The sequence below is a fragment of the Chenopodium album genome, chromosome 16 (assembly GCF_948465745.1).
Source record: "Chenopodium album chromosome 16, dcCheAlbu1.1, whole genome shotgun sequence".
NCBI classification, from domain to species: Eukaryota; Viridiplantae; Streptophyta; class Magnoliopsida; order Caryophyllales; family Amaranthaceae; genus Chenopodium; species Chenopodium album.
In genome coordinates, this window is record NC_137849.1 from 4630003 (window position 1) to 4877170 (window position 247168).

The window sequence follows — 247168 nt, forward strand, 5'->3', positions numbered from 1 at the left end:
AAGTTAACATGTTGGTTATTGAACTTGTCAGAAAGTGTTAGGCTGACTTACATTTCTTGCAGCCCTTTCTTCCTTTCTTCTCCTCTGTTCTTGTAACCAGGGTGTATTAAGAACTGGCTTGCCTAACTTTTTAGGCTGAGAGGTAGATGGTGCTGGTGTTGGAGCAGTGGCAGGTGCATTGCCACAAGTTTTGGCATAATGGCCAAGCACACCACACTTCCTACACCTTTTTTGGAACTTAGGGGCTTTAGGTTGACTCTGTCCACTTTGTCCTACCACCTCATCCTTTTCAAGCTTCCTCTTTTTAGATTTAGGTCTCCTAGGCATCACCCTAACTTGAGGTGGGAGTGGATGTCTCATGTCTATCTTCTCCCAATGTTTTGGGCCTGGCATAGGCTTGATAGCATCCTCATATGCAAGAGTGTAAGTTGCCTTGCTGTAATAAGGATCCACATATTCATCTGGGTCTGCCCTCTTGTCAAGAATACATGCAAAACCATGTACACAAGGGATCCCAGTCAATTGCCAATGATAGCAAGAGCAGGTCCTTTCACCCAAGTCCACTTGTACTTGATCTCCATTCAACTCCACCTCATAACAGTCCCCCCTAGAAACTTGGACTATGCAATACCTAGAAACCTTCTCCATTCTCTCAAAAACCTTAGACACATATGGCACATTTTTCCCATCCATTTTTTGAAGTGCTTCCCATTTCTCACAGTTTCTCTTCATCATATATTTCCTTAACCACTCCATTTGAGTAAGAATGGGCTTATCTCTTGCATCCTTAATGACAGCATTAAAGGTTTCACAGACATTGTTCAATAGCATATTTGACTTGCACATCTCAGAAAATGCATGCCTTGACCAGTGTTGTGCTGGTATGTTTGCTAAATACTCATAAGCATCTTCTGACAGGAATTTGATAGACTCCATAGCAACCTCAAAATCATGCTACATAATGTGCAGCCACAATAAAAAATAAATAAATAAATAAACCAATAATTACTTCTAAGACATTAAACAAACATACTTAGTCTAACTAAGGCCTAAGGCATGACACAAACATACTTAGGCAAATTAATTCACAGTAATCTACAATCAAACATGCAACACTAAATTCTAAGGCATTAAACAAATCAACCAAGCAGCCATACAACAATATACAGTCATGCAATCTATCAGACAAAGCAAATAGCAAGTGATAAAACTAAGGAAAACAAGCTAGATAAGTAAAGTTACCATGGTTGTTGCCCTTGCTGCACCCCAGAAAAGCTCCTTGAAAGTTGATCATGTGAACTGGAGCTTAAAATTAGCCCATATGTGCCTCACACAATACCTCCTTTCTGCTAAGGGCATAACATCTACTAAAGCTTCCAGCAACCCCTTTAAACAAAACAAAAAAAATGCAGTTAGTACATAGCTTCAAGGAAAAAAAAAAAAGGACTGACAGAAGCATTATGCAGGACAGAGCTTTGACCTTCTGTCTGTCTGACATGAAAGTCAGTCCTAAGCCACCTGTGACATCAGCTAGATCCCTCTTCAAGCACTCAAGGAACCATCCCCAGGTTTCTTTGTTTTCAACCTCAACTGTTGCCCAGGCAAATGGATAAATTTGGTTGTTACCATCCTTGCCAACAGCTATGAGTATTTGGCCTGTATATGCTCCTTTTAAGTGACATCCATCCAAACCTATTAGAGGCCTGCATCCCTTGTTAAATCCAGCCCTCAATGCATTCAAACAAACATACATCCTCATGAAAAGAGGAGGTTCTGGTCTATCAGCTCCTTCAACAACAACATACACCTTACTCCCAGGGTTGTGCTTAATCATTGCCTTCCCATAATCCCAAACCCTTGCATACTGTTCTGAAGCTGAACCATATATAATCAGTTTAGCTCTTGCTCTGGCTAACCAAGCTTTACCATACCCTACCTCAATCCCCAAATCTGTCAGAATCCTTGCCCTAAAACTCTTCATTTTCCATGTAGGGTTGGATCTCCACTCCTCAACATATTTCTCTGCCAAAAACTCAGCTGTAACACTTGAATTCATCTTAGATATCATGCACCTATGTTTCAGTCTCAACTCTCTTATCTCCCAAGCACTACTATCATAGATCCTCCTTGCAGCAACCTTAAATTCACACTTCTTCACTCCTTCACTGCACTGGCATAGTGGCAAGTTACTTCTCTTTGAATTCCACACACAATTACACCTTTTCCTGTAAAAGGTGGTAATCCTTTCCCCTCCATTATGCAGGTAATAAAATTCATACCTATTCTCCACATCATGTGTTCTTAAGGCCTTCCTTAACACATTACTGTTGCTGAACCTCAGTTTGGGAACTAAAACAACTGGCTTCTTGAAGTCAGTCTCTTCTCTGAACCAGGGAGTGACATCTTCTTCCTCATCTGAGCCATGAAGACTTCTTAGATCCTCTGAGTCACTGTCCTCTACCTGCAGCTCTAGATCATTGCATCCAATGTCTTTCCCAAGTTGCTGTAGCTGCTTCTCTGACTTTGAATTATCGCCATGTTCTACAACCTGCAACTGCTTCTCAACTTCTCCTAGAATACCTTTCCTGGTTTGAATATGCCACTCTTCCCTTTCCTCTTCACTGCCACACAAGTCCTCCTCACCAGCTTTCCACTCAATATCTATGTCACTAAGATTTGAGGAAGATGAACCTGATTCTGATTGATCTTCCTTAAACAACTCCCTCTTACAATCCCTTACTGCTTTTCTTTTTTTTTTTTTAGCCTTTTCAGTCACCTCTCCAGAAACAGCCTTACCCTTATCACTCAGATGTGAAGACCCTTTGTTCAATCTAGGGCTTCTCCTAACCACAGATTCAGTTGGTTTCTTTGCTTTGAGTTTGGGAGTTGTAGTGGCTGCTTTGGTTGGCTTATAAGGTTTCAGTTTGGGAATAGCTTTAGTGGGCTCACTCTCAACACACTTAACAAACCTTGTACTCCTTCTACACACTGGAATAATGCTAAGATCAGCTGTGTAGTTTGTTTGTGATGGGCCTTCCAAAAGCAAAGCATGTTGTCTTTGAGATGTGTTGGGTTAGTTTGTGTTATAATGGGTTGTTTGTGTTCCACTGGGCTCTTTTACTTTTGAATGGTGTGGTTCTGACCCAGATCCACTAGGCTCATTTGGGTTGGATGTGGATGGGTTGGACACATTCACAGAAGGATGATACATATCCCACTCTTCTACACCCACAGTTTGAAACAGCTCAAGATGCCCTTCTCTGTGTTTGGACTCTAAGTAGCCCCTAACATCATCATCATTATCAATCCTTCTCTTCCCTGTTACCCAAGTCTTCCCACTCTCCTTATACCATAAACTATAGATCTGAGGAACCTCCCACCCTATGTTTGTAAATCCTTCATTACACAAAAACCTTAAGTAACTCACACTTCTTATGTATGACACTGGTACATCATGCTTCCAAGACACAAATCCACCTTCATAAACTAAGTACTCTGTCCCCCTACGATGCTTTACTACAAACCCACCAAACAACCTCAACTTAATGTCAACTGTTTCATCCTGACCCTCCATATTTATCTATAATTACAGCAAGTACAGCACAGCAATAAACAAATCAATTTCTAATTCAACCATTACCCAACAAATTAACAATTAACAACATAAGCAGCACACCACATGACTTTATACTAACAATTGATTAATTAATTGCTATATTACTGATTAATAAATCAATGCGCGATAATCTAGGGTTTACGCACAACTTTTTTCCAAAATTGCCCACATTTACTAAATTAAATTGCAAAAACACCACCATTGTTGCTTTATTGGACCACATCAAGTACAGAAAAGAGTCCTTACCTGTCAACGAGTGTCAGTAGATGCTTTGTTCAGCAATGGAGTTCACGAAGCTACCACTTGGACCTCCTCTTCCAGTCACGTTCTTACACGCACTCAAACCCTAGATCTAAAGATAAGTTAGAGATAGAGAGAGACAGACTCAGCAAGATAGTTAAAGCTAGATTCTGTGGTTAAAAGGGGGAAAAAAAATCTTGAATGTGAGTCAAAAATGGAGGATGGGAGTATTCATTGTGAGAAGATAGAGAGAGAAGGGGTTAGTTACGGGGAGAGAGAAAGCTTTTGTGTGTGTTAGTTAATGACATGGGCCCCACAAACGGAATCCTTCACTGATTCCGTTATATGGTAGTTATTTCTACAGTTAGTGTGTTTTGGTGGTAGTAAAATAATTTTTTTTTTTTAAAGTGGTAGCAAATGTGACACAAGCAGCTTTCCCTGGTAGTAAATGTCAATTTTTCCTAAACAATACGCGTTTCATTGTAAATTAGGAAATACTACGTAAATTATTGTGTTCGAAAATAGGAAATAAATTATTTTAAGAGATATTAGGAAATAAATCCTTTTAACAAAAATTAGGAAACAAATCCTTTTAAATATATATATATATATTTTTTTTTTTGAAGAAAGTTACGAAATAAATTCTTTTAACAGAAATTAGGAAATACGAGTAAATTCTTTTTAACTAATTTTGGTTGGATTATGAAGTGTACGTACATAAATTAAAATACACAAATGTTTAATTAAATCGGATTTACACTAAACTTATTATGTGGCGTGTTCTCACACGTGCCATTCTATTACTACCCACTCCATAACAAACCACATCAATAACAGCAAACCTCCCATCTGATACAAGCCAGCCACATCATAAACTTCAATAACAATTAGAGGATGTACTAATAATGTCTAACAATAACAATCATCCAAATTTAATTTACGAGATAGAAACGATTTTGCAGGAAAAAAAAACACCAAGAATTAACCAAATAATCAGTGAATAATCAACCTATCCAAAGATTCAAACAATTTAGATCCAACATAAAAACTACCGACCCCAACATCACAAAATTAATCATCCGATATAAAAAAAAAAAATTTACAAAGTTTATTAATTGAAAGCTCAATCAAAATCTACAATAGTCCGATTTTCAAAGATTATTACTGTAATTGAAAGCTCAATTAAAATTTATCAAAAAACAAACCTAGGATTGAAGATTGCCTCCTCACGAATACGATTACAGATCAGATTAGATGGCATGACACTGAAGAAATTTAATTTGGTTTTTCTTTGTTTGATTAATTAATTAATAAGGAAGATAAAGTGAGAAACCAAACTCAAGTTATCGGTGTTGTTTTCGCTTCTGAGTTTCAATGTCTCAAACTCCAAACTCGACTATTTATCAAAAAAAAAAAAATCCATTCGCGTTTTATTGTAAATTAGGAAATAAATTATTTGAACTTATATTAGGAAATAAATCCATTTAACAGGAAATAAATTTTTATAACAGATATTAGGAAATAATTTGAAAAGAAGAAAAGAGATAAAGTTTATAAGAGACGTGTACATCAACAGATTAATATATGTCAGGATCTTCCCTAATTTACCTCCAATTTCAACAACTTTATCTCGGAGATTCAATGCCGATTTTATCCATAATTTCACATCAATTGCCGAAAACCTCACAAATTCTCGATCATGCAATGTGATTGTGAGAGCTAAGTGGTGGGATTTGGGAGGAGAGAGAAAGAGTCTGGGAGATCTTCTTTTGAGAGATTCATGCATTTTGAATTATTCTGGGGAAGATTTGGAGAAAGGAACGAGATGAAGATGGAGGTGACAGAGTGGGGTTTTTGGAAATTTCAAGTGGTTTAGGTGAATGAGAGTGATAAATACAGAGGTTTTGTTTACTCTTTTTCTTAGACAAAAGAGTATTACAGTGTTCCACCCAAGCATTTGATACGAGGGACAGAATAAAAATAGAGAATTATTGTACTCCGTATTACCAATTGGTAGTTGGTGCAGTGGTGACTGGTGAATGACGTTGTTTTTGAGAGTTCTGAGGACACTAGTTGGGATTTGGGAGGAGATAATCAACTATCCAAAATTGAGTTCTACACTTCATCCAAATTAGCCCTTACTAATTTCATTCTATTTTTTTTTTTTCCCTTAAGGGGTTAATAAATTCTTTTAATTATACTCCATCCCTTCGCATTAGTTAAACACTTCCCATTTTCAGTTGTTTTATATTAGTTGCAATACTACTATATTTGGAAAAGATTTCCCATTATTAATTACTCTCTCCCACTAACCCTACTCTCACAAATATTTTACTCCCTCTGTTTTTTTATTTTTTTTTATTTGCATCAATTTGATCGACACATTTGTCGAGATGCAATTTTGACCATTAATATTTTTAATTGTTAATTAGTAAAAAAATATAACAAAATTATATTATGAAAGTAGACATTATGACGAATCTAACGATATATTATATAATTATATTTATTTATTTTATAAAGGTGAAAAATTTAAGTCAACCATGGTATGTGAATAGTGCAAAAATCAAAGTGATGCATTTAAAAAAAAAACAAAGGGATTTCTATAATTTCTTTAAATTATGAGTCAAGCCTACTGTTGCAACTAATACGAAATGGGGGGAGTAGTCTCCAACTCTCCATGCCCCCCTAGATATAGAATTTGAGAGATAAGGGGTTATTTTTAATCTTTGTTCCATCCTGCTATATAATCCATGTCTCTTTCATTTTATTTTATCCCTCTAAACAAACATGATGCATAAGTACAACAAATTTGTTTGGATTCATGCCAATTTATACTCTCAATTAGTGAAATGTTATCACACCATATGACTTAGAAATAACTCGACCTGATTATAACTCGTAAGTTATTGACTTGAATCGAACCCTAGAATGACCTTAACTCAGTTTAACCCAAATCAAACCTGACCTATTATTCAACCGATCCAAATGTAACTCAACCTGTTATTTATCCGACTTAAGCCCGACAAGATGTATGACTCGAAGTGACCCGACTCAAACATGACCCAACTCGAACCCGACCCCGCATATGTTACGATATTGACCCGACCCAAACTAACCCAACTCAAATCCGACCTGTTTATCCGAATTGACAGATCTGCCATGGATCAAGTGGAACAAAATTGATCTTCTAAAAAAAAAAAATTTTTTTTTGAACTCCATTGACACATATTGGACCTTCATAGTCCAGGGAAAAAAAAAAAATCTGGTGCACATCTATACTTAGTATTTAAAAAAGCAAACCAAAAAAAAACATGTGTCATTATTCTATTACATTTCCCAATCTTCTTCTTCAGCTCAACGTGCCACATGTCGTATTACATTTTTTATTTTTGATTATACAATTTTTCTTAACTCTTTCATTAAACACTTCATCTTCATCTCCCCTCTTTAATTCAACCTTTTTAATTTCTCTCTTTGATTTTAGTCCCTCCATCTTTTTTCTATTAAGTATCATCTATACTTAGTATTTAAAAAAGCAAACAAAAAAAAAACATGTGTCATTATTCTATTACATTTCCCAATCTTCTTCTTCAGCTCAACGTGCCACATGTCGTATTACATTTTTTATTTTTGATTATACAATTTTTCTTAACTCTTTCATTAAACACTTCATCTTCATCTCCCCTCTTTAATTCAACCTTTTTAATTTCTCTCTTTGATTTTAGTCCCTCCATCTTTTTTCTATTAAGTATCATTTCAATTAAAGTCCCAAAATTTTTATTTCTTTAATTATGTTTTCATTTACATATTACACTCATAATTATTTATTGATATTTTCTCACTCATCTCTCAATACAATTTTCTATGAACAAGCCGTGTATTGCACGGGCCAGAAGACTAGTATATATGAATACAGAACACACTGGGTAGTTGAAATTTCTAGCCAAATTCCCCATTTCGTAACTTTCACACTCAATTTAGAGAAACAAATTCTCCAAACCTAACATTCCGCGCGTTTAATTGGATCATCAATTTCTCAAATTTCCCCCAAATTTGCTTATTCTTCCCTAGTAATTCTTCGATTTCATCGCTTTTTCCCTAGTTTCAATTTTTGTCAGCAATTTTCAATTGATCTTCGTGTTTTTGCTGATCAATTTCTGCTGATTATGAGTAAATTTCTTGAAATTTCCAGCATTTTGCTAATTTTGGATTCTAGTATGAATTGTTGATTGATTTCAGAGATGTTTGTAGAATTCAATTGAGATTGGAATGGTAAATTAGGAGTGGAAATGAGTTCGCAGTCGCAGAGGCGGTTGGTGACTACTCGTGACTTGGTTGAAGAAGCTAAGAAGCGAATTGTCATTCTTTCGATATGTGTTGTTGGTCTTTCTTACCTCATGTCCTGTAAGTTCACTCAATCTTTGCTAGTTCCAGAGTTTTTTCGCTTTCGATTAGCTTCTACTGATTTTTGCTTGCTTGATTTTGTTGAGTAATTGTCGCTTTTAATGATACTTCTATGTTTTACTTGCGTGTTCGGAGTTTGGGACACTGCCGTGATTGTAATTCGTTTCGGGTTTAGGATTATACTGCTTATACTTCGTGCATTTTATGTATGATTGCCTTTTACACTATGTTTCGATAGAGAAAATTGGAGGAAAAGGAATAGAAGAGAAGAGAAGAGAAAAAGAAGGATACACCATCCTTTGTTTGGATACTTGATGCAAGGAGGGATGGGGAGGGAAATGGAAGGGGGCCCCATTATCTTCCCCCTTTAATAAACCGAATCCCTACATTGTTGGAGAGATTCGGAAGGAAAACATGTTGTGAGTTATTGCATCGGTGAAAAGGAAGGATACAACATTTTTTGTTTGGATACTTAATGCAAGGAGGAACGGGGAGGGAAATGGAAGGACCCATAATCTTCCCCCTTTAATAAACCGAATCCCTCCATTGTTGGAGAGATTTGGAAGGGAAACGTGTTGTGAGTTATTGCATCGGTGATCAAAGTTGACAAGTAATTTGAGAATAGTGCATATTTTGTGATATGATGGAATGGAATACAAATTATTTAATTTAAATATTTCGCGGATTATGAAAGTCTCATTCCAATTTTAACGGTCTATTAGTTGTGACTAGAATTGGTTTCGGGTAGAATTGAAATACCCGGGAGAAAATCATTTGAGACGGAGAAACGTTACTTTATAGTTTGGAAATAGTGATAAGATAAGCCTTTACAATATAAAATCATGGATTGCAGGAAGCAAGATATCTGATTTTTATGTTTCAAAGAGTTTATGTTAAATGATTTGCTCCATTTATCATTAATTGGGCATTTAATGTGTTTATTGTGTTATATGATGGTTGTATCTTTCGAATTTTCCTTCTATACTTTTACATGTTATCGTTCATGGACGTGGATACTAGAGTATATAAATTGATTTACTGATACATAATAGGAATTTTCAGATAGGAAAAAAAATTGACTAATTTCTGTTGGATGCTTCTAAGGAGTTTGATTCTTATGGTGAGTCTATGCAACGGAAGATTGTATTATTTTTATGGTATTCTTTTTATCACTTATTGAATTCTTGAATAGCTTTAGGATACCGAGCAAACTTTTTTGTTGCTTCCTATTATGACATATTTGAACATATAATTGTTTTTATGCTATATTACGCTTTTTTCAAGGTATGTGATTGACCATATCTTTCTCATTCCTTTTACATGTAGCTAGACTAGCTTCTAAATATGTGTGATGCACGAGTTGAAGGAAAAAATAGTGTTTGGTTGTTGAGGTTCATAGTTATGGTAGTGGTCAAGTATATAATTACTTAAATTTGGATTCTGTAATTTTAATAAAACTAGTGATTTATACATGGTTATCATATGTAACTCTTATTACTCCATAATCTTGCTTGGTGTATATTGTAGATCAAGTTTAATACTTTCCTATTAATACTAATTTCTTACTTAATATCAAATGCAATATTGTCCTAACAAAAATTTCCTAGCTACTCAATATTGAAATACAATGGCATACTCTATGTTCTCAAAAAAGCCACATTTACGTATTATTTTTTTTTTTCCATATTCTCTCTCTTTTTTTTTTCTTACGCCCAAATATGTTTAAAATTGATTTTACAAAGCTTCGTGCCTATTTATGATACGACGTTTTCCTTTATTTCTGTTCATAAGTATCCAAGTTGTTCGTTTTTGCTATATGTTCACGGATGGTTGTAAACTTTTGTTATGTCTCACCAGAATTAGATCAATTTAATTTAGTTGCTCTCTCATGTATACAGCAAGAGAGAGGTTCCACCCCCCCCCCCCCCCCCCCCTCTTCCCCTTCTATGGAGATTTACCCTTTTCTACTCCACTACCAGCAAAACCCATCTTACGTGTGTTTGGAAAACTCATAATCATATTTTATCTTTCAAGAAATTTTTGTTGATAAGTTGTTTGAAATAAGTTTTTTCTAATAATACAACTTGATGACACTCTTCCTTGAGTAATAGTAGTTTAATATTTAGGCTTTTATCTACTGGGATGTCTTTGAACCAAAAGTCGTGCTTGTGAGATTTGACACTATGGAAGTAACTTAAAAAGCTGATTTCACTCACTGGTAAATGCTTGGTTTTTTTAGCTTAGGAGAGGTTTTTATTTGACAAATCCTTATATCCAACACTTTAAATTCCATTGTGACACCTCACTTATCCCGATCCACATATTTGTGTATTAAAATTGCAAGGAAAGAGGGAAAGCAAAAAAAAAAAAAAAAAAAAAAAAAATTATGTGCTATGTGCCAGAAGAGTGCTTTTGATAAGAGCTCATTCAAAATTAGCATGCAAGTAAATCTATAATATGTATTCATGCAATTGTGAATATGATGTGAAAGAACATTCAAGTATATTTCACATCTCTTGTCCAATTCTAGGATAGGGTCCCCAATCCCCACACCCATAATTTAAACCTTGACATATCTGACATTTGGATGTGTACATAATGTATCAGTCACAACACTTGTACGGATGACTAACCTAGTTCTTAATGAAGAACTTCGTAGTGGATGCTGGAAGCTTAAATGTTATTGCTGTTACTAATTAGCAAAGTTGATTAAATCTTCTTGTCATTGCTATGTTTTTAAGCACACTTATATTCTGCTATTAATTGTTTTGCATTCTTAATGAAGTGACAAGCACCTCAGTTTGGGTGAACCTGCCTGCTGCGGCTGTCCTAGTCATTATCTTCCGCTATTTTTCATTGGATTTTGAGTCTCGGAGAAAAGAGGCAGCTTACAATAACAGGAATACTGAAAAGAGTACAATTCAGGAGAAGCTTCTTGATGTACCTAAAACTGCTGTGAAGAAGGATCAATGGAGAGGGAAAGTTAATTCCCTTCCTGTTGAGGTTGCAATTGACCAATTTACTAGACATATAGTTTCTGAATGGGTCACAGATCTCTGGTATTCTAAACTAACCCCTGATCGGGATGGTCCAGAGGAACTTGTGCAATTAATGAACGGCGTTTTAGGAGAAATTGCATACCGCATGAAACATATTAATCTCATTGATCTTCTGATGAGGTATTTACTTGCATCAACACTTTATGTATTCATGTCCGTTAATTTCAATAATAAACTGCAAATAATATAATATTATGTTGCAGGGATGTAATCCACCTGATCTGTAAGCATCTGGAGCTTTTTCGTGTATGCCAAGCAAAGATTAAGAAGAACTTGGCGTCACTTTCTTTTAATCAACGGGATATGGAGCTAAAACTAGTCATGGCCTCTGAGGATAAATTACATCCACTTTTATTCTCTACTGAGTCTGAACATAAGGTACTCTTCTCAGTGATGTATGTATATATCTGGTACCAAATTATCCAAAAAAGATTCACATAATGTGATAATTTACTATCCATGCAAACAAACCTTATCTTGTAGACAACTAACATTGAAATATGGACTTGCTGAACTCAATATCGGTTGTGTTGTAATACATATGGCTTGTAGCAGATGGTTAGAAATAGAATGGATCGTGGCTAACACGGCATGAAATTCTTCGAAGTATTCGCATTAATGGACTTAATCTTCTTGCATTTTTTACAACATAATATAATTTTTCAAAACATCATGCTTCATAAACTTTATAATATATTAGCAAAACATTTAGGCCAATATGGCAAAAATAATAGATGTAACGTTGAACTTGTGATGATACGCGAGTCACCATTATGTAATAGATGACACGAGGAGGAAGATGTGATTTTTGTTGCGGTGCTACTTTGAAACTGCTGAGTTTTAATTTCAAAGACTATCTTGTGAGTTGGGATCTGGTGTTTTGGGCTGTAGGAGGAGTTCTAGGCTTTGGGAAAGTGCTGTCAAAGTTGTTGCAGTTTCCTCAATAATCAATGTCCCTTTGACATCAAGTCATTCTGAACAAAATTGGCTGCATCTAAATGGTCGGATGCTCAAAGCTCTCCTAGAGTGACATATGGTTGTCCCTGAGAGGTTGTTTCCCAGGTGTACAATCCTTTAGTGGACTTTAGTGTTTTGAAGGCTTATGCTGATGCCATGCTTTAATAGCAATTGCCAATATTTGTTATTTTACTTTATTGGTTATCTGCCTGACTTAATGTGTTAATAGTGAGTTTTGCTAACATATTTATTTATACTGAAATGGCGGATAACTTATAGAGGAGGTTGTTTGTATTGCTCGAGGAATTTTGTGTTTACCCTTTAGAGGTTATGGTTTTGCTGTCTGCTGCAGATTTGTTTCTAGGGGTTTTGTAAGGGTAAGGATAAGAAGTTGTTGTGGCACAATGCTTTCATGACAATTCTGTAGTGTGCGTGGTTGGAATCTCACAGGTCCTTTCAAAAGTTTCTTTTTCTTTTGATTTGTTGTGAGATAGAATCACTTATTTAGTGTCGTCGTGGGCTAGGTGGCTGGGGATTTCAAGACACATTCGATTAGGTAAGTTCAAAGAAATCGGGTTCATCTTTACTTAAATTTTTGGGTGCTGTTATTGCCGAGGCAAAAAAATCACTTCCAAAGCAAAGTATGTATATGCTGCCCGTAATCTGTGAGAATCTAAATATGTCAAACTATTTAATTCGATGAAATACTTTGTTATCTTCTAATAATATTTTGTTGCCAATAACAACTTAATTACTTGATTCCTGCATACACCAAATCAGCAAATGATCTGCATCTCCGCATATACTAAATTACTAAATGTATGCACATATGCATTCTAATAATCAATACGAGTATCAAAACTTGATCAAAAATATGATGATTGCTATGGTTATAAAACCAAAACTTCCAACTGCTACAAAAATGGTCTAACATTTATATAATTTTTTTTTTTAATTTTTTAATTTTTTATTTATTTATTTATTTTTTATTTATTTTTTTTATTAAAAAAAAAGAAAAACAAAATGCATTGGATCATTAATCAACTGAAGATGGGGAAAAATCAAAGTTTAAATTATTAAGGTTTAAAAAATAGCAGATGATAAACATAACTAGTCATCATTCTCTGGAGAAATTTAGCGTATGTCCGAGGAGTTCTATATTATACGATTCATATGCATAACGCCAAAAGATGTACAAAGCTGTAGTTAGTCAAATGTTAATGTCAAACTAAACGAGTATATCATTAAAACTAATAATAAATTAATAACTAAAGGAGTATAAAATCACTGACATGATAAGAAATGAAGAACAATTAATCTAGCCAAACAGCAGCATTAAGATCAATTGAATTTAGTGCCTATTCATCATGGGTTGGATAAAAATTATTTGACTCATGTATAGGCACTTGATACTTAAAACGTTTCAATGATGCTTCTCTATTTCAAATTGGGACAAGTCTATGATGGTGAATAATATAATTTATTGCAGATTTTGATGAGAATAGTAGTTGGAGTTGGAAAGATTTTAATTGGAATATTTAACTACTAACATTATAGGCAACAAATTATTTCATTGAATCAAATAGTTTGACATATTCAGATTCTCAAATATTATGGGCAGCAGGTAGATTATTTGCCTTTGAAGTGATCTTTTTCGCCTTGGAAATATCAGCACCCTAATATTTTGTTTAGAGTACAGCTTGTCCTTATTCTTTTTACTATTCACTCTTTTAGATATTACTATAGTATTTATTTCTTATAATGAAATCTTGTTGAGATTGGGTCTTACCTAAAAAAACTCTATACTTTCATAATTATAGCCATGGATCTAAAGTAGTGTGCAGATAAGGGATGGGAAAAGATAGTAATTAAATTTATGCAATTTTTACACTTTAATTGTAACTTATACATGGTGAACTGAAAGAAAATTCCTAATGGGTGAAAAAAGAGAATTGGAGAGATTAGAGCTGGGATAGATATTCTTGAGGGCAGATTTGAGTCATGTAGTATGAATTACCATGTTATGCTGTATCCTTCTATTCTGGTAAGCCTTAACAATGTGAAAATTCTCTTGTACAACAGCAACAATATGAATAGTCATTCAATACTCCCCATGAATAAAACTTTCTTTTATATATGTTACTTAAATAGCTGGAGACTAGAGAGAAATGGCACTGCCTTAGTATACTCAAAAATATATGCCCAACTGTCCCATTGCATAAGGACTTTGAAATTGATTTCCTACAAAACTCATTGTCATTTAACTTCTGTTTTAGATACTGATTACTGTGGAATTGGGGGGCATTGTGTAAATATAAAATCTTTTTTGTTTTTTTTTTTTGGGGGGGGGGGGGGGGGGGGGGGGGGGGGGGGAGGGGAGGAGATGTTGTCTTGCTATTGTATTATCTTTCTTGCAGGACACAAGTCTTTTGTTTATCTTTTAAAGTTGAAATTTGTTCATAATTTGGGGGCTGGGGCTTGGGATCAAATATGCATCTTGAGTTTGCCATATGTATTTAAAAAATATATCATATAACTGGTTTTGCAGCGTAGGAAAGGATTTTGAAATTGATTTCCTACCAAACTCTTAATTATTTAAAATCTTTGTAGGCATGTGCAGCTAGAATTTTAAGGGATTGTCTGTTACTGATTATCGTGGGATTGGGGGGCATTGTGCAAATATACATTCTTTTTGTGGAGTGTGTTGGGGGGTGGGGAGGGAAAGCTGTCCTGCTATTGTTTTCTCTTTCTTGCATGACACTAGTCTTTTGTTTATCTTCTAAAATTGAAATTTATTTATAATTTGTGGCTGGCTTTGGGGTCAAATATGATTTGCCACATGAATTAAATAAATATATTATATAAACAGGTTTTGCAGCACATAATGGACGGTCTTTTATCTCTTACTTTCAAACCTGAGGATCTGCAGTGTTCTTTCTTCCGTTCTGTTTCTCGAGAGCTTCTTGCTTGTGCTGTGTTTCGACCAGTGTTGAATCTGGCCAACCCAAGGTACTGAAGGAATTGAGCAGTTTGAAGATTGTATTTTTGTGTTTTGCTTTTGTTTATATGAGGATTTCTGGTTTGTGTTCCAGCGATGTGTATCAATCTCTCACAAACATCTCTTTTGCCGGATCTGCACTGTATTGTTTGTTGATGTTAAGGTCATATTCTTACTTAATTTTGTTTTTTTTTTTCTTGATGCTGTTGTAGATTCATTAATGAAAGAATTGAACAAGTAGTGATATCTGCGAGAAAGAAAAATGGAGAAGCTGCATCAAAAAACAATTCTTCGCTACCAAAGCAAAATGGAGGTACTTCTGATGACTTTTCTCCGTTTCCAGATCCATCTGTCTCGGGCGTTGAACTTGTTCAGCTTAAGAGCAGCCAGTCTACAAAGTCTATGGATAAACTTGACAGAGAGAAGGTGCATAGTGAAGATGCTTCTAAGGATCCTTTACTGTCAGTTGATACTCGATCTACCCGTTCTTGGAGTTCTCTGCCTTTAGGCTCTACAGCTGCAGCTGGTAATCATATTGATCGATCAAGCTCTGGAGGTGAATGGGGTGATATGCTGGATTATTTCTCTCGCAAGAAGAAACAGGCTCTTGCTCCTGAACATTTTGAAAATATGTGGTCAAAAGGGAGAGATTACAATGATAAAGACGCTCAAACAGTGAATCATGTTCATCCAGAGTCTTCGATAAGGAGATCTGATGCAGTTAATTCTTCAAAAGCCTTTGCAAAACAGAAGGAAAGTGGACGGAATATTGTATCTGCAGAGAGAGGTAATATTCTTCCTGTTTCCAATATGAGGCCCCAGTCTGAAACCATGTACATCCATGCTGATAGTAACATGTTGACTCCACCTCCTCTTACATCTGATGAAGATGATGAGCACAACATGTCTTTAGACGAGACAGATATGCTAAGCAGTAGTCAAAGTTCCTCAGGTGATGAAGAAAATAGAGTCACGGGTCTAGATTCTCCAACCACCAAAGTATGGGATGGTAGAACTAATAGGAGTTCCGGTGTCTCTCATATTCACCATCCACTCGAGGGCTTAGAGGGAAAGAAGGGAAAGGGTAATAGAAGGCAGCACCAAAAATTGCATAGACAACAAAGTGGTCGGAAAAGGTCTAGATTAGGCAGTCAAAAGGTGCCATTGTGGCAAGAGGTTGAGAGGACAAGCTTCTTACCAGGAGATGGACAAGATGTACATCCTTTGAAACCTAACGAGAAAGATGATGACTCTAGTGATGATTATGACATGGAGATTATGGGTAGACTTCAGAGCGGAACTACTGCTTCTTCGTCTGCTTCATTATTACCTGGAAGCTTTACATCATCTGTTAGCTCCTCACAAACTGCATTCTTAGGTGATACATTTTTCAAGCTGAGATGTGAGGTATTTATGGTGATCACCGGCTTCTTTTTAGGGATTATAAATATTAATGTATATACTTTTTGATGGCTATGCATTCTTTACAGGTTTTGGGTGCAAATATTGTTACAAGTAGCTCCAAAACCTTTGCTGTATATTCCATATCAGTCATAGATGCTGAAAGAAACAGTTGGTCGATCAAAAGAAGGTACTTAATACTTTGGATTGTGACATTGTCAACTTTGCAACTCCTTTCATTAGCTAAAATAGTTTGCCTTTGATAGATATCGACATTTTGAGGAGCTACATCGACGTTTGAAAGAATATCCAGAGTATAATCTTCATTTGCCGCCGAAACATTTTCTGTCAACTGGTCTTGATGTGCTTGTAATTCAAGAACGCTGTAAATTGCTTGATCAGTATCTGAAGGTTTTGTGCTCTTTCCTCCTGTACCTTTTTTCTTGTATTCTTCTGCCATTCATAATTTTTTCATTAGGTTGGAGTTTATTGCATAGATTGATTACGCAGATTTGTTACTTGGTTTGTTGGAGTAGTTCTGCTTACCTAGCTGATTGCTATGTAATACAATGTCATCATGCTGGTTGTTGCAGCACACTATCTGCGACTATGCCTGCATGTTTCGAGCAATAGTTTACCGAGGACTAGCGTCATACTGTCTCTTTATTTAAGCTCCTCTTGCTAAATCACTTTATTTCTAATCGTTTTCTTCCTTTAAATTTTTAGTAACTCTTTCATGTTTTTGCTTGTTCCTCAGAAGCTCATGCAGCTTCCAACTATTTCAGGATCGATTGATGTATGGGATTTCCTAAGCATTGACTCTCAGGTTTGCTATTTCTAAAACTTTGTGTTACAACTTGCCTTTGTTCTGTTTATGAGCTCTTAAAACTTTTGTTGATTGTACAGACGTACACATTTTCCAGTGCCTTTTCCATCGTTGAGACATTTTCAGGTGAATTATTTCTTTATCAATAAAGTATATTTGACCTTTTTTTCTTCTCTAGATGTTCAGCACAAATGAGAAAAACTTTAGCTGTAATAGATTTTCTATTGCTTTTTTTATTTGGTGGGGGGGGGGGGGGGGAGGTTGAGATTTCTCACCTTCCACATCACACATTCTCATTTAATCATATTTTTCAATAAATAACAAAATGATTAAAATCATATGTTTCACAGTTGTTGACATGTTGACTTTTGACACTATTTACAAACTCAACTTTGACTTGGTGTTGTGATTTATAAATAAGAAAAAACATGGTTATACTTATGTGGGATCTTGCTAGATTCTAGCGGTGATAAAAATCGGCTAGGCCTTAGTTCAAAATCTTGTGCCAAAGAAGTGGGCTTTTCAGGTTTTTCTGGCAGGCTTGAATACATTTTTAGGGTTGCCCGAACACAATTTTTTCTGGGGCCACTGTTGATCACCTCTACTAGATCTCTCTCATTGTTTATTTTCAAATAAATTTTTACTTATCAACTTGTAGAGACTTTATGATTGAATTTATTGAATGGAAAAGAACCTCACTTTGTTTTCGTTTGATGTTCCTACTTTCCATTTTGAGGTGAATTTATTTGATGTATCCGTTTCAAAAAAAGGTTCTAATTTTGGCAAACATATTTTACCGTCCTACCCCACAATATTACACCTTTTCAGACTCTCTTTTACTTTATCAAAATTCTCTTATACTCCCACCTTTTCACACACTCTCTCTTACTTTATTCACCTTTTTTTTACACCCATTCATCTTTCACACTCTTTTACTTTATCTACCTTTTTCTTGCATTGATCCACCTTTTCCAACATTCTCTCTTACATTATATACCGTTTCCTTATACCCACTCACCACTTTTAGAAACAAGAGTCAAGGATTACATTTTCGAAAATAGATGGAGTAGTTAGTTTTCACTCTTTTAAAACAATTTGAAACAAAAATTATCCACCCTTAATTTTCATACTTTTCCTGACTACTTTTACTTGGTGTTGCTACTATGGAATATTTCAGTTAAGCCACAAGAAAACAGTGCGAGTATGTCCTGTATTGGTGGCCCAAAAGTGAATCACTTACAACCTAGGAGTAATCATGCAGAATCTGATAACAAAGATCAATTACCCCGAAAAAAGCCTAAAGAGTTTGGGAAACTTGTGGAGAGTTCAGGTGGAGATTCAGATAACAGAATTCAGAATATTGAAAGAAAGGGGAATGAAGGTGATCAGCGGCAAAATATTGGAAGAGAAGGAGATACGTCTGATGATCCAACGATTCCTATGGAGGTACTAACAATTGAACTTACTGACGTCTTTATTTAATCATCATTACTTTGTATGGAAAAAAATTGAGTGAAAATCAAGTATGTTGCTGTGGAAGACTCGTATTGGTATTTTAAAACCGGCCTAGTTACTATGTTCTGCTATTAAGTCTGATTTTTTTGGGTTCTTTCATTTCTTTTTTTTCTTTTCTTTCTATTTCATTGGTTCACTGACTGACTTCCTTTGATTTCAGTGGGTGCCACCAAATCTGAGTGTCCCCATATTGGATTTGGTAGATACTGTGTTTCAGCTGCAAGAAGGAGCTTGGATCAGGTATTCTAGGAATCTTATAATACTACCGTACTTTACTTTTGGGCCCAAGATTGTATGTTGCTTCATGTGTAAGCATATCCTCTCCTATTTTTGTGCTATATGATAGGCGGAAGGCTTTTTGGGTGGCCAAACAAGTGTTGCAGCTCGGGATGGGTGATGCACTTGATGATTGGTTGGTTGAGAAGATCCAGCGTTTACGCAGGGGATCTGTAATTGCTTCAGGGATTAGACGAGTTGAGCAGGTAAGAAATTTTCTTCTTTTTATGTATCATGAACTTACAACATTTGTCTTAGCTTTTTTGAATGTTGTAATGTCTGTAGAATGGTGGAAGAGTATTGGTTACAGATGCTTACTAATTCGAGTTCTGATAAGTTATTTCTTTAATTGTGTTTAATGAAATCTCAATGTCATTGTCCTAGTGTTAATTATGCGTGTGATGTAGGGATTCCTTGCCAATTTTGAAGCCAATGTAGGGCTAAAGTAGTGGAGCAGTCTCCTGTTCTTATTGTTGTATGCTGTCTAACAAAAAAATCAACATTTTGTATTTCCTGGGATCACTCACTATAATCTCATCACGTTATTTTTGATCAATTGGTCTCTCTAAAGTAATAAAAACGTAAACCATTCTAATAACCACCATCACCTTGCAAGCATGGAGTTGTTTTTAAGCAAATAGGGGTGCTGATAGTAATTAGTAAGTTTGTAACCTTAATTGCACTTTGATTGATAAAGCCAGAAAATTAGATAGCCTTTTGGGCCAGTAGTACTAGTCACTAGAAAGTAGAAGGGTTAGTAATATTAATAATAAGGATTTTACCTGCCCTTTCTTTCTGGTTGGCAACTCCATGGCTGGCATGAGGATTGGATTGTTGTTTTCTCAGATTTCTTTGGCAACTCCATGGCCGAAATGTTGCTCGTGAATAAAGGGGGAAATATTGGAACTTGTTTATGTGACATCCCAGTATATTAATAAGGAACTTCTTTCTGGAATAATGGCTTCCTTGTTCCTGCCTGTTTAATAACAAACCCTCAAGATCCTGGGTTCTACACCTATTACTTTGCAATAATCCATTAGTGCAAGGTTGCAGGCTCTTGCTGCTCTATCTTATGTCACTCAATGGGTCAATCATCCTGTTTAGTGGTGTAATATAGGAATAGGTTCCACCAGCACCCCCGCTTTTTCCTGGGATGTGCTTAACAAGTTCCCTATTAGGTAATTAAATGAGCATGGCTTACTTTGATGCAGTAATTATTTACAGATATATATTAAACCGAATTGAATTGACTAAAGGACTCTTACTTACCTGGACTTCTGAATTTGTAAACGTTCTAGTATTCATATGCTACTGCTTAACCTGTCATTGCATTTTAAAAAATTGTGCAAGTCACGCAGAGCAGGAACATGCTAGGACAAGCTTATTGTATTTACTATATTACATTCTATGCAGCTTCTGTTTATTGTAATATTGTCAACATTTTGTCAAGCTTCTGTGGTGCGATTTTTGTCTGAAATTGGATAGAGTGACCTTTGCTTGTTCACCTGTCCACTGTATAAGCTTATAGCATATATGAAAAGCATCTGCAGTTTGAGTTTTCTGTCTGTGAAATCAGTTAGGGTGAGTTCTCACCTGTTTTCTGTTATAAGGAGTAGCATATATGAAATGTGTAGGGAGAACCCGGCGTCAAAATTATTATATGAGGTTCTTGCTCGATGCTAAGTATCATATTAATGTAGACCCATTTCCTCATATGCATGATAAGCTTCTCCCTGTGAATAGCAGGTGTTCCACTGTTTGAATTAGAGGCATTAAAGCAGTGTCTGGTAACACATTTAAAGCTAATATTATCTTTCCTAATGTCAAATGTATTACATCTGAATATGATGCCGCCTAGATAATAAGGCGGGGCCGTGGGAGGGATAAGAAAACCTTTCTAGTTAAGCATTGAGTGCTTGAGTTTGCCTGCCATGATTTCTGCTACATTTTATACATATTTGACAACAAAATTCTGATTTATGCCAACAAATCTTTATGGTGACTTAATACTGAAAATTTCTGTGACTGGTGGAGCATAGGGAATTGTTGAACATCATAGAACACAAATGGATCATTGGGTGGAACCAGCGAATTGAAAAGTCGATACTAGAGTCCCTTTGGATACTATGTTTCCTGAGAAGTCAATCAATTAATCAAAGCCTTAATCCCATAAGTGGGGTCAGCTACATGAACCAAAAGTGATTATTCCGTGTAGTCATCAACAAAAAACTTCTTTCTCCATCCCTCACAATCAAATACCTCATTCTCATGCAAATCCATATGCTTCATATCCTTCTTAACTCCTTCCAACCAAGTTATTTTCGGTCTCCCTCTACCTGGTTTAATTTCTCCATGATCCCACTCTTCGTACCGGTGCACCCTGGGGTCTCCATCTTACATGCCTGAACCAACGCAGGCGACTTTCTCTTAGTTTCCTCAAAATTCATGGCTAAAAATATTCATTGCTATTTTTCGGGCATTTTTTGTAAGATTGATATTGCATGTGTTTCTTTGAAACTATGTGTTCACGTGTTGTCTTTTGTAGTGTGGGGTTAAGATATTGATTCATACTGGATTGGGAGAGAAGGATGGAAGAATGGTAGGAAGGAAAGTGGTATCTGCCTAAAATAGGGTACAGTGGTAAGGGTTGTCCCATCTGTCTGCACAGATTTTAGAATATTACTAACATCCTTTCTCCACTAGAAGGTATTGGGTGCGGCAAGCCGCACCTAAGAATTTATGCGGCAAGTATATATGATATGTAGTATTTGGTGGAGGTTATGTATTATTTGATAGAGGATATGTATAACTTGTTGGAGGATATGTGTTATTTGATACAGGATACGTAAAGGTTGTTGGGGATATATATTATTTGTTGGAGGATATGTACAGTTTGTTGCCGCACGAATTGTTTATTGTGTCATTATGCCTGAGCTATGAGGCAAAACTTTATTTACTTGTTTACGGATGAAGCTATCATCAGTGAATAATAGCAAGCTCTTTTTCGTTCCTCTCCGCTCCATTCTATTAAAAAAGAATGAGTTTAGCTGGGCTTAGAATGTATGTACGATAGCTAGGAGAGAGGTGCCCAACAAGTGAAAGCAAGGTTATAAGCAACCTCTGGAATGTCCATCCAGAATTACAAGTGCAAATATTTCTGAATAAGATTAACGGGAAATGTGTCACCTCTCTTTAAAAACAATGGCCATGAGTTACGAATAATTATGTGTCTTCTGATTTACAGTCTTTATCTGATTTGCTGAAGTTGTCATCGTCTCTGTCATTAAGTAGATGTTTAATACTTGGAAATGAACTTAAAGACACTTAACACTTGGAAATAAACTTGTATGCAGATACTTTGGCCAGATGGAATATTCATCACAAAGCATCCTAATAGACAAAAACCACCTACCACTGATAGCCCGTCTCAGAATTCTTCTCATGGCCAGCCTCCTGATGGGATGTCATCACCAAAGGCAGAGAATTTTGAGAATAATGCTGAGCTTCAAGAGGAGGAAGCTGATAGACGTGCCAAATTTGTCTATGAGCTAATGATTGGTAAGTTATATAATAGAAATGTATGAGCACACCTGGGTATTATCATGCATTGTGAGATGATCAAAACCTGAATTTTTGTTTCAGATAATGCTCCTGCCGCTGTTGTAAGCATTGTTGGCCGTAAGGAGTATGAACAGTGTGCTAAGGATCTGTATTACTTTCTCCAGGTAATTTATTGTAGTTGGAGAAATATTGTTCGTGCTGTACATTTAATTTTAATCTCTCCTGCATCTTTGGCTGAGTAATTCTCCTACCTGTATCACGAGATGCTCAAATGAAAAGTATGACTAAACCAGGCGTAACGGTAATGTGTGCATCGAGGCATGCTAATTTGTATTGCTGTGGACATGAGCATGTATAAAAAAATTAAAAAGACGGTAAAACCTTAATCTGTCTTTGAAGCATGAATTCCTCTGAATGTTTTTTTTTTTTTTCCCTCTGTTGGCTACTTTGCTATCAAGTCCCGTCGTCTCGACAATGCAGTTCATTAGTTCGCATGAAAGTTAAAGTCCACCTTTGAAATGGGGGAAGGTTTATATAATTATAGCAAATAAGTGGTTTTCATCACTTTCAGGATAATTCGTCTATGCAAAAAATAAAAATAAGAAAGTAAATGAAATAAATTAATATATCAAGGTTACTTAAAGAAAAAAAAATAATGATTGCTGAAGGACACTTCAATTTGACGAGTGGCTATAGATTGCCAGAACTTAGCCTTTCTCCATTCGACTTAGGGAAAGTATGCTCCTTGCTTGTCCTCTGGGGGTGGTTGATTTATGGGAGTTATCAATTATTATAGATACTTTAAACCCTAAAATTGGCTTTTTAAGTAGAGGAAGTTGAATGATTGATTAATTGAATTGTTTTGTGGAACCAGTGACTCCATCTTGGTATCTGGGGTTACTTCCCAGTTCCCTCCGTTTCTCGGCTGTCTTGTTGTGTCATGTTGTTAAGCTTTCAGCTTTCTGATATTGTCAATTATAGCCTTAAGTTATATAATTGGATATTTGAGGTAAAGTAAATTTCTCTCTAATAAGATGTGTAATAAAATATCTTTCTGATTGTCATTTGGTATTTTAACTTACCTGAGTTACCTCTCCTGTGTGGTACTGCTTGTCCAGTGGATGTTATTTTTGCTGCTTTTGTGGGGTTTTATTATTTGAGAAACATCTACTAGTACATATGATGCATTTTATTATGGAATGAAATCTATAAACCATGTGAAATATTTAGCGTCGAGTAGCTGCACAAGTAATTGATTTATTAGAATCTTTTTTATCCTGTTCCTATTTCATCAATATAACAAGAGGACAACTGCAAGTTTTCTGATATTGTTTGTGCTTGGCAGTCATCTGTTTGTCTGAAACAGCTTGTCATGGATCTCCTTCAACTCGTGCTTTTGTATGCATTTCCAGAGCTAGATCATGTTTTTAAGCCGCTACATGAAGAAAAACACAAGTTTGGAGAATTCAAGGCTGCTTGAAAGTTTTGCAAATATCTGCGAAAAGCCATACAAAAACATGATCTAGCTCTGTTTGAAATTTCTAGAATATCCGTAACATGTGTAAATCTTGACAGCACAAAGTGAGTCCCTAGTTCTTTCATTGATTGGACTGCTGAGTTATGTAAATTTTGAGGATATTTCAGATGAACCACAGCAAGTTGACCTTTACCACAATGTAAGTGAAAGCCACTGATTAAAGCACTGAATTGTGCTTAAAAAGTGTAATGTAAATTTGAATATGTTTCAGATACATCGGAAACCTTGTAGATCAATCACTAGATTCAGTTCCTGCTCCTATATGGGATTCATTTCCTTTCTATTGCAGGGCAAATCTTTAAATGTGCTGAACCAAACGTCGATGTTCAAGTTTTGTTTTTATGCTCCCACAGGTGATAACAATACTCCTACTCGAATATAATTGTTCTCCCGACAAGCCATTGATGGAGAAGTGAATGACACAATTACATCCCCAGTCTAGATAGTAGATACTAGAACAAAGTGATTTCACCTTTCCCCATTGTAATACAAGATTTACAACTTTACAAGCACATAACAGCTCAATATGGTGATAAAAAATAATGGCTAGTACTCGTACAACTTCTGCCATATTGTTCACTTTATATGAGGTGATTTATGCGAATATTATATTGTGACAAATGGTAGCAATATACACTACCTAAAATTAGTATTATTTCTAAAAATAAAAAAATAAATAAAAGAAAAATAAACTGAAAAAAATAAAGTCTCATACATAACATACTTAAGAAAGATATGGATGATGTGTGCACACGGCCTACCACGTAAGAGTCACATGAACCAGCCGTGGTTTGCGGTCAGCTTCTTCATAAATCATTTTCATCATCCAAAAAAAATGATTACAATTTTTATTAATTTTTATACATTTTATATAGAAATGTCCCCATTCAAGTTGGTTAGGATGTTATTATTGTCTCCTTTGGTAAGTCGAGGAAATGAAGATGAATTTGGTGTCGATTATTAATTCACTTGCTTTGTTGTCTTAGCTAGAGATGGAAATGGGTCGGGTAAGTCGAAAATTACTTGATTTGGTATAAGCCCATCATAAAGCCTAATACAACACAAAAGGAATATCAGTAGATTATGGTCTAATTTCAACTCGCTTATTTTATTCACGTTTATTTCATGGTTCATTTTAGACACGATTCACTTAAGCACGAGATAAGTTGACCTTACATGTAGACCTATATGGCATAGTCTTAGCCATAGAGAAGCCAATAATGTATCTAAAATTAAAGTTATTTTAGCTTACTACCTCTAATGTTTCTTATTGATTTTCTTACTTATTCAATCGCCGCATATCATTATAATTGTAATGTTCTCTTTTGCTTTAGAAAAACTTAGACTTCATTCAACTTGCCTAATTTTCACTGATTTCAAAAAAATTGAATAAAATTAGTCAATGGTATACAGCAAAATATACGAGACATATTGAAGTTAAAATAAATGTTAGTTAGTTAAGATGAGTGAAAATCAAATGAATAGGAGTATGCCCTTATGACCTGTTTTTTTTCACTTGAATTTATTTAATTTTTTTTTTTAGACTTAATTGATCATGATAGAAATTTTTTTTAGCACACACCACATTGATCATGATAGAAATAGATTTAATAAACTTAACTACTAAATATAAATGTAATTTTAATTTTAATTTTTAATTCAAAATTGTCATCGGAGGTCTAAAGGCAACAAGATTAAATAAGACTGAATTTCTTATCTTTTGAAATTAAGGGGTGACATTGAACGACATTGTTGTGGAATTTGTGGAAATCTAATCTTTGAGAAAGCAAAATTTAAAAATACTCTACATGTGCATGAACCAAAACATGATCGAGACTAGTGTTCCTCACTATTCGTAGCCCATCAACATCTACTGACCCAACCATATCATTATGACTTCACCCCCACAATCAAATTAAGAGGCTCCTCTTTCTTAGCCCATCAACCATAGCCATTGGCCAACTTCTTAATTAATTTATAAATATTTATATACTCCACAAAATTATTTTTTTGAAAGAACTCCACAAAATTTATACTACTACGTATAATTATATTAATATAATAAATGTTACAATTATATTTATATATCTACACAACACATTATAGAAACAAGATATATATTTTGTGGACCATTTTATATTTCTATAGAAACATTACCACTTAATATGTACATGTATAGTAGAATGAACTTTATTCACATGTAAGTTGGCCAACTTGTGAAACTGAAATTAACTAAACCATGTGTTTATAGTCAACAAGAACATTTAGGAAAAATTTATAATATCCCAAAGTTTAATGTCCCATATAAACATCATTCTTAGCCTTGATATTTAGGACAACACTTTATGAATGATGCGAAACTTCTCCATTTATCCTAACTTATCTTATCCCTATAATAATTCTCCATTACGTTTATTATAAAATCTTGAATTTATTTTTAATTTTTTTAATAGAAATTAAGAATAGTGGATAGTGATACAAACTAAATTTGATCAATACAAAATTCAATATCTTTATTGTTAATTTTATCATTTGATAGTGTGTTTTATTAGTCCAAAATCAAATTATTAAGGGCCTGCGTGGCATTATTTTTTGTTTTCAATTTTTATATATATTTTTTTAAAACAGAAAACCAAAAACAGGAAACAAAAAGGTGTTTTCACTTTTTTGTTGTCAGTTTTCAAAAATATCATTATCTTAATAAGTTTGACTAATTTTTTATTCAGTGTAGGACATATATCATATGATTTTAAAAAACAGAAAACTACAGTGATACCGAACAAACCCTAAGGTTTTCAAATCTTAGCTTATTAGGCTTTTAGTCATAAAATTGACTGATTCAAACTTGGCTCTCTATCTTAAACTTGAATTTGAGCTTATTATAATATGTTATTCTTATTACCACAAAACATAACTTATTTGAATTTATCAAAATAATTGTTAATAAATTAAACTTAATCTAATTTGTCTAAACTTATTAGCCTTAAAATCAAATTAATTATCCTTGTACTTTATTAAAACAAATAAAACAAATGAGTAATCATCCTAACTCCTAAGCTACTTTAACATCTTATTGATGATGCCAATTTCTGTGATAGGTATGTAGCAGTGTGCACCTTTTTTTTTTTTTTTTGTCTAATTTAATTTAATTATTTGTTTATTTATTTATTTGAAGAGGTTGGTGTTAAAATCCCACGATTTGTGAGGTTTTGACTAAATGGCTAGTATCTTGGGTGATTATTGGGATGATTAGTTTTATATTTAGAACTCTGGTAAGATCAATGATGATTTCGAAAACAACATATAAGTCACCAATGTTTCATCATACACATCACTGAAAGTCTGAATGCGTATGTGATTGTTATCTAATTTATTTTCAAATTTTCAAGAAAAAACTTGTGTCACTTTATTGGTGTTCCTTTTGTACATTTGTCGTTAACATGATTAGGAATCCACGATCCTATCATTATTCTTCCAATCAAACTGATTCCGGTCTAATCCAATCTGATTCCAGACTTGTGCAAGTCAGATGTATCCTAAAAAAAGCATAAAAGTATATTGGAACATACATTTGTGGATTCAACATTCAAATAATCAACAAATAAATAAAGCTTGCGTTTTCAAAGCTCCACATATAGTTATCCATGTGTCTTTCTTGTCATGGGACCAAAAACATAGGGGGAGGCAGACTGAATATTTTCGACCCAACTTCAAATAGTAGTACTTGTTTGTTTAAGGATGGTCCCAGGTGAAATTGCCCTTCACAAGCCCTTGTTTGTAAGTATGCCCTACACTTTGTTTTAGATGGACCCTAAAAACCAAAAGACAAGCAATTTCATCCTCATGTTTTTGCCCTTAAAACAAAGGGCAAAACGGTGCAAAGAGGACCCTACTTAAAGGATCCAAGGCTAAGTGAAGGAGCAAAGAAATATAATGCAAATTCAATTCAATTCAACCCCCCCCCCCCCCATGTGCATTAATTTTGGATTTCTAATGTTTGTTTGTCAGTGTAGATTCAATGGTATATACTTGTATATATTGGTGTGTAATATTGTGTTTGTTGCATCAAGTGTCTTTCATGTTTTTAACTTACTATGTAAGTTCCTTAATAAGAGTGAAGTTAAACCGAGTTGTAGATTGACTTGTTGATCAATTCGTATATAAAAGGCAGTGGAAATTAACACAAATATGAATGTCTGAGGTCCGTACTCAATAGTTGCGCAGCATTATTAGAGATAGATGTGGCCACGTTTTATATATATATAAAAGTTTTATATCCACACCTATAAATCTACAATTGCTTAGAGATAGGTTCTTTGTTTGTATATTAAAAAAAAAAATAATAAATAAAAAAAAAGTCAAAATGGACAATTACACTCCTTTTAATTCATAATTAATTTAAATTTAGTTTGACTTTTTTTCAATTATATAAAATTCCGAGGGGTAATTTACTAATTTATATAAGATGTGTCAGAAGATAGATTCGGTAAAATTAACCTATAGTAATCCCGATCTTAAGGATATACATACACTTATATGAGATACGTATGATTGACATATGTGTATGTATGTGTACGTGCATAGTGAGAATTTGTTTTATTTTCAAGGATCTGTTTCAATAAGTATTTCACACGTTCGATACACATATTTAAGAATAATACTTCATATATATGTTTTTGTAGACACTTGGTCGTGTCTCCACAACTCAAACCCGATGATGAGTGACCATTAATCACCATTTTTGCCGGATTGCATATTAGATTCGAAAATCACTTAATTCCCTTATCCTATCTAATTTTCCTTTTTACTATCCCTTAAACTTTTTATTTTTTATTTTTATTTTTTATTTTAACCCATTTAAGCCCATACCCTTTTACAAAGCAAATATGATTTTCTTGCCTCATAACTTTTATGCAAATATTATACGAGTCAAATACTAAGGGCCTATTCACATTTACTGAACTGAGCTGAGCTGAACTGAACTGAATTGAACTGATTGGAGTTGAACTGAACTAAACTGAGTTGAAATGAATATTTTATGAAAGAGGGAAATTAAGAGCGTAACTGAACTGAACTGATTGGAACTGAACTGAACTGATTAGAGCTGAACTGAACTGAAATTAAGTAAATGTGAACAGGCTCTAAGTTCATTTCATAATTGACATCCTTGCACTATTTTGTTCATATCTAAAAATCTACAATTGATTTTGACCTATTTTAATTAGGTTGGAAAGTAGACTTCTATATCTTTCTAACAATATAATATATGCTTTATTCCAGTTACGGATCAAAAGTTGTGGAAGTTTTGAAAACCGCGGGAAAATTTCCAAACTATTACGCCACGTTGTCGTGGCACATCAAAATTGGCGTGCCACGACAATTATGCCGTGTCACGATAATTTTCTAAAGCGACACGACAATTTCTGCTCTTATTTTTTTTCTTCTGCAACCTAGCCTATAAATACGGGACCTTTTTTTTAGGGTTTTAAGCACTAAATTAGACGAGAAAACAAATCTATTCTATATTTTTAATATTCCCATTGTTTTTCTTTCAAGCAATTCAAAGAGACGTTATAATACTTGAAGTACTACTCTTAAACAAAGGTATAAAGGGTTAAATTACCGAAGGTTAAACTTCATTTAATTAAGCACTACTCTTAAACAAAGGTATAAAGGGTTAAATTACCGAAGGTTAAACTTCATTTAATTAATTTTATTCTTTTCATTCAACTTAAATTCTATAATAGTTATTAAAATTTAATTCACGATGTAGCAATTTAAAAGGAATGTGTAAAATCTAAGTAATTTTTTCTTTTTATCACCTTTTGTCCAATATTTTTTATTCGTATAATATATTTATTTTGGTCACCTTTTGCATGTGTAATTAAGAATATGTAATTGAAAATCACGCCTAATAAAATAAGTTTGACAACTGGTTTATGTTTCCTTTTAAGCTTTGTGGACAATAAGTGATCACAATATTCAGAATAATATAAGTATCTATTATTATTATTCAACCAACCTAGTAATATTAATTAATTTGGAGCAAAATTGACTTTGATTGTATGTCGATTGAATCGCAAAATACTTGTCACAATAAAAATAGAGTAGAGGCCAATATGGACAAGATTGTCTCATTGATTTAATTTCGTACCTTCATCCCTGAACCTCTAGTCATGGTTCATAACCGTATAAGGTTAATTATCTCATGGATTAACACAAAATCAAGGCTAGCTATTCGCGATTGCGCGCGTGGATGGGATACCCTAGTTGTAAAGAAATTCATATACGAAGTACATGTGTACTTTAAATTATACTCGGATAATATGCATTTAAATTTGTTATAAAGTTAAAAAAAGACTTTATCTAATAACGAGAGTGTGTCACATAAAATGATCTGGTATCTAATACTTCACACCCTATCTAATTACACAAGTACGTATCTAACTTGTAAAAAAATTGTGAAGTTGGTATTTAAGGACAAATGGTTGAATGGAGTACCATAGTAGCTAGTGTTCTTTTAAATTTTTCTCTGTTTGAAGGGAAAGCAATTAACATGGCTTTGTAGAACGAAAGCAGCTACAGTGAAAGCGATTTTTTTTTTTTTTAAAAAAAAAAAAAAAAAAAAAAAAAAAAAAAAAAAAAAAACCTTACCTACTCGAGTCTAAGTAATGACTATTTTTCGGTGATTCTACGTAATTAGTAAGAGTAATTAGCAATTACAATAACAATTGTTTGCCTACTCGAGTCAAATAATCCCCATACCTAATTCTAGCTTATAATATGAATTTTACTTTTAATCCTTTTTTTTTTTTTTTCCCTTAAGAAAATATATGAATTTTACTACATATGTAGAAAATTGTAAAAAACAAGTGTAATCATTTTAGTGAATCGAAGTTAGTACCTAGCTAATACAAATCTCAATTACACACGATCTGAAATTTGTTGGGCTACGGATCTATTAGCTGCATAATCTAATGGGAGTGAATTTTAATTACTTCTTAAATAATGGCAATTAACAAGAGGGGTGTTAATTAAGTAACGAAGCAACTGTATTAACTACGGCACATCTTTTTGTACATTCTTGAAATTGTTGTTAGGATCTTACCACATGTATTCTCTTAATTGAACGAACATTATTGCAAGTATGACAATATTTGTTGATCCTTAGCATTAATTTAATTATGAGATATAATCAAGTTTATAATAATAAACCATATTTTAATTTCTTTGTTTTTATTGAATTAATCAACTTGTAATTACCGAGACTTGATACTCGGAGATTAACCACCGATGGTAGTTGACTATAATGTGATTTATGGACTTTATGGTAAATGACAAAAATATGTTGCAAATTGTGTTGCACATTTTGTGCTCTTACGGAACCTTTAATTTTTGTCCTTTCCACTTTTTAGATTTGATTAATTTGAAAAACAATTGTATGTACGTATAATCCCTGATTTTTAGATCTTATGTTGTTCATTTATTGGATTTTGAATAACTCGAGTGTATCTTACTAGAATACTAGGGGTGCGTTCGATCTTGTTATTTGATTTTCATGTAATTAAACTTAGGGCTTATTCTGATTTATTGAACTAAGTTGAAATGAATTGAACCGATTGGAGCTGAAATAAAGTGAATTGAGCTAAAGTGAACTGAATTGTTTATAAGAGAAGGAAATTAGGAGCTGAACTGAAGTGAACTGAACTAAGCGGAACTAAACTGAACTGAAATTAAGCTGAAGAGAACATGCCCTTTAGTTTAATTGATTGAAATTAATTGGACATCATTGGTTCTTAATTCTTATGTAGCTTATAAGATGTTATTTGTACTTACTACCGAGTACATTTTAGAAAAATCAAATCAGATCAAATCAATTTTTTTTTTTTTTTTTTTTAAATATACGTTTACCATACTCATATCTTAAAACATTCATGCAAATTTCATATTGGAAAAGTGATGTTAAAAAAAAAAATAATAATAAAAAAAAAAAAAAAGAATTTTAACATATGCTTCAGATTTGATAATTAGGCCAGGCTAATATTATGTTACTTTCTCCTCATTTCATGAACTTCTTATTGGAATCATAACAGACTTGAAAATCCAGACCAAATAAACTGACTAGATGTTCCTTTTATTGTATGTATTTGCTTAGCTTACAACTGTCGCCAAATTATATAATATTATGTATTATAAAAACAAATGTTAGTAAATAAGATGTTTTAAAATTTCTTAATGTATATTTTCAAATTATTATTTTGTCATAATTTTTTACTGTACTAACTAGTTACTACAAATAATTAGATATGTTAATGATCAAAATTGGCATTAACAAGTGTATTGATCAACTATATATATATTGTAATAACCTGTAACAGATTTATGAGAAGCCAAAAACCACAATACTTTGAAAAATAAAAGGTAAACTCTTGAATTTGATTAAGACTTTGGATTTTCAATAAGGCTTTTATAAATCCGATTCTACCCTTTTCTTAATAATTTTTTTTTTTTTTTTTTTTTTTTTTTTTAGTTTGTAGGATATATAGAATTCTTTGTATATCATGTGATTTTACTATACTTCGTAGTATTAGATTTCCTGTGCATGCATATCTCTGCACTTATAATAAAAGCCTAATGCATGATCAAAGAAAGATCTTAGCTTCTTAATTAATTGCCACAATTAGCACATAAAGAGAGAGTAGATGTTGGCCTTTCTTGCATTTTCTTCTACGATTAATCCTTAAGATTAAAAAGGACATGCTTCTGTTGTAACACATGTGCTTATAATTATGAATGCATAAAAATTATACTATCGAGAAAATTAGAATATGTAAGAATTTCCAACACCAGCATGTACGAAATGTACCTTCATTAGTTCAATATACTTCATAGGTCCTTTCCTACTTCTAATTTCTAAACACATAATAAATGAAGTGTAGAATATTATTACACCAATGAACAACATATTTAGGGCCTATTCAGTTCAGCTTAATTTCAGTTTAATTTAGCTCCAATCACTTCAATTCAGCTCTTAATTTCCTTCTCTTATAAAATATTCATTTCAGCTCAGTTCAGCTCCAATCAGTTCAGTTCAGTAAATGTGAACATGTCCTTTAATCACCTGATAGTAGTATGTGCTATAAAATAAAGTCGGATATCTTTAACATAACATGACACAACATAATACGACACAATAATAGACTCGAAACTAACACAATACCACAAAATTATTGTGCAAAAACACAAAGTTGATACGACACAAAACCTACCTATATGTCACTTGCATTGATCGGCTCATCATAGACTCATAAATTCATAATATGTAATTATCCAGCATTTTATATAGCTTTGATAAATTTTCTAAGACAATAAAATGTATACGACTTATACAAGACCAAATAGAACAAAATGCCAAATAGCACATTTGCCAATTCTATTTAAAAATAATCATGCAAGATAAATACATCAATACTTGCATTGATAGATTGAATATCTTCTTTCTTTTGTGTAAAAGAATTAATGTACTTCGGCACTTAGCTTCCTTGATTCCATATTACATACTTCGTGTTACCTTGCAACTTTTAAAGTGAAGTATACTGTTACGCACATAGATTGTTACGCAATAAGCTAATCAAAAGAGTATATGTTACGAGTACCTTTTGTTTTTCGAAACCATGTTACGATTACGGTGTATAAATAACCATGAAAGCATTAAATTTTATAAATTTTAAGTCATATTTTATTTTTTTAAGTACAAAATTCGACATTCCTACAAGTAACCAACTAAATTAGTTGATATTCACTCGTGCCAAGTTGAGAATGTGAAACTCCAAACGCCATATGAACACAATAAAAGTTAAAGAAGAGGCAATTTACGGCATGGGAGCAATGCAAGGCGCTAATTAAGCACATAATTACATGGCTTACGAGACCAGAATTCGACATTTGACTGTTTATAAGCTAGACATGTGGACACATGCATTTTTATTTTATATTTATATGATTTATATTAATATTTTAAATTTGTATGCCGAAAAAAGGTAGTTCACGGATTAGTCGGTCCAAGAAATATTTTAGAAGTTGCTTTCCTTTTGACTCTGGGTCGGACATACCTTTTTAACGTAGACCTATTCTTTTTTATTATTTATTTTTATTTTTAATTTTTTACCTCTCTTTTCTCTTCATTTAACAACCACTAACTACTTTTCCCTAAACAAAAAAAAAAAAAAAAGACCTACCACTAACTACTTTTTATGAAATAAATTAAATTTCAACTAACTACTTTATTTACGAAGTATTTTTATAACAAAATCTACTAGGCTACCACCAACTATTGTACTACGGAGTACACTACTACGCTACGTGCCTACGTATCACTTTGAATTTTGATTTAATATTTCATTTTATTTACTATATAAAGGAATAAAGTAATTTCTATAATACTATATGAGTAATCCTTATAATATTAACCGAGTAGCTCATATAATAACACCGACCGAGCAATCCTATAATATCGACAAAGTAACACTTAAACATGGACCAAGTAACCCCTATTATACTAACGAAGTAACCCTGTTATATAATAACTGCCTACACTATATGGTCAGCCACATATAAGAATGTATGTTGGTTTAGTTATCCACGTATATAGACTTACCATGTGAATATAGTTTGGGATGAATCAAAGTCATGCGGCTCATGCCATAATTAAACTTAAAGCTATGCGTATGCAAAGTTTTGAGTAATAATGTTGTCTAATTTAGTCTATAAAAGGAATGATGATATGCTAAAGACTTGGTTTTGAGTCACATATGTTGGCTCTAATATTTTCTTGCTCACTACGTGCTATCCATTAGTTAAATCTTTTTATTGGATTTTAATTTTTTAACAATAATGTGTTTATATAGTGTAGTAAAGCTTAAATTTGTAACCTTTGTGGCTAAAGATCAGAATAGAAAATTTAAAATCTATTTCATTACATGGTGTCATTCTTTCACAAATTAAAAATAATAGTAGATAAATATTTATATGTCATAAAAAAGAAGTAAAAGGAAAACAAATCTATTACGACTCAATACACCGAGATATTATCGTCTAATTCAACACTTTCCCTAGACGTTTGTATATATGAAATTCTTAACACAACTCGCATAAAAATAGTAGTAGATGTATATATTTATATGTCTTAAAAAAGAAAATAGGAAAGTTAAACAAACCTATTACAACTCAATTCACCGAGATATTATCTTCTAATTTAACACTTTCCCTGGACGTTTGTATATATGGAGTTCTTAACCCAACATCGTATTACTTTTGAGCTACAGATGACATGCTTAATGTTTTGCAATCTTAATTATTAATTTATATTTAAAAGTCGAAAAAAAAAAAAAAAAAAAATTACTCTATTTTTCTAGGCTTATTATATGTCTAGTATTGAATTTGACCCATATTTTATGGTAACTCCAAAGATTTTAATTTAGTGTGACATATTTAAAGATGTCACAGAGTTTGAGCACCGATAGATGATGGGGTTTAATGGTTATCAGCTTATCGTCGTTGCACAACTTGAATACTTTAGTATATGGACTGCCTCACCGTCAATTTATTAACCTCTAATTTTTCGCCTGCAATTTTATGCGCAAACTTAGGAATAAGGTGACGAATTTGAAATATATACGGCCATATACCTTCCCATTTTGCTGCACGAATTGGTACCAAAACTACGTGCCAATTAACAATTTCATTTGTCCAATTGCATTGGTTGGTGCTTCCGTCGATCTCTTAGCTTCCCCAGGTTTAGGGGTTCGATTCTCATAGGTAATTCTGAAGGAAAACCGTAACGGATAAGTGATACTGAGTACGTAGTAGAAATAATAGGACTGTCAATCCCTGACCCAACCCGATAATCTGACCCGCTGACCTGAATTGCCACTATTTTTTATAGTTTCTAAACATAACCCAAAATCGAACCCGAACACGACCTGCTGACCCGAATTACCACCCCTAAGAAATATGTTGCTTTAGTTTCACGTACTTTATAGGATTTTTATTGACAATTAATATTGTAACATGTACTTTTTAGTTATCACATAAACTCATTAATTCAAATTTAAATTAGGGGGGAAAAAGTTCAAACCGAAATCAAAGCATATCATGAGATTCATGTTAGAACACTTTTTTGATTCTTTAATATAGCTTTTTACTTTTTTGATCTTCTTGTTGATGCTTTTAACATCAATATCTTAGAACTTTATTAATATGGGACTCAATCTTAAGCAATCCTTGTCCCTTGAGCATTAATTTGTGTCACATCATTAGGTCATCATACTTCAACAACAACAACAATAATAATAATAAATAAATAATAATAATAAATCTCAAAGACAAACAAAGTCTTACAACTTTAAAAAAATTAGCGGAAAGTCGAGATACAATATGAGCTCTCACTCCTCTAGCTATACTAAATCCTACCTTAGTAGATATATCGGCAGCACCACGGCCCCAATCAAATTACAAATTGAATTATCCATAAATTAAGTCTTTTAAAAAAAATTAAGATTCTTTAACAAATAACAAATATATATATATATATATGTGAGAGGAAAAAAAAAAAAAAACAATAGAGACAGTTTACAAATTACAAAGTGCATGTGCAAGTAGGACCCTGGACCAGAAAACTGACGTTAAGCAGTTTGGCCTGGTAAGTCTACTTGGGACAACTTCCATGTGCAAAGATTCAACCTTGCTAAAACAAATCCCTTTACTTAACTAAACTATATCATAAAATAATCAAGATTACAATACTACTATATCACATGAAATTTTTTATATTTTTTAGGTTGGCTTCCTCTTCAATTTAGGTATTTAATTTACCCCTTTTATTATTTTTCCTCAATTTAAGTAGGTGCTATTTTTTTGATAAATTAATTCATTAATTAATGTTGATTTTGTCATTATGTAATAGGTTAGTTAATCACTACCCCACATAACCTATAGCCTTGAGGTTTCTATATAAGTAAAACCTTTTACCATTCCCTTACCACAAAGCAAATAGCTTTCTAGTCATTTTTCTTTCAAACTCTCCCTTCTCCTTTTCCCTCTCCCTCCCAAAATTAAAACTCTTGTTCTCTAACAATATATGGCTTCTCCTACCATGTTGGCCTCAACCCTCTTTGTCTTTGTCATTAATCTATGCCTTCGCGGTGTTTACGGTGATGGCGGTTGGACGAATGCCCATGCTACATTTTATGGTGGAGGTGACGCCTCTGGCACAATGGGTAAGTTCACATATATATTGTAAAAACGTTAGACCTTTAGCATTTTGTTACATAGTCATATACTCAAGTTCTTTACCAACGACGTAACACTCATAACTAATGTTGTTGTTCAGAATTAATTGTTACATTGTCGTTAATTGACTTATTTGGTTATGCACACCTATCAAGAAGTTATTAGTCACTCCATTGGTAACCTACTAAACTGAAATATATTAGCGTTATTGTAAAATAAGTAATGGTGTATTGATATTTTAAAACCAATATTAGCGTTAGTGTAAAACAAGTAATGATGCATTGACATTGTAAAACCAATACAATATGACATGCAATAGTTAAGTAGATAATAAAGTACTAATAAATAAATAAATGTTGATTGTACGGAGTTTTACTACAACAACAATTAATTTCGGACAAAGAGAGTACATATGTAGTTTACATTTATAACTATATCTAATTAGTTATCGTAACGAAAATGCAGGGGGAGCATGTGGGTATGGAAACTTGTACAGCCAAGGGTACGGGACTAGCACAGCGGCACTAAGTACCGCGTTATTTAACAGTGGAATGAGTTGTGGAGCTTGCTACGAACTTAAATGCAATGACGACCCAAAATGGTGCATAGCAGGGAGCATTATTGTGACTGCTACCAATTTTTGCCCACCAAACTACGCATTATCTAATGATAATGGTGGATGGTGCAACCCTCCTCTACAACATTTTGATTTGGCTGAGCCTTCTTACTTGAAAATTGCTCAATATCGTGCTGGAATTGTCCCCGTTTCTTTTAGAAGGTACAATCTTTATTTATTTATTTTTTCTTATGTACTCGCTATTCTCTCTAATGTTATTGTTCGTCCTAATTAAAATCTTTTCGTGAGATAAAATTAAATTAAAGTGGGAAAAATAAAAAGGATCAGAGAAAATATTAATAATGCGAAGTATTTTTCTTTAATATTTTCAATTGATAAGATGTTAAACTGTTAAATGTTTTTTAGAAAAGGAAGCTACAGTCATATGGTTAAGTTGAATTTTGGATGCAAGTAGGGACTAGGGACATTCTTGTAAAAAGAAAACAAAAAATTGGAAAAGAAAAGTAATGAAAATGACACTTAGGCCCTTTTTTCTTCATTAGATTTTAAATGAACTTTTATGCTAATCAGTCATTATCAAATGACTTAAACCAAATTTATTAATTAAATTTTAATTAGGACCACTTCTCTTCAGTTTAATTTTAGTTCAGTTTAGTTTAATTTAGTTTTCAATTTCCTTCTCTCATAAACAATTTATTTTAATTCAGTTCATCTCAATTCTATAAATCAGAATAGGCCTTAACTTGTAAATGTTTTTAATGGACAAAATAATTTTTTATCGATTAAAACTATTTTTTTTTTTTAAATGACAAGCCTCTTAGATAGGGTCATATTTGGTATTTAAATAATTTCATAAACGGTTATTTAAGCCAATTGTTTCTTGGGGTACATAATTCTAGTAGTCTAATATTGTATGCTATGAATTTTCAGGGTACCCTGTGTAAGGAAGGGAGGAATAAGGTTCACAATCAATGGACACTCCTACTTCAACTTGGTCCTAATCACTAATGTTGCCGGTGCCGGTGACGTCCACTCGGTGTCGATCAAGGGTTCGAAAACCGGGTGGCAAGCGATGTCAAGGAACTGGGGACAAAATTGGCAAAGCAATGCTAACCTCAATGGGCAAAGCCTTTCATTCCAAGTTACTTCTAGTGATGGGAGGACTATTACTAGTAACAACATTGTTCCTGGCAATTGGCAATTTGGTCAAACATTTGAAGGAGGACAATTCTAATTACAAAAAAGAAAAAAACCAACAAAAATTCTAAGGAAATGAAATATTTTCCTAAGAAAATTTTCTTCAAGAAATTAGGAAGAGAATTTTAGAATTAAAAGGAGTATTTTTTTCCTTTTAAGTAGATTATGGTCAATATTTTTGCTGTGGTGCCTATACTAGCACCCGCTAAAGGCCATTTTCTTTATAAATAGTGATACATAGGCTCTTGTGTTTTTTTAATTTTGGGAGTCTTTATGAGGAATGATGTTTTTGTTGCCTGATTTTAATGGGCAAAAACATCAGTTCTTTTTTACTCGCAACATCTTGATTTTAGCAGGCGTTGTAATTCTGTTTTACATCCTGTAGTATGAATTTTTATCAAGGTAATACGAAAAGCTTTCAGTTCAGTTTAGCTGGCTTCTTCTTATCCCTTTATTTTTGTGTGTATGTTTTGTGATGAATGCTAAATAATTTGTAATTTTTGTTCAAAGTATATGTTAAAAAAGGTTTTAGAAAGAAAAAAAAAAGTAAAATAGTAAAATGATCTAAAATCAAACCAAATGATTCATTAAAAAACATACGTGAAAAGTATCATAAAACTTGCTTAGGATGCCATTTAGAAACCACCCCAAACCGTAATTGAAAGGGAAGATCAAGTAAAGAATAAAAGTGGGGGCGAAAATCAAGCATTGTAAGGAAAATCGACTGGACAGCAGCGGCAACATGCGCGAATAGCCGAATACTTTGCTAGTATCTTGAATTTTTGAAATAAAATAATTTAAACATACAAAAAGTTTGACTGAAAGACCTGCAAAAGATTAAAACATCTTGCAACAAAACTCGCCAACATGAGTTGGGTCGAGTGGTAAGCAGCTTGATGTCTCTTAAAGGGAAGTTTCGAGTTCGAGCTTCACCTAATGCAGAAAACTCTTATTGGGAAACTGTCACAGTCACTTTCGGATCGACTTAGGCAAGGCCATCGACCACCCCGCATAGGCGCGCAAGGCATTCGGGACCCCACTTGCTCACACAAGCAAGTGCGTGCTCGGTTCGGGAATGAAGAACGAGCCAAGTGAGGCTAGTGTTGCTCACTACCATGTTTAAGGCTTGCGAGGTTATCAGGGATAACCCCCAAGTGCTTAGGCCATGGTGCTAGCAAAGCCTTGGTCGGCTAGGCCTTTGGCTAGCACGCGCGCGCGCACTTAAAGAACCTCGGAGTGTTTGGTTGAGCAAAACTCCATAACAACCTTTGATTCTTATTGAGGAGACTTATTAGGACCCTGATAGATCATACATGGCCACAGGGCCAAGGTTGAGTTCAAGGATCGAGCTTGAGAGCCCATTATTGTGTTACTGTCAGTTGGGTGTTCATTAATATTTCATGGCCAGATCAAAATAAAGCTCTTTAGGGGCCGGGGCGAGTGCTCACTCAAGGGTCAGGGGCTGACTTAAGCGTGGCCTTAGGGCTAAGGGCCTTGGTCATAGTCTTGGACATATGGTGGCCTATGGGGACTATAGCACACTTGGATGGCTATGGTGGACACTCGATAGGACAAACCGACTCGGTAGTCCCGACTAGGGTAGGTGCGGGGCGACTAACAAGGGCTTGGGGCTTAGTACGAGCATGCTAGCTATGTAGTGCGTGGTTTGGCTAAGGGATGCTCTTGGAATCATGCGAAGGTGTCCCTATGGTCCATTACTATAGTGGAGACCGTAGTGGCTCCGGCATGGAGGAACAAGTATGTATCGGGCCAACGATAAGCGTGGTTCCTTCGAGGGAAACATGGGCTGGCGTGGCTATGTGCTGGATGCCGAGGAATGGTCTTGGCTTGATGATTGGTCTAACCAAAGCTCCCCTTATTGGATTACTTATAGTAGGGACTCCTTGACGGTTATGCTTAGTCATCGTGATTGCATACGGTTGCCTTGAATCTAGGGATTGGCTAAGTAGTGGGGTTAGTGGGCGATTGAGGTAACCACCCACGTTGCACCACTCTTCCTAAATTGTTGGGACGGTTATGCTGAGGTGGCACGTGGCTAAGTATGGTTCCTAAAATATAGGACCATGATGTTAGTGGGTTGACTAACGGTTATCTTAACTGTGCCTGTGACTATGGTCAAACGGGAACGCGGTTAAACCACTACGAGCCGGGGCGGTTCCTATAAAATAGGAACACCAGAGTAGCAGGGTGTAACCATAAACGTGGGTAGTTATTCCGAGAGGATAATGCCACGTCATGTGGAAGTTATACCACTCAATTAATGGCCCTAGAAAATAGGAACACTAAGGGAGTGGACGGTTACACTGATCAGGCGGTTGAGCGCCACATGTGCACACTGATACATGTCTCCTAAAATGTAGGAACATTGCATAGTGGGGTGTGGCGGTTACCAAGCAGTTATGAGAGCATGTTGAACATGGATAAACTCCCCATGTACGTGGATAAGGCCAGATACATCCAAGTAAGTATCCAAGTAGTGGGCAGTTACTAGATTATGGATGTAGTGGGCATAGTGGGCAGTTATCCTATCTGACTGGGCTGTAGTCAATGCCTATAAATAGGCCAAGGCATTCAATTGCTTGGCATCGAATTTGGGAGCTCTAGAGAGAGATTCTAGAGAGAGAAACTCCTTGTAATTTGTAAGCCACGAAAATAATATAGTGTTTACATTGTTGTTGCCTTGTCTCTTGCTTGTGTGCATATATTCTTTGTTGCTTGAGTGTTAAGCTGGTCTAGGCTTGGTCTAGGCGCCATCACGGGAACCTCTTAAGTTCCTAACTTAGAAAAAAAAAATTAGTCCACAAAATATCCCGTGACAGAAACCCTCCCACCATAAACTAGCAACTCGGGTTGGGTCCGATGTAAGCTCCGATGAACAGAATGGGGGAAACTGAAAAAAATCTTACAACAAAACTTGTGCAATTAGCTTAGCATACATCTTGCAACAATAATATAATGTGACTGTAAAAACATAGCTAAAAATCTTTAAAGGGCTTGTCCGAACGCGTAAAAAAATTTAAAAGGTTTGAACCGCTCAAAATCCGCCCTAAATTGGGTTGGGTTGGACCATCTTGATCACCTCTGAGATGAAAAATAGAGGCCAACTCAATGAACTTTCAACTTCATGTAAAGTAAAGTATGTTATGTACCAAATCCTTCAATCCTTAAGTAAATTTCTAATTAATGTTAATTAATAGTGATATCTTTTTGTGTTATATGTACAACTCACTTAAGGGTTGCCTAATTAAATTAATTTAGTCTAATATGATGATATGACTGATATAACAAAAATGATTATTTAGTAATAATACTATAAGGTAACGACAACATAGCCTAATTGAATTGATCTTCAAAAATCTTTTGTATAATTGTATAAAACCAATTGGTATTAACAAGTGGAGTAATCCACCATATCTATTTAATTTGTTCATCAATTAGTTGTTCAGTTTCCCTCTTCTTCTTTATTAATCTGAAATTCTCCGGTTACATACTCCCTCTGTCCCTCCGTCCTTTTTTGTTCTATTGACTTACATTTTGTGTGGTTTCTAAATGAATGTTTGATCAATTATATCTTTAATTACGTAGTAAGGTAATAACTAGTTTTGGTACTTCTAGAGCAGCCGTGTGCTGAGATTGCCTTGCTTCCTTAGCTTTCCTTCCTTAAGCACCTTAAGCTACCGAAGACCAAAAGGTCTTGGACGCCTAAATAGCTAAGGATCAATTGCACAGGATTGTATGAAAATTTGATATTTGGAGAATAGACATTGAAACAATTCTAACAAGGTCTAGCTTCACATGATAGTTTTAGATTTGTGCATAAGTAGAAAGGTCAAAGTTTATTTATTTATTTTTTTTATTTTGATCCAATGAATAATAAGTGAGTAGAGCAAAAAATAGAGGAGGTAGTATAAGCTATTTTCTATGACACCAATAATAATAATAATAATAATAATAAAATTAATTATTATTATTATTATTATTATTATTATTATTATTATTATTATATAAAACTTTGTAAGAATAATAAAATAAGCAATTAAACACAAAACATAATACATACATACATTGATCATCAGCAATGATTTAGAAGTGCATGTGGAGATGGGACCAATTTTCTTTAGCAAATGATCGTCCTACCATGTGCATTCATTAAGTACTTAAATACGTGATATTGGCCTACCTAAATCAAATATTATGTCATTGTATTTAATTTAATTAGTCATATTGAGGCATTGCTAGCTAAGATAGTCATTATCTTTTATAGACAACTTTGCTCATACATAACCCTACCTTATGCCTATATAAACCACACCTTACTCTATAATGTACTACCAATCATCACTTAATTCATCCCCTACTTTGTTTCTAATCCCTAGCTAGTCTACAATTAACGCTAATTTTGTCATTAACGACGACATAATGACAATTTCGTCAACATTATTACGTGCTTCACTTTCCTTCATTTTGATTAATCTATTATCTCTTTATGGCGTTTTCGCAGACTTAGGTCATGCTACTTTTTATGGCGGAGAGGACGCATCCGGCACAATGGGTAAGCCTAATAATATCTATTTAGAAGGCTACATTTTTCCTAATTAATACTTCAATTCCTACGTACTAATTAAGCTAGTGGTATCCAATTCAATTAATTAGTCCATTGTCGATCGTTAGTTTTATTGGTCATTACTCTACATCCACTACAATACCAAAAAAGGTTATATATATTAAAGTTTAAGCAAAAAACTTAAACAAAGAAATATAATTAGGGCTCTTTACGTACAAATTAATTCCTTTTTGCAATTTATCATGAGTTAAGTTATTAGTTAGTTGAAAGTTAACTTATTGGTTATTGTCTTCAATTTTTATATTTTAATAGTTTTTGAATTTCTACTAATTCAATACTGCCTAAAGGACACACCGTATGTTTTGTATAAAATTGCAAAATAGGAACAGTACACGCCGTATGTTTTGAAGATTAACGTGTCATTTTTTTACTAGTTCATTATTTTAATTTATTCATTATATTGGAAAATGTAGGGGGAGCTTGTGGATATGGAAACTTGTACAGCCAAGGGTACGGGACTAGCACGGCTGCCCTAAGTACCGCGCTATTTAACAGTGGATTGAGTTGTGGCTCATGCTACGAACTTACATGTAATGGAGACCCGAAATGGTGTCTCCCAGGGAGCATTATTATCACAGCTACCAATTTTTGCCCTCCAAATTATGCCTTATCTAATGATAATGGTGGATGGTGCAATCCCCCTCTTCAACACTTTGATTTGGCTGAACCTTCTTTCTTGAAAATTGCCCAATATCGCGCTGGAATTGTTCCCGTTTCTTTTCGAAGGTAATTTTATGACCAACTATTACACGAGTAATTTATTATACAAAGTAACTAAATACTTCGTAATTCATATATATAATTTTAACTAACGTTTTCTTAGGAAATTTCCTCATATTATCTATAGAGGTTTTTTTTAAAAAAAGTTTGTATACATACATAGACCAATAGTGCATGATTACAAATTATAGTTTCACGTACTACATGTTGGGCTAATCTTGACAATTTTGCTAATTATTGTAATTCTTTATTAAAATGTCTTGTTAAAAACACGTTCATATGAAATTGTCTTACTTCATTTGACAAAGAAAATCTGAGAAATACGAAGTAGTGAAATAATTGGAAGTGAAAAAGACAACAAGATAATACAAGAGTACAATTTTGAGAAGTCGCACGTGAACACTTCATTTTCGGCCCTACGCTCTTAATCAAAGTTGGTTGTAATTACAACAAGTGTTCGGTAAGACGGTTATTAGCTTAATTATTAGAAGATGTTTGTACAAAACCTTTTATGAGTTTCGGGTGTACACTAATTTTATTTTATTGTGCAGTATCACGTATTCTGTTATGATTTAAACATCAATTTAATTGTTAATGTGTTTTGACTAATCTATGTACATTTAACATTTTTACTGTAATTTTACAAATTACAGTCATCTACAACCGCCTAAATTAAGAGTTTGTGACACTGTTAAAAGTATAAGATATCCAAATTTGTGTTGCTTACCCTGTAACTTAACACTTTGACAGGATACCTTGCATAAGAACAGGAGGAATAAGATTCACAATCAATGGACACTCCTACTTCAACTTGGTCCTAATCACCAATGTTGCCGGAGCCGGTGACGTGCACGCGGTTTCAATCAAGGGTTCAAAGACTGGGTGGCAACCCATGTCTAGGAATTGGGGTCAAAATTGGCAAAGCAATGGTGATCTCGACGGCCAAAGCCTCTCTTTCCAAGTTACGGCTAGTGACGGGAGAACAATTACTAGCTACGATGTTGCTCCTGCTAATTGGCAATTTGGCACGTCTTATGAGGGTGGTCAATTCTAAAAAAATAAAACCAACTTAATTAACAATATGTTATTAAGAAATCAATGATAATTAAAAGGAAATTTCGAGTTGATTTTATGCATGTCCAAATTAAATTGCCAGATTTGCCATATAAGTATTTTATTTTATGTTAAAATATGAATGTGACAATTAATCACGGACGGAGAAAATAGCTTAGCTTATAATTGCCGTGGTGTATATAGCCACCCGCAAAAATTCTTGTGACTTTACTCCTAGTATTCAACAATTGATAGATGCTTAGGCAAGGTATTCTTTTTCTTTTTTTTTTTTTTCAAAAAGCTTATTTTGTGTGATAGAAACTGATTTAATTGGCATTAACAGCCAAGATTTTCAATCAGTTTCAATATATACATCATAATTAAAGCCTTGTAAGTTGTAACTATGATTATCATGAATGAATTTGATTGAGCTTGATATTTTTGGAGTTCAAATCAAATAACGAACAATATCTTTCATTTTTATTTTCTTTAGTTGGATTTATAAGGAGCTACTTGGTACAATATGATCATGGAGTTTGGTTACTTATATTGTATGGTCTTTTTAAAGTTTTCCAAAAGCTATAACAATTAATTGACATTTTGGATTATATTAATGGTCTAGGCATTAGGGGCAATAAATCAATAATGCAAATGATAAATGGAGATAACGAGATTTGAATCTATTTTTCTATTTTACACACGCACGTTCTAATGTTAAGCACTAGGTCAAAATTTCATTGATAGAAATTATGCGGAGTATTTTTGTTACTCTAACTTTGTCACGCGCTTGTTGATCCAACATAAGTTCTTGTTCTTATTCTTAGTTCAAAAAATAATTTCATATGTGCAGAAAAATTTTCCTTTATATTTTCTTTGATCTTTCACTTTCACAGTATTTTTAGGCTTTCTTAAAAAATAAAAAATAAAATAAAATATGAGCGTATTTGGTCTATTAAAAAAAATAAATATAAAGTAAGTGTTAAAATGAATAAAACTTTATAACATTTGTTTGTTTGAAAAAAAATTATAAACTCTAAAATATATCTCATTTTCCTAATGTTAGTTAAATATGAATTATAAAAATATAGAGAAGGTATATTTAACGAACATACGTTTGGCTTTGGAAACATGCAGAAGGTATGATTAGTGTTTGGTTTAAGGGAATCAAGATTAGCTGACTAAAGACTGGGATATAGAGAGAATTAGTTGTTAGAAATTTATAAAAATATGTCACTGGCTTTTCAATTGTTTTCAATAACATGGGATGTATAGAATATAGATAGGGAATAAATACTTTGTAACCATTTTATTTATAGAAATACTCTTCCTAACATTTTTTCTCATTTATTTTCATAATAGAAATATTGTCATTTTACTTTCCTAACTCTCACTCTTAACTACTACATACCAATCTATAAATATTACTAAAGTAACAACCGCTGACGTCATCACTGCTTACGTGTCACTCTCTTATTTAATTTTTTCCCGCCAAAATGCAAGGATGATGTCATATTGTTTTTTTTTCCCTTTTTGAGCTACCCTATTTAACATTGTTTTGAAAATTAAATTCAAATTGAATTTTAAATTTAAGTTTTCTACGCATATTACGCTATTTTATTATTTACAAGTAGTTGTTAAAAATTGTTAATAATATAGTTTAATTGAATCTAAAAAAAATGGATTTTTGGAAATTGTATTTTCATATTTAATTAGAAAGTACCACAGAGAAAGTAGTTATTTTCTCTCGACATGTGCTAAAGAGTCTATAATTTATTTCTTATTTTAAAACCGTGCATCGCACGGAACTAATCTAGTTATGAATTATTTTTATCAGAATATAGAGTCATTTTATTCCCAATTCCATTCCCCTTAATTATAGTCTCATTCCCCACTAACAAACATAGGGTTTTGTTAAAAATAGAATTAAAACTTCCATTCGATCTCATCCCATATTCTTGCTTACCAAACCAAATACCCCTTAGTATCATTTAAGTTTAAATAATCTTAAAACTTATTGCATTTATAATAAAAGAATAAATTACTTAAATTGTTTTTACATTTCCATCAAATTAAAATTGATGTAAAATTAGTTTAGAGTTGCATTTTCATGACAAATTAAAAAAAAATGTAAATCAGCCACCTTTACAAAAAAAGGTGAAATGACAAAAAATCTACCCTTTAAATTATTAGGTTACTAGTTCAAACCTTGTGCTATGCACAGTTTTACAATATTAATTCATTATTAAGTTTATTAAAAATAATACAAAAGGAAATAAGTAGAAGTGTACAAAAAAAAAAAAAAAAAAAAAGTATAATAAATATTGTGATATGCCATAAGATTAATCTCAATGTCTAAATTTATAGTACAACTATTGTGAGATGGAAAGAGTAATTATATTTTACTATTCGTAATATGAAACCGTAAGCTTGTTCTTAACTAAAATTACTTCGTACTCACTATTCATGTTAGTAGTATTTTATAATATTACGCAATATATCTTATTCTTTACCAATATGTTTTTAAATTATTAATGTTGGGTATCATTCCCAAAATATAAAGCCAAAATTTCTCACTGAGATATAGTAACAAACTTCTTTCAAAAAAAAAAAAAAAGTAGCAATTTTTTTTGGCAGGAAAATTTTTTATGATATCATGACACGTGTACTTGGGAGATAACTACAGGGATTACTTTAGTATATACAGTATAGATTTAGGTGAAATGATAAAATTGTCCCTCATTTATTAGCTAAAATAACCGTATTATCCCTTATTTGCAATTTATTACACCAAACTTATAAACTTTTTTTTTTTTTTGGTTTTTTTTTTTGGGTGAAAGAGAGGGGCAAGCCCAAAAGAAAACAAGCAAAAACACACTAAAGAAACCAAACAAGAAAACAAAAACAAAAGCAAAAGAAAAAGCAAAGAAAATAAAACTAAGCTACACTAAGCTCTATCCAAAGGAACAAGCCTAGCTCTAGCTACTCCACTTAGATCCTCCAATAAAACAGCTTGAAGATCCCGAGGGACCGCTTCAAAAAGAACTATCTTCCGATCCGAGTTGACACCAAAGTTAGTTAACCAGTCAGCCGCCCGATTAACTTCCCTATGGCAGTGACTAATCGTCACTCTCCAACCTTCACGAGCTAAGATAGCTTTGCATTGTCGAATAATGTGAAAATAAGGGGAAGTAGGAGGACAAGGGTCAACTAAAGAACGAACCACATTTTCTGAATCAATGGACAATTGGACTCGTCTATGTCCACCATTCCAAGCCACCGCAAGGCCACGCATAACACCAAGGAGCTCAACTTTTGTATTCGAACATATCCCACAATTAGCAGCAAACATCTCAAAAAGTTCACCTCCACAGCCCCTTATCAAGCCTTCGGCACCAGCTTTGCCCGGATTTCCCCTTGAAGCACCATCTGTATTAAGCTTCACCCAGCCCTCTCGAGGAGTCTTCCACCTGATGAAAATCTCTTCTCTTTGTCGCCCCTTCTCTACATCAAAATTGAGAGGATTCACCATTGCCTTGTTAATGTCCCCTACCCTTTCCATAATGAAAGAAACTTGGTCGAAGGGAATATCTACATCTCGAGAAAAGCACCTTTCGTTTCTCCATCGCCACAACCACCAACAAGTGACTATGAAGATTAACACTCTATTTTCCTCTGCCAAGGTCAGCCCCTTCTCAATATTTAGCAAAATCCACTCCTCACAGCAAAAGAAGAGTCGATAACATCGCTGCTCCAATTAAGTTTTTGCCAAACTAACCGAGCTGCAGGACAATCCTTCAAAATATGCATAACACTCTCTTTAGCTTCCCCACATACACTACAACGAGGGTCATTAGTAAGCTTGCGCATAAATCTGTTGGAATTTGTCATTAATCTATCTCGCACAGCCAACCAAAGGAACATTCGAACCCTTTGAGGCACCACGGCCTTCCAAATCTTTCTTCACCCTTGTCTTTGCTCAACCGTCACTTCCTTAGTGTTTTGAATTATCTTAATTGCCGAGCTAATAGAGAAACCCCCAGACGATGTGCCATTCCAGTGGATAGCATCAACAACATCATCATCATTAACTACCTCATGCGCAGCAATTCCATCAAGAGTTTCAGCATCAAGAAAGTCCGCAAATAATTCATATTTCCAACCTTAATTCGGGTCCCAAAATTCCTTCACAGGAAGGTCTTGAATCGCCACAGGAGGAGCAGGAGAAGCAATGCCCAGCAGAGGTTTTTTAATAGCCCAATTGTGCTTCCAGAATAGCACACGATCTCCTTTCCCTATAGCCATACTCACCCCTTTCCTAAGCACATCAACATTTTCCACAATACCCCTCCAAGGATTCGAATCATCCGTGCGAGCCTTGAACATATCGATGTCACAGCGCCCATCACAATATTGCAACACTTGTGACCAAAGAGCCTCAGGTTTAGTGATGAGTCTCCACCCAAGCTTAGATAGAAAGGCTGCATTAGCTTGTCTCATGGAGCGGGTTTGGTAATAGTCTCCCAAGCTACTAAGTGGATTTTCTTGTGCTATTACATACTTCCCCAAAGAAAACTTCGAGTTTTCTTATCCATCTCATCACAAGAAGACTTCAGAAGCTTAGCCGTCTACATAGTGTAGAAAGGGGTAGATGAAATGCAAGATTGATCCAAGGTATTTCGCCCCACCAAAGAGAGAGTTTTAGCCTTCCATCCAGCTAATTTCGAGCTAATACGATCCATGATATATTGGAAATCTTGTTTTAAAGTCCGACCATTAATAGTCGGGACTCCAAGGTATATACCCAAATCATCACTGGCTTGCATATTCAATGAGCAACAAATCGCCTCTCGAACATCATGACAAGTATTCTTAGAAAAATAAACACAAGATTTGTCAAAGCTTACTTTACTGCCAGAAACTCTACAAAAGCGATCAAGGCACTCCTTCATGCAATTTGCTTGTTCCACAATAGCTACCCCAAATAAAACAAGGTCGTCGCCAAAGGCAAGATGAGATATTTCCGGCCCTTTTAGACTAGCCCTCAAAGCTTTCCAATTACCAAATCGGGTTTCCTTCTCAATTAAGTGAGCAAGGCGCTCCATACAAATAAAATAAAGGTAAGGGGAGAACGGGTCACCTTATCGAATTTCCCTACTAGGAGTAAAACTCATCGTAGGTTCCCCATTCCATAGGATTTGCAATTTGGCCGAGGTGACACAATTCATAACGATGTCCACCATAGCTTGGGGAAGCCGAAGTTCCATTAGAGAGTCACTAATAAAGCTCCATCTAAGCCGATCATATGCCTTCTCAAAATCAATTTTAACCATCATCATACCTAGTTTTCCTTGTTTCCGGCGCATGGTATGAAGAATTTCTTGGACAATAATAATATTATCCGTAATTTGCCGCTTAGGAACAAAGCTACATTGAGTAGGGGAAATTAAACTAGGAGAAAGAGGTTTGAGACGATTCACAATCACTTTTGTCACAATTTTATAAGTGATATTGCACAACCCAATGGGACGAAATTGATTAGCTCGTTGAGGATAATCCGTCTTTGGGATGAGAACCAAAAATGCATCATTTAAACCTTCCGGGAATGATCTTCCTTCAAGAACATCACTGACCAGCCTAAGAACACTCGGTGCAACCAAACCCTAATAATGTTGATAAAACATCGGTTGGAAACCATCCGACCCCGAGGCTTTAAAAGGTTTCATCGACATAAGTGCACGTTTAATCTCACAAGCAGAAAAAGGCCTATTAATAAGGATCCACTCGTTAGCACCAATATGAGGGAACTGATCACACAACACTTGTTCCCCCGTGAAAGGAGATAGATCCTCCTAAAACAAATTCCGCCAATAATCCACAACCATGTTCTTAACTGAAGGAATTATGTCTTTGCCGTGTGCAATTGCTAGATATATAAATGGATCAAATTATGGAGATAATTAAGTTTGTACATTTAGGTCGTCGTTATATCATAGCTAGAGGTACTAACGATCTTTGGGCTAGTAAAATAGGCCAAAGTCCACTTGGACGGATCCTATAAGGTCACACAAAAGGCCTAGATCAAGCATGAGAGGAAGAGGCCCATGATGGGCCTCATCCCCTATGATGGTCGGCCATATAGAGAAGGTTGGAGGGTTTTGGGCTTCCTAACCTAGTATAACTATAATATGATTATAAATAGACTTGGTGCCTAGGGTTTGTAGGTTGATGCAATTCAATTGATCAGTTTTATCAAACCTGAGTTAGCAAACACGAGACCAAGCCCTCTCAAACTTCCCCCTCTCTCACGGCTCTCTCCTCCTCCTCGACGCCGGTTGTGGTGGTTCGTGGTGGTCGGTTAGTCCATTAAAGGTGGTGATTGCGGTTTTCCCTTTCACTCGACCAATCTAGTATTGGTGGACAGCTCGTTCGAAGCTCGTGGACTAAGTAGAGGAGCAACGCTTGGGGCTCTATTCTCTCCCTGATTTGCCTGTAAAATAGCTTCGTGGAATTCACGCTTCAAAGGTATGATTATGTGTCTTGTGTGTTATGCATGCGATCTTGAGATTAGGTGCTTTATGAATATGATTCATGTTTTTCCGCATTATAGTACCTATAAACTCCTTCAATGGTATTTAATTAACCTAGTCTAATTATAATGTGATTATAAACCACTTGATCGGGGCATTGAATCCACTCACCAGAATTATCTTGAAGAGTCTCAATTCTATTCTTCCTCCTCCTAATTATCGTCGAGAGATGAAAATATTTGGTATTACAGTCCCCATCTCGAATAGCATCCACTCGGGATTTTTAAAACCATAATAGCTCCTCCTGCGCAAGAACATCATCCATCTCACGTCGCAACGAAGCTTCCAGTTTGATTAGGTGACGATCACGGCCAGCCAAAAGCTTCTTTTGAATCCCTTCAAGTCTAGCCCACAATTCAGATTTTTTACGGAATATATTATGAAAAACTTCACGATTCCAAGAATTCAGGAAATCAGCAAACATTTTCAGAAAAGGGATTAAAGAAGCATTATTATCCCATTTGCTCTACAAGAACTCATCAAATTTTCCATGACTCATCCAAGCGGCTTGAAAACGAAATGGTTTCAAAGAAGTTTGGATTGGCGCAAAACCATTAGTACTAATGAGAATCGGACAGTGATCACTCTTAGATTTGGGCAGATTACGAAGAGCACCATCATCAAATCTAATCCTCCATGATTCATTCACTAAACCTCTTATCTAAACGAGCAGATTTGAACGTTTCTGGGGAGTTGCCTTTAAACCACGTGTGTTCCGGCCCCGAACACCCCAAATCAATGAATTCATTCTCATTAATCCACTCCGAAAAAGCTCTACATCTTTGAACCATTTCAGTACCTCCTACTCCATTTCTTTCACCGAGGCTAGAAGTTTTATTAAAATCCCCTGCCACCAACCAAGGGCCATTATAATTCTCTTTAATTTTCTCAAGTTCCGTCCAAAGATCTCTACGAAGAGTCCCATCGGGGCTTCCATATACAGCAAAAAACAACCAAGGCTCTTCTCCAATCCTCCGAATTTCCACAGATAAATATTGAGTGTGGTTGTCATATGAATTTACAGTAACTTCTTCTTTCCTCCAAAAAAGCCAAATTCCCCCTGCAAAGCCTTGAGCTTCCACACGACTTTGGCCAGAGAATCCAATTTTATCACATATTTTATGTGCTTGGTCCCCACTAATATGAGTTTCAACCAAAACAAGAATAGTTGGCTTATTAATTCGTACTAACTCCCTAATAAGAGTCTATTTATTGCCAACTTCCTGCACATTCCACATCAAAAATTTTATTGACATATTAAACTGGGGAAATCGGTCATAGATGTTCAAGGGAATATTAGGCATAAGAGAGAGATACATCTCCCTCAACATGGTCATAGGTCCCTCCGTTTCGTACGGGATCTGAACTGAAGCCATCAATTCCGGGTCCTGGAACCTCGGTGGCAGGAACGAAGTCATCAAAATCAGAGCTCTGTTTGCTAATGGATGACATGATATTATTGTTGGCCCCTATGTCTGGTAGTCGATGAACATCTCAAACGAAGTGGGAATTCTCACTTCCAGGGACAATGGGATTCTTGGATACTCCATCTTCACCACTATTTGAAAATTGCACAGAATTATTCTTCAACCTCTCTTAATTTCTCAAAGCTATAGGAGTTGAAGAAGCAATTTCAAAATAATTTTCCTTTCCTAAATTACGAGGTCTCGAATAAGGAAAGGAATGTTTTTGGACCGAAGAAGAATTACTTCTTTTGAAAACTCGGTTAATATTTGGCAAAGAATCAGAGATATTCTGAGAAAGAGGGATCCTCTGCCCATCACCAATAACTTTATTATGAAAAAAAGATATTTTTTCCTTAGAATATAACTTGTTCCCTAAACCAACAATATCACAATTGGGGTTACCAACTTTGGCTTTTCTCAACTGAGAATCTTCCCCCAGGTCAATAGTTGCCTTTTCCGTACTAGCCTGATCTTCATTATCTAAGGAAACATTTCCTTGTTCCAAGTTTATTACTGCCATATCCTGGTCCTCTCCCAAATTAGCCGTGCTAATAATAGGAGCTACATCTTCCATTGCACGATTTTTTGTCAAAATTTCCTTAGTTGGATTCTTAGGAAACTCAATTTGCTCAGTTTCCTCTTCTTGCAATACACTGAACCTAGACCCTGACTCCTTTGCTAGGCTAGTACCATTCGGCTTCTTGGGCACCCACTGTTGCCTTCGTTGACTGCCGGTAGAGCTTTGGCTAGGGGACTGACCAGTATGCTTAACATTTTGGACCTGGGTATCCTTTTGTGCAGCATAGGCATTCTTCTTTGAGGACCTTTGGACAATCATCCATGAACCATAATCATCATGTACCTCTGGTCTAGAATTTTGCTTGGTCTTCAATTGATTATCATCATTCTCTTGAACTGGATCATTCACAACACCTGTAATAAATTTGTCACATTGCACTTCCTTGTGCCGGGTAACTATTTAAAAAGGGGAATGAGAATAGGGTCCCTTTATTTCATGAAAATAAAATGACCTAGGGGCAAGTATTATGAAAGGGAATAGAAAAAATTAGTAAAGGACCAAATTGCCATTAATGAAGAAATTAAATTATGTTTGTAAGGGTACATTTGTAAATTTTTGTAGTTTATTTCTTATCTACTTCATCCCATCCAAACATAATACGGAGTATTAGTTGATGTGTTTTTTTTTAATTCTCAAATCTCAATTTCACCTTCTAATCCACTCGGAGGGGCTTTTAGTTGATTCGTGAATTGGTTCTGAAAGGACCGGTAAATCATCGGCTGTAACACCATTGTCGTCTTGTCATCCCCGATTTCACGTGCAAAACACCCCGTAAATTTTTTTATATGCTGGTCAATATTAATAATAAAAGTCACCATGTTAAATTTAGGGTCATTATTCAACATATATAACGTCGTAATTTAGGTTCTCAAACAATATTAAAGGTCCACAGAGGTACAAATTGAATTATAATTTTATTAAAAAAAAATAGATTATAGTTCTCATAATTTATCATAAAAATTAATCTTTTTTATATCATACTTCCTCTGTTACACAAATATTGCAATAAGAATGAAATTACGCATCCCAAAACACATTTTATTTGTCAAATATCTATAATTATATAAGAGTAAAAATTATAAAAAGTTGATATTATAAAAGTATTTTATGAGATGAATCTAACAAGACCCCACATGACTATATTTTATTTTATGTATAAATAGGATATTTGATTGGAAGTCGGGGGATTCCCTTACTTCCCCCTTTACTTTCAGTGTTGACCTACGGAGGTATATTGGCTTCTCTTGTGAGAGGTATCAGAACTCACTAAGGTCCTTCATCTTGCCTTAAAATTTGAAGCTACTTGTCAATATTAATATGGAATACTACTTGTCAATGTATAATTTTCTTGTAAGCAAGGGCCCTTATTTCTAATTTTGCCTATGGCCTATAAAATATCAGAAACAACCCTGTGTAGGAGTGGTAAAAATACAATCTAAATTGTATAAATCATAATTTATGGTCAAACAAGCATGATAAATAGTGCAAAAGTCCAATTGTTGCAATATTACTAGAATGAAGGAAGTAGTATTTTTTGAAGCAAAGGAAGTAGTTCAAAGCATAAAATATCCATTTATAATATATACTAATTCGTTAAAATAACTTCATCACAATCTAATACGAGTATAATTTTATTACTTCAATCAGGGTCGGGTCATGAGTCATCTCGGATCGGGTCAATTCAGGTTATAGGCCAAGAAATGTTCAACCCTTGCCTAAAGTTTAGGTTCGGGTCAATTCAATGGGCTTTGAACATTTTTTTAAAATTTAATTTATTTTTTGCTAATTTTTTTTAATGTATTTAATTGAATATTTTCACCAATATTATTATTAGTCATTACATGCCTATTAGATAGAAAATCGTCACAACGACATATTAATTCCTAACTAATTTTGCATCAATAATATATTTTAAAATTTGACATATAGATTAAAAATTTATCTTAAAATTCAATAAACTATATGTTAAAATTAAGATTACTAGATTAAAATTTGGATCACTAGGTTCTATAACAACAGTTGTATGCGTATAAACCTCAAGTCCACAATATATTATTGTGGAGCAGGTCCACGCAAGAGTTTTTGTAATTTCCGTTAGATTCGTAATGTGTACTTTATTAATTTCATAAATTTTTTCATTACAAAATTAAAGATATTTAGCGATAAAAACCATACATAAAACGATAAAAGTGTGTCAAAATTTATTTTTTCTGATATGATCGGATTAGAACTCATTTTTTGTGAAATAAGTAAAAATAAGATGAATTAAACATGTATAGTAGAAATTTTTTGAGAGAAAATGTAGAAATTAACATTGAAGAGCTTACTTTTTAAAAAACTTTTTTAATAGATATTTAATTTCCATTTTTTCATCAAAATGAAACTTTTTTTTTCTTAACTAACGTTGTTGTTTGATTGGTTCAAAGTTTCATTTTAACGACAAATTATGTTTTAAATAATGAAATCAGTTGACAAATACTAACGATACTCCCTAATCTATAACAATTTCCAATGTTGAAACGAGAAAAAAAAAAAAAAAAAAAAAAGACTAAAGCCCTATTTGGTAATTAACTGGTAGCTGATTGTATTAGCTGATTTGACTAACTGGGTATATTAGCTGGTTTGATTAGCTAGTTATAATTAGCTGAATGTGTAAAAGTGTTTGGCAAATAGCTGTTAATTGTTAGCTATTTTAGTGTATTTAAGAGACAAAGAGTTAATTGTTCGATAAGCTAATTTTGAAAAGCTCTTATAATGAGCTTTTTCTAAAAGAGCTTTTTAAGCTCAAAAAGCTCTTTTAATAACCTATTTACCAAACACCTAAATTAGTTTTTTTAATTGGTCAAACATCCAATTGAGAAAAATAAACTAAAATCTCTTTACCAAACAAGGCCTAAATCATTCTAAAATAAATCGAAAAGAGTCTTACTTGCAACTTTTTAATTTAGTACGGAGTAATAAGCTCACTACCCATACAAAAAAAAAAAAAAAAAAATAAAAATATTCTCCTCGGGTTATTTTCAATTCAGTCCATTTCTTAATTTCTTTCTCTTATAAAATATTCAGCCCATTTCAGTTCAGTTTAGTTCAGTTCGCCTCAGTTCAGTGAATCAGAACAGGCCCTAAGACCATCCACAATGGCTAGCTACATGTACATGTAGCTTTGGGTTGCCACATCATTAATCTCCAAGCTATATGATTTAAACTACAACCTCTACAATAGTAAGTTACATCCTTTTGTGATAAATAAACCATAAAAAAAATAATAAACAAACAAATACATAAAATATATTAAACAAATAAATATAATGACATTGGATGGAATGAAACTATATAGCTCTAATTTGACTTAGCTACAAGTAGGTGTAGCTCCACAATGGCTAGCATGTAGCTAGCAATTATCCTTATGCACAACCATTGTAGATGCTCTAATAAGCTCACCGAGCACAAATGTACAATAACTTGGGTAGGTAGTTAGGTACTAAGGGCCTGTGCTCATACGTTTATTTTCAGTTCACTTCAGCACTAATCAGTTCAGTTCAGCTCTAATCAGTTCAGTTTAGTTCAGTTCAGTTTATGTCTTATGATATTGCTAATGATATAAAGCCAAATTTCATTCTTTTAAGATCTTATTACAACAACGACAATAATAATAATAATAATAATAATAATAATAATAATAATAATAATAATAATAATAATAATAATAACATTGTATTAATTAGAATAATAAAGAGAGTGGTATACAGTTGGGGGGGTTGGCTCTGTTTAATTTCGTTCCAGCTTTTTTTTTTTTTAATTGTGATAATTTTTTACAAAGTGTTTTGTGTTCTTTTGTCATAATAATATTTTATTTTTTTAATTAAATAGTATATGTTTTAAAAATGTTTTGGGGTTTCATGTTTTTAATATATTTTCCATAAATATTTTAATTATATAGTATATTTTTCTTAAATATTTTAATATGTATATTTGTATATACACATATGTATAATAATAAATAATCAAAGATCACTAATCCGTAGTTAAAAATCACTAATTCATAAGTTTAGTTCAGCTCAGCTCAGTTCAATTTAACTCAATTCGGTTCAATTCAGTTGAGGTCAGTCAATAAGAACAAACCCTAAGTAGTAACCACTAACCAATCTTTCAATCCTTACACCTTTCAAGTACGTAGTATATATCTTTGCTTGTGTCATTTTCCTTATGTATGCTCTTTTCTTTTTTTTTATTAAGTTCTTAGTCTTCTTACAGTACTTCTTAGGCGCATCCGCACATGGATGATGCTTTTTAATACCCTTCACATTTTCAAACAGTTAACAAAGTGGGGGGGAAAAAAAGTGTTAATTGCTCTTTTTGAAAGCTCATCTTACGATTCTTAACTAAGATTTCCAACTTTTTCGTAGGCAGAATTACGTACAAGCACCATGCCTTCCTTTATATCACTACTCGTATATACAAGGGCCAAGGTCCGAGGTATCAAAACTTGATCTGATTGGCCTTATCCGAATAACAATCAATTCATATTTTTAATTTGTAATGAATAAAATAATTTAACATGACTCTAATTTGAAATAAAATTAAAGCAATTCAATCTAAATCTCACCGATCCTAACCTGAACACCCGAATTGACACCTCTTCAAGGATAGCCATGAGTTGCACAAGTATGTGCGGAATACTAGTTCGGACATACAATAGACAGAAGCAAGTTGCTTCCTTCTATCCATTACACCGTTACACGGTTACAGTGTACATGCATAAAAAGGTCGAGCTAGAGTTATAAATGGTGATTAACTGATTTTGGCAGTCATGGTAGTAAATACCTCATAAGACCATAAGTTACTAAATAATTACTCCGTACTGTAAATGAAATAAAGTTGAAAAAGTCAAAATTGCAACAAATTACTCAGTGCTAAATAATTGCAAAATCTGAAATCATCATTCTCATAATAATTGATTGACTAAATCAGATCACTACAGAGTACAAAACACTCGAGCAATCACTCTAGTCTTTACATACAGAATAATATGATATGATCCAAAAGCTTTATAATATAGCTATTTGGAAAATTCATATTTTCATAAAAATATCTAATTAACTAATTACTCACTTAAAAATTAAAATAAAAATTACCAAAAACAAAATAAAAGGCTTTAGCGGGTGCCAAACATTAGGCACCACAGCAACTCCAAGCCACATATATGATATATGGCCAACCACCTTCCCTATCAATTTCTCTCTCCTCTTTCCAAATATAATTACAATTTTTAATTTTACACTCTTCAAAATATTTAATATTTTATAGGAAAATTAGGCAATAAAATATTTTAATTTAATTTAATTAAAACTGACCACCCTCAAAAGTTTGTCCAAATTGCCAGTTAGCAGGAACAACATTGTTACTTGTAACAGTCCTTCCATCACTAGCTGTAACTTGGAATGAGAGGCTTTGCCCATTCAATAATGAATTGCTTTGCCAATTTTGACCCCAATTCCTTGACATGGGTTGCCACCCGGTCCTCGAACCCTTAATCGACACGGAGTGAACATCGCCCGCACCACCAACGTTTGTGATTAGGACCAAGTTGAAGTAAGAGTGCCCATTGATTGTGAACCTTATTCCTCCTTTTCTAACACAGGGTACCCTGCCAATTTTACAACCATGTAACGTATTAGTGTACTACTTGACTACTCGTACAATCACAGGTACCAAAAGAAAAACGTTACAACATAAAAACTCTTTTTACCTAACTAGTTAAGCACTTACGCAACTAAAAACGTCCAAAACAACATATATAGTTTATTTTTACAACCATGTTAGTTTTATAGTTACTGTCAACTTTTTACTTGGTTTGAAACCGAGCAAAAAGTGAAAACCGGTACATGTCAATTTTTAACGATGTAAAAAATATATCTCGTTTAGTAGGTGGAAATAAATAAACACGACATCAAAGTAATATACCTTCGGAAGGAAACAGGGACAATTCCAGCACGGTATTGAGCAATCCTTAAGAAAGAAGGCTCGGCCAAATCGAAGTGTTGAAGAGGAGGGTTACACCATCCACCATTGTTGTTAGGCAAAGAAGGGTTCGGAGGGCAGAAATTGGTAGCAGTTACAATAATGCTACCAGGGCGACACCATCTCGGGTCGTCATTGCATCGGAGTTCATAGCATGATCCACAGCTCAATCCATTGTTAAACAACGCAGTACTTAGTGCCGCGGTGCTAGTCCCGTACCCTTGGCTGTACAAGTTTCCATACCCACACGCTCCCCCTGCATTTTCATGTCAAAACAATTAGACATATATCACCACGGGACACAATTATGTGTCGAAAACTACTCCCTCTGTTTTAAAATAATTGTTATTACAATTAAAAAAAAATATATAATGTGTGACAATGTAACAACTAATTATGATTAATTGCTAACAAATTAGCGAAATGGTAAATATGTAACGTTTAAAACACGTAAATGTACGTGTCTAATGTTGTAATCCGTAGTGGTGAACTTACCCATAGTGCCAGAGGCGTCACCTCCACCGTAAAAGGTAGCATGAGCATCGGTCCAACCACCGTAACCGGCATAAGCGCCTAGTATGCAAACATTGATCAAAATGAGAACCAAAGAAATTGAGAATGTAGGATTAATTGCCATTTTTTTCTTGAGGAAAAAAAGTGGAGGAAAATAAGGAGTGGAGTATTTGGCTAAGTGTTGCAAATGAATTTTGATGTTTGAGTTGAGAGAAGTGTTACTTTATATAGGCCAAGCAAAGGAAGCAATTGCAAATGTGGTAACGACTAAAGAGAGTTGTAAAGGAATTGACCACTCAGAAAATGACAAAGGTTTTTAGCCTGCAACTGTTTCAACTTGAACAACTGCCGAGAAATTAATTTTATTCATTAAAAAAAAAATAAAAAAATGACATAAAATTTATATCAATACTATATTTGATGTATGTTCTTTCCTTTTTATTTTATGGTTAAATTTTTCTTGGCAGTCTTTTTACAAGGAAGTGTAAATAGGGGCAATAAGGCTAAAAAAGAGCTAAGGCTCGGTTTTTTTAACGAGGGTTCATATACACTTGTTAAGTTAACTAATACTCCGCATTTTATATTTAGAGAGTTAATGTAATTAAAAAAAAAATATTTCCATAGTTGTGAAATTATATAAACTCCTCTTTTTGATTCACTACTCTATTAGTTTTACTTATGGGCAATTTCTTTAATTCTTTGCCATCGATAATACTACATTTTTATCCAAACAAGTGATGTCTTGCACTCGTTAGAAAGACTTAGTAGTAATTTTAATCAAATTTCCTATCGTAGTCTCCAATTTTGATCCAAGTAATTAAACTTGATATAAACAACCTGATTACTACCTCTCTTTGATATTCTTATTAATCAATGCCTATGTGTTAGAATCCAACTCCTTTTAATTTATTAGATTCCCTTTAGATGCTTTCTTAGAGTTTACTTTATGTTTTCTAAGCTTGAGGTCCCATTATTGTGTTACTGTCAGTTCAGTATTCACTAGGATTCTTCTAATAATCAAATTAAAGCTCTTTAGAGGGTGAATGATTAATGAAATCATAAGCCTTCTACCAAGTGTTGCCTTGCTTTTATGCTTGTTTGTTGTTAGACCTTTATATATATTGTGTCTTACTTGTATAATAGCTCCCCTCCAAACCAACTTGATGCACTAAGAACCCGCGGTTCGGACCCGCTTGTGCCCGCCTTGAAATATCGGCCGTCACAAGCCCCGACCATTCGCACTCCGTCGCCCAAATAGACGTGAGTGCTCCTTTGTTTTAATTGTCCGCTTGTGTTGCTTTGTGCTCACAAGCCCCTCTTCCGCTCAAAGCTAACATTCTTACCACTAAAAGTCTAGAGCGTGCCGCACGTTTCGGGATCCAAACTCCCGGACCGTGACAGTTGGTATCAGAGCCGAGGTCCAAACCTCGTTGCAAGCAACCCGTGTAGGCACCAAGGAGGGCTACACAAAGATGGAATTCGTAGAAGAAAGGTTCGCTTGGCTCGAGGAGAAGACGAATGAATGGTCCCAACTCTAAGTCGTGGTACACGAGCAAGCCGAGCAAATTGTGAAATTAATGGAAGATAAAGATGCTCTCCGTGAACAATTATAATTTGTTCAAGGTCAAGCTGATGAAGCACTTGAGAAATGTGCTACCCTTATGCGCGTTGTGGGCAGAGACGCACTTGGTGTTGAAACAGCGAAGATCAAGCCGCCCAAACCTCGCGACTACAGTGGCGCTAGGGATGCCAAAGAAGTCGACAACTTCCTCTTCGACATGGAGCAGTACTTCCGAGTATGTCAATTGAGTGACGATCAAAAAGTGGATACTACCATCATGTACTTGCCCGAAGATGCTAAGCTTTGGTGGCGCACCAAGCACGCAGACATCGAAGCAAGAAGGATAAAGATTGATACATGGGTGGAGTTCAAAGAGGAACTCAAGGAACAATTCTACCCCGACAACACAGCCTTTGTTGCTCGGATGAAGTTGCTGGAGTGCCGCCAGAAGGGCTCTCTTTGCGACTATGTGAAGGAATACTCAACGATAATGTTGGACATCACAGACATGAACGAGAAAGATCGTGTGTTCAACTTTGTCAATGGGTTAAAGGAATGGGCGCAGCGAGAGATTTTAAGGCAGAAGATTGATACCCTCACTGCTGCCATGTGTGCTGCTGAGAGATTGATGGACTACTCAGTCGGGAAGGGCCGTCAATCCGAGAATGATTCAAGTGGGACGTCAACACGCTCCAATAGCCCGACTCCAAGCTCTCCAAAGGGTATAGAGAACGGCTCTCGAGTATCGTCCAACATCGTCAATACATATCAGAGAAGAAGTGGAGGAGGTGATGCGCAAAAATCAACATCGACCCCCTCCCACAACTCCAGAAACTTTAAGGCCGGCACGTCCTCGGGAGATACTAGACCGTCGAATTGCATACTTTGTCGAGGCCCACACAAATGGTAGGAGTGCGAGCATAAAGAAGAGCTTGACAAGATCCAAAAGAGATTGTCATCCATGTCCATGCAAAAGTCCCCAGAGGAGAAAGAGACCAGCAGAGACAACAGTCCAGTTCGAAGAATGAGTGCGATCTACAGGATGAGCTCCATGAGAATGATTGCCCCAGAAGAACCAAAAGTCTGATACCTGTCGGCAATGCGAGTGATGGAGCCAGAGAAGAAGGCAACATCAAAAAAACAAGCTCGCACCAAAGACACCCAGAAGCGGGAGATGAAGCCCAGTGAGTCGACAACATCCAAGATACACCCCCGCGAAACCCATAATCAGACACTCATTTCGAAGCAAAAAGCAACAAGCCCAGAGACACCAGAGGAGAACCTCCCAAGAGAGAGGGAAAACTGTGGTCGAGCAAACAACGAAGGTCACGTGTAGGGGATCATAGAAACAATGGTCACCCAAGAGGCACCAACACAACTTGAGGCTCACCACCACAGTCTTCAGGCAGCAGCTCCCCAACAGATGACCGAGGAAGCTGCCCGCCTTCAGAAACTACAAGATTCAACTCCCAGGAGGAAATTTAGAGATGAAGCTCTCAACAAATTGTTCGAGCCGAGCTACCCCAGAGACAAGCTCCTCATCAACAAAGAAGATCCAGCAACAGAGTTAGCAAAGATTCCGAGAGTCAGCCGCATCAACGGCGCATTAGAGACTCAAGATAGTTAAGATTTTCTAAATTTTGATTGTAACTCTTGTAAGTCGACGAGGTCGTCGACAGCTTAAGTAGGGGAGGATGTTAGAATCCAACTCCTTTTAATGTATTAGATTCCCTTTAGATGCTTTCTTAGAGTTTACTTTATATTTTCTAAGCTTGAGGTCCCATTATTGTGTTACTGTCAGTTCAGGGTTCACTAGGAATTCTCCTTGTAATCAAATTAAAGCTCTTTAGCTTTAGAGGGTGAATGATTAATGAAATCATAAGCCTTCTACCAAGTGTTGCCTTACTTTTATGCTTGTTTGTTGTTAGACCTTTATAGATATTGTGTCTTACTTGCATAATAGCTCCCCTCCAAACCAACTTGATGCACTAAGACTAGCGTTCTTGCCGCCAAAAAGCTAGAGCGCGCCGCACGTTTCGGGGTCTAAACTACCGGACCGTGACACTATGAATGTGACAATGAGAATCAACTAAATGACTAGTGTAGCTTGCATATGATTTGAGTAATAGAGAAATTGAACTACCAACTGTTTAAGCCATGGACCCCAATCAGCACATGGCAATTCCCAACCGTCTTGATTTTCTTTTTCAATATCATCAATTATATATATAAATTTCCATTTATTTATTACGTGGCTCTTTTATCTTCTTTTAATTTTAATTTTAATTTCTTTTTCATAATAATAATAATAATAATAATAATAATAATAATAATAAATATTGTTAATTTACTACGAGGACTACGTAACAAAATTAGTTCATTGTACCTAATACTAGTAGAGTCTATTAGACATATCACACCTACCAAATTTTGCAATTGAATATTTGAGAAGTATATTCATTTTTAACAAGCAACAATTTGTGCCTGAATTAGTGTTTCCAATTTCCCTATCAACAATTACTTCTTTATTTTATGGTAGGTAGCAATTAATGTACATGATACTGTAAGAAAATTTAATAAACGTAGTACTTACAAATTAATTTTTTAACGTAATTTCCTTAAATTGTGTCCTCTTATAATCTGATTTCATCCTCACTCCTCTAGTAACTTTAATCAATACAGTTCCATTTTAATGGATTTTTTTTTTAAAAAAAAAAAAAGAAAAAAAGAAACTTTATTACGGAAGATCGAAATTCGAGTTTGTAAGTTTAATTTGAAATTTGTCTTAAAGGCTGCATATATCATAATAAAATATTCATTAGTAATGATAAAAAATTTCAAGACTTTGTTATGTTGACTATCCTCGTAGGATATGCATTTTTAATTGAAAACAACATAATTATCACCCTATTTTGAGGGAAATTTTCATGCACATGGAAAGTTCGACTATAATATGTGTATTTTTTCAATTTTATTAAATTTTGACTTGGACTTTGGTGTAATTTAGACGCTAATTACTCTTATCTATTCAATCATTGTCAGTTTTAATATTATACAAGTTAAGAGTAATTCAACATACTTGTACAGTTGTATGTAAGAAATTTTCCAGTATGATTTTAGTAACCTATGGACGTAGGGGTGAGCATGGGACGGGTATGCGTACCGTTAGTACAAACGATTCAGGTACCCGATAGCCAAAATCCCTAAAAGTGATATTCATAATCCGAACCGATAAGTTCGGATACCCGGACTTCGAGTACCCGAATTTTCAGATTGGTTATCGAGTACCCAATAAGATATCCAATAATGATAATTAAACTTAATTATGTAGTTATTATGATATAATTTACCACTAATTAACAACAATATCATATGATTTTGACCAAATTATTAATAATATTACTAATTATTGATATTATAAAGTAATTATGAAGTAAAGTAAGAGTTCTGATTTTAAAAAAAATAGATTTAACTAGGGAAAAAAAGCAAAAAAATGCTTATCGGATCGGATCAGGTTACCGTTAATTTTAAAATGATACCCAATAACCATACCCGATACAAATTATCAGAACAGGTACCCAAACCGTTATGGTTATCGGATCGGGTACCCTAATTTTCGGAACGATTTTTCGGATTTTCGGTTTTTCGGGTAGTTTTGCTCGGTCCTACCTATGGTTGTAAGCGCGCGATACTATGCCTTCGACAATTATCTATAGGATTCTAACTGTCTATAGTAATTCGACATTCTTTACTCATAATCCATATTTAAAAAATACTGACACTTTAAATCGGGATCAAGACATTTTTTAATTAAAAACTATTGGCAATTGAATATAAATTGAACAATATATGAAATACTTCGTGTAAAATTATTAATCTAAGTTTCAAAGAATAAAACTTTCTTAAGTTGGGAGTTGACTCTGAGTTCACTCTAAAGTCCACTCCTCACCATTCATCAATCAACCATTTTACATCAATCATACCAAACACGCAAGCCCTAGCTAGAATTAGTTAAGCATTAAATTACGGAGCTATGACTCATAAATAATCTTAAAATACTCTAATTAACAAGAGGTTAATAATATGTACATAACTAACCCTAAGTTTAATTTTCTTTTTTTAACCCAAAGTCTAATTATTTTTTTATTTTTTTAATGGAGGTGGTTTGTTAGTTGTATCTAACATGGCACCACACCAAAATTCAAGGTCAAAATTAAAGCATGTAAACCAAATAATATGCACGATTTCCTTAAGCATCCAATTTGTGTGCTTTGAAGTAATTAGTCGTGATACATGTGGGAAATCAAAATGCTAAAAACAACAAAAAGACCCAACAAATCTTCTTGAATTTGGTGGTAGAAAGGGGAAATTTTCTTTAGTTTTGTCAATAAATGTATCAATTTCACACCAAATGTAAGATTTGTATTGTATTTAAGGTGTGAAATTGTTCATAATTTCTTTCCATTATCTTTCTCCTTCCCTACTCATGATGACTAATTTTTTTTTTAAAGATTGGTCTAAATGAAATTGATTATAACTCTTAATGTAGGTAATTCTAGTCAATTTTGTCACACTTAGCACCCAATTCGACAATGTAATTTCTCATTTAGCCATGCCATTGAGCTTAATAGTTTGCTTGACTATCCTAATGATTATTCAATTATGTGAACCTTAATTCAACAACTAAGAAACGATTAACTATATAGTACATACGGTTCAATTCGTAGCAATATATTATCGCAATTAGGCCAATAACCTATAAATTCCTTTTTCAATTACTTGCTTAATTAATTTACAATCTATCAATAAACGTAATATTTTGAATTTAAGAAAATCAAAATATAATAACGTAAATAGAGATTACATGTAAAATTAAATAGAAGAAGATATCAAATCAATATGTACAACTTTGATAGTTTTACTATCAAAGTTTCAATTACCAAGTATTAACATACAATACAAAGACACCATTACTTTGGGGGTGGCGATTTTCCTTACCCAGTCTCAATTCTTCAATGGGCCTTATAAGCATGCTTGCTAATTAAGTTAAGCAAGATACTAATGTAGGCAACGCAAGATTCGAGTCCAATAGTGCGCTTTAGCATATTTAGAAATTTAAAAATAATAATGGCTAAGAATGTAACAGCTACGTCTATAATAACTAGTCATGAGATTGCGGATACAAAGTCTTTCTAAAAAGATGTTTTAATTTTTTAATGTGAGAAAAGATAGATGTACGGTTAAATTCCGTTTAGATATGTCGTACTTTTTATTGGGGTTTAGCGTGGCAAGAAATTGTTACAAATATCGCCTTTAATTAGTGTTAAGCACTTAAGCATAGATATAGAATTATTGTACCAAGTACATGATATACATGCATGTTGATCGATAATAACAAGACATTTTGGGGGTTGCATGTGTGATGAGAAATGATTCGGTCAATATTATTATTGTAATTAAGAATGACAAAAAGAACGTAATCATATTATGCAAATTGTACTCAATCATGCAATAGTATCAACATTTGTTCTTCATCTAAATCTTTTCAATTATTTGTTATGTTACATCAACCATACACATCTTGATTCTAATATATGTTTTGGTCAATTAATCACAAGATTGCATGTGGGATTCTTCCAAAGCAACCACCTCAAAATGTTTAAGTACTATTTTAATTGCATCACTAACTAATAAATAATTTCCATCAAAAATTAATTAATTAAATTAGATATAAGGATGCTTTGATTTAACGTCTAAATTACAGTAATTTTGAAGTGATTAAGGGCCTACCATGTTAGAAGCACATGGAAATGCCGTTATTTTCCGGTTCTTCCATATACATCCTTTTCATACAATCTCTTTAATATATGTTGTTTTGTTTTAACGTGAATACTAGAGAATAAAGGCTAATATTTTGAAAATTAATAATTAATTTTGGATTGACTTGTGGAAAATGAGAACAAAATAGCAGATATGGATGTTGTAGAAAAGAAATCTTGTACTCCTATTCTTTTTAACCCATATGATGCGCTTGAAGGGAAATAGGAGATGGGATGTATTTATCCTTCAAATCTTTAAAGTATAATATAAGATTTTAAATGGATTTGATTGGTGTGATTTATCTTAACCAATCAATGATATCACTGAAACCTATACATATGTGCCAAGATATAGGTAAAGCGGTTTATACACCTGAGTGTACAATGTTCATTGTGTACCATTTTTTAATTAATACAACTACTAACACAATCAATAACCAATTGGATGTTGGTGTAGTGGTGATTGGGACTACACTTGGTAGGGAGCACCTGTGTTCAATCCCCCACAACAACAATTGGGAGAGGATTGGAACCTAACCACCTAGAACTGATCCCTAAATCCGGATTAGCTCAAAGGATGAATCGGGTAAAACACCAAAAAAAAACTAGCACAATCGATATTACTTCGATATTCACTAACAAATAAATTACAAATACATCGATAGATAAACACACGATTTGAACCCAACATAGAATATATGAACATATAGTTCGCATCCAAAGAAGATATATTGGATAAAAAAGTTACTCCCTCCGTGTTTTTTTAAGTGACACACTTTGACCGATACGTAGTTTTAGGAGATTTTATTGACTTTAATAAAATAAGATGTTAGTGGGGTAGGTTGGAGGAGTGAGAAATGATAAAGTAAAAGAATGTGAGAGGAAGTGGGGATCATGAAAGGAGTGAGAAATAATAAAGTAAGAGATAGTGGGGTAAAGATATATTATTAAAATGTAAGAAATTTCTAAAAGAGGAAGTGTGTCACTTAAAAAAAAAAAAGGCCGTTTAAGAAAAGTGTGTCACTTAAAAAAACACGGAGTAAGTACATATAATTCAAACCCCAAAAACATGTACTCTTGTAAATAACATTAGGAGCCATTTTCCTCCTTAACTCATACACGTTAACAGTTGTTTAAATTAAAATTAGCTATTTCGATGGACATACCCAAAATTCTTTCTTGATCTTGTCTCAATCAAACATTCTCATTAGAAGTTTGAAAAGGTCCTCAAACCTCTATCCCCAAGTAAACCTTGACCTTCTAAACACACTCCCATAGGTTTCAGTTGAGCAAAAATGACGAGGACTAAAGAAATTAAAATTAGTGCTAAATTGAATTAATTTTAAAGAGCACAATGGTACTTAATTTTAATTAATCAAATTTATCTGATCAAATCGATCAACCAAATCATAACTTCACGTCTCCATAATAATAATAATAATAATAATAATAATAATAATAATATAATTTTTTTGATAATTGTATACGTACCTTAATTGTGATGAATGTGACAATAATATCTAATATGACAATGCCTTATCATATATATTAGCGAAATGGCGGAATTAGACTTCTTTATTTTGCACAAAAAAGTTTATACTGATTGTTGGGTGAAATCAAGTTCATACAAGCTCTTATAAGTTCATAACAAATTAATAAAGTATTATCATATAATTTGTAAAGAAAGGTGCACCTCGTTGGTTTATGAAGCATTGTCAAGTTCACTAAGCAATTTTGGGTATTACTAAAGTGACTAGCGCGCGTCATACCTAACTAATATTCAAAAAAAAATTCGATTTGACCTTACGTTATAAATTTAGTTGTTAGTAGCATTATTGAGAGAAAATATGTAAACAAATATTTTTAGAGATATAAATATTCCCACACTATTCTTAAGAGTTTAAGAAAAAAAGCTAATTAATAATAATAGGGGTAATTAAGTAAGTAAATATTTTTGAAGGTGTAATTATCTAAACACCATTTATAAAAGTTATTTCATACTTATTTTAGTTAGGATTAGGAATTACACCTTACCTTTCAATAATACTATCCCGACTTCTCATCACTTTATCCCTTTGCCCCATTCAATCGCCCTCCCTGGTCTCCGGCTACAATCCACCCACCCAAATTAAAGATCCAAATGTAAATGTCTCCCATCCAAAGCACATACAAGAAAGTGTTTGTGGTCCGGTTAGCTAGGAAACATGTCAAAGTAAGTTTTGTAAAGAAATTGTTAAGTATGGGCTTGTTTAGTTCTTCTTATTTTTATTTATTTGATTTAATTTGAGCTTATTTGATCTGGTATGATATGATCTGATCTTTAATCAGATTGTTGATCAAACTTTGACCTTATATGTACAATAATCTATACAGAAAAATTCTATCAAGTTGAGTCTTCTTAGATTCCTAATAAATGTGTATTTTATAAATATGTAATTTTCATAATTTTTTTAATTACAAAATTAAAGATATTTAGCGATAAAAAATCACACATGAAACAATAAAGTAAGTCAGAGCTTATTTTTTCTGATCTGATATAATATGAACTATTTATTTTTCTAAGGTATGATTAAGTAAAAAGAAGGTGAATCAAACATGACCTAATTTAAGAGGCGAATTTATTTTTATAAAATTTCATCGCTCATTATACATTAAATTCGTTGAACCAAGCTAAGTGACAAGCATTCGGAGAGCCCCATAGGTTGGGCCTCATGGAAATTCCTAAATCCTAATAGGTTAGACGAAAAATCACACTTTGATCAAAAACATCAAAATCAAAGTAATTAAAGAGTACTATACTCAAATCAAATGGGCGAGGTTTAACAATCCCCTATAAATCCTACAAATGCCGCTACTATTATAGATTTGGGAAATCTTTCTTCCCGGCAAAATCACAACAATTAAGAACTTTTAATTAATGAATGCAAGATTGATGATGATATTGTTGTGATCTTAGTGATATTTCCATGAAATAAATTGATGATTTGCTACACAAATTTGACATGTGATTATGTTTATTATTCGAGCATAACATGTAAGATGGCCACAATATAATTAAGTGACCATGACATTAAAAAACCGACATGCATGACAACGTCTCATGTGATTGGTTTTATTAAGATCAACAATATAAATTGTACATAGACCGCAAAAATGGACTTCAACCATAATGAGGAAGTTAGAGATAAGCGAAAATTGATAGTTTGGAAGTAATCTTAGATAAATTTGACGTTAACATGAAAGAAAAGGAGATACATTACACGAAGTATTGTAGATTAATCTTAGCCAATTTAGTGTACGAATTATGTAAAATTTGGGACCTCTATACAATTATATATCCTCTTTATTAGTTTTTTTCCTTGAATTTTATTACACAAAATTAAAAGAGTTCAAGTTAATATCTCAAGAGTGATAAGGCTATTTAAGGCCCTTACATGAGCAAAATTAACAAAAAGGGCATTATTGTGTTCCTACTTGGTACCATACATGCGAGTACAGAGGATCCAACATGCATATAAAGGCATATATAGGTCTTACATGTGACGGGTTCATTAGCATAGTTATAATTTGATCCTATAAAATACGGTATCTAAGTGTTCCACATTAATTAATGAAGAAATAATTGACTCTTTTCTCTCGATGATTCCGGCCTGGGGTCGGTCATATTTAGCACATGTCATAGACAATAAACTAACACATTGATTTGCACCATGGATCCCTTAATTATCAAAGAGTGCCCTTCAAAGAAGCAACTATTATGAGGTGTCTTACTCGTAGCTTGAAAGGATGTCCGGTTCAATGTCCATGTCAATGTGTACTACTTGGTGCATAATGTGATCTATCATTAACAAGTTGGTATAACTTGGATTGAGCTTGTTGTCCTTCACTTAAGTGATCCTTGACAACTTGGTTAGTGTTTGTCAATCGTTCCTTGGTTAGTATTATATTGTGGATTAATCTCATGACATGATCCTATTTTGTGACGTAATTTTACCTTATCATTTAGAACCCAAACTTTAATAATCTTCATTGTTACTAGCTAGTAATGTATGGACGAGTACCAATTTCAAAAGCTTGATACTCCCTCTATTTCGTATTAATCGCAACATTAGTGTGCTCACAAAATTTAAGAAAAATTATAGATTGGGGGCCTAAAAGAGGATTTTTTATAATATAAAGTATTGTTAATTAGTAGGAGACGGAAATAATAAAATATTATTTATGAAAGTGGAGCAGAGAAAAATTATAAAATAATGATGGGTCTTTTTCAAATATAAAAGTGTTGCAATTAATATGAAATAGATGTATTCCCCCATTTTTTAAATACTTGTTCCACTTTTCATTTTCAATTGTTTTTAAATATTTGTTCTATTTCCTTAGTTGTAAAGTTTTTACAATAGTTAATTCATTTCTTATAACTAATGGACCCAACATAAATCATACGAAGTATGTATTAATTTCATATTATCTTTCCATTAATTCTTTCCACTACTTTTGCTTTTTACAATTTATTATTCCACCAACCCCATTACCTCCATATTTAATTACTTTCTCCTAAAACTTCATGCATGGAGAAATAAAGCAAGCTAAGTATTTAAAAACGGAGGGAGTAAAAGGAAAGTATTGCGATTAATGCAAAATGAGAGGAGTATGTGTAGTCTACATGCTCTAACTTAATGAATGGAGGTGGGTTTATTTTGTAAGAGTTGGCATTTACTTTTTGGGCCTAAATTCTTGTCACATTTAGGTTTTTGTTCAAGAGTGTGGTTTGGATCGCACCAAACCACAATTTAGGGTTTAAAAATTGTAGTGTCGTTTTCAATAATGTTCAAAATGGGATTCACAGGTTGGTATAGGTTTGGTTTCTGAAAACTTTTAGACCAAATCGCACAATCATATGCGATTTAGAGCCGTAAACCGTTAAACCACAAACCATTAAGCCATTTTATACTATGTTTTAATAAATAAATATATAAAAGATATTAAAAGTACGATGTAATCTTTGACTTTTAGATAATTAAAGGTTAAAAAATACTCCTTAAATATTTATTATTAAAATTATAAATTAATAATCATAAAATAAAATAAAAGCTTTTTTTTAAAAAAAAAATACTTGTAATTTTTTTAAAAAAATGTGGCTAAACTGAAACCACACTATGCCAAAGGTTAGGTTATAATTGCGGTTTGGTACTATTTTCAAACCGGCCGCAAACAACCCTAGTCATATTGTAACCTAGGTTAAGGTCTTTAATTTGGAACTTAATTTTTTTACTATTAACTGATTAATATAAATTTTTTGACTATTATTTGATGATGTTTAAGATTTCTCTTTACTCGCACGTATTGTAACAAAATTTTGTCACATATTTAATTTTTATGGTGTCATATTCTCGTACTTGTATCAATTATATCCATACAATATTGTAGCCTTGTAGGTACAATACATTATTAGTTACATAATTACATTACATGTGCATAAGTAGATACATAAATTCCTTTAATTAGCCAACTGAGTCTACTGAGTTAATGGTAGAAGTAATGCACGCTTCCATGAACCTCTTTGACCCAGATTAAATGCAAATTTATTGGCAAAGATAGTGAAGTTTTCTTTTCACGAAAAAAGGAGGGACATATAACTGATATAAGCACGAGGAAGAAATAGTTGTCCTTTAAAAAAAAAAAAAAAATCTTATAAGTTTTGGTGGATATAAATTCAGGAAAAGATACTAACTAGGAGTCTAGGACAAGTAGTATCAAGAATTCAGAATTCAGACCCTATATCTCCACACAATATCTTACATATATGTCCCCTATAAATACATTGTTATTGACTTTAGACCTTTAATGTTGTTCCATAACTAAATTCATCTAAAAAAAAAAGAAAAGAAAGGTGTTGTTACGTATGGCTTATATTTTCTCTGTTTCGTAATAATCGTAACGGTAGAAAGTGCACGTAAGATTAAGAAAAAGATAGAGTAGGCTTGTAGGCTTCCATTAATAAAAAAAAAAAAATGCAAGTGGGTAAATGTTTTTTAATACCCCATATAAAGTAGGAAAATTTGTAAATAATAATTCCAATTTTGCTCTATTTTTCTTTTAATAATCTCAATTTTGGATTATTTTGGAATAATTCCAATTTTGAGAGTTGTTCACTTTCTTTAATCCCAAATACCGATTACCGGTAGAATGGATTTGTTTTTTATTTTATTTTTTTTATAAGTGACACTTGTCACAAGTTAATTAGTTTTTTTAAAAAAAACAAAAAAAATCTAGCCAAAACCCCAACCTCCCTAAAAATTCCAGCCACCACCCAACCTAGCCCTTTCCCTCACCAGACCGCCGGCCCTCCCCCACCACTGGCGTCGCCCATCCGGCAGCTTCCTTTTAAACCACCTTCCCCCCTCCCCGAAACCCACACGCAACCACCATTAAAACCCCTCCACCACTTCGGAAACCTCCAACCACCACTCCCCTTACCCCAAAACCCTAGCAGATAGGGTTTTCGACGGTGAGGAAAAGGCTGTGGGGGTTTTTGGGAGTGGGAGAGGGGTTTCAAGGGAGGTTCGGATTTTCAGTTGTGGAGGTTGAGAACCAGATCGGGGTGGGGGTTTTCGGAAAAGGATGAGATTAGGGGTAGGTCGCAAAACCGGTGCAGGGAGATTGGGGGGAGACTGGCGCAGCTTTGGGGAAGGGAAGGGAGGAGTATGCGCTGCCGGCTGGCGGCAGGTGGTGGTTAGGGCGGGCCGGTATGAGGGATAAGGGATTTTCTAATTTTCTTAAAAAAAAAAATTGGTTTTTATTTTGTTATTAAATTTTTCTTTTTTTTTGACCAATTACAGCTTGACACATGGCACATAATCTGTTATAATAGGTCATTGACTTTTGTTGACTGGTTTAGGATTAAAGAAAGTAAACAACCCCCAAAGTTGGGATTATTAAAAAAAAAATGGAGCAAACTTGAGATTTATTATAAAATAAGGGGAAAGGGAGAATAAGAGAGAGATGTAGAGAGGTAATAGTGTTATGTCTATATTCATCCATTTCATTAGTCACCTGTATATATACATGATAGAACATTGTAACCTATATGGACAATGAAGAGTCCATTCATGAGAGGGTTAATGTGACCTAATGACAAAGGAGGATTACAAGAGTGCTATTACAACCATACTTAAGATAGTCATAAAAGTGATATTTACAAGCTATAATGACCATCCATTATTAACATATTTTATAACACTCCCCCTTGGATGGTCATTATCTTAAAATAGAATATGCGCATATATGCTGTCTCATTAAAAACCTTTCCAGGAAAAACCCTGTGGGAAAAAACCATGGATAAGGGAAAAAGAGTACAGCGCGCAATTACTCCCCCTCATTATTATATCATTGAAGATCTCTGAGACGACGCAATCCAATACTATAAACTAACTTTTTAAATGTTGCTGTCGGAAGAGCCTTAGTGAATAAGTCTGCTAAATTCTCACTTGAACGAATCTGCAATACTTTTATATCTCCATTCTTCTGAAGATCATGAGTGAAGAAAAATTTGGGTAAGATGTGCTTTGTTCTGTCGCCTTTGATGTATCCTTCCTTAAGTTGAGCAATACAAGCTGCATTATCCTCATATAAAGTTGTCGGTGCCTCCTTCCCAGATGATAAACCACAAACTTCTTTTATGTGTTGAATTACCGACCTTAACCATACACATTCACGACTAGCCTCGTGAATTGCTAAAATCTCAGAATGATTGGAAGAAGTAGCTGCAATGGTTTGTTTCATGGAACGCCAAGAAATGGCAGTACCACCATATGTGAACACATATCCAGTTTGTGATCGACCATTATGAGGATCAGATAAATAACCTGCATCTGCAAAACCAATCAAATTTTCTTTGGACAACTTTGGGAAAAATAAACCCATATCCTTCGTGCCTTGAAGATAACGAAGTAAATGTTTAATTCCATTCCAATGTCTCTGGGTTGGACATGAACTAAACCTTGCTAATAAATTAACTGAAAATGATATGTCGGGTCGTGTATGACTTGCAAGGTACATTAGCGCTCCAATTGCACTAAGATATGGTACTTCTGGACCAAGAATCTCTTCATCATTTTCCCGAGGTCGGAATGGATCTTTATCTACTTCAAGTGATCTTACAACCATTTTATTTTACAACTTCACCCTTTTCATTTTTCTTTCGCACAAAGACCCATTTATATCCCACTGGATTTACACCTTCAGGTGTACAGACTACAGGTCCGAATACTTCTCTTTTTTCAAGAGATTTTAATTCTGCTTCAATTGCTTCTTTCCATTTTGGCCAATCATTTCTTTGTCTACATTCTTCAATGGATTTTGGTTCATGATCCTCATTATTATCCATGACATCTAATGCTACATTGCATGCAAAAACATCATCGACGTCGATTTGATTTCGGTTCCATGTAATTCCAGACATGATATAGTTTGTTGAAATTTCTTCATTATCAGGTACCTGAATTTCTTCCTGTATCATGTCTAAATTCTCTTCTGGAGATCCTTCGGAAATTGTTTCTTCAATTTGACCATCATTAATCAATGCTCCTTTTCTTTTCCGAGGATTCTTATCTTTGGAACCTATTGGTCTTCCACGTTTCTGACGTGGTTTAGACTCATTAGCAAAATTTTTTTTTTTTTTTTTTTGAGAGATAATCTTTTGAACTTTGTAAATGAATTATCTTTTGAACTTCCAGTTCACATTGTTTAGTTCGAGGATCAAGATGGGATAATGATAATTCATTCCATTTAATTTCCTTTTCCAGCTCTCTTTTTTCTCCCCCTAATGTTGGGAAAAGTGACTCGTTAAAATGACAATCTGCAAAATGAGCCGTAAATAAATCCCCTGTTGTAGGCTCAAGATATTTAATTATTGACGGGGATTCAAACCCAACATATATCCCCAACCTCCTTTGAGGGCCCATCTTAGAGCGTTGTGGTGGAGCTATTGGAACATAAACCGCACATCCAAAAATTCTTAGATGGGAAATATTTGGTTCCTGACCATAAACCAATTGTAATGGGGAGAACTTATGATAACTTGTTGGCCTAATGCGAATTAGTGCTGCTGCATGTAATATAGCATGTCCCCAAGCAGAAATTGGGAGATTGGATTTCATAAGCAATGGTCTAGCAATTAACTGAAGACGTTTAATTAATGACTCAGCCAGACCATTTTGTGTATGAACATGTGCTACAGGATGTTCAACATTTATCCCAATGGACATGCAATAATCATTGAAAGCTTGAGATGTAAATTCACCAGCATTATCAAGCCGAATAGTCTTAATAGGAGTATTTGGAAAATGTGCCTGTAACTTAATCAATTGGGCAAGTAATCTCGCAAACGCCAGGTTACGAGTTGATAACAAGGACACATGTGACCATCTAGTTGATGCATCAATTAAAACCATAAAATATCTAAATGGTCCACATGGGGGATGTATGGGCCTACAAATATCTCCTTGTATACGTTCCAGAAAACTAATTGATTCAAAATTAATTTTAGCTGGTGATGGGCGAATTATTAACTTGCCTACTGAGCAAGCAGCACATAAAAAATTATTATGAAGAATCTGCTGGCTCTTCAAAGAATGTCCACATGAATTCGTAATTATTTTTCGCATCATTATTGAACCGGGATGGCCTAACCGGTCATGCCAAACAACAAAATTATCAGTAAACTTTTGGTTTACTATAGCATGAGTTTCAATAGTATTGATTTTTGTGTAGTACAAACCGCTGAAGAATGTAGGGAGTTTCTCCAAAACATGTTTTGTGCCTTGAGTTATATTTGTGATTTGAAGGAATTCGCTATTTTCTTCATTGATTGTCTCAATATGATAACCATTGTTGCGAATATCCTTAAAACTTAATAAATTTCTTTGAGACAATGGGGAGTATAAAGCATCAATTATTTTAATTTCAGTTCCCAAAGGCAATTTTATAGTGGCTCTTCCGGAGCCCTCAATGATATTTGTACTACCCGATATGGTACTCACATTAATCCTTTTCATCATCAAATGAGAGAAATATTTTTTATTTCTAAGTATTGTATGAGTAGTTGCACTGTCAGCAAGACATAATTCTTCACCATTCATAGCAAACTGAACTTGAGTAATATCCATGTTCTTCATGAAATAAAATATATGTCAAAATATTAAGCATAAAAATAAAGATGATAAAATAAATAATTCAATAAAAACACCCAAATAGTTTATAAATTCATAAAACATATAAAGTCCTTATTACAACCATAAAAAATAACATAAGCAAATAACTAAATAAAGTCTAATACTTAAAGTTGACATAAAATAATATAAATTTAATTATTCCCTTTCGGGGCATTGAAGAAATCACCAACTTCTAAATGAGTTGTACTGCCGAAATCAAAATTATTCCCTTCCGGGGAAGTAAGGAAATTAGCAACATCGAAATGATTTGCATTGCCAAAATCAAAATCACCTTCACCATTTTCAAGAACAAGGTTTGCCTCAACTTTCTTTCCTTTCTTCAATGATTCTTGATAAAGTTCAATAAGATGCTTTGGAGTTCTACAAACCCGAGACCAATGCCCTTTTCCTCCACAACGGTAACATATATTGGTCTCATTTTTCTCTTTATCATCCCTACGTTCCCACTTCTGGTGGGAATGATAATTTGTGTAATGACCTCCACGACCTCTACCATATCCACTAAAACCACGCCCACGACCGCGACCACGCCATTGGCCACGACCGCGATCACGACCTCTACCTCGACCACTGCTACTGGAATAATGGTCTCTATTTTTAGTTTCTTTCCCGTTATGGGTTGTCACATTCGCTTCAGGGAATGGAGTAGAGCCAGTAGGACGTGATTCATGATTTTTCATTAACAGCTCGTTATTTTGCTCAGCCACAAGAAGACAAGATATTAATTCAGAATATTTTTTAAAACCTTTTTCTCTATATTGTGTCTGCAGGACAATATTATTAGCATGGAAAAGTGGAGTATGTCTTTTCAAGCATTTCTGCATCAGTAATATTTTCTCCACATAATTTCAATTGAGAAGTTATTTTAAACATAGCTGAGTTATATTCACTAACAGATTTAAAATCTTGTAATCTCAAATTCAACCATTCATAACGAGCTCTAGGGAGTATTACTGTTTTTTGGTGGTCATACCTTTCCTTTAGATTACTCCAAAGGATTTGTGGGTCTTTCACAGTTAAATATTCATTTTTGAGCCCTTCATGGAGGTGATGGCGAAGGAAAATCATGACTTTAGCCTTATCTTGAGGTGTTGCCTCATTAGCCTCCTTAATGGTTTCACCAAGGCCTTTAGCATCTAGGTGTATTTCAGCATCTAACACCCATGATAGATAATTCTTTCCGGTAATATCGAGAGCCACAAATTCAAGCTTGGCAAGGTTCGACATATTTCACTATATAAAATAATATTCAAAATTAGATCTCATAAAACATCAAACAGATACAAATCAAAATATAATGGTTGATAATAAAAAAAAAGTAATGGCAAGATAAACAAATAAAAATTAAGCAATATCCAAAAGATACATAATATAAAGAATTGTTAACATTAAGATCCTATATTAATATGTATAATAATCATATTTACTTAACCAAACAAGTAAACTGGGGAAACACTAATCAAGAGCATTGCACGGATCGTAATAAAGTGTACGTGGTAATATATTGAATAAATAGCAACCATAATAAAATATAGTAGCGTGTATGTAGCAATGCAGCATAATTCGTGATTATAGCAAAGTCATACATAACAATGCGGCATAGCAATATTGGCAAAATAATATAACAATGCAGCACAACAATGCAGTATACTTGCGGCAAAATAAAGTGACATAATTCATGATTATAGCTAACATAAACATGTGCCATAATTCATCAAAATTTGTAAGAATCTAAAATAGTATACATAAAAAAAAAACCTACATACGTAGTAGATGATTTTGTTCCCGTGATAACGTGTTATGATATTTGACTATGTTTTCCTCCGACTTTTGTTAGGTAAAGCAATGGTGCTGATAACGTATTATAAAATAAGGGGAAAGGGAGAATAAGAGAGAGATGTAGAGAGGTAATAGTGTTATGTCTATATTCATCCATTTCATTAGTCACCTATATATATACATGATAGAACATTGTAACCTATATGGACAATGAAGAGTCCATTCATGAGAGGGTTAATGTGACCTAATGACAAAGGAGGATTACAAGGGTGCTATTACAACCATACTTAAGATAGTCATAAAAGTGATATTTACAAGCTATAATGACCATCCATTATTAACATATTTTATAACAAGATTATTATTTACAAATTTTCCTATAAAGTATAGTTAATATAAGGGAAAAAAAAAAGTGGTCTAAGTAGGTTGGTAGGAGAGAAAAACAATAAAATATTTATACAAGTGAGGTTAATGGGAGAGAGAAATATTAAAATAGTGGTAGACCCCTTACCAAATTAGAAAGTGTTACAATTATTATGAAACAGATGTAAAAAAAAAAAAAAAAAAAAAAGTTCTGATTATTATGAAACGGAGGAAGAATTTTCTCTGCTTAGTCATTTAAGCCCCGTTCTTTTGGAATAAAATTTGTTGAATTAACTGAAACGATTTGAACTGAACTAATCAAAATAATTATAGCTAGCCACCCCCTTCCCTGTCAGCGCCCAGCCCCCATCCCCTCTGGCGCCAAAAGCCTCCCTTCCCCGCCCAGCTTGCCAACCCCCCTCCTTATCCCCGCAAACCCACGAAAAACACCATCCACAAGCCCTCCTTGAAACCTCGAAAATCCCACCATCCATAAGCTAGTTTTTGAGGCTGGGAAAAAGACAAGGACAAGGAAGGGTTAAAGGGAGGACTGCTTGGGGTAGTCGGGGTTGTTCAATCGGAGGTAGAGGGCTAGGTTTGGAATGTTTTTTAATTTTAATTTTTTCAATAATAATGTGCTGACGCGTGGTCGCTTGTTCAATAACTTATTATTTGAAGTTAAGACCACTACAAGCAAATTGAAGTTAAAGTTCAAACTATTAAAAAATAATTCAAATTATAATTTTTTTTAGCAGATGAGACAAAGTTAGAATTATTCTAAATACTTTTTTCTTCTTCAAATTGTAAAAAGTTCCCAATAGTTGTATGATTGTATGAAAATGAAAGTGTCCTACAAAAAATAGGGGTAGAATGCTAAGTATTTGCGTGGTAGTACCCTAGTTAAAGAAAGTTAAAAACATGGAGATGTGGTAGTACAAGAAGAAGACGACGTTTGGGTGTTTGGATGGTTGAACGGCAAAATAGCAGGGTAAAAAGGGCCCACTACAAATAGAGAGGTGAAGGGTAAATTAAATGAGACCCAAACACTCTCCATGTGCCTTAGCATTCTACCCAGCCCCTTGTTTTTAGGGGTTAGCATCCCAATATACTCGTATGTAGGTCACCTTTCCTCGTGATTCTTCCTCTTTTTTTTCCTTTCTTGTTTGTTTTGTGCAATGTACTTCCCAGCCCCTTGTTTTTGTCCCAACAATATGCTATGTCATTTCTACCGCCCCTCTCGTTTTATTTTCATGGATACTCCCTTCGTTTTTAAATTTGGGTCGTAAGTGAATTTGGATTGAGCTATTTCAGATTTAAGTCATGTTAAATAAATTTTATTTATAAAGAATATATTTAAGATCAACTCATATTCTACATGTGTTTTGGATCATTCGAGTTGGGCCAATTTTTAACAATTTACTATAATGGATTAATGGGTTGAGCTACGAGCATTATAGATTTGATTTAATGCTAAATTATTATGTTTAAAAATATTAAATTCTAAATCAAGTTATTTCGAATTGAGTTACTTTGAATCAGATCAATTTTAACACTAACCTCGTTTTTGTTAGTAGGTTGAGACCATATGCAAAAAGAGACAAAAGTTAGATGGTCAAACGTTTTGAGAAAAAAATAGTTTGGTTGTGGATCACGGTCTCTTGGGTGATGATGGACCAATGGTGTTTGATGAACAGCCAATGGGCTCGTAAATGGGCTATTGGTGATAACCACTTATTAATTTTTGAAAATTACTAGTACTAACATATATTTTTTTAAAAAAAAATAAAAAAAAAAAAGTCTAAAAAAAACTCTACATTTTATTAATTAAAGTCATACGACATTTATAATTGACAATTAACGATAATGAAAATAGTTTTAACAAAATCAAACAAGAATTAATCGGGGAAGGGTTAAGAATCCAAATACATAAATATAACATTTTAGCACATTTTCGATTCGTTTTCTTATACAATTTTAACTTTTTGAGTGAATCAAGTACGATAAAATTTTATACATCATGACAAAGCATGACATTAATAAGTGAAGGGCTAAGCATGTAAACATAATATGACTCAATATAACATGCATGTACACTTATGGAGTTGTGGTTGTGCTTGGTCACATTTTTAGAAAATTACTTGGTCAGACTTTAGGTCGAGTTAAATTTTGATCGAAAAAATTAGGTCTAAATTAGCAAATTTTAGTTAGGCTTTGCAAATCATATTCACGCTTGGCTTACAAAACCTTTTTACAAGCCCAATGTCTTCTCTTTTCCTGGTCTTGACACAATTGATATAGACCTTACAAAAAACATAACACGTTGAACCTAAGTTTTGATCAATTGGTACTTACATTTGCCTTGTGTCCCAAAAATTCCAACTAACATTAATTGAATCTTGTTAAAAATTTTGAGCCAAAAAATAAGGCTTGAATTGGCACAACTCCTCACCGATCACTTCTCATGTAGACATGTAATATCCAATTCCGATCATGATCACCTATAGTTGTGTCAAAAACTTGATCCGATCAATGTAACCCAAAAAAGATTCAATTTAGATTTAAATTTGCCTGAATACAATAATTTAACATGACTTAAAGTTTAAAAATTGAAATAGATATGACCTTATTAAACTCAACACCCAAATTGACACCTCTAAATTCGCCTTTAGTCGAGTAAACAAACACTATTGCTTCAAACTTCTAGAGTGAGTGAGTGACTATACTCTAGAAGTCAATCAAGTCATTAGTTTGAGTATCAAAATTCACAATCCAATCATTCACTCTCTAACAAAACACACAAATGAAATGAGAGCAGCATTACTTCTCAAATTCCTTCCAAACCCATCTTCTCGTTCTCCTACATTCTTCCCCAATTTCAATCAACCTTCCAATTTTCCCGCCATTTTCTCCAAAATTAGGGTTTCTGCAATGTCGACTGCTGCTAATTCAGGGGATTCGAAGGACTTCGCTCTGTCTTCTTCTAGCCATCTCAAGATTCAGAAGGGCGATATCACTCAGTGGTCCGTCGATGGCTCCTCTGACGCCATTGTTAGTCCTCTTCTCTTTCTCTCTCCTCCTTGCTTTTGCTTTTGGTTTTTGTTTGCACGTCGAATTTTTTAAATACTAATGTATTTAGACTGTTGATCATGGATTATGGATTGATTTATTTATTTTTGTTATTGTTTTTGGTTGATTGGATTGCGATTATATGGAGGAAATCAAATCTGTTATTTTTATTTGCTTAGTTAAATTGATTTTGTTGTATGATTGAGTTTGAAAATGCTAGATACAATCTAAAAGTATAAATACTTCGTACTAAATGAGCCATATAATTATATAAAACCTAACAATGCGTGATTCGTAGTAAGTAAAATTTGAAATTATTATGAAGTATTAGTATAGGAAATGTATTTGATGCATAAGTGTAGCCCTTAGAGCAATGTCCACATAATATTTAGTATTGGAATAACATGGCATTTGAACCTGCTAGCAAATTAGAGATTGGATAATACAAAGTAACAAGTAATATATACACTATAATATGTAATGCAAACTATATTATGAAGTATATAACTAATGTGTTATAGAGATAAGAGTAGTACAAATTCCTAAAAGAGTAAAGTTTGACCCGATATGATATGACCATACAACCTCTAATAATGGATTCAGGCACCGTGCTGGTCATCTTTTTTTTTTTTTTTTTTTTTTGGTATGGCTAATTGCAAGCTAAACCGATAAATTTTGATGCATGTTGTGAAGCCCACATGTTATTTGATGCGACACATAGATTGATCTTGGCGTGACATCCGTCCCTTGCTTAGCTTTTCCTATGGCATTATATGCAAAATATATATTCCATTAGTTTTAGTAAAAATTAGAAGTTTAATACAAAAAGTTACCAACGGTCATTTTGTTTTGAGATTTATAAATAAACACCCATATTGATATAGTCTAGTTTTTTTCTCCTTACCTTAGTTACTTATAGTACCTCCATTTTCTTATATACTCATACTCTATAAATATGTAGTTTCAGAAAATTATAAGACAAAATTGGTTAAGCTAAGAGAGAGTATAAAAAGCTGGGTGAGTGGATTTGGAGCATACCAATTCTACTTTAATGATGCATCATTTTGTTGTGTTGGATTTGGTGCTCTTGCTCTTAAGATAGGCGTGTCATACGAGCATTTTTTTCTATCCTTCATTCCTTCGTTTATCATCTTGATGGAATTTGGGGGACATGATTATATATATGAAAAAGTTATAGAGAACTCACTGAAGGAATATTTAGATTTTTAGAAAGAAAAAAGAAAAAATCCTTCTTGCTATAGCCTTAATTATATGTAAATCAAGGATGATTATTTTTTAATTTTCTTGCTATTGCCTTAATTATATGTAAAACAAGGATGATTAAGATTCATTTATTTGTTGAATCTATGAATAACACTTTCTTATTAAGTAAAATGACAATATCTAAAATAATATTATATATAAAAATAAGGCAGAAACCTTGGTTAATTAGCAAAAAAGAAAATATGAATATTATAATTAATTAACGAAGTGGAATGAATAGTGTACAAGTAAGAAAATATATCAATATGAGTGTCTATTTATAGATCTAAAAAAAATGACGTTGGTAGCTTTTTAATTTCTAATACTATACGAAATTGTTGTAAAAAAAATTATTGTTGCATATATAATCCCTTGGAAAATTTGAGCAAGAGAACCTTGTCACATGCAAATCGGTCCGTGTACTAGTATGCAATCAGGAGAGTTTTATTTCGTGGGATGGCGAAGGCCCCCCTACATGAATTAAGACGTGATTTTGTTCATGCCATGTTATAGTATTGGTTTTGTCACGCCGTGAATTGATTATTTGTCATAGATGAGATCCATGGTATTTTTTTTTTTTTTCCTTTTCTTTTTGCTATTAGCTCATGTTATGGCTTAGAACAATAATGCACAAAAATCACACATAATAGAGATGATTTAGAAACTTAGGTGTTTAGGCTGTAAATATCTTTTCTTTATCGATTTGAAAGTGATACATTGGGATTTATCTTGACAAATAGTCCCTCTTATTTAGGATTTAATCTCGTAAATGTTTGATAAGCTGATCACTACTTGTTTCTAAAACTTAATAAAGGTTGATGTGGACTCGCTGTCTTTTCTCAATTCTCATTGTATTGACTTATGTATCACACATACATTTTACCTTAAGTCAGTTATAGGCTTTTGTTTTTAAGAAGCCATAGTTTGATAGGTTAATGCTGCAAATGAGAGAATGCTGGGTGGAGGCGGTGTAGACGGAGGTATATCAGTCATTGACCGTTTCTTTAGAATAACTTGATGAGCTGATTTTTTTTGTTGGACATGATTTAATATGTTAATTTTCTTTGTTTAGCCATTCACAGAGCTGCTGGTCCAGAACTTAAAGAAGCATGTTATAAGGTACCTGAAGTTCGCCCTGGAGTTCGCTGTCCCACTGGAGAAGCAAGGATCACTCCGTATGTGTCTAAGTGTCTTAAGTGCCCCTATTTGTACACATTGTTGTGCAGAAATACTTTTGTTAATCTGTTAGTTTTTTTTTTTTTTTTTTTTTTTTTTTTTTTCTCCTACTAACATAATTTACATCATGTTGCAGTGGTTTCAGATTACCTGCAGCTCATGTAATCCACACTGTTGGTCCAATATATGATGCTGTCAAAAATCCCGAGGCCTTGCTGAAGAATGCTTACAAGTAACTTTTGTGCTTCAATATGTGCCATTGGTCATTTTCTTTTCTTACTTATTAAGTCATATTATTTGTGTCTCGTGCAGAAATAGTTTGCTTGTTGCGAAAGAGAACAACATTCATTACATAGCCTTCCCTGCCATATCTTGTGGTGTTTATGGGTATGTTGCCTAAGTTGAATTTGATAATCGTTCCATAATTTGCCCTTCTTAGGAATAAGTTGATTAAAATATCCATAGTATTTTTTGTAAATGCTGAAGAAAGTTTCTAGATATGGGATGACAGAGTATGTTTTTTGTAACATCTGATGCTTAATCATGCTGTGCCTAAGAACATTTAGCTAACATCAGAGCTTAAGTGCCATGAATTTCAAAGTAGGCTTACATTTTGAAACGGGTGGAGTATATAGTTTGTAATTGTTTGATTTTTTTTTTTAAATTTTTTTTTTTAAGGAATCATTATAGGCTGCTGAGATGTTAGTTACTCTTTTTATGTTTTAACTTGGTAAGGAATTTCTGCAGATATCCTTATGATGAAGCAGCCAATATTGCCATATCCACAGTTAAGGAATTCGCCAATGACTTCAAGGAGGTACCAAATTGCTCTATCAAAGTCTGATATTTCTTTCATTATATTATATTGTCAAATTGTGCTCTCTCTCTCTCCCTCTTCCCGGTAACAACAACAATATCCAGGAGCAGAGGCATAATGCACTTTCATTTACTAAGGAACTATCATATACATTTTTTTTTTTTTTTTTTTTTTGAGGAACTATCATATATTCATATCCAGTCATCGACATTCTTATCCTGTATAGTTATCAGATTTTACTCAAATCTGCCCTCGTGCTCTTGTAATTGGTAATTAGCTTCAATATCTGGACTTTGGAGTCACGACTCACGAGTTCCATTCCCCAATTTCCACCCATCTTCCGTGTGCTGTTAGTTGGGTAGAAATTTAGATAACAAACAGTTCATATCATGACTTGCCGCTATCTGCAGCAGCATTGTGTTACAATGGCTGCATTATAATCTAATGACAACAATGAACTTTGAATAATCAAGAAGATTGATCTTAATCTCTTTTCAGGTTTATTTTGTACTGTTCTCTGATGACATATACAATGTTTGGTTGGAGAAAGCAGAGGCGCTTGTTGGAAATTAAAGCTATTCTTCTGGACTTCAGATATGTGCTTAGATAAGTATGTACTGCCAGAGTTACTCTGAAGTTGACATTGAGCTGCTGAGAGGAAATATGTATAAAAAAGTGTTGAAAAGTCCAAGTTGAGCTTAATATGTTAGCCATTAATAACATAGGTTCATCATTGTGTTATCTTGTATTTCTTCTTGCACCCTTCTGCTCGTTTTATATGAAATCACTAATATGTAAGAATGTAGGCATTGGGTTTCAACAAACACAGTATAAGGCATTGCACACATTCATGCTTCAAGCATAGTATAACAGCAAAAAGTTCGCCCCCTTTGCCTCAACATCATGTAAATGTGCATATCAAAGAATTAGGTAGTGCATTTTTCCTGTGTTGTATGAAAGAAATAAATCAGAGAATAGCAACAAGTTTTTCAAATCCGATATGAAAGCTAAATATAACCAAGTCTCATTCTGAACTTTAACAAAAGCCTACTGATATCCTGTACAATTTGGTCTTAAGATCATTCATCTTTGTCCTTAGATGTACTTCGAGAGAGTCTTCTAACAATATCCTCATCAACAACTTTGTATTGCCTTGAAAATCTATTGTGTAGAAAGCCTGCAAATTTATCAACCTTCTCTTCATATCTGCTGTACAGAGCCGGAATTGTAACAAAAATTATAGTGCCTGTGAACAACAAATTTCAGAGGTGAGAGGAAAATACAAAATTCACAGAACACTCTAAAACAGAGCATTTCTAAAGCAAGTGATATCACCCAACAGATCCAAGTAGTGTGCCAAACACACTCCAAGAGACCAATGCGAGAGGAAAAGATTAAAGAACCTTCAATTCTTAAAAAAAAAAAAATAATAAAAAATAATTAACAAACACAGAATACCATGACTCTGGATTCAAAAGAAATAATAACCAAGAGCTGAGAATAGAAAAGGGGAGGTAAGGCCAGAACAGGCGAAGGTACACCATGATCTACGGCCACAGTGGGTAAAGGTAGTTGTTGGCCTATGCAACGACAGGTCAAAAACTGAAAGGGGTTCCAGATTTTGAAGGGTAACTTAGTAATTGCATGCCAACACTTTTTTTTTTTTGGTTCCCCTACATGTGTCAATTATGCTTTAAATAAACATATTTTACAAGATGCCCTCGTGTTAAGCACAACAAAATAAGATCCCAAACAAGGTTAGGGGAAATTGTAACCAGAAAATCAGTCTTAATACGCTTGCAGCCAATGTTAAAAGCAGGTACAGAAGGTACACCCTAATAATCGGCAGGAAAGGAAAAATTCCTAAATAAGCACAAAAGCGGATTATCAGTAAAATAGCCGGAAATTAAAAGCTTCTTGGAAGCTGACAGCATCTATGGATATGTATTGGCACAACACTGTATTCCAGCACGGGTAAAATTTGTCAAGGAATCTTATCCAAATAGGGACACTGGATAATTAAGAAGGGAACGTAGGCACTAGGCATCAGTAATCCAAATCAGTTGGTTGACGAATTTGAATATCTGCCACAAAAAACTCAAGTCTTTCCAGTGGCTTAACAACCAATATTCCTAGGGCTTGTAAAATTGAGCCGGCCTAAAGAAGACTTTACAATAAAGAAAAGCCAAAGAAAGTGAATACTGCTGTTGCTCAACTTCCCTCTATGGCTCTATCTCTGTTATCATACTTCAATACTCCGTAGTTAATACCTACAAATTCTTCAAGACAGAAAGCATCTGCTTTGTACAAGTCAGTGGGAATGTGTGCTATATTAAGTGATCTAGCAAAGCCTAACCAAGTTGTTTTCCAGAATTAGGTTACTGATACTAAACATATTCAATGCTTTCCTGAGTAAAGCAATGCCGAGTCCAGGGTTAGATGTAGCCCCACAAAGCTGGGATTCGTCATGTTGCCCAGTATGCCTAGATCTCTCTAGCAAACAATTTTCTCCCGCTAAAATGGATTTTTTTCACCCTAACCAGTTCACCAAAATTAGTCAGCTCAGAGGAATTTTGCTCTTCAGCCAGTTAATTGGTAAGGCTGCATAGATCATGAATTTGTTATATCCCACCAGCAGCTGGGTCCCAACTTTGTTTTCCTTGACAAAATCCGACCCCTTTCTCCAGCAATGAGAATAGGTAGAATGTTATGGCTGCCCTGCCTCAGATTACATAGCATCGTTTACAGGCAGCCAGGAGAGGGCCAAGCAGGAAGAAAAATTGACTTATCCTTGAGCTGTCTTCAGCTACTTTAAATCATGAGAAACCAGAGCACGTTAAAGAGTTTTATAGTACAGCTTCAATATGCCATCCAGACTCCAAGAATAGCACAGGCATAGACAGCTATTGTGCAGAAAAAGTTATTTTATCTTAATATTACATGTAAACCAGTAACCCAGTAATCCGAGCAAGCCCAATGTGAAAAACTATAATCTAATCCTTAGAAACATGGGATTGAACTGTAATAAAATCTTGCCTCTTTGTTGCACAAACAGCAAATTTCAATACACTAGGTACACTTTGCCAAAAGCACAACAAGATCATACTTCAAATTGTTTGGTTTTATGAAGTGCTAGGCAGTAGTATGCATCTGGATGAAGTTCCTTGCAAGTTTACATTCCCACAGTATCAAGGTAATTATTGTCTTTAGAATAAGGGGAAAAGGTAATGAAATAAGACTATTAACATTCAAGAAGTGGTAAAATCTTGCCCAGATTAGCATCACCTCATAAAACACCATTAATATTCATAAAAAGTATAAATTGCCATCCTCGAAGGGTTCTGATCCTTCATGAGCCTCAAATCCTTATGACGAATCTAACATCCATCCTCTTACTAAAGATTCCTTTTACCTTGCAAAACGAGGGCTAATAACTATAACTATATCACAAGAATCGAGATTCATTCCATGAAGTCATCTACATTAATCCTTCTCTACCATTCTATTCTATCAGCTGCCATGTGCTCCCAAAGCCCCTAAGCACTTCTGTTGAACACCATCAATCCAGGTCAAATTTAAACTCAATATCACGAGTCTCAACCAAAAATGATTGAATTTGGTTAACCTAAACTTCTCCTCTAACTCCTTTGCACAACAAATAATTAACATCACAAGAGTGTATCAATCACCAACCAAACTATCCAACCACGATTGCACTCATAAATACAGACAAGCATAAGGCCATAAGGGTGCAACTTATGCAACGAAACAATATGTGCAAAGTCTCCAACCACTAACAGATCTATTAGCATTCAAATCGCAAACCCATTTCACCAATTCTGCTCATCTGGATGTAAGCATCACTTGTTGCTTTCATACTTGAATTTTATGCATACTTTCATAATTCGAGTCTTTCGAGAACATTAAATTTTCTGAAAATACTAGCAGTAAAATAGAAAAAATCTTGGCAAGGGTAGAAAAAATGTCTATGCAAGGCACCAAATATAATACGTTTAAAGTGTAAAATAAAAAGCAAGGATAGATCCCCATACCTACATAAGCAAGCGTAAAGAAAGAAAATAAGCTACCAACAACAGAAAAGAGCCACAACGCTGCCACCACCTGAAATAAGAAAGAATCATGGTAAGAAAATTCTACACACAAATGACTTGTCGTAATTAATAGGAATAGTAAGGGAATAAGGGGTTCAAATGGCACACAATAGGCACAATAAATCTACAATGTTGACTGAAATAATCAGAACTAGCAAAATAAAATAAAAGCTGAAGATTATCTTATACTCCCTCCAATCCTATTTGTTCTTCTCATTTGGAATTAGGAAGTAAAATCAGAAAGGAGAATCTTAATGAGAGAGATACTATAATAATAGAAATGAATTACATTAAATAGTCCCACTTTTCTAAACAAAATAAAATGACAAAAAATAATGGAACAAGGTCATCGATGTGGCAATTGGGAAAGTAGAATGATGATTAAAAATTGGAATTATACACGAGAAAACTTCATTAGTGAAAATAATTTCTAAAAAGTGAAAAAGGTAATAAATATTGGCACATTCACAACAAAAAAAAAAAAAAACCTATCCTAATTGAAAACGGGGAGAACAAATAGGATAAGAGGGAGTAGGACAAATTTCTATCCAAAAAAGCAATGTAAATTTGAGATTGTAAGTAAGTAAAAAGTAAGTAAAAACAACTGCTTCTGCTGAAACTTTTACAGCAGATAAAGGAACATATGGGAGCCTTGTAAGTTGAATTGATTATACTTGACAAATGGACATTTTGAGAAGTTCAACAGCTAAGACCAGCAAGTCCCATGGTTTCAAACATGGGGAAAATAAAATTCTTGCAATGTACAGCAGAAACAGATGTATTCATTCATTGAAAATTAAAGCTCTCAGCTTCTCACAGAATACCTTAAAGAACAATCTGAAGTCCTTGCCAAGTGTGATATCATGTGCCATCAACAGAAAATAGTTAACTTTGACACGAAAAGATGCAGCAGCAGAGGTAACTAAATCTTCTGACAACTCTAGTTCAGGCAGTTCTTCCAACTGTCTGCAGGAAATCAAAGAAAACCTATGATGCTCTAAGCAGCTGACCCATGGAGAGCTGATCAACTATGAGATTATGGACAAGGAAATAATTAATATGAAAAAGAAGTGAAGTGAAAGCCAGACCTATTTGTTACAACAGCATAATTGGCGCGAAGGAACTGCAAAACTATCAAGATGAGCAGGACATCTGAGCTTACTGATAAGAATGGTAATCCAGATTGCTCAAACAATAGCCATGCAACAGTAGCAACAGCAATGACCCCACAAGACAAGTGCCATTTCTTCCACAAGATCACATCAGCAGCTAAGCACAGAGAACGAAACATGAATCAAACAATGCAACTTCAATGATGACAGAATCTAATACTCCTTAAGTATTAGCCCTAAAGTAAAAAGTCAGAAGTCTCCTAGTCAACTAAAAGGGCTACTAGGACTACAAAGCTGGAGACAGTTGTAAAGTAAAAAGGAGTTTTCCTCAAAGAATCACCATAGGGTAAAAAATGATCACAAACTCCAGAAATTGTCATCCTAAACCCAAAACTTAACAATGGGCTTATTTAATGCATACCACAACAATCTTGATACCTCAAAAAAGCACGGAACAAACAAATAGCGCACCAAACTCATTTGTATTTGACAAATAACAGAGGTATATATGGATGGTATCATGAGATGCAAGTGATGAATTGAAGAGTTTGTCCTCCAACGATCTTCAAAGTAACATGAAGAAGCAATACAGTTTTTTATTACCCCATATCAAGAAGGGCAAAGGTCTAGATCATCTTATTTGGTGTTCCTTCAATCACTTCCCCAAAACCACCAAACCTCCCACTAGAACGCAAGACAGCACTATCTTACAGTAAACTGAAAAGGTGAACGATTTAGGTTCCTAGCACCAATCTCTAAGGTGCATATACATAGGTGTAAATGTGTAAAGGAAATCGACATATCCATTCTTGAGGGAAAAGACAAGGTCAATGGATTACACGAGTTCTGCAACAACAAGACGGTGAATGGATCCAATGTTTTTTCTTTACCTATTTTTTATGAATGCTATTCAACATGAGAACTTGAAAAAGACCTGTTTCTAAGTCTAGGAAAGGTTAAATTTTGATGCTTTCATCCAGAATAACCATAGTTTCACAATTCGAGGACGATAAAGCACTCTATGCAGCCCTTAAGCAAAAGCCTTCTTCAAAATGCAATTCAATAAGAATCACATATGTAAATTGCAAACACATGTAACACCCATCATTCATAAAAGTCACAAGTCACAACACACAAACTAAATCAAACTCGAGTAAAAACAAAATAATGATCATACACCTTAACCTAAAATCAAATCCCGTCTACACCATTGCCCTTTGCGACTTTTAAAAAAAAAAAAAATGATAAAGCATGTAATTTTTACCTTGCCCACCTCCCATTATCTGATGCATAGGCTTCTGCCGCCCAAATAAACGGTAAACTGAGCTACAAGACGTTGAAGTAATACCACCCACATCCCTCTTTTGTTCACCATCCAGCTCATTATTACTCTGATCTTGTAAATGCTCCATTATTTCACATCAAACACCCTAAAAAGTTTTGCCACCAAAAATAATTAGCATCATACAAAAATAAAATCATTAATTTCTTAGAAAATTAAAGAAAAATATGAAATACCCACTTGAGGAAATATGAGTTGAAGCATCAATGGAGGTCTGAGCGTAACATTTACTCATCCAAATTTGTCAAATCAGCAACCCCAATTGACCAATTAACCTTGATTTTTCAACATATTTGTTTCTGGGTTCTAGCAAGATTGAAAATTTATGAAGATAAAACTTTTTTGGGGGGTTTATAAAATTTTTGGGTCAAATTAAACAAAGGAAGAGAACGTCACCCAATGTGATTTTCGCTTTGATCTAACCAATGTGTAAAGGGTTGAAGGTCAAGAATCAAGAATGACGATATAAAAAGTGGTAACGTTTGTGTTTAAAGTCAAATTTAGCAAAATTTTATTCCATAAAAGGCTAATGAAAATTGGTTAATTACTTAATTAGCTTGGTGATGCAATGTATTGTTTGTTGCCTGCTCAATTGTCAATCTTAGCTTCCTAGTTATATACAAATTGCGTTGTTAGCGGTTTATGACTATGGGCCTATGGACCCTACCTATCCCATCAAAAAGAACTATTCCTTCCTTTGCATTCAATTATGGATTTATGGGTATTAAATTTTATTTCGAAATTAATTTTAAAGTTACAAGTAAATATTAGACTATGAGAAAAATCAAGTTTATAAGTTTAATGTACAAAATAAAAATAATACTAGTAATTGTAAATTAGGGGTAGTTTAGCCAATTCAGCTAATAAATGAGGGGTAACATCGTCATTTTAGCTAATAAATAAAAGGTAGCTTTGTCATTTCATTTTTTAAAAGATAATTGATTTACAAAGATGGTAAAAACGGCCTGATTAATTAGATCTCCTCAAATATTACTTCATACTCGACTACTCGTGTACATTGTAATACAAAGTGCTAACAATGAATTTTATCATATTGAGTTGTTAACAGATTGGAGGTGAAATGTTTGATTAATGCGGGATAATAATCAATGAAATAATAAGAACGAGAAAACCATAAAGAAGATAAATAAAGAATACAAGTATTTACCTGGTTTGATCAACTAGACGTTTAGACCTGCTATGTGGGTTAGGGTTCGACAGTTTCTCTTCACTATAATGGAGAAAGAACAAAGAGGACTATACAAGGAGTCCTTATAACTAAACGGTGTATGTGAAGGCATTAACAATATGGTCCTCCAATGATTCTTTATACAAAGAATAACATTAGGGAACCCTAAATAATCCCTAATGTGCTCCCTACCTTAAATCGTAGTAGCCATTAAAGTAGCGATCTCAAATTAGGAATTTATTCCATAAATACGCCGCATAAGTCTCAAATCGCAACTCGGATACGTAAGTAATGAATGCTACGTGCAAGGTTCAATCTTGCACGTGCAGGTCTCGAATCTGCACCCACAAGATGACTCTCCTGAGTTCCTACCTTGATTTCTGTATTCTTCGTGTCAATGCGCATTATGCTACTCGATTAGAAGTCATATCGAATATATTATCTATGTGTCAACATACTTGTTGCGATGTATTGAACATGTAGTTCATGGAGAAATACTAATGTAAATCAATTAAAGTTGATTACAAGTCATATCTAGCTTAGTCCTTGACAAGGCTCTTAAGGTGATGGGCATGGCAATCAAAACCATAAATGTGTATCACTATGTGACGAGGTGCTTTTGGAGATTCAAGCTTGTTTTGTAATGTTTGCATCTTCACGACTGAAGTGCTTTGCTACCCCCAAACAAATAGTGATTTTCCCCTTCGGAATTTAAAAGATAACTAGGCTTGGCTACAAATTAAAGGTCCTCAATGACTAGAGGTTTGTCTCAAAAGTGTCATATCGAATATTTGAATAATATAATCAAATGTATTATACAATAATATAAGTTGTTCATTATCCTTGGTGAATAAGTTGAAATTCGAGTAGAGCACTCTAATCCATTTCATATGAGACATTGTAAAATAAGATTTCAAATGAGTCATAATTTGAGATAATTCTCAATAGAATGAGCAGAATAAATTATAGGGTGCTTACCAATATGGGAGTTAGTTTAAACGTTATTCTAGCCTTAGTAATGATGCCAAGTTAACCTAGTTTTCGAGAATACCATGAATGAGATCAATGTTCTCTTTCTCATATTAATTCATCATATCTTTCTTTTTCTACCTCATAAAAATATATTCTAAAATGCACATGATATATATATATATATATATATATATATATATATATATATATATATATATATATATATATATATATATATATATTTTCCCTCTATTAGATTGCTTGATGTTAATAAATTATATACTCGAATAATAAGGGTCTTGTTTGGTAAATGGCTTTTCATTGGCTTTTTGATTGGCTTTTGGCTTTTGGCTTTTTCATTTGGTCAAACATCCAAAATTCGTGTTTGGTAAATGGCTTTTTCAGCTAGCTGAAAAGCTGGCTTTTAAGCCAAAATGAAAAGCTACTTGGAGTAGCTTTTGGCTTTTGGCTTTCTAAGTTACTAATAACATTCAACAGCCAATTTTACCAAACATGTTTACAGACTAATAAAAAGTCAAACAGCCAACAAAAAAGCCAATACAAACAGCCAGTCAAACCAGCTAATCAAACCAGCCAACAGCCAATTGCCAAACAAGGCCAAGATGTCTAAAAACTTAGCTTTATGATATTCTATAATTTACTCTCAAATATGTTCAAAAGCTGCACTGAGGTTTGACAACCTTCACTCGGAGACATTATTTATTTGAAGTCCACGTCATCATGTGTGAGCATTTCCAATTTTTCATAAGATTTTAGTAATTAAATTGCTTTCAGATCAATTGTTTTCTTAGTAGACACTAAACATTACTCTGTATGTCTTAATACGAAGTATAATGTTTAGTGAAATAAAAGTTCTCCGTTTTCTTGTCTCAATTCATTCGTTATACATACTAGGTTAGAATCCCGTGTAATGCACGGTTGTTAAATATTTTTGACAATAAAATTACAAAATATTACATAAAGTATATAAAAGATATTCAGAAATATTTCATTTGGGTATATATGGAATTTTTTTTTTTTTTTTTGAAGAAACGTTGTAGGTGCCTCTTATATTGATAATTTGTCCAATAAATTATAGGGAGAAACCTCATAAGGGGCATGGTTCTCCCAAACTTATTCATCACCAAAAGGTGTTAAATGGGCTAAATTATGGGCAACAACATTACTGTCCCGTTTAACATAACACCAAGCAACGAAAATAAAAGAAAAAATCAAGAAGATAAAATTTCATCTAAAATTGCATCAAGGTCAGTAAAGAAGCGAGAAGTGAGAAGCAAAAAAGGAGAGAAAATTTTTCACAAGGTAATGACAAGTGTTATGGAAGGATTTGCTTTTATTATAGGGTAAATAGTAGATAGATAGATAGTATTAAATCTGAGTATGGGAGTATGAAATACTCCGTTTTACTTAATTAATTAATTGGCCATCCGAAATCAAGATTCAAGAAAAAAAAAAAAAAGATAAAAAAAAATAGGGAAGATCCTTGCTTACTACTGTTAGGTAGTATCCTACTACCAGCATTTCGAGATCGACAGCGCAACTCGAGCGTTCAACTCGCCAATTTATAACTTTCATTTAAAGGCAAGATCTTCCCTTTTCATTTCTTTCTTATATTCTTAAATATAATTTGTCACCCAATTTTTTATTTTTATTTTCATTTAAAAAACCAAGTAATTTTAATAAATAGTGTTCTACCTTTCATCACCCTACCCTTCTACTACCCCTTTTCTTGCTTCCAATCAGATCTGCTCTACATTCTCTCAAAATTGTCAAAATTGATGATCTTTACCCAAATTTCGAGGTGGGTTTTTCTTGAATTTCAATTTTTACCAAAATTTTCTTTCTTTTTTGAAAAAAAATTTATTTTCTGATGTTCTTGTTTCTGATTTTTTTGTGGGTAGGTTTTGAAGTGGAAGATTGATCAGTGATAACCGACGAAATACAAGAAAAGGGTAAAAAGAAAAATGGGTGAAAATAGGGGTGGATTTCAGCTTGGAACTGTTGGGGCTTTGAGTCTCTCAGTTGTATCTTCTGTTTCAATTGTCATTTGCAATAAAGCCCTTATTAGTACTTTGGGTTTTCATTTTGGTAAGTTCTTATAATTCAATTTTGGGTTTTTATTAATGTCCTATAATTGTTTAGATGATAAGGTTTTAATTTTCTTCATTTTTCTTGCTGATTTAATGTGGTGCTATTGTTTTTAATCCATTTTGATATGTATGACCCTAAGGGCTAACTGTATGCGATTAATGGCAATGTCACGCGTGAATCGGTGTTATTAATGACATGTTTATGTGAATCCAATGTGTAAACATGGCTTGGGTTTAAGCTATACTGGTTCTTGATTTGGAGTGGTGTTGAGAATTCTATGATTTGAGATATAGTGATCTATCTATGCTTCATGAGGAAGAGGAAGTGGGTGTTGTTGAAATGAAGGGGATTATCAATTATGGTTTACTTTAATTTTTAGATTTTAGGATGTCCAAGAAATGGGATTGTGTTCCGTGCTTTAAATGGCCGTTCCCCATCAGAATGAATTTGATGGAACTTAAATCTGATTTCTAGCTATTAAGTGTTGTGGAGAAGTAGGGTACACACGCTTGAAAACCTGTATATTGAGTTATGATTGTTTTGGTTGACACCGTATCCATAGAATTGAGATCTTTGGTGATTCTTTACTACCTCGTCCTGCAAAAGATGGATTACACTGCTTTGAATGAGGATGTTTATTATGGGAGGTATTGGGTTTTTGGTATTATTTGAGGCTAAGACACATTGTAATGTAATGCATCGATGTTCTAATATCTTGCCCTTTTGGAAATGTGATTTTTGATTTTCAATACATCTCATGTCATGGGCTAGTATTTCTAGTTGCTATAGATTAATGGTGGTAATTTGTATAAAATTATCAAATGATAAGATGTACCTTCCATTAAGTTTTTTTCTGAGGTTGGAATCCAGTTATCTTTGAAATTTAGTAAGTGTATCCTTTGTTATTGTGGGTCATGGCCTGTAATTTTTATGGCTGATGACCCATGTAGTCTTTTTCATCAGACAAAGAAGGGAGCATAAACTTTTTTTTTTGGTAACATATAACATGGAGAAGCTAGTTGTCGCAAACAGAAAATGATACGGAGTACATTAATCATGAGTAAATATTGCAGCAGTTTTCAAATAGTTGTGGTGACCTATGTGGCTATGTGCATGGAATTGATTTCAACCAATAAGAGTCCTTCTTTCAAATTATTTGTCTTATGTTTGTCACCTTTTCATGTAAAAAAGGTGTTTCTTTTTCTTGTAATTTATTTTAATTACCTGTTGGCCAATCTTGACTTGTTAGAAATGAACATTCTACTGTGTCTTGACATCCTAGATCCTACAGGATCCACATCGAGTCATGTTATTGCAGGGTGTCGAGTCTCTTCGATCTGGTACTCTTTCGTTAAATCTAATGATGGAACTTTTAAAAACAAAAAGCTGTATGATATCATAGTTGTACTTGTATACGTTACGTTACCAATCCTCGAACCTGTAGCTTTGTGTTGTTCAGTAGTTGTTGGTGCATACTGTTCGTTCTATTACAACTGCAAATGTTGGCAGGTAAAGAATTTGTCACATTGTTGTAAAAAGAAAACTACTTGTCACGTGGACATTTACAAGCATTTTGGAGAGATTAGATAAGACTCATGATGAAGGGTGTTAAGCTTGCCTACATTTTATGTGAACCTATGAAGTAGGATGGTATGTTTGTGTAGGGATGAAGCTAGAAGCTACTCAAGCTAGTGTCATAGGGGGGGCATAGACATTATCAAAAACATATAATGACCCAAATGCATAACATGTAGTTTTCTATAACATTTCAAAAGAAAAGTTGTGGGTATGTAGCTACCTTATATTGAGTATATACTTCATTTAAAAAAAAAAAAACCCTATTATTCAGGAAGCTTTTAAACTTTAAGCTGAAATTGACCTAATTTGATTTGTAATTATCAGCATTTTCTAATCATAGACAGAACAGTGGTCAGCTAACAATTGAACAGTGATCAATGATTGGTCATATCTGGCTGTTAAAGGCTGAAATTGACCTAATTTGATTTGTAATTATCAGCATTTTCTAATCATAGACAGAACAGTGGTCAGCTAACAATTGAACAGTGATCAATGATTGGTCATATCTGGCTGTTAATAGCTCAAGGTTTTGTTCCTCTAATATAATGTCTTAATAGGTAGTTATCTGCCAAATTAGAAAGAAGTGTTATAAACTACTTTTCATATGAACCTATGAGGTCATTGACTGTTTAATGGATACTTCTTTTTTTTTTATTTATTTATTTTTTTTTAAAGTTTTTATTTATTGTTTAGTTTTATTTATGATGATCATTAGGAGGGGAATAAAATCTTGCGTCAACAAATTGCCAGGTTTCTAGCAATGGCAATGGTATGTATGATATCTGATATGGAATTATGGCATATAGTGCTGAAGTACTGAATCACTTGATACTGTGCCAAAAGTATCTAATAATTTTAACATGTCAAGTTAGAAAAGTCGTGTGCTATCCACGTAGACAAGAAAATTTACGTGAGTCAACCATTTGTCCAAAGTCTGTTGATAGTGCACGCTTTACATGTCCAGGGACTTAATTATGATTGTGACTGAAGTGCTAAGTACTTTATGGTTCATTATCAAACATAAAGAGCCAACACAGTTCTTGAAGCTTGAAGCAAAAACATCTTAATGAATGTCCTATTCTCCTATCTATTTTTGTTCTTATAGTTAAATTGATGATCGTTGCTGAAGTGATATTACCTAAAGGGGTATATAGATAACTCAATCCGCTCCTTAAAAGATTATACTTTTTGGGTTTGTCACAAATTTTAAGCATATACGTTAAGTGTGGCATTAAATCTATAGTGGATAAAGAGAGAGTGTTATGTTACATGGTAATAGAGTTTCTTTTATGTAGGGGAGAAAAGGAAATTATTTTTGAATGGAATATGCAAATAGTGCCAATGGATGGAGGAAGTTTATGTTAGTTCTAATTGCTTTTAGTTATTGAGTTATCTCTGATTGATGGATGTTAGTATGTTACATTATAACAGAATTGATAAGAAGGGGGTGTCTTTAGATTTTCCTTACAAGTTATGAATGCAAAATGAATACTGAAAGCCAAACACCCTGTAAACCAGTTCTTATGGTGATTTTAGACTCTAGGGTTGTCATTGCTTAGAACTTTAATGCAGATTTTGAGGATATGATTAGGTACTGTGAGGATGATGAAGAGTAAAATCTAAAACTTTATGCATGACCCAATTGGTAACTTGTGAACCTGTTGGGTAATTCACACTTATTAATTTATTATTCTAAGAGAATTCCGTAGCTGTTGTGCTGTTTCTCCATCTCTTTGGATAATATTGCTTGAATGCATGTAATTTTAGGCTTGTTAACTAAAGAGTAAAGTAGCAAACACGGTGTAATCTAACTGTTCTAAAGTCATTAATTGATACTGGAAAGAGCAAACACCTTGCAAAGCATCTTCTCTGTGCCACACGTTGCATTTTTTCAATATATATGGTGCTTGCGCTTTTCAAGAACTGCCCTTAACCTTTAATTTTCTCCCATAATATATTTCTGCTAATTATACTACCCTTGTTCCTAGATGATTGATAAGATTACAGGAGCAACAGAAGCCAGAAGGAGTAGGAGAGAGATTTTATTGTATGGGCATATATAAGAAATTAAGAATAGGTTTGAGAAAGAGTGTTATAAGTGGGGCTTTTGTAAGAAGTCCGGGAGTGTTTTAAATGGGCTACTAATGATAGTAGAAAATGTAATCAACAAAAAGGAATGTAGGTAGTATAAAATAGTGAGGGATTTGTGTTGAAATGTGGATGAAAGTATGAAATAATTTCTTACTCCCTTTGCTCTATACCCTGTTTGGTAAGGATTTTCTCAAATTTTCCCCTATAGATTGGAACCCATAGCCGCTTCTCTCTCTCTGATAATCGTAGTGTAGCTTTGGGTGCAGTGCAATAAATAGACTGAGGGAGTTGCTTTTTATTATATTTTGAGGAAATTAATGACTGGAGCTTGTTGGAAATCTTTAGTGCCTTATATCTTGAATCAAGGGGCATGCACCTAGATAATGATATGTCAGCTCATTGTATTCTTAAGGGTATACTTTGGCATTTTCTATGTGATCTTATGTCGTTAGTATTAGGATCTTTGAGGAAGAATATTGAAGAAGTCTCAACCTCTCAGTGTATGGAAGTAGTATCTTATAATGAATTAGAGTCTGTTTAGTATGTAATTATAATTCTTAATAGCCAATAACTTTTCCATTTCTGCAACGATGCAATCTGACATGTATTTTAACGGTGTCTATCTGAAGCTGATAATTTTGACTGTATGCCTGAAGTGGCAGAGATTTTAATTTTTGGTATGAATGTATTTTAGCATGTACACAGTAAACTAACTATTGTTACTTTCTTGTCTATCTGCAGCTACTACATTGACGAGCTGGCATCTGCTTGTTACCTTTTGCTCTCTTCATGTAGCTTTAAAGATGAAATTATTTGAACACAAACCCTTTGAGCGAAAAGCTGTTTTGGGGTTTGGCATTCTAAATGGAATATCCATTGGACTATTAAATCTCAGCTTGGGTTTCAATTCCGTTGGCTTCTATCAGGTATGAAACTTGCTAATTTCTTGTAATTTGTTGCATTGATAATACTAGAATATACTTAAGTAAAAAAAGGCTTGATGTTTTATGGGTCATTAAGGTCTGAAATCATTCCCTTTTCTGGAGTATGTGCTCAATGTTTGTGATTTAAATGCTTGTATATTGAGCATTATAGGACCTTATTTTTTAATTTATTTTTCTAGATTGGTTATGTGTTTAATCATGAATTATCCGGTCCCTGTTATAAGCTGTAAAGCACTTTGCCAGTTCTTGCATTTTGCTGTTAAAATATAGTTCTGAAGTTCTCTTGTTTTGGTTTTATGCAGATGACAAAGCTTGCAATCATCCCATGCACGGTCTTTCTGGAAACTGTCTTTTTTAAGAAACAATTCAGGTCAGTTGAAGTTTGACATTTTAATTGTGGTATATAGATGATTTGGATTCCATACTTTATGAGAGAGTTTTAGTAAATACGATTTATAATTATGAGCTTGCCTCGTTTTTGTTATCAATCTGGCATGACATTCATACAACCTCTTACCATTTCCGTCCTAGTCACTTGATCACATTTCTCAAGGAACAATAGAAATTTTCATTTTTATATAAAATGCTTTTAATACATATATATCATTCAAAAATCTCATACTTCTTTTCAGGAAGGACAGGAACACTCACTAATACAAGTAATTTAGAATGCATTCAAAGCATATTGTTGTTGGGCATATCCAAATTAAAGATAGTTCATACTTGCTCTATTTCTTTTTAACCGTAACCCATTCCTTTTAGGGAAGTTGCAAATTAATTGCAACTTTAATTTGGACAATGATTCTCTCTATCTCTCTGACCTACTCATCACATGGGTCACCCTTTTTTACTTTTTTTTATCTCTTTTCTCTCCTTAAATACCGCACACACACCCCACGTTGCAATTAAAAAAGAACGGAGGTGTACGCTTAGCTCGCACATAGATAGAGGATAAGATAACCTTTTTTGGCTCCTAAAAGGCCAAAAGAACTGCAACAGTCATTAGTATTGACTTTGGAAAGTAATTACATTTTGTATCAAATCCTTGTGCGAAGCAATTATTATCATTAGATAAAAGCAGTAAAAATAATGTTTGTGTATATACATAGAAATGTAGATGCCCTGCTGCTGTCCCTGATTTTACTTTTCTCTAGTATGGTGTTCTTGTTGTTGGAATTGGTATGTCTTACAGTACTAAAGTTTTCAATGATCTCCTTCATGCAGCCGAAGCATACAGAGCTCTCTTGCTGTACTTCTTATAGGTGTGGGGATTGCAACTGTTACAGATCTGCAGCTGAATGCTCTGGGATCTTTCTTATCTTTCCTTGCAGTGATCACAACTTGTGTTGCGCAGATTGTATCCTTTCTGAAACTGTCGTAGTATGCCCTTTCCCTTTCTGTTATTTCTATATGTGCATGCCTCTTATTTTTCTGACTACACAAATTAGCTTGATAGAAATCACTTGCTAATTTAGCAGAACACAGTTTTTGACAAATATTTTTATAAAAGCTCTGCATGTGGCAGAAAGGTTGAAATACCGCCTTATCTTGACGGTCAAAGCAATGACTGCTAGGTATTTATTTTACTTTCAGTGCCGTATGGAGGGATAAATTTTCTGATAGTTGTAACTTTGAAATGTATCTTGTCCTACTCAAAGTGTGTAAATCATTACTGACTGTTGTAGATGTAGAGATGTTGTGAATAAGCTTGGTAAAAGGTATATATAAACATATATGTGCGTGTGTGTATCTTTTGTTTAAGATCTTAACCATATCATTCTAGATGACTAATACCATCCAGAAGAAGTTCAAAGTTTCTTCAACTCAGCTGTTGTATCAATCAAGTCCTTACCAAGCAGCAACACTGTTGATCTCTGGGCCATTTCTAGATAAGCTTTTGACAAATCAAAATGTTTTTACTTTCAATTATACAACACAAGTATTGGTGAGAAGATAGATTTCCTTTTCAGTTTATTACTCTTTCCAGTGACCTTATTTTCAACTATATGTTTGACAAGTCTTTTGATTTGTTTTGCAGACTTTCATCATAATTTCCTGTTTGATTGCTGTCTCCGTTAATTTCAGTACTTTCCTTGTGATTGGAAAGACATCTCCAGTCACTTATCAAGTGCTAGGACATCTGAAAACATGCTTGGTTTTGGCATTTGGCTACATCTTGCTTCATGATCCATTTAGCTGGAGAAATATTCTTGGAATCTTGATTGCCTTGGTGGGAATGATTCTTTATTCCTACTACTGTACCCAAGAAACTCAGAAGAAGGCGTCTGAACCAGCACCATTGTCTCAGGTACTGTTTTCTCAAGATAAAAACTCCCAACTTTGACGGACTGTTTGGTAAGCAACATTGGTAATACCACCTTTGAGGTTGTAAATGAAAATTTATGGAGAAATACACATATTTGGGGATGGAGGTGCATCACTCATATATTGACATGAGGAATTCTTTGCAGAATTATATACAAACTCATTATCTTTTTTCCATATATGTTTTTTCTTTATCAAACGGGCTGTGAGTTATTTATGTAATCTGTATCATTTCACCAATTAGCTTTTTTTGGATGATATCTGAGGCTTTTTTTATCACCACTAGGTTAAGGGAGATGAGTCTGATCCTTTAATTAATCTGGAAAGTGGAGGCAAGGGGTCTACCTGATGGGAGTTTTCCAGAGGCACCTCTAAGGAACTCAAACAAACTTGTTTGATGGGTTCCTCGCCTTTGTATGCATGCCATTGATCAGCACTAGGAGAACTGCTTATGTGAAGATAATAGAGTTAGCAGTTAGCTGGGGTTCTCATGTAATGGCTGTCATCCCGTAGAACAACAGGTATGAGCGGTGATATGGGAGCTTTCAGCAATAGCTTGGCAGTTTGTTGAGTTTGGAGAACTGCCCTTCATTATCACCATTTTTGTCATACAAATAGTTTGGCAAACCCAATTGATTGAAAATCATTAGTCTTGTTTTTAATATAGTGCAAAATATGATCATAGATTCTATATATATCATCAAGATACAAAATTCTTGACACCTTTTAACTTTGAGTGTCGGCTCTATTATCTTTTGCGTTCATCATGATATTCAGGTTTGAGTTAGCTCAAATAGAAGGATAAATGTTGAAATGCTGTAAACAGCAAATAGTGCTTGGTTGGATGTAGGAATCTATCCTTCTCTGAGATATTGTAGTGTTCTTATGTCGTAGGAAGTGACAAAAATTGTTTGGTTGGCATGAGCTATTGAGCTTCCTGTAGAAAAATTTGCTTGCCCTGTGGGATTTAATAATCAACTACTTCGATTTCATGGAAGTAGATTTTCAAGGAAGTTGTACTTGTGTGTTTTGTCGACTGAATAACTTCACCGCAATTTTCATGTAAGACTTGGAATATACCGAAAAATAGAAAAGAAAAGGAAGGGGGGAGGGGTAGTTATGAAGCTCATGTTTTTCAAGGTAGTATCGCCATCCTGCACTTCAGATGTATGCGGTATGCTGTAGCACGCTTAACTAATAAAATGCTAGTTGTTGTAATTTCGAGTAAACTTTCCATCGAGCATTAACCTTAGGTGCTGAACAATCCTCGGCTCGTAAGTTGTAAGTATACATATTACATACACTTTACATTACAACAAAGAAAACGCTGAGGTTTTCCAAATTGATGGCTAGGCAACATTAGTCCCTGTATTTCTGTCCCTGTGTACCATGATCTATTTTCCTTCCTGTGAAAACTATATAATGCTTGATACTATGCTCGATTCCGGGAACTTCCTTATGCCGATGTCTGCAACGATGGTTACTTTGCTTGTGGCTTTCTTCATGTTCCAATTTATACCGAGAATATAGGAGCCCTTTTGCTTTTCTTAGTGGAAACTTTAAATATATTAAGCTCTCAGAAACAGTCCTGCCTATATTTTCAATATGGTAAGAAAATATGGTTTTTTGCCATGCATTAAGCCTTTAAAAACAAATTTCAGAGTTTGCATCTATTTATTAATCATCTATGTATTACGAGTAATTTAAAATTACATATTAGTAATCGTTCATTTGTTTTCCATATAAATTTTGAGTGCGGTAACTACTCACAGATTTCAATTGACATTATAAAATGAATACCCAAAAACATCAGATGAAATAAACCCTCTAAATCAATCAATAACAAACCATACAAGCCAGACGAGACAAAAATATTGTGTAATTGAATGAAATTGAGCAGTTTGAGCTTTGGGAAACAGGCTTGGAAAAAGGTGACAGGGGGTTGAATTTATTTGGGGCTTAGGCTTGGAAAAAAGTGCAATAACCCGATCTTAGCCTTCTAATTTCCGGTCAAAGCTCCGGCCATTTTTTTAGGTGACTGGGGTCGAATTTATTTGGGGTTTAGGCTGTTGATATTATGATTTACTTGCGGTTGAGTTTGAGGAATTGGTCAATTTAGATTTTATTTTTTTATTTTTTTTTATTCATAAATAAAAAAGTCATACGACATCTACAAAGAAATTTGAATTAAATAAATACGTGACAATGACAATTGAATCAAATAAAAACTTCCTTTCAGCAGAGCTACGATCGTTGTTGCACATTATATATTTTTCATACCCTCTTTTACATTGCTATTATTTACAACCTCTTTCGTTGAGGGTATCTATCGATCTGTTGTAGTCGTGAAGAAAATTTTCGTCTGATTCATCTGATTGTAATCGAAGGTTTAACCTCTTTTTCGATCTCGCACAAATCTTTACTCATGAAACAACTTGTATTATACTAAACTCAAAAAACAAAAACAAAAATAAAACTAGAACAAAGCCCACTATAGGGACACTTTCTACCTTCAAACCCACTATAGGGGTATTTACTACCTTCAAAGAGCGTAGATTTATTTAATTCAATAACAAAAACGTCAATTTAGATACTCTTATTCATGCATGATTCTATTTATATATTTCATAGAATTTTAGTTGAATTTATCTATATTTTATGCTAAAGAAATCCAGAATAAAAATAAATAAAAATATATAAATCCTCCAATTACAAAATTAATAATAATTAATTACTCTCTTTACAACTTTTGTCAAAGTTTTGTACTTTATTGTAATATTAAATTAGTAAGAAACATAAATGTATTTATTGAGATTTAAAAAGTTAAAAAATCATAATATTTTCAGAACTCTTCATATATTGAGGCAATTATATTACAATTGTCCTTTTCTACGTATTTTCTTCTCCTTGTTCTTTTCTTTAGATTTTGTATTAAAAAATTGAATTCAATCAATAAATAATCGTATTTCCATGAAGTGACGATATCATATAATCAACTAATTAAGGGTAAAATATTGAAATTTTGCATATTGACTATAGAAATGACTAAACTAAAGCAAAGAATTAAAACAAAACAACAAATTTAGATAAGTCAAACCCTTAGCTTTATAACCTAAACATGAGTCTCCTATTCGGTTATTCGTTACAGACCCTTTCATTTGTTGAAGTTATTTCACTTTCATTCTTAACATTTCTTTTTTGACGAAATTCCTTCCTATCTCTGTCCAATAAAATATAATCCAATTGGTCCCATTCAAATTCACCATTTGTTTATTATTATTATTATTATTATTATTATTATTATTATTATTATTATTATTATTATTATTTCTTTCCTATCATATTAATTACTTTTCAACAAACTATTAACCTTCCTATCAGTAAAGAAATGGACACAAAATATCTAACGCGGGGAAAATCATCCGGTAAAACCGTAAAACCCATACAAACAACGAGTATATGCAATTATCCACTGTTATGAAAATATAGGAGAGTACAAGAACCCTTGAAAGGGTGAGTGGTACAAGCGAACTCTTAGGTAGGAAGGCTTGTGAATAAGTATGGCTTCTTGTGTTCTATTTCGTGATTGAATACCTATGACTTATATTTATAGTTGAAGATAGGGGTTCGAAGAAATGGTCGAAAGATCCTAGAACTTCTTTCATCATTCTTGTAACCATAATATTCTAGAAAATTATAATGTTCATGAATTATATTTATTGTTGTTGCTTCCAATGTCAAGAATTCTCTAGAACATGAACTAATTAATTCTAGAGAAATCATAAGCTAATACTAACCTTGCTTGATTTTTTCGAAAACTTCTAGTATTATGCACAAACATTCCACCAAACATTGAGCTATAAAATTTGGGACACACCCAACAAGGTGAATATCACCTTTTACATGGTTCAGTTGGGTTCATCTATCAAGTAAAGTTTGGTGATTCATTGTATTGAAAAGTTTTGTAAAAAAACCACAAGATCGTAAAAGAAAAGAGGGAGAAAGGAATCTTGAAAAGGCCTACTTCAAATATAAACTTTCCAATTTGGAAAGTTTACAACCGCTTCACATTAAGATCTTGCTTCACATTTACTACCGCTTTAATTTTTTATTTTATCTTACTACCACCCAAATCCCAAAGTTATAGATATTGCTATCACTTAACGGAAACCGTTAAGATTCCGTTAAGTGGGACCCATTATTTCATTAAATAATAATTTAATTTATTGAAAAAAAGAAAAAAAAAACTTTTTAAAAAAAAATCCCAACCACCTCCCCCTCCCCTTCCCCGTCAACCACCCTCCCCCCTCCCTGTGCCGGCTTCGGTCGGTCGTGCCGACGCCCAAACGCTCCCTTAACGCCGGCGAACCCCACCTCCACCATTTCCCAAACACCACGCTGCCCGAAACCACCATGAACGGGTGAAAACGAAACCCTAAAACCCATATAGGGTGGTTTTGGGGGATGGATTTAGGGTATTGGTGGCGGTTTTTGGGTGGGAGAAGGGGAGGGGGGGTTGATTCAGGTTGGGAGAAGGGGAAATGGGCCGTTTTCGGTTGGGGGAAAGGGGCCGTTTTGATTCAGGTTGGGGTATTGGTGGCGGAGGAGACATGCACAGCCGCTCGTTGGTGTGGGTTGGACGGTGTATGTGGTGTGATTTGGGGGTAGCGTTGGACGGTGTGTGTTGGTGTGGGTTGGTGTGATTTGGGGGCAACGTTGATGTTGGTGGCGTTTGGGAAGGAGGTGGGCTGCTGGTGGAGTTCGCAGCTGCCGCACTTGCTACTGTTATTGTTTTGTTGCTGTTGATGCGGGGAAAGGGATGTGTGGGGTCGCCGGCACCGGAGAATCGTTTTTGCGCCGGCATTGATGGGAAAATGGAGGTTTGACGGTGGCAATGAGGGTGGTTGAAGATGGAGCGGTGGTTGGAAGGTGGTAGTGAGGTGGTTGGACGGTGGTTGGGCCCACTAACGGAAATAGTAACGGCATAAGGTAAAGGGTAGTAATATCTAAAATTTTGGGATTTGGATGGTAGTAAAATAAAACAATAAAAAAAAAATTAAAGCGGTAGTAAATGTGAAGCAAGGTGCTTTCGCTAGTAGCAAATGTCAAAATTTCCATAAACTTTTGAGAATGATTATAGACATTTTATACCGTAGGGTTGATCTTGATACCAATGGACTTGTATTCGTAAATGAGAGTAGCAATAATATCACATTACTTAACCTAGATGATCTTCAGAAAAAGCAACCTATTGGGTTAAGATGTTGCTTTTTGTGTCGGTTATAATTAACTATATACTACCTCCATTAACAACTATTTGCAACAAAGGGAGCCTGTGCGAACTCCTAGGCAAAACTTTTTAAACATGATTATTAAAAGTTATGGACATGTAATTAATTATTAATCAAATTTATTAAAAAAAAACAATTGCAATCAAACCAAAACCGTCCAGACCACCACCACATGCCACCCAGAACCACCACCCATGCCACCCAAAACCCATGAACAACCACCCACGCCACCCACAAATTGCCGAAACCACCCACAAACCACCGAAATCCACCCAAGAATGACGAAAACCACCCAAAAATCGCCAGATCTGAAACCCAAAAACCAAACCCACCCACGAAACAGCCACTTGCGAACCACCTAAACCCATGAAACAACAAGCCACGAACCACCCACAAAAGCCACCAACACACAAGACCCACTAATACCCACACACGAACCACCAACACCCACGAACCACCAATACCCACAAAATAACCACCTACCAGATCTGAGCTAACGAAACCCACACACAAACTAGATCTACTGAACCCACCCACGAAATAAGTAGAAATGAGGGATGAGAAATGAAGGAAATGAGAAATGAAGAAGGAAGAAGATGAAGATGGAGGAGAGAGATGGTGGGGAGATGAAATTAGGGATGAATCAGATTTTTTTGGGATAAAAGTTTAGATAATTGAGTTAGATTAGAGTTATAATAATTTGTAATTATGTGTAGTGTTATGTGTTAATAATTTTTAAATGAGGGTATTTTGGTCATTTTATCATAAAAAGTTACTATATTAAGAAAAAAATAGTTTTGTTGCAAATAATAGTTAGCACTTGTTTTTGGTAAATGTTGCAAATAATTGTTAACGGAGGTAATATATGTTTGTTTGTGGAACTGATGAGATAGACTGCTAACACAATTACATATACTTTGCTTATGATTATTGGTTCAATTCATTTCTTGTGCCACAAAAGATAAACTTGAAGGACATGATATTGGTGTTTTTGGAATGAGTGACCATATAATTCGGCCCTAGATTTGGGATTAACACCCACTTAGGCCATGTTCACTTCACTTTAAAAAAATAATATTAAGTAAAAAAATTTCAGTTCAGTAAAAATAATTTCAGTTCAGTAAAAATAAGTTCAGTTCAGTAAAATCCAGTTTTCTTAAAGAAGAATTATAATAGAAAATCAGTAAAAATAATTTCAATTCAGCAAAATAATTTCAGTTTAATAAAATTAATTTAAGTTCAGTAATAATTAAAGTTCAGCAAATATAATTTTGTTTTAGTAAAAATAATTTCAGTTTAGCAAAAATAAGGTGAAGTGAACGGGGTCTTGTCCCATTTAGTTTCGTCCTGCACTTTAAATTGAATTTACAATCAAGTTTATCTTTCAATTTGCAACATGACTATTTTTAGTCTTAGATATTTATTAGTGATATCTACATTTAGGCCCTCGTTTGGTTTGAGGTAAAATATTTTCAATGAAAAATTAGTTTTAAGCTCAGTTTGGTTTGATGTAAAATGTTTTTATAAATAAAATGAATTTTCCATTTAAAATTTTTGTTACAATTTAACAACTAAAACATAAACGATTCTCTCTCTAAACTTTTCCTCTCTTCTCTCTCTTGTCCCAACAACCAGCAAACCCTAAGGAACTCGCAGGAGTTCCGGCGCTGCAGTTGTACTCCGGCGAGTTTCTATTCCATTTCTCCTCTGTTTTTCTCACAAATTCCTCCTCCACTCACAAACGAATTTTTCTTTTTCCTTAGCCTTTTCTCTCTCAATTTATTCTTAGATTTTTTTTAAAGGTGTGTTTTTAGGGGTTTATCCCAGTTAAGAAGACGAGGGGAGAGTGCTTTTGATCCACAAGTTCATGTCAAAGGAAGATTTCCGCCGGTGAAACAAGGGCAAAGGGCTAGGCCTAACGCCGTCGTCAGTGGTCATTGGTGGTTTTGATCGTGACGGAAACGGTGAAGTTAGGGTTAGGGTTTCGGGTTCCTTGCGTTGGATGGCTAGGCCTAACGTCGCCGCCGTCAAGAGTGGTTGTGACGGAATCGGTGAAGTTAGGGTTAGGGTTTTAGGGTCTTTGCTTTGGGTAAGGGTCGTTGGGCTGCCCCTTTAGTTTGTTTTTCTTAACTTTTTCTTTGGTATAAGCTTTGTTACTACTCCTGTTGTGATGTGGGAGTTTCTTTTCTGGCTTTTGTTGTTCTTCTCTGTTAGTTGTATTTCCATTGTTAGTAGTATTTTTTTTGGAAGTTTGGTGTCTTTTGGGTTAGTTGAGTAGACCCGTGGTGCTTCTCTCACTTTAAGGTGGGATGGTCTTTCATTATTCGGAGGTTTCTTTTGGTACTTGGTTTTCTAAAGGATAAAGGAGTGTTGTTGTGGGAGCTATGGTTTGTATTAGTTTCTCCGAAAAGGATTATAAGGTTTTTTAATGCCTTTTTTGGTTTTAGGGTCTTGGTTGTAATTGTCGGTAAAGAGGTTGTTGATGTTTTATGGTCTATGTCAGTGTCCTATTCCGATTTCAAATGTCGGAAGATCTTTAGAGAATTGACTATGTCTAATTCTCTTGATATTTTAGCAATGGTTTTTCAAATCATTGCCTTGAAGGCGGCTCCCCAAATGCAAAGTTTGGGGGTTCATAGCATGTCTTCTGTAGTCCCTCTTCTTAAGCAGGGGCTACATGTACCTGTTTACGGTACGGGGTCGCAAGTTACGACTCGTTTTATCCGGTGTGGCCATGACACTCTCTTTTTACCAACCCTTTCGTCTCTATGGGTTTTGCCCTTCAACAACAATGTTTACTTCGTCCTTATTTCAACTGTGGTGCCTATTAAAAAGTATGATCCAAGACAAGCATATTTGGTAACAAATAATCAAGACTTGTCAATAAAAAAGTTTTTAAGTTTTTGCTTTTGTTTATGTTGGTTTGTAAGAGCTAGTTTGGTTCGTTTAAATGTTTCGTAGTTTGTAATAGTTGAATTTGCTATTGTAAAAAAAAAAAAAAGATAGGGTGGAAAATAATTTTTTTCATAGAAAGTTGCAAGTGGAAAACATTTTCCTTCACAAAATCAGAAAAGCTACATTTTCCTCCCTCCTCCTTACCTTCCTTTTACTTTCCTCTCATATATCTTCTCATCCTCAATCCAATTTTTTTTTCTTTGACTTTCCTTGTATGCCAGTAAAACTAATTTACAATTGTGCTTTTACTTGAAAATATGTTTTCTATGAAAACTAATTTTTCATTGAAAATATTTTACATCAAATCAAATGGGCCTAATCTTAAAAAGTCTTCACTTTGAGTTCACCATCTGTTTCTATTGTTCTCACTAATATCAAGAAAGAAACATGAGGAGATTCTCGTTGGCAAGATTGTTACGATTGAGATTTGTTGGCAAGATTGTTAGATTCAGATTTCATTTTGGACAAGTGAGAATGAAGGATATGATAATTGAATGTGTAATATTGGTTTGGATAATTTGAGAATATGCATGATAGAAATGATATAATTTGATAAATTTACTAATTGTCTAATTTGAGAATATGCATGAGAATATTGGTACCGTGTCAGGCCGCTACTAAAGGTGGGCACGGGCCGTGCCGGCACGGGCCCGGCATGACGCCGGCACGGCGGCCCACCAGTGGGCCGTGGGCCGTGCCGTGAACACAAAGTTCGGAAAATGGCACGGGCACGGCGGGCGGCACGAGACCCGGCACAGCACAGCACGGCCCGTGCCTAGCCGTTGGAAGTAGCCGTTTTCCAACAGCTATAAAACGGCTCTAAAATGGCTATTTTTCCCACCCAAAATCCCTATAAATACCTCACTTCTTCCTCCAAAATTTTCACAATTCATCAACTCATCTCTTCTCTCTTATTCTCTAATTTTCTTATTCTCTAATTCCTACAATCTTACTCTCTTTCTCTTTTGTGCAAAGAAAAAAAAAATCCTACTCTCTTATAAATTTTACATTTTTACTTTTATTAGTCTACTACCAAAATTATAAAAAAAAAAATCTTATATTTACACTCGGGAAATTATAAATTCGGGATCGGGAAATTATAAATTTGGGAAAGCAATTGAAGCTTCATTGTAAGATCTAACTCAACTTTATTTTAATTTATTATTATTATTATTATTATTATTTATTATTTATTATTATTATTATTATTGTTATTGTTATTATTATTGTTGTTGTTGTTGTTGTTGTTGTTGTTGTTAGTATTATTATTGTTGTTATTGTTTTCTTGGAAGTTGGAATAACTTAATTATATAAAAACTACTTTCTATTTTTATTGTGGATAATTTAGATTGTTAGTGAAATCTGTCTAAGGCGGGACTTGGGCTCTGGACAACGTCGTTCCTAACCTCTCCTACCTGGGATCTCATTGACCTAAGTAATCTACTATTATTATAATTATTTTTGAAAACTTAATTTATATAAAAACTACTTACTAATTCTTATTGCTATTGTTATTATTATTGTTGTCAATTGTTATTATTATTGTTATTGTTAATTTGTTATTTGTATTATTATCGTTGTTGTTATTATTATTAAATATCATGGCATCAAACCCGAACACTTCCTCCTCCTCTAGAAAAGCCAAGTAAAAACGTAGGGAATCACCAAACCCAAACACTTCAATGCCCCCCTTAACACCTTTCCCTCCCCTAACATGCCCTTTCACTCCCGTAACATGCCCTTTCCAAACACTTCCACCCCTTTCTTTCATCCCCAAACCACGGGAGGGCACGAACAAATGGATGATATGGCTCCTTGGACTATGCCTAGTTCGGGATTTCAACAAACCCATTTCTCACCTCATTTATACGGATCACAACATGAATTTTCTATTCCTAGTAACCAAGGTAGCCAAAAACAAGCCTCCGGGTCGAGTGAACAATCCATCCAAATGCCTAACACCCAAAATCCTAACATATTAGAGTGGTGTACCGAAGAGGAATTTGCTCAAACCAACCGAAAGAGTGAAGTTTGGGCACATTATCAATTGAGTAAAAATGGAACCAAAGCCCGGTGTCGGACTTGTAGTAAAATTTTCTCGGCCGATACCAAGGGAGGGACGGGACACCTTAGTAGACATTCAAAAAGATGTGGTGGACCATCTAATGATCCAACCCAAACCAAAATTTCTCATTTCCATCCACAAGGCTTCACTTATAGTTATGAGAGAGATAGGGATGAACTTGGGAGAATGATTGTACATGCCGAACAACCTTTTCTTTTCACCGAAAATGATGCCTTTAACAACTACATTAACCGAGCACTACAACCCAAACACAAAAAATCTCCCGAAAAACCGTTCGATCTGCTGCCATGAAGAATTATCAAGAGTATAAATTGAAATTAGTAAATGAATTGGCTAATCTTCCTAGTAGAGTTTCTTTAACTACCGATGCATGGGATAGTGGATACGGACTTCACTATTTATGTGTTACTTGTCATTGGTTGGATAATGATTGGTTGTTACAAAAACGCATCATTCATTTTAAAATGCTTGAATACCCTCATACCGGTCTCAACATTTCTCATCATTTAATGGAAGCCATTGATGCATATAGTCTTAGGGATAAAATCATGTCTATGACTTTCGATAATGCAACTTCTATGACATATAGTGCGAATTTGGTTAAACCCCAATTGATCGATTTAGTATTAGATGGAGAAGCACTTCATATTAGATGCATTTGTCATGTTCTTAACTTGTGTGTGAAGGATGGAACACAAGCAATTGGTCCATTTTATCACAAAATAAGGAATGCTATTATGTCTATTAATAGCTCTAACTTGAGATATCAAGAATGGAAAGGTTTTTGCAGGAAACAAAGGAGAAAGACTATAAAAATAGCACTGGATTGTCCAACTAGGTGGAACTCCACCTATGAAATGTTGAGTCGGGCAATCGAGTACAAGGTTGATTTAACACTTTTTTATAATATGAAATTTCCACAATGTGCTTTACTAGAAGATGATTGGGCTAATTGTGAAAAATATATGAATTTGTTACAATTACTATATAGTATGACACATTGTTTTTCTTCTGTATATAATCCTTGTTCCCATTCTTTTCTTAGCAATGCATGTTTACTTGCACAACTTTTTGCCGAACATCGATCACAATTTGAATATCATAGATTTCTTCCATCTATGGAAGAAAAATGGCGTAAATATTACACTGATATTCCTATGATTTATATTTTTGCTTCTATTTTAGATCCTAGGCAAAAATATGATGGCACTTTTTTATTAATTGATATTTATTATAGTAACATGAATTTGGAAGATGATGTTGAAAATTTTAAAAATAAGGTGACTAATGAGTTTTTCTCTTTATATAGAGTTTATGAAAGTAAATATGGAACCGTGTCTCGATTTGCCCCTTCTCAAACATCCAAAAGCATAAGTAAACGGGCCAAAGGTTTATTTGCACAAGCTGCTAACATGATGTCCAAGTTTTCAGGTACGGAATCAACATCAACTAGGAGAACACAAAGCGATGTTTCGGAGTTGCAAATGTACCTAAGTTACGACTTCATGAAAGGCATGGACGATGAAGAGAAGTTTGGCCTCGACATCCTTGATTGGTGGAAATCACAAACCATGAAACATCCAATTTTGTCGGCAATGGCTCGTGATATTTTTGCTATCCAAGTCTCCTCCGTTGCCTCCGAAAGAGCTTTTAGTGCGTCGGGACGGGTTTTAGACGATAGAAGAACAAGACTAAAACCCGAAACACTTGAAATGTGTGTTTGCTTCAAGGATTGGTTGGATGCCAAAACTCGTTCTCAAGATCGTACTTATGCACAAAACGACGATGATGAAGGAACGTCGACTTCTTTTAGTTCTCATACTTCTCAATCAACTCAATTGGCCGATGACCTTGAACCACAAGAAGACGAAGACGAACAATAATAATTACATTATTACATATTTACATTATACACTATTGTACAATTTTTGTATTATCGAACTTCGTATTCCGTATAATAAATGAAGTTATTCACCAAATATTGTACGATTTTTAATTATCATTAATTATTTGTATTATCGATTTATCGTACCGGCTACCGGCATATAATAAACTAAGTTATTCTTCAATTTTTTGTGTTTTCGAATTATCGCACTCGTAATTTTTTTTTTTATTATATGCATTGTTGTTTTTTGCTAAATTAATAAAATTGTTTTTATTTGTTTATTTAAACTTAAACATAATTAGATAAATAATTTATATAACCTTAATTAAAATAAAGTTGTTCAAAATAAAATATATTAACATTAACATAAACATAAATTAATCACATTATTTATATAAAATTAAGTTGTACTAAAAAATATATATATATCGTTTTTTATTTACATTTATTATTTTAAAAAAAAAAAATTGGCACGGGCCCGCGGCCCGGCACGGCACGGCCCGCCAGGCACGTGGGTCGTGATGTGCCGTGGGCTGGGGTGTGCCAAAATTAGGCACGGCACGGCCCGCCGCGGCGCCGGCATGGCACGCCCCCCACCGCGGCACGGCCCGTTGCCCATGTTTAGCCGCTACCATACCGTGCCCGTGTCGCTCGCGGGCCGGCCTGCCCATGCCTAGCTCTACACTAAAGTACTAAACTAAGGGCTTGTTCTTATTTATTGAACTGAGCTGAACTAAATTGAATTGATTGAAGCTGAACCGAAATGAATATTTTATGAGAGAAAGAAATTAGAAACTGAACTGATTAGAGCTGAACTTTAAGTGAATTGAAAATAAGTTGAATAGAACCTACCCTAATACTAGTAGGAGTTTGGAGTAGCTCTTAGAAAGACGACGTGGACAAAATATAAGGGTGCCATCTAAACCCACACCCAAATGTCCAAAACCAACAACTTCCTCATAGTCTAACGCCACTTGTACCTTCCCTTTATAATCCACACCAGCAGCCAGCATCACCTTTCTCCACTCTCTCTCCTCCTCCCCCATTTCCAACCGAAGCTCCTCGAAAAAAAGCTTCGACAAAAATGGCGCTTCGAACTCTGATGACCAGGAAAACCCTAGCTTCTGCATCTTCAAACCAAGGTCTTCTTCTTCAATGTCGATCGTTGCAGACTTTCTCTCTCCCTGATCTTCCGTACGACTATGGCGCTCTTGAGCCTGCCATTAGCGGCGAAATCATGCAGCTTCATCATCAGAAGCATCATCAGACTTACATCACTAACTACAACAAAGCTCTTGAACAGCTCGATGATGCTATTGCTAAAGGCGATGCTTCGTCTGTCGTCAAGCTTCAAAGCGCCATTAAATTCAATGGCGGAGGTTCGATTCTCTCTCTCTCCTCTTTAATTTTTCTTGTGCTTTAATTTTTCATGTTATGAGCTCGGATTCTTGATTTTTCTGGAATTTGAATTTGTCTAGAAGTTTTCATTAATTTGACTTTATTAGATACGTGTCGTACAACGATGATGAAATGTTCTTGATTTTTTCACGATTGCTCTAACTTTCGATTTCGATTTCGATTGTAGTAATTGTTTGAGAGATTCAATATAGAATTTGGATACTTAAATGCAAATCTTAGTTGTTTGTGATAATTTCTAATATGATACGGAGTAGTTTTTATTCATCAGATTATAGATTGGAGACATATGCTATATGAGAACAATTTTAATTTCTTTCACTGTGAGATTCATTAAGCTCTTATTGTATTTTGAAGTCTTCAGTTGTATTTCTGTGAATTAAAAGCATTACTTCTTTTGTGATAAGATTTTAACTCATTTGATTGCAAATTGGAGTTATATGAGTAAACAGTTTTGAATTCCTTCAACCGATTAGAGTCATCTTTCACAGTTTCGCTGTGAAATTTGTACAGCTCTTATCAAATTACGAAGTCTTCAGTTATATGGCTGTGAATTAAAACTTGAAAGTGAAGTCTATGTGACCTTAAATTATGTGGTGGTGGAATGTTGGAATTGACTTCCTTAGGTTGCAAAAGTCAAGGGGGAGGGGAGGGTATGAGCAATACTTGATACTTTGGTAGATATGAGAGGTTTTCTCAACGCCACTGCTCTGTGAGAATCTGTTGAAACAGGTTTCATCAAATTTGTTTTCGAGTGTTACGAGGTTGAAAAAGGATTGAAGAAGATTGAATCTACAAAGTGCGAGCAGCAAGGCGGACAATTACTAGCTTGTGTCTAGTGTTTTCCGAAGCTGTCTTGTTGCCATTGTACTTGCAGATTGCGGTCTTCCAAGAATCTTAACTGCTTCTGTATTATGCTTCCTGCCGGAATTTTAATAGTTGATCAACTGATTGATTTTATGCATTGTCTCCTACATTGTCTTTTGGCATTATAATATTATATGTATAATTATTCCATGATGTTTCAATGTTTTCTTTGCTTCCTACAGATCCTACCTTTTAATCAGTGTTTTATTCATATCTTTGAGTTGATTTTGGACAAATTTAATGGCAGGTCATGTAAATCACTCTATTTTCTGGAAGAATCTTGCTCCAATTAGTGTAAGTGTCAGTACTGAGATATTATTGTTATCTAGTTTGTGTGAAATTAGACAGATGATGTAAATGATATCATGACATTGTTGCAGCAAGGAGGTGGTGAGCCTCCAAAAGCTTCACTGGGTTGGGCAATTGATTCAAACTTTGGCTCTCTGGAAGCTCTTATCCAGAAAATGAATGCAGAAGGAGCTGCCTTACAAGGTTCTGGATGGGTGGTAAGTTTCAGTCTTAGAAACCTTTAGTTGACCTTTCTTCTTTTACCCCTTCTTAACTGTGTGATAATCTGTATTCATTGGAGCAGTGGCTTGGACTTGACACACAGTCGAAGAAGCTTCTTGTTGAAACCACTCCAAATCAGGTGAATGCCAGAGGCCCCAGATTGTTTTCTTTAATTAATAGGAGCAAAGCTTGAAATTTCTTGTGTTTCTAACGTGATTTTCTTAGAAGGAAATTCCTTTGTACTCAAATTAAGACAGAGTGATACTGTGATAGTATCCTCTTTCATTTGCATGTTGGCTGTTGGGTTTTTCTAGTCTGTATGGTTGTTTATGACAGCTATTTTTTTTTTATTGTGTCAGGACCCTCTGGTAACTAAAGGACCAAGTTTGGTTCCTATACTTGGTATAGATGTGTGGGAGCATGCGTATTACCTGCAGGTAGTTCTTTAAAGATATTCTCTTTTTCTTTTTTTTTTCCTTTTTATTTTAATGATTTGAGCGTTTTTGGTCTCTAATATTGGACTCTCGCTTGTATGTGGTAAAAAATTTTCATTATTTGTCCTTCGTAGAAAACCTGCAGAATTTTTCTTCGCGTTTTCCTTCTTGGTTTACTTTATATATTGATGAAGCAAGCAGAAAGTTGTAGTTTGTTCACATCAAATTGTTATTTTTAACCAGATTGCACTTCGTATATTCTATTTTATGGTAATGAAAAAGATATAAACTGATAATGGGTCATGAGCTCATGACTGGCCTTTCTGGGAAGCGAATCTCTATTCAGCCTAGTCAAAGTTCCTATGCCTCCATTGGCTGCATTATGAGCTCGTGACTTTTAAAGCTTGCAGACAGAGGAACCTCCAAACTGTACTAAATATTTCTACACAGCAATAACTGCTCACATTTTAGCTCTCTCCTTATCTTGGTGATTCTTGGCATTTCTTTAGTTAGCTTGTCTCTGGGAAGCAGTCCTTTATTAAATAGGGGTGAGACTGTGCGTTTGGATCTTTTTAAACTTTACTTCAGAAAAATTACTATTGTGCAATGTGCATTGTTTAAGGATGTAGGGGCTTGCCATCTAGATGAGTCCTTGTAAGGTTATGTAATGGATGTGTATCTTTTGATAGATAAAGCTGAGCGCTAGTAAACCTCTTGAAGTCAACATACCAAAATGGTCTTAGAAACCGGTTGCACAGCATAGAATATGTAATAGGCCTTTGAGGTAACAAGCTATGGGATTTTTAAAAAGTGCCAGCATAAAAAGTTTACAAGCTATGGGTTTTCATCTTCTATTTTTATTTTATTAGGCATCAGGAATTTGAACCTTTGAGGCAGATGTTGTTGAAGCAAGTATTGAGTGTCTGCGAGGTGGAATGCATGTTAGTCTGAGCTATCTACCGTAGGATTCCACTTCCTCTCAAGTATGCGGAAACAGAGCATGTCAATATCCCTACTGAATTAGATGAACAACTAAAGTCGTTTTATAACATACTAACATAGACAACAAAGAGATTCATCTCTAACCCCCATGCTCCTCAAAGGGGTTATTCAATGCCCCAAGTACCTTTGCCATTAAGAAGCCCTTTATATTCCACGCATCATTCCTTCCCTCAACTCTATAACCCGATAAAATATTTAGCGTATAATCTTCTTCAAAAATTACTCACCCCTGTGATTCCGATTGAATTTCAGCTTCAGATATATCTCATTTCTTTTGATCAATGACAATAACAAAACAAAGATAGATGAGAAGGGGAAAGTGGGAGGAGGGATGGGGGAGCAGAGAGGAAACCTTCAAACTTATGTCAAATTACATAGCCCTAATTTCTTCCTCACTTCACCAAGCAAGGTCAAAGCCAAATTTGATTGTTAAGTCTATTTCTCTAATGCCTTCCTCTAATTTGATCCTCTTTATACAACCGGAATGGGGTAGACTTGCAGAGAGGAAGAGCCCACCACCCATTTTGTCCTCCCCTGCAAAATCGCTGAACCAGGACCTTGCCTACTGTCCCAGTTGATGCCTTAGGAGCCAAACTGCTGGCATGCTTTCCTGCTTGCAATGACTTCAAACGAGTAGAGGATCTATGTTTTCTTGTGGACAAACTTATTGATTAAAGGCCATTTAGCGTCTACCAAAGACATCAAATTTAAACCAATAGCATGAGTATAAGAGAACAAAACCAAATCCTTTTTTCTAAAAAACTTAATCTTGCTAATTTCTAACTTAATTTGCAAATAATTCTTTCTTGTTTTGGAAATCTAATGTCCTCTATGCTCCATGCATGTTATTTTCCTGTCTTGCATATATGAACATAAGCTAGCCTTTTGTGTATCTCAATTTATAAAATGGTTATTGGTTCTGGCTTTTGTTGACATTTCTGCTGTTTTTCCCTCTTGCAGTACAAGAATGTGAGACCTGATTATCTGAAGAACATCTGGAAGATTATGAACTGGAAATATGCAAGCGAGGTGTATGAAAAAGAATGCCCCAGCCACTAAGCTGTTACATACCATCATTTGGCAGAGGAATAAATATAATGCTTTAGAAAGAGAGGAAAGCCATGTTGTGGAGGTCTGCTTTGCTGTCTCATCACAAACAGGCTTGCTTTCCTCTCCAGGGTCTCGTAATCCCGTTTCAATGTTCTGTGTTTTTGACATATTAATAAACTTGTCTTAACTACTGACACTCACTGAGGCTTTTTCATGTAGATTGTGTGCAGATCTTCTGTTCCTATTTACTCCATATGTTATTTTTCCTTCCAAAGTCTGTTAGTCAGTACACCATAGTATGTGGTTATGTGATATCGGGTGAGATACCCGTTCTTGCTGCTTCCAAAGTTCCAAGAGTAGCTCCGTACAGCACCCAAGCTTAGTAATCATCCTACTTGTACAGCAAAAGCTTATGTCATGCTATCCTACAATTTCTGTTATGCCATGCTTTAAGTTCAGAGAACAGCAAACATATCACGTCTTCTGTCTTCCCTTGTTCCCATCAGAATGTCGATATGTTATTGTGGACAAGTGCAGACGCGTAGACTGCATAATTTATGTCCTTAACTCGTTCCTGAGCTTTTGCTAAACTTGAACACGATATTCAAGATAAGCCATATTTCTGTGAGCTGAATACAGTCTTGGACTTTAGGCAATGACTTGTAGGGTGATTTTGAGCGTCATGTGTCGCATTAGCATCACTCATATACTCCGTTGGTTTTTTTATTGGCATGTATTCTCAAGTGCTGGTTTATGTCACAGTGGCTACTGTAGTGCCTCATTTCCCTTGCTAGTGATTGTAAGATGTGGAATTCAATTATAAGAAATTCATAAAATCATAAATGTGTATTATTGTTCGTAACAATAAAATTGGTATAATTATCTATAAATACGGCTTAGCATAAAAATGAGCAAATTCAAGTTTATCAGAATGAGAAACGTGAGTTGTTTATCAAGGGGTAAAGTTGTACTTTCATCTGAAAAAGTAAGGGCAATAGTGTCATTAGAGATGAACGTTTTTAGGTGACGGCGTTAGGTAAAATTGGTCAAATATTTCTCTCTCTTCCTTTTAATTTCTCTCTCCTCTATCCTCTTCTAATTTCTCTCTCTTCTTTACTTCATACGAGTTGAGCTACCATCCACCATAGAAGACAATTGGAGGTGGGCCACAACTACTTGAGAATTCAAACCATTGTAGTGGTGCAATTTCTAGAGAACTCGAACCTTTCCACTAAGGGTTAACCATACCATTCTTTTCACCCTTTTCAATTAGGGTTTTTGTTTAGATCGGCGGCAAAGCCGTCGATAATGTGGTGGTGAAAGTGGTCTGGTGTTCACGAGCTACGAATGGTGAAAGTAAATGGAGGATCAGTAAGTAGGTGAAGGAGGAAGAAGAGATGTTGCTTTAGAAGTTAACGTCACGTTAACTTTGCTGTTACGAAGATTCATAAATGCCAACTGGCAAGTTAGAGAAAATATATTATAAAAATACAATTTACGGAAAACGAGGTAACTTATTTACTTCTTTGCCATTTGATTTACAAAAAAACGTTTATCATTTTGAGTAACCGGGGCTTCCTCGCATAAAAATAACTAAAAGAAACTGCTTAGTTCATTTCTTATTACTTACGGAGTACAAATCCCCTCAAAAAAGATGACGGAGTACAAATTCCCTCAAAAAAAATTACGGAGTACAAATTTACAATAGTAAGGTGTGTTACAAAGTAAAAGAAAAAAATTATAAGATAGGGATTGGTCAATTGAATTATTGCAATTGAATATAATTGTAAGACAAAATTGTCAAGCTTAATTTTGATGTTTGAGTCCTCAACAACTCATAAATAGTACATTCCTACTTCTCTCTATTATGCGAGAAATAAATTCTAGAAGTAGGAATGTAATTTAGGGACTTATAGAGTATGAATGATACCTCGACAACACCATGTCCTTATAATAGATGTTCTAAGCACACACAAATACATTCTTCTAGTGCTCGAGAACGGGGTAAGAAGACTAGATTGCATGATATTAGATGTTTAAGCACACACAACTTTGATCACAATTATCTTTAGTTTTGTATTAATATGATTTATAAAAACTTATCCAACTAAGGGCCTATTCACATTTACTTAATTTCAGTTCAGTTCAGTTCAATTCAACTCCAATCAGTTCAGTTCAGCTTCAATCAGTTCAGTTCAGTTCAGCTCCTAATTTCCCTCTCTCGTAAAATATTTATTTCAGCCCAGTTCAGTTCAGTTCAGCTCCAATCACTCCAGCTCAGTTTAGTTTAGTTTAGTTTAGTTCAGCTCCAATCAGTTCAGTTCAGTTCAGTTCAATTCAGCTCACTTCAGTAAATGTGAACAAGCCCTAAATCTACGGTCTACCTATTAACTTTGGTGATCTTATACCGGAAACTAACTTATCCGAGAATACTTGGGAAGCATCTTATGTAAGTCGTATTCTTTCTTGTTCATCAGTCTGCCTTTCACTTGTTGAAAGTTGAGATGCTCCTTGACATGATTCATCTTTGGACAAAATATGAAGTTTTTTTTTGAACGAATACAAAATATGAAGTTTAACTACATGAAATCGTGAAAAACAAATGGATTTTATCTATCTATCTATCTATTACATAATTCTAAAAGCGAATCTAGGAGGAGACGTGGCAAAACACTATTAAAAATTTTCCCTCCAAAATTAGATTTTTAAAAAAAAATTAAAAACATTGCTATATAAAAATAAAGTTTGTATTTAAATTATAACTTTTACTTTATACGAAGTACAAAACTTCTGTCCTAAAAAAAAATACAAAACTTCTAAAATTATCAACTTGCATATATAACTATTACATACAAGTATTTAAATATTTTATCTCATATGTTTTAATATATTTTATGCGTTTTAGGGCCTGTTCTCTTCAACTTAATTCGGTTTAGTTCAGTTCAGTTCTTAATTTCCTTTTTTCATAAACAATTCAGTTCAACTCAGATGAGTTCAGTTCTTAAAATCAGAACAAACCCTTAATACCTGGTTAATCAGTTCATTATATTTACTACCTCTATTACATATTATGTGGAACTTTGGAATTTTTTATATCTCACAAATAATAGCCAAAAAGTGCACATAATATTTTTTTTTTTGAAGAAAAAAAAAGTGCACATAATATGTAACAGAGGTAGTATATACTTTTAAATAATTATATTCGTTATTTTAATTATTTAATTCCGTGCACTCCGTATTAAAAATACAATCTTTATACCAAAAATTCCAGTTTGATTACTTACACTTTTGATTAAATATCACCTATTTTCAAGTTTTTTGCACACCATTACTAATAATAGGGTTTTTTTTGTTTGTTTTTTATTTTATTTTTTTTTAAGGGAAGGCTTATCATATTTTTTTTTTTTTAAAAATCTTTGCAAAAAAATGCTTATTAATTTTATTTTTTTTTGGAGCAAAATGCATATTAATTTTGAGACATCTTATTATTATTTTCCTTTATTTTTTTTTCTCCACAATCTTAGAGTAGGGAATGCGAGGGTAAGTGAGTGTCCAATATAAAAACCCCTCACACATTTATCACTTTTGAAACCCTAATTACTCAGAGAGCGCAGCTGCAGCCTGAGGAGAGAGAATCATCTTCTACCTTCAACAATGGTGATCTTCTCCATCTCTCTCTCTTCATCTGAAACAATGGTGAATTTTTCCTTAATCTGAAAATCTCTTTGTTAACTTCTTCTGTGTTTTAATGGCAGACTTTCAAGCGAAGGAATGGAGGTCGCAACAAGCACGGCCGTGGCCATGTCAACTTCATTCGCTGCTCTAACTGCGGCAAATGCTGCCCTAAGGTCTTCTTTCTCTCTCCTCTCGTTTTCTCGCTGATTTTTGATTATTTTTTCGATTTTTGTTTAATTTTCGATTTTTTTTTAATGAATCTGTGAATGTATGAAATGGCGGTTTTTGAAATTCGGTATGAATTTGTACGTCTGTTTATGTTTCTGGATTTTGTTGTTTGATTCTATGAATTTGCAAAGGATCGTAATATATTTTGTATGTTTGTTTAACGTAATCAAGGTGTAATTTTTCTCGATGAATCGAAAGTAATGTTCAAATGAGTTTTGATAGTTTGATATACCGATAATTATATCAATTACGAAATAAATATGCTTGCAATTTGGTTAATTTGCAGAAATGTGAGGGTTAGTGTCGTCTTTTGAGCGTTAATGTTTTGTTGTTGGATTTTGGTTGTGTGAAGGACAAGGCCATCAAGAGATTTATTGTGAGGAACATTGTTGAACAAGCTGCCGTTCGTGATGTTCAAGAAGCTTGTGTCTATGATGGTAACTCTCTCCTGTTCTGTGTAATCTGTAATGTGAATGTGTCGAGTTCTTATGTGAAGTCGAGTTGTCTTTGTTGACCGCTTGTGGATTTGTGTGTGTAATTTTGAAGGGTACACACTCCCAAAGCTGTACACCAAGATGCAGTATTGTGTTTCTTGTGCTATCCACTCCCATGTAGTGAGGGTGCGATCTCGCACTGACAGGAGGAAACGTGACCCACCACAGCGTTACACTAGACGCAAGGTACCCATTTCATTTGCTGATTGATATATTTATTTGGTTGCTTATTATGTGTACTGCATGGCATCTAAATTGGTGTATGTGCTTAAAATGATACTCTTGGCTTTTGGGTTTGTTGGTGATAATTGTAATTAATTGTTCCTGCCCTGGGCTAATTAGAAGTTTAGAACAGTGAAAATGTGAGGAGTGGAAATGATTTTAGGTACTCATTTTGTGTGCATATCTCTGATCAATTCAGGTCTGAATTTTGTAGTTAGATGTTCCTTTATAGCTATGCCTCCACTGTTATGTAGAGAGTGTGACAGATTCATGTGTTTGGTGGCTTGCTAAGCAGTATATGTGGGGAAAAACTGCATTAAACCTTATGTTCCGTAAAAAACTCCCGCAACTTGGGTCATTTTGACACTTAACAGTCTTAACCTTTGAAATTGCTTGTGTCATGTTAACAATTTAATCTCACTGTGTCAGGAATTGTGACTTTTTCCTTACGACCCAATCTTAATGGGATGCTTAACCATCATCTATGACTTGCAACTTGTTATCTATGCCTCATAGTAGAAGAGAGTCAAATAGGCATTTTAGTGGTAGAAGAAATTGATTATTACTTAGCCCAATTTGCAAGGAAAAGAGTATTGAAACCAAAATAGTGAAGATGAAAGTATGGATTTCATATTGTGCCCATGATCTGTTATTGCCCAAATTTTTTTGATGATTGCAACTAAAAGAATCCTTTAAATTTGTGTTTCCTCCTTTCGAAGGCCAGCAATATAAGTTTTATTTTGGGTGGGATGTACTCATATATTGGATTAGGTTGGGGTAAAACAACTTAGACAAGGCTCCATTTAATCCCTCAGGTATGACATTAGCATGCATTTGTGTTGTGAATTTAGTGGCTTTTAATTCTTGTAAGCTTCTCTGCTTGGGGTGGAGATACCATCGACTTTTTTACAGGCTAAAAATTCCCAATAGATCCAAACCTTTTCTATTCATGTGTCCAAATGTACCCCTTCTATTGTATAACAGGGTGAACATCGTGGACTCTCGGCTAGGTGTATGAATAATTAGTCTTCTTATATTGAGATACTCCTTCTTGCTCAGTTTGTGGCTCAATGCCCCATGTTTGGTTTCATCAGAGATTGCCAATATGTGCTGAAGTCATGAGGACTAAACGTTAGTTTGGGGAACATGGGAAATTACAAATATATTTTGGAAAGTCATCTTTTCTATATGATAGAAGAGGTGAAACTTGCGATCGTTTTATGTGCTGTCAACCAAATTGTTATGTAATCTTTCGTATTCTGTCTACTGTGGATTGGTAAAGTCATTTTGTGTGTTTGACTTTCTGCCAAGAAGTTGAAGCCAATATCAGAGATTAATTTTGTGTAGAGTTAAATTGATTGATATGTAACTGTGTCATCTTTATCCAGTAAAGTTGGTTTATCGTCGAAGTGGTTGATTATGGTTGTGGCTTTACAGGAGGATACACCAAGGCCTGGTGCTGCTCCAGGAGCTCGCCCTGCTGCTGCTGCTGCAGGAGGAGCTCGTCCATAGAAGACAAGTCATGTTCATCGGAAGCTTTATGCCTCCAAGTTTATCCCATAGATTTTGAGAACTTTAGCTATAAGTTTTGGAACAGAATTTTTGTTATCTCAACTATATGCTTGCATTGTCTTTATTTAGTTGTCAATGAGGATGATTGTTACTCAAATATTAATGCCTCTACTTGTTTCATTAGTTGTTGTTTTCAGAGTACTTAATCTGTTATCTGCTTTCGAAGTGTCTTGTTGCCTGTGGACCATTCCGGGAGTGGTTCTACGGTTAATTAACGACAATTTGAATTTGCCTATGCATGCTGAGGTTTAATCAGCAGTACACCTGCTTGACAACAGTTACTTGCATATTCTCTACTCTAAAAGCTTTATATAGTCCTTTCTAACTAGAAGCAGTAAATAGTCTATGCATCAAAAGTACAACAGGATGACAATTGCATATTTTGTTCAATCAGATGAGCTATTCTGCTTTTACCCAGGGGTTTGTCATTTGTGTACTCTTCTTTGAGCAACTTGTGCATTGACAGTTGTAGGCATGTTAGCCAAGATATGACTAAAACAAACAAAAAAAAAAAAAAAAAAAAAACTCAGTGTTAACATGATGCATTCGGTTAAAGTGAAACTTAGTATTTGTTTAGGCGTTACATTTTATTAGTTGTTTGGATATGGACCATGAACATATACATTTTACAATGCCAAGTTTCTATGGATAGCTCAAAGCCTATTATTCTGAACTCTAAGAATACAGTGAATATAGGCACAAGATATGATGATCGATCAATCTAGACACAATAATCTAAGATCAAGGATTACAAGCTAAATTATATAAGAATCACTTCCACCAAAGACAGACCAATTGTTCATGTTACCAACAAAATTTATCACAATTATGATCCAATGAGCGAGGATTTATGCATAGGTGAAATTTTCTATCTGGTGCTTAAGCCTTAAAAATATTTTTTTAGACAAAATTTGCTGTCTGTCAGTTCAAGTACATGTACATTTACAAGGACAACTAAACATCCGAACAATGGAGCTGAAACTGTCACCCTCTCGTGCTGTCGTGCATTCCCTTGTACCTATTGAAGATAAAGAGTTTGTATTTAAAGTCAGTTCTGTGTGAGTCCTCAGTTAATCCAGTCCCTCCTCCGTTTTATGCCACAACTGGATCAGAATTGTCTGCCTTTTGCACTAGTGTCCGGCTGTCCACTGAATCAAGATGTGTTGCCTGAGATTTGCCAAGCTACAGCATCTTTCTTTTCTTCTTGTTGGAACTCCCAACTGCATGTGTTATTATGGATCAATAAGAACTTCTAAGTTCTAACTTCGGTCTGCTTCATGCATGGGTTAGTTGCCGAATTGTTAAGGTCCTTTGCAATACTAATGCAAGTAGTCATTGGACAATTTGTCTTGATCGCGTTAGATACAATATGGGATCTGCTTGCAGCATAACCCTCCTGCAAAAGAATACACCATACCTCCAAGATATCAGATTTGTCATATATAACAAGTTTGTTGACGCTTAGTTTTGCAGATGAAGTCAAATATAATGCAGCTAAAGCCAAATGCATCAAATATTTTACTAAGATGGCAACTTCTGTTGGTTCACAGGAGGCACAAAAGCCATCATACTAAGGAACCAGGCCGAGAATTTAGTTTACTTCAGGTTCAAGTCCATAATACCAAGTTAAAATCTCACTGATACAAAGCTTTTCTGCCATTAACTCATTACAGTTAAGTATAAGCAGCATATCAGAAACTATACCTTCTGCAGGGTGCTTATCAAACTTCTGAGGGACGGAGAATTTACTTTTGCACGTTTAGCTATCTGGTAGGTAATATACAAAACTAGATAAGTTAGTAAGCAGAGTTACAAACAAATTATTCAAAGTGAAGAGTTGTCATATTGCAAATATGTCAGGAGAAATTTGAATACCGTACCTGATCTATTTTGATATAACCCGATGGTAATTTTGGATCGCTTTCACCAATCATCAGGTTAATGACTTTCTCCAACTCGAGGCCCATGCCATTACCTATCCATCCCCATTGTTGAGCCAGATCTAATAACTGTGCAAGGTAGGCACCATCATGGAGTGGTCCAGTCCAAAGGGGCCCTGAGACAACAAGTGAACCACCAGAAGGCAGCTGACAGCAGACGAGAAAATTATATTACTCAACTATTGTGGTTCACCTTTCATGGCAGTGCAGACGGAGAAGTAATTTACTTTTCGTGTTCCTCGTGTACATGCCATAATACACTTGGGCAGTGTGCATTTCACATGGCCCATGGGCATATGTACGTACATTATCCGAGTGTGGTAGAGGCGTTGCTCACATCGGGCATGAAACTGGTATATAAATATATATATATATATATACAGCACAAATGTACAATGTTCTCTTTTTTTTTTTTCTCTGAAAATTCAATCCTATGAGAGGGGTGTGTTCAAAACTTTAAATGAAAAAGGTCCTAAAGACAGGGCATGCATGTTATGTGCCTCTATCGGCTCTATGTATGTCACATGCCAGCACATATGTGAATATTGGCACATGTAAGTCACGCGCTATGAAGAATTCAGTAGACGTGTATATTTTGTTTAGGCCCTTAGGCTTGTAGAGTAGGTTTGAGGGTTTCACTTATATTAAGAGTTTAGTGGGATAATAATATCCAACAAACCGTCGACTGATTAATAAATTATATCCAACAAATTGTCTGATTAGTACAAGTTGATATGGTTTACCTAACACTCTTTCTAACTCAAAATAATAGGCTATGTATGATTTAGATCAAATCTGTTCAGTTTAGATCATTACTTTCTGCCATTAAATAACAAATCAAAACAATGGTCCAGAAAGCTGCTCATCAGTAGCCAGATAAGTGATGGGGTCCATATGGGACTGATTGCATTCATTACAATAACACTTGAAAAGCGAGGAACAAAGAACACTGCTTTCAACAAGATATCAATCTATTTAGTGTAGGAAAATGCAATGTTATATCAAGCAAACTACGGAGTCATTTAAGTTTTAAGTAAGCACCATAAACATCAGTATCAATTGTACAAAGCAATAATGGACCATTTCATCAAAACTTAAAATTCACAGGACCATAAATAATGCTCCATATTCAGTATTTCTATAATAATAACAACAATAATAATTCGATATTCTTTTGACATATTATCTCCATATATTATCATGTTTGGGTTGTCACTTCATACAGATATCATAATTTGGGATCATACACAATGTCCAATTCAGTGTATTTCAGATGGGCCAATTATCGGTATTTAGCTGCTTTATTCTTTGGCTAAGTAAATGAGAAATCCATACCTTAGTAGTGCAGTTGGAGCAACAGATCTTTCCAAGCTCTTGCCAGGTAAATGTCTGAGAATTTCCACAATCACGACAGTAGCTTATGAATCCATAATGTCTGCCATCATAAGCTGCCATATTAGCTCCCTAGTATACAAAATTAAATGATCGACAGCGTTAACTAATAGTATCACAGTTCCAACAAGTATCACCTCATGTCAAATAGCCTCCCACGGTTAACTCGTAACATAACTCGAAACACAGGTCCATGGTAAGAGTAGTATGAAAAGAGAGGAGTGACATGGTATCCCATCACACACGCTTCACGAACTGCACCTCCTATTAGCATTCTTAAGCCAATCTCGTTTGGATAAGGCATTGGCCTAATATAAGCTCCATAAGAAGCTAGAGAACTAACAGGCAAAAAATAACAACACTATAAGGTTCAGATAAAAGATATTAAGTTCATTTTACAATTTATCAGAACAAGTTCAAGTAGGTTCGGATAGGTTATTATTACCCCACTCTATTTCGAGATTTTACTTCAAGACACACAAAGCCTCAAACTCTGTTTAGCTGAATGATTGTATGTACTGTACTCATCAAATTGATCATATTTATATGATATAGAGAGTAGATAAAAGCTCATATGAAGCTATCAATTTACTATGTATACCTCAATTTAAACATAATTGTCGCATTAGCATGATTCTTCATAATTATAAGATCCACAATGTAGAGACAAATTATCAAAACACAACTTAATATTCTACTTGTATTACTCACTCAGATAGCTAGCCATTTGTCAAATTACAACATTCTTTAGTAAATTTCTAATTTACACTTAAAATGCAAAATACTAGAGCTATAACTTCTATTAGCCCAACTACTCATACACATTCAAGCAATTAATTATAACATCTGTTGGACCAAACATGTCAAAATCTTCTTTTCTTTTCTTTTTCTTGATATATAGCAGTTCCAAAGATTTATATCTGATAGACCAAACATGTCCAAATCTTCTTTTCTTTTCATTTCTCGATATATTAACTATTAAGATGTGGAAAATAGACTGGGTGAGGCCTAAGAAATGAAAGGGACATAAACATGATGATTCACGTGAAATTATGGAAAATGACAAATTTAGCTATATGCCCTTTTCATTATTTATTACAGTAGTTCCCTTTTACAAAATATCTAACATATCTTAAAATTTGAATAGTCTAACATAAGCTTATCAAGTATCATTCTTTTATTGTTTGCTTTCTTACTCATCTTTTGTACTATTCTCTATCCATTTCCAAAATGTGTATCCACAATCAATAATCATTCTTGTTTCTAATAAATTAAATAAAATATTTATATTGATTTACAAAAGATCCCAATATATATTTATGGTATATATATCTAGTCACTTTAAATTACACACAATTCATTACAAAGTTGAATTTTACGTGATTATAAATGATTACGCCTATTGTGTATAATGCAATTTTGCCTAACAAACTCATCAAGTTCATGCACAATTCTAGCAATCTATCACCTTCATACTTAATTGTCTAATTAAACATCATTATAAGAATCTAACCATCAACATATCCTACTCTAGTGGCTTCTACTACTTCTCAAGATTCAAAATTATGGAATTTTACACAAGGGAAGGGGCCTAGCTAGGCTTGACTATTCAATGTACTTTCCAAACTCAAGAAAATTCAATTATGTAAGTACACATTTTCACATGAACATGACCCACAAATTTTGGCCTATAGGCTCTCCTTGATAGCTAACTTACCTCCACCCTTATCCAGTTAATCATATGAGATTTCATCTTAGTTCCGACTTTAACCAGCTAAACTAATCGACAATCTAACACCCAAACACGAATCAATGTCAATAGTAAATAGTTCATTTTTCAAAAAGGTAATGCATACAAAATAGCATCAGTCAAAAACATCTAAATGACCAACTGAGCTACAATCCAAATGGGTATAGTTGGTATACAATTATCATGCAAATAACAGTATATAGAACCACAAGGACCATTTTCACAAACAGTTGGTGGGCATTACACACACATTTTAAACACTACCAAATAACAAATTTCAATATTTGAAGATATAAAAATTAGATGTACTCACTTATGGGGACGATGTCCTCCAGCCGAGTAGCCATCAGTTGAAGTAACATAAACCAAACCATCCATTTTTATAGCATTAAAAGCCGATCTCAAGAAGCTTGTTTCACTACCAAATGAGTCAACATCAATAAAATCGAAAAAATCCCTTTGTAGATAACACTCACTCATCACTCTATTAGCATCTAAATGGGTAATTACCCATTTCTTTTTACCCTCTAAATCTTTAGGAATTTGAGACAAATTATCAATTATCAATCCCCTGTTTTCCTCATTTGCATCATTAACTAACACAAAATCGGCCCCCGATTCGGCTAAGTACCGAAGCGACCGCACCCCACAACCACACATTGCATCAAGAACCCGTAATTCGGGGTTCAAACGCTTGTAGTGGGCGGCAGAAAGGACTCCGAGGTCTCGGCCAATGAAGCTTTCGTGTCGAAAGAAGGAATCACCCACTTGGAATTGGAGACCCCTTTCGGTTTCGTAATTGGAGGATTGAATTGATGAATGTGATTTGGGGATAAAAGAAGGTGGAATTTGGGGTTTTGAAAGATTGAAGATAAAGGGTGAAAGTGAGAAAGTTTGCATTTTTGAAGATAACGATTTTTTGAGAAATTTTGGCGGGAGATTATATAAATATTTGTGTTTTTAAGAAATTGGTTTGGTTAGTTGAATATTTTTTTCTGGGTTTTGTTTGTTGGATTTTTGGAGGGGGTTTGGTTTGTTGGTTGGATAATTGTGAAAATTGGAAGCACACATTTTTGAGACATGGCAACAAACAAAAACAGGTAATTTTATCCATAAAAATCTTTCCTTTTTTTTTTTTTTTTTTTTTTTTTTTTTTTAAGCTTATAAAAAAATATACAGTAAGTAATTTTTAAGGTGACGTATAAAAAAAAGTTAGGGGAAAAATACATAAAGCAATAATGTAAAATACTTTGGTATAAATTATCAAATTATGCCAATGGAATGATTTCAAAATTTTCAAGTTTTAAATTTTTAAAAAAGGTTTTTCCTTGAACTTTACCTTCTTTATGAATTATATTCCTAGTAAAGTTCTTTTTATTTATTTTTTTTTTTAAAAAAAATTGTGTATCCAAAAGTTAAAAAACTATGACAAAATTTTTATATACTTTGTATGAGAGATACTATGTACTCCTTAATATTTTGGTATAAACAACTGAACTTTCCATTATTAATTAGTTATGATTTTTAACTTTCTACTTTTAAATTTATTTGCAAATATCTGTACTCCTTAATATTTTGGTATAAACAACTGAACTTGCCATTGTTAATTAGTTATGATTTTTAATTTTCTACTTTTAAATTTATTTGAAAATATCTTTTCATACCTTCATTGTGAATCCCCCACTAAAGTTTTTATTGTGAATATTGTTAGGAAATAGATGAGGATCGATTGATTTAGGTTATGTGTTTGATATGCGCGGAATATAGACAGCAATATATAAAACATAAATTTGAGAAATAAAGTAGAAAATAGATAAGATGAACACACAAATACACGTGGTTTGGTCAACAAGACCTACGTCCACGAGGTAAGGGATAGTATATTCTTATTAGTTTTTCATGAAGGATAAACAAGAGGGATAACAAAAGGAGATACAACACTCTCTATCTCACAAAACTCTCAAAAGTGGAGTTACATAACAACTTGAATTGAGTAATTCATCAATATATAGCACTTCTAATTGTCCACCCAACGGCTTCTTATATAACATAAGGAAACCCTATATTATTCCCCAAGGAATATCATTAGTAATCATAAGCATACCCGAAATTAGGAAACAAAACACTCTTGGTTGATCTCTCGATGAAGCACGGGCATGTTGGTTTTAGGCACAGACGTGCTGTTGGGCGCGCGTCAATTCTAGTTTCAACAGTCTTTAGTAAAATGACCCTAACTTTGAATTGGGCATATAACCTATCGTTGAAAAACTCTTAAAATAAGCTATAACCTCCAAATTAAATCACCTCAAGATCACTTCTAGATTGAGAGATATGTGCGTTTAAAATTGACCCTTTGCCATTGTACTAGATTTCAAGTCATATTTAATAAATATTTTTTTGACATGTTATGTGTGAATTTTTATTCTTATGTTGTCTTCGTCAAGAGAATTTAAGATGGGATTGGGGACAGAATGGGCCTATTCCCATGGTTTTATTACTAAGGGGTGGGATGGAGCACGGAGATACCAAGTTTTCATTAATGAGAACAAAAGGAAAGAAATTTGATAAGAACAATTATGTAACCTTAGTATTTATTCCGAATCAATTCTCATTACAAACCAGACAAGGGATTATTAATAATTTTCTAATTACGGAGTATAATTTTGCATTCCAATATCATCCCCTAATCCTCATATTCTAATTCTCATATTTTGTATACCCTGAGAGGTTCAGAGGCATTTTATAAATTTGAATTTGCACAAAGAAGGATAATGTTGATATTATAAAACCAAGAGTCATGGACATTAAAAAAAAAAAAAAGATATTTGACAAATTAATGTTGCACTAGTTAATGACCTTGTTGCACCGAGCCACCGATTGGCAAATTTGAATGTCATAATATATACTCTGTATTTTTAATAATTTTATAAACTCTGTATATTTCAACTTGATTGTATTATATCTTTTTGAGTAATAATAAATTGTTCTAGTGATTTTTTAATATATATATTTATCTAATGAATAAAATATTATTCTATTACATATGAAAGGTAAAAACACAATTGACCAAAATTATATTATTGCTATATGTTTTTTATTTGTAACAATACTAATATTATCTTGCAATAAAATTTATTAGTATCATTAATTCATTATATTTAAAAAAACTAGGATAGCATCCGTGCGATGCACGGATTTCACAGTAATTTATCTTTGGATTTTTGTAAATTTTGTTTTCATATTTTTTTTGAACTCAAAATGTTCATAAGTTCAGTTTATTTGACCTCAACTATGCTAACAACTCCTATAAAGACTCCAACAACCTAATATCGGCATAAATTACCAATATAATATGTATTGTATCTATTTTAAATTCATTACCTAAATAGCTATTACCTATTTAAAATTAATTAAAATTTTAATTAAAAAAAAGAATAGCATTTGAGCGGGAAATCTTTACCTGAGAAAGCGCCACATGTACAACTTTGAAAAAAAGATGACATCAGCGGTTGTTATTTTAGTATTAGTTATAGATTAGTGCAATCAAATAATCACCCAACTCAAAATTAACACTTGTATACATTATTTTAGTGAATTAAAAAATAATAATTAATTACGTACATAACCATATTAGTTTTTATTATTGGTCTCAAATTCAAATCCTCCTAGATTTTTTTTTTATTCTACATATTTTTTGCTTGATGATGTGGTATATATTTATATATAAGGAGGGTCCCACATGTCATATATACTCTATTAAGAACGATTTTTAATAAATGAAGAATGTTTTCTGTAAATTATATTAGTTTAGATATTTTTTAGGTTACACAAAATGTAATTTGAATAGCTTTGCCATCTACTTCAACTTTTTGCATATTCCTTCATTCCTCATTATTGTTTTTGTTGCTCTTCTCTCACTTCAAGCAAAAAGTCTCAATATTTTACGAATTTGCTTTGTCAACATTCAACGCTGGTACCTTATTTTCCTAATTTCATCTGATCTACAGGTAAATTTATCAAGTGTATACTTTTTGTCTGATCTATTTTGCCATTTATTACCTTTTCATTTTTTCTGATTACAATCTTATGAAACCATTTAAATTTAAAATGATACCTTTAGTTGGATTTCAATGTTATGTTAATGGTTTGACATGTGATATACTAAAATTATTCATGTTTAAATTAATCCCTACATGCCCTTGTTTAACTTGAAACCTTAGTGATAAAATCGAGGCTTGATTTGAACAACCACGATTAATTCAATTTATATGGTTTGAAATTGTAATAGTTAATTACTTTGTAGATATATTTCAAATTAGATTATAACTCACAAAGTGTAAATCTGAAAAACTAAATAAATCAACAAAATGCCCTCACATATATCATAAACATTGTTGTTTTGTTTTTTTGAAGACTTGAATTGAATTGTTGAGGCTTAATGTTACTTGGGCGGTTGCCGGTAGGAAGCATAATTTTCGCCGATGTAACACGCTATTTACTGGTTTTGATGACTAATTTAATGACTACGACTAGCCAAACATATGAATAGAAATTAACACGTCAACACATGACAATCCTGTAAATCAAATGCCTTTATTAATTTTGGTAGTTTCCAGGAAATCTGCAGATTTTCATTGATGCAACGTATCTCATCAAAATTGTTGACCAATTTAATGACTAAGAGCAAGCATGCTCGTGAGTGGAAAGAAACACGTCATTACGTCACAGATGCTAATATTTTGAATCAAGGGCCTTTATTACTCTTGATGGTTACCGGTAAATCTGCAGATTTTTCGCTGATTCAACGTTTTTTGTTTACCACTATTAATTACTAAAATATAGTGATTATGTGCTATCGAACACGTGTATAGAAACAATAGGGCTAATTCAGTGACTATGCGCTTAACCGGACATGTGTATGGAAGAGGTACCGTTCCGCACCCTATTATGTCAATATTATAAACCAAATACCAAATACCAAATACCAAATACCTTATTATTAATCGAATTCTAGGTAGAAGAAAAAAATAGGGGAGAGAGAAACCTAGACACATAGTGCATACCACCTCTAAACCCAACAACATAGATTAGAGAAGAACCCTTGAATATTCTTGCCTAAATTTTTCTCTCTTTTCCATTGTTTTTCATTTAGGCAGTTGGGTTTGTTTCCTGTTTAATACTATGGGTATTAAAACTGGAAACTACATCTAATTATGGAAGATTTCAGCGTTTCTTTGGAATTCATTACACTCAATTGCTCTTTCTGGGCCAATATCTTTCCAAAATATAGCTAATTAAAGAATCTGCTACCCGATTTACATGATCTTGAGGGATAAAAATTTTGTATTTTTATTTTCTTCCCTAATTTTGAAAAATAAAAAATCCCATTTATTAAACATGATACACTATTTCCCATGCTTTTCTGATTTCATAATCATCATAATTTTAATTTGTATTTATTGTTGTTATTATTTATATTATGATGATGGGTTTCATATTTCATGGGATGTCTTCATTTTTGGTGGTGTGTTCTTTGAAGAGATGCTGAAGGAGCAATTTCCTTATTACTCAATTACAAGGACAATAGCACCTCCAAATGTGGAAGGTTTTTCATTCTCTGGACTTTCACCACTGCAAAGACTTAGGGTTTTCTATGGGTAATCACCAATTTCTTTCTATCTTTATTAATTTTTTTGATGTACTTATATGCCTAATTATGATTATAGTTTATTTTTTTGAAATACCCATATGACTGATTATGATTATTGTTAGTTTTTTGAAGTACCCACATTGCAGATTATGATTATTGTTTTTTTGAAGTACCCACATTGCAAATTATGATTTTTGTCTAATTTTTCTGAAATTTTTGATTTTTATGACATTTTATATATATATATATATATATATCAGTATTTATTATTATTATAAGAGTGGGATTTTGATATTTTGTGTGTACTCTGTTTCAGCAACATAAAGTGAGAGAAATTGTTGAGGCTTGGGCATCAGAATCTCTAGCATTGCCTTTCAGTTGCTCCATTATACTGTATAACCAATGTCTAACTCCTGGTTAGTATCACCCCTTATACTGTATGTTGTTATTTGTTATACTGCCTTAATTCTGGTTATTGTTTTGTTGTTTGTAATTTTTAGCATGCTGTGATATCTTCTGTTTTGTTCTGTTCTGGTTATTGTGTACTGTTTTTGGCCATTGTGCTAGGGTTTGTTTCAAGTTGTTTTAAGGACTTTCATCGTGGTCAGACTTCGTTAAATCAATTTATTTATCGTGTGTGTGTGTGTAGTGCTGTATGTCTTCACTGTTGAGTGAGACCAGTATTAACTTTCAGAACCGCACTTTGGAATGTGCGAATTGGTGCATAGTGTAAAATTGTACCAGCTAGGACTACTTTAACAGGAGTAGGTTGTGAGTTATTTTTTCATAGCTGTTGCTGCTGCTTTCCAGCTTCCAGGCAATACCGTGTTAGACTTCTTGATATTTGATCAGTAATGCCTGTATATTTGATTATTCTAAATTCTAATAAGAGAATGCATATAATTTTTTCCTAGGGCTTTTAAGAAACTTGGAAGCTATTGCAATAATAATGGGATTTAAGATTTGGTTAACTTTGGAATAATGTATCATTATGGAACAAACTGATATAAACGATTCTTATGTGTTACCATGGTGTTGTAAGAAAATCCTTTTATCTCTACTTGCTTTTCTGCCCTTGTGTAGAGCTTCTTATGGCTTTGATTTTCTCAGAAAATTTCATGAAAAATGCATAGACAAGGGTGGACTAAGTTGGTGACTCCTATAATGTTTACCTTTGTTTATTTTCGAAGAAGGGATGCTTTGTCTGACTGCTATTCACATTAGTCTTTAATAGGTGGTCAGCTGTTTGTAGATTTTAGTCACAAAAGATTAACATATCTGTAGATTTTCTTGTACTTCTGTTTTTAATTTTCTGGGATGCACAAGAGGAAAGCTAACAAGTATAATTCATTGGCTAAAACGATCCTACTTTGATAAATTTTTCTACAATATCCTAGTGTAATACATTTTCATGTTCAGCTGAATCAGCTCCTTGTGCCCAAATTTTGCTGGAATACCCATGCTGTGTAAAAAAGGCTTTTAGTAGTCGTTCCTAATGATATACTCTCCCATGAACATTGTAATGATCATCCTGGCATAAAAAAAAAGGAAAAATGGAAACTAATAATCCCACCTTTGCCTTTCTGCTCAAAACAATCCCACCTTTTTGAAATCTCAAAACAATCCCACCTTATACCCTCATCTTCTTAAAACATGTCTATTATCGGTTGTGAAATTGGTAACTTGTTTTAGAAGGTGACTTGCCACATGTCACCTTCTAATTGGTCCAATTTTAATTTTTTTAATTTAAAAAAAAAACAAAAATAATTTTCCCTTCCTAGCTCCCCACCACCGCATCAGAAACCACCTGATCACCACCCCCTCCCCTTTTCCCACTTCCCTTTTGCTGGTTTTCTGGGTTCAACTTTCCCCAATTCCCCTCCTTTCTCTGTTGTTCTTCCCCAAAACTTCCAAACTGAAACAGAAATTTGTTTCCAGATTCGTCTATATCAAATTTCAATTAGGTTTTTAATCCAAATTGTTTTCACAATTACGTTGGGACCAACTTAGTAGTATCCTGAAAAAAAAATATTAGGGTGTTCTAGGTTTGAGTTTTGTTTTCTGGGTTTGGGTTTAATTTTGGGGTTTGGGTTTAATTTTGGGATTTGGGTCTAATTTTGTTGGGGGGGGGGTGGGTTTAGGGGTTTCGTTGGTGGTCGAGTTTGAGGGTGGTTGTTGTGGTCGGTTTTCGGGTAAGGGGTGGTAGGATTTAAGGGTTAGGGGGTTTCGGGCAATGGGTGGTCGGGTTTAGGGGTTAGGGGGTTTCAAGGTGGTCGGGGGGCTGTTGTGGTTGTGGCTATGGAAGGTTGTGTGGTGGTGGCTATGGAAGGGAGTTGGTATGGTGGTGACCATGGAAGAAGCTTGAATAAGGGAGACTTGAGGTTGAAGAAGCTAAGAGAATTAAAAAAAAAAACTTGTGTAACAGGTTATAAGTCAAAAGGCCTATTTTAAGAAGGTGGGGGTATAAGGTGAGATTGTTTCGAGATTTCGAAAATGTGGAATTGTTTGAGCAGAAAAGGCAAAGGTGGGATTATTAGTTTTCATTTTTCCAAAAAAAAAAAAAAACCATTTCTCTAGATATAAAGAGCAGAGAGGTTATTGCTATTCTCTCTGCTCTACAATTTGTCCTACTACACGAAGTTCAGTGCAATTTTCTTATTTCTTGCTCGAATACAAAGAGGGTTGGAGAGTGGGGTATGCTGCATATTTAAAGTATGCTATTTTATCCGGACCTTTCAAGTCACAATTTAATTTAAAGTATGCTATTTGCATGAGGATGAAGCATTGGATCGTAAGGGATGGAGGAGGAAGATTTATGTCGATGACTACACGGAATAATCAAATTTGGTTCATGTAGCCGACCCCACTTATTAGATTAAGGCTTTGATTGATTGATTTCAAGTCACAATTTATAGTTAAGGTAGATGATGGGTGGTATTGTTGTTCTTTTTATCGAGTTTTTAATAAGCTGTGGACTTAGAATATAAATTTTGGAATATTTTTCACAGGTTTTATGGAATAGTAGTTTATATTTATATAGTCTCCTTGTTGCTTAGACATCCTTTTGTTATGTAGCTGGTAATATCTGGAAGGTGATAGGTTTGTCTTATGAAGAGCACACATAAGTTTAGAGGTGGAAATGTTACTCGTATAAGTTATCATGTATGATTGCATCTACCAATCAAGAATAGTCAAGTGGGGTTCAGACAAAGCTATGCCCTAATCTATACTGGCATTTTTCATCCAAGTGCATCAATGCCCCATTATAGTGATAAAGAATAGTCTATTATGACGCCTTGGCTGGCCTCGGATTTGGTGGTCATTATTGGATGCCATTTAGTTAAAGACAATTGAATCAACATAAGTTGTTAGATATCATATTCTTGAGCTGTTTGGTATTGAGATTGATAATGTTAAAAGATTTCTTGCTTACAGATGTTAAGATAGGATGAACCGATGAATTGCCACAGAGTACATATTTCTAGTAAAGTAGTCACTAAAAGTATGTTGAGACTTGTTAGGGCTATGTACCTTTGAATGAAGGACTTTTATTGAGCTGTAGGACATCTATGTAGTCATAGTATTGGCTCATAGTCAATAGTTTTTTTTTCTTCCAAAGTATTAGTAGTTAACAATGAATGTAAGTGGTACTTTAAATATAAAGGCAAATTCTATAATAATCAATCTAATATTTCATGATAACTAATATCCTATTATAACTTAACACTACCTTTTGCATATATATGAGAATTTTTTATTAATTGATCTATGGAATGTTATTAGTCGTGAAGAACGGAATTTTTGGGGGAAGCATGTCTAAAATTCTCGCTTCTATTGTCTCTCTTAATAATTTGATTATTTTGATTCACCTTCTTGCTTAAGTGTAGGTTGTGGGTTGTGTTAAAAGTTAAGATTAGGGATCGATATTTTATTTCTCTTTGAATTTTTCATTCCATATTATACTATTGCCTCCATTTCACATTATGTGCAACAATTGAGTATATTTTGTGAGATATAAAAAATTCAAATGTTGCACATAATGTGAAATGGAGGTAGTATTTGAATGCAAAAAAAAAAAAAAAAAAAAAAAAAAGATTTTAAATAGATGAGCTGGTGACATAAATGTTCATCCTCTAAAAACGACAAAATTAGCTAGTGTTCTCTTTGCATTGGTTTCAATTATTTTATATTATTGGCCTTGATTTTTTGTTATTTTATCTTATCTGTACTTATGAGCCCTTATTTTATCTTATTTATACTTATTAGACATTATTAGGCCTTATTACACCTTATGGGAACTTATTAGCCTAATCTTATTTGACCTTATCAACCCTTATCTAGCTTAGTAGCATTTATATCAATCAATCAATCAAAGTCTTATCTAGCTTTTATAAGCCCTTATTTATCTTCGATGAACTAATATGAACTTATTAAGCCTTACCTTATTTTGTCTTACTTCCTCCGTTTTTTAATTATTTCACCACTTGCCTTTTAAGGATGTTTCACAAATATTGCACCATATCCATTTAAGGAAATAAAATGTCTCTGTTCACATTGTAAATACCTAATATACCCTTACTTTTAACACTTGATTTTTTAGTTTATGCTTACATCACATGGTTAATGTTGTACTTTTACCTTTCTCTCTCTTCCTTTTTTCCACTACCAAAAATATTGTGCCCAAGCTATATGGTGCGATAATAAAAGAACGTAGGAAGTATATGTAATTCTAAATATATAGGAAATTTGAGTCCATTGGTAATATATTTTTGTTATCTGCATCACTATGTTATAATAGTGATATTAGTTATATATGACATTGCTGTGCACTATGTTAAACAAGATCTTTGTGAACTCTGTTTGGATGTATATTCACAACTTAAGGCAATGTATGCAATGAAAAGAAAAGTGTATATGATAGTGTCGGAATTCAATTATTTATCATGGGGTATTATTACATATATATTGGAATGAACTAACGTTTTTATATAGTAATTTAGTGAAGCTTTTGTTGTTCTTACATAAAGTAAAGAAGAGTTTTGTATGAGGTTGAGGACACCAATAATTAGTGAAGATTAAGTGTTTGGGTGCATCATAAAAAAATTGTGAGATAGTGTATAGTATGACATTTAACAGTTCATATTTTAAATAATATATTGAAAATTTTCTTGATACTTTCATGTTGGAAACTCATAGGTGTGTCAGCTGTGCCTTTGATACCAGTTTGTGCTAAAGAATTTTGATGTACTTGGGATGTATATTAAATTTGGTGTCTTAACTATTTGCCTAACCAATTATTTTTTTTTCCATTTTCCCTTGTAAAGTTCATGGTATTGAAAATTAGTCTGAGTCAGCAACATTAATGGCCTTTTAAGTTTTAACAGAAAATCTGAAATCATATATGGAAATTATACCACCTGGCCACCATCAAAAGGTGAGGATCATGCTACATGCCTAATTTTGGGGTTTGGGGAGGTCTTGATGTACACTGCTTTGGCTGAAAGGTTGTTTTGGGGTTTGTTGTGGAAAGTGAATTTGAATATGACTCTATTATTGTAAGGATTAATGTAGCGTATCCTAATAGATGCAGCTTTATGTATCTATGGGCTGATTAAGGCTGTAAGTAAGGTTTTTTTTTTTTTTCCTCTCAATACAAACAAGATTGCATTTATGAAAATAACTGTATGGAGCAAGAGTATTGAATGGATTTTGAAAGTAATTTGTTTTCCGCTGCTTAATATTTGATTTACATGAATCATGCAACCTACCATTAAAGTTTTGTCTTTTGTCAGTTTTTACGTTTCATTATGGAGTTACCTTCCTTTCCGTATGATTACATAATTTTTTTTGCAAAAGGTGAAACTGTTGACTCTTATGTTCTGCATTTGGTTTGACCCGACTCCATCATGACCGTTCACTCGTTCAGTGAGACTACATCAATTTTGATTTTCCTGATTTCTTTCCGCATTTTTTCTTTCCCCATTTCCCATATACTCACGTTTTCACCACGTGTCACTTAAGTAGACAATTTACGGATGTCTCCCTGAGTCAAATGCTTTTTTTACTTCTTTTCAATTTCTGTTTTGCTCTCTTTAATTTTTTAGGAGGTTATCTCTCAGATTTTCAAATCTTAGAGTAGAGATCCAATCAATAGTTTTAACGTTGGGAGAAAAGGGGCAGGGATGGGGATATCTTAAATTAAAAAACAGAACTTTAGAACTCATTTCACCATTCTGGACAAAAATCACCAGAGTTCCTTCTAAGGTTAAGCTATTAATTTTCATTTGCAATTTCGCTTTTCTAAATTAAATTAGAGTGCTGATTACTGCTTTAGTTGTTATCTCCCATTCATTTCTTACGTATTTAGGCGATTCTCAGTATTATTTTTTATTTGCTTTTCTGTACATTGGCTATGCATTTGATTTCTGGTGATTTTGTGTTTGATAAATCTTTGATTTCTTTTTAGGGATAAAGTTCGCAGTTTTCTGGAGACGATGGATATCCAAAATTTACGCTCACCTCATCCATCGTCATTCGCATCTTCATCAAGCTCTAACTGCGACGTGCATCCTTTGCCAATTGATGTTAGAAGATGGGAGGTGGGTGACAGGACGGCTCAGCAGATTTTGTCCGTTATCCAGCCTAATGCTGAATCTGAGAATAGGAGGAAAGAGATCATTGAATATCTTCAGAGGCTTATTGAAGATGTTTTTGAAATTAAGGTGAGAACTTCATTTCTATCTCCATTTCATATATATGTTTGTCAACTTTTAAATATAAAACTCTTTTGTTCCTTGAACCTTATTCTGTTTTGTGGGTTGGCATGGACAATTCTCTACTCTCTCTTGGCTTCTTGTTCATATGATACTATTAGTCACTTCATAATTGAAGAGGTTATAAAGTTAGGAGTGGTTTATTTAAATTTTTATGTCAGGGTTAGTTTTTGGAATAAAGCCCTCTTTTATAGCCCTCCCAATGGTGAATGTTTTCTTCTCATGAAGTAAAATTTTGGGGAGAATCTAATATATATATATATATATATATATATAAAGGGGAGTTTTTTCCCGAGTTTTTAGAGAGCCACGTTGGATTTAATTTTTTCAACGCGCCATGTAGGATAATAAATTTTAGTGGTAGCCAATTAAATACGAGATTATTAATTTCTTTTAGAATTAAATAATTTAAATGACACGTAAGCAAAATTGACGAATGAGATTTCCTAGTTTAAATTAATTAAATATAAAATATTATCTTTTGATATTAGAAATTTTATCTAAATATATAACAAATTTTAGCACATAAATATATATATAAAAAAAATTATTTTAAAAAATTCAAACAAACCGTGCATCGCACGGGTTTCATCTAGTTGTATCCCAATGGTGAATATTTACGAAAAAAATTCACGAAGATTTGTAAAAAGTTCATGCTGTGAACTTCCTCACCAAAAAATCACACGGGTCCCACGTCTTTCAATTCTGTTTTTATTTTAAGAGAGAAATGTGGGGTATGGAGAAAAATAGGAGAGCAGATTGGTGAAGTTTTTTTAAATTTTAGTCTTGGTTTTTTTTTTTAAAACTCACTTAATATTTAGGATGCTATTTCTTTTTCTCATTTTACACACCTTTTTTGAAACTTCCCTTTCAATCGATTGTCTTGTTATGTCGCATTCATTTTCTGAATGGAATAATTGACAGGAATATTATGACCTTTGCTCGAACCGATATAAAAAAAACCACATTTTGATAATCTCTCAATAAAACGACCTTTGCACATGATCTTCCATAAATGGGGCTAAACCAGTTAGTAACCTGTTTAATGGATTAGTATGACACATGTCACTTTGTAATTGGTTGACATTTTTTATTTTACAATTTTCTTATTTTAAAAAATGATTTTAATAAAAAAAATTGATTTTAATTTACAAAAAAAAAAAAAAAAAAAAAACACAAAATCCCCCCATTCTCGTGAACCCCCACCTATCCCCAGTGTCACGACCTCACCATAAAGTGCGATGGCCTGGTGGTTGGGTTTAGGCGGTGGCCTGGTGGCCGGGTTTTGGCTGAGCAGAAGAGAGAGAGGTGGGAAAGTGTGGGATGAGAAGGAGAAAGAGGTGGCGGGTCTGGCTGTGAAGGAAAGAGAGGTGGCGGGTTTGGGCTGCGAAGGAGAGGGAGAGGTATCGGGTCGGGGCGGAGATGGACGGGGCTGCCAGAATTGGAAGGGGAAGGGGGTGTGGTGGACGGTGGTCGGATATTGGAGGGGAATAAGCAGGACCTGCGATTTGCTCTGTTTGGGGCCTAAATTGCTAACCTGATCCGTTGGTGTGGTTTGGTAGTGGTCGGAGTTTTAGCCGTTGCTGATTGTGTGCGATTGTTGTTGGTGATTGGAACGGTGGCTGAGTGTACGGGTTGCGGGTTGCTTGAGGTGGGGGTGGGGGTGCTGAACGGGGAAGGGGGAAGGTTTTTTTTTTTTTTTTTTTTTTAAATTATTTTATAAATTAATATCATTTTTTTAAAAAAAGAATTATGTTAAAATTAAAATTTAAAAATTCTAACAAATCGTAATGTGACACGTGTCCTTTCACCTATTAAAAAAGTTATCGGGTTTTTTTTATCCTATTTTTGGAAGATGATGTGCAAAGATGATTTTATTGGGGGATTATCAAAAGCTGGTTTTATTTATGGCAGCCGGGCAAGGGTCATAATTTTCTTGTCAATTTTTCCTATTCTGTCTCGGACGATTCCTTGTGACGATTTGTGTTAGCCGATCTCTAATCATTTTGGTACTAAGGTTTTGTTGTTGTTGTTACTCCCTTTGTATTTAAATAAATGATACATTTTCTTTTATCGACCGTGTTTAAATAAATAAAATGTTTCCTTTTTTAGTAATCTCTCTATTTTTTTTAAATAATATTCTCTCTATTTCTTTCTAATAATGTTTTACCAACTGATGGTCCCCGCAAACCCCTTACTTTCTTCTCTCTTCTTAAACTTATACCTTACTATCTATTACTTTAATAGATTCAACTAACCTTTCTAAAATTGTGAAAGTCAAAACGTTTCATTTATTTAAATACGGAGGGAGTTTATTATTATTCTTTTTCATACTTTAGATACAACACCTATATTTTCATGCTTGCCAATGCATAACTTCAACCATTGATATTTGCAAGTACTAGTAAGTAAAATTTATAATAGTCTTTAAAAAAACAAGTAAAATTTATAATTCGTTGAAGGCTATATTTTGTCGGCAACTCAGCATAAATTGAGATGAATCTAACAACTTCCACATGACTATGTTTTCTCTTAATTATAAATCATCAAAAATGTCAAAGTTGAGTCTATATATAGTGTAAATCGGTGAAAATGCAAAACTTAGCATGATTTGTTATAATCCCGTCCCAAGTAGGAGTCTCATTTATCCAAAAACATTGCCCCTGTATAAAAGTCTCATACCTTTTTTTTATTGCTATTGCTATAATCACTTTTAAGCAACCATACCCCAGTATCTTATTTTTTTTAATCCACTTTAATCAATTAAACCCCATTAATCAACCAAACCCTAACTCCTCAGTGTCTTGTTTTTTTGTGTTCACCTTCCTAAAAACTAGTGCAAAAGGCAAGTAGGACTTTTATTGGAGATGGAGGGAGTATTTGCCTTTTCTCTTCCCAAATTTGGCCTTTTCTTTTGTCATAGTCTTAAAAATTGTTTAATCAAATGGAACTTGCTGAATATGCTTTGTTTTGAATTTTTCCAGGTTTTCCCTTTTGGATCCGTGCCTCTTAAGACCTACCTTCCACATGGAGACATCGACTTGACTGCAGTTAGTTATTCCAATACTGGCCAAGATTTAGCTGCAGAGATCTGCCATCTCCTAGAAAATGAAGAGAAGAGAAGCACTAGTATTCAAGTTAAGGATGTGCTTTGTGTCCCTGCACAGGTTTGTCTCTAGGTTTGCCTTTTGTTAATTTACATTTCACTAAAGATGTAATAAAAGGTCTACTATGCTCTTTGTTTTCGTACCTGTAAGCCCTCATAACAAAATGGTAATCTTTACCCTATTTATATTTATTTTTTCTTTTTTATATGGATTAGATTTGGGGGATGGAAGCCTTGGGGTGAATATGTGATGTTTATAGAAGAGGATTATTAAAGCAACATTTATGGTCTTGCTACAAGAAAAAATACATAGTATAAATCTTATCAAAGGTATAATTAAGGATAATGAGATATATTTGCATCCTAATTCGTGCACTTAGCCAACAGTGACCTTTATTTCCCAAGTCACCACTGAGGTTGTTTACATGAAACTTCGCATTATTTTTTAGCGTTTAGTATATTGTAATTTTTTATTTGATAAATGATGCGATATGGTGAGAGTTAAGTGATGGTATAAATGACAATTTTTGACAATTTTTGTCATCATTTAGCACTTTTATTAATGTATATTGTGTTATACTCTTTATGTCCCTTAATATTTGCTCAATTTTACTTTTTAGTCTATCCTTTGAACTTTCTCCATACTACTTTTGATTGTAAAGACATACCTTCACTTTTACAACCACTACATTATCCCCACCACTTTGATCTCTCATCAATTAGTCAATCACTTTCAACCAAAAATTTAAAAAGTAATTCTCCCCCAATGGAGCAAACAAAAAGGGATGGAGGGAGTATAGACCTCTGCTGTATATGCCTTTTATTTCAAAGCTTAGAGTTTTACAAGGGGCCTTGTTGGTGTTTTGGATGAAATCATTAACTTTTCTAAAAGCATAAGCTGTAGATATGGTTCCATAATTAAGTCTTTATGGTTCCTTAATTTTTGCTATGAGCCTATGACAATAGCTCATTTGTGGTGAATTTTTTAGTGTATTAGCTATTAAATATTTTTTGGAGCTTCATGTGTTAACTTACTAGATTAGCCCGTGACACACGGTTTTTTACAATACGTTTTAATTATACAAGTATTACAAACTCCATACAAAAATTTTAAAAACATGTCCAAAATTTTGAATATGGGACTCCAAAAATTAATAAAAATAATAAAACAAAAACATGAAAATAAGCTTGGGTATGGACAATTTCAATTCCTTGCTGCTCTCTGTTGCTAAGAAATAAAAAAAGAATTCACATAAGACTCCTCCCTAACCTTCAGCTGGACAAAGTAGAAACCACAGATCCAAATAACATCTCATCTCATGAAAATTAGTTCAATCTTCATACTAAATCTATAGGGGAGGCTAACAGAAAAATAATTTTCATAATTCCTTGCCTTCATATGCTCCACTTAATAGAAAATAAATAAAATTACAGATTAAAAATGAAAAAGTAAATACTCTGTACTACTTATCAAGTAGATGTAAATAAAATAAATGTATCAAAAAATAATAAAAACCACTATAATAATTGAAAAAAAAATCACATATTAAAATTTGACCCTTTGTTGATTGAGGAACTTGTAGTATTGTACCTTTTCATCAAGAGTAAATTCAAAGAACCATGAAACTCATCCCCAAACCATCATTCAACCCTTTATTAATTAACATAATGAATTAGATTATTTCTAAAATCACGCTCTCTTAATTTAAAATTAATAATAATTCTTTATAAAAAAAATCATAGTTACATCTTGTTGCTACAAAAAATATCACAAAAATTTACAAAAAAAGTTCAAACTAAAGTTCATGCACGTTAGCCTTCAATAATAAAAATTCAATAGCAAAACTCTACAATCATGTCTACTACAAGACCAAAGAAGTTTCATCAATACCAACATTACCTCAATTCTACAATTTTAATTCACATAAATTATTCCAAATTCAAATAATACAAAATTTCTCGATAAAAATACAATCTCGAACTACATTAATATATTATACTCCAAAAATTTCCAACAAAAATACAATTTCAAAGCACATAAATAATTCAAAACCAAAGAGATCTAAATAGATTTATATAATCAGGGGCACATAATAAAACTGTCTTTAATTCCAATAATCCTATAATGGAAATTTAAAGAAGTTCTGAAGAACGTTCAGAAGCTTCACAAGTACCCAGGCTAAAAAGCTAATTAAAAAACAAATTAATTAGAAATCAAGAAACTTCATTCAAATAATTCCAATATGCAAAGATATTCCATGTCTCAAAAAAATCCAAAATATGTAAAAATCTATAGAGAGCAAGTAATTGGCATCAACTATCTTTGCATAGACTATTGGCTTTTCTGGAACGATAATGACCGGAATAAACAACGTTGTATGGTGCCGGGTGCCCTGTTGGAAATTAATGAGAAAATGGAGAGAGAATGAGAGTCATGTGAGAGAGAGAGAGAGAGAGAGAGAGAGAGAGAGAGAGGAGTATAATGCAAGGTGTTTGAGAAGGTTAAACAATGGGCAACAAAAATAAGGAAAACAAAAAGTTTTACTCCATAGTCCATAGTAATGAAGACTTTTTCATTTTCAATAAGGACTTCAATGAGTCATGATTCTCGGTCAAATGAAGTAAAGAAAGTAGAAAAGAAGGGTTTTTTTTTTTTTTTACTTCTCCCGAAAAGAGTGCATAGAGAGGATTCCAGTACAGAGTAAGGGTTGGGATAGAAAAAAACTTAGTGTGGGAAAATTTTCTTTAAGCAGCTGAAAGCCTAAAACATGTCAACATGTGATGTCAACGGTTGTTATTTTAGTGATAGTATTTACACTTTTTTTAAAAAAATGTATTTTCTTATTCAAGAACCATTTATCTATCTCATGTAGTCATGTATGTTTTATTATTATTGTTATTGTTATTATTATTATTATTATTATTATTATTATTATTATTATTATTATTATTATTATTATTATTATTATTATTATTATTATTATTATGTTGGTCCAATGTCCAAAATTGACTTAAGCCCTCTTATGCCTTAAAATGTTTGGAACATTATCCAAATCAAGATCCCTTCCTATATTCCACTTGCAAAAGCTATTATGTAGGTAAGGAGACTAGTTGTTTAGTCATGCTACTTCCCCTAATGCATAGTGTTATTCTTTCATTTTAAAGAAAGTTTCTTATTGTATATTTGTATTTAACATCTGCAACTCTTATGATGGTTGGGGGTTGATATTTGTATTTAACATATGCACCTCTTATGATGGTTGCAGGTTAAAATTGTTAAATGCACTGTGGGCGGAATTTGTGTAGACATATCCTTCAATCAAACAAATGGGCTTTGTTCACTGTACTTTCTTGAACAGGTTACGTTGGAGATCTAAATCTTAATTTTTTTTTCTTTTTCTTTTTTTTTTTAATACATCTTTACCTGCTCTGTGTTTTTCGTAACCCTATCTTGTTCAGCAAGTTTTCCCTCTATAACCACCTTGATTTTTAGGATTTGAGTCCTTTGAGGATCGTTCTACTTTCTTGAACAGCTTAAGTTTGGGATCCTTAAGCTTATATTTCTTGCATTCTTCAATATTGCCTTTTTTGTAACCTTTGTCTCATTAAGAAAGACTTTCTCAGAATCGTCGATTGAGATTATAAGATTAGTGCTGACTCATATTGATCTTGATGTACAATTTTTAGATTTCATCTTTTGTTCCCCTTTTCACTATATGCATTCTGGGAATGCTTTGCATTCTACTGCTTTTTCTGATTGTTAGTACATATATCTTTGGGTAATTATTTCAGTAATGGGAGTTTCATTATCATTAATTTCTAAAAGGATATCCTGCTTGAAAATTATTCTTTTTCCAGTAGTCCCTTACAAATGCTTTTCTTCTTCCTTGCACCAGAAGTCATGGTTAAGACGCTTACATCTATCTGCTTTGTATGTCTGTTTTTCACCTCCTTTTATCTGAATACTCTATCTGAATATTGACCAGGTTGACCGGTTTATTGGCAAAGATCATTTCTTCAAGCGCAGTGTGATTCTCATCAAAGCATGGTGCTATTATGAGAGTCGAATCCTTGGTGGATTCCATGGTCTAATATCAACATATGCTTTGGAGACTATGGTCTTGCATGTTATCAATCTTTTCCATTCTTCATTGACTTGTCCTTTAGCAGTAAGTTTTTCAAGTTAAAATGTCACAATCTTCAATATATACAAATAAATATATTCAATTGAATTTAGTAAAAATTGTATTGGTATCATAAAGAGACATTTAGGTTTGATATGTCCTGTTCACTTCACCTTATTTTTGCTATAGTGAAATTATTTCTATTGAACTGAAATTATTTTTGCTAAAACTTAAATTATTTTTACTGAACTGAAATTATTTTTATTGATTCTCTATTATATTTGTCCTTTAAAATTATTGATTCTTAATGATTGAAGATTGTATTTATTGAATTGAAATTATTTTTTACAAAACTGAACTTAATTTCACTGAACTAAAATTATTTTTACTACATATTATTTTTTTAAGGTGAGGAGAAGTAGAGAACAAGGCCTAAATTGACTTAATTTTATGGATCTAATAATATTATGAAATGATGTTTATAACATTTGATTGATGTTATTTATATATATTGGATAAAATGAAATTGGCTAAAATAATTTATATATTATTTGGAAGGTGATATCATTGAGAAACTCAGGAGTTTTGTACTGGTCGCAGGTCTTGTATAAATTTTTAGAATACTATAGCACATTTGATTGGACCAGATATTGCGTTGATATTAATGGTCTTGTCTTAATATCATCTCTTCCAGATATAGTGGGTAATTACTCCATCTACACCTGCTAATTTTGTCTTTGATGCTCTGCCATAATGTGATTATTCTTTTTTGCTGAAAATTTTTTTGTGCCTTTATCTCACAGTGCAAGCACCACATGACTGCGATGATTTATTGTTGACTGATAATTTTCTAAGGAGTTCTAGAGAAGCAATCTTATCATCTGTTGGAGTTGTTGGAACCAAGAGTTCTGTATTTCCTGTAAAGTTTCTCAACATTTTAGATCCTCTTAGAGATGACAACAATTTAGGCCGCAGTGTTAACAAGGGTATTGCAATGCTTTAAACACCAAAACTCTTCAAAACTATTTTTTAGATGTTCTGTTTATTTAACAATAATCTTCATGATACTGTTATTAGGTAACTTTCACCGTATCAAAGCTGCTCTCTCTTATGGTACTAGAAAGTTGGGCGACATTTTGATGTTACCATCACAAAATATTGAATGTGGGCTTGAAAAGTTTTTCAAGGATACATTGGAGAGGAATGGAAATGGAAGGCGAGCAGATGTCACAGTTCCTGTGGACAAGTATGGTTCTAATGTCTTCACTGGCGACAGTGATCATGATCATCTTCTTTCAGGAATACATTATGCTCTGTGGTTTCTTGATTATGGTGTGATGTATCCTGTACTCCCTGAAGCATCAGCACATTGTATAGTCTGGAATAATCAGTGTATGGAGATGGGTCATACTGTGCAATTTGATCAGAGCTTGTATAATGGCATCAACATAAGTCCACCTTCTGTTAATTGTCTGACAAGTTTCACACAGACAAATGCCGCTTATGTTACAGAGAAGCGGAATCTGACAAGTTACCCACAGACAAATGCCGCATATGTTACAGAGGAGCGGAAATCAAGGGGAACAGGGACATATATTCCTAATCTTGTAATATATTTCTTTCTTTTTGGGGTTATCTATTTTGTTGGAAGTCTTTTTTGCACCCCCCCCCCCCCCCCCCCCCCCCCCCCCCCCCCAAAAAAATAAATAAATTCCGGAGTACTAATTTTGTCATCATATTGATACTAGAAGCATCTCATGCGAAGGCATTGTAATTTAGAAGCAAGAAATGAGGAACAGGAAAAGGGAAAAGAGGTTGAATCTGTGGACTCTCCATCTTGCACCTCTACAAAGGCTAATCTGTCATCTGATGTGGAAGGAAACATAAATGCCTTTAATTTTTCGATCGAAGATTTCCCCATACCTATTAAAGTCAACCAATCGAATCCCCTGGAGACTAAGCAGGTCAAAGAGACGTCAGTGTCATTGGATAGCATTGAGTTTGATAGCTTCAAACATTCATCACCGAGATCTCTGTCACTGTCAGAAGCAGGAAAGCAGTCAGATTCCGATGTTTCGGCTATTTTGGACCTTGTGAGTGACCCAACAACTGTGACAGTACTTGAAGACCAGGATTTATCTAAGAGCGAGGAAAAAATGTACGAGTTTCTTATGCCCGTTGCTTTTGCACATTCAATTTTATTCTCGGTTCTCTTTTAAAAGTCTCTTGATTTTTACTTGGATGCTCTTTCTTTTTCTCGCTTTGCACACCTTTTTTTCAAACTTTTTCAACTGATTAACTTGTTATGTTCCTTTTTTCTATATCAAACGGTTCTTTATGATGATTCATGTTAGCCAACCCCAAATCATTTTGGGACTAAGGCTTTGCTACTGTTGTTATGTATATATATATATGTGTGTGTGAGAGAGAGAGAGAGAGAGAGAGAGAGAGAGAGAGAGAGTTGTCTCACACTGGAGAAGGGGTGAGACAATAACAACCTCAAAAGCCTTGTGAGTTTTTTAATACACTCTCCTCTGCCATGTGTAGCTCAGACCCCTTCTCAGTATTCTTCTTAATTTAACGAATTTCATTTACCAGTCTTTGTATCGTCCACCCCTGCCAAAGTTTTGCTGCTGCTTCATATATTCTGATTTGTCTAATCCTTCATCCCTTCCTTTGTTTTGAAAATGTAGGGTGGTCCCTGTGCAGCCGTTGCAACTGGCAGATGACAGTGAGTTTCCCCCTCTAAGCCGTCCTCCAGAACCTGTTATAACGCTTAATAAGAAGGAATTTCCTCCTCTTCGGGCATGCTTGAAGTCCCAGAAAAAGGGGAAGTGGAAATCAGTATTTAAATAGGTGCAGCAAGGGGTATAGAAAGGAATTGCAGCAATATGAAGGTATTGAAAGGAACAAATACACCACTCTCATGTTTATGATGCATGTAACTCTTTCGACTAACCTCTCCCTTTCCCGAGTTTTGTTGATAATTGCTGTGTATGGTCGGCATATAAGTGAAATTGTCATTTTTACAACTTACCTGGTGAATTTACAGGAGTAGGGTTTGTTGCTGTGATTCTGTGACTAATATGATGACTATGTAAGAGAAGAAAGCCAGTGATCGCTAATATGAGGGATAGAAGCTGTAGCTGTTTAGAAACAGTTGCATTTGCAGCAAATAGTTCAGAAGTTCAGAACATGTTGTAAGAACCTCTTAGTTATAAGATGCTCGCTGAGTTCGAGACATTCTATATGTTTCCGTTTTAGTCAATTTAACCTTATTCAGATGCTTCAGCAAAAACTTGTAGGCAAAAAAACATGGTTTTTGCTTAACTGAATTCTCTGAATATCAACTTACCGGAATTGAAATCTTAGAAAGACCTTTTATAAGCCATTATGATTCTTATCATAATATAACTGTCAAAGTAACCTGAATTGTATGCCTGGTGTATGAATGGTATATATCGTGCACAGGGAGTGAAGTTAAAATTTATTCACACATATTTCTCTCAAAAAAACCCGAATTTATTAATTAGAACATCCATTTTTACCCTTTGCACTTCATACTTCACTCCTTGTGCATGGTGTATCGTTTCTCACATTATTGGTGTACATCTTGATTATAGAAACAAAAGAATGATATAAACTATTATGAGTTCGTCACTGCTCTTAAATTTGCCTTATTTATTTATTTATGGATCTTGTGTGGGGAGTAAAATTGTACCTATATGATCCGATATTCCTATGAGTTTAATAGGAATAAGAATTTGGAATAGGGTGGGATTGAAAATAGAAATAAACTAGTTTAGGTCCCGTGTTATGCACGGTAAGTTTTAAAAAATAATATTCCGTATCAACTTTTAAATATAATTGGTTATTTTACAAAAAAATTAAAAATCTAAAAAAATTAATAAATGTACACACTACTTTAATGTGAATTCTAATCAATAAATGAACAACTTTTATTATTAGGGGAAAAATATGAATATTTGCTAGAAGTAGATTAAAATATGTCGCAAATTATGTTAATATTTACTATTAGTCATAAATGTTTGTGTGGAAAGATATATCAATTCTTTTTTATTTAAAGTACGTATCTTTGTTAACTTATATAAGAAATTATTTTTGTATAAGAATTTATACTATAATTAAACTTTTTTCAAAAGAAGAAAAAAAAAAAAAAACAACTAAAGTGATGTGGATCTCTCAAGACTCTCACAAGGTTCGCAAGCTATAATAACATTGGATCTTCGGATTTTAATAAGGACTAAAGAAATTACACGAAAATTTAAAGGATAGTACTCTAATTCTCGCAGGAATAGAGGGTCTCTTCCTAATCGCAACTAGAAGATGATCATAAGTCGCAACAAGTGATGTTTTTTATTAACAATCAAACGAGCAACGCTCAAAAAGAATTAATTCCCAAAATAAAACTCTCTCATTCTTAAACTATTATTGATATACACCCATATTTATAGGGTGACAAATCGTACAAAGATAAGATAGGAAACTAATAGTTATCCTAAAATAAGATAAAATATTAAGAATCCTAATATTTCTACTAATCATATTTTAAACAACTACTAAATCTATCCTAACATAAATAAATTAAATTAATAAATATCCTAATGGCTAAAACTCTTAAAGCCTAAAAATAGGAAAAATCCTTTCAAGTGAAAGGTAAAAACCCATAGGCAAAAATCCTGATAATTAATAATAACTAAAAGATAGTGTAGACTTTCTTAAAATTCCATGAATTTTCAAGAATACCCATATTGATCTATTGCTCCCGCATCATAAAGACACATTAGGAGATGACATGTGTCATTGATGATGTATTTTTTAATATACAGTTATTGATGATTATTGATTGATGGGCTAGAATTTATAAAAATAAGGTAAATACTAATGATTGCGGATGATATGTGTTATGTAGGGATGGTAATCTAATATCACCACAATAACCTTAGAAAACAAACCTTTTGTATTTTTACGACATATTCTCCTTTCACAATTTTTCGTAATATTTTTTTTTTTAAAACCAAATTTTCATAATACCTAGGGTCTATTAATTTCAGCTTAATTTCAGTTCAGTTTAGTTCAGTTCAACTCCTAATTTTCTTCTCTTAAAATATTCATTTCAGCTCTATTCATTTTAGTTCAGTTAAGCTCATTTTAATAAATGTGAATAGACCCCTAAAACATAGTCAATGAGTCATGTGATGTTTTGTAGATATATACTTTTCTAATATTAGGGTTCGTTTGGCATTGCTGTGTTTTTCTGTTTTTTGGTTTTTAAAAGTATATGATATATGCCTCATAATGAATCAAAAATTATTTAAACTTATTAAAATCATAATAATTTTAAAAACGGACAACAGAAAAGTGGAAATATCTTTTTCTTGTTTCCTCTTTTTGGTTTTTGGTTTTCAAGCCCTTAAAACCAAAAATGAAGCCAAACAAGCCCTTAACTTTTATATTTAATTCAAAATTTATGTTCTAAATTATGATTGGAAATGTTAATGGTTAATATATTGAATCGACATAAAAATAAGAAAGTGCATCTTTTTTTTTTTTTTTTTTTTTTTTTTTTTAAGAAGTATATCATATTTTAATTGTTCATCTTAAATGGGTTAATACTCCAAAGTCCAAACATCAAAATGATTAAGTTTATAAATGTGAACTTGGTTGAGTTGGTTCCCAATTACACAAAATGTGCAAATAAGATTTGGTGTTATTACTATGGAGGGATCATTATTTTTTATTTTTTTATTTATATATTTTTTTTTTTTTTGTGTGTGTGTGTGTGTGTGGGGAAATAAGATCTTGCTTTAACAAAGGGTGATGTTATAAAAATATGTAGTTTTCAAGGCTATAAGTAGGCCGGGATGAACGCGATCCGGTTTGGTGCGGTTTGAGTACCAAATCAAACCAAATTGTAAAATACGGTTTGGTCAATTTTTCAAAACGGACCAAACTAAATCGTATTAGTATCCAAATCGGACCAAATCAAACCATTATAATACGATTTGGTGCGGTTTGGTTTGCGGTTTATTATGAGATGACATTTTTCCAAAAAAATTGCCAAATAATACTTCGTTAACTTGTAAGAAAGTTTAAATAATTAGACCAAACAAATTAAATTGTATTACAATTCACAAATTTACAATAAAAATAATAATCAAGTGCTAACACATATTATATGTATACGCTATGTTGTATTTTGATTTTTAATGTTTTATTATTTTAATTTTTTAATATAATAATTATTTTAATTTATTTAATAATTATATAAATATGTAAAATACGGTTTACTGGTCTACGTTTTGGTTTGGTTTATAATTTTTGAAAAACCAAACCAAACGTAAACCGTATTTACAAAAAATACTAAACCAAACCGTACTTTTATAAACCGTAAATCAAACCAAACCACTAAAATACGGTTTGGTTACGGTTCAGACCAAAATGTGTATAACACTAGTTATAAGCCTATAAATAAGCGTTTAAAGTTTTTATTTAGTATTGATAGAAATACATGCCAAAATCACATATAAAATATCGTATAACGGTTACTTACTTTATTTCTTTTCCATACAAAATTCATATATACTAGAAAAAAATAATTACTTACTTTTTATCTTTTTCATACAAAATACACATATACTAGAAAAAATAATTAATTAATTTTTTTTTATTTTTTCCATACAATATTATCTGCCTTATATTATTCCTATTCCCATGCATATTCTTTATTACTTCTTTTTCCAAAAGATTATTTCTCTATTCCCTCTATTTTCCTTAATAATCGTGAAATTTGAGAAATGAGCACATCTATACGGGACAAAGTAATAAATAACTAGATTAAAAATAGTCATGATGCATATTATAAGACAAACATGATCATAGATTTAAAATGCCAGACGAAACCACATGAGACAACAGTAGAAAGAGCGTAAGTGAGTGTTATATCCCAAATTCAATGGTCGAATTATATTGTCACCCACTCGAAAAACACCTTTAAGTTTATCTTAGTGACACGAAAATTAAACCAATAATCATCATAAACAAAGTATATGCAATAACCTAATTGTGACCTACAAAAAAAAAAAAAAAAAAAAAAAAAAGCAAACATCGGTTACTTTTTCTAAAGATCACCTATATTAAGCAATGTGATACTGCTACTCTCATTTATGAATATAAGTCCATCGTACCAAAATCAACCCTATGGTATAATTAAAACATCCATAATCTTTCTCAAAAAATTCAAACGAAGTATATATTTCAAGTAGGCCTATTTCCCTACTCCCATGTCCAAACTCCCGTTTCTTTCTCTCACTTTCTTTCACCCTTTTCCAAGTTTGTTTCCCAAATCCTAACACATCTGTTTCCAAGATTTGTTTCTCCTTCCTTCTTTTCACTAACTTCCATATGTGGCTGCCAGCCACATTTTTTTTTTTGAAAGAATGGTCGAGGTTATTTGGTTAGGGGTTAATCGATCAGTCAGGGGTTACTCACTTGGTCATGGTTTACTCACTTAGACAAAACTTACTCGGTCAGTTAGGGATTACTTGGTCGGTCTTGCTGGTCAGGGGTTACTCGTGTGTTAACTGGCCACACACAAAAGTTGCTGCTTTCTTTTACGTTTTTAGGCTTTTTCCAAAACTTTTCTACCTTCCTTCTATAATAAATTACAACTTTTCTTGATAGATGAAATCAAGTGAATGGTGAACCATGTAAGAGGTAATAAACACCTTATTAGATGTGGCTCAAATGAACCATGTGCATATCTTAGAAGTTTCCAGAAAGATCAAGTAACCTTCTAGAGAATTCTTGACATTGGAAGCAAATAAGAAATAAATATAATTCGTGAACATTTTACTATTCTAGAATATTATGGCTATAAGAATGATGAAAGAAGTTCTGGAATCTTTCGGTCATTTCTTCCAAGCTCCATCTTCAACTATAAATATAGGAGATGTGCATTCAATCAAGAAATACATACACAAGAAGCCATACTTAGAGTTCGCTTGTATGTACTACTCACCATTTCAAGGGTTCATAAAAATGGATTATTTCAGATGCTCATTGTTTATGGGAATATTGACTTGAGGATTTTTCCCACGTTAAATATTGTGTATCCATCTCTTTAATCCATCGGTATATTTTTAATGTTCCATGATGAGTTAAAACTAATTCAATAAGTTTTGATCTTTTTTACTCAAAGGAGAAAAAGTGCAATGTTTTGAAATTAATTCACACGAATCAACCTCACAATAATTAGATTTTGTAAACTCAAAAACACCTAATTTTATTAATGAAAACAATCATATTTTATAAGCATGCCATCCATGCACGATAGGATAAACAAAACTAAAACGTAAAATTAAATTCTAAGAGCACGATTATTAGCCATGTCTGGTCTTAAGATTTTAATTCATTGCCACATCAGATTTTGTATTAAATTTTATTATTTTTTTTAATTTTTAATTATGTTAAGACTCTTTAACACTCTTTACCACATCAGAGCATATTGTATGATCTTAAACTAGCATTCTCTACGAAAAACTTGTCCAATGGACATCAGTTGGAAAACCAGTTTTGGCCACAAATTTTTTTTTTCCCTAATGCCATGCACTCATGCAAATAGCTTGTGGTTCATTTTTATTATTGAATGGCCTTTGAATTTGGGAACAAAATTGCAAATTTGACTTGAAATATTTAGGTATTGCTCTTCTCAATATGTATAGTAATATACTGTATTATTTTGTCCCCAAAAAAAAAAAAAACTGTATTATAGCTAGATAACTAGGAATTTTCAGAACTGAAATATCTAGGCATTTTATCTTTCGTGACCTAGATACTTCAGTTTTGATATTGCCCGCGATAATTAGGCACTCATGACCTAATAACTAGATATTGACCTAATAACTAGATATTGCAATTTTTTTTTTTTTTTTATTTTTTTTTTTTTTTTTTTTTTTTGTCTTTCAAATTATTCGAGTGCCTAACCTGGCTTTTATCTTGCGTTTTGCTAGTATTTCGAGCAGTTTGTGTTCATTATATTCGATTGATGGCAAATGCTTTGGTGCCATGTTGAGAGAGTAAGCTATGTGTTTGGGATTGGATTCACGTTAATTGCTTTTTTGAGTTAGATATAGTAAACATGTTTGTGTAACCGAATTTTGCATGGGAACGGTTTCTTGAATTTATAGATACATAATGTTGTACACGAAACTTTAAGGTGAACATGGCTTAGGTAAACCATGGATCTAGCATAAACATCAGTAAGATCACGAAGCTATAGACGGGTGTGTATGTAATACAATTTTCCCATTAAAAATTTAATCTCTCCTCGTCAAATCAAAGGATAAAATCATACTGACGTGAGTTTAAACACCAAAATCATTTCTTGACTTTAAAGTACATATTTAAGATGAGGAAACGTGAGCCACTACTTTTAAACATTAATTGATTGCATATGTGATTTTTCGTATGAATATTCTGCTCAAATATCAGTTCTAACCGATCTTGGACTTTTGACCACTTAATATTTGTTTTGATTGTGAAACTATGATTTTTTTTAATGTGTGTTAATTTAATTTGCTACTGATATAACCTATTCTTGTTTGCTTATGTGACCTTGGTTTGTGTAATGAAGGAATATCTTATTATGGATTTTGGGTATTGATTATATTGTGAATTTGTGAATTGTGATACAGTACACTATAAAGTGAGATTATATTTGTTTATGTTAGACTTTTGCACCTTAAGCCCAACCTAAGAGCCATAGAACCGGGAGACATTTATTCAGCATGCCATGAGTTTTCATTTAGTATGTACGATATATTTACCATGGTTGCTTCTTTATAAATCAAATGTAGTTATTTCTGGCTTTGTGCACCTATTTGAACAATGTAAATATGTGTGTAGGGATTTTTATCAATAATAGAGGTGAATATTGAAGTTATAGTTCTTAGGTTTCCTATCAGATATATGTCAGGCACTATGCTTTCCTGGTGGTTCAATGCTCATGGTTGCTCATCTAAATGAGAATCTCCATGATATTAGGGCTTAATAGGTACAGTTGTGCATGGACTCAGCCAAGAAGTCAACCTCAGCAATTGATAGAATTTCAAGGCTTTTGAGGTTGTTTTTTCTCCAGCATTAGCAAATGAGAATGGCCAAGAAAACCTGCAACTAGAGCCAATTGGTGAGTTTTAGAGACAAATATTTATTTATGTCATGCTACATTATAACATTATTTCTCTATTTTATAAGCTCCAAGTTGTGCCTCATGCCTGCTCAACCTCCCCCCCCCCCCCCCAATGTGTACAATTAAAATCTCTCCCGAGTGATGGTGCATGAAGAGATTCCTCTACCTTTAGGAGAGTGGTTTTTACAAAGACTTTTATAAAGTATAGTATTGCGAGCAAGTAGAAAAAGATTTCTTAACCTTGTTATACATGGGAGAAAAGAGAAAGAGGGGGAGGCAGGGAGATAGGAACATCTACATATTCGAATGCTAAACTTGTAGCCATTGTCATATTAATAATTTTCTCTTTATTATTTCTTTTAAAGGATCTTTATTTGAAATGTGTTTATAAAACAATGGGATAGTTATTGTTACATAGTTAATGCTTGGTCATGCTTAGTCACTCCAACTTTATTACCTTTGATGGAAGTCTAAGTAAAAGCATTATGTGATGGACGTTTTTTGGCCCCTTTTGTTTCATGAAATTGGTTTACTAGGTGAGTACTTTGCATAAAGGTAGTTATGAGATTTCTATTGTTTCTTTTGTTGGGGTTGATGGTAAAAGGTATTATTTCCAAGCTGGAGTGTAATATAAATTAGAATTTCATTTAACTTTGTTTTGTATCTGAAAGTAGAAGATTGTGCTGTTGATATTGATTTATTTCAAAGACCATCACAGAGGAGAGATCTAAATTTCTCTCTTTTGTATGAATTAATGTATCGACCAGTCAAATAAACATACAGTTTTAGATTCGGTGTCAGATTCGGTGTCGATCTTTTACTTATGTATTTAATTTGGGTGAATGGCGAGTTGCTGGAGGAATAGTATGGTCTAATGTGACAAAAAAAAGTTAGGATTCGGGTTTTATGTGGCAATAAGAAGGAAATAAGAAGGAATGTTGCTGGGCATTAATGCCTTTTGGATGGAAGCCAAACTTTTTCCACTAATAATTCATCCAGTAATTTTCCACAAAGTTCTTATGCTGTTTGTTTAGTGTACACAAACTGCAATTCTTGTACGAAAATTTATGTCTAGGGTAGCAGTTCGGTGTATGTGTGAGAGAGATCTATACCTTAGCATTATGTCTGATTCTTAGGCTTTCGTGTATGAAAATGTTATGTCTAGGGCAATGACTGTAAAGAAATGACATAATGTTTTCACTTGATGTGAATGGTTTGGTGGTTAACAATTACGTTATTATTTTGTTCTAGGATTGCAAGCTAAGGTTCAACACAGGATGAAGTTGTTGAAAAATTTGAAAACTGACTAGGAGTTCTATTGCTTTGTTCTTTCAAAACTTGTCCTTTGTGACAACCCTGATTATTAAATGAATTTTGATTGTATAACGATTACTAAGTTTTCAGTACAGTAATGAATATTTTGCTTTTAATCTTCTTGCTTCTATATTCAGTTCAAGAAGTCCGTTGTTGGTTTAAAATCAAAGGTGCTAATGGTAGCTGAGATTAGAAAAAGTAATGTTTCCTTCCATTTTGTCTTAATTTGTATACAGTGCACAAGGTGATTCAAAGTTCCCATATAATAAAGCTGAGTTTAGCAATATTAGTTCAGGTAGACGAATGTTTGATTTTTTGGGGGAGTGTGCCCTTTTGTAAACATAGCATTTGGTTTGACTACTTTATCTTGCATTGTCAAGGAAAGAGGATGTAATGCAAAGTTATTTTTCTCTAAAATGATACTTCATCTTGCATTATGTCTATTTGATGGTGGAGATAGCTTCTCTCAATTTTTCAATGGTTGATGATAGATAACGACACGGGCCGTTTTATCAGAGGGGTAGGCAATAGGTTTCTTGGCTATTAGTGAAGATTTTGGTAGATAAAACAATTCATAACCGTATTGATGCTACAAACATCACTCATTAGCTTTTTAAACCTAGGGTTAATTCAATCAAGGTACCTATTCAAAAACCTAAATAAATTTTGCCGATTATTCCACTTTTTTTTTTCTCATATATATATATATATATATATATATATATATATATATATATATATATATATATATATATATAAAGAGAAGTTTTTTCCCGAGTTTTTAGAGAGTCACGTAGGATTTAATTTTTTCAACGTGCCAGGTAGGATAATAAATTTTAGTGGTAACCAATTAGATACGAGATTATTAATTTTTTTTAGAATTAAATAATTTAAATGACACGTAAGCAAAATTGGCGAATGAGATTTCCCAGTTTAAATTAATTAAATATAAAATATTATCTTTTGATATCAGGAATTTTATCTAAATATATAACAAATTTTAGCATATATATATATATATATATATATATATATATATATATATATATATATATATATATATATATATATATATATAACTTTTAAAAATTCAAACAAACCGTGCATCGCACGAGGTTCATCTAGTTTACTCTAAACAAATACTTCCTTCGTTTTTTTTTGTTGACACCGTTTGACTTTTACACTATTTACACAACACGCTTTGACTCACTTTTGTGGTTTATAGATACGTTAAAACATATTCATGTGCGATCTTGTTTGAATCGTTGCAATATATATTTTATTAATATCCACTTTTTATAATTTTACAATGTTTATAATTAGAGATATTAATCGTTAAAAACATGCGTTGGCAAGCGTGATAATAGAAAGGTGTCAACTAAAAAAAAAACAGAGGAAGTATAACATACTAATATTGTCATTCCTTTTTTTTCGGTTTGTTTTTAATTTGCCACTTAGCCTTATTCCTAATATTTTTTTACATTAGTTCATGGTATACCAATCATTTCTCAAAATAAAAACTTAGTATGTTTTAAAATACTTTCCTCCACTTTTAATTAAATGTTACATTAAGTATTAGTGTATTACGTATTATCATTGCGAGACTTTACTACGCTTAAGTAACCCATTAATAATTTTTACAAAATATTAAAAATTGCAAATACACATTACATTAAACACACTAACACTATTATTTAAAAACTGTTTCACCTAGCCTCTTTAAACTCAGATATACATTAATTACCGCATTAAGAATTAAAATTTACACGTTTTACACTTCTTGTTAAATTTCAAAAAATTGGGTGGGCGCCCGCGCTGCGTGCGCTCCAACAACTAGTGCATTAAAAAAACAAAATTTTGTCTTAAAATCAAAAACTTTAAAATGATGATGTCATCCTGAGTCTTAAGACTTAGGGCTAATTTTGCTCTAACAAATTGATAAAATTAAAGCAACAAACAATTCTTGTACAATGAGATTAATCCAGTTCGGCTTTCAGCAAAAAAATTCACATATCGAGACTGTAACATATTACTTGAATACTTGATGGAGGAGCAAAAGGGAGAAATTTTGTAAAACTTGCGAGAGTGGACCAAAATGCAGCCGAAATACATGCAATTAATGATAGGATTAGGCATGCCTATAGCAGGGCTTATATCGTATTGAATTGAGTCCTGGTTGATGTCGTTATAGTTTATTACTTTATTTGCATATATTTTTACAAAATAATATTTTATAAAGAAAATTTTGGTATAATTTAGTATTTATATAGAAATGCATGTCAAAATCACACATAAAATATGATAAAGAATATTTCATTTTTTTTCACTCTTAACTCTCCATATTATATCATTTTTCTTAATTAAACTATACATTTAGCTTATTATAGATTATGTTTGTTTATTTTTCAGAAATATAAATTTATTCATCAAACAATTACTTATGTGGGCAGATTCAATTTCATACTAGAAATTCTTTTCCTAGCTATTTACATTAAGTAAGATATATGTAGAGAAGTCAATGAGGGGAGTTTTAGTGGAGATCTACCATGCATAGCCCCATTTAGATGGAAATGAGTGAAGGTTTTGTGGGTGATAAGCTAGGATGGAGTTTTGTACCAGCCAGTGAAAAAAGTGTGGATTTAATGGTGTGCTTGCATAACTACATATTTAATTTTGTGTACGTGAGAAATTATTATCATACCTAGGTTAAGTAAGGTATTTATAAGGATGTCAATGAGGCAAGCTTTAGTGTAGACCTACCTCGCATTTGGCCTATGTAAATGGAAATGGGTAAGGGTTTAACAAGGAGCTAGGATGGAATAAGGGTCTGTTCACATTTACTGACTTGAGCTAAACTGATCTGAAGTGATTGAAGCTAAGTTGAAGTGAACTGAGATGAGCTGAAATGAATATTTTATGAAAGAAGGATATTAGGAGCTGAATTGAAATGAAATGAACTGAACTGAAATTAAATTAAGTTGAAATCAACAAGCCCTAAAAGTTGTACCCGCCATTGATGGTGGGACGGGTGTTAATTTTATGGCGAACTTGTCTCATAAGCCCCTTACACACTCACTTCTTGACTTTTGTCACTCTACTACTGCTTTTTTTTTTCAAATGTCACTTTTTCCATACTTCTTTTGCTCGATTTTTTTTTAATCGCAATATTTGAACATTTATATTTTTCACACACACCCTTTAGTTGTCCTTTAGGATTTATACATTGAAAAAATATAATCACGTATTCACGTGGTATGTTGTTAGAAACATCTCGAAATATACTTTCATCATATCAACTTTTTAATTTTTATTAAAACATAATAACATATATTAATGTTATAAAATGTGCATTGGCATGTATGAAATCCCAAAGGTTGCGATTAAAAAGGAACGAAGTATATTAAAAACTATACCTTAAAAAAAATAACGCTATAAAATTAAGTAATACAGTATAAATATAAGCAATTAAATTTCACAATATTTTTTTTTTCAATTATGTATTGAATTGAAATTATAACTTGATTTCTTTCAAAAAAAATAAATTAAAAAAATAACATTATAACTTGATTTGACATGTGAGGTGATATACTGATATTGGAGCGGTTAAAGTATATTATGGGTCGGGTAAGGTGGTTATTAGATGGGGTGGAAATTCAAGTGGGTGGTGAGGACGGGATGGATTTTTTGTATTTGGTGGGGGGCAAATATGGGGATGAAATTAGTACTTATCATGGGTAATGGGGTAGAGTCGTAGAGATAGGATGAAAATTTAAAATGAGGATGGGAATAAAGGAACCAACATCTGCATCTAAACTGTTCTATTGTATTCCTAGGTATGTGCCTAATAACTTAACTAATATAGTTATTTCTATTCCGACCTAGAAGGTGCATGCGATTTTAGTTTTACATAGATGTATAAGTGAAACAAGTTTCGTTTATGTCAAAGTATACATTTAGTGATTGTTTTTTAAAAACATTTAATGATCTTTTAATAGACCATTTATAATGGGAGAAGTGGAAATAATTAAGAAATATGATTTTACTTTCTTGATTAGAAGAGCCCTTTTCCTAAATAATGTTGGGAATTATCTGATTCCCAAATTATAGCTAATCTTTTTTTAATTCCCACCGTACCGTCCACGTCACCGGTTCAGTGGGAAATTTTTTTAAAACGGGTTTATTAAAAAACCGCTACTTCAAGTAGCGGTGTGCTACTAAAAACCACTACTTTAAATAGCGGTTACTTATTAGAAACCGCTACTTTAAGTAGCGGTTTGTATTTACTAAGTATTTTTTTAACAAAATCACTTTCCCCTTTTCCCTTGTAAAATAATTCAACAGAATCATCCCCACAAAAAAAAAAAAAAAGTTGACACTCCTCAAAACCTGCCAACGCATCAATTCCCCGCACCGGAAGCCGTATTCGCCGCTGTCGCCACCATCACCGACTTCCTCACGGTTGTTTGCCGACACCGATTGCAGAGAATTAGTGGGTTTGTTGTTGTTTGCTGAATTAGTGGTAAGTTGATTGTGCCCTAATTTTTTTTTTTTGTTCCATTAACAAATTAATTTGTTTTTGCTGAATTAGTAGCTTTCTTAGTTTGTTTTTGTTTGCTTGTAGCTTTCGTTTGTTGCTTTTTCTTTGTTTGGATGTAAGCATCTTCATTTGAATAAAAAAAAAAAATTAATTTGTTATTGTAGTGTAATTCTATGCTAAATTCATAGTATGTGTTTGACAATTTGTGCTTAATTGTGTGGTTTCAGTGTGATGTTAGAAATAATTGGATATTTTTGTAGTATGCTTGTTGTAGACTTGTAGAGTTCAACCAATGTATTTTGTGACAATGAAGAATAGTTGTTGGTTTCAAAAAAAAAATGAAGAATAGCTGTTCGTATTAGTTGGGGGACAGCTTCAACCTATATAGTTGGGGGAGTGCGACTCTTGGTTTTTTGTACCGTTAGCTCTGTGGAGCATGTCAGAGAGGAGCATGTCAGATTGGAGGCCCACTTATCCTATTGCAATTGTGATTGTGGGAGCACATTTGTATTGGTTGACCCTATGTAAGAAAGCCTCGAGATCCGCCGCAGGAGGACCTTCAGGAGGAGGATGACATTTTGGGGACTTAGCATGAGCGAGGTGTTGACTCCTTGGCGTGTAGGTAGTGTATCGCTTACATTTTTAGTTCTTACATTGTTGTTCCTGAGAACTAAGAATTATTATTAACTATTTTTACAGTTGGCTACGTGTACATCTTTCGTGTGCGCATACTGCTTCTTGACTCTCATACTATCGAGATGCGTTTGCCATCAGCATGAGGACCAGGTATAATTGATGTTTTTTATGCATTGGTATTCGTTAATTATATTAGTTATATTAACTTATACAAATAACATACCTATTTTGGGAATTAGATGATTTGGCAGCCATATGCCGAGGCGGTGATGGAGCGACTTCCACATTCACATTTGGCGTACACGCGCCCCTCTTATTTGCTTTGACGTCGTTGAGTTCCACCTCCCAGACCGAGTCATGCGTGAGTTCGGGTTAGAGTAGCCAATCCCAGAGGCAATCGACACAGACGTTGCTCTACACAAGAAGGATCGAAGGGGACGGCGTAATTAGGAGATTCGACATTCAGAGTATGTACATGAGTGGGGTCGACGAGAGGCATTAGTAGTCCAGGGTAACCCACTCGTTCATTGGGACTTCTTCACTAGTCATGACAGAGTACATGGCTTGGTATCATCGCATCATGAGGTTGATCATTACTCCACCTTTGTAGCCACGCCCCCCGAGTCATTACCAGCCATCTAGCTCTGACCTAGGACTTGTATGAACTTCATTTCATTTTAATTATAATGTAGTTATTTCATTTATGAAATCATTGTACTAACGCTAAAACTAACTTCAATTTAGGCACATGCAGTTGTTGATTTGCTCGCGAAGCTATCGGGAGCTAATGAGACCATCTCTGATTTGCCACCTGACAGGGCTGTACCATTTTCCATACAGATGATACGGAGTCTTACATCATTTTGTGGGCAGACCTTGTGTAGGGTGGGGCATTCACACCTTATTGAGCAGCCTCGAGTGTCTACTTTGCTATCTTCTTCTACTTTTATTGTGTGTGCACACTCGGTCAATTAGACCACCACCTCATCGTGGTGGTCTTTCATCACGTGCCTTTCGTCCCCCAACTCCCATTCGCTCTCCTTTACATGCTCCCACTCGCTCTCCCTTGCATGCTCCTTCCCCCTCTCCTTTACACGCTCCTTCCCCCTCTCCCTTAGTTCGACATCCAGTTGTTACTTCTGCTCCACTTTTTCCACCTCCCCCACCCGCTCCTCCTCCTCCTCCTCAAACTCTACTTGTTACTCCTCAATATACTATCGTCACATCTCCTCCACTAGTGCAACGCCAGTATCATAGAGTTCGATGGCGTGGCAATAGTGAGTCTCTACTTGGAGTTGGAGTTGGCCTGCATGACATTCCAGAGGACGAGACAACTACATCAACTTCATCATCACTTCATGGGAAGAAGCAACGTACGAGCTAGGTGTATATTTTGATACCATTGACATATGCTTTTTTGCAAATGATTAGTATTTGAGACTTTGTTTATATTTTATCATTTGATAAGTATTTGACATTGCTCTTAGAATACCTTAATACAATTTGGACTTCCATGGATTAGAATGTTTTAAGTTCATTGACTTGTTATTTGTGGTGGTTGTGTTGAAGATATGGCATATAGACTTTGTAGGCTGAAAATAGTAGGTTTTAAGGTTTTAGAGGTACACTTGCAGGTTTATTATTTGGCTGATTTACTGATATTTTGTTTTTAAAAAAATAATTTACAGAAAGCCGCTACTTCAAGCAGCGGTGTCTATTTTATAAACCGCTATTTGAAGTAGCAAAGCGGTGTTTTGAGGAAAACCGCCACTTCAAGTAGCGGTTTACGAAATTAAAACCGCTACTTCAAATAGCGGTTTATTCTCATAACACCGCTACTTGAAGTAGCGGTTTGTTGCTGGACCGAGAAAAAAAAAACTGGTTTTCCTTAGCTGACGTGGACGGTACGGTAGGAATTAAAAAAAGATTGGCTGTATTTTGGAAATTGTGTGTTTTCCCAACAATATTTAGGGAAAGGGCTCTGATTAGAACTAAAAAGATGAATATTTTTCCCCAAAATCAAGAACTCAAGACTATGTTCAGTGGATTACATATCTAATAGGATAAATAAATATCGACTAGCTTAATTGATAAAATAGGGGGTGTTATAAACTCATAATCACCTTATATCAGCTTCAATTTGTGGGATCTATATACAACTACAAAAAATTCTGTACGATAAGGGTTCAATTTACTGAGAAATTGTTGGTAGAACAAATCGTCTCGTCTGTCCAAAAAACAAACTTTATTTATTTCCAAGAAACAAAAGGAGCAAGAAATGTCCAGGTACAAATTTACAACATGCTTTAAATATGAGTATACACTTTGCACTTTGTAATCCACATTTCACTGACATTTACATCAAAAACAAAATCCAAATGAAACCACTCATCATCCGGAAATGACTCGAGTTCTCTTATTCCTTGTAAAAATGGAAGTTGCTCCAAGTTTGCAACAAAAATAAATGTTAAACTTACATGACAGAGTACGACTCCGACATCTTGGGGGTGAAAATGTACATCGCACAATCATGAGACTCTACAGAAGCTCCAAATAACGATACTGCATCACTGGCAACTAAGTTGTGCTGCCACCAACAAATTTAGTATATTAGTCTAAGATATCAGCCATCAAAACATCATATCAACAACAATGCACACTAATATCATTATCTGAAATTCTGAACTAGACAACCACATGCTTTGTTTATATTTTACATGCTACTCATGCTTCCTTTTTCCTATTGAATGGATCATAGTGTAGGAAATTGGGACACGAGGAATGCTTGAATGTGAGCCGCAAGAACAAGACACTGGATACCAATAATCTGATCTTAGAAATGTTGAAAATTGGACACGGGGAATGCTTAAATGTGACAAGAACAAGACACTAGATACCAAAATCTGATCTTAGGATTGTTGCAGGATATAACTTTCCATATTGGCAAATAGAATAAAAAGAAAGAAGATATTCAATTACCTTCCACAAGTCTCTAATGGAGACGCTGATTGACGATTGAAGTCCTAGTACATTCCATTCAGCAGTAATCAAAGCAGCACTTGAACATCTATTCCAAAGAGCGACGACAAGCCTATTCCCAGACAGAGGACCTGCCCAAACCTGGACACCAATATACTGCATATTATAAAACAATCCAACAACCTGTTCCCCTCCTCCAGAAACATCCAGACAAGGCGACTGCTATATGTCACTAGCCAAAACAAAGGTCTATCAAAGATAGGAGCCTAAAGAGAAAAGTAATAGGGTTGATAAAGGATTACCTGTTGACAACCATCTTTTCCAGAGGCATGAACCCTTCTTCCCTGGACACCAAGAGGATCTACGAAGACAAAAGATTCATAAATTTTAGCATATATAACAAATGAAGGTATCAGGAATTTCAAGTAAAAATAAGCTGAAGTAACTAGCAATTTGTCTCCATCTCCCTACTATATATTCCCTCTAATGCAATTGGAAGATCTAGATTGTATATTTATGGAGTACCTTGGTTTACGCCAATCACTTCTGCGTTGCTAAGTATTTTTAGTGTCTCAGCAGTCATGTTTCTTATATCACAGCCAATCAATAGAGGAGCCTGTGAATGCAAATTAGTGAATTCAATATGCATATACATAGAAGAAGCAACTTAACATTAATAGTACCTCCAGCTGTGGCAAAAGATAATTTGGAAAGCAGATAAATTGATAATTTGATCAAAAATTAAATCAGAGAGGTAACATCTGCCGCTGTTGAGTAGATCAAATTACAAGAAATTGAAAGTGCAGATCATACACATTAGAGCACTGTCAAATCACTAAGTTGTCAGAAAAAAACTAACATGGAGCATTAATCATAGAGCTAGAGGTGAAAGAAGTCTGAACTTATCAAGGATGATCAATCAATTCCCACAAAATTTTCAGGATTCAGGAGAATAATTATGTTACTTGGACACTTAATTACAGTGTCAAACTTGGTAAGAATTTCAATCAGGACACTTTCATTGACCAGCCCTAGTAGTACTTGTTCCTATAAATGAGTCCAGCAGAAGTCACTCACTGGTGCACCATGGAAAATCAAAACAATGAATAAATATGGAGAGCTGAAAAATAAGGAATGATTTAAAAATAACCTCCACTTGACTGTTGTGTATTAGTAGACAGTCATTTCATTTCAGGCCAAGATTACCAGTATTTAATTAGGTGTACAAGTAAACCAACCATACAACTATACAAGTGACTATTTCCAGAAGACCAACTATACAAGTGACTGGGAATGATTTGAAAATTAAAAATATGGTGCGTCTAATAGCTGAAAGATTCATGATCATGTTATGAAAATGACCCATTAAACTGCTTATGCTTCTTGATTGTTATGTAGTTGTAGACACTCATTTCATTTCAGGTCAAGGGTCTTTAAGAAAATGTCTTCCTCATCACAGAGGCAAGGCTGCAAGATGGGAGTCTCTTAAGAGGTATTGGAGTAATGTTCACTACGAAGTTTATGTAAACAAAATGAAGGAAGATAAGTAAGAATGGTTAACAAATTACACATCACCTTCATCAAAGCCCAGATGCTAAAATGTGCACGGTATTCATTGTAAGTCATCCCACCATTGCCCACCTCCAACATATCTGGATCTGGTAAGAATGAAAATACAAAAGTAAATGGCTATTCTACCTGAATAAGATTATCAGTCTACAATCATTACCCTTACCATTCCATCCACCAGGGCCAGCATAGGATGCCCACTTGTCATTCAGATCGGCAATAGTAGTCATGCTTCACAATTAAAGGAGAAAAGACTTGTCAGGTTAAGTGACACATCTAAAGACCGGAGCAAAGAACTCAGTTCTTCCCAATGCATACTTATTTAGAAATAATGTATGTGCAACTTTCTTAATGAAATTCAAAATTTTACAAAATTAAGTTTTGAGGATTGAAATAACTGATTTGTCACTTTATTTGTTTCAGGCCAATCATGCCAAGTTTAAATCATTGAGATGATAGAATAATGGTCAGTGCTGTTACCTGGTATATAGAATGAAAAGTGCACAATCTGACATGACCAAAATTAATGTTTATTATGAAGAGAATGTGGTACAGAGTGCTAACCTTGCCCATGAATCATTTATGTCATCAGTTGTTCTCCAGCTATTCCCAACCTCCCCAGCCCACAAAGCAGGGTCATCAACACCCCTGTATAAAATCAAAATTAGACCATGGGATTTTCTTAAGATGTAAATTCTTCCATTTACCTTATAATCAACACAAGTCTGCGAGAAGAAACTTAAATTACCATTCACAAAGTGAATAGAAGATTGGACGCTCAGTTGCATTAAGTGCATCACGCATGGGAGGATATCTGCAATCCACAAAATTACATGTTTTGTTACAGGTGCTTAATAGAGATTTAGAAAAAACTCGTAACTTGATTTAATTATTATTGACCTCTTTTTTGGCGGGATACCCAAATTGAAGCAGTTGTCATATTTCAAATAATCAACACCCTGTAGGTCATGCAAACAAGAAGATACACACACAATAAGACTAATTGAACATAAATATTCTCACAAATACATACATCAAATTAATATAAAATAAAAAGTTACAGATATTACATTGTACATTTAAAGAGCATTTATGTTTAGATAAGCTTATAGTACAAATTTTATGTGATACGAAGTATGATAGTACAGTCAGAGCAGGTAGACGGATGTAGTAGAGATCAGTTCACTTTCAAAATTCCACCCCAATGCTACAAGTGACCAAGAGTTGTGCAAAAATGCCAAAAAAAACATGTTTGGAGCTTACAAATTTCTTGTTAAATCAGAGCAGTACTCTGTTGGTTACTATTACAGGAATTTATTGTCAAAAAAAAAATATTATTACAGGACTTCACCATAATGGCAAATTGGTAGTTTTTGTTTTCTTATGTTAAGGACTTCAAGAGGGGTGTTGATGAGAGTAGTTCTTTATTAAAAAGGTGATTTTAGTATATAACAAATATAATAGTTGGAAACCTTTTTCCTCAAGTTTTTAATTGCCTGGTCTTCTGCTTATTTCCTATTTTGCTCCTCGGGGATTGGATCAATGCAAACGTAAAAAAATTAACAATATCACCTACTGTTGAGTAAAAGTGCTCTAGCCAATAGGAAATGGTTGTCAAAGTGAAATTGAGTTTAGGCATGATTAGATACTGACCCAAGAAGCAAAAATCTGGGCATCATCCTTTTCGTGGAAGATTGATCCTGGCCGGACTTGACATGTAAAAGCCCTATAAAAATACGAAGAAAAAACTTAGATGAACCCATAATGATAAAGCACTGGACTATGTGACTCTTTAACATATACTCAAAGTTAAGTATCATACCCAGCATCAGAATAGATACCAAGCTTGAGGCCTTTATCGTGAACATAATCTGCAAGAGCCTTAATTCCAGAGGGGAAAGTCTTTGGGTCAGGTACTAACTGATCCTGCAGATAGCAATAATAACAAATAAGAGAACAATAAGACATTTCAAAGATCTACAGTTGTACATGAATTCAAAGTCAAGAAGATAAAGAGCTGTGAATTGTGAACCTTTAAATTTCGTGTTAATCTGGACCAGCAATCATCTGCCACCAAAGAGTTAAATTAGTAGCTGAACAGAAATGTATTGAAGACAAAGATAATGCGGCTATGTGAAATCAGAGCAAAATAAATCAAATCATAGTTGCATAGTCATTACATATATCTATAGTGACAGAAAGGAGTGTATGCTCACCTATATTTACATAAACATAACCTAAATCAGCCAATCCAGTTGAAACTAGTGCATCAGCTGTCAAAGGGAAAAGGCAAATTCCATGTTAGTATGCAGTTAAGCCTCAACCAATGTATAATTATACATACATGATGTAAGGCAAGGCTGACCATCATCAACCAGGAAATCAAGAAATAGTATCAAGTACTTTAAAAGAAAGTTCACTAGACATAAAGAACTAGGTACCATATTCTAAGTATGTATGAATCAGAAAAAAAAAAAAAAAAAAAAAAAAGGTTTTCTAAGAAAGAGATGTAGTTCAGAGTTCAAAATCAACATACCAACCCAACACCAACTCCTAAAGGCTTAAACAACTAGCTTCTCAAGCCTAGGGAATTCGAGCTAGTCACTCAGTAAGGATTGAAAATGTAGAGATTACAGGCTAGAATACAATCCTTTTCTATACTGAATAAAGCTGTACCTCTACTTTGTACTAAGGAGCTATTCTTCGCATCAAAAGTTTTACATATACAGGCCAAGGCACCCAAAACATAAAAATACTTTCACAATTATATGAATCCATTTGATCAGAGAGTTTTTTTTTCCCCTTCTGTTTTGTTATGCATAGGGAGCAACCAAGGGCACTGACGTTGACAGGATTAATCCCGCCTTGAGTACCACCCACAAGACTTCAATTACCTAAGCTAGTTGGAAGATTATCAATTCCACTTATCTAATCAAAGATGGTTTCAAAAATCATTTTGAAAAAATTATGATCAGTTAGAAGATTATTGGTCAACTGCCAAAAAATCAGCATATAATTAAGGACCTAAGAATTCCAATATACCCAAAAATGATAAATCAAAGGGAAAACAGTACAACAAACAGCATTTAACAAAAAAAAAATTACAAGTTCAAACAATTTATACCTGTTTCCTTGATGACTGTCTCATTTATATTACAAGCAAAATAATTCCAACTATTCCACCTGTGCATAATCACATAAAATATCATTAATATTAAATGAATCAACTTGGAATATAAATTATCAATATCAAGCTTGCATTTTCATTATCCAAACCCCAAAATTAGCATTTGACCAAAAAATTCATACCCAGATAGCTTTCAGAACTCCTGATCACATACAATCATAATGAACCACGAACACTAAACAAACAAACAAAAAAAAAAAAGTCTCCTTCTAATAGATTAATTTTAAAAAATAAAACACGGGTTATTTGCGCAAATTAGATCCTGCACTCGAGAACATGACGTGTATCACGCTCTCAAAAGAACATATAACCAACCATTCAACAATTGGGTAGTTGGGTACTTAGTATATCAAATTAGTAACAGAATAACAAAATAAAATCAAGAAATGGGCTTTAAAAAAATACCCCATTTGAGGAGTTCGAGCCAAGCCATTAAAGAGCTGAAATTGGCCATACTTAGAAGTATCATACAAACTATAAAATCTTGAATTAAAATACAATTTATTGGAATTGAAATTATCGAGAAGAAGGTGAGGTTTAATAGCTTTTGTGAAAGAAATTGATGAAAATATTAGAAATAAAAACAAGATGATTAATTTAGAAGGAGGTCTACTGATGATGATTTTGTGTTCCATATTTTTTTTCTCTCTCTTCCCACGTCTTCTGCTTGTGATATTGGATAAACGTGAAGGATTTGGAGTACTAATAATACTTAGTATAATCTAGAATTGGATGATTATTGTTTATCTAAGCTATGCCCCACATCTTGTCTGTCCTAAGCTTTAGTCTTAACGACCTAACATAACAGACCAGAATTTGATTTGAGTTTTTTTTTATTGGGTTGGGTCGATTTACCGGTCTGGCTCGACTTTGATTGGGTTATTTCGAGTCACAAATTGCATGTAAGGGTAATGAATGGGTGAGCTTTGATTTTGATAACCCAAAGATGAGTTCTTAACACTGTAATAGGATCTCCGAATTTCAAACGGGTGATTGAAACAATCTCTTGCAGTTCTCCACTATCATGGCAACATAATTTCAAAATAGCCACATAATGAAACTAAACTCATTTTTAGGACTTTAATAACCTATTGATAGGTTTATTATGGGTCCAAATTGAGTTGGATCACCTCATAGGACAATGCACATATTCACTTCAATTTTGGAAAAATCCTCAAAATTGGTCCGAAAGCATGGATTCTATAGCCTTTTATATTGGACATTTTTTGACGTTTTCTAACCCAAAAAGGAAAAAAAAAGGGTCATGTGCTTCCAGTAGAATCCACAAAACCTCTAGAGATCATTTAGGTGATTAAAGTTGTCCATTTTACAATTAAACTATCACTTCAATCCTTTATGTACACATATCCCTCCATCCACTCAAGGCTATCATCGGCCTTTATTGACTGATCAATAGTCATTATACGATTTCAGACAATATTATATGACCAATTGACCACATTATGCATACCTCATTATTCCATGAGTTTTTGACATCGATTCCAAAATTTTTGAAAACACCTCATTTGTGTATTATAGACTTCAAGTTTGGTATCCATAAAATGTTTATTTAACCTGAAAGTATATTGCATCGAGATGCTTTCCAAATTTTACAAAGGACTTAAGGAGGCCTACGTAGTGCACGAAACCATCTCATTCATGCCTTGGGCCACCCTTTATAACATATCTTAAGATGTCTTCCCCTGCCTTATCTTGGCGGCCTTACTTTGCCTTGGCTTATGTTGTTGTGCCTTTCCTAGGTTTTGCATTGTCTTGCTTTGCCCACAAGACAAGCTAAGACGCTACCCTTAATTGCCAAAAATTTGGTTTTTTTTCTTTTTTATTTTTTTTTATTTTTAGGATAAAATGTTTTTATGCTTTGTCCTTGCATCTATATCTTATGCACATGCCTCATGTTTAGAGTTATATTAAGTGTGTAGCTAAATTTGTTTTTAGTTTGTGACACTGTACTTTCTAAAATGATTTCATACGATTACATACCAATCTTTTAAAAACAACTGTGAAAGATGTCGGTTTATTAGGATTTTTCATTTTACTTTTAACAACCTTAAAAGAAAACCTTTAATGATGATATTACTCATGCAAGCAACTTTCTACTAGATCTAGATCTCACCCCAAACAAATCAACGTTAAACCCTAAAATCAGTACAAAACTATAAAAATAGAAATCTCTCCATTAATGGAGTAGACAAACCTTTATGTCTATATATTATTCTTTCCCTCTCGAAATTGAAGAAACTTAACCACCGACTATTCCTACTCTACTCTTCTTCACCCTTCTTTCCCTTCATTTTCTGTCTCCTTTCCCTCTTTCCTACCTGTCCTCCTATCACTTTGACACCACCTCTTTCACCTCTTAAACCCCCATTCAACTAATTTCTCTCTTTTTTTTTTCTTCCTCACTTCACTCAATAATTATAGAAATCTCAAAAAACCCAAAATACCCACCTTCTAAATCCCTCAAAAATCTAAAAAAAGTTCCTAAATTCATAATATTTCCATTAATTTCTTCCACATTTCACTACAAAACTATGAGTCTCACAAAACCCACCTTCTAAATCCCTCTAAAAGTCTTAAGTTGTTCCAAAATTTTCTCATTTCACTCATTTAAATCTCAAAAAACCCACCTTATAAATCCCTCCAAAAATCTCATTTAGTTCCTAAATTTTCTTATTTCACTCATATAAATCTCAAAAAACCCACAAAAACCCATCTTCTAAAATCCCTCAAAAATAATAGAAAAAACAATGAGTTCTAAAATGGTAGCTTCAACACCTTCATTGAGTGAAGGAATCATCAAGAAAATCATCTTAACTTACACATACATCTCAATATGGTTGTTTTTTTCATTTAGTGTAATAATCTACAACAAATACATCTTAGACAAAAAGCTTTACAATTGGCCTTACCCAATTACACTAACAATGATTCACATGTCATTCTCTTCAATCTTATCATTTCTTCTTGTTCGTGTGTTTCATGTTGTTGAATCTCCACTTCAAATGACGAAATCAATGTATATTTCATCAATTGTACCCATTGGAGTACTCTTTGCTCTGTCTCTTTGGCTCTCAAATTCAGCCTACATTTACCTCTCAGTCTCATTCATCCAAATGCTGAAGGCTTTAATGCCTGTAATCGTGTACTCGATTGGAGTTATCTTGAAGAAAGATAGTTTCAAGACGAACACAATGGCTAACATGGTATCAATTTCAATTGGAGTTGGGATTGCCGCCTACGGCGAGGCGAAATTCGATGTTTATGGAGTGATTCTGCAATTGGGCGCGTTGATCTTTGAGGCAACAAGATTGGTTTTGATCCAAATCTTGTTAACTTCAAAGGGTATTCAACTAAACCCAATTACTAGTTTATACTATATTGCACCTTGTTGCTTGATTTTCCTGACTATTCCTTGGTTATTCGTCGAATACCCGGTTTTAAGGGCGCAAACTAAAGGGTTTGAGTTCGATTTCGTGACCTTCGGCTCAAACTCTTTGATTGCATTTGGGTTGAACTTGGCTGTTTTTCTTCTAGTTGGGAAGACTTCGGCATTGACTATGAATGTTGCTGGTGTTGTTAAGGATTGGTTGTTAATTGCGTTTTCGTGGTCTGTGATTAAAGATACGGTTACTCCGATTAATTTGTTGGGTTATTTGTTGGCGTTTTTGGGTGTTGTTTATTATAATCGGGTTAAGTTTCAGAGTTTGAAGGCTTCTGAGGGTCAAGCTCATCAAAAGAAAGATAATGTTGTGGATTATGTTAAGGTTAATGATGATGAAGAGAGTGTGAAGAAGTTGTTGGATGATAGAGATAGTAATGGTGTTAAGAAAGATGATTCTTAGCACTAAATGAATTGAGTTGAACTCGAGTTTGGATCGATTTATGGGTGTTTGGGTCGTGTTTATGTTCGGTTTTAGCTCGAGTTTGGGTTGTTAAATTGTATACGAGTACAATGCAGGATGATTGCATAACATGACTAGAGGATCAAATTAGCTTGTACGTGTACGAGTTGATCTATTTGTGTTCGTGCCAAATTCAAAGTTCGTTGTGTTGTCATGTCGGGTTAGAGATTTAAAACTCTAAAGCTTTGTTTTACGGTTAAATCTATCTACATGTACAATGGAGTATATTGGTTATTTGGTATTAGATGGTTCAAATCTTTAAGCACATTGCAATGTCATTGCAAAATATTTCCATTAATGTTTCTTATAAGAGCTCTTTTATATATTTTTTTTTCTTTCACTTAATGTATTAGTTAAACTTTTTAATGAATTGATGGAATGATAATAAAATAAAAGAGAACTCTTCAATGATTTTGTTTTTCTTTCCTAGTACCAATATTTGCTAGTTTGCTACTCTATTGTTAATTGACCTTATAGTCAATTACTAATTTACTAGTTACTACTCGTACAATGGAATAGATGACATAATTCAAGAAGTTAGTAATTTTGGGATATAATAATGTGACCATAATTAAACTAAAATGATTGTTTATTTTAAAATGTGTAATTTTCTATGTCAAAAGCAAAAGTATTACTCCGTGCAATTTGAAGAAGAATTGTTGAAATGGTAGGACCAAATAATTTAGGCAAATAATTGCATGTCAATCTCCCCAACTGTACAAATTTGTTAATTGACACTGATTTTGGTGTTTACTTCCTCCTTGAAAAGTGTGAACTCATGTCTGACTGTTACACATGCAAGATCCACAGTTAAAACTTAAAGTTCAATTTAGAATTTTCTTTCTTAAGGAAACAAATTATCCCAACATTTTTTTTTTTTTTTGACATAAATCCCAACTTTTGTATGCTAAACCAAAATATTACTACTTTTTGTTATGTCCAATATGGAACAAATAAAAATGATTATGAAACATATCATTTACTAGTACTACCATTATTACACTTAACCTCGCGCATTTCTTTCTCATCAACTCGAAATGCTTAGTATGTCCAATATCAAACCTTTATAGGGCATGAAAATGAGAGTGCATAAAGTACGAGCCTACAAGATTAAGCCAAAATTGAAACACACCATCTTATACAAGATCATGACTTTATCGAAAATGTTCTCCTAAAACACATAATGAATGATATTCATGAGCTGAATAGAAAGTCTGATCTATAGCTTAAAAAAGCCCATCAAGCTCTATAATTTTTTTAGTATAAAAAGAATTAAAAGGGCACTGGTGTAAACGAAATATGATCTCAAGTATTGAAAACCATACTAAATTTTTAACCAATTGAACTAGTTAGCAATTTAACATTCACATTTAACCTCTTAAAATACAATGTTACATGTCTACGACATTCTTGCAACTAAGGAATACTTGTATTATTATTTCTAATGCTTTGAATTTTTTTTATACTACTACTATACGTTAAATTTCTAGTTGCAAAGCATATAATTGCTTTTCATAAAGAGTTGCTAAAATTTGCATGAAAGCATGTGATTTTCTAACTAATTAAATAATTCCCTTTATAGAAAGTTAAAAGTAGGTTGATTGGATCTCTCTTTTTACTCTTAATCCTGACTGGGAGTATGTATTATTGTAGACTATTGCACATTTAGTCCGTATTTGGTGCATATTTTTTCTTGGTTAGGTGAAAGTATTTGTCTTTTTTTGCATTGTCTCAGATTTTTCATCATGTGACGTTCAAGTTAATAATAAAAAAGTACAATATTCCAGCACACTCAAACTACTACAAATCCAGATTTTTTTAGTTTCCTTTTATAGTCAATTATCAAATTAATTATAGAATTCCCCCCTTATTATATAGAAACTGGTTACTAGTGGGCTGGCCTTATCCATGTGTGCATAGAAATTGCTTTGGAGACTAGGCATGCATTGGACTTTAGGCATTTCAGAGATGGCTTAGTGGACTTAAAGTAGCCCGTTAAGAGGCCTATCCAAACAATGTGTATTGAGCCTTGATAGACGTACATAGTCAGAATCATATGCGGAGAGTAAAAAAGAAATGGCCGAGATAGTAGATTTTAGGCAAAGCACAACAAGATTTTGACTTTGCATGCTGACAATGATTTAGCGTGGCTCAAGCCCGAACTACACTCGACCCGATTATACCTGACTAATGACCTGAATTGACACTTCTTCCATCTAGTAGATTTTTCTTCTAGATAAATCAATGAATTATTGCTTCAAAATGATTAGATACTTTGATGATGTAATTATGTAAATGCCAATGTAAATTCAAAGAGTGGTGCTCCACTAAACATATATAAATTTTATCACTTGACATCATGCTTTTGTTTCTCCAGTAAAGTTTGAGAAAGTTACGGGCAAAAGAATTGAATAAACAAGTTTTGCAATAAAATTAATTTGATTCTGGTTCAGTTCAAAAAAAAATACTTCCTTCGTTCTTTTTTATTGCACCATGAGTGATTTCACTCATGTCAATGGATTATTTTGCCTATTAATATCTTTAATTATATTTTAGTAAAAATTATAAAATTTTGATATTTAAAATGTAGATTTTAAGATGAATCTAACTAGATCCCACATAATTATGTTTTTTCTCATGGATAAATCACAAATGAATAGTCTTTATAGTGCAATAAAAGAAAAACGGAGGAAATAAAAAAATTTAATCATTGCTTAGCTCGTCTTGCATCATTTTCCACTACTATGATAGTTTTGTTTAGTTATACCATTCCAAAAAAATAGGATGCCCTAAAGGATAGTACAATTCCTAAGAAACAAGGGAAGGATAGAGAAATCCCCAAACCCGTGATCGGTTTGGAAACTAGGCATTTCTAGAGATGGCTTTGTGGACTTAAGTTAGCCCATTAAGAGGACTAAAATGGGGTCCTTTTTGGTACCCAAACAATGTGTATTGAGTCATTGCTAGACAGTACATAGTCAGAATCATATGCGGAGTGTAAAAAAAATGGTCGAGGTAGTAGATTATAGACAAAGCACAACATGATACATCCAGCCTAATCCGACAAAATTCGGCCTAACTAGAATATTGATCTGATTTAGATTTTAACTTGCATGCGGACAATGATTTAACGTGGCTCAAATTCGAACTACACTCGACCCGATCAAACCCGACCATACCTGACCGGTGACCCGAACTGACACTTCTTCCATCTAGTAGATTATTCTACTAGATAAATCGATGAATTATTGCTTCAAAATGATTAGATACTTTTGATGATGTAATTATGTAATTGTCAATGCAAATTCAAAGATAGTGCTCCACTAAAATATATAAATTGTATCACTGGACCTCATGCTTTTGTTTCTCCAATAAATTGTATTGCAAGTGTGCACATAGTCTTAGGAAAATTATACGTACTATTATGGTTTGAGAAAGTTTTTGTAATACCCTAATATTTTAGTATTCTATCTATATATTTTACAAAGAAAACTTTTGCTTAATTTGTACTTTATCTCAAATTTACATGTAAGTTATTTTTATAATTTTAGGGACAAAGCTTGTTTTAAAGAAGGTGGATTGTAATGCCCGAATATTTTATGATTAATATTTTATAGATTCATATAATAAAATAAGTAATTTGTAGTTATTATTAACTTTCCTGGTCTACATAGCTTGACTTTTATGCTTTGGAAAGTATAAAACCTTTATATATATCTTATAGGACTCTTGTTGTTTACGAAATTATAAATACTTCAATTCCCTAATTAATTTCAGCTTTGCCTCCACTCCAATTGATCTTTTGTAGCTAGACCAATTTTCCCAAATTTCTTCCAGTGAGTTTATTGTACTTTTGCACCAATTCCTTTACAATGCAAATCAACAATTGGATTTTATACAATCAATTGGATTTTGTACAATCCAAGTCAACCCATCATTATAATCAAATCATGCGAGTAGAACATGATTTCAAGAACATTAGAGCTGCTCAAAAATGACCTTGACTTTAAAACACTTATGCAATCCAAAACTCAAAGAACATACTAGACCGTTCTCTAGTCATGCCTAATTCTATCATTAGTTAGATGCATCTGGGCTACAATATGGTTCTCTCTGGATTTGACCCAAATTTTAAGCCCTTTATTTTGATAGAGTATATGTTCATGTTCTAGAAGCTTTCAGACATATGTAGCATGATTGATAATGAACCTCATTTCTACTAGCTTGAATCATGTAAGCCACTAAAATGATTTAGAGAATTCTTGACAATGGAAGTAACTAAAAATATGATTCGCGAATTTTCTAGATCATGAATACAAGAATGATGAAGGAATTTCTAAAATCTTTCGGTCATTTCTTCCATGCTTTATCTGCAACTATAAATATAGGTAATGGATATTCAATCATATATATACACATGCATAAGCATTTTTAGATATAGTGAGAGTCTACCTTTATCTTTCTCCTAACAATTTTTATCAAACTCTACATTTTTAATTTGTTTCTAGGTAGTCCACGTTCCACAATATATTATGAAATTCCAAATCGCTTGTAAATCACTTAGCAACACTTCGATGGTAGTTTCGTTCGCAAAAAACTATTGGAAGTGGTTTAATACATGTTATTTGGGCACAATAGATTGGAGCTGGCATATTCACTTCACCTTAAAAAAATATGTTCAATAAAAATAATTTCAATTAAGTAAAATAAGTTTAGAAATAAAATAATTTTATTTCAATAAAAATCAGTAACTTTAAAGAAGAAATATATATAACTTAAATCAGTAAAATTAAGAATGGGATTGATTTCACGAACAACAAATCTCGAAGTGGCGAATTTCCATTATTTTAGGGAGTGATATAGGTATTTATAGAAATCTTTAAACTTGAAAGTCAGAATACTTAAAAAAAACAGTTAGTGCAAGTATTCAATGTAAAAAAATATTTTCCATTGTAAACTCATCAGGAAAATCTTAACATAATTGAGCCCAACCCGTTGACCTGTGTAATACCTTTTTTATAATTTTTTTTTATATATAAAATATATATTTTATTTATAAATTAAAACGATTCATTTTATTTTAAATGAATTAATTATTTAATTATAAAACAAGTGCTCATAAATTAATATGAGCAATTAATTGAGGCAATAAAGTATTTCAAATAAAGTTAACTTGATTTAAAACATTGGACTAGCTTGTTGGGAATAAAGAGGATTTTAAAGGCCCAACAAACTAAACCCAAGTTCTTGAAAGGGATTAGGATTAGTATTAACAACTTTGTATATATTGATTATAAGTATAGCAAAACATGTTACATCCAGCCTAACTCGGCTAAATTCGGCCTAAATTAAAAACTGATTTGATCTAGATTTGACTTGCATGTGGACAATGATTTAACGACTCGATCCAATTAAATCCAATCATACCTAACCAATGACCCGAATTAATCCATCTAGTAGATTTTTCTTAGCTAAATCAATGAATTATTGCTTCAAAATGATTAGTTAACTTTGATGATGTAATTATGTAAATGCCAATGTAAATTCAAAGAAGAATATTGCTCCACTAAACATATATAAAATGTATCAGTGGACATCATGCTTTTGTTTCTCCAGTAAAGTTTGAGAAAGCTACTGCTAGAGATTTGATGTAAAAAAAAAAAAATTCTAATCATTGCTTGCATCATCTTCCACCGCTATGATAATTTTGTTTAGTTATACCATTCCAAATAAACAGGATGCACTAAAGGACATTACAATTCCTGAGAAACAAGGATAAAGAAATCCCCAACCCCCAAGATCAGTTAATTCCCAGTGACTACACCAAATACTAATTGATGACTAGTTGATAATGATTCTAAGGCCCCGTTCACTTCATCTTTTTTTTGCTGAACTGAAATTATTTTTGCTGAATTTAAATTATTTTTATTGAATTGAAATTAATTTTACTAAACTGAAATTATTTTTACTTATTTTCTATTATATTTCTTCTTTAAGTTTACTAATTTTTACTGAATTAAAATTATTTTTGCTGAATTATTTATACAAAATATATATATTTTTTTTAAGGTGAAGTGAACAGGGCCTAAATAACTACTTGATACTATTTATAGCAGTAGTGTTATTTTTTACTCCCTCCGTTTCATTATAGTCACAACACTAGGTGTTACACAAGACATAACACATAACTTTAGGATAATTATATTATATTTTGAGAAAGTTTTACTCCGCATGATTATAGTTGTCTAATTAATAAATGTTTAACTTATTCCTGAAATTTAGGGAGTATACTTGTCTAGTTCATAGTATATACATGTTATCACTCCAAATTTGTATGTGATTTGAAGTAAAAGTTAGGAGGTAGCACTTTTGCAAAGTTAATGAAGCGACTAAACTTGTGGTGAGAGAGTTCATATTTTCCTTAATTGGTTCCATGGAAACTAAAGCTTAATCTTAGTACACATTCTTTTTCCAAGTACATTTCATACAAAAACTTACTTTATTAACTCTATTACAAAAGGGAAGAAAGGAGAGAAATGAAAGAACAGTCAATCTCACTCCAAAAAAGCTATGTACATTTACAAGGACAAAAAACAACATAGATTTACTCATGTTGTAGTCTTTAGCACTCTTCTTCTGGTGAACTTTTCCTTGAAGTTAACTGCAGAATTGGCTTAGGCAACTGAGCCTTATACCACTTAGCCGAAAGAAGGTATAATCCCAAATTTATCAAGCTTAAAAATGACAGGAGCCCGTAAAAGCAGTCAAGTCTTCCCTTATTAATGTTGTCTCCTATCCATCCTTCACCTGAACCAAAGCTTGAGGTAACTTTCTGCACGATAATAACCAAAAAGCTGCTTACGAAGAAACCTAGTGAGATCGTAACAAAGAAAAGGCCCGTGCTCAGTCCTTTCATCCCTTTTGGGGACTCGGTTATGAAAAAATCCAACTGGCCGGTGTATGTGAAAGCTTCTCCAGCACCCATTAACAAGAACTGTGGGATCAGAAGGAAAACACTGACTGGAAGAATTGATGTTTCAGAGGTAGATTTGGCCACTGATCGTCGCTTCATTTCAGATATTGCAGCAACAGCCATTCCTACAGCAGAGAGGAGTAGACCAAGAGAAATTCTTTGCAGGTTGGTGAGACCTGTTCAGAAGCAAAAATAATGTATAAAAGGTTAAGCAATAATCAACTTCTGACATGTTTTAATTTCGGATGTCCTAAGATTAACATCTTTCACAGGTATGTGTCGGAACATAAGTACAAATTAAACAAGTCCTTGCCATGCTATTAGTAATTCATTACCCAATGTTCAAGTTAGTTTGAGCAATAGTCTGATACACAAATAAATCATTATCGAGTTAAGAGGTTCTAAAGAGATTGCTTACCAGCTTTTCCTTTCCATTTCTTCCACAGAGGTATGACTACGCGATCATAAACTCCCAGAGTGATTAACACAGCTAAAACAAAGAATACAGTTAGCGAGGCAGCAGGTATTTGGAATCCGCCAATGGATCTCTCCATAGTGGATGCTTGTTCGACTGAGAAGGTGAGTATCTGTGCATATGTAGTCCAAAATAAGATTGTTGTTGCCCAAATAGGCAGTAGTCGGATCACTGCCTTCACCTCCTCCACTCTTGTAACCGAACATAGTTTCCAGGGATTGCAGTCCAAGACACCATTTTTCACATGATCTCCTTCAGAAATGACTGCAGCTTTATCCAAGAAACTACAAAAAAATGTAAATAAATTAAACAATGGGACCATGATTAAATTGGCATATTAAGACCATTGTACCTTACAACAAAGCATCAACTTTTAATAATTCATTCTTTTAAGCTAATATTTATGATTGTCCTTCACAAACATGGAATTGAAATGTGATATATAAACAACACATGAAAAGTAAAGTTGTTTTTCCTTTTCGAGAAAAAAAAGGATCAGAGACACTTATACTGAAATGAGTTGGGTAATGCAAAGCTCCTAACCTGAATTGAGTGGTGTGATGAATTCTTGATGCATCAGGAAAATTTTCATATAGCATGTCTGTGTTATATGGAAATTTCATTCTTCTTTTCGAGGTAGCAGCTACGATTACTTGCAGAATGTGAGAGATGGGGCTTCCATGACTTCTTTGGTATCTATATCTTTTGGTTCCCAAGAAAAATGCAAAGATGGCAATAAACATTGATGCTGAGCAAATTCCGTAGGCCAAGGCTCGACTAACTTCCTCTTGAACATAGACAAGCACTGTAACTGCCACTAAAGTTCCTGTGGTAATAAAGAAGAAAAATCTATTGAAGAAATAGGCCAAGTTAGCTTTCTCCTTCTCATCACTCTCATCAAACTGGTCAGCTCCAAAACCTGAAGCACTTGACTTTAAGCCACCTGTTCCGAGTGCAATGAGGTAAAGCGAGAGATACAGAACTCCCATTTGGAAGTTACTAGCAGGCTCACAGTTGTCTGAATTGGCGGTGTCACAAGGTGGTGGATGCAAGTTTGGCAGTCTAGTTGACAGAGCTAACAGGCCAGTTCCCTGGTCAATCAGTGTTAATTAGTACTCTGACATGCAGCCACAATGAAGGAATAAACAAACAGACAATGAGACAAATTTTTAACAAGAAGCAAATCAAACAGCTTACAATGGTCTGAATAACAGCAGAGATAGCAACGGTTCTGAATCTGCCAAGGAAGGAATCTGCAAGAAATCCTCCTAGAAAACACAAGAGAAATGAAGTGCCCATAAAATCGGTGACAATATTGGCTGAAGCTGAAGTAGTCATGTGCATGGTTCCAGCCAAGTAAGTGACAAGGTTCACTGCTATACCCATCGTCGAAAGCCTCTCACATAATTCAATTCCTGATGTGGACAGACAAAAAAGAAGACCGATATGTAACTATGTAAGGTGAGACAAATGTGGATGCTAGATAAATAAGGGACTTAGGGTGTTGCAAGTGCACCCCTTTCATTCTCTACAAGGTTAGTTTGTAACTCGCGTATTTTCACTTAAGACTTGGACATTTAAGAGTTAAAACTTGAATCCAAGCCTCATTTAGATATATGACAAAAACACGGGTATCTCTAGGTTCCATTTATCTGAACTATTACAAGGACGATATAGAGCAGCTAGAGTTTAGAGACAAGCATAAGTTCCAAGGCATCACTTACCTAAAATAAATCCTGCAGGTATCCAACCACCAGTTTTAGACTTGTCAGCAGGCAATCCGTTATAGTCAAAAGCTTGTGCATGGACGGAACTCATCTTCTTTCCCGGCTTGCAATGTTTAAAATAATTTGATGATCAAAGCCTAACACAAAAACAATTCAATCATGTGAACAACCAGGAAAATAAAGGAGATATACAAGTATTGACCATGACTACCAATGTTAGAAAATTTAGTAGAATATGATAAGAGGATAAGTTAGATATTTGAAGCATGAGAATTTTGGTTATTACCTTCTTCTAGCTCAATTTCTCAACTTTACTTAGAATTATAGAACCAAAGGATAGGGTGTCTCCTTTTATAAGCGAGGATACTAGTAGAGACAATGACTACATTTGGTGCTGAAAACAGCTGTTTCAGCAAAAAGTGCTTGCATCATGAAACTGAAGATATTAAGTAGATTGCTATTCCTGACCAGTGCTTCAGCTAAAATTAGAATGAGACCGAAACTATTGGATCAGAGATACGACAAATTTGCAATCTTTAAGTGCATATTAAAATTTTGTATAGATTAACTCACTGATCAATGCTATTGCTACCCCACAGGTATATGGCTCTTAGCTCAAGCATTAAGATATCTTCCCTCCAACAAAAAGATATCTTTACAAGTAATGAGATTATCACTACATTATGAAATTGAACAAGTTTTAGACTTTTAGCTGTTATGAAGCTAACCGTTATCCACTGAAATAGCGAATCATGTCTAAGGAGGAACTGTTGTCCATGAAAATTGACTGCAAGTCTGCAATATTACAAATAATTTTTTTTAAAGCCTTAAAACCAAATAACATACCCTCTTTATATGATATTATCAAAAGCAAATGTGAATTGTATTTTGTTAAACATTTGGACCTATGCTCAATATAACTCCAGACTTTAGCTGCTAAAGGAAATTTAGTGAAAACTGAGACAAATCATACAGAGTAGTACGTACTCTGTATGAAAGACTAAATTTCTCTGGGACAGTGGCCAAACAGGTAACGGCATACTATGCATCACGATTTATCATCAACAAAGCCATCACTGTAAGAATATGTTTCTTCACATGATTACTGATTAGCTTGAGGCATGTAAAGGACTAGATTGCAAAAAATACAGTAGACAAAATGAATGTGACTCTGTCCGGTGAGTGCTCTACCTTCAGGCACAAGCTATGGTTGGATATAGCTCACAATGTCACAAGCATTTAGCCACAAGATAGTTCCAAACAGACTCGTAGCACTTCATGGTGCAAACCTTGAGTGACGGAGACAAGAAATGCATGAGCCCAGGAGCACCATAGCAGAAAATGAATAGGGTTGCAGGGTCACATCAGAATAAATTCAGAATCTTTGAGGAGCATAGTATGAATGCTAAATATCATAATTGGATTGTCTATGTCAAGAATCTTAATCCAATACTATGATCTGATAATGCAGACCTGTACTGTCAAGCCTACGCCAATCCAAAGCAAGATCCCAATCTTTACACTCTTGTATACCTTTAATCCAATTGGCTATACATGCCCAAAAAAAATAATTCCAATTGGTATTCTTGGGTTAAAAATTCAAAACTTTATCTGTATGTTTAAGTATACAGATATGTTTTTCAAAAAAAATATATATATATATATGTTACGTAAAAAATATTATTGTTCAAAAAGATAACACAGGCACACTTCATAGATATTAGAATCAATAGGTAGGTAAAGTACTAAAATATGCAAAAATAAATTTAGGCAATGCAAATGGACAAGTGGCAATTATTAATTTAATCTGCACTGCACTTTTTGTAAACTTGAAGGAGGCATTCAGCCAATCAGTACAGTGTGTGACTTGATTATAGTTTCCAGCTCAGTGGAGTAATTTAACATGGAAGGCTTCAACCAAATCAGTACATGCAAGTGGTTCTCTTTACATCTATGTCGCAAAAACAAATAAGCCTATAGGCTGTACCACCTTGATGATTGTACTCGTAAATTAATTGGTTAATTAAAGCTACTGATTAAACTGATACAGAAAAAGCACTAAAGCTTTCAATCATGCAAATCTTCTGCTTCGAAATAGAAAAATTCAGCATATAAAATAAAACAATCAATTGGAGAGAAAAGATAGATTAAAATAACTTGAGATCACCAGTAAGATTGAAGCAACTCAAAAGTTACATCGTATTCTCGATTTCAAAGCACAAAAAGTGCACTTAAACAAAGAGAAAAAGTCCTGAATAGTGAACAATCAACATACATAATCTTTTATGTTTCTTGATTACCAGGCATAATCTGCACAGAATGCAAACCTAACTATGAAGATATAGACATTTAGTACTGCTAAATCAGATGGTTACTCTTCTGCAAATGACATGTAAATATCTCGTAGCACTTTTAGTTAAGTAAATATCAGTATCACTTTTTCTGTGCAGCAGCAGCGAAAATATCAGTATCCTCAGTTTAATGCCACTAGCAACTATGTTAGATACTTAGATAACCTATCTTTAAGTGCTATATTTGCTGGACAGCAGGAAATAGCACAAGAAGGTTCAATAGGACCTTAGTTTAATGCTAGTTTTTTTTGGCGAGGGCTAAACAAAGACGAAAGGGTGCTAGGCTTCCTTTCTGGCCTTGACAGCCAAGTAGTGCTAAGCTACTATCCTTAGTTTAATGCTAGTTATGTCGCTGCCAAGTAGTGCCAACTATATTTAGCACCTTATCATATCATAGTATTTTACTAATCTCATATATTCAGATATGCTGCTTGAAGTAGGATCCTTTGGAACAAATATCTACCAAAAAGCACCTAGTTTGGGGAGCAAACAAAAATACGTAGTATATAAAGATGAATATTAAGATATTCTATCCAGAGCTTTGTTTCTAGTGTTCCACCTTCCCTCCCCACACCACGAAAAAAAATACCACTCCGTAATAATACTCCATACTTATGTTGTCCCAATTTATTAAGGTCACGTTGATAAAAAAGATGTTATTATATGTTAACATAACTAGATTATCTTAAGATATAAACGTTTAACAGTGATAGTCAAGAGTAACAAGGTTTTACCACAAAAGTCAAACGTGATCTTACTGTTCAGGGACGCAAGGGGAAGGCTGGCAATTGAAATTACATTCTAATAAAAGTTATACTCTAACAACCTATTATAAATCGTAGGGATTGATAATGATGAATTCATCTGCGAATTTGTGAAGAAAATCTTATGTCATGGTTTTATCAGTCAATCCCCATTACCTCATTTTTCTTCATAAATTTTCATCACTGCTCATGTCATTACCACTTGAATGAAAGGTGGTATTAGGTGGTAATAAAAATTGGTGAAGAAAAACACATGCTAAGGGATGAAGTTCCATTGCCATGGTAACGAACACAGGCTTTCCTTACAGATTTACACACAAGTTCATTATTATTTCCACGATTTATAATTGCCTGCCAAACAAGCTTTAAAATTTTAAGTCATTCATGTAGAAGTATGAAAAACTATCTTCACAATACGTATTTGCATCTAATCCGTATGGATTCGAAATAAATAAATAATTAAAAAAAATGAAAGAGGAATTGCATTCTAGATGACATGGCAAAAAGTGAAAGATGTACTTGCAAATTTTCCATAGGCAACCAATACTTATCCTTTGTGCCACTGAACAGTAGAGAGCTCCATCTCTAGTCATGAAGTCAATTCTTCGATAAACTTGGTAAAGGGATCCTGTTTTGGTAGAGTTATCGATTTTAATCAACAAACATAAAACAGTTACAGCAAGTCTTCAATATATAAGACGAATTTAAGAGCAACTAATTCTACTTTGGAAGCTTACATAAACAAAGCGTGACACTTGCAAGTGTTTCTCAGTCTTCTCACTGAGCTATAAAAAGATAGTGTCCATCATAATCAGGTTGCAAAGTTGTGTCAATTTCCAAAATGATATGATCCCAAACAAATAACAGAATAGAGTTACTAAAGTTCTCCTGCCAGCAAAATTGTCTAAAACTCTTCCCAACAAAGAATAGTTTCAATCATGTAGATTCTTGGCTAATGGCTACAGATTGAATCTTCATGCACTTGGTTAAGTCTACATAGATCTTTGTCAATTAATCAGAATTCAGATATTAAAAATAGGCTAATCAAGTGGACAAGAAAATTAGTCCATTAAAAAAATTGATAAAAGGGTCCATTATAGTTCCTTTGACTTCATATCCATAATATAAACAAGCCCACAAAAATGTTTCCCATATATGTATATTCTTACATTTTTCACAAAATTTAATTATCCTAAGCTTTCAATATGCATAAACTTATAGTCTTATAGAAGATCCCTTCAAAACAGTATGCAATCTTTTATCTTTTTGCCACACTTTCGACATGGTCAAATTCTTACACTTGAACACTTACACCACATACATGACAATTAGAGACTTTGATCACAAATGCAAATCTCAAAATAAAGAATAAATAAGGCCTGACCCTTTATTCCCGATGTTTGACACCTAGTCCAAGTAGCAGAGCTTCTGTGGTGCATGAACAGAACAACTGCAAAATGGGCAAACAAATTTCCACTCGCTGAAGTAGAGATATCGTTGAAATCTAACCTCCGTTCCGGGTTCTGAAAAGGATTTCAGATTGCAGTTCTGGTGTGTCAAGAATGTCTACATAATCTAACATTCAACAGACACAAAGCCTGTTAATTCACAAGGTACTTTAAAGGCCGAATTCCAATAAAACCATCAAGATCCTATGATGTGAGGTAGCTCTTACACATAGCTTGTTTAGATGAATAAGTGTTGCTTTGTGGAATGGCGAAAGAAGCCTCTGCTTAAAAATTATAGGAGTAAAAGCATTATTAGCCTGCTTTTCACCAAATCAGGCAGTCCTTAACTGTGATCCTCGCCATATCACATAAAAGCTTCACAAGTTCAAACTGCATACACCTTCTCATCATTCTCGTCATTTTTCTTACATCTTATGCATATCCACCATTAATTGATTGCGCAATCTATAGATATCTAGTTAAACCATTGTGCATCCAGGAGTCTTATTTATCCCCTTCTGGTCCATCAAATCTCTGATGGTGTATTTGTTCTCCCAAATAGACAGTTTTGCATAGATATTGGAAAGAATAACGTAATCTGCCTCATGCATCAGATCATTCCCAATCAACCTCTCTGTGAGAACTTCATTAAGCTTTACCTCACCTTGACCATTATAAGAGTTGATCAAGGTTCGCAATATTATTGAGTTAGGTTCAATGGGCATACTTTCAACAAACTTCAGTGCCTCTTTAACAAGACCAGCCCTGCACAACAAGTCCACCATACATCCATAATGTTTCATTTTAGGTGTTATACCATAGTTTGCCATTGACTTAAAATAATATCAACCTTGATCAACTAAACCCGAATGACTACAAGCATTCAACACACTAACAAATGCTGTATCATCAGGATTGACTCCATCTTTAATCATTTCCTCAAAAAAGGAAACAGCTTCCATTCCATGTCCATGCATTCCCAACCCCGAAAGCACAGAAGTCCAAGATACAATGTCCTTTTCCATCATGCCTCTAAATATACTCATTGCCTTCTCAACATCACCACACTTCATAAACATATTGATCAAAGAGTTACAAAGCTCGACACTTTTACGAATGTGTTCACTCTCTATTAAAGACGCAGCCCATTTCCCAAGCTCAAGATCACTCAAATCACCACAAGCCGATACAACATTTACCATTGTAAACTCATCAGGGCAAACCTTAGCAACCAGCATTTGTCTAAACAACTCAACAGCATTAACCGACAACCCGGACCTCATATAAACACCAATCACAGCACTCCAACTCACAGAATTTCTCTCAGGCATTTCATCAAACACCTTCCGTGCACCCTCAACTCCTCCCTCACAACACCCATACATATGAACCATCGTATTTCCCACATGTAAATCTCCATCAAACCCTAATTTCAACAAAGACCCAAGAACCTGTTTCCCCAATTTCAAATCCCCAACTCCAGCACAAGCCTTAAGAACAAAAGGGTACGTAAAATTATTGGGCAAAACCCCATTTTTTACCATAAAACAGTAAACATTCAGCGCACAATGCTTCAACTCAGATGTTTTTGCAAAACCCCTGATCACAGTATTAAAGAGAAAGGTATCGTAACAGCGAGTATCGGCTTCAGGGGAGAAAAGAAAGGAAGAAGCGTAATCAATGGCGTCGAGATCAGAAGATTTAGAGGTGAACTTTGTGAGGATTAAAGGGTTGCAATGGAGGCCAAGCTTAAGAATTTGAGCTTGAATTTGGAAAAGTTGAATGAGAGAATTGCAGGATTGGAGGAGAGAGAGAGAGTTGAATTGGGAAGCTCGAAGTGGTGGTGGTTGGCGTTTGGAGGAGAGAGATTGAACGGTGATGGCATGGAAGAGCCTCCTCATTCGGGTGGCATAGAGTCGCATTTACCGTTATTTTTGGGAGGGAAATTGAAGTTTTGGACTTTTGGAGCCATCAATGTTATTATAATTTTGAATAATTTTTTTAAAAAAATTTAAAATATTTTAACAACTTAACTTATCATTAATTTCCGTTTCCTTCCATCTTCTTCAACCTCCTTGTTTCCGTTCTCGTCATCAAACACTATCCCTAGAATAAGATACGGTATAAATTACTGTAAGTGCATAGGTTAACCACGAATAAGAGGTGTTTGCCTTTCTCCATTGATTTAGTCGACTTCCATTGAATAATTCAAACTCCATTATCGAGGAGAAATATAATGCTCGATTAACGTCTTCCAAGCCACTTAAGTAGAAGACATTTGTATTTCTAGCAGAGTGTGTAAAAAGACTATAATACCCCTTTTGTTTATGAGAAGTAACAAATAATATGGTTCGTGAATTTTCTAGAAGGATTTTCAAGACTCCTCCGACCAAATCTTCAACGCTCCATCTACAACTATAAATATAGGTAGTGGGTATTCAATCATCATATATATACACAAGTAGTCATACCATACACATACATAAGCTTTTTATTGATACAGTGAGAGTTTTCATATAATGATTTGTGTATTTTTTGATAATTTTTTCCACGCTAAATGTTTTGTGTCCATTTTACAACTTATCTTACCTCTATCTTTTTCCTAATAATTTTATCAATCTGTACATCTTTAATTTGCTTTCGATGTGCACTCACCAACCCTAACATGTCCAAATCAGACCCATTTATTTGAAAATTGGGTAGTCCTTAAACGTCCCTTGACATATTTTGAAATTCCTAATTGATTGTAAATCACTTTGCAACACTTGATATATTTTGAAATTCCTAATTTCTTGTAAATCACTTTGGAACACATTAAATGTATTTCCATTGGCAAAATTTGTTGGAAGTGATTTAATTACATGTTGTTCTTTGGGCACAATAAGAGTGGAGTTAGGCCTATAATTACATTTCAGTAAAAATAATATATAGGATCTTACAATTCCTAAATGAAAGTTTCTTGGTGAAAAGTTTAATTGTTTAGATTTCATTCAAGAAAAACTGTTCAACTGGTTCATTATTTCCCCTATTAGGCAAACATCTTTTGTAACACGCGTTTAACCTTTCCAAAAAACTTCTCAAGAGAAAGACAATAAGAGAGAAAAGAAGGAAAGTGTCAAAGTTTATAATTCTTTAAACTTAAAAGTCAGCATAATACTTAAATTAGACTACATTTGTCCTTATCTTTACATTTTGTTTGGCACTATCATTTTTTATTTTATTTTTATTTTATTAGAAATCTCTTTAAGAGCGAATATAACACAATTAGAGCTAGGGGTCGGGTGTTCGTTCGATGTTCAATTTTCAATTTTCAAATCAAATCCGATCCGAATTATTCACCAAATCCAATTTAACCCAATCATAATTCAAATTCAATTATTTAGATCCAATCTGAAAATCCTTATTGAAATACGTTGCAAATTTTGTAATCGTAGTGCGATTATGAAAATAAAACTACAATTACAAAAATGCAACTTTTGAAACATAGTTGTACATGATTAATACAAGTATTGAAACATAGTTTGACATTATTAATATATTAATGTAATTATAAACATAGTTTAACAAGATTAGTACTAATAATTGTTGTTTGTAAAAGCACGGTTTTATGTTTCGGTTTTTTGGATATAAACAAGATCAATTCGTTCCGATCCGAAAATCCGAATTAAAAAATAAAAAAAAAAAAAAAAAAAAACCAATCCGATCCAATCCAATTTAAAAGTTCGGATCTGATCCGGATTAATAATTTGGTTTGGATTGGATGAAATTTCAGTTTTGATCCAAATAGTGGACACCCCTAGTTAGAGCAAGTCTTCAATGTATAAAATGTTTCTCATTATAAACTCATCACAGCAAACCTTTAGCAACCTTAGCATCAAAATTTCTCTTAAGAACTTAATGGTACGTGAAATTATTTGGCAAACCCCCATTTTTTTTTATCATAAAACAATAAACATTCATAGCACAATGCTTCAAATCAAAGGATTTTGCAAAACCCCTAATCACAATATTAAACATAAAGGTATCGTAACAGACTGTCCGCGAGTATCGGCTTTGGGGGAGAAAAGAAAGGAAGAAGCGTATAGAATTGAGCTCGGATTTGGAGAAGTTGAAGAAGAGAATTGCAGGTTTGGAGGAGAGAGAAAGAGTTGAGTTAGGGCCTGTTCATATTTATTGAGTTGAACTGAACTAAACTGAATTGAACTGAACTAAACAGAATTGAACTGAACTGATTGAAGCTGAACTAAACTGAATAGAGCTGAAATGAATATTTTATGAGAGAAGGAAATTAAGAGTTGAACTTAACTGAACCGATTGGAGCTGAACTGAACTGAACTGAGCTGAAATTAAGCTGAAGTGAACAGGCCCTTAGGAAGCTAGAAGTGTTGGTGGTTGGGGTTTGGAGGATAGAGATTAAGTGGTGATTCCATGGAAAAGCTAGAGTTTCCTCATTTGGGTAGCGTTGACTCACATTAACCGTTATTGTTAGGAGGGAAATTGAAGTTTTGGGCATCGGAAAATCAAAATTAACCCGTAAAAACCAAATGAAATAAAAGTGGGTATTCAATCAAAAGGAGTAGGGTTTGGGTCGGGTTTTCCTTAATACTTCTATTGAAAATTTTTGAATTACAAATGCCGGTAATTGAAATATATATGAGTTGTTAGGTCTTTTTTTTTTTTTTTTTTTTTTTGCACTCGTTATTAATGTGAATTGGAGTTACTGTTTGCTTCTTTATGTTCCTGCAATTTTTTAAGTTTGTTCGGGGTGTGTACTAGAATTCTAGGACTATATAGTACTCATTAAGAATTTAAGATCATGATATGTAATCTTAATTTGTATTAAAACCGTTTTTATAAGTGGATATATGTGGACTTTCAATTAAAACTTCAAGGGGCCACATTTAACCAAATTTTAGCGTTAAATCGAACTACTATTTGAGCGAATCAAACCAAACCCGTAAAAACTTCTTATACTTCGTCAGGGTCGTTCCAACCTTTTTGGAGGCTCTATGCAAAAATGGAGTATAAAATTTGGCTTATAAATTTTCTCTACTCACGGCTTATTTTTAATACAAGAAACAAAATCGTTGTTCTTCACAAATACTAAGTATATAAAGTTTGTAATTATCAAAAATGAAATACTTCGTATAAAGAGTTTAGTCATTTAGCTATTTAGGGTTTGTTCACTTCAGCTTAATTTCAATTCAGTTATGTTCAGTTCAGTTTAGTTCAGCTCCAATCAGTTCAGTTCAGCTTCAATCGGTTCAGTTCAGTTCAGCTCTTAATTTCCTTCTCTCATAAAATATTCATTTCAGCTTTATTCAGTTCAATTCAGCTCCAATCAGTTAAGTTCACTTCAACTTCAATGTTCAATTCAGTTCAGTTCCAATCACTTCAGTAAATGTGAACAGGCCCTTACTATGGCAAAAAAAAAAAATGCATTAACGGTTGTGGAAATAGTAAACATTAAATAAGCATAGGCATTAAATACATTTTGTCAAAAAAAAAAAAAAAAAAAAAAAAAAAAGAAATTTGGAGCTCATGAAACCACTAAGCCATAATTAGTATACATGAATAATTCTACAACATATATTACTTATACATTTTTAATGATATGAGGCCCCAACCTTATACATTTTTTAATGACATAAGGCCCCAACCAAAGTTGGGCCCTGTGCGGCCACTCAGGCTGCACACGCTAATGGCCGGCCTTATACTTCGTAATGTAATATTTATTTACCAACAAACTCTTTATACAACAGAATTTAACTATTAACTATTGTATTAATGTATTTTATATGTGTCATAAACAAAATAAATAGAGTATAATTTGAGGTGTCAAAAATAACCTTAAACACCTCAATCTGATTTAAAACTATCCCCATCCAAATCTATACTCTATACTTCTATATCTATACTCTATACTTTATTACTCCTTTCGTTTTTAAATATTTGCTCCACTTTTCATTTGCGGCCGTGTTTAAATACTCGCTCCATTTCCTTATTTGGAAACCTTTTACAATATTTAATTAATTTCTCTCACCTAGTGGACCCAACATATATTCTCTCTCCTCCAATTCTCTCCACTACTTTTGCCTTTTACATTTTTTTATTCTTCCACCAACCTCACTACCTCCATATTTTATTACTTTCTCCAATTTCTCCTAAAACTCCGCGCATGGAGAAATGGAGCAAGTATTTCAAAACGGAGGGAGTAGTATTTAAAAACACAAACCATCATCCCTAAAATGCCACATGTAAATTTTATTTTTCCCCAATGCCATATGTACTAGTAGAAAAAATGTTATTTGTAACTGGCGAAATTGACTTTTTGTAACTGGCATTGTTGGTTGCGAATGCTACCGTTACAATTAGTGAAAATTATTCGTAACCAGCTAATGTGAGTTACAAATAATGTACTATTCGTAACTGACTTAACCCAACGCCAGTTACAAAAAGTTTATTTTCCAAGTTAGAAAACATACTATTCGTAACTAACATTAACTTACGTCGGTTACAATTAGGTTATTATTAGTAACTCGCAAATCTAAACGCCGGTTACGAATATATTTTTTTATTTTTTTTAAAAAAAAAGACTATTAGTAACTAGCATTAGATTACGCCAATTACTAATAAATAAATATTTTTTTAAAAAAATATTTGTTTCGAATACAAGAATGGTAGTATATCCTACCAAACGACCCATCGTCAAATGGGTTACAACCTGTTACAATTCTATCAACAAAACACGTATTCCGAATACTTCCATATACTTAAATTCACCCACAACATACAATACAAACACTCCAAATAATTCCACACAACTTGAATTATTAAAACTTGAATAAAAAAAAATCATTGATTTATAATTTAGAAATGTAATAGCAATAACCAAAAGGCTAAATAAAAGTAGATATATAGAAATGTATTATATTATTTTATTAAGCTAAATGCGATTAATCATAATATCGATTAATAAAATAACTAGTCTTTCAACAAAAAAATTAAGCCTAAATAACTTAGCCCATTGCTCTCGAATCTCATCCAATTCAACATCGTTGTAGGCTGCAAGTCTTGCCAAATACTCCTGCAAATATGAAAAAAAAAATACGTGTCTATTATATATACTTTATAAAAATTAAACATCAACCAAAACTCGTATAAAGCATTTTAGCTTGCAACACTACTAGAAATGAGCCAAATACCGATGGTCAAAAACCATCGATAATTGTCTAAAATACCATCGGTATTCCATTTACCGATGGCTGCCATCGGTATTTGGCCATCGGATAGCTATTCATCGGAAAAATCGACAACACCGATGGAAAAGCCATCGGTAAACTTGATACCGATGGTTTTACCGATGGCAACAACCCATCGAAATTTTTTAAATACCGATGGCAAAAACCATCGGTGGTTTTTACCGATGGTCAAAAGCCATCGGTATTTTTCGATTATCGATGGCTAAGGCCATCGGTAAATTTTTTACAAAAAATAAAAAAAAATTAAACCCCTACCCCACTCGACTCCCCCCTGCCCTACTGCCTACATCCCCGACCACCCAGAACCACCACCACCGCAACCCATCGTAAACCACTCCAACCCACCACCACCGTAACACATCGTAAACCACTCCAACCCACCACCACCGCAACCCAACCGTAAACCACAAGAACCCAACACCAGTACACCACCTACCACCACCGCAACATAACCCTAAACCACAAGAACCCAGCACCACCTACCGCCACCACCATAATTCCACTCAACACCACCTATCACCACTCGAAAAACCCCAAAAAATCAACACACAAAAATCAACCACCAAAAATCATCAAAAAATCAAACATAAACGAAAATTAAAGTAAAAAACGAACATACAAAATTAAACAACCTATACTACGAAAATGTAAGAAATTTAATTAAACAAATCAACCCAAAAAAAAAACGAAATACAACCACAATAATCAATACTAAAAAGACCCACGAAATAAACCCACAAAACATCAATGAAAATCAACGTACCTTCAATTATTGCATCTGAATTTAGGTTTTAATGGTCAAATTCAACCATGAAAACTCCAAATCTGGAATTTTCATGGTCGAATTCGACCAAAAACAACATAAACTTCGAAAACTTCGAAAACTTCATTCGCAAACTTGTTTTTTCTACAAAAACAAACTTATTTCGATGCTAGAAGAGAGAAGGAGAGGAGAAACATGAGAGGAGAGAGAAAGAGAGGAGAGAGAGACAGGAACAGAAAGAGGAGAGGAGAAACAAGAGAGGAGGGAGAAGGAGAAACGTGAGGATGAGAAGGAGAGAGAAGAGAAGAGAGGACGTGGCGGGTGAGGGAGATAGAAAACTAAAGTGGGCTATTAGGGTTTGGGAGTAAAAAACCCGGATTATTTATGTTTTTTAAAACTTTTTTAAGTAAAATACCGATGGCTACATAAAATATCGATGGAAAAAAGCCATTGGTATTTATTTTACCGATGGAAAAAAGCCATCGGTAAAAAAGTAATATTTTACCGATGGAAGAAAGCCATCGGAAAAATTATACCGATGGTTATGCCATCGGTATTTCTAAAAATACCGATGGCTTGAAAAAACCATCGGTAAATTATTTTTTTACCGATGGCTTTTACTGGCCATCGGTATTTCCCATCGGTAAATGAGCTTATTCTAGTAGTGCAACGAAGAGGTAAATTCATCACTAACCTCTTTCAAATTACCCTTGCAATCGCTATGGAAAGATACTATCTCATACATATATCTCATTACATAATAAGCACATTCGGTACCACCACATTGTTGAGCACACTAATTTAATTCAAATAAACATTGTACAATTATTTAATAAATTAAATAATACTTTCATTACTAACAGAACGAAAAATCAAGAATTATACGCTTACCTCCATTCTTATGTGTAGTAACTGTGGCTTACTCATTTTGAAAGCATTTCCTTTGAGCTGTGACCTATATACATTGTAACGTCTAAAAAAAAATCATAAAAAGCATCAGATTAGACGAATGAAAAATAACTTTTAATTACATGCATATGAGTATGTAGTCTATTTAACTAGGAATGTTGTGTTTTATTTTGGACAACTTTGAGTTTTGAGCGTTCGGAGGTGATTGAATAACAGAATCAAACTCATACACAAGACTCATACGCAAATCAATCACATAGAGTACCCAATGGTTCCTACATTATTTCAAGAAACTTGTTTGTATTAATCACATAATTGAAAAAATAATTATGAAAAAAGTAAGGGTTTCAAGGATCATTAGTACATACTCTTCCATATATGGAGCCAAAATGAATTTGCATTGTAAAACCACTAATTCGAAAGTACATCCCCCTTTTTTTATGATTCACTCTGCCCTACAAGAAAAAGAAAGAAAAATAAAAAAATAAAGGTGGTATAAATGACAAAAGCAAGAGACCACCAACCTTAAAGACAAAAGGAGCAGAAAAAATTAAAGAAAAGAACAATAAATTATAAGTTTCATTTGTTATCTTTTGTTATGAACAATGAAATCAACTTGACTATATGTTTCATACAGGTGACATTTATTTTAGCTTAGATCAGAAATACTTATCAGTAGAGCACATAGAAAGAAAAAACATATATACCAGTTCCTTCCTTAAACAACTAAGGTGCAATTTTAAAAAACAAAGATGATATGAACTAAGAAGAATTAACTACCCCGCTTTGTGGCACATTAAGTATGTTGGATGCAAATAAAAAGATATCAGGAGCAGGCTTTAGATTCTCAAATGCATCTGCTCACACAATAGCATCAAACCTGGTATAGAACAAAGTCATTCAAAATCAATTTTGATTATTTCAAAGAATTTAGATTTTGCTATGATCATATTCAATTTCCACCCCACCCCCTCCAAAATAAAGGGCATAGAGTTTAAGCATATATTAGGAGCAAACAATCAGTTTCATATACACTTTATCCTTTCAGATAAGAACATATCTCAAAAAATGGAAGCCTAAGGGTAAAGCCTTGTAGTTCTAAAAAAAAATAGAATTAAAAAAAATACATATCTCACAAATTTCCACTTCTTGCTTGTTGTATTTATCATTAAGTTCTAAAAAAATAGAACTAAACCAAGCAATGTTTTAAGCAATATAGCATATAACTTAAAAGGATTACCAAAAAATTCAAGCAGTAATATAGTAATTGTTAATAACAACAAAAGCTATAAATATGCATAAAATAAATAACTAAATTCATAAAAAGGTTCGTATCACCGAATCATTCTATATTAGTTCCCATGTTTAGGCTCACTACAATTTTTTAATATGCTTTTAAGCATGACAAACAAATCATGGATTAACAACAATAATATACATACTATAAGTCTACACCAATGATGACAGTTAAATAAATGCTATATTTCCTATGCATAAAGCCATAAAGTACAAAACTGAAATGTTATAGAGTACTAATATGAAAATGAAAATATTGTAGAAATTCTACTATAGCTATAAAATTGCAGAATTTTGACACAACCCCCCCCCCCCCCCCCCCCCAAAAAAAAAAAAAAAAAAAAATTGCAAAATTAAATTTCGACATCAAAAGCCCAAAAAATGCAGAATTTCAACAACTAACAACTATAAATCGCTGAATTTTGATTATTAAACTCATAAATATGCAGAATTTCGACATTAAAAGCCCAAATATATGCATAATTTCGATTTCTACCAAAAAGAAAATTGCATACTTTCGACAACAATTATAAATTGCGAGATTTCGACTGCTAAACCCCAAAAAAACTGTAGAATTTCATCAAAAAAAGGCCTAAAATTCCAGAATTTCGACATAAAAATACCCCAATTTCAACAAGCATGAACCCTATTCCCCATATTTCATAATTTGCAACAACGAATTCACTCCAGGCAAAAGAAATTGAAGTACACTAACCTTTTAATCAAGCAATTGCACGATCCATAACTTTGCTTGAATTGCGTTCAAAAATTGCTTCAACTTCCTGTTCTTCAAAATAGGTGTTAGTGTTCTACTGTACGAATGTTTTTTTTTTATTCAAAGGAGGTACAAATCGTTCTACTGTACGTATGTGTTCAATGGCATCAACTATAATCCCCGAGGGCATTATTGTCTTTTGTCACTAACGGAAAGTTAACGGTGTTAGTAATAAGGGTGTCTAGTATATAATTCTATTTGTCAAAGATACACGGTTCATTCAAAATTTTACAAGGGTACGCGGTGCATTTTTTTAAAATGTTAGGGGTACACGGAACAATTTCCCTAAAAATTAAACACTTGTAAAAAAAAAATTAAATAAAATTAATAGGAAGTAGAAATTTAATATTTGTTGCTTCAAAAAAAAACCTTAATATTTGTAACTGGCGTTTATAAGCTAGTTACAAACTTTTTGGTCTTGGTTTTTTTTGACTTATTATTTGTAACTGGCGTTTGTAACTTGGTCAAAGTTTCTTTGACTTAATATTTGTAACTAGCGTTTGTAAGCTAGTTACAAGCTTTTTAGTCAAAGTTTCTTTGACTTTAATATTTATAACTGACATTTATTTAATCAGTTATTAATAAAACTTTAAACAATGATAAACCACATATTAGTAACTGACATTTACTACGCTGGTCACTAATGTCATGAAATTTGTAACTGACATTATCTTAGTCGGCTACTATTGATGTTTTCGTAACTAACATAACATACGCCAGTTACTAATAGGGCGTTACAAATAGCATTTTTTCTACTAACCTCATTTAATTTTTTTTTAATCCCCTTTCTCATATTAAAACAAAAAAAAGCTTTCATTCAATACATTTATGAATGTTGTTTGGTTCACTTTCCCCCAACTTAATTTCTTCTACAATTACATTTAATTTTCACCTCTTCTTCTCCTTTAAAAACTATTCATTTTTCAATATACATATATTAAAAAATAATTATTTATATTGTATACCTATAAAGTATAAACAAAAGGCTAATTTTAACTTATTAGGCATAACGATTTACTCGTACCATGACTCAAATTTAAACTATATCCAACTTAAATAAACCTGACCCAATTGCCAAATCGACATCGAATCGGGCAAATAATAAAGTTGGTATAAACCATCGTACACATTACACGTTCACCATGTTAAAAGAAGCCACATCCTCAATATCAAATGTTGTAGTTTTCCTACATTTTGGCTCTCCTCCTTCGTTGCTCTTCTTTCCTTATTAGGGCGTATTCAGCAATATATAGCTGTGATGGTAGCTGTAGTTGTGGAGGTAGTTGTTAGCTGTGTAAGTAGTTGCTAGCTGTCAACAAGCTGTTAGCTGTGAAGATAAATAATTTAGATATGAGTGTTCGGTAAAGTAGCGGTTGACTAGCTGTTACATATAAAAATCAATATTTTATTTTTAAAACTATAGAATAAATTTTGAACAACTACCTCAAAAGCTACCTCTAATTTCAAAAGCTAATATTTCTAACTTTTCATAAAAGCTACATCCACCGCTAAAAACTACCCTAACCACTACTTTGCCAAACACTCACATTTTGTGTTAACTAGTGGTTTGACTTGGTCAAACCACTAAAAGCTACCTAAAACCTACTCAAAAGCTAGCGCCGAACACGCCCTTAGTGGAGTCACAAATTCTGATGAATTCTCAACAACCAATTACGAATTGAACAAAGGAGGAGAGAGAAAATGATCAGACGAATTTCACAATTTTCCAAAATCTTCTCACATGCATCTGTTCGTCATCATCATCAATTTTGACACAAATTCATCAAATTCTACTCTAAGCGTCCAGGTAATTCAATTCTCCTATCTTTTCAATTTGCGCTTAATTGTCGAATGAGAATTGTTAATTTCTCGAGTTTCATTGTTATAAACCTAGTTTTCTTTGTCCTCATTGTAACTGCGATCATAATTCTACCACATATGTTTGTTATAGTAATGTGTTATGTTACTTGTGACTCTTCATTTTTACCCGTGTTGGATTCTAGACACGACATGATTAGGTTAGTAAATAGACGAGTCTGACACTTAGACACACGTTTCATGTCCGATATGAGTTCCCGAGTCCAATTAACATTAACATAGTAATTGGTAACTGTTGATTAAGTTAGATTTGATATTTTTTTTATTTTGGAATAATCAAAATGTCGTTTTATTTTTGAAACACTCCTGAAAGGTCTTTTGACAATTTTTCCATTTTTTTTTATTGTCTAGCTTGTGTACTCCGTATACTCTACTTCATTAAGAAATTAAGATCATGATATGTAATCTTAACTTGCATTAAGATTGTACATACAGGTGGACTATAGATATTTGTTCACCTTATTTCTACTTATTCCAGGGTTAATGAGTTTAGATAAATTCAGATAAGTTGTGATAAGAGTTAATCAGGGCTACCTAACTTTAATTTACAACTAAAATAAGTTCTAATAAGGGATAATAAGTTAAAATAAGTTCAGATCAGTAAAAATCAAGTGAATAGAACGCACTCTTAATTAAATTTTCTAGTGGTCATATTTAAGCAAATTTGTGCATTAAATCGAACCATATTATTCAACCGAACCGAACCAAACCAAAAAACCTAATATTCAATTAGTGGGTACTTAAAGTTTTAGATAAGATTTAAGGTCGACTCAACTGCAACCTTAAATTCTATTATATGAAATAAATTTTTAACGGATAATTGAACTTGAATTTGCACAACACTAGCCTCTAAGACTTGTATAATACTTCATATGTGTGTTTGATCTCCCGCAACAATAATTGAGAGGGGATTGGGTAACTACTTAGAATTGAACCCCGAACTCCAATTAGTCCAAACAGTAAATTAGGTGGAACACCCACAAAAAAAAAAAAAAAAAAAAAAGAAAAAAAAAAAAAAACTACTGAAATTTAGGGAGTACACTTTGTCTAGTTTGCGGTATATACGTGTTATCACTCGAAATTTGTATGTGATTTGAAGTATATGTTACGGGGTACCACTTTGCAAAGTTAATCACATTCATTTGAGTTAAAGCGACTAAACTTCTTATATTTACAAATAATACAATACATGTGAGAGCAAGTTCAGATTTTCCTTAATTAATTAGTTCCATGGAAACTAATAAAGCTTAATCTTAGTACACATTCTTCTTTCAAGTACAGTTCATACAAAAACATACTTCATTAACTCTATTACTAAAGGAAAGAAATGAAAAAACAGTCAGTCTTACATTTAAAGAGCAAAAAACAACCTAGATATTCATTTTGTAGTATTTAGCACTCTTTATCTGTTGAACTTTTCCTTGAAATTAACTACATAATTGGTAGGTAAACATTTCCAATTCATCAATATTGCTATTTTTATACAGAAATTTGGCTTGCTAATGCTAAAAACAAAGAATAAAATAATCAATATTTGTACATTAAATCAATGACGAATCTAGCATTTTTTATAAGTGGATTCAAATAACATAAAAATAAAAAATATTAAAATAATTCATAAATATTATACATCATTGACACATAAAATTATGTTAATTGATACGTAGATGTTGGATTACTCATAATTTTAATATTATCTTTATCATATTAAATAATGCAATTTAAATAAATCATCTTCTAAATATTTTAACAATTTTTTTTAGAAAAAAATAAAATTAAATAAGTCAATTGACTCCATAATAACTTTGACTTTAGATTCGCCCATGATCAAACCTTTCTCCTATGCATGCCTAAAACAATAAAAACAAACGGCACACTAATAAAACGAATATAGAACATTGCTCGACCACGACAACAATACTCTAAGAATACTAAAGCTGCTCGAACATAATCTCAACCAGGACTCGAAGAACATATCAAATCCTTCTCTAGGCATGTCTAAAACAAGAAAAACAAACGACAACATAGATAGAACGATAATAGAACACTGCTCAAACACGACATGACTCCAAGAACTACTCGAACATGACTTCGACTCCAAAACACTTATGCAATACAAAACTCCAAGAACATATCAGACCCTTCTCTAACCATGCCTAATTCTATCATTAGTTGCATGCATCTCGGCTGCGTTCTTGTTTCCTCCGTCAAATTTTATTAAATTTTGCCTCCATGCTCCTTCATCCAGTGCCCAAATTTTAGGCTCTTTATTTTGATGGAGTATTTGTTCATGTTCTAGAAGTTTCCGGATATATATAGCATGGTTGATAGTGCTTCTCATTTCTCTAGATTTTTTGACTAGCTTGAATCATGCAAGCCACTAAAATAATCTAGAAAATTCTTGACAATAGAATTAACTAATAATATGGTTTTTCTAGAAGGACTTTCAAGACTCCTCCGGCCACTTCTTCAATGATCTATCTACAACTATAAATATAGGTAATGAGTATTCAATCATCATATATATAAACAAGAAGCCATACCATAAACATACATAAGCCTTTATTGATACAGTGAGAGTTTTCATACAATGAATAGTGTATTTTTTGATAATTTTTTCCACGTTAAATGTTGTGTGTCCATTTTTACTACTCCCTCCATGATTTAATAAGTGTTACACTTACCAAATCCGGACGTGTTTTTAATAAGTGTTACACTTCTTTTTTTGGCAAAAAGCTACATTAAAATATTATATCTCTCTCCTCTCATGGTTCCTACCCAAACCCACTACTACTTTTTTATTATATCTTTCCTCTCACATTCATTACTTTTCAATAAACTATTAACCCCACTATCTTTCTTTTACAATTTTTAAATACTCCACCTACCCCACTTACCTCTTATTTTATTTAAGTCAATGAATTTGCCTAAAACTATATGCCGGTCAAACGGTAACACTTAAAAAAACATGGAGGGAGTACTTATCTTGCCTCTATCTTTTTCCTAATAATTTTATCAATCTGTACATCTTTAATTTGCTTTCGTTGTGCACTCACCAACTCTAACATGTCCTAATCAGACCCATTTATTTGAAAATTGGGTAGTCCTTAAACGTCCCTTGATATATTTTGAAATTCCTAATTGCCTGTAAATGACTTTGCAACACTTGATATATTATGAAATTTTTAATTGCTTGTAAATCACTTTGATAAGCATTAAACATATTTCCATTGGCAAAAATCTGTTGGAAGTGGTTTAATACATGTTTTTCTTTGGGCACAATAAGATTGGAGTTAGGCTCATAATTTCATTTCAGTAAAAATCATATAAATTCAGAAAAAAATAATTTCAAATAAGATAAAGTAATAGCGCCTTATAATTTTTAAATGAAAGTTTCTTGGTGAAAAGTTGAATTGGTTAGATTTCATTCAAGAAAAACCGTTCAACTGATCCATTAATTCCCATATTAGGCGAACATCTTCTGTAACACGCACGACATTATTTAACATTTCTAGAAAAACTTTTGAGAGAAAAATAAGATAAAGAGAGAAAGGAAGGAAAGTGTCAAATTCTAGAATTCTTTAAACTTGAAAGTCAGCAGAATACTTAAATTAGATTACATTTTGTTTGACATTATCATTTTTAGTTTTATATTTTGCTTGGAATTATCATTTTTTATTTTATTTTTATTTTATTAGAAATCCCTTTAAGAGTGAACATAACACAATTAGAGTTAGGGGTCGAGTGTTCGTTCGATGTTCAGTCTTCAATTTTCAAATCCAATCCAATCCAAATTATTCACCAAATATAATTCGATCCAATCATAATTAAAATTCAATTATTTAGATCCAATCTGAAAATCCTTATTGAAATACGTTGCAAATTTTTTAGTCTTAGTGCGATTATGAAAATAAAACTAAAATTACAAAATGCAACTTTCGAAACATAGTTGTACTTGATTAATACAAGTATTGAAAACATAGTTTGACATTATTAATATTAATGTAGTTATAAACATAGTTTAACAAGATTAGTATTAATAATCATTGTTTGTAAGAGCACAGTTTTATGTTTCGATTTTTTGGATATAAACAAGGTCAATTCGTTCCGATCTGAAAATCCGAATTATATATATATAAACAATCCGATCCAATCCAATTTAAAAGTTCAAATCTGATCCGAATTAATAATTTGTCTTGGATTGGATGAGATTTTGGTTTTGATCCAAATAGAGGACACCCCTATCTAGAGCAAGTTTTCAATGTATAAAAATATTTCTCATTGTAAACTTATCACGGCAAACCTCTAGCAACCTTAGCATCAAAATTTCTCTTAAGAACATAATGGTACGTGAAATTATTGGGCAAACCCCCATTTTTTTTATGTCATAATAAAACAATAAACATTCAGAGCACAATGCTTCAAATCAAAGGTTTTTGCAAAACCCCTAATCACAATATTAAACAGAAAGGTATTGTAAAAGACTAACAACGAGTATCGTCTTTGGGGGAGAAAAAAAGGAAGAAGCGTAATCAATGACGTTGAGGTTATAACATGTAAATGTGAACATTGTGAGGATTAAAGGGTTGTTATGGAGGCCAAGTTTAGGAATTTGAGCTCGGATTTAGAGAAGTTGAAGAAGAGAATTGCAGTTTTGGAGGAGAGAGAAAGAGTTGAGTTAGGGCCAGTTCACATTTACTTAATTTCATCTCCAATCAGTTCAGTTCAGTTTAGCTCCAATCAGTTCAGTTCAGCTCAACTCCTAATTTCCTTCTCTAATAAAATATTTAGTTCAGCTCAGTTCAGTTCAGCTCCAATCAGTTCAGTTTAGCTCATTTCACTAAATGTGAACAAGCTCTTAGTATAGGAAGCTAGAAGTGTTTGGAGGAGAGAGATTGAGTGGTGATTCCATGGAAAAGCTAGAGCTTCCTCATTTAGGTAGCGTTGACTCACATTAACCGTTATTGTTAAGAGGGAAATTGAAGTTTTGGGCATCGGAAAATCAAAATTGACCCATAAAAACCAAATGAAATAAAAGTGGGTATTCAATTAAAAGAAGTAGGGTTTGGGTCGGGTTTTCCTTAATACTTCTATTACTTCAGTGAGAATTGAACCACAAACCCTTTGAAAGTAAAGATGTTGGAACTTATGAAACCACTAAGCCATAATTAGTATACATGAATAATTTTATAGCATATACTTTGTATTACTTATACATTTTTAATGAACTGAGGCCCCAACCAAAGTTGGGCCTTGTGCGGCCACATGGCCAGCCTTGTACTTCGTAATGTAATATTTATTTTTCAACTAACTCTTTTTACATCAGAATTTTGAAAGGAATGGTGTCCTTCGAACAAGTGTATTATTCTGATAGTGGGTTCAGAATTATTAGAAAGCTAATATATTCGGTAAGTTCAAGTGATCGGAATGCCTGGGTGGAGGCCGCTTCCGATCAGTAATATTAATGCATAATTAATATTACAGCTTAATCTTGACTGAACCCTTCGGGTCACACCCAAGCAATGAACGAACCGACACGACGAATTAATTCGGAAGAAATTAATGGTTCGCCCGAGTAATAAATATTTAGACATCGAAAATTCGAGCTTAGAGCGTCGAAACCGAGCGTTGGAAGTCGAGTAAAAAATAATAAAAGACAAGACGTGCAAATAATAATAAATCAACATGTTTCCCAAAATACCCCTAGCATCGGAGTGCCCCGAGCAATTCGAGTGTTAGGGGCACAACACGTGGCATGGTGGCTAGCATGCGCACCAATGCTAGCAGCCAAGGCCAGCCACGGCCGCAAGCGAGCAGCAGCCCGCACTTGGAGTGCGTGGCTTGCTGGCCGCAAGCAGCAGCCCGCACAAGGAGTGCGAGGCTTGCTAGCTGCGAGCAGCAGCAACCCGCATCTCCTTGGTGCGGGTAACTGCACCGTGAGCTAAGGGGAAGCAAGTGAGGGGCCTTAAATTATGAGGGACATGTGGCACAAGGAGAGGAAGAGAGTGGGGAGCAAGTTTGGTCCCCCCCCTCTCCAAGTGGTCCTCACTTCCCTTCACATGTATTGATGACACTTGTTGATTTATTACTAGTTTGCTTATTTATTTTATTTTAGCTTTAAAATAAAATGTGGAATTCTCATAGTCCCACATTGATGGGAGAGAATTTCATACTCTCATCATTCCCTATAAATACCCAAGTTGGGATTTTGGGAATGATGCTTGAGTAGGAGTTTAATAGGGCATTGCCATTGCAAAAACCCTTGAACTCACATAATACTCGGGTTTTGGTCGGACCTCGCTAACCCCGAGGCAACAGACCTAAAAGTCGGTAGTTGTTTTGCGGGTGGATCTCCGTTGTAGGCCTTCGTGTTTTCGGGGCTAGCTTTCAAGTAAGAGCCCAATCGGTCGGGCGAAGCACGCGAAAAAGGTATATTTCCTATTTTGCCCTTTCTGATTATTATTGTTGGGGTTTGGTGAGTCCGACTCACCGCGGAAAAAACCCGAACCAAGGATCCACTCGTAATAAATAAAATCACAAAAGCATAACAAATAAACACGAAGGGTGAAATAGGAAATATACTTTTGGAGCGTGCTTCGCCCGACCGAATGGGCTCTTACTTGAAAGCTTAGCCCCGAAAACACGAGAGCCTCCGACGGAGATCCACCCGCAAAAACGACTACCGACTTTTAGGTCCGTTACCTCGAGGTTAGCGAGGTTCGACCAAAACCCGAGTATTATATGAGTTTAAGAGTTTTTGCAAATGCAATGCTCTATTGAACTCCTACTCAAGCACCATTCCCAAAAACCCAAGTTGGGTACTTATAGGGAATGGGGAGAGTGGGAATTTCTATCCCATCAATGTGGGACTATGAAATTCCACAATTTATTTTAAAGCTAAAATAAAATAAGTAAGCAAACTAATAATAAATCTACAAGTGTCATTAATACATGTAAAGGGAAGTGAGGACCACTTAGAGGGGGGGGGGGGGACCAAACTTGCTTTCCACTCCTTTATCTCCTTGTGCCACGTGTCCCTCACCCCTCACATGCTTCCCCATATCCACGGCCCTAGCTAGCCCGCGCCATGCCCAGCCACGGCCCAGCCCCGCACTTGAAGATGCGGGCTGCTGCTTGCGGCTAGCAAGCCACGCACTCCAAGTGCGGGCTGCTGCTAGCATGCCGCGTATTCCAAGTGCGGGTTGCTAGCAGCTTGCTGCCCTTGGATGTCGCGGCAGCTAGCAATGGTGCGCTAGCACGCACCAACCAACCTTGGCTCGGCTTGGTGCGCATGCTAGCCACCATGCTTGCGCATTATGCCCCTAGCACTCGGATGCTTGGGGCATTCCGATGCTAGGGGTATTTTGGGAAATATTGTCGATTTATTATTATTTGCGCGTCTCGTCATTTACTATTTTTGACTCGACTTCCGACGCTCTAAGCTCGAATTTCCGACGTCTAAATATTTAATACTCGGGCGACTCATTAATTTCTTCCGAATTAATTCGTCGAGTCGATTCGTTCATTGCTTGGGTGTGACCCGAAGGGTTCAGTCAAAATTAAGCTGTAATATTAATTATACATTAATATTACTGATCGGAAGCGGCCTCCACCTAGGCATTCCGATCACTTGACCTTACTGAATATATTAGCTTTCTAATAATTCTGAACCCACTATCAGAATAATACACTTGTTCGAAGGACACCATTCCTTTCAATTTTATGCATTAGTGATATTAATTATTGCGAGCGTGATCCTTGGCTCGGGTTTTTTCCGCAATGAGTAGGACTCACCAAACCCCAACAAATTTAACTATTAACTATTGTATTAATGCCGTTCAAAAAAAAAAAAAAAAAACTATTGTATTAATGTATTTTATATGGGTCACTTAAACAAAATAGATAGAGTATAATTAGAGGTGTCAAAAATAACTCTAAACAACTCGATCTGATTTAAAACTATCCCCGTCCAAACCTATATCTATATCTATATATATACTTCTATATCTATATACTATATACTTCTATATCTATACTTTGTATTTAAAAAACACAAACCATCATCCCTGCCACATGTAAATTTCATTTTTCCCCAATGTCACATGTTACCTTATTTAATCTTTTTTTAATCCCCTTTCTCATATTAAAAAAAAAAGCTTTAATTCAATACATTTATGAATGTTGTTTGGTTCACTTTCCCCCAACTTAATTTCTTCTACCATTACATTTAATTTTCAGCTTTTCTTCTCCTTTAAAAACTATTCATTTTCCAATATATATATACTACCTCCCTTACAGGTTATGTGCCACGATTAGACATTTTCCCTCTCTGTTTTATGTCAAATCGTTGCACATAACCTGTAACAGAGGTAGTATTAAAAAATAATTATTTATATTGTATATCTATAATGTATAAACAAAAGGCTAGTTTAAACTTATTAGGCATATCGATTTACTCGTATCATGACTCAAATTTAAACTATATCCAACTTAAATAAACCCGACCCAATTGCCAAATCGACATCGAATCGGGCAAATAATAAAGTTGGTATAAACCACCGTACACATTACACGTTCACCATGTTAAAAGAAGCCACATCCTCAATATCAAATGTCGCAGTTTTCCTACATTTTGGCTCTCCTCCTTCGTTGCTCTTCTTTCCTTATTAATGGAGTCACAAATTCTGATGAATTCTCAACAACCAATTACGAATTGAACAAAGGAGGAGAGAGAAAATGATCAGACGAATTTCACAATTTTCCAACATCTTCTCACATGCATCTGTTCGTCATCATCATCAATTTCGACATAAATTCATCAGATTCTACTCTAAGCGTCCAGGTAATTCAATTCAATTCAATTCTCCTATCTTTTCAATTTGCGTGTAATTGTAGAATGAGAATTGTTGATTTCTCGAGTTTCATTGTTATAAACCTAGTTTTCTTCGTCCTCATTGTAATGTGATCATAATTCTACCACATATGTTTGTAATAGTAATGTGTTATGTTACTTGTGACTCCTCATTTTTATCCGTGTTGGATTCTTGACACGACATGATTAGGTTATTAAATAGACAAGTCTGACACTTAGACACACGTATCATGTCGGATATGAGTTTCGGAGTCCAATTAACATTAACATAGTAATTGGTAACTGTTGATTAAGTTAGATTTGAGTTTTTTTTAGCTGGATTTTATATTCATCCGCAGTTCTTCATTGTCAATGAAACAGTTTTATTTAGAATTTTGACCGTTGGAAATTACATTGATCAATTGTTACACTAAAAAAGAGAATATCTTTATTAAGAGGAGGAGGGGTTATGAAATTCTTGCCTAAGTCATGCTTGGTTTAGTGAAATCTTTGGTTTCTTCCATTATGATCCAATCTATTTGGTGTCAAGTTTTACCAGTGATGTATTGGCCTAGTGGCAAAGACTGGGGGCTAATTGGTCACACGTTCGAATCTTTATACCCCATTTGTAATTTGTAGTGCCCTTTGTGGCTCATCTGGACCAAAATAAATGATGTCAAGTTCAGATTGTTTTGGTACTGCTGAATTGGAAGTCTTGTTTGAAGTGAAATAATTGCTATTGTACATGAGAAGATCAGAATTCTCGAATACGTACTGTTAGAATCTAAATGTTCTAATGGTAATGGACTCAACAAAATTACCACAGTTCCAAAGATTGACTAGGAAGAATATGGTATGTCTTTGGATATACCTTTTAATTTGTTGATCAAACCCTCTCTATTCTATTGGTGTTTTATTATCACTAAGATGTGCTCTAGGTGATAGAAGATGCTGAGATGGGTCATTGTTTAGACTGTTTTTCTAATTGCATATGTATTAACTTTGTCTATATCTTTCAGTCTTTTGTATGCATCTTTTGTCTGTAGGCTAGAAAGTGGGTGAAAAAGTGTAAGACTCCTGTTTGTATTGCCTGAATTATCTCTACGGATTGAATCAGTTATTGGTTGAGATGTTGGTGTGTGAGTTTATGATAATTTGATTTGTTTGGAATAATACACTAAGTAAAAGCTATCTCATGCAGGACCATTGGTACAATACCAGGAACTGGTTGACCAAGGGAAGTTACAGCATGATCCATATCAAGAAAGAGTCGCTTCAGAGTTGGAAAATCTTATGGGGAGGTTGGAGAAATATGAGAAGGATATGGAGGAATATCATGTATGCCAAGTGGCTGATATATTACATTTTTAGTAGTTTGTTGTGATAGTGAGGATAATGTATCTCTGAAATTTACAACTGTTTTGGACTTCTACTTGCAGCAAAAGTTAGCCAGCTGGGAGAAGAAAAGGGAGGAAGAGCATCGCCGGATTCTAATGGAGGAGGCACAGCGTAGACAAGAGGGTGGTATGTGGTCAGAAATAAAAAAGAAACGAAATACATTGGTTGACAGTTGGGCAACTCGGTGAGGCATGCTGTTTAATGTCATAGTTTTAATATTAGATGTGGTTGAGATGTCTTGAATAAGTGTACTCAATACCCCCCCCCCCTCCCTCTTTTTTTTTTTAAGGTGATTCCTTTTTTTTAACTAAACTTGGTTTTGTATACCTCTTGCTGCTTTTTCAAGGTTTATTTCTGTTTTAAAAAATTGAAATTATTCCTTTGCTTGGAGGGTGGGACTGTGGGAGGTGGAGGGCGGGTTGGGGAAGGGGTGGGGAGGTGGGGGTGGGGAGGAAGGTGGATGGAGATATCTTGCTTGTTTTGATCTTCAGAAATATGCATACATAAGCACTGGTCTGGATAATTAACTGCAAATCGTGTCCGTACATCTGATATCTCTAGATGTTCTTCAACTTTAGTTATTTGAAAGATGTCTAAAACACATATGAAATGCTTACCATATTCCATAACTTGCATCAATATGTGTAATTTAAAACTACTAAATTGTATATGTATGGATAAGTAGTTGTAGTCTCTATCATGACTTGTAAAAAAATAAAAGGCTCCAATATAAATAGTTTGGGGTAATTCAAAGACAAATTAATTTTCCATTCTGATGTGATCACATCTATGCAACCATTGAGACTCTTGGTGGTTCTTTGATGTTTATTATTCCAGTCATTATTAATTAAGAAGTCTTATGTGAAATACTTTTTTATTGTATGTCTTTGTGTTTATAATTTGTATAGGGGCAATGAGAGGGATCCTATTGTCATTCATTTGGTGGTATTTATGCTTACAATTAGTGAAGCAGTTTTTGACTTTTTTCAATTGCAATTCAATTGGCCTTCTCTTTTGATTTTTTCTGCTCTTTAAGATATTGAGGAAATGTGAAGTATTATGTTCAAGATATTGAGTACAAATCAATGAGCCTTCATGCACTTTCCCCAATAACTTCCTGTGCCACTCTTGGTTGGTGCTTTAAGTTTATTGGTGCTTCATTGGGGGAATTTTGGGTTCCCGTCTTTTTGATTCATCATTAGTTACTATTTAAAGACGATAAAACTTTAGATTATCATGAAGCTTGTGTCTACTGGCATTTTTCAGTTTTTGTTACATTTGTTGGGTCTGTGAGGCTGACAGAAAATTAATTTGAGGGAGAGGGGGCAGGGGTTCTTGTGGTTGATAGTGAGGTGGAAGATTTCTGGTCTAGCTTCCTTTTTTTCTCCTTTTGGTTGGGAGGGTGCAGGGTAGGGAGGAGAAAGATGGAGTTTGTTTGCTCTGTAGAGTGTGTGATGTAGGTTAGACTTTTGGTGCAAGTAAAGTTACATTTTGTCTGCTGTATATATGTTTTAAATGATTGCTTTTCTTATGTTCCTGAATCTTTTCTTATTACAATTATTATGTTTTCTTATTGTTTGAGATTTTTTTTGGTTCAGGAGAAATGTTCAGGATGTAGAACCAGGAGTGGGAAAGCGGGTTTCGTACCTGAATAGGGAGAAAAAGTTAGATTCTATAATTGGTCATCGTCCAGTTGCTCCTGTGGCCCCAAAAGGATTATATTTGTATGGAAATGTGGGAAGTGGTAAGCTGTGATTCACTGTCCTTGACATTTTTTTTTTTTTGTAAATGTTCAGTGGGTATGAATATGATAGAAGATTATTTAGGGCCCTGATTGAAATAAGATGAGGGATGGGTTCCCCCAAAGTTGCTTGTTGAGTTTTTAGAGAGGATATTTCTCAACTCTTTTCTGTCTATCTTTGTAGGAAAAACTATGCTGATGGACATGTTTTATAGTGCAACAGAAGGAGTTGTTAAGCATCGAAGAAGGTTTCACTTTCACGAGGTAAAAAACGGAGAAAGATTTTGAAAAAAGAAAAGATTTTGGGTATAGCGCGGCTGATGATTAAGCTGTTTGTTTTTCATGACCATTTACTGGCAGGCTATGCTAGAAATTAATGAACATATGCATAATATATGGAAGAATCAAGTGGAAGAAAAACCGATGCAGTCGAGTATATCTAGCTGGATTATGAATCTTCCCTTTGATACCAAAGTCAAAGAATGGTTGGCTGGGGAAGAACACTATAAGCAAGAAGTGCAAATGAACCACATTCTTCCTGCTGTGGCAGATAAATTTTTGGTTGGTCAACAAGTTGGTCAAAGAGGTGCTAGCATTCTTTGCTTTGATGAGATACAGGTTAGTTTATCTAGTGATGTTCAAAGGTGTTGTGCCTTATGAGACTATACTGTGTCTATATGGTGGGGAAACATAGATGTGGTTGCATGACTATAATTTTTTCTCATTGAGATGTGAGAATTTTAAAATGTATTTGCAATGTATAGAATTTTTTGACTAGTTAGGGATTGGAGAAGGAAATTTTGTCTATTTTCAGGGTTTGTTTGGTTGAATGTAGGAATTGCAAATTTCTTGGAAATTTGATTTCCCATGAAATTGAACTTCCTAGGAAATTCTAAAAAGTGATTGGTTAACCAAGGAAAGTGGAAATATAAAACAATCGTTCCTAGGATTCTTATGTGTATTCCTGTTTTCTCTCTTTTTATATCCACTTAGCCTTCTCTTAAAAGACTTCTTCAAATTCTAGTTATATAACCTCATTTTTTGGGTTCCCACTTTACAATGTTCTTATTTACTTGCTCACGATGTTTCACTCATCTTCTTCCACTTTCATTTTATCACTTTCTCTGTTTTCTTTTCTTTAACTTGTCTCTCTTTTTTTTTTTTAAATTCTATTTTCGTCGATGGTTCTTAATTACAATCATTTTTAGACTACGGCTTTGTTGTTCTTTTTGTTTGTGTTGTAGTATATAAACAAGTTGACACGAAGGTCAGTACAAGTTCAATAGTTAGTTCAAAATTTCGAAATATAGCTCTCAAGAATCAGCTTATATGACTTGATATTCCAATGTAGTCTTCTTGGGAATTCCTAAGGGTATCAATAAGGGTAATATGGATTATGGAAAAGTTCAAAGTTCAAGATTACCCATATTGTTATCAGAGATGCATTTAAACAGCAGTCTTGTATTTCTGATGGCTTGATGCACAATAGAGAAAGATCAAATTTTGGATGAATCATGCAAAGTACCCAATTATCATTTTGTAGTCCTTTTTTTTTTATTTTTTTTTTATTATTATGTTGTTTGTTGTCTGAAAAGTTTATAAATTGGGAATCTGCTTCACTTCTTTGGATTTTAGATACCCTCACATCTAGTAAATGTACTATTTATAAGACGTGTTCCTTGGTATTAAGGTTGGTTTTGCAACTCAGTTTGACTTGTATTTTTTGTTTTCTACACAGGCTGTTGATGTATTTGCTATTGTGACCTTATCTGGAATTGTTAGCAGATTGCTGAGCACTGGAACTGTGCTTGTAGCTACCAGTAATCGAGCTCCCAGAGACTTGAATCAGGTAGGCATTTTAGGCGTGTAATTGAAGGCATTTTCTTTTTGGGTGATTCTGGTCACTTCTGATGGAAGTGATGGCAACGTATTGTCTTTTTTTTTTTTTAATTTTTTTTTTAAAATTATAATATTTATTATGCTCAGAAATGATTGTTCTGCATTTTGCTCTGTCCTGTCTTTTCCTGATTCTTCATGTTTGGAAACTGAAAAAAAATGTTAGCCATGCAGTGAGTGAATGAACTAAGGTATATATAAATACAGTGAAACATTTTGGACTTCCTTTGTTCTGTTTTATGCACAGTACCTTCATTTGCAAATTGCAACACCCTGGCGAGCTTTGTTCTGTCAGCTTGGATTTTTATTTATATCAACTAAAACGGACTTGAAACTTTGAATCCTTAACAGTACAAAGAGATTTTATTTGTATATTTCTGATTGCTATCTTTTATGGTCAATGTATTAAAAAATCCCTCTGTGCCTTATTATTTTCACTTTCCTTTCTATGTTTATCCTCTCTTTTTTTGTTTTTTGTTTTTTTTTTTTTTTTTTTTTTTTGTGTTGTAAGTCTATATCGAGCTAATTTTTTTTTCCTTCTCTTCTTTCTTTCCATTGATGCTTTTGACACCTTATCTTAAAAGGATAACACACTCTTTCTATCCATGCCAAATGCATAATTTTTCTCCTATTTTTGTGATGATTTTGAGTTATGCGAGCTGTAAATCAACTATTTTAACCCTGAATACCTTTCATCTGCAGGATGGAATGCAGAAGGAGATCTTCCTAAAGCTGGTTGAGAAGTTGGAAGAACATTGCCAGAATGTTCTTATCGGCAGTGAGATAGATTATCGCCGACTTGTTGCTCAGGGATCCAAAAGCCAGGTGAGAGCTGGTTTGTACTTAACAAGAATTACTATGCAGGACTTTTTTTTTAACCTATCAACTCTACCTTGCATGCTTGGTTATGGTTTCCCTTCTTAATTCAGGTATCTCCATTCACAGGTCAACTACTTCTGTCCTTTAGATAGCAAGGCATTGCAGGAATTTGACAAATCATGGTATGAGGTCACTAATGAATATGGAGGAATTGTGACAACTGAGTCTATTCCAGTGATGTTTGGAAGGTATTATTTTATTTCTTCAAGTTTTTTATGATTTTATATAGCCTGTTTGATTAATTAGTTCATTTATGCAGGTCTTTAGATGTTCCTCAAAGCTGCAATGGGGTTGCACGTTTTTCATTTGAGTATCTTTGTGGAAGACCGGTAAATTAAATTTGCGCAGTGTCAATTCTCTTTGCTTTTGGAGTAGTTTATATTAAATACCAACATTTGTTTATTATTGCTGTTAGGTTGGGGCTGCAGACTATATTGCATTAGCTAAAAACTACCACACAGTCTTTATTTCTGACATACCGGCAATGAGCATGCGTATCAGGGACAAGGTATGAATTGCTCTGTCTTTTCATGTGCTTTGTAGTGGGTAAAAATTGATTAATTTCATGATTTTATCCAATAAATATTTAATGACTAAAAACCTCATCAGTTTAGATCAATTTGAATATCCCAAAACTTAACAAGGATATTCCCCAAGTAAATCTCTATCTTAGCTGTGGCGGCTTCACTTATGCTTAATCATGACATTAAATACCAGCTAATAGGTTATGTATTGGCCTATACATATCAGTTATGCATTTCAAATTATTACTTCCATACTTCTTTACAATTTTTTAAGATTATCGACTTAGCAAGTATCGTGCTGGACTATTGATATGGACGTAGACACTTGACAAACTATTTTGGACAAACATACAAATTTCTTGAAATTTAGTTTGACACCTGGAGAGATACAGATATCCAACACTAGTGGTCAAGCCTGAAATCCTGAGACATAGCTTAGTAATTGTGTTAATGTTCTACACTTGCTCAATGAAATTATTGTTATGTATACTGATTAGTTATGTCCAAATGTAATGCATTAACCTCTAGGAAACTGTTTCATGTTTGAGCAGTATATTTAATGCTTTGGATGTGTCAAATGTTATCGATTTCAGGCACGGAGATTTATTACTCTCATAGATGAACTATACAACCATCACTGTCGTCTATTTTGTTCTGCTGCTTGTTCCATTGATGACCTTTTCCAAGGAACCGAAGAAGGAACTCTTTTCGATTTGGAAAGGCAAGTGCTAGTTTCTTCATGCCTGTCTTTCCTTTGTGAATTGTCTTGCGCAAATATTAAGTTAAGGTGTTATATTTATTGATCTGTCATCTCTTGACTCAGATATTGTGTGCTAAATTTTAATAGTTAGAAATATCAGTGCAATTATATGGCAGTATGTTACTGGTTATAATATAGGGTGTTGAACTGTTGATACTACTGATGGGAATTACTGTTGCCCATACCATCCAATCTTCTAATAAATGTATTTCTAAGCTTACTTGTAATGCCGTTTTGTGTAGCTTTGCTTCACCCTTCCTTAAACATAAGCTGGCCACAACCGAGATCCATGCTATATAATCCTATGTGGCTTGGTATGCCCCATGCCTATCATTGTTTTTATATGAAATGTGGTTGGAAATTTACTTAGTTTTTTGGACAGAGAATATCGGCTGCATGCCTTTGTCTGAATATTTAGGCACCCATATAAAGTCAGTGCCTAAAGTCAAATGGTGTTTGAGTTTATAATTTTGATCTGAACATCACATGATGATTGACCGCTATGGAAATTAGACTGCAAAACTTCATAACAAACTTTTGACATTGGTGTAACTTTTGGCTTATCTTTATATGCTGTCTTCAGGTCATCTGAAAGCTAAGTTGTTAAGCTCATCAACAGATGCCTAGTCGAGTTGGACTACAAATATCATAAATTATATGAAGTGCATAACTAATTTTCATGTTTTATTGTTTAGTGCTGTACGTAACTTGGTTAATGTAAGTACTAAAGGGAAATTGAGAACATTTATGTCATGGAACTTGTGAAAAATTCTCTTGTAAAGCATTTTTAGAGTTGATGAACACTGACAGAATATGGTTTTTTTTTTTCCAGTTTTCAGTTTGAAACAGAGATGGAAGGTTCAAAGCTTCGCAGGGATGTCTTAACAGAAGGCAGTATGGGTTCTGGTGGTTCACCAAGTGGCATCATATCCATACTATCTGCACAAGAAGAAATGTTTGCCTTCCATCGAGCTGTAAGTGGTTTCTTTTTATGCAAATTGTACATAGAGAATCCTCTTTCATTTTGCAACTTTGTAAGGATAAAATATCTTCAGTAAATATATACTACCTCCGTTTCATATTATTTGCAAAAAAAAAAAAAAAAATGTCTCACAAATAATATCTTTTGTAGCAAATAATATGAAACGGAGGTAGTATATCAAGGCCAAGTCCTTCCTGACAAAACTAGCAAGGTACCCTTGCCCCCCCTCGCCCTCCTCCTTCCCCTTATGGGCACCTTTCTCAAAATTAGAGTTTGCCACTTGCACATTAAGGCTAATGTTGTTACTGTAGTATCTTGCTGTTTTAGTTGCATAAATTGTTCTTTCCAAACATGTCTGACTCAATATTTCTGCTTGAACAAATACTGCACGTTCTACTATCTCTGTCTCCCTGTTTTATTTGGAAGTTTTCTTATATTCCTGTCAATGGGAAATATAGAATTTGTTGCTGTTAATTAATGCTCGAAGTATCTGTGCTTAACCCGATGCTTTCCTTGTAGATTTCCCGCTTGATAGAAATGCAGACCCCTTTGTATCTGGATGGAGTTCGTGATTTGCATCCATACTTCCAGAGACAACCCATTCATCATGAGAACAATCATACAAGAACATTGCAATCTCAAACATCCATTTGACCTTTTTTACTTCAAAATTTTACCTGATCTTGTTTTTTCCTTGTATCTGTTTATTCTTTGACTTGGGTGTATACATCCTCCTAAAGTTTATCCATTGTTTTACTATATGCTATGAGCTAATGGTTTCTGTTGTAATAAAGTTATGGAGTATGAAAATGTACGTGAAACTACTACAATCTACAATTCTAGATCTATATGCACATGACGTTTGCATGAAATTGATATATTTTAATTGATGTTTGCATGAAACTGAGACATTTTAGATTGTAGTAAAAAAATTCAGGTAAAACGAGTAAGAAAATAATATAACCAAGGCTTAACAACACAAATGATGTGATACCCTAACTGTGGCCCTTGGGTACCTTTGGCCTCCCCTCCTTTAGGGAATAGATCATTACCCCACTAAAAACCCTCAAAAGAACCTTATGGGAACCCCATATTTGAGAGTAGGGTTGAAATAAAGATTTTTCAAAGTCATGGATTGAAAACCCATTGCTGAGCTCTTTCGGAGATTACTAAAGCAATTACGTACCTACCATTATTCTATTAATAGAATAGATCAAAAAGAGTAACGAAATAAAACACACTAGCCAAGACCAAACTTGCAAGGCCCATCTCCAAATTTATCTAAACCCAAAGACCAAACCACCAAAAGAGGGGGCTTAACACACCCCATAGTCTTCCAAACTTCATATAGAAACACAAGCTTAAACATAAATAAACCCATTGAAAACAACGATAACATCTTCTCCCATCCTAACATTTTTTTTTTTTTTTTTTTTTGACAAGAAGAACTACAAAAACAAAAGCAACAAAAAAGAAAACTAGAAAGACCAAAACAGAAATCTACGACGATGAGCTTCCGTAGCCAACCAATGAGCAGGAGAGACCCAATTCCGACGAACCTTCCTGATATAACAAGCTGAAAAAGATAAAAGGGCAGTACGAATATCCTGCAAAAGCCAAGCGCACGAGATATCATCCAAGCAAGTGCGGCAGAGAAAGGAAACAAGAGTAGTGTTTTCTGTGTATATAAGAAGACGGAGGTACCCCTGACGACTTGCAACCTGAAGAGCCATAAACACGCCTGAAGTTCCGCTTGAAGAGCAGACGAAGACCGACAAGCTCTTGAACCACTCCTTAAAACCTCCGAGGACTGAGTACCCCGGAAAATCTATCCTGTCCCCGCAGCGTTATCTTGAGAATCCCAAGCGCCGTCGAAAATTAAGCAGAAATCCAAAGAATCATTAGTGGAACCACACAAGCACCCAGAGACAGGAACCAAGGAAGAAAAACGAGGTTGACATGGAACAAAATGCCGGTCAGCAAATACCCCAGCCTTCTCGCAACGCGTCACCCAATCCTCTAAAATGTGGAAAATCAAAGCCGGAGAGTGAAGAGCCTGATTGAAAATGATTTGATTTCGAGCCAGCCAAATAGCCCAAAGAATGCAAACCAAAGAAGTGATACCTTTCCAATCCTTAGACCTTCTAAAACCCGAAATCAACTCCATAAACCAAACCTCAAATGGCGGAAAACCCAAACTACTACCAACCGAGCCTAAGGGTCGTGAAACCAAGAAGGTACTAACGAAAGCACAACCCCGAAAAAGATGAGACGGCGATCCTGGTTCCCTACGACAGAACACACATGTTGGATTAATAGGTAAACCACATCGATGGAGACAATCCGAAAGCGGCAAAGCATTGCTAATCATCTTCCAACAAAAAACCTTCAGCTTTGGAAGAAGTGGTAAACCCCAGAAAAACTTCCACCATGAATCAGAAGCCTTCCCAATGTTACCCGAAGCCGCTACTTGACGGGTTAACATAGCATAGGAAGACTTGGTTGAAAACTGGCCATCCCGAGTAAACTTCCAGTACATAAAGTCATCCATCGGCTTTAGAGGGCGTTCTGCTGAAAGAATCCGTAATGTCGTCTTGTTATCAAAGAACCGGTGAACCAGTAAAGGATCCCACGCGTAAGAACACGGATTAATGATAGAAGAAACATGAGTCGGGACATCCGACCCACCATAAGAATGTTTGAATTGTACTGGCCCCCCTAGAGCCCAATCATCTTCAATTATGCGAACCTGAGAGCCAGAGCCAACTTTCCATGCGATACCCTTGGCAATAGTTTCCATGCCAATCTGCAATCCACGACAACCCCAAGAGGATCTATGAATCCTACTTGAAGGTAAAGAGAAAAAAGATGGATACTTGGCCGATAAAACCTTCGAAACTAAGAGTTGGGGATGTTGACGAATGCACCAACACTGCCTAGCTAACATGGCCGAATTGAAACACTCCAAACTGCGAATACCTAGACCTCCTAGTCCCTTAGGGAGATGAAGTAGAGAAGCAGACCGTATAGCTAAACCCTTGGTTGCAGTCGAGGAACGCCACCAGAAGTGAGCTAGCATGTTATCTACATGGCGACAAATCGACGACGGAACCTTGAAAACTGACAAAATATGATTGAAGCGAGCTAGCATGTTTTCCCATCCTAACATTGTTACCTCATGAAATATGCTTTGAATTAATACATAGTATCCGTTACACTATTCCTCCTCAAAACCTAATGTAAACTTCATATATGATACACTAACGGCATAACCTTCATTTATACCATAAGTATTCCAATATGACTTTAACTACTAATATGAAAGAAAAAGTACACTACCTCCATTAACAGTGTAATTTAAAATTAACAGTGAATTGTGAAAAAAGTCAAACTTTGTCATTGTATCATTGTATGATGTATAACCTAATACAAAGTATGAAGTATATCTCGAACAATAGCACAAACAGAAGTGTCAAATTCGATTTGACACGAAATAAACCATCTGTTTTGAATTGTAACTGACCTGATTTAATCAGAAAAATCTAACCCGATGGGTAACCAACTTGAACTCTTCCTAAATTCGAAATTGACTCTATCTGAACTTAACTCGACAGTAATTGACCTAACCTAAACTCAACCCGAAACCAATTTGATCTGACTTGAACTCAAACCAAACCATTTAGACCTGATATGAACTCAACCCGACCCGAAATTGACCTACAAATGCTCGATTGGATCTGATGGTTGTTTGACCCAAACTGATATTAATCCGACTGGATTTTAATCCAATTTGATTTTAACCTGATATGATTCCAAATCAAATATACTACGTAATTTTAACTACAACCTATTATCGACCTTCCTTTTCTCTATTATTGAGTAAAACATAATTATTTCAATTCATGTAATTGTTTTTTTTTTCATTAATCGCTAAGAATTGTCTGGTGAGCCATGAACATAACAATAAGTAATTACTCCCTCCGTGTTTTAATAAGTGTTACACTTTCTTTTTTGGCAAAAAGTTAAAATTAAATATTATATCTCTCACATTTTATGGTCCCCTCTCAAACCCACTACAACTTTTTTATATTATATCTTTTACAATTTTTTAATACTCCAACTACTCCACTTACCTCTTATTCTATTTAAGTCAATTAAATTGCCTAAAACTATGTGTCGTGAAACTGTAACACTTATTAAAACACGGAAGGAGTAGTAATGCAGTAAAATAAAATATGCATATTTCTTTATTTAAATCAACTTGATGTTTTTATTACTATATACTCAAGTTCAATTTAATCAATATGTGACCATCATCTATCAATCTATTATGAGTTCATTACTTATCGTCTCACTAATGCAAGTATATTAGAAGTCATCGATAATTCAATTTTAATTAGCTTATAGATAAAAATAACACAAGTATTGGTCTAATGGAAAAACTAATGCTCTATAAATGTTAATGATACACGATATGAAAAAGGACACATGAATGAACTAATATAGATACAAAAAAATAAGGTAATAACTCAAAAATTACACTAGATTAAAATGATTGTATCTGAATATTGAATTTGGTCAACCTGACCCAAATTCAACCAAATTCGAAAAAAATCTAAATCGGAATTGACCCAAACTAAATCAACCAAAGCCTAAGTAGATTGAATTAGAGATGGCAATTGGGCGGTGTGGTTGCAGACCTACTCGCTACCCGGGGCGGGTAAAATTTTAATACCCATAGCCGCCTAAGCGGGTAGCTTAGAAACCTAGATCCACCACCCATGTGGATATCCACCACTTGCTTTTACCCGCTTTTTATCCGCCAACCTAACAACATTTGTTTATAAATTTTATATTAATATGTCATTTTGCCATATCTAAATTGTTGTAAATACATAATTTAATAGCATATTATACAAGGTAGTAATCAATTTGTGATAAAAAAAAATAATAGTAATAAGTTGGCGGGTAACTGGGCGGGTAGGCGGGTAGGTGAGTAACTAGACGGGTAGGCGGGTATGACATTAAATCCACCACCTACCTGCTACCCACGTTGGGTATGACTTTTGTACACATACCCGCCTACTTACCCGCCAAAGTTAGACCCATACCCACTCCAACTAGGGCGGGTGCGGTGCGAGACGCGCATTTTAATACCCACCTGTCATCTCTAAATTGAATTGAACTTTGCTTCAAAAAGAAAAAAGAATTGAATTGAACTGCAGCGAACCAAAATCATCCTAACCCAAAGTCATCCGACCCAAAAATTTACTCGATCAAACTCGTTTTGAACCTAATACAAATTTATTTGAGTAGAATATGAACCGATCTAAAGTTGACATAATTTAACTCCAACCCTGACTCGACAGATAATGACCCGACACGAAATTGACCTAATCCAACCCAAGGTGGGCTAAATTGTTAAAAGAGTAGCCTTGATCATAACATATCTAACACTCATCGTGGGTCAACCCAAATTTCATCCGATTATCCGAATTGACACCCCTAAACACAAATATAGAGTTAAGCAAGTTTGGTGAAGACTTTGGCCTTGTTTGGCAATTGGCTGCTGGCTGTTGGTTGTTGGCTGGATTGACTGGATATTTGTATTAGCTTTTTTGTTGGCTGTTTGACTTTTTATTAGTCTAAAAACATGTTTGGTAAAATTGGTTGTTGGATGTTATTAGTAACTTAGGTAGCCAAAAGTTACTCTAAGTAGCTTTTTCATTTTGGTTTAACAGTCAGCTGGCTGAAAAAGCCATCTACCTAACACAAATTTTGAATGTTTGACCAAATGAAAAAGCCAAAAGTCAATTAAAAAGCCAATAAAAAGCCATTTACCGAACAAGCCCTTTAACTAGTCTGAAATCCTAAAACACTCGTGAGTAGTTAAACAATACGGAAGTGTCGTACTTGTACCAACATAAGTCATCAATGTACACATGTAGAATCTCGACGATGAATGACGCTTGCACGAATTATCTCACTCACTGACTCACTCCATTTTCGTCTTCATTCTGACTCCTTTAATTGAATATATTTGTCAAAATATTGAGTAGATTAAGAATCTTATTTGATGTTACGCAATATAATTAAAGTAATAAACCTAAGTTTTCTATATAAATTGTATAAATATAAAATTGCACCACCAGACAACCTAAATCAAACTCCTCCCTCTTTCTCTCTCCTCTTTCTCTCTCTATGAGTGGGTAAGTGGGCGGGTGTAGATTTATGTTAGTTTTTATTCAATCAAAAATATCATAAATTAAAACTATTTTTGCATACCCTTTTGAAAATCATTGAAAATTTCCCCCTTTTTTTCCCTCTTTTTCCTGTGATTTTTGCATAAAGATACGATTTTGAAGCATACCCAATTGCCAGAAATCGATTGATTGGTTTGCAGAACCTCCATTGTTTGTTATTGCATGTGAATTTCATCTTCTGGGCAATTCAGAAACCCTAGCAAAATTAAATTTTTGAAATTGGGGAAATTTGAATTAAAAATATTATTTTTTTGATAAAATTATATTCATGGGTTGGGATAGATTGCAAATTTGTAATGGGAATGAAAAGGGGTTTTTGAGCAATTGCAATTTAGGGCTTCAATGGAATATCCCAGAAGAGAGTTCTCACCAACCCTTTAAAAGGGGGGTATTTGCAAGTGTAGGGCAGGTGGGATATGGTGGTGGGGTACCACCAAACCCCACAAATCCTAAGGACAATGAAGGGGGTTTTAAGGTACCATTGATGGATTTGTATGTAAAGTATGTATCATCTCCTGAAGGGTTCAAAATTGTTGGGATACCTGAGGTTGTTGAGGAAGGGGAGAAGGGTAGGAAGAAGAAAAATGGGTTAAAATTGAAGATTAAGGTTGCTAATCCTTCATTGAGGAGGTTGATTAGTGGGGCGATTGCCGGGGCGGTTTCGAGGACGGCTGTAGCACCATTGGAGACTATTAGGACTCATTTGATGGTTGGGAGTAGTGGACATTCTACTACTGAAGTGTTTCAGGAAATTATGAAGAGTGATGGATGGACTGGATTGTTTAGGGGGAATTTGATTAATGTTATTAGGGTGGCTCCTAGTAAGGCTATTGAGGTATAACAACATTAATTTTTCTCTATTAAATTGTTTTAATTTGTTTTGTGATTTCAACTGTGCTTGCTTTCATTGTTTTTTGGCCTATCTGAATTGATAATGTTGTTTGCCTTATACTCTTATTTGGTGCATGTGTATATTATCTATGTTTGATTCATTGTTTGATTAGCTACTATGAATTATATTCTATAAATGAATATGAGCAATAGAGTAGGTTGTACAACTATTAATGAGTGTTTAGCCTATGTTAGCTAGTTTAATTTTTTAAATATACTTAAATACTGCGAGTATTCTTCTATTGCCATCAGTATGATTCTTGTCTCGATGTATATTGAGCATGATTGGTATATAAACTATAAATTGTTTGTAAGTGCTAAAAATAGAACCAACTAACCGTTACCCTTACTCAATGGTAACTTAGTTGATACCTTCCTCAACCCCCAAGTTGAATTAGGGGTTTCCTGTCCTGAGTTGTATTAAACAACTAACAAAGTGACATTTAACGATACTCTTTCTTCTTATATGTTTCAATTCTATTACCTTTCCTAAATTCATACTAAACATGCACTTTGTACTAATTTATTACATACCTGTGAGGATTAGTTGGGGTAGTTGTCGTGTGAGAGTAAATTTTGCTGCTGCCTTATGTTGTTTGATCATTTTGCTGATATTTCATCAGACTGTAGAATTCACTAAAATATGTTCATTGACATCTACCCCCTTGTTATGATTATAGTTTAATTTATCAAGAATAAGTATTGTTGAATTAATGATAATTAATTGCTAATCAATGACAGATACTTTCTATAGTTGTGATTGATGATCGTGTTTGTTTTATTGCCTCCTTTAGGGAATTTTATGATGCTGCTTGAGCTTCTCGGCTTTCTCATAAATTATCTTGTTCTTTCTGATCAAATGATGATTAGATCCCAGGACGCTATATAGTTTTTGTGTGAACCTCCTTTTTAAAGTTGTTTGCTTGCTCTAAGCATTTGATATGGGGAGATAGGGGTGCTCTATACCTCTATTATGTTAACTAATATGTATATGTCCAAGTCACAACACAGAACTTCATTCTATCGTACTATGATGCACATTTGCACTTTATCTCTTTTTTTCGAAAGCTCTTCTAATGTGGGTGATTTCTTAATTTTTAGTTCGAGCTCATACGAAGCTTTTATTCTATAAGCCTGTATTGATCTTTCCACACTTAAGAGCTTGTCTATAACCACATGGATCAATATGATATTTGTATTGGTATGTGTAATGATATACTCCCTCTGTTTTTTTTAAATGCATCACTTGAGTTTTCACACTTGTCGAGACACAACTTTGACCATTAATATCTTTAATTAGATATTAGTAAAAATTATAACAAAATTATATTATGATAGTAGACATTGTAACAAATCCAACAATATATTACATGACAATGTTTATAAATTATATAGTAGTGAAAAAATTAAGTCAATTGTAACATATGAATAGTGCAAATTCTCAAGTGATGCATTTAAAAAAAAAACGGAGGGAGTAATAATTAATGCTGAAATAAGTTTGCTTACTATTAGCAGTACCTATCTTGTGCTATGACTTGTAAATTGGTCATTGAGATCTGGTGGTGATGTAGCTCTATAGTTCTGATTGGGTTTTGTTTGTCATTGTTGTTAGTGAGCCTAATACCAGATGAGCTTCTTTATGATACCGTTGCTTTTAGACTATTTAAAATTGAAACATCCCAAGGTTGTAATTGAGAATTTTTCTGATTGACAGTAGTTGATATTTATCCACTTTTTTTGTGCGATATGTGTGGTACTAGGGTTGATGGGTTTTTTGGCTTGTTTTGAACAGTGCTGGTTAAGAGTGTTGAGCTTATGCTACACGGATTTTCTCTTTCTTGCCAAATCAATTAAAATCTGTTTCATGAATATAAAGTTCATTCTTGTTTTTCTGTATAGCTCCTTACATATGACACGGTCAATAAGTACTTGTCAGCAAAGCAAGGAGAACAAGCTAAAGTCCCTATCCCACCTTCTCTCATTGCCGGGGCCTGTGCTGGGGTCTCCTCTACCATATTGACATACCCTCTTGAGTTGGTGAAGACCCGCTTAACCATACAGGTGCTTCCATTTTCTTACCACAATTGTTCTTCCAGATTATTATACACACACGACTGATAACATGATTTGTATCATCTTTTGAGCAAAAAATACAGAGGGGTGTCTACAATGGTATAATTGACGCTTTTGTGAAGATCATCCGTGAGGAAGGTGCCTCTGAGTTATACAGAGGCCTTGCCCCAAGCTTAATTGGAGTTATTCCGTACGCTGCAACCAACTATTGTGCTTATGACACGCTGCGGAAAGCATATCGCAGAGTCTTCAAGCAAGAGAAGATTGGCAATATAGAAACCTTACTGATTGGCTCTTTGGCAGGTGCCATTTCCAGTACGGCAACTTTCCCTCTTGAGGTGGCCAGGAAGCATATGCAAGCAGGGGCTGTAAGTGGAAAGGCATACAATAACGTGTTGCATGCGTTGGCTACTATCCTCGAACAGGAAGGGGTACAAGGTCTTTATAGAGGTCTTGGCCCTAGTTGTGTGAAATTGATGCCAGCTGCTGGGATTTCATTTATGTGCTATGAAGCATGCAAGAGGATACTGGTGGAAGACGAAGATGAGGCATAGGAGAGTTTACCAACGGAATTTATTGACACATGAAGCTTTGCGGCAAGTTACCTTCTGCAACTTTTGTCACAAGGCCTTTGTTTGGGGCAACTTAAATGGCCACTCGATTGGAGCTTATACTTTTTCTAGAGATATCACAGTTTCCCCCCCCCCCCCCCCCCCTTTTTTGTTATCTTTTTCTATTATGATTGAAGTGGAATAATATGCTGAAGGTTTAATCTTGTGGTTTAATTAGTGAAATTTTGAGTAGTTACATAACTGGCAATTTAGGTTCCTGCATTAAAACATGTGTAATTGTGACCTGCATCGCTCAAAATCCATTTTGCCACTATGTACATAAGTGTCATTGAAAGTTCCCCCTAATTGTATCCCAAACAATACCATGATAACTTATATTTTTGCTTGTTTTTGCTTTTTTGGCAAGTTCATGTATTAGGTCACATTGGGTTTTAAGGAGCAAGTCTTTGGATTTTAAGAGTAAGCCCTTTGGTAGTAGCCAACACCAACATAAAAACAACCCTCCTTCTGTCTTTTGACAAGGGAAAAGAGTCAGTGTGGAAATTGTATTATACAACTAACGAGCTTGCCATGCGATAATATGAACCCAAAAAAAAAAAAAAACGTAGCAGTATAGTATAGTGAGCAGCTGAGCACAGCAATCAATCAGTAATCCTATAAGCCCATAAAGAATTAATCACAATTTGCAATGTAAGAAACCAGAAATAGAACTGTTTGTTGTTACAAAATTGATAGGGAAAGCCTTTGTAGCTGAATCCGTTAGTACAATTTACTTTATAGAAAAGACAACCCTCAAGTCCCTTACAAACCAGTGGCAAACAGATAAATAGAGACTGAAATGACTAATAGAGCACTGCAGTTTGGACATCCTTATGCCTGCTCCTCTTCTTCGGCAGCCTCTGCTGCAGCAGCAGCCATCAACTCATCGAATTTCTCTGACTTCTCGAGCACAATTTCAATCTAAAGAAGAAATTAAATCAGAATTAAAACTAAGCCTACATTCAAAATTAAAAACTTTATGTGAATTTCCTAACATGTTTTTGCTTAGTAAAATCATGCCTTTATCTTACATTCTTACAAGTAATTTACACATGCAAGGAGCATGTGGCATTGTGGCAACTAATTCTAGACAACTAGAGTACTAGTGTTCACTCTCTAAGACAATGCCCTTATCTGGTTCCATTCATGTTGGCTGGTAGAGAAAAATGAACACATGCCCACAATCCACAATAAATTAAATGCAGCTACCGAAATGTGTAAAGCCAGATACCTTAGCTTTCTGGACAGGTCGTCCCCCTGATTCATTGATGTCAACTGTTGAAGTAGCTATTTCTATCAAAAGAAATAAATAATAGAGCATTAACATCCGAAGGCTCCAAAGAACAATCACAACTTAGAAATAAGAGTAAGAGAAATGAAAGACAAAAAGAAACTAACTCTTCTCAACAGCAAATCCATTGTTCTTCAAAATTTCAGCGATTGTGACAACTGTTGCAATGGCTGCAGACACCAGCAAATAAATGATTAGAAATAGACAATTAGAGGACAAAAAAATTCTAGATACAAAGGTTTGATAGAGAAGTAAGCCAACAAAGTTACTATATAACTTTAAAAGCAAAAAATGAACAACACCAAGTAGGCAAATACCAACAAGGAGCTAATCAGGGTTTAACATTATAATAAAGTTGATGCACTAAGCAATTTATGCTGACAATATACAGTATTTATGCTGACAATATAGAGTGTAAATTTCAATTAACTTGAGATGTATTATAATAACAGTATCTGACTCCAGCGATGCCAGGTTAAAAACAAACTACCAAGTGCTTCAAGAACTCTGAGCAATCCTAAATCCCATTTTTCTGCAGGCAATTTTTTCTTCGCACTTTATAAACAAGGGAAAAGCAAGACACAAGTGTTCAACATATTAAAGAGCCTTTGATATCATTTACTTATACAAGCTCTTACAAGTACAGCAACTATCATCACACTCATCTTTCACCATTCACCAACACAACCCTTTCCCAAAAGGCAAACCAAAAACTTAAAACTATGGAGAGCACCAATAAGAGTTTGTAAATGGAAGTGAAATTTTATATCAAGAGGAGCACCATAAAAAACCGAAGCAGCCACAGACACATCTGTAATTTATCACAAGGAAAAGAAAGCCAACCAGTAGGAAAGTTGACCTATTCTAATCATATCTAGTCTGGATAAACTAGGCTTACTATGGCATCTGTGCTGAAGGCAACACTATAGCTACCTAATTTTAATCTAGTAGACAGTCCACCTGGGTAATCTAGCAGACAGTCCACCTGGGGGCTAATATGAGGCAAAAGTTTGTTTTGCGAAGAAGTACAAGTCCAACACATACCAAAGCAAGATATAGTCACTAAAGAAAACCTGATAATACACACAAAGAAACTTTAATGACTATAATGAGCATATGGGAGATCTGCAGGCTTTGGTCAAATCTCAAACTAATTGAGATGATTTTGTTGACATTTTTATCATGGTAGTCCCAAAACATTGGCCTGAACAGACTAGTTGAAGAGATTCAAACCAGACCAAAAAGGAAAGATTCAGACCATCTTCTTCTTCTTCTTCTTCTTCTTCTTCTTCTTCTTCGCCTTGAATGCCTTAATCCCATTAGTGGGGTCGGCTACATGAACCAACATGAGGACTTTCTAGGAGGTCACTCATCCTAGTACTACTCTCAATCATTGTGGCTCATGCCAAGGGATGTGACAAAGTTTTACACTGGCTGTCACTGGCCTACCGAAACCCTCGTCCTTTATTCAGACCATATCTTAAAAAATTCAAATCATAACACCTTAAATAAGAAGAAGAAAACATAGCCTTAATAAATGAATAATCATCAAAAACAACTCCTTTCCACTAAATAAACAAACTATAGATAATGCAACCATAGTCGTTACCAAGCAATCTAGCTAATTAATCAGAAGATCCTTTCACAAAATCCAGTTTGGATAACTAAACTGGCCTTGGTAGCTCAGCTGAGGGAAACCATATACTGATACACCTGCAAGTCTAGCGACTAAACCTTCTATTTAAGTCATTTATTACAGCTGAAGAAAATTAAGGTTTACATGAGTAACAGATTGTTTTGCTCATCAATCCTGGGTTTCATCAAATACGAGCCATTACCATCATGAGGCTAACCAACTTTGAAACAAGACAAGCAAATAGATAGATGTTACCAAGCAAAATTCTCCTTGTTCTCTTCCCTTTATCCTTTCAATTTTTTCTACAGGAGAAGTAGGGCTAGATAAGGCACCACTAGGCAACATACACTGTTTAAGATCAAATAAAGGGTAAAAAATTGAAGCTTAAGATTACGAAAGACATACCCATTCCAAGAGCAGAGAGCTCCACCTCATTGTGTTGTTGCATATACCTCTACAAAAAAAACATTATCAACTACATTACTTCCACTACTTCAGAAAATCGTAACAAAGGTCAACTAACCTGACACACAGCAACATAAATCCACACCAAACAAGCTCAAATATACTACGAGCATCAAATTTACAAAAACTACTCTAAGCAAAAACAAATTCCCTTCACTCGGATATGAAAATGCCATCCACCGTTGAATGCATCATCATAATTAGCATAGATCAGCTATATAGCCCAAAAACTATGATAATGTTAGTGTCACATTGCAAAATCCGAATTCCAAATTAAAGCTAATCTACACACAAATAATTATTCATAGCAATAAAATCAAAATTCATCTCATACAACACTGTTCCTACAATAAATTTCCTGAGCAATTATTATAACTATACCCATTTAAAATGTCCTATGAATGTTTACCCCATTTCTTTATCTGGATATGAACATTTTTTTATTATAAATAATTATATAAACCAACATTCTGAAAAATAAAACAAGCAAAATATTCCCTTTTTTCTTTGAACAATTAACAAAATTATACTAAAAATTAACAAAACCCCAGATAAAATTCCATCAAAAAGTCCAATAAATAGCATAATTAACAGAAAAACTTAATTAAAAAAACAAAAAGAAAACCCCATTAAAAGTATTCTTAAGAAAATACCTTGGCAAGATTGACGTAAAAAAAGAGAGGTTTTTTGGTGTTGGAAACTTGAATACGGTTTTTCTTGTTGTTGTTGTTGAAATTGTTGTCATTGTTGTTGGATGAATCTGTAATGCTAAGATGGTTAACGCCCTCTGCAACTTGTTCCATTTTTAGTTTTTCTTGTTCTGGAAAACTGGTTGTTGTTGTTGTTAAGTTGTTCAAAAGCCGAAAACCCTTGACTACTTCTATTTTCTGTTTCTCTCTCCTCCAAATTTTCGGAAGAGGATTGTGCTCGCCCACCAAGGATATCTTGGAAGTTTTTATTTATTTTTTTTTTTTTTTTTACATGGGCTTCATACGGCGTCGTTTTCTCTAAACATTTGTTGATTTTTTATTTTTATTTATACTCCTTCGGTAATTAGTAGGGAGTAGAGATTACTAGATTAGGAAGTGCACATAATTTTACAAAATATGGAATTTTTAGGGTACACTCGATGTATCATGATACATCCGAAAGAATAAGACACATATGTACAAAGAACACGAAATAAAATAACATATATTTACAAAGAATATGAGCATAATATGTTCTTAGGGCCTGTTCACATTTACTTAATTTCAGCTTAGTTCAGTTCACTTCAGCTCCTAATTTCCTTCTCTCATAAAATATTCACTTCGGCTCAATTCAGTTCAGTTTAGTTCAGTTCAGGTTCAATCAGTTTAGTTTTATTCTGGTCAGTTCAGTAAATGTGAACAGACCCTTAGACTTTGATCATTATGTTCTTTGTTCGTTTTAATGACACAAAGTATGTTTTTTTTACTTAATAACATGTTCTTCTATGATCATTTGATCATGTTCGTTTGTTCCTTATTATTCTTTGGGTTAAGCTTGTATGTGTTATTAATTATTTGTAACTAGATTATCCTCGTGCGATGCACGATTTCTATATAGATAAAAAGAAGAATTAAAATAATAGGTAGAAGGAAATTCATACAAATACAGTAGAATATGTTTTGAAATATGTTTTGACAATGGAGGAAGAAAGAAGGGACATTGAAAATATTATTTGGGAAGAGCTCAATTGTCACTCTAAATCAGCCAATTTTAAAGGAAAAAATAAATAAATTAAATGAGGTGAATTTAGGCCGAAAAATTTTGTAAGAGAGCTTGATATGTGTACAATATTGGAGATTGAAGATGTCAGCGGTTGTTATTTTAGTACTCGTAGTAGTTATTAGTTATAGGTTAGTCTCGTGCAATGCACAAGATAACATTTTTTTTTTGGCTTACTTGTGTGTAATGCGTAGGAAGAAAGAAGTGACATTGAAAATATTATTTGGGAAGAGCTCAACTATCACTCTGAATCAGTCAATTTTAAAGGAAAAAATAAATAAATTAAATGAGGTGAAGAAAATGATGTCAACAATTGATTTAGGCCGAAAAATTTTGTAAGAGAGCTTGACATGTGTATAATATTGGAGATTGATGATGTCAGCGGTTGTTATTTTAGTACTCGTAGTAGTTATTACAATATTTAATTCATTTATCACACTTGGTGGACCCAACATAATACTCTCTCTCCTCTTATTCTTCCACTACTTTTGCTTTTTATAATTTTTTATTTATTCAACTACCCCACTAACTCCATATTATATTACTTTCTCCAATTTCTTCTAAAACTCCGCGTATGGAGAAATGAAGCAAGTATTTAAAAATGGAGGGAGTATATAAGGAAAATTTGTGGAAAAGAACCTTTTAAGAGATCGTCTTTGTGAATAAGGACCTTTTAAGGCAAAAGTTGTGGGAAAGGACCTATACGTTGTGTGAGGTTGTGAAGAAGGATTTTGGTTGGTTTTCCAGCTAGCCATCGTAGGTAATGTGGTGATAAGGTTAGTGCTTTAAGTGGGTGTTGAATGTTTATCCTTTGTAATAGTAACTTAGTAAGTGATCATGGGTTAAACGAGTAAGATAGGTCATAGACAAGTAATTGAGTTGTTTTTTTTTTTTTTTTTTTTTGGACAAGAGTAGTAGTATATTATGTACTTTTAGATACCAATAAATAACGCTGTGTGAGTATGTGTTTTCAAGTTTCTATTAATTTTGTTTTAATTTCCGTAAAAAGTAGGCACTTGAGAACTTAGTACTCCCTCCGTCCCTTAATACAATGCTTCTTTCTCTTTATTATGTGAGGAATAAATGCTCAAAAGAGGCATTGTATTAAGGGACGGAGGGAATACAATCTATTAAATGGGTAATCCATGATCATGGACATGTTAGCGTACACTAGTAGTTTTGTTCTGTTAATTATCAAAGTTCTTGTCGAAAGGGAAGATCTAAATTCTAAACTCCTGTCAAGAGGGCTGATTCAACAATACTAAGGTTAGAACAAATATTTACACACAAAAACATTGATAGCATCCAAACAAAATCCAGCAAATAATTACAACAATAAAACACAGTAAAAGAAAGCAAATCTAAATTAATGCTTGTACATTTACACGAAATAAACAAGTTGGAAGACAAAATCGATTATAGATTTAAATTGCAGGACGAAACCACATGGGACAACAATAGGAAGAGCGTAAGTGGGTGTTATTCCCTAGCTTCAATGGTCGGATGATATTGTCACTCATTTGAAAAACACCAATGTCATGTCCCGCAAGTTTATCTTTGGTGGCGTTAGAACCGTGTGGGTAAGTATCTGTAAAGTATATGCAATTGCGTTGGCATCCCATCTCAGTTGCACGAACAGCCATAGTTGCATTGTTACCCACAAAAAGAGCAACATCTTCCAAATCTTTCAACTCTTCCCAACTCCTGTCATCAAAGTGAAACTTGTAAACCTTAAAATTAACTGTCTTGTAATGATCAATATCATGTTCATCTTCTCTGACCTTTTCTTCAGCGTTTATTTCCGTGTTAAATATCCTCAATACCAAGAGAAGATCCTGACCAGCTTAACGCCAGAGGTTGCTTATTCTGAACATCATCAAGGTTTACCAGTGCAATATCGCCACTCTCATTCACGAATACAAGTCCATCGGTACCAAGATTATCCCTACGATATAATACATCCATAAGCCTCCGGAGATCTTCCTGTTGTGGAATTATAATTGGTGTCCACTGTGTGTCCCCGGGCTTGGCAATTGCAGCTCTAAGATAGCAATCATATATAAGTACCACCACTAAAGTATCACCTGACTCCTTAAGTACAACAGCCCTGTTTATGAAATATGCACAAGGAATTCACCAGAATTATCCCAAAGGAAGGGGATTGTACAACGACTAGGGAGATCGAGGCGATCCTTGGTAAGAGGGTTGAATAAGTACATGTTATCATCAATCCCATGAGTTAGTATCCAACCATGAGATGATCCCCAACAATCCCTTCCATATCCTAGATCACACTCGACATTGTAACACCTAACTTTCTCCTGCGTTAAATCCAAAAAGCCTCGAGTAGTATTAATATCATCAAACTTGTCTTCAACACTCTCTGCTTCAATCACATTCTCTACACGATCGGGTTTTAGATAAGGCCCTATATCTTCTTCCGCAGCGATATCCTGGTTGCCATCAGTTAGCATAAGCCACGGTAAACATGGGCACGGGCCGTGCCGGGGTGGGGACCGTGCCGTGCCGTGCCGTGCCGGCTCCGAGGCGTGTCGTGCCGTGCCGTGCCTGAAATTGGCACACCCCAGCCCACGGCACGGCACGGCCCACGTGCCTTGCGGGCCGTGCCGGGCCGCGGGCCAAACCGTGCCACCCTTATTTTTTTTTATTTATTTTTTTTTAAATAAATGATAACAAAAACGAATTAAAAACAACAATGCATATAATAAAAAAAAAATACGAGTGCGATAATCCGAAAACACAAAAAATTGAAGAATAACTTATTTTATTATATGACGGTAGCCGGTACGAATGTACGATAATTCAATAATACAAAATTACAAAATAAGTAATGATAATTAAAAATCGTACAATAGTGTATGAATATTGAATAAATTCATTTATTATACGGAATACGAAGTTCGATAATACAAAAAGAATACAATAGTGTATAATGTAAATATGTAATCATGTAATTATTATTGGTTGTCTTCGTCTTCGCCTTCGTCTTCATCTTCGTCTTCGTCTTCGTCTCCTAGAGGTTCAAGTTCATCCGCCAATTGAGTGGATTGAGAAGTATGAGAACTAAAATAAGTCGACGTTCCTTCATCGTCGTCGTTTTGTGCATAAGTACGATCTTGAGAACGAGTTTCGGCATCCAACCAATCCTTGAAGCAAACACACATTTCAAGTGTTTCGGGTTTTAGTCTTGTTCTTCTATCGTCTAAAACTCTTCCCGACGCACTAAAAGCTCTTTCGGAGGCAACGGAGGAGACTTGGATAGCAAAAATATCACGAGCCATTGCCGACAAAATTGGATGTTTCACGGCTTGTGATTTCCACCAATCGATGATGTCGAGGCCAAACTTCTCTTCATCGTCCATGCCTTTCATGAAGTCGTAACTTAAGTACATTTGCAACTCCGAAGCATCGCTTTGTGTTCTCCTAGATGATGATGATTCTGTACCTGAATACTTAGACATCAAGTTAGCAGCTTGTGCAAATAAACCTTTGGCCCGTTTACTTACATTTTTGGATGTTTGAGAAGGGGCAAATCGAGACACGGTTCCATATTTACTTTCATAAGCTCTATATAAAGAAAAAAACTCATCCGTCACCTTATTTTTAAAAGTTTCAACATCATCTTCAAAATTCATGTTACTATAATAAATATCAATTAATAAAAAGGTGCCATCATATTTTTGTCTAGGATCTAAAATAGAAGCAAAAATATAAATCATAGGAATATCGGTGTAATATTTACGCCATTTTTCCTCCATGGATGGAAGATATCCACGATAAACATGTTGTGATCGGTGTTCCGCAAAAAGTTGTGCAAGTAAACATGCATTGCTAAGAAAAGAATGAGAACAAGGATTATATACAGAAGAAAAACAATGTGTCATACCATATAGTAATTGTAAAAACTGCATATATTTTTCACAATTAACCCAATCATCTTCTAGTAAAGCACATTGTGGAAATTTCATATTATAAAAAAGTGTGAAATGAACCTTGTACTCGATTGCCCGACTCAACATTTCATAGGTGGAGTTCCACCTAGTTGGACAATCAGGTGCTATTTTTATGGTTTTTATCCGTTGTTGCCTGCAAAAACCTTTCCATTCTTGATATCTCATGTTAGAGCTATTAATAGACATAATAGCATTCCTTATTTTGTGATAAAATGGACCAATTGCTTGTGTTCCATCCTTCACACACAAGTTAAGAACATGACAAATGCATCTAACATGAAGTGCATCTCCATCTAATATAACATCGGTCAATTGGGATTTGACCAAATTCGCACTATATGTCATAGAAGTTGCATTATCGAAAGTCATAGACATGATTTTATCCCTAAGACTATATGCATCAATGGCTTCCATTAAATGATGTGAAATGTTAAGACCGGTATGAGGGTATTCAAGCATTTTGAAATGAATGATGCGTTTTTGTAACAACCACTCATTATCTAACCAATGACAAGTAACACATAAATAGTGAAGTCCGTACCCACCATCCCATGCATCGGCGGTTAAAGAAACTCTACTAGGAAGATTAGCTAATTCATTTACTAATTTCAATTTGTACTCTAAATAAGTCTTCATGGCAGCAGATCGAACGGTTTTTCGGGAGATTTTTTTGTGTTTTGGTTGTAGTGCTCGGTTAATATAGTTGTTGAAGGCATCATTTTCGGCGAAAAGAAAAGGTTGTTCTGCATGTACAATCATTCTCCCAAGTTCATCCCTATCTCTCTCGTAATTGTAAATGAAACCTTGTGGATGGAATTGAGAAATTTTGGGTTGGGTTGGATCACTAGATGGTCCACCACATTTTTTTTGTATGTCTAGTAAGGTGTCCCGTCCCTCCCTTGGTATCGGCCGAGAAAATTTTACCACAAGTCCGACACTTGGCTTTTTGTCCATTTTTACTTAATTGATAATGTGCCCAAACTTCACTCTTTCTTTTGGTTTGAGCAAAATCCTCTTCGGTACACCACTCTAATATGTTAGGATTTTGGGTGTTGGGAATTTGGGTGGATGGTTCACTCGACCCGGAGGCTTGTGTTTGGCTACCTTGGGAAGGAGGAGGAAAAGGAAATTCATATTGTTGAAATTGGGTCCAAGGAGCCATATCATCCATTTGTTCTTGCCCTCCCGTGTTTTGGGGATGAAAGAAAGGGGTGGAAGTGTTTGGAAAGGGCATGTTAGGGGAGGGAAAGGGCATGTTAGGGGGGGGGGACATAGACATTGAAGTGTTTGGGTTTGGTGATTCCCTACGTTTTGACTTGGCTTTTCTAGAGGAGGAGGAAACGTTCGGGTTTGATGCCATGATTAATTAATAATAATAACAATAAAAGTAACAATAACAATAATAATAATAATACAACTAACAATAACAAAGTAACAATTAACAACAATAATAATAACAATAACAATAAGAATTAATTAGTAAGTAGTTTTTATATAAATTAAATTTTTAAAAATAATTATAATAATAGTAGATTACTTAGATCAATGAGATCCCAGGTAGGAGAAGTTAGGAGCGACGTTGTCCAGAGCCCAAGTCCCGCCTTAGACAGATTTCAACAATCCAAATAACCCACGATTAAAATAGAAAGTAGTTTTTATATAATTAAGTAGTTCCAAGAATACAATAATAATAATAATAATAATAATAATAATAATAATAATAATAATAATAATAATAATAACAAGATTACAAGATTAACAACTAACAATAACAATAACAATAACAAATTAAAATAAAGTTGAGTTAGATCTTACAATGACGCTTCAATGCTTTCCCAAATTTATAATTTCTCGAACTTATAATTTCCCGAATTTTTAATTTCCCGAATGTAAATATAACAATTTTTTTTTTTTTTTTTGGTAGTAGACTAATAAAAGTAATAATAGTAAAAATGTAAAATTTATAAGAGAGTAGGAATTTTTTTTTCTTTTCACAAAAGAGAGCAAGATTGTATGATTTATAGGAATTTGAGAATTGAGAATTTAAGAGTAAGAATATTAGAGAATAAGAGAGAAGAGATGATTTGATGAATTGTGAAATTTTTGGAGGAAAATATGAGGTATTTATAGGGAATTTGGGTGGGAAAAGGAAGGAAAAACTAGCCGTTTTAGAGCTGTTGGAAAACGGCCATAAACGGCTAGTTTTCCAACGGTACTCAAGGCACGGGCCGTGCCGTGCTTCGTGCCGGGTCGTGCCAGCGTGCCGGCCCACGTGCCGGCCACCGTGCCACCCGCCGTGCCACGTGCCATGCCCGTGCCAAATTCCAGAAATTTGTTCACGGCACGGCCCACGGCCCACAGGTGGGCCGCCGTGCCGCCACCCGTGCCGGGCCGTGCCGGAGTCGTGCCGGGCCCGTGCCGCCCGCGTGCCGGCACGGCCCGTGCCCATGTTTAAGCCACGGCATTTGACAATCCCACTTTTGTTTCAGATTGACTAATTCACAAGCTTTGCGCCACGAACGACACACACCGTCAAAGGCTAGACCGTCCACGAATGATACTATGTGTTTATCGACTATATGAACCACCAAATCAATCGGCAGTTCTTCCCAGTTAACCTCCATCCTAACTTTTTTCCTGAAACAAACAAACCTCCATCATAAAATTGAATAACAATTAACAGTTAACCTCTATCTGAAACAAGCTAATCACATCATAAACTTCAATAACAATTAGAGGATGCACTAATAATGTCAACAATAACAATCATCATAATCAATTTTTGGCTCTAATTTACTCAAACATGCTCAAATCAAGTCCAAATCAATTGCAATTAGTTTCTAAATCACCCTAGCATCACATATACACATAATCAAAGCCAAAACAACCAT

At 34.1% G+C, this 247168-nt stretch overlaps 18 protein-coding genes, 1 long non-coding RNA gene and 3 pseudogenes across 22 annotated transcripts; 11 read left to right on the forward strand and 11 right to left on the reverse strand.

Annotated features, from left to right (window-relative positions):
• The first annotated feature begins 7814 nt into the window (after positions 1-7814).
• On the forward strand, positions 7815-24669 carry LOC145586115 (uncharacterized). 2 transcript variants are annotated; one of them, XM_081642860.1, is made up of 16 exons: positions 7815-8263; positions 11049-11442; positions 11526-11700; positions 15149-15288; positions 15490-16064; positions 16167-16684; positions 16768-16868; positions 16945-17089; positions 17436-17504; positions 17585-17630; positions 18682-18950; positions 19180-19259; positions 19366-19501; positions 22649-22853; positions 22938-23020; positions 24202-24669. In XM_081642860.1, the coding sequence occupies exons 1-16, from the start codon at positions 8149-8151 to the stop codon at positions 24334-24336; spliced, it is 3186 nt and encodes a 1061-aa protein (XP_081498986.1). In that variant the 5' UTR covers positions 7815-8148; the 3' UTR covers positions 24337-24669. The 2 variants fall into 2 exon arrangements, with proteins under 2 accessions (XP_081498986.1, XP_081498985.1); XM_081642859.1 differs by having other exon boundaries at positions 15490-16684.
• Positions 24670-37419: 12750 nt separating this feature from the next.
• LOC145586116 (expansin-A8-like) lies at positions 37420-39883 on the forward strand. The gene is made up of 3 exons (XM_081642861.1): positions 37420-37670; positions 38149-38461; positions 39191-39883. Exons 1-3 carry the CDS (start codon positions 37532-37534, stop codon positions 39492-39494), a joined length of 756 nt encoding a protein of 251 aa, XP_081498987.1. The 5' UTR covers positions 37420-37531; the 3' UTR covers positions 39495-39883.
• A 3906-nt stretch (positions 39884-43789) lies between these two features.
• On the forward strand, positions 43790-46329 carry LOC145586117 (expansin-A8-like). The gene is made up of 3 exons (XM_081642862.1): positions 43790-44030; positions 44516-44828; positions 45573-46329. The coding sequence occupies exons 1-3, from the start codon at positions 43898-43900 to the stop codon at positions 45874-45876; spliced, it is 750 nt and encodes a 249-aa protein (XP_081498988.1). The 5' UTR covers positions 43790-43897; the 3' UTR covers positions 45877-46329.
• A 4171-nt stretch (positions 46330-50500) lies between these two features.
• Positions 50501-50977, reverse strand: LOC145583775 (uncharacterized). The gene has a single exon (XM_081640751.1). It carries the CDS (start codon positions 50975-50977, stop codon positions 50501-50503), a length of 477 nt encoding a protein of 158 aa, XP_081496877.1.
• Positions 50978-53103: 2126 nt separating this feature from the next.
• Positions 53104-53914, reverse strand: LOC145583776 (uncharacterized). Its single transcript, XM_081640752.1, has 2 exons — positions 53780-53914; positions 53104-53667 (listed from the first exon to the last, which is right to left on the reverse strand). The coding sequence occupies exons 1-2, from the start codon at positions 53912-53914 to the stop codon at positions 53104-53106; spliced, it is 699 nt and encodes a 232-aa protein (XP_081496878.1).
• Positions 53915-59426: 5512 nt separating this feature from the next.
• On the reverse strand, positions 59427-61229 carry LOC145586118 (expansin-A4-like). The gene is made up of 3 exons (XM_081642863.1): positions 61025-61229; positions 60473-60785; positions 59427-60155 (listed from the first exon to the last, which is right to left on the reverse strand). The coding sequence occupies exons 1-3, from the start codon at positions 61164-61166 to the stop codon at positions 59852-59854; spliced, it is 759 nt and encodes a 252-aa protein (XP_081498989.1). The 5' UTR covers positions 61167-61229; the 3' UTR covers positions 59427-59851.
• LOC145586119 (superoxide dismutase [Mn], mitochondrial-like) lies at positions 59753-122665 on the forward strand. Its single transcript, XM_081642865.1, has 7 exons — positions 59753-59761; positions 118157-118491; positions 119643-119689; positions 119776-119901; positions 119988-120044; positions 120265-120342; positions 122302-122665. Exons 2-7 carry the CDS (start codon positions 118197-118199, stop codon positions 122398-122400), a joined length of 702 nt encoding a protein of 233 aa, XP_081498991.1. The 5' UTR covers positions 59753-59761; positions 118157-118196; the 3' UTR covers positions 122401-122665.
• Positions 83589-87845, forward strand: LOC145584729 (uncharacterized). The gene is made up of 7 exons (XM_081641533.1): positions 83589-83844; positions 86057-86105; positions 86198-86300; positions 86438-86533; positions 86614-86688; positions 87049-87118; positions 87617-87845. Exons 1-7 carry the CDS (start codon positions 83602-83604, stop codon positions 87689-87691), a joined length of 711 nt encoding a protein of 236 aa, XP_081497659.1. The 5' UTR covers positions 83589-83601; the 3' UTR covers positions 87692-87845.
• On the reverse strand, positions 87996-94257 carry LOC145584730 (reticulon-like protein B16). Its single transcript, XM_081641534.1, has 6 exons — positions 93865-94257; positions 93607-93772; positions 92319-92499; positions 92055-92196; positions 91171-91240; positions 87996-88364 (listed from the first exon to the last, which is right to left on the reverse strand). The coding sequence occupies exons 2-6, from the start codon at positions 93752-93754 to the stop codon at positions 88198-88200; spliced, it is 708 nt and encodes a 235-aa protein (XP_081497660.1). The 5' UTR covers positions 93755-93772; positions 93865-94257; the 3' UTR covers positions 87996-88197.
• LOC145584731 (UDP-xylose transporter 3-like) lies at positions 97364-105904 on the forward strand (annotated as a pseudogene). Its single transcript, XR_014100402.1, has 9 exons — positions 97364-97447; positions 97610-97667; positions 97768-97954; positions 102368-102552; positions 102873-102940; positions 103795-103927; positions 104354-104515; positions 104609-104878; positions 105182-105904. The product of XR_014100402.1 is annotated as a UDP-xylose transporter 3-like (transcript).
• Positions 122666-125920: 3255 nt separating the features above from the next.
• On the forward strand, positions 125921-128702 carry LOC145586123 (small ribosomal subunit protein eS26z-like). Its single transcript, XM_081642871.1, has 5 exons — positions 125921-126048; positions 126147-126239; positions 126647-126731; positions 126841-126974; positions 128448-128702. The coding sequence occupies exons 1-5, from the start codon at positions 126046-126048 to the stop codon at positions 128520-128522; spliced, it is 390 nt and encodes a 129-aa protein (XP_081498997.1). The 5' UTR covers positions 125921-126045; the 3' UTR covers positions 128523-128702.
• A 670-nt stretch (positions 128703-129372) lies between these two features.
• Positions 129373-134566, reverse strand: LOC145586122 (uncharacterized). The gene is made up of 6 exons (XM_081642870.1): positions 133978-134566; positions 132052-132252; positions 131858-131957; positions 130463-130669; positions 130287-130349; positions 129373-129978 (listed from the first exon to the last, which is right to left on the reverse strand). Exons 1-6 carry the CDS (start codon positions 134562-134564, stop codon positions 129835-129837), a joined length of 1302 nt encoding a protein of 433 aa, XP_081498996.1. The 5' UTR covers positions 134565-134566; the 3' UTR covers positions 129373-129834.
• A 107-nt stretch (positions 134567-134673) lies between these two features.
• LOC145586121 (uncharacterized) lies at positions 134674-156708 on the forward strand. 2 transcript variants are annotated; one of them, XM_081642867.1, is made up of 13 exons: positions 134674-134764; positions 139204-139321; positions 139631-139730; positions 145781-146036; positions 149072-149254; positions 152460-152552; positions 153180-153362; positions 153918-154020; positions 154121-154303; positions 154395-154924; positions 155066-155475; positions 156011-156214; positions 156370-156708. In XM_081642867.1, the coding sequence occupies exons 3-12, from the start codon at positions 139717-139719 to the stop codon at positions 156171-156173; spliced, it is 2118 nt and encodes a 705-aa protein (XP_081498993.1). In that variant the 5' UTR covers positions 134674-134764; positions 139204-139321; positions 139631-139716; the 3' UTR covers positions 156174-156214; positions 156370-156708. The 2 variants fall into 2 exon arrangements, with proteins under 2 accessions (XP_081498993.1, XP_081498995.1); XM_081642869.1 differs by lacking the exon at positions 134674-134764 and having other exon boundaries at positions 138663-139321; positions 155069-155475.
• A 15532-nt stretch (positions 156709-172240) lies between these two features.
• On the reverse strand, positions 172241-178450 carry LOC145584732 (alpha-galactosidase 3-like). Its single transcript, XM_081641535.1, has 15 exons — positions 178155-178450; positions 177687-177745; positions 176779-176835; positions 176595-176629; positions 176385-176488; positions 176216-176288; positions 175463-175521; positions 175311-175376; positions 175127-175210; positions 174729-174793; positions 174569-174651; positions 173519-173609; positions 173296-173354; positions 172994-173134; positions 172241-172601 (listed from the first exon to the last, which is right to left on the reverse strand). Exons 1-15 carry the CDS (start codon positions 178382-178384, stop codon positions 172488-172490), a joined length of 1320 nt encoding a protein of 439 aa, XP_081497661.1. The 5' UTR covers positions 178385-178450; the 3' UTR covers positions 172241-172487.
• A 1658-nt stretch (positions 178451-180108) lies between these two features.
• Positions 180109-181978, forward strand: LOC145584733 (putative sugar phosphate/phosphate translocator At2g25520 pseudogene; annotated as a pseudogene).
• A 6316-nt stretch (positions 181979-188294) lies between these two features.
• Positions 188295-190938, reverse strand: LOC145584735 (protein NRT1/ PTR FAMILY 6.2-like). Its single transcript, XM_081641536.1, has 5 exons — positions 190845-190938; positions 190318-190535; positions 189664-190211; positions 189064-189404; positions 188295-188821 (listed from the first exon to the last, which is right to left on the reverse strand). The coding sequence occupies exons 1-5, from the start codon at positions 190936-190938 to the stop codon at positions 188295-188297; spliced, it is 1728 nt and encodes a 575-aa protein (XP_081497662.1).
• A 4254-nt stretch (positions 190939-195192) lies between these two features.
• Positions 195193-197332, reverse strand: LOC145584736 (putative pentatricopeptide repeat-containing protein At5g59200, chloroplastic; annotated as a pseudogene).
• A 4994-nt stretch (positions 197333-202326) lies between these two features.
• On the reverse strand, positions 202327-206487 carry LOC145584737 (uncharacterized). Its single transcript, XR_014100403.1, has 5 exons — positions 206356-206487; positions 205125-205224; positions 204713-204799; positions 204327-204408; positions 202327-202497 (listed from the first exon to the last, which is right to left on the reverse strand). It is a non-coding gene; the product is annotated as an uncharacterized LOC145584737 (long non-coding RNA).
• Positions 206488-216899: 10412 nt separating this feature from the next.
• On the forward strand, positions 216900-226161 carry LOC145584738 (uncharacterized). Its single transcript, XM_081641537.1, has 14 exons — positions 216900-217135; positions 218346-218482; positions 218584-218726; positions 220141-220286; positions 220468-220547; positions 220644-220901; positions 222022-222132; positions 222882-223004; positions 223125-223246; positions 223318-223387; positions 223474-223566; positions 224176-224303; positions 225175-225316; positions 225844-226161. Exons 1-14 carry the CDS (start codon positions 217030-217032, stop codon positions 225976-225978), a joined length of 1794 nt encoding a protein of 597 aa, XP_081497663.1. The 5' UTR covers positions 216900-217029; the 3' UTR covers positions 225979-226161.
• A 5313-nt stretch (positions 226162-231474) lies between these two features.
• On the forward strand, positions 231475-235528 carry LOC145586124 (adenine nucleotide transporter BT1, chloroplastic/mitochondrial-like). The gene is made up of 3 exons (XM_081642872.1): positions 231475-232422; positions 234378-234539; positions 234635-235528. Exons 1-3 carry the CDS (start codon positions 231856-231858, stop codon positions 235103-235105), a joined length of 1200 nt encoding a protein of 399 aa, XP_081498998.1. The 5' UTR covers positions 231475-231855; the 3' UTR covers positions 235106-235528.
• Positions 235529-235752: 224 nt separating this feature from the next.
• Positions 235753-239499, reverse strand: LOC145586126 (uncharacterized protein At2g34160-like). Its single transcript, XM_081642873.1, has 5 exons — positions 239208-239499; positions 238495-238543; positions 236561-236623; positions 236394-236455; positions 235753-236083 (listed from the first exon to the last, which is right to left on the reverse strand). Exons 1-5 carry the CDS (start codon positions 239355-239357, stop codon positions 235994-235996), a joined length of 414 nt encoding a protein of 137 aa, XP_081498999.1. The 5' UTR covers positions 239358-239499; the 3' UTR covers positions 235753-235993.
• Positions 239500-241727: 2228 nt separating this feature from the next.
• LOC145583777 (F-box protein SKIP23-like) lies at positions 241728-242777 on the reverse strand. Its single transcript, XM_081640753.1, has 3 exons — positions 242521-242777; positions 242191-242410; positions 241728-242138 (listed from the first exon to the last, which is right to left on the reverse strand). The coding sequence occupies exons 1-3, from the start codon at positions 242775-242777 to the stop codon at positions 241728-241730; spliced, it is 888 nt and encodes a 295-aa protein (XP_081496879.1).
• Positions 242778-247168: the final 4391 nt, after the last annotated feature.

Coding starts and splice junctions, on each gene's coding strand:
- LOC145586115 (XM_081642859.1), top strand. CDS start 8,149: ATGAGTTCGCAGTCGCAGAGGCGGTTGGTGACTACTCGTGACTTGGTT. Junction 11,443..11,525: donor CTCATTGATCTTCTGATGAG/GTATTTACTTGC, acceptor ATTATGTTGCAG/GGATGTAATCCACCTGATCT. Junction 16,685..16,767: donor TTTTCAAGCTGAGATGTGAG/GTATTTATGGTG, acceptor CATTCTTTACAG/GTTTTGGGTGCAAATATTGT.
- LOC145586116 (XM_081642861.1), top strand. CDS start 37,532: ATGGCTTCTCCTACCATGTTGGCCTCAACCCTCTTTGTCTTTGTCATT. Junction 37,671..38,148: donor TGACGCCTCTGGCACAATGG/GTAAGTTCACAT, acceptor ACGAAAATGCAG/GGGGAGCATGTGGGTATGGA. Junction 38,462..39,190: donor GTCCCCGTTTCTTTTAGAAG/GTACAATCTTTA, acceptor ATGAATTTTCAG/GGTACCCTGTGTAAGGAAGG.
- LOC145586117 (XM_081642862.1), top strand. CDS start 43,898: ATGACAATTTCGTCAACATTATTACGTGCTTCACTTTCCTTCATTTTG. Junction 44,031..44,515: donor GGACGCATCCGGCACAATGG/GTAAGCCTAATA, acceptor TGGAAAATGTAG/GGGGAGCTTGTGGATATGGA. Junction 44,829..45,572: donor GTTCCCGTTTCTTTTCGAAG/GTAATTTTATGA, acceptor ACACTTTGACAG/GATACCTTGCATAAGAACAG.
- LOC145583775 (XM_081640751.1), bottom strand. CDS start 50,977: ATGGAGCGCCTTGCTCACTTAATTGAGAAGGAAACCCGATTTGGTAAT.
- LOC145583776 (XM_081640752.1), bottom strand. CDS start 53,914: ATGTCATCCATTAGCAAACAGAGCTCTGATTTTGATGACTTCGTTCCT. Junction 53,668..53,779: donor ATGACCATGTTGAGGGAGAT/GTATCTCTCTCT, acceptor GGCAATAAATAG/ACTCTTATTAGGGAGTTAGT.
- LOC145586118 (XM_081642863.1), bottom strand. CDS start 61,166: ATGGCAATTAATCCTACATTCTCAATTTCTTTGGTTCTCATTTTGATC. Junction 60,786..61,024: donor TGACGCCTCTGGCACTATGG/GTAAGTTCACCA, acceptor ATGAAAATGCAG/GGGGAGCGTGTGGGTATGGA. Junction 60,156..60,472: donor GTCCCTGTTTCCTTCCGAAG/GTATATTACTTT, acceptor TAAAATTGGCAG/GGTACCCTGTGTTAGAAAAG.
- LOC145584729 (XM_081641533.1), top strand. CDS start 83,602: ATGAGAGCAGCATTACTTCTCAAATTCCTTCCAAACCCATCTTCTCGT. Junction 86,534..86,613: donor TTGCTGAAGAATGCTTACAA/GTAACTTTTGTG, acceptor TGTCTCGTGCAG/AAATAGTTTGCTTGTTGCGA. Junction 86,689..87,048: donor ATATCTTGTGGTGTTTATGG/GTATGTTGCCTA, acceptor GAATTTCTGCAG/ATATCCTTATGATGAAGCAG.
- LOC145584730 (XM_081641534.1), bottom strand. CDS start 93,754: ATGGAGCATTTACAAGATCAGAGTAATAATGAGCTGGATGGTGAACAA. Junction 92,500..93,606: donor GATAATGGGAGGTGGGCAAG/GTAAAAATTACA, acceptor CTCTGTGCTTAG/CTGCTGATGTGATCTTGTGG. Junction 91,241..92,054: donor ACTTCAGATTGTTCTTTAAG/GTATTCTGTGAG, acceptor TTCTTATTTCAG/GTGGTGGCAGCGTTGTGGCT.
- LOC145586119 (XM_081642865.1), top strand. CDS start 118,197: ATGGCGCTTCGAACTCTGATGACCAGGAAAACCCTAGCTTCTGCATCT. Junction 118,492..119,642: donor CATTAAATTCAATGGCGGAG/GTTCGATTCTCT, acceptor ATTTAATGGCAG/GTCATGTAAATCACTCTATT. Junction 120,343..122,301: donor AGCATGCGTATTACCTGCAG/GTAGTTCTTTAA, acceptor TCCCTCTTGCAG/TACAAGAATGTGAGACCTGA.
- LOC145586123 (XM_081642871.1), top strand. Junction 126,240..126,646: donor GCGGCAAATGCTGCCCTAAG/GTCTTCTTTCTC, acceptor GGTTGTGTGAAG/GACAAGGCCATCAAGAGATT. Junction 126,732..126,840: donor AGAAGCTTGTGTCTATGATG/GTAACTCTCTCC, acceptor GTAATTTTGAAG/GGTACACACTCCCAAAGCTG.
- LOC145586122 (XM_081642870.1), bottom strand. CDS start 134,564: ATGCAAACTTTCTCACTTTCACCCTTTATCTTCAATCTTTCAAAACCC. Junction 130,670..131,857: donor GCTCCAACTGCACTACTAAG/GTATGGATTTCT, acceptor GTCTGCTGTCAG/CTGCCTTCTGGTGGTTCACT. Junction 129,979..130,286: donor TGATAAGCACCCTGCAGAAG/GTATAGTTTCTG, acceptor ATTCTTTTGCAG/GAGGGTTATGCTGCAAGCAG.
- LOC145586121 (XM_081642867.1), top strand. Junction 146,037..149,071: donor AAGATGTTTTTGAAATTAAG/GTGAGAACTTCA, acceptor GAATTTTTCCAG/GTTTTCCCTTTTGGATCCGT. Junction 149,255..152,459: donor TGCTTTGTGTCCCTGCACAG/GTTTGTCTCTAG, acceptor TGATGGTTGCAG/GTTAAAATTGTTAAATGCAC.
- LOC145584732 (XM_081641535.1), bottom strand. CDS start 178,384: ATGGAACACAAAATCATCATCAGTAGACCTCCTTCTAAATTAATCATC. Junction 176,489..176,594: donor GATTAACACGAAATTTAAAG/GTTCACAATTCA, acceptor TGCTATCTGCAG/GATCAGTTAGTACCTGACCC. Junction 174,652..174,728: donor TGGCCCTGGTGGATGGAATG/GTAAGGGTAATG, acceptor CATTCTTACCAG/ATCCAGATATGTTGGAGGTG.
- LOC145584735 (XM_081641536.1), bottom strand. CDS start 190,938: ATGAGTTCCGTCCATGCACAAGCTTTTGACTATAACGGATTGCCTGCT. Junction 190,212..190,317: donor CTGCTGTTATTCAGACCATT/GTAAGCTGTTTG, acceptor CTGATTGACCAG/GGAACTGGCCTGTTAGCTCT. Junction 188,822..189,063: donor GAAATGGAAAGGAAAAGCTG/GTAAGCAATCTC, acceptor GCTTCTGAACAG/GTCTCACCAACCTGCAAAGA.
- LOC145584738 (XM_081641537.1), top strand. CDS start 217,030: ATGATCAGACGAATTTCACAATTTTCCAACATCTTCTCACATGCATCT. Junction 220,548..220,643: donor GAAGGTTTCACTTTCACGAG/GTAAAAAACGGA, acceptor ATTTACTGGCAG/GCTATGCTAGAAATTAATGA. Junction 220,902..222,021: donor TTTGCTTTGATGAGATACAG/GTTAGTTTATCT, acceptor TTTTCTACACAG/GCTGTTGATGTATTTGCTAT.
- LOC145586124 (XM_081642872.1), top strand. CDS start 231,856: ATGGGTTGGGATAGATTGCAAATTTGTAATGGGAATGAAAAGGGGTTT. Junction 232,423..234,377: donor CTCCTAGTAAGGCTATTGAG/GTATAACAACAT, acceptor TTTTCTGTATAG/CTCCTTACATATGACACGGT. Junction 234,540..234,634: donor AGACCCGCTTAACCATACAG/GTGCTTCCATTT, acceptor CAAAAAATACAG/AGGGGTGTCTACAATGGTAT.
- LOC145586126 (XM_081642873.1), bottom strand. CDS start 239,357: ATGGAACAAGTTGCAGAGGGCGTTAACCATCTTAGCATTACAGATTCA. Junction 236,456..236,560: donor TGGATTTGCTGTTGAGAAGA/GTTAGTTTCTTT, acceptor TTCTTTTGATAG/AAATAGCTACTTCAACAGTT. Junction 236,084..236,393: donor GACCTGTCCAGAAAGCTAAG/GTATCTGGCTTT, acceptor TTTCTTCTTTAG/ATTGAAATTGTGCTCGAGAA.
- LOC145583777 (XM_081640753.1), bottom strand. CDS start 242,777: ATGCTAACTGATGGCAACCAGGATATCGCTGCGGAAGAAGATATAGGG. Junction 242,411..242,520: donor CATGGGATTGATGATAACAT/GTACTTATTCAA, acceptor TTTCATAAACAG/GGCTGTTGTACTTAAGGAGT. Junction 242,139..242,190: donor AGAGTGGCGATATTGCACTG/GTAAACCTTGAT, acceptor TAAGCTGGTCAG/GATCTTCTCTTGGTATTGAG.